At 39.4% G+C, this 268781-nt stretch overlaps 3 protein-coding genes across 6 annotated transcripts; 2 read left to right on the top strand and 1 right to left on the bottom strand.

Annotated features, from left to right (window-relative positions):
* Positions 1-99632: 99632 nt before the first annotated feature.
* On the top strand, positions 99633-205232 carry Usp47 (ubiquitin specific peptidase 47). 4 transcript variants are annotated; one of them, XM_026395904.2, is made up of 30 exons: positions 99636-99978; positions 128172-128222; positions 128325-128384; positions 138439-138642; positions 141658-141771; positions 143335-143473; positions 144673-144769; positions 149506-149651; positions 150342-150421; positions 153270-153419; positions 165587-165682; positions 165768-165920; positions 168121-168288; positions 174326-174457; positions 174928-175004; positions 175541-175596; positions 177829-177941; positions 178865-178969; positions 183668-183875; positions 186607-186722; positions 189159-189278; positions 190809-191586; positions 196592-196767; positions 197139-197219; positions 198589-198704; positions 199065-199183; positions 201299-201429; positions 202816-202863; positions 202956-203086; positions 203745-205232. In XM_026395904.2, the coding sequence occupies exons 3-30, from the start codon at positions 128364-128366 to the stop codon at positions 203917-203919; spliced, it is 4050 nt and encodes a 1349-aa protein (XP_026251689.2). In that variant the 5' UTR covers positions 99636-99978; positions 128172-128222; positions 128325-128363; the 3' UTR covers positions 203920-205232. The 4 variants fall into 4 exon arrangements, with proteins under 4 accessions (XP_026251690.2, XP_026251689.2, XP_026251687.2 ...); XM_026395902.2 differs by lacking the exon at positions 128172-128222; XM_026395905.2 differs by lacking the exons at positions 128172-128222; positions 197139-197219 and having other exon boundaries at positions 99633-99978.
* LOC144254431 (uncharacterized) lies at positions 129322-132355 on the top strand. The gene is given in 1 exon segment (XM_077797589.1): positions 129322-132355. A coding segment is annotated over 1 exon segment (1869 nt). The 5' UTR covers positions 129322-129351; the 3' UTR covers positions 131221-132355.
* A 6461-nt stretch (positions 205233-211693) lies between the features above and the next one.
* Dkk3 (dickkopf Wnt signaling pathway inhibitor 3) lies at positions 211694-259343 on the bottom strand. The gene is made up of 8 exons (XM_026395899.2): positions 259264-259343; positions 258471-258709; positions 251857-251994; positions 249311-249394; positions 216278-216370; positions 214981-215125; positions 213958-214114; positions 211694-213051 (listed from the first exon to the last, which is right to left on the bottom strand). The coding sequence occupies exons 2-8, from the start codon at positions 258681-258683 to the stop codon at positions 212835-212837; spliced, it is 1047 nt and encodes a 348-aa protein (XP_026251684.1). The 5' UTR covers positions 258684-258709; positions 259264-259343; the 3' UTR covers positions 211694-212834.
* Positions 259344-268781: the final 9438 nt, after the last annotated feature.

The following is a 268781-nucleotide window of genomic DNA, read 5'->3' as shown; positions in this document are numbered from 1 at the left end:
GGATGTGGGGGAAAGGCACACTAATACATTGCTGGTAGGACTACAAGTTGGTGCAACCACTATGGAAAGCAGTATGGAGATTCCTCAGAAAACTGGGAATGGAACCACCATTTGACCCAGTTATCCCACTCCTTAGTCTATACCCAAAACTTAAAATCCACATACTACTGTGATACAGCCATATCAATGTTTATAGCAGCTCAATTCACAATAGCTAGATTATGGAACCAACCTAGGTGTCACTCAATAGGTGAATGGATAAAGAAAATGTAGTAGAATGAAATTATGGCATTTGCCAGTAAATGGTTGGAGTTGGAGAATATCATGCTAAGTGAAATAAGCCAATCCCACAGAACCAAAGGTTCAATGTTTCCTCTAATATGTGGATGCTAATTCACAAGAAGATTGGGGCACTAGGGAAAGATAGCATTACCTTAGATTAGGTGGAGGGAAGTGATGGGAAGGAAAGGGAGGGGATGTGGGGATAGGAAAGATAGTAGAATGAATTAGACATTATTACTTTATGTATATATGTGACTACATGACCAATATGATTCTACAACATATACACTCAGAAGAGTGAGAAATTATATCCTATCTATATATGATATATCAAAGTGCATAAATACATTCTTCTGTCATGTATAACTAATTAAAACAAATAATTTTTTAAAAAAACTCTTCTCAATTACAAGAATCAAAAATACCATTACACAATAATACTATGTGACTTAAACACCCTCTCATCACTGGATAGATCCTCCAAACAAAAACTAAACAAAGAAGCTATAGAACTAAAAACTGTAATTAATAATTTAGACTTAACAAACATATAGAATATTTCATACATAAAGGACTGAATACACTTTCTTCTCAGCAGCTCATGGATCCTTCTCTAAAATAGACTATATCTTAGGCCACAAAGGAACTCTTAGCAAATACCAAAAAAGCATAAATAATACCTTGCATTCTATCAGAGCATAATTGAATAAAATTATAAATCAATGATAAAATTAAAAATGGAAACTACACTAACACCTAGAGGCTAAATAATATACTATTGAATCATGAATGGATAGCAGAAGACATCGGGGATGAAATTTAAAAAATACTTAGAGGTAAATGTGAATAGTGATACAACATAACAAAATGTCTAGGACACTTTGAAGGCATTGATAAGAGAAAAGTTCATTGCATTGAGCCCATTTATTAAAAGAATAGAAAGTCACCACATAAACAACCTAACATTACATCTCTAAGACCTAGAAAAAGAAGAATAAGTCAACACCAAAAACAGTAGAAGACAGGAATTAATTAAAATCAGAGCTGAAATCCATGAAATTGAAACAAAAGAAACAATCCAAAAATCTACAAAAGAAAAAGTTGGTTCTTTGAAAAAAAATCGATAAAATTGATATGCCCTTAGCCAACCTAACAAAGAAAGAGAGAAACTCAAATTCCTAAAATTCACAATGAAAAAGGAAGTATCAAAATAGACACTAAAGAAATACAATAATCAGAACCTATTCTAAAAATTTATACTCTAATAAAATAGAAAATCTTGAACACATCAACAAATTTCCAGAGACATCTGACTTGCCCAAATTGAATCAGGAGGACGTAGAAAATTTAAACAGATTAATTTCAAGCAACAAAATTGAAGAGGCCATCAAAAGCCTACTAAGAAAGAAAAGCCCAGAACTGGACAGAGTCTCAGCTGAGTTCTACCAGACCTTCAAAGAATAACTAACCCCAATCCTCCTCAAATTATTCCATGAAATAGAAAAGGAGGGAACCCTTCCCAACTCATTCTATGAAATTAGTATCACCCTGATACCAAAACCAAACAAAGATGTATCAAGGAAAGAAAACTTCAAACCAATTTTCCTAATGAAAATAGATGCAAAATTTTTTAAATAAAATACTGGCAAATCACATACAAAAACATATTAGGAAGATAGTTTACCATGGTCAAGTAGAGTTCATCCCAAGGATTAGTTCAACATAAAGAAATCAATAAATGTAATTCCTCATATCAATAGACTTAGAGACAAGAATCACACGATTATCTCAATAGATGCAGAAAAGCATTTGACAAAATACAGCACCCCTTCATGTTTAAAACACTAGGAAAACTAGGGATAGTAGGAACATACCTCAACATTTTAAAAGCTATCTATGCTAAACTCAAGGCCAACATCATTCTAGATGGAGAAAAATTGAAAGCATTCTTGCTAAAAACTGGGATGCCCTCTTTCACCACTTCTTTTCAACATAGTTCTGGAAACTCTAGCCAGAGCAATTAGACAGAAGAAACAAATTTTAAGGATATAAATCAGAAAAGAAAAACTCAAACTATCCTTATTTGCTGATGACATGGTTCTATATTTAGAAGGCCCAAAAACTCTACCAGAAAACTTCTTGAATTCATAAATGAACTCAGCAAAGTAGCAAAATATAAAATTAATACCCACAAATCATGATGAATTGACTAAAAAAGAAATTAGGAAAACTGTCCCATTCACAATAACCTCAAAGAAAATAAAATATTTGCAAATCAATCTAACAAAAGAGGTGAAAGACCTCCACAATGAAAACTACAGAACACTAAAGAAAGAAATTGAAGAAGACCTTAGAAAATGGAACGATCCCTTATGTTCTTGGATAGGCAGAATTAATATTGTCAAAATGGCCATACTACCAAAAACACTATATAGATTCAATGCAATTCCTATTAGGGTTCTGATAATGTTCTTCATAAAAATAGAAAAAGCAGTTATGAAATTCATTTGGAAAAATAAGAGGCCCAGAATAGACAAAGCAATCCTCAGCAAGAAAAGTGAAGCAAGAGGTATCACAATACCAGACCTTAAATTATACTACAGAGCTATAGTATCAAAAATGACGTGGTACTGACACCAAAACAGACACAAAGATCAATGGTACAGAATAAAAGACACAGGGACAAACCCACATAAATTCAGTCATCTCATGCTAGACAAAGGTGCCATAAACATACATGGAGTAAGATAGCCTCTTTAACAAACAGTGCTGGGAAAACTGGAAATCCATATGTAATAAAATGAAATTATACCCCTACCTGTTACCCTGCACAAGACTCAACTCAAAGTTAATCAGAGACCTAGGCATTAGATCAAGAGATTCTTCACCTACAAGAAGAAAAAGTAGGCCCAAATCTTCATCATATTGGCTAAGGAATCAAATTCCTCAACAAGATCCCTAAAGTGCAAGAAGTAAAATTAATAATCAGTAAGTTGGATGCTATTAAACTAAAAGTTTCTTCACAGCAAAAGAAACAATCAAGAATGTGAAAAGAGAGATGTGGACTGCCCTCTACAGCTCTGTGGTACAGGTTTTGGAAATCATCTCCAGGAGATCCAACATAACGGCCGGCGAGGAAGCAGCGATTCCAACGTCTCCACTTTAACGGGATAAGAAAGACCCACCTGGACAGCTGCAGCCTACATACGGAGGAACTCCTAGCATAATTCCCTTTAGAGGAGAGCAGCCGTGATCTGGTAGGTATATTGGAAGTGACAGTTTGTCCCAGAGAAGTGGATCTTGGGCGGCCACTCGGGCACAGAGGTCTAGTCCGCAGACATTAGCCACTCCGGCAAGGGGCTCCCCCAGGAGGCCTAGCTCTCGCTTTGCGAGCAGCCACCCCACCTGTCCGGTTCCTAACCACGCGGCCACAGCTAACCGGCTCCACAGGTGGCACCGCGGCGGGTGCAGAAGTCAAGTCCCTGAGCCAGCAATCGCTTTTGCAAGCGGCGGTCACCCTGAGCGGCTTGGGCCGCCCCGCCCGAACCCGCAGTGGGCCTCCGCCATCCGGGCTCCCCCGGAAGGCATAGCGCTCGCTCTGGGAGCAGCTGCTTCTCCCTCCCGGTCCCTAACCACGCGGCCACAGCTAACCGGCTCCACAGGTGGCACCGCGGCGGGTGCAGAAGTCAAGTCCCAGAGCCAGCAATCGCTTTTGCAAGCGGCGGTCACCCTGAGCGGCTTGGGCCGCCCCGCCCGAACCCGTAGTCGGCCGCCGCCAAATTCCAGCGAAATCGAGGGGCTCCAGACAGATTTCCATCGTGCAAAGTTCGACTGCGGGAGCTCCTTTTCTCCACACGGAGGGGCGCATAGCCTGATAGGCAATCGCCCTGCGGCTGGAGTCTGTGGCGCGCACTGGGGAGCGGCAAGGTGCCGGAGCGGGGGGAGCAAAGATACCTGCGGCCCACTGGAAAGACAGGCCAGGGGGTAAATTTCAAAAACACAACAGTTGCACAAAGCAGAAAGAAACGCGAGCAGCATGAAAAGACAAGGAAAGAAAGGACTACAAGCAATGCAGGTCAACTCAACATTAGAAGAGGTAATAGCTGCAACTGATGGAATGTCAGATAAAGAGTTCAGGATATACATGCTTCAGATTATCTGGAGTCTCAAGGAAGACATGAGACAGCAAAATCAGACAATGAAAGATCACATTGACAAACAAATCCAGGAAGTAAAAGATCCATTTCACAGGGAGATAGAGGTAATAAAAAACAAACAAATAGAAATCCTAGAAATGCAGGAAACAATAAACCAACTTAAAAACTCAATTGAGAATACTACCAGCAGAGTAGATCACTTAGAAGAGAGAACATCAGACAATGAAGACAAAGTATTTCAACTGGAAAAGAACATAGACAACTCAGCAAGTCTGCTAAGAAACCATGGGCAGAACATCCAAGAAATATGGGACAATATCAAAAGACCAAATTTAAGAGTCATTGGGATACAAGAAGGCACAGAGCTCCAAACCAAAGGAATAAACAGTCTATTCAGTGAAATAAATAATAAGAGAAAACTTCCCAGACTTGAAGAATGAGACAGAATCCCAAATCCTAGAAGCCTACAGGACACCGAATATGCAAAATCATAAGAGATCCACACCTAGACACATTATAATGAAGATGTCCAACATACAGAATAAGGAGAGAATTTTAAAAGCTGCAAGAGAAAGAAAGCAGATTACATTTAAGGGTAAACCAATCAGGATAACAGCTGATCTCTCGACACAGACTCTGAAAGCTAGAAGATCCTGGAATAACATATTCCAAACACTGAAAGAAAATGGGTTCCAACCAAGAATCGTGTATCCGGCGAAATTAAGCTTCAGGATAGAAGATGAAATTAAAACCTTCCACGATAAACAAAAGTTAAAAGAATTCACAGCTAGAAAACCATCTCTTCAAAAAATCCTTGGCAAAACATTACAGGAAGAGGAAATGGAAAATAACATTGAAAACCAACAATGGGAGGTAGGACAGTAAAGGGGGGAAAGTAGTCAAAGAGGATAACAAATCAGGTTTAGTAACATCAATAAATAAATATGGCTAGAAGAACAAACCATATCTCAATAATAACCCTAAATGTTAATGGCTTAAACTCACCAATCAAAAGACACAGGCTAGCAGAATGGATCACAAAACAAGACCCAACAATATGCTGCCTACAGGAGACGCATCTGATAGGAAAAGATATTCATAGACTGAAGGTGAAAGGTTGGGAAAAATCATACCACTCATATGGACTGCGGAAACAAGCAGGAGTGGCCATACTCATATCTAATAAAATAGATTTCAAACCAAAGTTAATCAAAAGGGATAAAGAAGGACACGTCATACTGCTCAAGGGAACCATACACCAACAAGACATAACAATCATAAATATATATGCCCCAAATAATGGCGCAGCTGTGTTCATCAAGCAAACTCTTCTCAAGTTTAAGAGTCTAATAGACCACCATACAATAATCATGAGAGACTTCAACACACCTCTCTCACCACTGGACAGATCTTCCAAACAAAAGTTAAATAAGGAAACTATAGAACTCAATAACACAATTAACAACCTAGACTTAATTGACATATATAGACTATACCACCCAACATCAAGTAGTTACACTTTTTTCTCAGCAGCACATGGAACCTTCTCAAAAATAGACCATATATTATGTCACAGGGCAACTCTTAGACAATATAAAGGGGTAGAGATAACACCATGCATCTTATCTGATCACAATGGAATGAAACTGAAATTCAATGATAAAAGTAGGAAGGAAAAATCAAGCATCAATTGGAGAATGAACAATAGGTTGCTGAATGATCAATGGGTTTTAGAAGACATCAAGGAGGAAATTAAAAACTTCCTAGAGTTAAATGAAAACACAGACACAACATATCGGAACCTATGGGACACATTGAAAGCAGTACTAAGAGGAAAATTCATTGCTTGGAGTTCATTCCTCAAAAAAAGAAAAAAACAACAAATAAATGATCTCATACTTCATCTCAAAATCCTAGAAAAAGAAGAGCAAAACAACAGCAAAAGAAGTAGAAGGCAAGAAATAATTAAAATCAGAGCTGAAATTAATGAAATTGAAACAAAAGAAACAATTGAAAAAATTGACAAAACTAAAAGTTGGTTCTTTGAAAAAATAAATAAAATTGACAGACCCTTAGCCATGCTAACAAAGAGAAGAAGAGAGAGAACCCAAATTACTAGCATACGGGATGAAAAAGGCAATATCACAACAGATTCTTCAGAAATACAGAAGATAATCAGAAATTATTTTGAATCCTTATACTCCAATAAAATAGAAGATAGTGAAGGCATAGATAAATTCCTTAAGTCTTATGATCTGCCCAGATTGAGTCAGGAGGATATAGACAACCTAAACACACCAATAACAATAGAGGAAATAGAAGAAACCATCAAAAGATTACCAACTAAGAAAAGCCCAGGACCGGATGGGTATACAGCAGAGTTTTACAAAACCTTTAAAGAGGAACTAACACCAATACTTTTCAAGCTATTTCAGGAAATAGAAAAAGAGGGAGAACTTCCAAATTCATTCTACGAGGCCAACATCACCCTGATTCCGAAACCAGACAAAGACACCTCAAAGAAAGAAAACTACAGACCAATATCTCTAATGAACCTTGATGCAAAAATCCTCAATAAAATTCTGGCGAATCGGATTCAAATACATATCAAAAAAATTATACACCATGATCAAGTAGGATTCATCCCTGGTATGCAAGGTTGGTTCAATATACGGAAATCAATAAATGTTATCCACCACATCAATAGACTTAAAAATAAGAACCATATGATCATCTCGATAGATGCAGAAAAAGCATTCGACAAAGTACAGCATCCCTTTATGTTCAAAACTCTAGAAAAATTAGGGATAACTGGATCATACCTCAACATTGTAAAAGCAATCTATGATAAGCCACAGGCCAGCATCATTCTGAATGGAGAAAAATTGAAGGCATTCCCTCTAAGATCTGGTACAAGACACGGATGCCCTCTCTCACCACTTCTGTTCAACATAGTCCTCGAAACACTGGCCAGAGCAATTAGGCAGACGAAAGAAATTAAAGGCATAAAAATAGGAAAAGAAGAACTTAAATTATCACTATTTGCAGATGATATGATTCTATACCTAGCAGACCCAAAAGGGTCTACAAAGATGCTATTAGAGCTAATAAATGAATTCAGCAAAGTGGCAGGATATAAGATCAACACGCATAAATCAAAGGCATTCCTGTATATCAGCGACAAATCCTCTGAAACGGAAATGAGGACAACTACTCCATTCACAATATCCCCCCAAAAAATAAAATACTTGGGAATCAACCTAACAAAAGAGGTGAAAGACTTATACAATGAAAATTACAGAACCCTAAAGAAAGACATAGAAGAAGACCTTAGAAGATGGAAAAATATACCCTGCTCATGGATAGGCAGAACTAACATCATCAAAATGGCGATATTACCAAAAGTCCTATATAAGTTCAATGCAATGCCAATCAAAATCCCAACAGCATATCTTGTAGAAATTGATAAAAGAATCATGAAATTCATATGGAATAATAAAAGACCCAGAATAGCAAAAACAATACTAAGCAGGAAGTGTGAATCAGGCGGTATAGCGATACCAGACTTCAAACTATACTACAGAGCAATAGTAACAAAAACAGCATGGTACTGGTACCAAAACAGGAGGGTGGACCAATGGTACAGAATAGAGGACACAGTAACCAATCCACAAAACTACAACTATCTTATTTTTGATAAAGGGGCTAAAAGCATGCAATGGAGGAAGGATAGCATCTTCAACAAATGGTGCTGGGAAAACTGGAAATCCATTTGCACCAAAATGAATCTGAATCCATATCTCTCGCCGTGCACAAAAGTTAACTCAAAATGGATCAAGGAGCTTGATATTAAATCAGAGACATGGCATCTGATAGAAGAAAAAGTTGGTTATGATCTACACGCTGTGGGATCGGGCTCCAAATTCCTCAATAGGACACCCATAGCGCTAGAGTTAACAACTAGAATCAACAAATGGGACTTACTCAAACTAAAAAGTTTTTTCTCAGCAAAAGAAACAATAAGAGAGATAAACAGGGAGCCTACATCCTGGGAACAAATCTTTACTCCACACACTTCAGATAGAGCCCTAATAACCAGAATATACAAAGAACTCAAAAAATTAGACAATAAGATAACAAATAACCCAATCAATAAATGGGCCAAGGACCTGAACAGACACTTCTCAGAGGAGGACATACAATCAATCAACAAGTACATGAAAAAATGCTCACCATCGCTAGCAGTCAGAGAAATGCAAATCAAAACTACCCTAAGATACCATCTTACTCCAGTAAGACTGTCAGCCATTGGGAAGTCAAACAACAATAAGTGCTGGAGAGGATGCGGGGAAAAAGGCACTCTTGTTCATTGCTGGTGGGACTGCAAATTGGTGCAGCCAATCTGGAAAGCAGTATGGAGATTTCTCGGAAAGCTGGGAATGGAACCACCATTTGACCCAGCTATTCCCCTTCTCGGTCTATTCCCTAAAGCCCTAACAAGAGCATGCTACAGGGACACTGCTACATCGATGTTCATAGCAGCTCAATTCATGATAGCAAGACTGTGGAACCAGCCTAGATGCCCTTCAATAGATGAATGGATAAAAAAAAATGTGGCATTTATATACTATGGAGTATTATTCTGCATTAAAAAATGACAAAATCATAGAATTTGGAGGGAAATGGATGGCATTAGAGCAGATTATGCTAAGTGAAGCTAGTCAATATTTAAAAAACAAATACCAAATGACTCCTTTGATATAAGGGGAGTAAACAAGGACAGGGTAGGGACGAAGAGCTTGAGAAGAAGATTTACATTAAACAGGGATGAGAGGTGGGAGGGAAAGGGAGTGAGAAGGGAAATTGCATGGAAATGGAAGGCGATCCTCAGGGTTATACAAAATGTCATATAAGAGGAAAGGAGGGGTAAGACAAGTTAATACAAATGGAAGAAATGATTTACAGTAGAAGGGGTAGAGAGAGAAAAGGGGAGGGGAGGGGAGGGGAGGGGAGGGAGGGGGGATAGTAGAGAATAGGACAGACAGCAGAATACATCAGACACTAGAAAGGCAATTTGTCAATCAATGGAAGGGTAACTGATGTGATACAGCAATCTGTATACGGGGTAAAAGCGGGAGTTCATAAACCACTTGAATCAAACCGTGTAATATGATGTATTAAGAACTATGTAATGTTATGAACGACCAATAAAAAAAAAATTAAAAAAAAAATAATAAAGGTTTTGAATTACAAAAAAAAAAAAAGAATGTGAAAAGATAGCTTACAGAGTGGAGAAAATCTTTGCCCCCATACCTCAGAGAGAGCAATAATCTCCAGGTTATACAAAGAACTCAAAAAATACAAAAAACAAATAAACAATCCAGTCAATAAATGGTCAAAGAACTGAACAGATGCTTCACAGAAGAAGAAATACAAATGGTCCAGAAATATGTGAAAAAAATGTTCAATATAACTAGCAATTAGGGAAATGCAAATTAATACTGAGATTTCATCTCCCTCCAGTCAGAATGACAGTTATCAAGAATACAAGTAACAATAAAGGTTGGCAAGGATGTCCAGGGAAAGGGACATTCATGCGTTGCTGGTAGGAGTACAAATTGGTGCAACCACTCTGGAAAACAGTATCGAGATTCCTTAGAAAACTAGGAATGGAACCATCATTTGACCCAGTTATCCCACTCCTTGGCCTATACCCAAAGGACTTAAAATCAGCATATGACATGGCCACAGCAATGTTCATAGCAGCTCAATTCACAATAACTAAGCTATGGAACCAACCTAAGCGGCCTTCAACAAATGAATGGATAAAGAAAAATTGGTACATATACACAATGGAATGCTACTGAGACATAAGGAAGAATGAAAGTATGGTATTTGCCAGTGAATGGATGGAACTGGAGAGTATCATTTTAAGTGAAATGGGCCCAGGGGGAAGGGAATAGTGGAGGTTTACCAGATTAGGACAGGGGAAATGGGGGGAAAAGAAGGGGGATGAGAATGGGAAAGACAGGAGAATGAATCAGACATAATTTTCCCATGTTTATATACAAATACATGACCATTGTAATTCCATGTTATGTACAACCACAAAATGGGAAATTACACTCTATTTATGTATGATATGTCAAAATACATTCTACTGTAATGTATAACTATAAAGAACAAATTAAAAAAAAAGAATGAGAGATAAGAAACTGCCTCATCCAATTGCCCTAAGGATTAAAAGACATGGGCACTTAAAAGGACCAATGCTTCAGTTTCTCATGGCCATCTCTTTACCTTTGTTTTTTTCTTTGATTATGAAGTAGTAGGCTAACTCTGCTGTCTCTGCTTATATATTTGTAGGACAGGTGTCTTGTGAACCAACCCATATGTGCCCTGTGGGTCAAAGAATCCCTATTTGTTCAGGATAATGATTGAGCTGAGCCAAAATAATGCAATCCTTTTTCTGAGGTTGCATCATCTGTCTTCAAGGCCAAAAGAAGGACAGAGAGCTCAACCCCAATCCTGAGCATGAGACAAGGTGACCGACCTCTGTAATTCCTCTTTCTGTTAACGAAGGCTTGGTTTGTTTTGAAGTAATTAATTAATGGGCAGTCACACATAAGAATCCTTCTTGGGGGGGGCAGCTGTCAGGAAGGGGACAGGAAGGAGAAAGTTGAGGACATATCAATTGTGTGGTTCAACCTATGCAGTCACTCAGTTCTCTCTGCTCAGAACATAAAACAGCAGCCAGAACGTAGCCGACTCTTAAAATTTTTTTGAATAAGTAAATTATTGCCATTGCAAGCAAATGAAATACAATAGAGATGAGAAGATGTGAAAGAATATAGAATTATCAGGAAACTGCACTCAATTTAGTTTCACAGAAATGTAAAGTGTAAGAGAGATAATGGTGAAAGAAGGGATGAGCACGTGGGTCCTCTTTATGAAAGGCCTAGAACACCCTGAAGACTTTAAACTTTCTACTGTAGGCAATAAGGAGGGTGTATGCTGATTTTTGAACAGGGTAAGAAAGTGGTCTGATTAACAATCTAGAAATAACACTCAGGGAAAAAAATATGAATCTAATATGTAAAATGATCAGAGATTAACTTTAATCAGAGGTAATGACAACAGGAATGGAAGGAAAAATATAAAGACAAGAGAAACATGGCAGGCTGAGCCAGTTGATTGTATATGTAGCATGAGAGAGACGCCTCCTCATGAAGTTATCTCAGGATAACTTTCAAGCCAATGGTGGTGGAAACCAAGCGCACAGTACTGGCAGGTTTTAGGCCCTGGGAAAAGCTAAGACTGTCAATGCCCCCACAAGGAGAACTGGGCTCACAGCCCCCACATCTGCCTTATCGAACAGCAAGGGGCATGTGGTAGACCATCAGGTATCTTAATTGTCATATGGTCTCCAAATAATTACTCATCGCTCTGATTCATTTTACTAAGCACCAAAATGAATGCAAAAATTAGGTTTTATAGAAAAATGATTAGAACAGGCGCTCACAAAATAAGGCACATAAATGGATAAGCACATTCAACATCATTCGTCATCAGGGAAACAAATATTAAAACTATAATGACATATACTTTATGTATATAAAATGGGATAGATACAGTTTAAAAATAGATAATAAGGTAGAGGATATGGAAAAATTGGAATCCTCAAACACTAATGATGAGAAGGCAATGACTAATTAAAACAAATATGTGTTAGAATAATTATAATTTAAAAGATTAACAAAGTCCCCCCAAAATAAAACCATGTGTTGACAAGGGTGTGGACCTATTGGAACTCACACACGTGCTAGTGGCAATGCAAAAGAAAACAACCACTTGGAACACAGTTTGATGATTTCTTATAAAGCGAAGCATAGGAGGCAACAACCCATTCCTATGTATTTATACAAAATAAATGAAAATATATGCCATTGCAAGATTTGTGGCTTATTCATCCCGTAGGTACATCAGTTATTTATTCAAAAATTAGAAAGAATAAGCAACTGATGTACACAAAAAAACACAAGTAACTCTCAAAAACCTCAATATATTATGCTGGGCAATGGAAGCTAGAGAATAATGAAATAATTCTTCAAGGTGCTGAAATGAAATAACCACCAGCCTCAATTCTGTAAACAGCAAAAAATATCTTCAAAAACTACAAGCAAAATTAAAACATATTTAAGCCAACAAAAACTGATGGATTCGTCAGAAATCATGATGAAAAGTTTGAATACTTTAAATGCCAATGAACCTGACATTTTAAAAAGTACACAGAGTTTGGAAAGAAAGAAAGAAAGAAAAGTGTTCCTGTTTTCAAAGTACATGATGGTTTGCATAGAAAAATCTCAAGAACCCTGCAGAGAAAATACTAGAATGAATGAGTTCGGCAAAGTTACAGAATACAAGATCAACATACAAAAGTCAATTATATTTCTATACATTAGCAATAAAAATGTGGACAATAGAATTGAAAACAAAATGTCATTTGTAATCACTAAGAGTTAAATAAAATAATTAGGCACAAAAATGTACAGGACTGGTGTACTAAAGACTGGAAAATGTCTAAAAAGACCTTGATAAAGCAGAAAAACATACTGCACCCATGGATTAGTATAGATACCAATTCTCCCCAAAATAAACCATAGGATAAATGCAGTTCCTGGCAAAATCCTACCCTACCAAGATTTTTAAAGTATGTAAACAACATCATTCTAAAATTTATATGGAAAGGCAAAGGATATAGCTAAAAGGTATTTGGAAAAAGACAAAGGGAAAACAATCACTCAGCCCAGTTTTAGTATTTATTATACAGCAACGGTGATCAGGACTGTGTGTTACTAACAAAGGACCAAGACACATAAATCAAAGGAACAGAACATAAAATCCAGAAATAGACTGACAGAAATATATCCAATTGATTTTGACAAAGGTACAACAGCAACTCGATGGAGGAAGGACAATGTGTTAGTCAGCTTTCCACCATGATAATGAAAATAGCTGAAATAATCAACTGATTATATATAGAATATCCCTTTTCTCTTTATATTATATATAAAGAGAAAAGGGATATTCTGATTGGAAGTTTGGGGAACTTCCAGTCCATATTCATTCAGATGGCCCTATCTATTACTTTGGGCCTGTGGCAAGGCAGCACAGCATGGCAGGAATACATGGCAGAGCAAAATCATTCACCCTGTGGCCAGAAAGCAAAACAGAGAGAAAGGAAGAGCACTGGGTCCCACACTCCCCTTTGAGGGTATGCCCCCCATGACCTAAAGACCTTCCACTAGGCCCAACCTCTTAATGTTTCCACCACCTCCCAAGGATGCAAAGCTGAGGACCAAGTCTTTACCATGGGACCTTTGGTGCACACTCCAGATCCAAACCATAACAGACGGTATTTTCAACAAATCATGCTGGGGTAACTGATCTCTATAAACAAAAATGGAGAACCTCCACCTAAGTCTCACACCTTTTATAAAAATTAACTTAAAATAGATCTTTAAACATAAAACTGCAAAATGTTTAGGGAAGAAAACAACTACAGGAGAAAAATCTTTAGGACATATGTTTTTACCAAAAGTTTAGGCACTTGATTGAATAACTAGGAAAATGTAATTGGAAGAATTCTCCAAAAGGCCATCACCTCCCTTTTATGCTCCAGCTTTCATAAGAGACTGTCCTTTGTGGTCATCACAAATAGAGGTACACTAGAAAGGAAATTTTGAAGAACTATAGTTAGCCTAACCACACCAACACATCCAAAACCATCACAGACAAATATGTGGAAAAATTTATGTTGACCACTACCCCACACCACACACCCCCCAAATCAGTTCTGATTGTATAATTAAATTAAAGGGTTAAGTAATAAATCTTCTAGAAAAAAATCACAAAGAAATATTCTCAAGACCTTGAAGTTGCCAAAGATTTCTTAAATAGGACATGAAACTTACTTCTCACAAAGAAAAAGATTGATAAAGTGGACTACATTAAAATTAAGAAATTCTATTTATGAAAAGCAAAACACAGAGGTGTGAAAGCAAGCCTTCAGCCAAGGAAATATGATTGCAATATGTATATATAACCCACCAAGAACTATGTCAAGCAGATATACAGAATGTCTTTTTTAAAGTAAGAAAAAAGGCAGATAGTCCAATAGAAAAGGATTTCCAAATCACTAATAAACACATGAAATATGTTCTTCAAGGAAATGTCAATTAAAACTGCAATAAATACCAAAACCCACCCTACAGAATGAATAAAAAGGAAAAGATAAAACAATATCAAATGTTGGCAAGGAGATAGAAAAACAGGAACTTTCAGATCCTGCTGCAAGGAGTGTATATTTGTACAACCACTGTAGAAAACTGTTTGACAGTACTACTTAACTACAGTTTTCTACAGTGGTTTTCTACCCATGTCTTAGCAACTTCATCAAAGAAATTATATAAATGCCCATCAGTATTAGAATGGATAAATAAATCATAGTATATTATATAAAAGAAAAGAGCAACAAAATGAACTATTGCCATATGCTTGAGTCTCACAACACAAATGAAAAAAAGCACAGAAAACCTCAGGTCATTCTATTTATAACTTACAGCATCTAAAAAAGGTCTTTTAAAAATCTAAGATGTTAAATTCAAGATTATATTGACCCTTGAGAAGGAGTGTGGGGATAAGGACTGAGAGGAGTCATTGGGGTCTTCAGGAGTGTTGCTGATGTTCTTTCCTGAGCTGGTGAAAATACACAGAGGATTTATGAGGGTTTTTTTTTTTCCATGTGGATATTCCCTTTTGACGAAAATCTATGAAAAGCTGCACTTGAAATGGTGATGTTCACCAAATACTATACACAAAAGGGGCTTAAAGTTACAGGTACAGATTGCCTTAGAGAAAATACCAAGTACCACCCACCCACCGGGCCAGATGTCTATAACTGAGGAACTTATCAGGAGTGAGTGCCAGCAACCAAGAGCAGGTGGAGCCAGGAAAGAAAGCCAAGACACAGATCAGGAAGAGATGAAGCCAGAATATGCCTGAAATACAGGGACTGAAATATGAGATCTGATGTGGAAATGAATTTTAAAATAAGGAGGTGGTACCCAGGTTCTTAAGAACAGGGGTGTCCTTGGCAGGCAAAGCAGCAATGAGCTGATCTAAAATCACGGCTTCCTTTAACCATTCATCCCAGTCATTCTTTAGCCCTGCTCTGCAGTACTTCTTGGTTCTCAATGCACATGAGTTACCTTGCAACCTTAGACTACAGAACTTGAACATCTACCTAGTATTTCCCAAAGGATTTCAGTAGCAGAAGGAGGTAGAAAGGAGTTATCACTATGATATATACTAAGTATTCAAAACCACCCTTTCTCATCTCTCTCTCTTAGGTCTTAGAAAAACCAAGAATGTTTATAATACAATAATGAAATAAAAATAAAGTCATTCATCAAGAACCCTGTATTTATTTTCTTTATGTCTGAAGGTTGTTAAATCCTAATTATCCTGAACTATTTTCATACTGCTGAGCAGCCTCCACTTATGAAGTCAGTAATTAATATTCAATTTGCCTAGAGCTTTCAGATTTGCATGTTAATTATTGATTTCTTAATCACCAGGATGGGTATTTGAGAGCTTTGGAGAACACTGACATTTCGGTAAATGTTACAGAGTGATCATCTCTGAAGATTGGGGTTTTTAAGAAAATATTTTGCAATCTTTTATTTTCAGGTTTCCTCTCCACCTGCAGTTGATTCTTTTCCTGAGGCATCTGCTCAGGCTTTGCACTGCTGTTATTGATTAAATTGTAAGTTCAAATCTGGAAAGAGGCAATGTCATCCCTTCTGATCTCATTCTGGACATCTTTCTTCCAGTGTCATTCCTCCAGCTGGAGAAGAGAAATAGAGTAAGGCAATTGGCGGTACAAGCAGAGTAGAGGCAGAGAAAGCTGGGATTTAGAATATCACTCAGCCATAAAGAAGAATGAAACTCCAGTAAACTGATGGAATTGGAGACTAGCATGCTAAATGAAATAAGCCAGTTCCATAAAACCAAAGGCTGCATGTTCTGCCTGACATGTGGACATAGGGTACAGGTAATTCCACAATGAGGGGTGGGAGGGTGAGGGAAGAATAGAAGTTCATTGGATTAGCCAAAGGGGAATGAAGGGAAGAGAGGAAGATGGGTTTGGGAAAGATAGTAAAATAAATCGGACATATCTTTTCTTTGTTCATGTGTGAATACATGACCAGTAGAACTCCATATCATGTACAATCACAAGAATGTGATACTAATTAGAATAAGTTATATTCTAGTTATGTATAATATGTCAAAGTACATTCTACTGCCATGTATATCTTTTAAAAAAAGCCAAAAATGTAAACAAAAATAAACAAATCCTTGAATTAAAAAGATTTAAAGAAAGAAAGCTGTGATTAGTTTGGCTGCCATTGGGGAAGTGACCTGGCTGTAAGGGGCTGGTCCAGTTGAGAGATCTGGATCATCCAAAGCACAGAAATCAAAGGGCCTCTATTTAGAGAATTGAGAAAATTAATGGGATGAAGTTCAGATAGCTGGTAACACTTGAAGCCCAAGTAAGCAACAGCATCAAAATTGTAGTCAATCAAATCTTTCACAAGGCTCCCGCCAATCATAGGAAGACACAAGGGTGGGATCTATCCATTCCCCAGGAGAAATGAACTGACAAGCACTGAGCTCAGGACTGTAAATTTGGCTGTCTGGGATGCTCAGATCAGAGCCTGATTGTGTTTGGAAGACCAAGAGTCTTCTGCTCATGGTCCTTTCAGAGCTAAAGTCAGAGAAGAGATGCACATATATATGCAGCCCCTTGCCCCACTCACACACACCTCACCAAGGACACTTCCTCATGGGGCAAATCACCCAGTATCTCATCAATGTGGGTTCTGAAAAAATGCCAAGATGACAAGTCCACTCAAGCCATGCTTACATCAATCAGGAGGATACCGTGTGAGAACTAAGAGCCCTCATGGTCAGAGGCTGGGAGAAGGGGAGTGTGAGGAAAAGGCACTGCCCTGATATGAGAGTTGGAGAACAGGTAAAGGTACAGGAAGTCTGGATATGGAGTCGGGCAGCTTAAGAATCAGTTATGAAGATGCGACTGCTAAGTCCTTTGACTTGCATTTGACACAATGCTGCCCAGATTATGAACAAGGTCTCAAAATGAAAGGCTTCCCCTAGACAAGTGTTAAAAGAGTTGGGGTAGGAAATCTATGGTGCTCTCCAGACACTTGTCACCCTCAAATAGCAGTTCTACAACAACATTTTACTAATGAACTCCATCCACAGTGGAAACTATCCAACCAAGTACTTCCTGCTATCAGGACTAGCTAAGAAATGGAGAGGTCTGAGCTCACACAGGGTAATAGCTGGAAGGAGTTGGAAGCGACAGAGTGAAAGGAAGGAGACTTGACAGAAGACTGTGAAATCTCATGCTCTTGATTTATGTGGACCACTACATTTATTCCGCTTAGTGAATTGATCCACAGAGGATACTTCCCAGCAAGATATGGAACCGATAGAATAGTCTCTAAATATCAATGGCCTATATATCTCTAAGTACCCAAAAGTACCTTAATGAGGCTTTCGATATATTGGCTAACCATTCTTCTGAAGGGAAATTAGTTTGGGAAGCTGAATTACAGCTCATGTCTTTTAAATCACCCAGGTGGTAAGCATGAACCCATTATTTAAGCAACTTTATACAACATGTTCAGACCAGAGTCATGACACCTGCATTTATTCAAGGTATTTAAAAATTCAAGAGTAAGCTATATATTTGGCCATCTCCTTTAAATTCTGTCCCAATCTATTCCTAAAACATTCCTGCTCTGTACTAAGCTCTAAACCTGGAATCCAAGTTAGCTGACATAACATGAATGTGGCTTACTCAATACCTGATCCTGACCCTCTTCTCATTTGCCTGCTGTGGCTGATGGTATTAATAGCTCCAGTTCTCCACCCTCCTTGGATCCATTCCCTCTCATTGTGACTTTGCTGTTCTTTCTATAAAAACACCAAAAAAAAAAAAATACACCTATGCCAAATCCCACTTTGCCCTGACAGGTTCAGTCATGTGACTTACTTGGCAAGGTAAATGTGAGTGGGAAGGTGGGATCAAAGTTTTGAAAATTGACTTTTCTGATCTTGGCTAAGAGGCATCTTCTGGATCTCTGACACTCTCAGCTAACTCCCACCTCCATCCCAGGAGCATAAGAAAATTCAAGTGCTCTCCCATGCTGCTAAGAGCAGTGAGAACTCAGCAGGTCTGCCTGAGGTCCTCTACCCTGCCCTAATACCCACCCATACAGCAATTTTATTTCCTGCCCCCGCACCATGGCAGCATGGGAATTGCCAGCAAGCTGCCACCACCCAGGAGTCCTTGACTCACAATCCCCAATACTTTCTAGACATACAGTCCCTACATCACCAAATTGGAGCTAACATTAGGGGCCCCTTTCTCAATGACCCTCACCTGCTTGTACTGTCTTCCTTTACTCCCAACACTTTTGTCTCTTTAAATACAAAGATTTTTCTTTTTCTTTTTCCTCTATTAGTATTAGTAGAAGTAAAAGGAACTGGTTAGCCAAGTATTCTTGCAAACGAATTTCTTAGGTCAAGGTAATTTTGTTCATTTTTATTCCCATTTCTAGTATGGCCTCCATTCCCTGGGGTCCAAGGTCTAGTCTGATGGTGGGAAGGGCAATAGAACAGAGAAGGGAATGGAGGCAGCAACAGCAATGACAGCACAAGCAGCAGTGACTGCCCTACTAGATATCAAATGCATAAGGCCAAATCACAGACGGGTACAGGGAATAGACAAGTCACCTGAACTATCAAGATAAAAACAGGTAGAAAGATGCATACCGTGGTAGAAGTGCAGGACCCAGGGTGAGATAATTCAGGACTGAGCTTCACTGTGCATGTGCCAGAGCATGACCATGGTGCTGTCTCAGCTGTGCCAAGTTTATACCTTAACTGTGACCACACAGCCTCTGTCTCCAAGCAGCCATGTCCATGAGCCACTGCCTGGCAATCCTGAGGAGTCTGGAGAGCACCCCCTCTTCTCTCCTAATTAGAATATGAATCAGTGCTTAGTTCTGGGGAGCTTTTGACACATTTAGGGTTGCTTTGGTCATAAAATTATAGGAACAAACATTGCTATCCCATCACCCTCACCTGTTACCTCTTTTAGTGATTGACCCTCCAACACAGCCACCCTGATCTTTTGATGGTTCAAATGATTACCACCAAGCACTTGAGAAGATTATGTATTTATGGGTCCTTCCCTAACATGATAAATGGTGGAAGCAGAGTCACATCCAATTTCACAAGGTCTAACATGTTAAAGAATAAAATATGATCCTCTTCTAAATCTCTCTCCTATAAGTTGTTGAGGGTTTTTTTTTTCTTCTTTTTCTCCACTGCATAAATTTGTCTCTATGCCCTTGTTCACTATTCCCAGGTTAGTCCTAATGACTAACCATCCCCACTCCTAGGCTGGGTCTGATGGTCCTTCCTGTGCCACGTGATGCATCATGGATGGTTCTGTCACTGCCCTTCCAATTGTTTTAAAACTCCTTGTTTAGAAGCCTCACTAAACTAGAAAGTGCTATAAGGAGGGTCTATGTCCTGTTTCATTTTGTCTGTACCTCTAGCACAGGGCCTGGCATAGATTATACTTCAGTCAATACAGACTGACAGCCAAAGCACACTCTTGAAAACAATTGAAATGTCTGTGATCCTATTCCAAACATCTAGACCATGACTTTGGGGCACCTCCCTAGCACAGGTGTTAGAATCCTAGTGTTCTCACTCTTGGCCTTTACCTCTTACCTTGACTATGAACAAAAATTCCCATATGCCTGGGTGGGTTTGTCTCTGTTCAGCGTGAAGTCTCAGAATCCTAAAAGAACTCTCTGGAGAAGAGGAACAGGGAAGTATTGAGTAAATGCAGCCTGAATGCCAATCAGAGTCGGGCTTTAGAAGAATAAACATCCTCCATCTAAAACAAACCATTTGCAAGCACTCTGAGCCACCCCAGCTGTGCTGCAGGTGCAAGGTGCTGTCTGGGTCCAGGATGATCATTACTTCTGCTGTCTGGACCGCTAGAGACAGAATCCATGACCCCAGTGCCTCTTTTCCATCTTTGACATCTATTATTCTATGAATTTTTGATGTTTCAATCTGTATACTTTCAGGGCAATGGTGGGATTACAAAAGAGTACTTTCCATTCTCTCCCGGGCATGTGATAAATGGCTGGTTTCTGAGCCTGTCTGCAGTGGGGAGAAGCAGAGGAGGCATTATGCTAGTTGTGAGCAATTCTTACACACACTACTTTTGAAAGGCAGGCTAAATCCTTTCAAGACAGAAAGCAGTGGGTTTGCCTCTTTCCCATTTTGGCAATTATCCTTAGGCTGCTCTGTTTCATACAGTTATGGAGTGGTTATTTGGGATTAAAGGAGCAATTGAATCTGTATCAAAAATAAGTTTGAGATTCCTCGCCTCCCTGACAAACGTGTTATTAGTGCCTTCACAAAGGGGCATTTACCTGTCTGTCAGAAATATACTGTTTTCGTTTTGCGTGGAATCGCCTTTTTACTTCTGAAGGCGCATCTGTGGAATAGAATGAACGCTTCTGACAGACATCTCCCGAGGGGAGGCGCCAGCCTTCGCCCTGCCAGTGGCAGAGCCTGGCCTTCCATCAGCGCCATTTTGTTGATGAAACGCAGTCATGGACCTGTGTGCTTTAAAAATAGAACCCCCTGGACTCCCTTCATTACCAAGGTTTCTGCTGCTGCCCTCCTTCACATGTTATTTAAGAGATTCCAATTCTCCTGAATATTCTCCATAGTTTTTTCCAGAAAAAAAAAAAGAAAAGAAAAAGGATTTTGCATTTAAAGGGGAGAGTACTTTGGATCTGTGACTGTAGAGTCCCTGCCCAATTAAGTACCCAGGACTTGGGCTCCCTCCAGTTACTTAAATGAATGTCCTCTGAGCCAGCAGTCCATCGTCCTCCAAGGTGAGCTGTCCCGTTTTCAGGCTATCATTTCTTACACTTCATGGAAACCTCGAAAGCGGTGTTGCAAAGAGGTATCTCTGCATGAGTGACCAGAGCTGGCCAGAGCTTAAGATGAGCAGGACATTTACACATTCACTACTTTTTAACAGCCTTAGGAGGTAAGTGTTTCCCCCTCTTTACAGATGAGAAAATGAAGGCTTAGTGAGAGTTAGGGTCTCTCCAAAGTCAAAGAGCTCTATGGATGACCTCACCCTGATTTTCAGAGTAGCCAGGCCTGTTGGGTGAGTGGGAGACTCCCCGCTGAAGTTAAGTTTCCCTATCAGGAGAACATCACCAAATCCCTTACCCCTCCCCGTCCTCTCCGAAGGGCGCCAAGCGGAAGAGCGCCAAATTTAAAGGTCTTCTCAACCAATCCCCACTGGACACCGTGTCCACTCACTGTTCCTAAGTCACCCTGCCAATCAGCACCTGCCACGTCGCGTACACAACCCTTCTTAAGCCAAAGCTTGCAAGCTCACACTCTCTTCCCCTCTTCCTCTCTTCCTCTCTGCCCTCTTCCCCTTCTTTCTCTCCTCTCTATGCTCTTTCTCTCTGCCCTCCTCCCCTCCTCTCTCTGCTCTCTGCCTCTCCTTTCCTTCTCCTTTGGGCAGCCCCCCAATAAAATCTCTTGGTTAAATCTCCGTCTCAGGTGAGTCACTCGCCTTTCATTGGTGCTGTGACTCGGACGGGACTCCCCTGCTGTTAAGCAGGACCCACATCCCACCAGCGATCATCACCTGAGCAGAGACCAACCTGTGCCCATCTTCTGGAACACCTCCTTCGCATCCACCATCGGACTACGAAGTGGTGAGTCCCCGTCGGGACTCCTAAACCCACCGAGGCACAGTAACAGGGAACTGGCCGTTGATCGTCCGGCAGCCCCTGTGGTGTCTCGTGGGGAGGAATACACCCCACCCAGACCTTCACTGTCGCCGTGGTCCTCTGGCAAACCCCCTCCCCTCCTCAAGCCTGGGTCTCCTCCTCCCCATTCTCAGTCCGAACCCCTGGCGCCAGGTGACCCATAGCTCCCTGGGCCCTCCAGGAGGGCCCCTCACCAGAGGATTTTCGCCGTATCCTGGGCCTGAAGTCTCACTGGCTCAAATAGGACACCTCTTCAGTCCTCACAGCCCCATGGGGGGCGCCTCCTCTCTGCCGGCTGACTCCCCTCTCAAATGCCTCCTTGACAATTTGGACACCCTCAGCCAAACCCCGAAGATCAAACCCAAGAAATTGATAAAATTCTCTACTCAGGATTGGCCCAATTATCTCTTAAATAACCAAAACCATTGGCCCTCTTATGGGTCCTTAGACCCCGCCATTTTGCGGGATCTCTATAACTATTGTGAGAGATGGAAAAAATGGGCAGAGATTTTATATATTCCGGCTTTCTTCCTCCTTCGCTCAAATCCGTGTCTCTGTACCTCTTGCAACCCAAAGCATGTCCTCTTGGCTTATAAACCCTCCTCTCTTTCTGCCTCCTCATCCACGAATTTCAATCCAGCCAACTAGCCTCCGCCATAGGGTCGCCCAAACCCCTCCCCTCACTCTCCTCTTCCCTGGTCTGTGCCAGTCCCCCGTCCCTTTGGCTCCTCCTTCTTCAGGCTCTGCTCCCACTTCATTCTTCAGTCCTGTTGTCACTGGTGTCTGCACACAGTCTGTCCAGCCACACCCTCCTATGACTCCTTTGCTGGGGCAGAAGTGATCCTTAGGGTCCACGTGCCCTTCTCCATAGTGGACCTTTCACAGATTTAAAAACCCTTGGGTTCCTACACCACCAACTCTGCCGCATACATAAAGGAGTTTCAGTACTTAATCCAAGCCTACAGTCTCACTTTTTATGACATTTACATGATCCTGACCAATACCCTTCTCCCAGAACTCAGGCCAGTCTGGAAACAAGCTCATAATTATGCTGATGAGGCCCATCAAACCACCACGGCCCACCCTCTAGGCTCCCAGGCAGTTCCTGATCAGGACCCTAATTGGGACTACAATACCGCTGCAGGATTAACCCTGAGGGACCAAATTTCCATCTGCCTAGTTGCCAGACTCAGACAAGTGGCTCAGAAGGCAGTAAACTTTGAAAACCTCCAAGAAATCATTCAGGACAAAAATCGAAAACCCTTCCACCTTCTTAGATAGACTGACTAAGGCTCTCCAGCAATACACTAATTTAGATCCGGAGACCCCTGATGGGAGACAGCTCCTAATAACCTACTTCTTCTCCCAGAGCTACCTCGAAATTTAAAAACCTGGAACAGGGACCCTTAACCCCTCAGACTAAAATCCTGGCCATAGCCTTTAAGGTGTACCATTGAAATGGCACCCCCTTTATCCCTGAAAAGTCTTAACTGGGCCTCTCCAGAAATCTTCACCCAGATTGATTTTAGGACTGTCAGCAAAAGAGGCTCTGCAAAAGAGTTCAATGTAGATAAACTTCCTATTTTCGTGTCGCACTGTTTACTTGGCCAGTGGCGGAGAAGATACCAGCACTCCAGGTGCTGGACACCCCCTTACTAATTTTTCACAAACATATCCAGTATAGTACTTTGAAGAAATGTGCAAACAAGGCCTCTGGCCTTGAGCTGGGCTTCACAGAGATGTCTACATTTTTAAGATAAGTCACAAATGGGCTCCATGGTAACAGCTGGCAGGGGGAGGAAAGAAAGGGGAGAAGAAGCTCTCCCCGTTTCAGATGTTGTCCTTGAACTTGCCCAAACAGTGAAAGAAAAAGCTGCTTTTATGAGTGGGAGATTCCCCTCTGAAGTTAAGTTTCCCTATCAGGAGAACATCACCAAATCCCTTACCCCTCCCTGTCCTCTCCGAAGGGCGCCAAGCCGAAGAGCGCCAAATTCAAAGGTCTTCTCAACCAATTCCCACTGGACACCATGTCCACTCACTGTTCCTGAGTCACCCTGCCAATCAGCACCTGCCACGTCGCCTACGCAACCCTTCTTAAGCCAAAGCTTGCAAGATCACACTCTGCCCTCTTTCCCTCTTTCTCTCTCCCTCTCTGCCCCTCTGCCCCTCTGCCCTCTTCCTCTCTGCTCTCTGCCCTCTCCCTCTTCTTTCTCTTTCTTTCTGCCCTCTTCCTCTCCTCTCTATTCTCTCTGCCTCTCCTTTCCTTCCCCTTCGGGCAGCCCCCCAATAAAATCTCTTAGTTGAATCTCCATCTCGAGTGAGTCACTCTCCTTTCAATGTCCAGATTCTTACACTATCACATTAAAAAAAAAATTACCAGTGAAACCAACAGCTCTGGGGCTGGGGCTTTGGCCTGAGTGTGTGCTGGGCCTGCCCATAGTTTCCTAGTGGTCTCCAGCACACAGGCATGATGGGGAGCAGCTGCTCTCCCCCATGCAGCCACCCTCCAGGTTCCAGTCCTACACTCAAGGACAGAAATAGAAGTAAGGACTCTGCATGTAAGAAGAGCCTGGGGCTGTGTGTGTATGCATGCCAGGAGGAGGTATGGAGCCTTATGTACATGTGTGGGAGGAGGAGGTGTCTAATCTTCAGATGGAACTCTGAGAAGTAGAGCTAGTTGGGGTTCCCTTTCCTCAAGTATCTTAGGCTCACTAGGAGAAAGGGCAAAGAAATTTTGGAGAAAGTTGGTCAGGCCATAGTCACTAAAAATATATTTGCATGTTATACAATTACTTTATTTCAGGGCTTCTCAACCTCTATGCCATTGACATTTGGGGCCAGATAATTCTCTATTATGGAGGCTGTGTGACCGTAGGGTGTTTAGCAGCATCCCAGCCTCAACCCCCTAAATGTCAGTAGCAACCCAAACACATACTCTCAACATGACAGCCAAAAATATCTCCAGACATTCTTAAATGTTTCCAAGGGGCAAAATAATCCATCCCCAATTGAAAATCCCTGATTTATTTCATTGCATTTGATGTACATTTATCCTTCCCTCTTAACTGTGAGCTTCTCAAAAATAGGCCCCGAGTACTCACCTGTGTAATCCCCACACTTGGCAACACACCATAGAGACCTTTCAATTCACAATGACCACTTAAAATGACCTGGCAATCCAGCAGCAGTCCTCTGAGGATTTGCATTCACAGTCCTGGTCCCTTTGCCATAGTTTATTGGACAAGAGTTGGATACGCAATTCAAATCCAATCAATTCGCTTCCCCTGTTGGAATAAGGACTACTAGATTCTGCAGCATCAGGGGCTGCTCTTTTCAATGAATGAGCTGTGAGCTGAGAGCAGCCTCTTGCACCTAACACATGAACTGAAAGCAGAGAAAGCCAACTTTCCAAGAAATGAGAATGGAACAGATGTTCCAGCAGAGACTAGGGATCCAATGAGCTATCTCTGGGTTCATGACAATTTTTCAGACACTGCCTAGTGATCTTCCCCTGCTTGAGGCTGGCTACATTCCTGTACTATGACACACCTTTACATCTTTATGGCAAACTCCCTTCTTATATGTAAAAATAGATTGAACTGGATTTTTATTTTGTAATCAAAGGAAGTTTACCAATGCATTGGATCTGGCACTAGGGAGATATTCAATATTGCTTAATTAATTGATTGACACTGGAAGCCAAAATCAAGGGGCTATGAGAGCAGTAGGACTCAGCAAAAGCAGCAGCAGCAGCAGCACTGGCCAGGAAGGTCTACTTGGATGGCAGAACATCTTCTCCCTCTAGACAGTGCCTCTCCAGGCAGAGGTGGAGCGAGGCACTGGTAGAGAGGAAAGGGTGGCAGAACAGGATGTGCAGTAATAAAACCCTGGGTGTGTTCACAAGAGTCCACTCCTCAGGGGTTCTCATTTAAATCCCTGAGTCTTTCCAGCCTGGGTGTAGCCTGGGGTACAGACTCCAACTGGCTTGCAGACAATCTGATTAGTCACTCAGTCACAGCTGCTACTCCAAAACATCTCCAGGAAACTCCCAATTTGCAGTCATCCACAGCACAATGCAATTTTTCAGTAAGTGGGGACTGAGAGAGAAATGCCAGAGTTATGGCACTACAGATGAAGCCAGGTGGGAACTGGCAGGGACAAGTGCATCCACTTCCTGGCAACACTATCCCACTTCCCCAAGAGCCGCCCAGGGTATGCTGGGATGCCTGCAAGATGTGAGTCTGCAAAAGACAGGTTCCAGGAAAGCTCTCTGAACACACTAGGATGGCACTGAGTTCTAAAATGCAAAGAGCACATGATGAGGGGACCAGGCTGAGGTCCCTGTGTGGGGCTTTACTGAACAAGCACCACTGCATGTCATCCAGCAGGAGGGGCAGAGAAGGTCTTCAGAAAGAGGAGCAGGGGAGTCTAGGTGAGCCGACTGATTTCAGTTGTAGCCAGGAAGGCTCTATATTGTTCAGCAACAGTGGCTGCTGATATGGCACCAAATAAGTGAAGTCAAAACTACAATGGCCAAAAGTGGTACCAACATGTCAAATTCAGAGAAAATGTTCACAGAGCCAATGATCTTATGTGAATGGCTCACAGCATCGGGTAAACAACCTGAGTTCAGAGCTTCAGGCAAGGGACTCCTCTTCCTGGGGAGTTTCAAGACATTTGCATAGCATATTTTTGTGCCTAACTATTGCTAATCTCTTGTACCACTGGGGGTCTGTCTGGGGAAAATTAGATGCAAACATGAATCCAAAGAGGACATGAAATCCTCTCTGCCAGCCTGGTGGGTGTGGGCTGGTTCTGACACCAGGGGGTTGTCAGGTTTGGGTCACAGAGCAGAAAACAGGTCGATGAGAGCTTTGTACTGGAGACCACTTAAACACATGTATTGAGGCAGATTCTGCCATGGCCATATATTGAGGAGATGAATTTTGATTGTAAAAGCAACCTTTGGTGGCTTGAAAGAGTAATCCCTATGGAAGTGTTAGAAAAGGGACAAAATGCTTCCTTGGTAATGCCTTTCATCCAGACCCATGACAGTGGGCAGCCATAAGAGTAAATCATCACCCTCAGCTCCGCTGAGCTCTAAGCAAGGGGATTCCTGGCAAGTCAGTTAATTCCTCTTCTGCTCAGTCTTTCTAGAACACTACCACTAGAGTACCCCCTCCTTCCCAGGGACCCCAGTTCTTCCAAATGCTCTCCTAGTTTCATTGCATTGACTTGCTTCTCAGATAATCCTCCCAGAGGGCAGGGACAATGGGCACAAGCTCCATACAGGTTTTCTTCAGGAATGAAGCAGTGGAGGATTCAGATCCTGACAACAAGGGACATGTGGTGGGGGTTTCTTTTCCCTGCCTCAGCTACCAGGAAAGGGAACAATCTACCTGACCCCAGAGGAAGCCCAAAGACCTATGATGCAACTTTGAAATAAGGCTTTGTAGGGTAGCAACAGAACTATGGAATGTGATATCTCCAGTTCCAACATTGAAACATGGGGAGCCAACTATTAAGCCAAGCATAACAGAGAAAGTCCCCAACTTCCAAAAGAACAACGTCCCCAAAGCTTCTTTCTTGATTCAATAATAAATTCTACAGTATTAATTAAGTTTCTGGCAGACATTATGTAAGATGCTAGAGAACCAAGGTAGAAAAATATAGAAAGTCCTTGATGTCATGAAACTTTCATTCTAAAGGAGGACCTTCATGCTTGGGTACTTCAGATTATACTTCCTCACTGGAATGTGACTGAATGTGGCACACAGATGCCCAAACATCACAATTGCCTCCATGCCTTTGACTAATAAAACTGAGCTCTGTACCCTTCTGTAAAGAGGACCATAGCACACCCATGATCTAAGCATCAAGAATCCTTGGTAGTGAAGCCGAGAGCGTTGGCACATGCCTGTAATCCCAACAGCTCCGGAGACTGAGGCAGGAGGATCCCGAGTTCAAAGCCAGCCTCAGCAAAAGTGAGGTGCTAAGCAACTCAGCACGACCCTGTCTCTAAATAAAATACAAAATAGGGCTGGGGATGTGGCTCAGTGTTCGAGTGCTCCTGAGTTCAATCCCTGGTACTCCCCCCAAAAATTTCTTTTTGGCTGGGAATATATCTCAGTTGGTAGAGTGCTTGCCTCACATGCGCAAGTCCCTGGGTTCAATCCCCAATACCAAAAAAAAAAAAAAAGTTATTGGTAGTGAAGACAAAAGATCCTCCACACCCTACCCAGGATCTGATTTCTCTATACCCCAGAACCCCTCACTAGGGAGAATAGTTGAGTATCACCCTGGTCCACAACGAAGCTGCTCCTTCCATAAGACCAATCACAGTAAAGTCATATGTCACAATGGCTCACAGCAATGGCTTTCATAGTCAGACAGTAAGTTTATTCTACTACTTACTAACTGTGTGAACTTAACTCTCCTTGTGACTCAGCTTCTCTTTATAGAAAGTGAGGGTAATAATCCCAGCCTCCCTGAGTTCCCAAGTGCGTTTAAAGAAGTCCTATATTTAAAGCATTTGCATCAAGCCTGGCCTATGAAACTTGCAGCAAATTTTGGTTCTTGCCCTCCCACTCTGGCCCATGCCTTGACTCTCTTCTCCCTGCTACTGACCCAATTGCCATATGTTCCACTAGAGCACCCCAAAACTGGCTCCCTCCACCTGCCAGTGTAGAACTCATCTTGTCCGAACTCCCATTTCCCCAGTTTCTATCCTCAAATAACAATAAGGAGCTGAAGTTATCCTTTGACTCACAGGCCTGAGACCCAGCTGTTTACCTATAAGCCCCACATACAAGGAGAAATCATCTGGGGAAGGATTCATGTGGTGTGGAACTGTGAGAAGGGAATATGTGAGATAAGGAGAAATTTAAGAGCTCCCTAAACCCCTTCTACTCAAACCCCAAGGTCCCCTATCCTGCAAACAACAGACCAGCCCTTTATCAAAGAAGCAACAACTCAAAATTCTTCCACTCACAGAACAAAGTCATAAATTTTCCCTGAATTTCTCCTCTCCCATCCTCCTCCTAAGACAGCACTAGAGGGTGGATGAGTTGCCTGTTTGTGTAGTAGTGCCTCCCAGTTTTATTGCAAATTAAACATGCATACATTATAAACAAACAATTGATGTCTCTGGAGCAAATATACAGCTTTCAGGCCCCTCATAAATTCTTCAAGAGGAGCTCTTTGCAGTTTATAGCCTCAATACAATTTTGAGTGAGTTACAGCCCTGGGTGGGGAGTCAGGGAGGGAGGAGGTTCACTCTTGGGCTTCATAGCAAGACTCTCCACTCTCTCATTCTGCTGCAAACTCATTCAGCATTGGATTTGGGTGAGGTTCTGGTCTCACCCTGGCTCACTCTCTCCTTCCCTCAACTCTCTGATTTCTTATAATATTCTCTATTTCTAACCAGCTCAGAACTCACCCCTGCTCAAATCACAGAATTCTGGGCCAAGAAAGATTGTACTCATCCTTTCTTTCCTTGGTTGAAGTTTTCTGTGGAGAGACCTAGGCCCAGAGATGTTGAGTGTAAGCACAGGAAACCCAAAGTGTTTTTTCCTACTCTCACACACTCCACACAGCACAGGAAACTTCTGTGACCAGATGGATGAATTTCTTCCCCCGACCACCCACACACACACACACAGACATACCCTCCTGAAGGCACTGGGTTCCTCTAATCCAATTTACTTCTAACGCCTCTACCTGGAGATAGTGTCAGATTTCACAGTCCCACAGAACGTCCATATTTCAGATGCCAATTGCAAGTCTCAAGTCTTGACTTGCACTTCTGACCAGCTGGTTATAAATCAGGAGTTCTTACAGCCTTCTCCACCAATTCCATTAATTTGCTAAGACAGCCCACAGAACTCAAGAAAACATATTTATTGGTTTGCTGGGTAAAAAAGGATAGGGAAACAGAAATCAACCAAATGAACATCCAAATGAGGGGATGCACCTGGTAAGGTATGGGATGTGGGAAGGAGCTTGGAGGTTCCATGCCCTCTGTGGGCATGCTGTCTTCCAGGAACATCCTCATTAGCAACCTGAAATCTCTCCAAACCACACTAAGACCCTCCAAGTCCAGAGGGTCTTATGGTGGCTTCATCATGCAGGCATGGTTGATTATTAACTCAGTCTCCAGCCCCTCTCTCCACAATTCCCTGAGGATGGGATATGGGAAACTGAGAGTTCCAAGCTTCTAACTATGGCATGGTCTTTCTGGTGACCATCAACCACCCAGGATCCCATCAAGACTTATTAAAATAAAGAACACTCCTATCACCCAAGAAATTCCAACAGAATCAGGAGCTCTGCATCAAATATTAGACAAATATTAAATAAAATATTAGACAAAATATTAAATAAAGACCAAATATTAGACAAAAGATGTACTTACTATCCCTGTCACGCGGGAAATTTCAAGGGTTTTAGGAGCTCCAGGCCAAGAACCAGAAATAGAGACCAAAATATATTTATTATATATTTATTATATCACATGAGAAACTTACCAGTATGTGGCAGAGCCAAAATGAGAAGCCAGATCTGACTCCCAGCTCAGGGCTCTTCCTCGCATGCTGTGGTCCCCAGGAACCTGACTTAAAAGGTTTTTAAGTGTTTGAAATACTTAAAACTATGGATGATGGTGTGCAGTGGAGGGTAGGAAATCAGAGAACAAAGCTAAAGTGGGATTATAGGAAATGAAGGCAAAACTCATCAAAAGCCCTAATGGCAAGATGGGAATGGGACCTGTGTGTAACCAGACTGTCACTCCTGAGGGAGGACAGAAAGGCAGGCATGTCCTCCTCCCAGGATGGGTAATAAACAGGGAGATGGACTGGAAGCCCGGGGATTTCCAGGACACAGAATCTGGGAACAAGTTTTCATGGGGTAGGTTAATTGCCTCTTCAAAAGATGGATCTCACACTGACTTCTTTGTTCTGCAAGTCAACAGGGTCACACTTCAAGGCCGCCTAGGCTCCACTGGGTGATTTCCATCCCATAAAACACTAGGAGAATGTTCCATCTCCCATAGCAAATGTCATCTCAGGGTCTCCTTGCAGACTCCATGTGGTCCTGGCATGGGCATTCTCCAGTAGAGACAGGAGCTTGATCTTTCCCTGCCACATTGAGATGTGGAAACTGAAGCTCACAGAGGTTAGCCGACCAAAATTGGCACAGATTAGTGTTTCAGTCAGGTTTGTTGTGGGTTTTTTTGTTTGTTTGTTTGTTTGGTTTTTGGTTTTGTTTTTTTCATTCCTGGGACCAAAAGACCTGACAAGAAAACTTAGAGGAGGAAAAGTTCATGGTTTCTGAGTTTTGGTCCAAGGTTGGCTGACTCCATAGCTCTGGGCCAGAGATGAGGCAGAATATTATGGCAGAAGGGCCAGGTGGAGGCAAGCAGCTCAGGGTATGAGAACAGGAAGCAGAGAGAGAGCTCTGCTCACCAGGGACAAAATATAAACCCCAAAGGCACACGCTGTGACCTATTTCCTGCAGCCACACTCTAACTGCCAACTGTAATCACCCAGTTAATCCTTATCAGTGGATTAATCCACTGATTAGGTGACAACTCTCATAACCTAATCACTTCACCTCTGAACATCCCTGCATTGTCTCCCACATGAACTTTGGGGGACACTTCATATCTAAACCATAATAACTAGTAGTCAGGAGAACTTCCCATTACGGTGCTCTTGCCACCCCACCAAACTTTTCCCTAATCTACTTCTGCAGCACCCCTGCTTTCCTCAACTACAATGCTTAGATGATGGTGCTTCTTTAATTAATTAAACTTTATGTTTTGAGACTGATGTCTGTGTCATGATACTCTTTGAGATCATTGTCCAAACTCAACGAGCTTAAATCTAGGGTTGATCATCAGGTGAGACTTGACTAAATCCTTTTCAGAAAAAAAATAATAATAAAAGACAATAGAAAATCTCTTTCTGCTAGATATGCACATGAAGGAGAAAGAAGCTAGAACCCTAGCTATCACTAGTTAAAAAATCAACTCAAAATAGATTAAAGACTTAAATGTGAGACCCCAAACTATGAAACTACTTGAAGAAAAAAAAGTGAAACACTTCATGACATTGACCTTGGCAAGGATATTTTGGTTAAGATCTCAAAAGCACAGGCAATAAAAGCAAAAACAGGTGAATGGAATTGCATCAAACTAAAAAGCTTCTGCACAGCAAAGGAAGCAATCAACAGCATGAACAGACGGCCTGCAGGATGGGAGAAAATATCACAACTCTGTGCTTGTCAAAGGGTTAATATCTAGAATATATAAGAAACTCAACAGCAAAAAAAAAAAAAAACTGATGAAAAAGTACAAAAAAGACCTAATTAAGCATTTACCCAAAGAAAAGCATACAAAAGGCCAAAAGGTGTTTGAAAAGGAGCTCAACATCACTAATCAACAGAGAAATGCAAATTAGTACCACAGTGACATATCTTGCTGGTAAGAACGGTTTTTTATTAAAAAAAAAATAACAAGTGTTGGCAAGAATGTAGAAAAAGGGAGCCCTTGTACACTGAGAATGAAAATTAGTACAACTATTATGGAAAACCACATGGTGAATGCTTTTCAAAAAAACTAAAAATAGAACTAGACTATCTACCTGCCCCTGGGGAGATATATATATATATTTCCCCCAAAGGAAACATAAAAGAGGTATTGGACTCCCATGTTCTTTGCTACATTATTCACGATATCCAAGATACAGAATCAACCTATAAGTCCAGCCACAGATGAATGGATAAAGAAATATATGGTATATGTACCCAATGACATACTATTCAACCTTTGAAAAGGAAGGAAGTTCTATCACTGGCAGCAACATGGATGAATTTGAAGGACACAATGCTATGTGAGATAAAGCCAAGCAGAGAAAGAAATACTGCATGATCTCACTTACATGTGGAATCTAAAAATGTTGAACTTATAGAAGCAGAAAGTAGAATGGTGGTTACCAGGTTGGGGACTAGGGAAATTAGGAAGATGTTGGTCAGAGGGTACAAGTTTCAGTTAGACAGGAGGAATAAGTTCTGGAGATCTATTATACAATATAATGACCATAGTTAATAATAATATGTTGTTTACCTGAAAATTGCCAATAGATTATAAATGTCCTCATCACAAAAACATGGTAAGGATGTGAAGTGCTAGATATATTAGTTAGCTTGTTTTAGTCACTGCATTTTATATATATATATATAAAAAACAATGTACAGCATAAATATATACAATTATTCATTTGTCAATTTAAAATTTTTTAACTTTGTGCCAGGCACAGTGGTTCATGCCTGTAATCCCAGTGGCTCAGGAGCTGAGGCAGGAGGATAACAAGTTCAAAGCCAGCCTCAGCAATTTAGCAAGGCACTAAGCAACTCAGCAAGAACCTGTCACTACATAAAATATATTTTTTTAAAAAAAAAGAGCTGGGGATTAGCTAAAGAGATGGTTACGTGCCCCTGGGTTCAACTCCCAGTACAATATATATATATATAAAGTTGGTGTAGATGGAATCATACAGTTAAAAAAGAAAACACATATAGGATCAAGAATAGCCTGGGTTCTCCCTCCAGATGGACTGGACCCCAAGTCCTGTACTAAATGAAGAAGACAGTGCTAGAAGAAGCTATGAGCTTTTTAGTTCCTAAAGAACTACTGACTGTCTACACTGAAGAAAAGTTCTATACAAAATATATTGGCCAGTTAGCCAAGACACCATTCTGTTTCATTGTGAGATTTTCTGACTGTAAACCCTACTGAGCTAGATCTGGACTTTTGGGGAGGTTGGGGGAGATTCGCTGTGTGTAAATTTTCATGAGAAGAAAGACTTCCAAGCTGTTTTCTAGACTCATGCACATTCTTTTGATAGGAACCTAAATTCTTACATTATAAGAAATGTTCTTACTGCCAAAAGCATTCATTAATAAATGATGAGAGATTGGACACAGTAACAATAGAATTCCAAATAGCAATTGAATTTCTCTGAAAAACATGACTGTTTTATGTCTAAGAAGTTCTGTTAGTTCCTTAACATTAAGGATAGGTGATTTGGGAAATATCAGTAATTTTTATAATGTGACAGATTTCCTTAAACTAAATGAATGGATTCCCTTTATCCAGGTCCTTAATATCTAATCCAAGCTGATTCCAACCCTTAACACCTCTGGCCTAGAATTGTATTGTTCATCTACAGACAGTCTTGAATTATCAGGTCATAGAAGGTACTCCATGGGGAAGCCCCTCCCTGCAGTTTACAGACCTCAGGTGTGAAACTGGTGTGCACAATAAAGAAGAAATCACAGGATTTCTACTGATCTGGCACCTTAGCACCTTAGAATCTATGGGACTGAAAGTTATAGGTTGCAAGATATGTTGATGACATATGTTGGCTTAACTTATCTATAAGTCCACCGAGCCCAGTTTTTTTCTGCCGTTTCTTTTTAAGCTTATTGGTGAGAGGATCAGTCCAAATCGGCATGCCTTCCTTCAGAAGGAAGGGAGAACCCAAACACTTTGTGTGCCTGTCCATCCGTGGCATCTCCAACCCACTGTGTTAGTCTGTTGTTTATCCCTGTGGCCAAAATACCTATAGAAGTAGAGAAGTGCTGCTTCATTCATGGCAACCAGAAATCAGAGAATGGGGAAGGGTCTGCAGAAAAATGCACCCTCTTTAGGGCACGTTCCCAGTGACCCCTCCTCTAGCCCCACCCCACCTGCCTACACTTACCACCCAGAGTCCACTCAAACTGGGATGGACTGATTAGATTACAGCTCTCACAACCCAATAACCTCACCTCTGAATATTCCTGCAATAACACAGGAGATAACACAGGAGGGACAACTCATATTCAAACCACAATGCTTATCCTGAGGCTGATGAGTCCCTCTTGGGAAACTGAGGGAGCTCCGTACCAGAGGACAAGGTCTGGACATAACTACTCTCTGTTTTAATTCCACAGAGTAGACTTTCCTGAATCCTACCCCCCCTACACACACACACACACACACACACACACACACACACACACACTTTCATCCATTTCCAATGTTGGTGAAATAAATGTTTACAAAGAGTGGAATCCGTTTTATGGGGTGCAAATTTTAATGAATACAGGGATATATTTACCCCCAATTTATCCTCTGCCTTTTGGTAATAAAATTTGACTGCATCTGAAGAAGGGATTCATGGGTCTATAAAGAAAGGCAGCTTATAGTAGGAAAAGCTTATAGCTTTTCAGAATAGAAAAAAAAATTTAAGCCGGAGGTGGTTAAGAAAAAAGTCTTTCTTATATACCTTACAAGAAACAAACTATTGTATCCATGCCTACAGTCTTTGAGATTTGTAGCAAGAAATCCTCCTAGTATTTGATGATTCCATTTCCACCAAGACTGGCACATTTCAGAAGCACAACAAATGCATTTTTTCTGGATTCCTTTCTAGCATTATCATTATTATTGCCATTATTGCTAAGTTAGGTACTGATTTTGCCTAAAGCAACAAACCATGCAAAACTCACAGTCTTCAAGGTTCTGCCTGAGTTATCAGCTCATCTAGAATGTATTGAACATTAGCATTATTGCATTTTTTACGTCTATCAGACTATGATTCTCCCAGGATCTAAAATATTCCTTCCATCTTTGTGAATATAAAAGTGTTCCAAAGCTCCATAGATTCTTTCCAGACAAACATAAATATCATTACCTGGAGAATTGCAACCCCAGTGCTGCTTTTGCATGAACTAACAAAAGATTTCTTCCTATATTGCCTTCAGTATCCCCTCCACCATGTTGATGGGGGCTCAGATGTGATGAGGGGTGGGCTCCCAGTGATATGAGCCATCTGTCATGTTGATGGGGGCTCAGATGTGATGAGGGGTGGGCTCCCAGTGATATGAGCCAGCCAATGGAGTGATAAGCATTGTTGTGACCATGCAGTGGGCTTCTATAGGTAGGAAATGAGGTTTGCTTAGCTTTCTATTCCCTAGTAAATAACAGAGGATCCTTGAGTGCTTGCTGAATTGCATCTAGCCCAACTGAAGAGGCAGGTTCCAGCAAAGGCCACTAGATGGCCCCAAGACTCTGGTCAGGCAGGTATTTGTTCTGTGCTCTTTGGTCCCATGTGGTGGGTGGGGAGAGAAGGCAGAGGTGCAGAGTACTAAAAGCAGAAGAACAGGGATGTTGAGAGAGATGAACAGAATCGGGTGACAGCATTTATGGTGCCCATCCATTCCCAGCAGAGCTCCAGCCAGTAAGTTGGGATAATGGAGTTAGGGAAGAGATGTGGACACTTCACCACCTTCTCCAAAAGAGAAGGAAGAAACTGAAATGAGTCAAGTCCCAACCACAGAGACAAAGTCAGGACCCAATCATAGAGAGGAATTTTAATACAAGGTATGATGGCCAGGCAACTACAGATGAGAAGGAGGCAAATAACCAGTCTAGCAAATCCAATAAAGAGACTGGAAGTACCAGGACTGGAGGGCCACTCAAATATGCAGAGCTCATATGTTCTATTCCCAACATCAAGTCTGGGGGTGACTTAACTCTGATCCACTCCCCCAGGTGATGGGCGTCACACTGTTGTTAAGAACTGCATCCTAGCTGGAAAGAGCTGAGATCCCAGATCTGTAGGCAAAAGGCTCTGAGCGAGCCTGAACCAGGCGGGGAAGGGCCTCCAGACCTTACCTAACCCTACAGGGGTTCCTACAGAGGGTTCTGAAATGTGGTCATTCAGGCTCCAATTGAACTAAAGCAGTACAATCAGACAGAATAATGATTAAAAGATCATCTTCGCCTTGATTTATTTTGTTATTACTTGAAGGAAAAAAGTAGGTGGTAAGTCTTTTTTCTAGGTGGCAAATCCAAGTTCCTCTTGCATCTGGCACAAGGTCTGAGAGGGAGGGTGAATGACTAGATGTGCCTCACTTTGGAGAACCTTGCTGGGATGGCCTAGGCCCCCTTGGTGTAACCAGGCAACCAGACGATTATATCAAGACTGCAAACACAGGAGAGCTGCCCACTGTGTAAACTGGTGATCTGGGGAAAGGTGTATTTTGGAAGCTGGTAAGGGGAGGAAAAAAAAAGAAAAAAGTGACCATGACATAGAGTATAAGAGAAAGAGATGGCAGAAGCCATCACAGGAAGGGAAAAAGAGGTTCCCTCAAGAAGTGTGGTATCCTGAGATTAATCAAGTATGTTCCTCTTCGAGGCAACTGAAGCCTAAAAAAAAAGGACACAAAGAACCTCTACCTTTCCTTCCAGTCACCATTGCCTAACCCTGAGGATTTTTTGTTTGATTTGCTGTTTGTTTGTGGAACTGGGGATCAAACACCAGACTTGTACATACAAGGCAAGCTCCCTACACACTGAGCTAAATCCCCAGGCCCAACTCTGAGTTTTTAAAAAGTTGTAGTCTGTACCCATTGTGTCAGAGTGCAATCAGAAAAGGAGATCCCACCAAGTTTTCCAAAGGAGATGTTTTCAAGTAGGGCATCAGCCACTTGCACAACTGCTGGAAAGACTTGAGAAGCAAAGATCAGGATAACAGCTTTTCTTTTTCTGGAGATTGAAAAGCAACTGGAGCACAAAAGCAGCTGACAGCAACCTCTGCTGCCCACAGCACAAAACAAGGGATGCCCAGGAGACTGCCTGAGGAGCTGGAAACCTCAGAAGTTCCAGGAAAATTACAAATTCAGCTCCCTGCAGTATCAGAGCAGGTGGTTCACTGGAAGTCACCTGAAACTCTTCAAACCTCACCTAGCCCCGGCTTCCCAAGTGTCCACAACTGCTGTCAAAGAGTAAGGACTTCTGCCCTGCCACTCTTCAGCTTCCACAGCAATCTGTAAAATCTAAACTGAAGCCATCCTGGAAAGGAATTCTGGGGAAAGTACTGCAGACCTGTCGCGATGATGGAATGATGTGGAAGGAGGTGGAGAAGATGCTGAGTCAACTACCAGCAATCTGACACACCCCTTGAGAATGAAGGTTTTATGAGTTTGTTTGTTTAGGGTTTTTTGTTTTGTTTTGTTTTGTGTGTGTATGTGTGTGTGTGTGTGTGTCCTTGGTGTGTGCTTTGCAGATTTGAAGTTTGTTGTTAATTGTGCATTGAGTATGTCTCTTTTCATAGGCTGACACTGGGTGCGTACACAATGGTAAGAGATTGCTAGTTCATCTGTTCACTTTCCCTGAATATTTGCTGAGCTCTTCTGTGCACCAGGTGCTGTTCCAGTGCTTGGGGATATACTTGTGAATAAGACAGAGAAGTTTCCAGCCCTGGAAGCCTAATCCTCTAAACAAAGAAGAGCTTAAGGCAACAATATCGTGATCAAAGTGAACAGAGTGGTTACTTTTCTAATAGCTTTATTGAAACATTTTACATATCATAAAATGAAAGTATACAATTCAATGACTTTTACTTAATTTACTGGTCAGTGAGACCATCAGCATAAATCAGTTTTAGTATATTTTCATTCTCCCAATGATATTCTGCTGGCCCATTTGGAGTTAATCCCAGTTCCCACCCCTGTCCCAAGCCACCACTTAGTCTTTCTGTCTCTGTAAATTTACCTTTTCTGGACATTTCATAGAAATGTAGTCATTCCAGAAATTTCAGCTGGAAATAAACATTATGAGTTAAATGAACTAGAAAGATATGACAGTTAACAAGGCAGAAGAACTCACTCATCTTTCTCAGAATCAGGAGAGAAAACTGTCCTGACAAAGCCTGGCATTTCAGCTGAGATACACCTCTTTGGATAGATGAGGTATGTGTTTGCAAGAACACAAGGTAGAGAGCGTGTTGCTCCCTGTAAACTACACTAAAATGTACCACTACACTGAAATTGGGGCTTGGACATGATGTGCAAGTCACTTCCTTCTTACCAATAACCCTATATAGCAACAGTCACACCCAAGGAGGTCACTCTCTGGAGACCTGGAGGCTTTGGGAAGACATAGTCTTGTGGAAAGTATGAGGAAAGAGGCCAAGAGACTCAAAAGAAAGGGTTGAATAATCCTTTTGCTCTCTAAATAGTATAGTATAGGAATTCTGATGGTGGAAATGTACAGGGAAGCATTCCCCTGGTGAACAAACTCCCAGGGAGGTAACAGGCACCCTGTTTCCCAGCCTTAGAATGCCTGCAATTTCTCTTAGGATCTAGTAATATAGCTATATATGTACAATGTCTACCTGGTATGGAAATTCCCTGAGAAGCCTCTGTGTTAGAGCCTCATCAAGGCTTGACCTTGATTGCAAGCACATAGTTCCTGGTAATAAAATAACTTGTTAGCTAGATAAATACAATGTTTCATCAAGCTCCTGTCCTCCTGAATCCAGCCAACTTAACAGTAACTTCAAACAATAGATTTTCTTAAGAACTGCACAAAGCTCCTAACATTACACATTGTAACTGTAGAATGTAACTGCAGAATAAGCAACCTTACTGATACTCTAAACAATAATGTAGTATGGTACTAATGACCTAATGTAACCTACTGGTATAAATAAACGTGGCCACTTGGACAATGAGCACCCTGCCTCCTTCCCTGCCTCTGCACCTTGTCTCTGTGTCTCCCATTATTATTATTCCTTACAATATGTTTTGCAGACTCCACCAACAAACAAAATCCAGTATTCTGGCACAATGCTCAGACACAGGAATAAATGGAGCCAAATGAGAATATCTGTTTCAATCCATCCCCTACCCCAAGAGCACAGGGCACAACTTGCAGTCCTCAGAGCAGTGTTGGGAATGCAAAGCTTAAGACTTTGAGATCAGTTTTTCAGATCCCAGTCCTTGGGCTGGGGTTGTATCTCAGTGGTAGAGTGCTTGCCTAGTAGCCACGCAGTCCTAGATTCAAGCCCCAGTACCAGAAGAAGAAGGGAAAAAAAATTCCCAGTCCTTCACCTCTTTGCTCTGTGATCTGAGTTGCTGTTTCCTCATCTGCAAAATGTGAATAAAAAACTCTTATCTGCTAGGACTGTTTCAAGGATCAACTGTGATAACACAGAAGCAATCATCCAATGCTAACACATTATAAGCCTCCAATAAATGATACAATTTGCTTCTTTGAAGGAAGGAGCTATGGGCTTGGGAGCCAGAGAGGTGAAAGGGAACACAAAGTTATAGACTACTTAGAAGATCACTTTAGGCCGATCTGACTCTTCCAACTGCCACATTTGTATTAAAAGGAGGATATTAGTGCTGCTACTTGGCAGAATTAAGCAAAATGACTTGCGACTCAGAAGCAGCGGGACAGGTAAAAATGAACCAATTATGCAAATTCAGGATCTTAGAGTACAAGGTGACCATGAGATGAGAGACCCCACTACATCCAGGAAATGCACTAAAGACTGAGGAAATATATGGATATCTACTGAGATAGGATGGAGACTGAACCCATCTTAAGAGCTAGGAAACCCAACAGACATTGGGGTGAAGGCAGCTATTATTGTTATCCTCTCCTCATCCTAATTTGGCAGATGAGAAAAAAAAAACTAACATTAAGAGCTACACAGACAGGACCTTAGAAAGCTGAAACCATGGGAAATGGGAAGGAACAAAAACTGAGTGAACCCTTGTCCTGCAGACTCGAGGGCATATTCACCACTATCTCCACAAATGCCTTCCTGGACTTCTAAAAACACAGAAATAAAAACCCTGAAGGATTATTGGTAGCTAGTAAAACCCATTAACTAGATGAAGATGGCACCAGCCAGGTCTGCTCTTATGTGCACAGAATCTCATCTCAGAATTCTCAGATATAAACTAGTCTATAAAAGTTTCAAAGGAAATATCCCCCAACCCCTGGGGATTCCAAAAGGCAATAATAATTGTTACTGACTAAAGAAAACCAGTAATCGGCTATCATTCTCTGACATCTTCCAAAGGCAGCGTTAGGCGTGATGTTTTCATGTCTTCAAAATCTGGAGCCAGCCCAGTGGCCCACGCCTGTAATTCTAGCAGCTCAGGAGGCTAAGGCAGGAGGATTGCAAGTTCAAAGCCAGCCTCAGCAAGAAGTGGGTGCTAAGAAATTCAGTGAGACCCTGTCTCCAAATAAAATAGAAAATAGGGCTGGAGATGTGGCTTAATGTCTCCGTGGTCAAGTGCTCTTGAGTTCAATTCCTGGTACTCCCTCCCCCACCCCCACCCCCCCCAAAAAAGTGGAGCACAGCCATCTGAACAAGACTGAAAGGCAAAATGGCAAAATTATTCAGCTGAGCAAGTCCTAAAGGAAGACAGCCTGGCCCACTCTGGGAGGGGAGGCCATTGGATGACAAAGAAGAGCATGTTATCAATTTTTGAGAGCAAAACTATTGGCACCAGGTTTAAATCCTGGTTCTGCCACTTAAGCAAATGACTTCAATCTTTTCTTACAGAGCAGTTTGCTTATAAGGATTGTTATAAGAATTAAGAGAAATAATTCACACAAAGCATTTTGTTGAGTACCTGTCACATTATAAGTGCAATAATTAATGATTGGTTATTCTTATTAGTGTTCATATTTTTAAACATAATAATTTGCCATGCACTGTGAGAAAGCATACCTGGGATGCAAGCATATCTGGGGTGATAGAAGAATGAAGAACTGAGTTTTAAGTCTGTCTCTGCCCTTCATTAGTGGTTCAAAGTTAGTGAAGTTCCCTAACCTCCTTGAGATTCAGTTTCCTCACAGAAAATGTTTGTTAGTAACAGTATGTATCCTGAGTACTGGTATGAGGAACAGATACAATCATAGTTTTAGAAAAGTACTTTGAAGATATAAAAGCAATAAGAGCAGGGTTTGGAGAAGCAATTAAGGAAAAGGTGATAAAAATGGGAAGTGATGCCGAGGGTAAAGAGGCAGAAAACATAGGGTGATGTTGCTGAGTTGCAATGCCAGTTCTTTGCCCTAGCTTTTATCTTCCTCTGTGGGTTTGGGTTTGGGTTTGGGCAAGGGAAGAGAATGGCTCTAAAGTGTGTGACTTGGAGGACAGAGTGGGTGGTGGCCCTATGGGCTGAGAAAGAGTTCTGGCAGCAGTTGGGGCATGTGCTTTCAGCTCTGTCTGGCATATCTGAATTTAACAGGCATATGGACGTGTCTTCCAGGCTTTGCAAGTTCTCAGACAAAACCATGCTCCAGCTCTGTTAGAGCCCTAGAACTGTGCTGGCTGATGTGTATATTCTTTATCTCAGTAAGTGGCCGTGCCCACTTAGCTGGTTAGATATGCAGAAGCATCCAGACTGGATATAAGTTTACGGCAGCCATGTTGGCCAATGTAGTTGCTGAAGTCATGGAGTAGAAAAGGCACTTCCTGAGCCAGGTATGGTGGTGCACACCTGTAACCCCATCTACTCTGGAAGCTAAGGCAAGAAGATTCTAAGCTCAAGGCCAACCTGGAGAAATTAGCTAGACCCTGTAGAAAGAAAGAAGGAAGGAAAGAAAGAGAAGGTCGAGGGAGAAAGAGAGAAAGAAAGAAAGGAGGAGGGGAGAGGAGGGGTGGAAGGCACTTCTTTGTACCCCATTACTCCAGAAGGGGGAGGAGTTTGTGGTAAGAGCTTAATGAATGACAGCTCCTGGGTTGATTCTTTCAGCACTGCTCTCTCCTCTGCCTACTTCATCTTTTCTATAGAGTTATGGTTTTCTTCCTTTCATCTCCCAGTGCTTCTCCTCTTTTCAGCTCCTGGTGAATGCTTGATGACTACTAGCTTAGTGATAGGCTAAGCCCTCCTCTTAGAAAGCAAGCCCTAGCTTTTATCTTCCTCTGTGGGTTTGGGTTTACTAGAATCAAAGTAACATTAGCACGATTTGTTTGGATTAGCATGAAGACTTCTAATCCGCTCCTTTGCAATATTCCATATTTTAATAACTTTAATAATTACTGCTTCCTTTTTCTAATTAAGAGCTTAGAGACGGAGACCTTGGAGAGGGACCAAAACAGTGACTTTTTGGTATTGTGGTGAATGGGAAGATATGTTTGCATAGCAGAATGGATATTTTCAAAGCAGCCTACAAAGCACTTAGATTTCAATTCTATGAACATTTATTGTGCCTGTGCTATGAACAAGGTGAGATTACAGATGCAGCAGGAGAGTCCTCCATCCTATTTGAGGTCCAAAAGGTTGCAATCTGATGGTAGCATAAATTCTACAATAGTATCCTCTGGGGTTGTGGTTAGCAATCTTTAGAATTTAGGGCAAAGTTCAGACTTCAGGGAGAGGTACTGGGGGCTGGGCAGAAGTCCCCATTGGGGAGTTGCCCTCAAACCCCAAAAGCTGGGTCAAGTCCTTGGCCCCAGGAGCAGCTATACCTTATTAAGGTGTGTCCTCACCACTGGAAGCATAACCTGAAGGGCCCAGCCAATCCCCCAGACCTCAGTGTACCCTTTCTCCACTAACACTACGGGGGGGGGGGGCACATGGAAGGTAAGGGCTACCCTCTGGACATGGAGTGGGCCTGGAACCTCCCAAGGCTGATGTGCTGTCCAGGCTGGCAAAGCTCCCAGGCTGGGATTGGGATTCAAAGGTAGATCTTTGTCAGCTGCTTCAGCCCAGCCCAAGTGGAGCCCTTACAGAATAGTCAGCCCTCCACATCTGGGCATTTCACATACACCCATCCAGCCAAACAGAGATCAAAAATATTTGGGGGGAAAAAAGTACATCTGTATAGCCTTTTTCTTGCTGTTATTTCCTAAATAATACAGTGTAACAACTATTTACATAACATTTACAATATGATAGGTATTATAAGTAACCTAGAGATCATTTAAAATGCAGAGCAGGTGTGATGGATATGCAAATACTTCACCACTTTATAGAAAGGGACTTGGGCATAGGGAAATGTCCTGCAAACAGTACATCACAGATGCCAATGGGTGACTGTGTGCCTTCCCGTTTGAAACTCAGTTCAGGAATGAACTGGTCTGGGATCAGTTCCCAGCTCCTTCAACCCCAGGACCTAGAATTCCCATCCTTTCCCCCCTGGGGTCTGCTTTCATGAGTTGAGAAGATTTTTGAACTCTCACACAAAGGACTATGTTATCCCCTCCTCCTCAATCATGCTACATGTATTCTTTGTAACAAAATGTATCTTTAGCAACATCAGGAGGCTTAGCCTCTCTAAGGGAGACTGCCACGTCAACCCTTCTAAGGTATGCCAGCCTTATGTAGAGATGTAGAGATGGCTTTCTACATCTTCCCATTGAAAAAGAGAGAAAAACTCACAAATTCAATCTTAAGTGGGCCACCCTTCACAAAAGGACTCCAGATTCCAGTGATAAACTTGATGTCCCCTCTGCCTCTGAGGAATCAGACGTGGCCAATAACAGTCTCACAAGGCAGGGCCAGCTACGTGCTAAACACAGGCTCAGAAGAGCCCTCATTGCCTCTGCTGTGGTGAGCTGGGGAGCATTTCACAGTAGAGGTGTTCAATGTGGGACTTAGAAGATAAGAAGTGATTTTATAGAAGGATATGAGGGTAAATGGCATTCCCAGAGAGAAGCAGAACAAGCCAGCCAGGCTTGAAAATGCAAGCTCTATTTAGGGAATAAAGAGGGATCTTGTATTGATAAAGAGCACCATTCCTACAGGGATGAAGAGGAAGTGAGACTGAAGTGCACAATGACCCCCAACCACCAGGCCTTCAACACTGTGGTAAGGAGCTGGGTCTTTATTCCGCAGGAGGGGGGATGGCGGGGAAGGATACCACTGCTGCAAGCTCTGAAGAGAGGAGTGGTCCAGTCCTTCCTCAGGTGCTTTAGGCTTCAGGAGGATGGCTGTTCATCCATGTGAAGGGTGAAGAAGCTAACAACAGATCACCAGCTCCAAGCCCTTGTTACCAGCCAGGAAATGAGCAAAAAAGCCAGAGAAAGGGCAGTGGGAAGCAAAGGGAGAGATAGCACAGAGATCAGTAGGTGTCTGCAATTGACTAGCTGAGGTCATTGCTGGGTCTCTGTTTGATGCCTCTCACCAGCCAGCATACAAGTCCCTTGAAAGCAGGAACCATGTTGCATTCATCTTTGTGCCTTTGGTACTTTATGGAAAGTGCAAAATTGGCTTTTGTTGGAGTAGAAATCTTAACATGATGACCTTGAGTGGGCTTCAAGGGGGTCTGCAAGTGCCCCCAAAATTATACACAGAGCTGTGTATGTGTGTGTGTGTGTGTGTGTGTGTGAGCACACATATGTGTGTATGCATAGTGTGTACCTTTCTAGCAGAGAAGATCTTTAGGTTTTAACAGATCCTCAAATGCTCTGTAAACCCCCACAAAAAAAATAGTTAAGAACAACTGTTCTAGAAATTTGTTGTCTTCATAAATGTTTCCGACTCTTGGTTTTAGTTTTTATTCCTTCTCTAAGCACCAACTTCCTATTAAAAATAAAAAGGCAGGGTCAACAACATTAAAGGTACACTTTGAACGTTATTGCATTTTTATCTGTAGTAAAAATTCAACATATAAATTCAGCTATGATATTAAATTATGCTGAAATACTGGAAGACATTTTCTCTGCCCATCCCTGACCTCATTCTCCAGTAGCACATCCCATTTCAGAACCTACTCGCTAATAGCCAATGCCTTCAAGAGACTGTGAATCAATTTTAATTTGGACTTTAGCTTCTGCAGCAAGTGCCTTTGAAGAAGCACCTTCCTGAGAATGCCAACTTGCACCTTTCAATTACAGTCAGATAATTAGGATGGAGGCTTGCCTGCCGCCCATTCCATTTCCATGAGGATGGGGGGGGGGTAGCTCTGGCATGCCTAGGCAACTGACACTGTCACCAAACATTGAAAGGGTCATGTTTTCCAAAACCAACCTGAAGAGGGAGGTCATACCCCTTCTGTGGGGCAGAATCATCTGGGAGATGTAGCTTGGATGCCATATTACTAGATTTTCTGCAATGCTCCAATGACTTAGAGTCTTTAAAAAGTGGGACTGTCCTGGAAAATCTGGAACATATGTTCTTTGGAAGAAAAAAAAATAGCATCTGACCTCAGAAAAATGTGCAGTCTCACTGGGGAAATAAGGTACGCAGGTGGGGGAAAGTACCTACTTGGCAAAGAAACAAGGCAATGTGTACTCAGTGCAAGAGAAATTATTTGGAGAAAGGGAGGGCAGCAGAGGTGTTCAGAGGAAAGAGCTGCCGCTGTGCAGTAAAGTGCTCACAGATGCAGATGCACGAATGGGTGCAAGGTGAGGAGTTCACAGGCTACACACCTTACGCTTTCACATTTAACATACATTCTTCCAATTCTCACAGTGAGGGAGTACTAACTATGTGCAAAACAGAAGACCAGGTGATTTTGCATCTGCTATCTATTAATCCTTACAACTGTATGTATGAGATACAGATTATTATTGTTATTCTTGTTTCAGGCATGAGGACTATAGTTCAGAAAAGAGTAAATAATTTTCCCAGGACACACAGCTAGTAAGTAACTGAGCCAGAACTCAAACCCAGGTCTGTCTGACTTCGAAGACTACCTTCTCTCCACAATGCATAGTGTCCCTGAAAAGGACAAAATGAATCTTGAAAACTTTATGCTAAGTGAAAGAAGCAAGGTACAAATGATTACATATTGTGTGATTCCATTTCTATGAAACATCCAAAATAGGTAAATCCAGGGGACAGAAAGCAAATTAGTGGCTTCCAGGGGCTGGGAGAGAAGCCACGGGGAGGATCATTGAATGAATTTCCACTGAGAGTGATGAAAGTGTTTTAGACCTAGATAGAGATGAGGATTTAACAATTAGTGAAGGTACTAAGTGTCACTGAATTGTACATTTTAAATGGTGAATTGTTAACTTCATGTTATATGGATTTTTACCTCAATTTTCTTTTCTTTTTATCAGAAACTTAACCACTTATCCACATCCCCAACCATTTTTATTTTTTATTTTATCTCACTAAGTTCTTAGGGCTGTCGTCGGTGGTTCAGAAGGTCTCTGACTGCATCATGGTGTTGAGGGGTGACCACCACCCTTACTGTGGGTCCCCTAGATTCAGAAGACACTCTATGCCTCTTGATCTTTCTCAAGTCACACCACAGGGCCCTGAAATGTGATCATTTCATGATTGCTCAGAGGCAGTTGCAAATCTCTGTGAATGTTAACTGGCAAGGACACCCAGCTCAGCCTCCCTTCTCAACTGAGCTTTGCTTTTGGCACTAAGGGAGCAGCAAATCTCATGAAGGGGCTCAAGGGTCATGGAAATATTTGGTTTGGCTTTACTGCTTCTTATGTTGGGTAAGACAGACACTAAGGCAAACCATGAAAATGGAGACTTCCCAAGGCCAGGCACACTCCCAAGCAGAACTGAGCCTGACCGCAAACCCATCTCAGAGCCTCACTCTCCTTCTAAGATCTTTGGACCATGTTTGCCTTCCCTTCAGGCTATTCTCAGACGAATGTGCATTGTTGACAGTGGCTTCTGTTTGTTTAGAATTTCAGATAACAGATGGTTTCAAGGAGGGGGCAGATCTCAGGGTCTGTGCTGTCCCTTTCCTTTCCACAGCCCCTGGGACATGACTGTGTGATGGGCTTAGAGCTGTTTCTTCTGTAACATGGGTTCTTTCCTGGAGGGAGTCCATTTAATAGATCTGGGATCCAAGAACCTAATTATTTTTTTTTTAAAGAGAGAGAGAGAATTTTTTTAATATTTATTTTCTACTTTTCGGCAGACACAACATCTTTGTTTGTATGTGGTGCTGAGGATCGAACCGGGCCCAAGCATGCCAGGAGAGCGCGCTACCACTTGAGCCACATCCCCAGCCCAAGAACCTAATTCTTTAGCTTCCCACTCATGCCCATTACTGGGGTCATGGCAGTGCCCAGAAAGTGTGCCCAGTTCAGTTTCTTGCATGGCATCAACTATGGTGCTAAGCATCACATTCTGTATAGAGCCCAATAAGAGTTCTATGGGATTTCCAGTGTATGGTACCCATGACATTTCACTCAGTGACTAGTGCACTACCTAGCCAAGTGCTCTGCACAGTGGCTGTCCTGAGCCCACTGAGTTATAACATGCAGAGGCCAATGAGATAGCAACCATTTCAAAAACAACACCCAATTGAGAGTTCTCTGCCACACAGCACAATCCCTCCCCATAAATTGCTGGGAGTGGCACACCCAGTGCCCAACAAGTGCCCATTTGATGACCTTTATCACCCTAGAGAGGAACACCACCATAGGAGTTTTTCTCCTGCCCACACCCCACTTGAAAAACTAAGACAACCCCACTTGAAAAACTAAGACAACCCCACATCCCTGATGAAACCCAACCCCACTGCCAGCCTCCCCACAGGCTCCAAGATTCCTAAAGCAACACAATACCATTTTATCAAAGCAAGCAACTTGCTTCAAACCTGAAGACAGCCAAGAAAACATAAAACCCAAGAACCAAGGTAATAAAGTTTTGTGCTGAGATTCTTTACATTTTTTTTCAAAAAGGGTATAATGAATGCTCATTGTAAAACAAAACAATACAAGAGAATAGAACAGAATTCTATTAAGTCTAAACTGAAATTCCCCATTCCCTTTCCTTTTCCTCTCACATCCTAGCAGTCTCTCTTTTTGGAATTAGCTACTGTTTATTTGGTTTATGTCCTGTTCAGGTCTGTTCCATGCATTACGCAAACATTATATTACACGTACATAATTCTTCTTTTTCACCTACAAGACAGTACTAGTACATTCTTCTGATTTGTTTTCATTTAATATGATGTGGTTATCTTTCCATGTTCATATGTATGTTTTTGCTTCATTGTCATTGATTAATTTATGTTATTCCATATTACAGAGATATTATTACTCTTTTAACTAGGCCTCTGTTGATGGCATTTAGCTCATTTCTATTTTTTTCACTGCCACAAACAACATTGCAATTAACATCCTTCACATTTTTATAATATTGCAAAATTACTCTCCTAAACAGATTGTAACAATTTACACTTCTTCATGACAAACAGTAGAAATCTTTCCATCGCTTCTGGAAAGCCATCAATCCACTTCACTTAAAGAGATCCAGAAGGCAGAAGGTTGCCAAGGCAAGGCGCGTGTCATCTGTCTGTTCAGAATGGGACTCTTCTTGATGGCTTGGCTATGGTTCTCACATCTTGCAACATGTGAGCTGCCGTCCAGTCCTTGGCATGCTCTCAACCCAGGAGTCCCCAACCCCCTCCCGGCTGCCAGGTGTGAAATCGCCCTCAGTGCTCAGGAGAAAGGCTTCAGTCACATGTGATCAGGCAAATGTCACTTGGAGACCAGGGTCTGCAGTGCTTCCATTCCCATTGCCTCCATCCTGCCTTTAGAGATCCCGTAGTGAGAAGCTCCCTAAGTGAACACGGAGCCATCGGCCATCCCTAGTTCCCATAACACAGACTTTCTCTGTCTGACAGGCTTCTCTCTTGGCCCCTTGTTTCCCCTTTGGTTCCCCATTTGGACTAGAGCCCAAATGGCCAGGCTCCTTGCTCACTCCAGCCCTTCCTCCCACCCCACTTCCTCTAGCCCAGCATCAGGCCTACCACTGATGGCAGTGGCTGGATCCTTGAGATTGCCACTGCTCTCTCATTTCTTTCTCTACCTTCTGTGTTGGACTGGCTTGGGAATCACATCATTCTCTGTGACTGGAATTTGGACAATTGACTACTCCTTGTTTTATCACGGTTGCCTGGGCACCCCTTTGCCAGACTATGCTCCCTCCCTCCTGCAGTGGTAGGAGTCAGGATGCTTCAGAGCCAAACTCCTCTCACATTTTGTTCATTCATTCATTTAGCAAATTTTTATTATATACTATGATAGGCCGTGCACCATTCCTAACAAACTGCCATCTTCCTAAAATAAGTTACATACACATGAAACTTTATATTTCTATTGTAATATGGATGGCAAGTTATTGAAATTCTGTGAATTTATTGTTATAGACTGAATGTAGTTTAGTTCTTTTTCTGAACTGAAAAATAAGTGCAGAGATGCACTGCTGGGCAGTTGCCATGATAGTACTCTATTCCATCCCACTGACATTTTATAACAACAGCCAGTGATTACTAAGCACGCACCAAGTTTGGTCTTGGAAGCATAAAAGCGTTAATAATCCCTGTCACAACACCCCTGTGAGATAAGGACCATTGTTATCCTCATTTTATAGGTGAGAAGTGGAGGTTAGGTGAGTCATCTGTGTTCAACTAGACTGTAATTAACAGAGACAAGATCCAAACCCAAGCACCTGACACTCATGCCTGCAACTTTTACCACATTCTGCCACACCATAGCACCTTTTTACCTCGGTTCCTTGCACAGAAGCCCCCCAACATCTAATTGTTAGCAACTTGAAAGATGAAATCCAGAACCTGAAATGGGAGCAAGAGCCCTAAGCTCTGGCCAGTGGGAAGCTCAGTAGCTCAGTGATCTAAAGGCTGTGGGTACCATTATGTCCAATGTGTTGTGAGAGATGCTCCAAGGCCAGAGCTGAGAACATGGGGCCCTCAGTTCCATCTTGCTGCCAAGAGGACTATGGATGAGAAGTGGCCATTCAAACTTACCCTTTATTCAACCCCAGTTCTCTTAAAGCATCTCTGCTTTAATGAAAGTGTTTGCAATTTGGCTCCTTCTAAAGGCTATGAGGGAAGGATCTGTTCCAGGCCTCTCTCACTGGTATAGATAGATGGACATGTTCTCCCTGTGTCTTCACATTCTTTTCTTCTGTGTCCAGATTTTCCCTTTTCTATAAGGACACTAGTCATTGGATGAACACCCACCCTCATCACTTCATTTAGTTTAATGACCTCTATGAAGACTCCATGTCCAAATAAGGTCATATTCTGTGGTATGGGTTGGGCTTTCAACAGAGAAATTCTCAAATGACACAATTCAGCCCACAACAATGAGTAATGAACAGAGTTGCTATTTATTGGGCAACTACCATGTGCCAAATGCATTGTAAATTCTGGTACTTTTAACATACACAACAGGTATCTACCAAAAAAGAAAAAATGGAGAGGCAGAGGATTTAAGAAACTTCCCAAGGTTATTAGATAGCTAGTAACTGGCAGAGCCAGGATTTGGATCAGGGTTGTCTGACTCTATTCTTTGAATGTTATTTGCCAGCATCTTTTTAGCTAATTCCAACTAGCCAGTGACTGAGAAGCTGCCTTGCATGAGAGGAAGCTTTGTTCTGTCCACATGCCATCCACTGGGACTCCAGAAAGTCACAGCCTGTCAGAGCAGGAAGGGACCTCTATCACCATCCTGTCCACCCCTACTTTACAGCAAAGGAAATAAGAGGCCATGCAGCACTGGCTTACTTACATGGGGTGGGGAGTAGCTCTGAATGTTCTCTCACCCTACACTGCTTAGAAGAAATTCTGAACTTTGCTGATTGAGCTAAATTTTGTTGGTAAATTCTTTTTCCCCACGTTTATTGGTGCATTATAGTTGTACATAATGATGGGATTTGTTGTTGCATATTCATACAGGCACATGATATGACAATATAATTTGGCCAATACCCTCCCCTCTTCCCTTTCCAGTATTTCTCCTCGCCCTCCCCTCTTCCCTCTCCTCTCCTGATCCCTTTCCTCTACTGATCTCCCTTCGATTTTCATTCGATGACTACACACCTTTCTTTTCCTTTTTCCTCTCTAGTTTCCACATATGAGACAAAACATATGATGCTTGACCTTCTGAGTTTGACTTATTTGGCTCAACATAATGTTCTCTAGTTCCACCCATTTTCCTGCAAATGACATAATTTCATTTTTCTTTATGGCTGAATAAAACTCCATTGTGTATATATTCCACATGCTCTTTATCCATTCCTCCTATTGGGTAAATTCTCTAAAAGACTTAAGTTATCATATTCACTCTCCAGGTGCCAAACATGGTGTTCCTCCATAATAGCATCCATCATCTCCAAATCACCAGCTCTGGGGCACAGTCACCTTGTAAGCATTTGGGGCATGTCCCCTATCATGCTGCTTTCTCTGTCTCAGAATACAGACCAGGTTTCTCAAGAACGTTATAAAGTAAAATGTGATCAGAATTGTGGTCACCTGACCACAAGACTTGGAGTCACAACTGTGATTCCACAAAAGGACCCAATAACCCAGTTCCAGTTTCGGCCATGCCTCTTAGAAGCTGTACAACCTCAGATACATCCCTTTAGTCGGCTGAAACCCAATTTCCTCATCTTTAAAATGGGGAAAATGTAAGGCTGGGTTTGTGGCTCAGTGATAGAGCACTTGCTTGGAATGTGTGACACACTGGGTTCGATTCTCAGCACCACATTTAAGTAAATAAATGAAAAAAAGGCCTATCAGCAACTAAAAAAGTATTTTTAAAAAATGGGGGAAATGTTGCCCCTATGCCAGGGATAAGAATTAAACAAGATGACATTTGAGATAGTTCATAGCACAATGGCTGTCACATAGTAGGGTTTAATGTTTATTTTTAATTAAAAATGTATTCCAAATAATCTTCTTCCCCCTAAAGCTGATATGCATCAATCTGTTCTTTTCCTTATTTGTAGGAAAATAAGGAAGGAAGTTATGAATACTGAGTTCTCATATGGCCAATCTCTGTTCTCATGTTGCCACCTTCTGGACAGCCAACATCCCACACTGCTATTTCAAGGGGACACAATGAAACATAAGGGAAACTATCCGGGTACATCTAGGCAAATCCCTCCCTAGCACACTCTTTTCTGTGTCCACTTTTCAGATTTGGACGAAAGGCACCCCTGACTTATTTGGTCCTGGGTTGACCCCAGAAGCCCCTACCGTCTAACTTCCTTGGCAGGAGGAATCTCAGATAGAGGATGACATTTCCCTAATAGGTCACATTTTCTACCTTTAAGAACATGAAGACAGCCATGGGCTGAGCTGCACCAGAAGTTAAAAACTAGTATGTGGCCTGCAGACCTGTTTTGTTGAAAACTACATAATGTTAGCCCACACCATGTTTAGTAACATTCAAATCCCTTACCAATGCTTACATATCAGATTTCACCATAAAAATGTAGGGTTTTGACATGTTGGAAAATCTGAAGATCTGGCAACACAGGACCTGCATTCCTCTATGGCAGCAACTAGCTGAGGAGCGAATGTCTCCTTTTAGCCTGAGTATGCTGTCCCCAGTTTGACACACTCCTACCATTCCCTTTTGGATCCTTCAATTAGGTTTACTCTGCCCTGATCCCAGATCTACAAAAAATTTTCTCTCCCTATTTCTAGTCACAAAGTCTTTCATAGAGTAGGATGGCCAAACAGAGTGGGGTGTGTGAATTAAAGAATTTCTTATACCTTCAAGTAATAATAATATTAGTAGCAATTCCCAAGCACTTGGATTATATCAAGGACAAAGAAAAGCATTTTGACCCTAACTTTTTGACCTCAAAAATGTTTTCATTCCCTTGTGTATTCAGATCTTACATCTTTGTTCCATTCATTTGACTTCTTCTCTGGGCCACAAAAAATAAAATGACTAATGCATCTAATTTGTGATATGCATTACCTGCTGAAATAATCTATACAAAGTAAAATGAGTGGGGTAAAATCTTTAATGTAATTTGTTATTTACCCCCCAAAAATTACCTCCCCCCAAAATCACCTTTTAGGTAATACTGAAATGTTTATATAATATGCCTTATTTTTATTGAGATTTGCCTTTTTCTTGCATTATAAGAGTGCTTAGCATATCTTCATTATAAATCTTGAATCTGTCACTTGCATTACAATTTTTTTCCAAATCATTGGTCCATCTATTGACTTTGTTTATCTCTTTGCTATGCTAAAGTTTGACTTTTTGTAGTTAGATGTAATTAACTTCTGATTAAAAGGATCTTCTCTCATCATCAGACATTTTTAGAATATATAGGAATATAGCATCCCAAATTATCTGGCAAGACATTATTAATTTTTGTATTCAGTTTTTTTGTTTAGTTTTGTTTTCTTGGTACCAGGGATTGAACCCAGAGGTGCTTAACAATGAGCCACATCCCCAGCCCATTTTTTAAAAATATTTTATTATTTTTTTTCAGTTGTAGATAGACACAATATCTTTATTTTATTTTTATGTGGTGCTAAGGATCAAACCCAGGGACTTGCACATGCTAGGTGAGCACTCTACCGCTGAGCCACAGCCCCAGCCCCCCATTTTTTTTTAATATTTATTTTTTAGTTGTAGATGGACACAACACAATGCCTTTATTTTTATGTGGTGCTGAGGATCGAACCCAGGTCCCGCCCGTGCTAGGCGAGCGCTCTACCACTGAGCCACAATTCCAGTTCCCCCCCAACCCATTTTTTAAAATATTTTATTTAGAGACAGGGTCTCGTTGAGTTGCTTAGGGCCTTGCTGAGTTGCTGAGGCTGGCATCGTGATCCTCCTGCCTCCACCTCCCAATCTACTGGGATTATAGGCATGCGCCACCGCATCCAGATGTATTCAGTGTTTACATCTCTATTTAGTTTATTTGGAATATATGTCCCATAGGTGTCTAAGTTTTTCTTCCAAATGGATAGTTAGCTTGCCATGACCATTTATTATAGAATGCATTCTTTTGCCAAACAATTAAGCTACCAACTTCCTAGTACATAAGATATTTATCTATTACAGGATCTGTTTTGAGCCTTTATTTACCTAGTTACCTATTCTTATGCCAAAATAATATTTAATTCATATGTGCTCAGATATCTTGTAAACTCTTGTTGTTATTTTTATCATAATCTTCTAGACCATCTTTGGGCATTTATTCCTCATACAAACTTTAAGATCATTTTATCAAACCATCCTACCCCAAAAGCCATTAGAATCCTAATTAGAATTGTATTGAAGCTATATATTAATTCTGGAAGAATTGACAATTTTTTAATATTGTCCTCCCACCTAAAAATATTTCTGTTTGTTTACATCTTGTTTTATATCCTTCTATAAGACATACAACTTCTAGTGAATTATTTGCTTCACATCAGTCCTATGCCTTTCTTGTTCTATCTTTGTTGTTATTAATTGAATAGTTGCTAATATTTCCATTGGTAGAAATTTATTTTATAATTGATTTTTAAATTACTAATTTTTATATATTAGTCCTGCATCTAGATACCTAGCCAAATTTTCTTATTTACTCTTGGAGGTTTTTGCTATAGCTTTCTGGATTTTCTATATGCATGAAAATATGGTTAGAAGAGATTGTTTTCTTCTCTCTTCCAACATTTTTACTAGTTAATAATTTATTTACAAGATCCTTCAAGACTATTTTAAACAATAATGTTAAGAGTAGACATTCTTGTCTAGTTTGGGTTTAAGTTAAAATGATTTTAGTATTTGACCATTATTTTAATGATTATGTTGATAGACTTCCTAATAGTAAACAATTTTTGCCTTCTTGGAATAAACTATACTTGCTTTACTACTCATATTTTGCTAGAATCTATTTACTAGTTATATTATTGTGAAATCTTGCATCTGTATTCACATATTATCTTTTCTATGACCTCAATAAACTAGTTTGTTAAACACACACAATAAGTGTTGGTGAGGATGTGGGAAAAAAAGGTACACTTATACATTGCTGGTGGGACTGCAAATTGGTGCCGCCAATTAGGAAAGCAGTATGGAAATTCCTTGGAAAACTGGGAATGGAACCACCATTTGACCCAGCTACTCCTCTTCTCAGACTATACCCAAAGGATTTAAAAACAGCATATCACAGGGACACAGTCACAACAATGTTTATAGCAGCACAATTCACAATAGCTATGAATTAAATAACTGTGGAGCCAACCTAGATGTTCTTCAGTGGATAAATGGATAAAAAAATGTGGCATATATACACAATGGAATTTTACCCAACAATAAAAAAGAACAAATTCATGGCAGTTGCAGGTAAATGGATGGAGTTGGAGAAGATAATGCTAAGTGAAGTCAGCCAATCCCCCCCCCCCCCGCCAAAAAAATGCCATATGTTTTCTCTGATATAAGGAGGTTGACTCATAGTGGGGTAGAGAAGGAGAGCATGGGAAGAATAGATGAATTCTATGTAAGGAAGAGGGGTGGGAGGGAAAGGGAGGCAGTAGGGGATTAGCAAGGATAGTGGAATGTGATGGACATAATTACACAAACTACATGTATGAAGACTTGAACTGGGTGTCAAGATACTTTATATACAAACGGAGATACAAAAATTGTGGTATATATGTGTATTAAGAATTGTAATGCAAAAAATAAAAAGTACATGTATAAAGGCATAAATTGGTGTGAACATACTTTATATACAGAGATATGAAAAATTGTGCCCTATATGTGTAATAAGAATTGTAATGCTTTCTACTCCTGTGTGTAGTTAAAAAAATAAAAAATAATAATAATTATAAATAAATAAAAAATAAAAGTGAGCTAAAACTCAATTGTGAATCTGACTGGTCCTCTTAGCCACAGCCCTGGAATCACCTTTCTAAGATCCTGATGGTAGTTGACATGCACACATTTTTCACTTCGGCTTATTACATTTGGGGATTTATATTTTGCTAGGAGATCAACTATCCTATCTGAGTTCAGAAGTTTTGCCACAGAGATGCACGGAGCAATCTCTATGATTAGTTTCATCCTATCATTTCTAATTTTACATACAGAGTTTGTACTCCTTCTTTCTTTAACCACAGAACCAAAGTATGAACTTTAGTCTTTCTTCCTTCAGCTTTTAGTCCTCTTGCCACTTCCATTCCATACCCCTAAAGGATAATTAAAACTAAATCTGTAAGTGGACATTATTTGAGCCTTCTTGATTGAAAAGATTAGTCAACTGAGAATAGTAGATTTTTACAAAATTATAATTATTCTAATTTTTACTTAAAATTAACTATCTTGGCATGAGTAGAATCAGCAATCACATATTCACACTGAGCAAGATCTTGGGGGATTTGAATTGTTTTCATTTAACAAAACAGATTCATTGTTTCCTTCATCCTGAAACTGGTGTTTGACCAGCACCAATAATTTAGAAGGAAGGCAAAAATTGTCTTTGAGACTCTGAACGTTATTTAATTCTTGGAAATGGTTTTCAAACTAACATGAGATTTCATTCGGCTTAATAAAATACTACCTAATTAGGAAGAAGCTTTACTACTATCTCTAGAGATATATTAATATCATTAAAAAGAACATATGCTTGAAAGTTGTATGTACATTTATAATTTTGCTCCCTTCTGAATGTGAAAGACTATTTAATTAAGATTATTACTATCTTTAAAGCCTTTTCTCAAAGGAGATGTTCTTCATTTTAAGCTACATATTTTCTTTGGGAAAAAAAAGTGTTTTAAAAGAAATCTTGAAATTCTATAAGTGCATGGGCTCTGGTTATATCCTAAGGAGGACACTCCCTTCTTCCCTCCCTCCCTCATTACTCTTCCACAGTATAATGTAAACCAAGGTGCATCATATGATGGCTTTATTTCTCTCTGGGACAATTATTTAACAATATTTTTTCATGAGCAAACTGGAGAGAAAAAATCAATTCCCCATATAATTCAGATTTTAAAAAAAAAAGCAGAAAGAAAGAAGGAAGTACCGTGGAGCTTGATAGGAGGTCAGAACAGTCCACCTGCTGCGTACAATCCCTAGGGACACAGATTAGCCCTCACTGTTCATTCTGCTTCATCCTCAGTTATGGGCATCTTCTCTGCCCTCATGGTCAGCATACTTCCATTTGTCCCACACTCTTCTATTTCCTTTTCATTTCAGGGTTCCAATTTCTTACTTCCCTGCCCTGTGTATCATCTGGCCTTTGCTGAAATTCTTCCCCCAAAGACCATCTTCCCCTTTATTATGGGCTAAATTATGCCCCCACAAAAATTCATATCTTGAAGTCCTAATCCCCACTGCCCAGGAATGTGACCCCATTTAGACACAGAGCAGTTTCGGATATAATTAGTTAAGATGAGGTCATACTAGAGTCAGGTGGGCCCTAATCCAATGCAACTGCTATCCTTATTTTTAAAAAGCGGGCGGGGGGTGGTGATTTGAGCACTGTCAGCACACTAGGAAAAATGCCTTCTGAACATGAAGTCAGAGATGGAGATGATGCAGCTACAAGTCATGGGGTGCCAGAGACGAACAGCAAATTCCAGAAGCTAGAAGAAAGGCATGGAGCAGAACCCTCCCTCAGAGTCTTCAGAAGGAGCCAACCTTGAGGACAACTTGATCTTGGACTTTTAGCCTCCAGACCTGTGAGACAATAATTTTTTGTCATTTAAACCAACCCATTCGTGATGCTTTTTTATGGAAGCTCTGGCAAACTAACATATTGTCCTTCTAAATTTAATGGTATTTCCTCTATACTCATCCACATTAGCTTCTCACTTCAACTGATATGCTAACAGTAGCTACCAAGTCCTGGAACCTCTTCCCTAACACAGCAACACCAGAACCCAAAAGTCCTCTCCTATTGTTTCCTTCTATCTTCTCTGTCTTCTCTTCCTCCATTTCCTAAAAATGCCAGGGCCCTCAAGTTTGTGTCTATAATTATTTCCTTCTTTAGTAGTAATGTTTTTTGAAATAAAATTCATGTGAAGAATTTTTATGCCAGGCTTCCTTCAAAATATTTTTCATCTATCATCTGATTTAATACTCACCATGAACTCTGTACAAAATGAAGAAACTGAGGTTTAGAGAGGTTAAGTAACTTGCCTACAGTCATATAGGGGATGTGGCAGAACTGGATTTAAAAGGTCTATCTGATTTAAAAAGTCTATCCTTCAGGTCTATCTGATCCCAAGCCCAGGGTGACTTTCACACTACCTCTCACTCCCCAGGGAAGAGACTTCCTTCCTTCCTTCCTTTCCTGTTCTAAAATTTCACCACTTCACTTTCTTCCTGGTGCAGATGATCCTGTAGTCTAAACCTCAGAACCATTTTCCTTCCATACTGCAAGTCTGGATTTCTACCCAAACATCCCATAGATACCTCAAATTCCTTTTGTCTAAAATGGAACTCCAAATATGTTTTGCCCCTATACCCCCGACTAATTCCACAATCCTCCCGGACATCCATGCTTGAAAACTCAGAACATTTTTTATTCATCTCTGTCCCCTGCCCATTTTTAGAATCAGTTGCCGAGTTGTGTTGATTCTACCATGAAACATCTACTTAGGTTACCCTCTCCTCTCTATTCCACCTGCCCAAACTATCCTAATGGTTACCTAATGTCTCTCCACATTCCATTTCTTTCCTTTTGCCATTCATTCTTCATCTTATTACCAGCTCTTCCTAAAACCCTCCTTGGGCTGAATTCTTTTCATTAGGTTTTGCTCTCCACCTACGGGATAAGGTCCAAGCTCCTTACACAGGCAATGGGACTTGTTGGGATCTCACCCCAGTCCATCTTTCCCATCTCCATGCCTCAGACACAACTTCCAGCAGTTTTACACAACCTGGCTTTCCTGACAGGTTCCACCTGGCACACCCTCTGCACTTCTAATCCCTTAAAGTTCAGTTCCAATGCTTCTTTCTCTAAAGATTTAATCCAGATTTTTGACTAGCTATTGGATAGCTTCCCTCTCTGAATGTACTTTATATAAAATTTATTTACACTTGTCTTGAGTTATTATGATTTCCCACTCTCTGTGTCAGTTATTTGTCCATGTGTTGTAAAATCCCAACCAGCTCATGAATTCATGGAAGGCAGGAGCCATAATTCATCTTAGAATTTACTAGAGTACTTTACACAGTATCTAGCAAAATTATAGATATTTATTGGCTTGGTTTTTAAAGTCACTAAGTAAATTAATTTATTAGCCAAACTATCAGACTACTTGAAATTCACAGAGCGAAGAGCTGCTGAGCCTTTAAAGTAGATTAAAATCACCCAAATCACCAGATGACCTGGCCCCTAGGACCCACTGAGGTCTGGTCAAAGGTTGTCATTATGAACAGAAACCCTGCTTTTTCTTCTGAGGAGCACTCTAAAGCTAATCCATTCAACTGGCTCCAAAGCCCTTTTCTCGTCTTTCCCACCACACCCTGGATGGTAAGAACATGTCATTATCCTTCTTCATAGCTTAGTCTACCAGATGCTAAGTGGATGCCTAAACCCCTTTGCAGCGATAACAAGATAACCAGTGCCAGAGTACTTTGAACTTGTCAGGTTCCATTCACCCTGTGCCCACAGGCCACAACTAGAAGGCTCCAGCCTGTCCCTGAAGACCAGCAGTTCAGCAGGTCCATGGAAAATATTGAGGGGGAAATCACAAAGTCTTGATTTTCAATACTAACTCATGGGAATGCTGGGAAACCCCAAGAGATCCTCTACCCAGAGCATAGCCAGAGAGGGTCTGTTATGATTTGGACATGAGTTGTCCCCCAAAAGCTCATTTGTGAGACACTACAAGAATATTCAGGGGTGAAATAATTAGACTATGAGAGTTGTGATCTAAACCATGCATTAATCTACTGATATAGATTAACTGGGTGGTCCCTGTAAGCAGGTAGGGGTGTGGCGGGAGGAAGGAGGTCAGCGGGGGCGTGACTTTGGGGTCTATCTTTTGTCTCTGGTGAGCAGGGTACTTTCTCTGTCTCTCTGCCAGTTGTCATGTTCTGAGATGCTTTCCTCTGCCATTCTCTTCCACCATGATGTTTTGCTTCACTTTGGGGCCAAAGCAAGGGCATTGGCCAACTATGGTCTGAACCTCTGAAACCATGAACCAAAAATAAACTTTTCCTCCTCTATGTTGTTTTTGTCAGGTCTCTTGGTACTACAACATAAAAGCTGATTAATACAGTCTGAAAGCCCAATGAAGAGGAACTCTTACTGTCTAGTTCTTTCATATTTGAGAATACTCGTGTGGGAATGATGATAAGTCTTGAGTTTTCTAGGCAAGAAAAGGCTTCCTAAGTCAGAGGATCATCATTATTGGAAGCTGATCGTTTGCATTTTTAACCAGATCTAGTTATTTCTCCATAAGGCAAACAAATCATGAAACTACTAGGAACCCTATACTAGTTCCAAGATATTATTATTTAGCAGTATTGTTGAGGATATTAACATTACTGATAAAAGTAAGTACAACTTGTGGAGCACGTACTATACACCAGGCATTGGACTTTACTTTCTGCATATGATATCATTTGACTCTCATGCTAACCCCATGAAGAATTATGATTATTAGGAAACAAAGATTCAGAAGAAAAAGCAAGGTCAACATCACTGGCTTCTAAATGCCAGGCATTCCAAGGCAATGTGGAAAACAAGACAAGAGTCTAAGAGATGAGGGAAAACAAGGTATTCAACAGCAAGATGGCATTCAACAGCAAGTGGTCAGGGAAACTTCTTTGAGGAGATGGCACTTAGACTCACAAAGACCACATAAAAAAAGTAGAGAAAGAAGTGGCTTCTTTGGTTGGAAGAATCCAAAGCCGTCCAGTGAAACTGGACTAGATCCAACAGCAACTGGATTTTCAGAAGATGAAAGAAAAAAGAGCTTGGAGAAAAAGGGTGCCCTTATATGCAATGGACTTTATCTTGTAAAGACTGGGAGCCTTGAAATGTTTTAAGCAGGAGATGACACACCAAAATTGTGTTTTAGAAATTGTGGTGGAGAATGGATTGGAGGGAACATGATCAATGATAGACCAGTTGGGAAACTGCAGAGGTTATAATGGGAAGAGATGATGACAGCTGTGTGCCTTCTCTGTCTCTTTGATGATAGGGGGAAATGTTGGAATAGATAAATACTTTGCAGATGAAATCAACAGGTCTTGATGAAGCATTGCATAATAATGACCCCATCTCCAATCAATTCTACTATGTCTCTAATTCACATATACAACTGTTTTTGGTTGGTCCATGGATATTACATCAAATTGTGCACTAAATACAAGAATGAACAAAGAAAAGTTTCTGAAGACCTAGTTGGGACAGAAAACACCAAAAAAGAAAAGTATCCAATACAGAAAAAAAAAGTGTTATACAGAAAATTAAAGTGATGCAATAATTTAGGCTCGATTACAACCAAGTGGTCAGGGAAACTTCTTTGAGGAGATGGCACTTAGACTTGCAAAGACCACATAAAAAAGTAGAGAAAGAAGTGGCTTCTTTGGTTGGAAGAATCCAAAGCCGTCCAGTGAAACTGGAGTAGAATGAGAGAGAGAGCAAAGCAAAATCAGGGAGATAGGTTGGGGCTAGAAGACACAGGACTTTGTAAGTAAGATTAACAAATCTAGATTTCATTTGAAGTATCATGGTAAGTAAGCTGCTGGAAGGCTTTAATCAAAGAAGTGACCTGTCTAGTTTAAGTTGCTAAGTGATCACTCTGACTTCTCCATGGAAAATATAGGCAGGACAAGTGTGAAAGCAGGGAGACTTTTGTAATTGCTCCATCAAGGAATGATATTGACTTGGAGAAAGTCAATAGATTGAGGATCTGTTTTGGTAGATTAAATGTGGAGAGTAAGAAAGAAGAGAATCAAGGGTAACTATTTTGACTTGTGCAACAAGAACAGGGAAGAAAACAAGGGGTAATTTGGCAAGGAGAAATCAGGAGTTTCATTATGAACTTAATGAGTTTAAGGTGCGTATCAGAGATCCGAGGGAACATGCCAAGTAGGCAACTGGAAAAACAAGTCTGGAATTCAGGAGAGATGTTGAGTATAGAAATGTACATTTTAGAATGATCAGATTATAAATGAGATTTAAAGCCATAAGACCAGATGAGATTTCTCAGTAAATAAGAAAGAGCACAATCAAGGCCACACATTTAAAATTTGGGAAAAAGAGAATGAGGTGTGGAAAGAAACTGAAGTGGAGCAGCCAGTAGGTGGGAAGCCAAAGATGGTGTAGTGTTCCCATATCCAGGTAAAGAGAATGGTCAAGATAGGGTAAGGAAGCAAGCCAGTGGCCCATATTTATAATCTCAGTGACCAGGAAGCTGAGGCAGAAGAATCACAAGTTCAAGATCAACTGGGGCAAATTAATGAGGTTCTGTCTCAAAATTAAAACAAATTAAAGTTCTGGGAATGGAGCTCAGTGATAGAGAACCCTTGGGTTCCATCGGAAGAGGAGGAGGAGGAGGGGGGGGGAGGATAGAAGGAGGAGGGAAAGAAAGAAAGGAAGAAAGAAAGAAAGAAAGAATTTTAAAAAAAGAACAAGAAACCAATTGTGTTATATGCTATTGACAGTTCAAATGATCAGAAGACTGAGATGTGGGGCTTTGTGTTTCATAGCATAGTTGGCTATTGATGCATCTGATCTCAGGGTAATGGTGGGGACACAGCTTAGACAGTAAGTTAAATGCAAAGTCAGGTAAGGAAATGGGCTGTATTGGTCAGTTTTCTATAACTGCAACAAAATACCTAAGAAATCAAAAGGATTTATTTTGGTTCATGATTTCAGAGGTTTTGGTTTATGATCAGTTGGCCTTGTTAGTTTGGGGCCTTTGGTGAAACAGAACACCATGGTGGAAGTGCATGAAAGTTGTTCATTTCATGACAGTTGGAAAAGCAGAAAGAGGGCGAGGAAGACCTGGGGTCCCAAACATCCTTCAAAAGCACAACCTCAATGATCCAACTTCCCTCCACTAAGCCCTACTCCCCTAATATTTCTACCACTTTCCCATATGCTGGTAACCAACCTTTTAACTCATGAGACTTGGGAGTACACTCCAGATCCAAATTATAACAACATGGCCTCAATGCTCTTAGGAAGAAAAATTATACCAAAGATGAGCCATGGGGGGATGGCATAGGGCTTGAAGAGAGCAGTGAAACTGCCTTAGACTACAGAAGAACCCTTGAAAGAGAAGCTAAGCAGGATGAGGAGAAAGAAGAGTGCTGGCGGGCACACACACTCACACACACACACACACACACACACACACACACACACACACATCCAGCTAAGTGAGACTGGAGACTAGAAGTGAGTGGCATAATCCATGTAATTTTATGTTTTTTTTGTTTTGTTTTGTTTTGTTTTCCAATAGCATTGGCAACCCTGAAGCGGGAGCTGAGAAGACAGAGGTCTGTCTCATCATTAGTTTTTTTTTTTTTTTTAATTTTTTTTTTTTTACTTTTTGAAGTGTAATTTTTTTTTTGCATTACAATTCTTTTTTTTTATTGTTGGTCGTTCAAAACATAACATAGTTCTTAATACATCATATTTCACAATTTGATTCAAGTGGGTTATGAACTCCGAATTATACCCCATATACAGATTGCTGAATCACATCAGTTACCCTTCCATTGATTGACAAATTGCCTTTCTAGTGTCTGATGTATTCTGCTGTCTGTCCTATTCTCTACTATCCCCCCTCCCCTCCCCTCCCCTCCTCTCCCCTCCCCTTTTCTCTCTCTACCCCTTCTACTGTAAATGATTTCTTCGATTTGTATTATCTTGTCTTACCCCTCCTTTCCTCTTATATGTCCTTATGTATAACCCTGAGGATCACCTTCCATTTCCATGCGATTTCCCTTCTCACTCCCTTTCCCTCCCACCTCTCATCCCTGTTTAATGTACATCTTCTTCTCAAGCTCTTCGTCCCTACCCTGTCCTTGTTTACTCCCCTTATATCAAAGGAGTCATTTGGTATTTGTTTTTTAAAGATTGACTAGCTTCACTTAGCATAATCTGCTCTAATGCCATCCATTTCCCTCCAAATTCTATGATTTTGTCATTTTTTAATGCAGAGTAATACTCCATTGTGTATAAATGCCACATTATTTTATCCATTCATCTATTGAAGGGCATCTAGGCTGATTCCACAATCTTGCTATCGTGAATTGTGCTGCTATGAACATCGATGTAGCAGTGTCCCTGTAGCATGCTCTTATTAGGTCTTTAGGGAATAGACCGAGAAGGGGAATAGCTGGGTCAAATGGTGGTTCCATTCCCAGCTTTCCAAGAAATCTCCATACTGCTTTCCAAATTGGCTGCACCAATTTGCAGTCCCACCAGCAATGAACAAGAGTGCCCTTTTCCCCGCATCCTCTCCAGCACTTATTGTTGTTTGACTTCCTAATGGCTGCCAATCTTACTGGAGTGAGATGGTATCTTAGGGTAGTTTTGATTTGCATTTCTCTGACTGCTAGCGATGGTGAGCATTTTTTCATGTACTTATTGATTAATTGCATGTCCTCCTCTGAGAAGTGTCTGTTCAGGTCCTTGGCCCATTTATTGATTGGGTTATTTGTAATCTTATTGTCTAATTGTTTGAGTTCTTTGTATATTCTGGTTATTAGGGCTCTATCTGAAGTGTGTGGAGTAAAGATTTGTTCCCAGGATGTAGGCTCCCTGTTTATCTCTCTTATTGTTTCTTTTGCTGAGAAAAAACTTTTTAGTTTGAGTAAGTCCCATTTGTTGATTCTAGTTGTTAACTCTTGCGCTATGGGTGTCCTATTGAGGAATTTGGGGCCCGATCCCACAGTATGTAGATCATAACCAACTTTTTTTTCTATCAGATGCCGTGTCTCTGATTTAATATCAAGCTCCTTGATCCATTTTGAGTTAACTTTTGTGCATGGCGAGAGATAGGGATTCAGCTTCTTTTTGATGCAAATGGATTTCCAGTTTTCCCAGCACCATTTGTTGAAGATGCTATCCTTCCTCCATTGCATGCTTTTAGCCCCTTTATCAAATATAAGATAGTTGTAGTTTTGTGGATTGGTTACTGTGTCCTCTATTCTGTACCATTGGTCCACCCGCCTGTTTTGGTACCAGTACCATGCTGTTTTTGTAACTATTGCTCTGTAGTATAGTTTGAAGTCTGGAATCGCTATACCGCCTGATTCACACTTCCTGCTTAGCATTGTTTTTGCTATTCTGGGTCTTTTATTATTCCATATGAATTTCATGATTCTTTTATCTATTTCTACAAGAAATGCTGTTGGGATTTTGATTGGCATTGCATTGAACTTATAGAGAACTTTTGGTAATATCGCCATGATGTTGGTTCTGCCTATCCATGAGCAGGGTATATTTTTCCATCTTCTAAGGTCTTCTTCTATATCTTTCTTTAGTGTTCTGTAATTTTCATTGTATAAATCTTTCACCTCTTTTGTTAGGTTGATTCCCAAGTATTTTATTTTTGGGGGGGATATTGTGAACGGAGTAGTTTTTCTCATTTCCGTTTCAGAGGATTTGTCGCTGATATACAGGAATGCCTTTGATTTATGCGTGTTGATCTTATATCCTGCCACTTTGCTGAATTCATTTATTAGCTCTAATAGCTTCTTTGTAGACCCTTTTGGGTCTGCTAGGTATAGAATCATATCATCTGCAAATAGTGATAATTTAAGTTCTTCTTTTCCTATTTTTATGCCTTTAATTTCTTTCGTCTGCCTAATTGCTCTGGCCAGTGTTTCGAGGACTATGTTGAACAGAAGTGGTGAGAGAGGGCATCCCTGTCTTGTACCAGATCTTAGAGGGAATGCCTTCAATTTTTCTCCATTCAGAATGATGCTGGCCTGTGGCTTATCATAGATTGCTTTTACAATGTTGAGGTATGATCCTGTTATCCTTAATTTTTCTAGAGTTTTGAACATAAAGGGATGCTGTACTTTGTCGAATGCTTTTTCTGCATCTATTGAGATGATCATATGGTTTTTATTTTTAAGTCTATTGATGTGGTGAATAACATTTATTGATTTCCGTATGTTGAACCAGCCTTGCTTCCCAGGGATGAATCCTACTTGATCATGGTGTATAATTTTTTTGATATGTATTTGAATCCAATTTGCCAGAATTTTATTGAGGATTTTTGCGTCAAGGTTCATTAGAGATATTGGTCTGTAGTTTTCTTTCTTTGAAGTGTCTTTGTCTGGTTTTGGAATCAGGGTGATGTTGGCCTCGTAGAATGAATTTGGAAGTTCTCCCTCTTTTTCTATTTCCTGAAATAGCTTGAAAAGTATTGGTGTTAGTTCCTCTTTAAAGGTTTTGTAAAACTCTGCTGTATACCCATCCGGTCCTGGGCTTTTCTTAGTTGGTAGTCTTTTGATGATTTCTTCTATTTCCTCTATTGTTATTGGTCTGTTTAGGTTGTCAATATCCTCCTGACTCAATCTGGGCAGATCATAAGACTTAAGGAATTTATCTATGCCTTCACTATCTTCTATTTTATTGGAGTATAAGGATTCAAAATAATTTCTGATTATCTTCTGTATTTCTGAAGTGTCTGTTGTGATATTGCCTTTTTCATCCCGTATGCTAGTAATTTGGGTTCTCTCTCTTCTTCTCTTCGTTAGCATGGCTAAGGGTCTGTCAATTTTATTTATTTTTTCAAAGAACCAGCTTTTAGTTTTGTCAATTTTTTCAATTGTTTCTTTTGTTTCAATTTCATTAATTTCAGCTCTGATTTTAATTATTTCTTGCCTTCTACTTCTTTTGCTGTTGTTTTGCTCTTCTTTTTCTAGGATTTTGAGATGAAGTATGAGATCATTTATTTGTTGGTTTTTTCTTTTTTTGAGGAATGAACTCCAAGCAATGAATTTTCCTCTTAGAACTGCTTTCAATGTGTCCCATAGGTTCCGATATGTTGTGTCTGTGTTTTCATTTAACTCCAGGAAGTTTTTAATTTCCTCCTTAATGTCTTCTAAAACCCATTGATCACTCAGCAACCTATTGTTCATTCTCCAAGTGATGCTTGATTTTTCCTTCCTTCTTTTATCATTGATTTTCAGTTTCATTCCATTATGATCAGATAAGATGCATGGTATTATCTCTACCCCTTTATATTGTCTAAGAGTTGCCCTGTGACATAATATATGGTCTATTTTTGAGAAGGTTCCATGTGCTGCTGAGAAAAAAGTGTAACTACTTGATGTTGGGTGGTATAGTCTATATATGTCAATTAAGTCTAGGTTGTTAATTGTGTTATTGAGTTCTATAGTTTCCTTATTTAACTTTTGTTTGGAAGATCTGTCCAGTGGTGAGAGAGGTGTGTTGAAGTCTCCCATGATTATTGTATGGTGGTCTATTAGACTCTTGAACTTGAGAAGAGTTTGCTTGATGAACACAGCTGCACCATTATTTGGGGCATATATATTTATGATTGTTATGTCTTGTTGGTGTATGGTTCCCTTGAGCAGTATGAAGTGTCCTTCTTTGTCCCTTTTGATTAACTTTGGCTTGAAATCTATTTTATTAGATATGAGTATGGACACTCCTGCTTGTTTCCGCAGTCCATATGAGTGGTATGATTTTTCCCAGCCTTTCACCTTCAGTCTATGAATATCTCCTGTAGACAGCATATTGTTGGGTCTTGTTTTGTGATCCATTCTACTAGCCTGTGTCTCTTAATTGGTGAGTTTAAGCCATTAACATTTAGGGTTATTATGGAGATATGGTTTGTTCTTCTATCCATATTTGTTTATTGATGTTACTAACCCTGATTTGTTATCCTCTTTGACTACTTCCCCCCCTTTACTGTCCTATCTCCCATTGTTGGTTTTCAATGTTATTTTCCATTTCCTCTTCCTGTAATGTTTTGCCAAGGATTTTTTGAAGAGATGGTTTTCTAGCTGCGAATTCTTTTAACTTTTGTTTATCGTGGAAGGTTTTAATTTCATCTTCTAATCTGAAGCTTAATTTCGCCGGATACACGTCATCATTAGTTTTACAGTTAGTATTTTGAGGACAATTCCAGCAAGGTCAAGTAATCCAGAGTTCTGACAAGGCATTGGATCAGAGGATCGTCCATGAGGATGCACAAGGAAAAGTGTCCAGGCAGGACTTGTGAGCAAGGGCAAAAAGAAGAACGATGTGGAGGAAGAATGGCCGGAGAGGAATGAGGTCACAGAAGAGCTGGTAAGAAGGTGGTCAGAAGGTGGGTGGAAGACGCTACAGGAAAAAGGCCCTTAACTAACAGGAGACTCAGTCCTCAAACCACATTGGCAATGGCTCCATCGTTGTCAAGGATATGTTGGTGCCAAGACTCCCCAGGGCGGTCCTCTTCCTGCCACTGCCCTTACAGACACTGACTGACACAGCAGGAGAGCTGAGTAAACTGTGCTGCTTCAGGCAGCTTCTTCAGTGCTGTGACCAAAAGACCTGAAAGAACAATTTTAGAAGAGAAAAAGGTTATTTGGGGGCTCACGGTTTCAGAAGTCTCAGCCCAAAGACAGCCAGTTCTATTCCTTGGGGCTCTAAGTGAGGCAGAACATCATGGTGGAGGAGTGTGGTGGAGGACAGCAGCTCATGACCTGAGTAGGAAGTAGGGGGTTCATTCTATGCCCCAGGAACAAAATATAAACTCCAAGACGTACCCCTGGGACCCACCTACCCCAGCCACACCCTACCAGCCTGCAGTTACAATCCAGTTAATCCCTATCAGGGAATTAATGCACTGATGAGCTTGGGGGTCTCATAAACCAATCCTTTCATCTTCTTGCACTGTCTCACCCACGAGTTTTTGGGTGACACCTCATATCTAAGTCATAACATGTGCCTTACATACAATGAGTCCTGGGCTGTTTTTTAATAATATGTGTGTTTGTTACAGAAAAGATCTGCCTACTAAGATACAGGGAATCTTTTCTTGGCCTTTGGAAAAGCGTTTTGTGAAATTCTTCCAAAGCAAGACACCACCCTGTATTTTCATTGTTCCAAGAGACAAGCTTGGGTCCATGAACAATACCCCTGCCAAAAAAAAATGTGGGCTCAGAATTGCTCCTTTCTTCCCACAAGTGGGGTCTTTTTGACCAAAATCCTCTCCATTAGGAGGAACATCTTCCCTCAACCTCAGTACAGATGAACAAACTCCCCTATAAGCCCGCATCTCTTTACGTGCCAGACATAATTGGTCCCCAAATGGAAAACATCTTCTTCATCTCAAGGTCCGTCTCTGCTGCAATGATATTTTTTCACTGTCCTGTAAAATTTGTCAGGAGGATGGAGATAAGAAAATACACTATTTCCTTGAATAGGAAGTATTTGGTTTGGATGAGTGGCCCCCAAGGGCCCACGTGTTAAAGGCTTATTCCCTAGGGAGGTGGAATCTTTAAGAGGTGAAGCACTTCCCCACCCCAGACACAATGCTGGAGATCTAACCAAGGGCCTTGCATGTGCTAGGAGAGTGCTCCACCACTGAGCCACATCCTAACCCCTGGCAGTATGCCTTTGAAAGGGCTTGGGACCCTGACCTTCCTCTCTTTGGCTTACTTGCCATGAGGTGACTGGTTTTGCTACATGCTTCACCACTATGTACTGCCTCACTACAGAAGCTATGGGGCCAACTGACTATGAACTGAAACCTCCCAAATTGTGAGCCAAAAAAAACCCTTTCCTCTTTTTAAATTGATGATCTCAGGTATTTTATGACAATAACAGAAATCTGACTGACATAATAAGTACTCAGTAATTATTTTGCATTGAAATGAATGAAGGAATGAACGTACTGAAAGAAACAGAAAAGAGAAGGGAGAAGAGCAAGACATCGAAACTCCTGGAAAAAATTAAAACATGGTCATTTCTATATTTGCCAAAGTTTTCTTCATGATCCATAAGGTGCACGTTTTTGTTTATTTGTTTGTTTGTCTTATTATTTATTTAACTATTTTAGAAATAGATGTAAAACTGAAGATGATTTAAAAAGAACTTTTTTCTGGAATGATGGGCAAATATCATTTCTATTTTCTACTCTTATTGAAAATTGAGGTCAGCTGACACTGCCTTATCTATATTTGCTGACAACTCAATGCTAACATCCCAAGAAACTGCTGTTCCACATTATTCACAACAGCTAACATATAAAAATCTAAATATATATCAATGGATGAATGGATAAATAAAACATGGTGTATCCATACAATGGAAAACTAACTAGTTAGCCTTAAAAAAGTAACAAAATCCTGCTGTTTGCAACACCATAGATGGACCTAAAGGACTATGCTAAGTATTCTTAAGAATAAATACTGTATGATTCCACTTACACTTAGAATCTAAAATAGTCAAACTTGAGCTGGGTACAGTGGCACACACCTATTGTCCCAGCTATTCAGGAGGCTGAGGTAGAGGGTCTCCTGAGCCCAGGAATTTGAGGCAGCCTGAGCAACATAGCAAGAATATGTGTCAGAAAACATATAATTAATTAAAATAAAAGAGTCAAACTCATAGAAGCAGAGAGTAAAATGGTGATAGCCAAGAACAGGAGAAAGAGGAAATTGTAGAAGTAATGACAAAAGGGACAGAGTCTCAACTATGGAAGATAATAAGTTCTGAAGATCTACTGTATGATGCAGTGCCTGTTGCTAACAACACTTTAGTGTACTCTTAAAATTTTCTAAGAGAGGAGCTCTTACGTTAAGTATTCTTACCACAATAAGCAAAATACAATATACTAATAATAAAGGAGTGCAAGAAGACTTTGGGAGGTGACAGACATGTCCATGGCCTTGATGGTGGTGACAGCTTCACAGGTGTATCCTTATTCCCAAATTCATAAACTAGACACATTAAGTATGTACAGCTTTCTAAAAGTCAATTGTATCTTAACAAAGTACTTCTTTAAAAAAAGAAATTGATGTTTCCCCATTTCCCCACCCTCTTTTCTCCAGTTTCTACCAAAATACATGGTAAAATTCAAAATGATGCATGGATGTATATGGACATCATGCTGATGTTTTTATTTTCTAACACAAAATAGCACTTCAACATAAAAACTGAAAAACTCCATTCCAGAATTTGGATTCACTCACACGCCTGTGTTGAAACACTTCCTCTTGTCACAGTTTTTACTTTCACTAATGGCTCTTCAGGAATATTGGTGCTGTGTCTGCTTCTAAGGGAAAGAATGAGATCTGTTTTGTATGAATATATTTTTTTTTCATCTGTGTTTTGCAACTTGGCACAGGCATATTTTCCTTTAGTTAGCGTCACTAAGGATGGTAGAAAATTATACCCACAGCTTTTTTATCCTCTTCTGTGAGGTTCACAGTCTCAAAAACATTCCTAGGAGTCACATGAACTTCATCACCAGCATTCGGCATGTTACAAAACACACTCTCAGCCATGACCTACTTTTTTCCGGCAAACTCAACCCCAGAGGCTGTTCTTCTAAATCTACTTTCCTTCTCTCTCTGAAGAGCAAAGCTCTGGCTGAAGAATGAGAGAAATCTTCCATCCAGCTGGCCTCTTGGGTGCCCCCTAGCTCCTGGCTCTGTTGGAGGATCTTGGGTAGCTCTGGGGGAGATGGCTATGCTCTTGAACTCTTTCTGCCCTTGTAGATCTCTTCCCAACTTCTGCAGGATTACTGAAATAATGACTTACTTTACTTCCAACCCTGACATGTTTGGAAAAGGCTAAAGACAAATAACAACAGTGACTACTGGGGACAAGGCCTGCTTCTTTTTTTTTTTTTTTTTCTTTTTTTCTTTTTTTTTTTTTTAAGGTTTTAGTTAGGAAAAATCTCCAGACTGTAATCAAAACTGCTGCCGCCCATTTTTTCAGAACGTAATGTGCCTGTTTGAGAAGCACTCTTATCTTTCAGGCTCTAGACCCAAAATTCATCCTCTGAGTTACATGTTTTCAATTCAAGCACAGATGGACCCGGTGACAAAGGAGGCTCTATGCTACAAGGACAGCTGTTTATTTCAGGGATGGCAATTCCTAATACAAGGCCAACAATGACTTCCTTGTGTGCCCTTTCCTGCCTTTGGAACCTGCTAGGATCCCATCATCAAAACAGTATGAAGCAGTTTTAAGATCTTCATTGCAATTATCTCTGGAGATACTGACTACCTGGTGTTCTCTGTCCTCGTGGAGACAGACAAGCATCTATAAATACAAGGCCCTTTTGGCCTTGTCTTGGTTTTACTTTTCTCGAAAGAAATGGGATTCCTGCCAAGTCTTTTAGAAGTTAGGTCTAACAAAGGTCTTGAGGAATACTTTTTCAATGTGCTTTTTCTCATATTTCTCCTTTCTTGTTGATAATGAACAAGAATAAAGTGAAAAGAGAAAAAACTTGATCCAAATAAGTGTTATCTTTGGTGGCTTTGATTTTGTCTAGATCTTTTTTGCAGTGTTTTAGAATGTTTGTTCTTTTTTTTTTAAGACTTCTTACATTCTTTACATTCATATAGTTTCTCACCAGTGTAAATTCTTTTTTATTATTTTTTATTTTTAGTTGTAAATGGATATGATAATTTTACTTTATTTATTTATGTATTTATTTTTATGTTGTGCTGAGGCTCGAACCCAGTGCCTCACATGTACTGGGCAAGTGCTCTACCAGTGAGCCACAGACCAGTCCCATATGAGTTTTATTCTTTTTATAAGACAAGGGCAGGAGGAACATTTAAGATACTTTTTTTTAAAGTTCAGGTTTTCTGAATATAGTATTATGACTTTATTTTTTCTGTACAGCTGAGGCATATTTTGATAACCCTTGTGATGATGACTTGCTCTTAATTTTCCCTAGCATCGTTAGAGTTTTCAAACTGGTGCTCACCTGGTTACAACTCACAACAGTTAAAACAGAGAAAAGTTGTCTTGATTCCTCCATGTAGTAAAGATACAAATAACAGGTCACTGCAGGTACACAGCCCTCCACTAGAAGTGATCTATGATCATATCTTGAGGGATTTAGCTGAGGAAGGGGAGACGCAGATCCTTGAAAAGAAAAGAAAAATTCAACTAGTATATGAGCAAGGAGTGATCAACAATGACAGTTATGTCTAAAAGTAGATCTGTAATATTCTTTTAATAATAAGATTACACACAGTACAATGATTTGATTGTAATACAAGTACTGGATATTTCTAGCAACCCTACATGTCCCATGATTTGGCTGTAAGCAGCAGGGACTTGATGTACTTTAGTTAGAAATGGTTACTTTCACCACAGTTCAAATCAGTGGTGCTCGCCTACAATCCCAGCTACTTGGGAGGCTAAAGCAGGAGGCTGTAAATTCAAGGTCAGCCTGGGAGATCCTGTTTCAAAAGAAAATATAAAAATAAAATAAGGGGTTGGGTCACTCAATGGTAGAGCACTTGCCTAGAATGTGCAAGGTCCTGGGTTGAATCCCATCCCCAGCACTGGAAAAAAAAAAAAAAAAAAAGAAGAAGAAGAAGGAGAAGGAGAAGGAGAAGGAGAAGAAAGAAATGGTTACTTTCTTTAGCATGTGTTCCCAAAACAAAGTGCAGACTGAGATTTGATTTTTTTAAACAGAAAAAAAGAAATGTTTCTGTTGCCAACTTAGAGACATTGGAAGAGACTATTCCTGTTTGATGAAGTTTATTAAGGTAGTCTGAGATGTTTTGAGTAGAAAAGAAGAGGATCAGTGATAGAACTTCATCTGGGATCATAAGCCTAAGGAGAAAAGTCACTTTAAAATTACAGACATGGGCTGGGGTTGTGGCTCAGTGGTAGAGTACTAGCCTAGCACGTGTGAGGCCCTGGGTTCGATCCTCAGCACCACATATAAATAAATAAAGATATTGTGTCCAACTAGAAAATAAACATTTAAACATTTAAAAAAAAATTACAGACATATGCCAGGCATGTTGTTTGGGGCAAGCTTATAATCCCAGCAGCTTGGGAGGCTAGGCAAGAGGATCGAAAAGCCAGCCTCAGCAACTTGGCAAGGCCCTAAGCAACTCAGTGAGACCTTGTCTCTAAATAAAATACAAAAAAGGGCCAAGGATGTGGCTCAGTGATTAAGTGCCCCTGGATTCCATCCCAAATAACAAAACAAAACAAAACAAAAAAAACTACAGACATGTCAGGTCACCAAAAACTGAAGGTGCCAATTTACAACAGCAGCTGTATCCATCCAGTAATGCATCACAAAACCATGCTCTGCTGGAAAGTTATGAGCAAAATCTACATAAACTTCACTCTAAGAAGTGCGTATTATCCTTAATAACAATTTACATTAGTCCAGTTTGCTTCTACTTTCAAATCTCATACCAGTAAATGACAAGGGATATTCTACAGTGTACCAGATGCAGTTATCATGCAAATTGAGGGGGGGGGAAGCATCTGGACCTTTAGGCTGTGGCTGCAGTCAGAATAGCTCTGTCTTCCACACGCTGAATTATGTGACAATAATCCCCACACTGTGAAGCAGGCCTCCAATCAAAACTAAATCCAATAAGGCCGACAACACCAATGAAAAGACCAGGCAGCAGAAGCACATCGGGTATTCAAATCCCGCTTCCAATCACTGCCCCCCCCACCCCACCTAAGCCCAGGAAAGGAGTAAACATGTTACACAAGCCTGAATTCCACTGGCTCATTTAAACTGTTTGTCGCTTCATCTTTACATCTGACCTGCCAAAGCATCAGAGTTGGCACCAGAAACATAGAGCAAGATTTTTCAGAAAGGACCCAGAAGAAAGGAAAGAGAGAGAAAAGCCATGCGCCAACATACTGAGCCTCATGGAACCTCTCCCCACAAAGGTAAACAGAACAGATCCCAGAGAAAGACCAAAAGAGCAAATCAACAAACAGAACAAACCTACGAAAGCAAAGCGATGAAGACAGTCTTCCTTCTGGAGTCCCTCCTTTCCTGGGCTTTTTCTCATTTAATACTACCTTTCTATTTTCTCCAGGCCTCCTCACGGAAGCTTCAACACTCCCCAGAGCCCCACCCTTGGGCCATAAAAGCAAGATAAAACCTTTAGTATGAATCTCTGAGATCAGATATTCTTAATCAGAATGTAAGTCTGGAAGTGACTTTAGAAGGCTTTTCCCCCTAAGTTTCCACTCTCTGCATCAATTCTGCTGTAATAATCCCACATGGGGGGGTAGACTCTGAATAAACACAGCTCCTGATTGTAAATCAAGGCCTCCTGGGGCAGCCCCTTCCATTTCTGGATTGTTCTAATCATTAAGAAGTTCTCAGTCCTGCTAGCCAAAATTAACCCCCTGCAGGTTCCCCTCACTGAGATATATCAAACAAGCCCTTCTCCCTTCTGGCAGCCTTTTACTTTGTTTGGAACCAGCTGTCACCTCCCCAGGGAGTACTATGTCCCTGCTCTTTAAATATGCCCAACTGCTCTTCATAGGACGTGATTTATAAGCTCCTAACTACCTTGGTCAACTTCTCTTGAATATGTTGCAGTTCAACAAAGTCCTTCTTCTAAAAATGTTATCCAGAATGAACACAATATTGCAAGAGTGGCCTAAATATGGAATGAAAACCTTTATCTACTGTTAAAAGAACCAAAGCACCAAGGATCACAAGAACAAGAACAAGCAGGGTTTTTGTTGTTGTTATCAGAGTGGATTTTTTGTTTGGTTTTGGTTTTTGTAGGAATATGGAGGAGAAGAGGGCTTCAACATGCTTTCCATTCTGAGATTCTGGAATTAAAATTTTAAGATGCACAAGTAAAAATTGGTTATGTGCAAGGCTCTCTGCTGAGGATGGTTAGAGAAACTAATAAATAAGAAAGTCTCAACCCTGAAAGAGTTCTCACACCACTGCCTACCCCTTATCCTGTCCCTCCCCATGTGACTTGCAGATCACAGTGATTTTTAATAAGGGAGGCTGATTGACATCTGTCATCCATTTTTTGAGTGCCTGGTTGGGCATCAATGTCAAAGGGGAGATGAGCTTGACCTGGTCCCAGAATGGTTGATAAAGTCTATTCCCTGGAGCCATGGAAGTACTTCATAGTCTGACACTGCTGGCGCTTCTGACTCCCACCAACCAGTCAGTCTGGTTCTTATACGCTCTGCCCCATCTTCCCAGCCTGGGAGTTCTCCCTGCTTTGCAAAACCTTTGGCCGGATACACAGATACTGCATACCTAGTATCCCTGCTTTCTAGGCCTGAGGACTCTGAAAGAAACAGACTAGGAGCTCTGGGGCATGGGGTTGTTTCATCAACCAGAGAATCTCCAGCACCTAGCACTCATTTGCTTTGCCTAAATAAGGATTTGTTGGTGAAGTGCGAGGAGGTTGGCAGCCACCATCCTATGATCAAAGATACAAAACCCAGGTTATTCAGCCTTTTATAGAATTGTACAACTGAAGTCTTGGAGATCGTTCCTTATACAGGTGACACAATGAGAGAATCCAAGGATGATAACTTACTTTGAGGTAAGGAACTGCTGAGGTAAAAGATGGACTCCTGGATTCCTGGCTCAGCATCCTTTAGAAATGTAAATACTTTTGGGTACAGTTGTCCCTCGTATCTCTAAGGGATTGGTTCCAGGACCCCCAAGAATACTAAAGTCCTTGAATTCTCAAAATGACTTTTGCACACCCTCCTTCATGCTTTAAGTCACCTCTAGGTGACTTATAATACCTATGACAATGTCAATGTCATCTTATCCAGACAAAGTTAGAGGAGCATGGGCACTAACAAATAACCTGCCCTAGAGTTTATTTAATCCTAGTAGTTGGTAACAGGACAACACAGAACAAAAATGAAATATTAGATTCATTTGTGATTTTTCTGTTTACAAAATCCACCTTGGTTTTTGAGTCATTTAAAAAAAAGTTCATTAAGGGCTGGGGCTTGGGCTCAGTGGTAGAGAGCTTGTCTGGCATGTGTGAGGCACTGGGCTTGATTCTCAACTCCACATATAAATGAATAGGTTAAAAAAGGTCTATTGAAAACTAAAAAAAAAAAAATAAGTTCATTAGTAGGTTTTATTTATATAAAAACATTTTAAAACATTTTTTATACTGCTTGACCAATGTCCTGAAAAAGGGAATTAATGATGACCTGCCCCATATTCTGACCTTTAAAATTATAGGCTCCAGGCCTTAGAAGAGGGACAGTCATAGAAGACATGGTGTCTGCTGTGTGGCATTTCTGACCTGGATCGACACTGTTGTGATTAACAGTGTGCTGTGGTTTTTGGAGAAGCTGGCCTGCAGTGTAGACATTCCAGATCTAGTGCTCTGGCCTGAAGGACCTGAATCATGATGACTGATGGAAGAGGGTGCTGCCCATAAGTTCGTCGCCGGTGGGCTCCTGAAGGGTCTCAGCACGAAGCGTTGGGTCTCTAACCCAGACAGATCACCCGCTCCCAGAAAGGGTCCAGCCTTTGGAGGTCATGGTTATCATTACAAACCAATAAACACATGAATAACATAAAGCAGAGCAAATGGCCTTTTTATGTGCCAAGAATATTTAAAAACTAAGCTGCCTTATTTCCACGAGTACAGATTCTGCTTCTAGCATAAATCTCTCCTTAGCTTTCACAAGGCAAGCGCAGAGACTGTTAGCCGACCCATAATTCACCATCAATGTTGCATTAAATTTTAACTACTGCAGTCATGTTTAGGAAGATATTTTCATTATAAACCAGTATTCTCAGGACCTCACAACTCCACTTTGTTTAACACCCTCTTTAGGCAAATTATTTTCCCATTGCTCTTATTCAAGGAATATTGACACAAACCAGTCTTGAAGATTATTTAAATGTTAGAAAAGACCAGACCCCCACACACAGAGTAATATATGTTACATAAGGAAAATACTCAACAACCCCTATGGGGAGACAACATTATTTGATCACCATTTCTTGGTTATTAAGTAACAGCATGTTCCAGTGAAAGTTTCCACTAGAAACTTATAACATATGTGAAACAAAATCAAAAGCTGGGGCCTATTGGAATCCTTGTTTCCTTTCGACTTCACCTATTCTTCAGAGAGGAGAAAAGGGAGGTTGGAAGAGGGAAAGAAGGAGAAAGAGATGAGGTGGCTTCCAAAAGGAGATGAATACAATAACAGGAGACGTGACAAAAAAGCACATTGCAGTTACTCCTATCACAAGGACCATGGTAGTTACTGGGATGGGACGAGAGATCTGATCTCCTGAGGGACATTTGACAAGATGCCATAACAGGCATCCAGAAGGGGAAAATGTGTGTGGTCCTCCTGGGAAATGAATAGTTGTACTCTAGAAACCCATTAAAGTTTGATCATTTCTTGTTGTTTTTGGCCAGTAGACTGTGGCATCTCAGTGACACCTTGTTGTGGATTTAGTTGTGCTCCACCAAAATTCTTGTGTTAAAGCCCTAGCCCTCAGTGTGACCATCTGGGGATAGGGCCGTTAGCAGGGAAATGAAGTTAAATGAGGTTGGAAGGATGGGGCTTTTAATCAGATAAAACTGTGGCCTTATAAGAAGAGGAAGGTATCTCCGTCTTACCCCCACACCCCTCTCCTGTGTGAACACACAACCAGAAAGCAGCCATCCGCAAGCCAGGAGGAAAACCCTTACCACCTCACCAGAACCCAGCCATGCTAGGACCCCGGTCTTGGACTTCCAACATTCAGAACTGTGAGAAAATTCTTCCTTTTGTTTAAGCCACTCAGTCTGCACTATTTTGGATGGCAGCCACAAAAATCAGTGCACACTTGGACATAACCCACCTGTCACCCTTAAATCCTGAGAACACACTGTACCATCAGGTGTCAGGAAAACTGGATCTGTTCCTGGCTCTATATTTCCTTCCACAACTGTCGTGGAAGGCAGCAGGATCTCACTGAGTATTTTTACCTCTCCTATAAACTGTAAAACAACAACAACAACAATAATAATAATCTTTTTTTTCAATATCATGCAGGAAAGTTATAAATTTTCTTAACAAACTATATGGTGAGTCTATTTCAATCTTTTTTTCCTAATATCTTTATTTTTTATTTGTTTATTTTTATGTGGTGCTGGGGATTGAACCCAGTGCCTCACACATGCTAGGCAAGTGCTCTACCACTGAGCCACAACTCCAGCCCTTCAATCTGTTTGTTTATTTATTTATTTATTTATTTATTAGTTGTAGTTAGACTAAATACCTTTATTTTACTTATTTATTTTTATGTAGTGCTGAGAATCGAACCCAGGGTCCCACACGTGCCAGGCGAGTGCTCTACCGCTGAGCCACAACCCCAACCCCTTCAATCTGTTTTTAACAAGTTAAAAAAAAAAAAAAAAGGTAGAACATCTACACAAATGTGTAAGAACAAGAAACGAGTAAGCATGGTACTTTGACTACCTAACTTGGGAAAGTTTTTTAAAAATATATGTGATAAAATATTACATAACAAATTAGATGACATAAAAATTATAAGGATAATGTAAAAATGAAAATAATTGTAGTAGATGATTGAAATGTGAATCACTTTTCGCCTACACTTTTATGTTTTGAATGTTGGCAAGAAGTTCTTTTTTGTCATTTTCAACTTTTTAAATAAATACAAAAGAACCTATGTGAGGAACCATCTTTTACAATCCAATTGACTGTATCTTTTATTAGTTATTGAGACTTCCAATTGTGATTAAAGTTTCATGTGATTGATAGTGCTGTCATTTTAAGTACACGGAGTCAAAAATGACTAAATCAAACCAAATGTTTCAATTTTAATGAGGTTTGAAAGCTCTCATTTAGCCAAATACCTTCTAAAGACTGTTGTTCAAGATGACTATTGTGGGTAATTAGATCTATTCATCTTACTATAAATAGCAAGATTGTGAAGTGCTTCAAGGGAAAAACAGGATAAAGGAAAGCATGTACCCCTCACCAGAGCTGGAGCCGGGTTGCTAAGCCTTAGTAGATAACAAAGGCTTTTGCCATTTATTCATTCATTTAGTCAATCCACATTTGTTAATCACCTACAGGATCATGATTTAAGACACAGGCTTGAGAGCCAGATTCCCCAGGTCTAAATCTCTACCCCTTCTCTTCTTAGTGCCCTGACCCTGTATTAGTCAATATGAGTAAGATTTGCTATGGTAACATTAAAACATCCAGATTTATTTCTTACTCCTGCTACATTTCCATCGTGAGGGAGAGGAAGCTGTGCTTCACATAATCACTCAGGGACCCAGTGTGATGGAGAGAGACTCTGGCATCTGCTACTCTAGGTGCACTTTCACTCTTTTGAACTAGACAATCTCTTACCAGCAATTAAATGCCTCAGCGGAGAAGTGACCCATAGCACAGAAGTGACACAGACCAATTCTACTCAACTCATTGACCACTATTAGTTGCAAGGCCACCTAAGTGCAAGAGAATAGAAAAGTGCTCCTCCTTGGAAAGTGCCTGAAAAGAGAGGAGACCCAGGGAAGGATTACCTCTGGGACATCTTAAGGCTAATTACTTCATGTCTTAGTATTGCCATTTCTCGTTTGTAGAGTAAAAACAATAACAGTGTCTGTCTTATAAAGTTACTGTGAGGATCTTTTTGTCTTGTTCTTTTTAGTTATATGTGAAAGTAGAGTGTATTTTGACATATTATACATACATGAAGTATAACTTCCCATTCTTGTGGTTGTACATGATGTGGAGTTATACTGCTTATGAATTTGTATGTGAACATAGGAAAATTATGTCCAGAGGAAGATCTTTAAGGTACTTTAAGTTTGCACACAGTGAGTTCTCAGGCCTTTCTCATCACACTCCTGTGAATACTCATCTTTTGTTGAGTATTTTGCTGTCATCCACCTCTCATTTTGTGTGGTTGGGTCGATGGTAGCACAATCAGTGTGAGCATTCACTTTCCACCAAAACTTGATGTCCAGGTCTACGAAATAGATGACCCACTTCTATTACAGGTTTGAAAGAAATGACTTTAAGTACTGCAAAATGAGAGACAATATTTTCCTTTAAAATGAATTTCTAACAAATAATTATCTGTATGCTCATGCATTGTATAATCCCTAATATCCTCCAGGCAGTCAGTAAATATGAAGCAGTATCTTACAACATAGCACTAAATTAACAGAAGTTAGCCTTATTGAAATATTCCAACAGAAGCAGAATTAGCTTCTCAGGCACCAGCCTGGGTGTGACACCCTAAACACCAGGAAGCCAAGAGCATAAGAGGATCTTAGGCCCAAAACTCCCTCTCCCATCCATTCAGCTCCCTGGTAAACTACTGGAAGGTCAGGGAGGTTGCTCAGACTCTCCTGTTGCTCTATTCTTGGGCACTGACAACCATCAGACACCTCACGTGTTGCATTGGCCTGAAGCCCACTGGCATCTCTGTGACAGAGTGGTTGCTCCTAGGGAGGGTTCAGGCCTTTGGTTGAGGCTCAGCTGCAACCATGTCCCTAGCCTAGGGCTTTCTACCCAGACCTACCCCCAGAAACCAGCAAGATGTGTCTGCCTCTCCGCCACTCCTGCCTCACTCCATTCTACAGTGTCTTTCTTCCTCCTTCCCTGGTAGGTGGTAAGGAGGAGTCCCTAAAGAGGTGAACCCCAGTGTACCTGCCCAGGGTGAGGCCAGGCCTTCCTCAGTTTAGTGAGGTCCTTCAACTACCTCAGTCGCCTGACCTAAGGGGTTCTCTGCTACCTTTCTCAGTGTGTCTCACTGGACTTGCACACTTTTTCTCATCTCTTTCTCTTTCTCTTTCTCTCTCCCTCTCTGAGAAGTACAGAATGTGTGTGTGTGTGTGTGTGTGTGTGTGTGTGTGTGTGTGAGATCCTGTTTCTCAATATCTATGTCATGTTTATCTATTTGCTCAATTATTTGCTTTCATAACTTGAGTTTTCCCTTTCATCACACACAACCTTCAATTTTAAATATTATCAAACTCTTATTTTATTAGTCATTCAAACAGATATTTGTTCCTGCTAATGCTGTGACAGTGATAAATAAGGTATTTCTAATAGAACTTACATTGTGTTGGGGTAGACAACACATTGAACAACTAATAATAGAAGTGTTTGAATACAGGACTGCAGTTGGGGCTCAGTGAGGCATGTGTGAGGCACTGAATTCAATCCTCAGCACCACATAAAAATAAATAAATAAAATAGAGGAATGTCCATCTACAACTAAATTAAAAAAAAAAGAAGTATTTGACTACAATTGTGTTAGGAGCTCAGCAGGAGGAAAACGGGTTGATAAGAGAGGATAAGACAAAGCACCTGACTTGATCCAAAGTGGGAGAAAGCCTCCCTTGAGAACAATTGAGAACGGTACTGGGGCTGAGTAGAAAATAACTGGGCAAAGGAGGTGTGTGCAGTGGAGTGAGGTACCTTGGAAGAAGGCATTCTGGGAAGCTGAAACAACATGTGCAAAGGCCCTGGGGAAAGGCAAACTGGCTCCTCTCAGGAACGGAAAGAATGTAGTTGAATTGAAATAATCAAGGAGGAAATTACCCATGAGGAAACTGGTAAGCAAAGGGGGACAGACCATGAAGAGACTTGTTAGCCATGCTAACAGACTTCCATCTTTATGAGGTATACAAAATATTGAAAGATTTTAAGCAAATGAGTTATTGATTTTTTTTTTTTTTTTTTTTTTTTTTTGCAGTACTGGGGATTGAACCTAAGGCAAGTGTGCTACCACTGAGTTACACTCCCCGTCTCCATATGACTCATTTTGTTAAAAAAATGAATGGGAAAGGTATTGGAAGGAGGGAGTAGGAGTAAGAAGCTATCTCATTAGTCCTGATGAGAATGATGGTGGGTTGGTGGTACAGGTTGGATATGAGGTGTCCCCCTAAGCTCCTGTTAAAAGCAGGAATCTTCAAAGGTAAATGACTAGATGATGGGAGCTGTAACCTAATCACTGATTCGGATCACATTCCTGTTGAATGTTGGGCCACACAATTTGGGCCTCTTAGTCTGGTTGGTTTGCTTGGGAAGAAAAGAAGTAGTTAGAGAATATGTTTGCATTTCATGACTTGAATTGTTCCTCCAAATATAATGCCACTCTGTTTTTCTTCATTCCTGAAAGAAGAGGACTCACAGCACTCACAGCAACCACTGGTTGCAAGTGAAGCCAAACACAGAACACACCAGTTGGACAGAAAAATCTCTAGCTGTCTTCGTTTCCTTCAGCCTTCTGGAGTCAGATTCGTTTCTGGCTCTTGAGAAGGTCTGAATAGGGAAAGATGAACGGTGGCCATCTGGTACTTCTGGGAAGGTGCCATTGGATCATGAAGACAGCACTGGGCTTGCAGTTAGGAAACACGAGTTCCCACTACAGTTTTAGCCCTGGCTTCCTAGATTGCCCTGAGCTAATTACTTTGCCTCTCTGGGCTTTGGTTTTTCAGCTGTGGAATTCGGAGTAGATTAAATCTGAGGTTGCCATAACACTCATTCTATGATTCAAAGGAAAAATATGAAGTCTCCCACCTAACATTTCACATACATAGTTTCTTTAATTACTCATTAGTTATTTTTAACAAACAAGAATCCATTAAGTGCCATCATTTAAGGAATCAGACACACGAAGTGAACAAAATCAGCAAATATCCTCATGGAATTTATATTCTAGTGTCTACTGCAGTTTTATACCAATGCTGGGTCATTAATAGCAACATCTTTAATAAACAGTTAAAAGAAAAGGTTTTGTTTGCTTGCATTAAACATTCAGTAAAGAAAATGATTTTTCTTTCAATACTTCTCCGAGACACCACCTCTGAAAAACCCTTCCTCTGAAAACTGTTGTATGTTAGAGCAGTTCAGGCAACACTATTTAAACAAATAGTTCCCACTGAAGTCCTATGCTGATGTTATTTATCTCTATCAGTCTGCAAACCCCTTGAACAAGTAACCACGCAGCTTCAGCACCCTTCGCACTGTGCTGAGCCACAGCAGTGCTCAGTAAATCCATAACTTGCCAGATAGAGTCACACTATTGGATCACGTTGTATTTGAAACCCAAGGCCTCACTGGCTTACCTAGGAAGACACTTTGAAGCAGGATTATGCTATGCCTGCAGCTATCTGACTCTTGAACTTTGGCCAAGTTTCCTTGGCTCTACCTGCCCTTTCTTGCTACTACATTTTTCTCCCACTCAAGGTTCTGCCTTGCTCGGGTCCTCCTTCCACAGCCCTCAGCCTGCCGTGGCAGGCTGCAGATCCCTTCTTAGCAGTGAATCTCCCAGCACAGGAGCCGTCAAAGTGGGTTGAACACAACACAGTGTATACCCTAGAAAATCCACTGAGGTATGAGAAGAAAATAATAGGAGATATATGTCTGTGTGTGTGTGTGTATATATATATATACACACACACACACACACACACACATACATATACTTATTCTAACACATATATTTATACATGCATGTGGGAGGCCATCCTCGCACTTGATTTGAGTTACCTCCCTGGCTGGGCAAGAGGCGCTTAGACATATCCTTGTGTCCAGAGCTTTCCCCACCCTTCTCAGGTCCGAGGACTTGTCTGTGTGGAGGTGTGTCTGGCCACTACCGTGAAGCCTCAATCATCGCACCTGACCTTGGGACACTGCCCCCCTCAATCTTCATTGGATGGGATTTTCTCCAGAATTTTTTGTTCCCCAATAAAAGTCTACTCCCTGGTGTGTTCTCTCTCTCTTCCTAGCCTCTTCAGTAAACCTCACTACCATAATAGGTAGCTGGAGGCTGGAGCTAGGAGAAGCCGTCCTGGAGCAGGTTTAAAGGTAATTAGAGCCTGTCTCTTTAATTCAAACTCCCTGAGGATTTCTCACAAACTGAACCTTCATTTATGAAGCTGTGCTGGCCGCGGGCTAAACATGCATACATATATACACATATCTTCACATATACACATATATATATGCATATGCATAAATATATATATACACAGTACACATACATACATATGCACGTGCATATGTATGTATGTATATATAAATACATACACAGATGCACATGCATATACAAATATATACATGCATACATATGTGCTTATATACACAAACACATACATTCACATGCACAGATATACACATATGTATGCACATGTGTGTATGCATCTTTACTTTTATGGAAAAAAGAAAAAATATGTATTTACTAACATTTTCTATGTGGACTGATATCGGCACCCCCCCACCCCTCCCAGGCACTCATGTCTCATGGTGGCCTGGCATACTATACCAGGTCACTTGAAGAGAAGGGGCAAGGGAACTTCCACCAGGAAGAGAAGAGTCACCGCAGGTTCAGTGAGATAGATTTGTCTGGTTTGAATTATCTTACTCTCACAAATAGGAAAGTGACTTTAAAAGATTCCTACCAAAAAAAAAAAAAAAAGTTGGAATATTATGCCAACAAAATCAAATTGTTGATATCAGTGGCTTTTGTCACAGGCCAGGACTAACCTAAAGCTACTCACTCAACTAACCCTCCCAAACATCCTGTTTTTATTCCTATCCTAAACCTGAGAAAACTGGGGAATAGAGTTTGAGCTGCTAGTCCTTCAAGCCAGACCCTTAACCACAACTCACTGCTGCCTCTAAACAGAAGGAAACAAGAAAACGGCAGAGCAAGTGTTTCTCTTCCTCTTGTTCCATTATCTCAGTCAGACATCTCAGGAAGCTAAAAGCCACAGCAATGTCCTCGGGTCTGAGATGGGCAACAGTCAAGCCAGTTGTAAAGAAGCAATCAAGAAGAAAATGAAATATGAATTTGCATTTCCTATCTTTAATGATGAACTTTGTCCTAAGTTGTTTAGTAAGTCTTAGAATGTTAGCCAATAATATTAAGACATACTTCATAAATAACCTAACCAATTTATATTAGTACTTTGCTAAATAAGCCAAGTCAAAAAAAAAAAAAACTTGCAGACAGTTGCCTGAGAAATGAATGGGTAGCTCCAAGTTGTAATACAGGTTCAGAGGTTTACACTCTAAAACGTTTGTAGTAGTTACTTTATGGAAAATAGGATTGTGTGTGGAAAATAGTTTTAAGATAGAATAGTCACTTATTACTCATAGACTTAAATAATGTTGGAATTTCCTGATCTGCTATGAAATATTTTATTTAAAAAATGTAAAGAATCTAATTGATTTCTATGTCTCTTTACAAGTAACCCCCCAAAAAGTGCCTGGTTTTTTAGTATGGCAGTTAAGATCTTACATGACATTCATGATCCTCTTCTCCAGCTCTCCCAAATGACTTTTGCTTCCAGGAATATCTTCTGACTGTGTCTCTCCTGGGGATCTGAGCCCTCAATTTAATCTTGGCCAATGTATTAGGTACCTGGCTCAGACTGGGCCAGTCATAGGTACAGGGGTCCCTTTTCTCATTATAAACATTCTACTCATCATCAGAGACTCAACTGCCATGTCCAGACAGAACCTGTTTCGCTATACTCAGGATTAGATGTACAGGTCTACAATTATATATTCCCAGCAGGCTTGTTTGTTCTAGTCGTGGCAAGGGCTGCCGTGTGTGAACATGCAAGTTGTACAGTTCAACACAGATGCCCATCTATGGGTGAGTGGAGGCTCCCGCTAACCCAGGGTCTGCCCACCAGGCCACGAGCCCTGGACAGCCTTTCCTGCATGACACACTGGCCAGCGCTGGTCTCTCTAGATTGCAAGCTCCCTGAGAGTAGAGAACAGTCTTAGTCATCTATCTGAGTCAGTCCCTGGCAACAGGCCTTGTCAGAAGACTCTCAATATCAGTTGAATTGGATTTCAAAGTCATTTCTAGACTAAAGATTCTGACATACTCCATCATTTTTAATCTTCTTTATTCAATTATGCAGGAAATCAATCAGTACTCTTAACTCTCTGAAGCAGCTATCGCAATGTCAAACACCTTAGGGCTATTTAGTGGACATTAATTTATTATGATAAAGGACTCTTGTTCCCTTTCCGTTCTTTTCATCACATCTTCTGACCTATTTCTATGTTCTACCTCCTAAGTTTTATTTATTACATTTTATCTTCCAAAGAGCCTGTGTGACTGTGGTGCTCACACGCATAATAAATTTTAAAGTTTTTTTAGTTAAATCAAATGAGACATTGTGAAATTTATGATTCCTCATAAACAACAGTGCCATATAAACAGCCAGAATCCAATAAATGTTGATTATTAACACAAATAGTGATGCTGATTAAGGTGAAAAGCCTCTATTCTGCCTACAGATTAGAAAATGAGATAATAAAATTTCTGAAACGGCTTAATTATCTGTGCATGTAGAAAATTTATAAACTAACATCTAAATATTGATTCTAAGGGTTTTTTTCCTACCAGAAGACTCATATAAACAGATAAGAAGATATTCCCTTACTCACTTGTAATGATCTGTGAAATATCTTGATGGACAAATTTAGAGGATATTATGCAAAAAACTACTTGCTCACTGGGGACAGGGGGGCTCGGTTGTAATCCCAGCTACTGAGGAGATTGAGGCAGGAGGATAGTAAATTCAAGGTCAGCATCAGCAACTTAGAGAGGCACTATCTCAAGATAAAATAAAAAGGACTAAGAGTGTAGCTCAGTGGCAGAGTGCTTGATTAGTCTGTGTGAAGCCCTGGATTTGACTGCTAGTAACACACACACACACACACACACACACACACACCCCACTATACAACAGCAGACTACATGAAACATAAAATGAAGAGAGAGGAATATAAGGAAAAGGATAACAAGTCTTAATTATCGTTTTAATTTTCAGTTTTCCAGGGTGGGGCAGGGTGTTGTATGCAGGATTTTCATCTTCAAGAAAAGACCAACCACAAGGATTAAATAACTAAATACTCAAAGAACAGATATTTCTATTCCTTGTGGGGTCACTTAGTCTAGTGGACACCTCCAAATAATTCAAAGGCCAGTTTGAATATTTAAAATGTGAAGAATCAAGCAGCAAAGTTTATTCGCAGGAATTTTAAAAGGAAAGTTCCAGAGACTTTTGACTAGCCAATTTGTTAAAGAGTAAAAGTGATAAGGAGTTGGAGATATAGTTCAGTGGTGGAGTGCTTGCCTAGCCCATGCAAGTCCCTGGATTGGATCCTCAGCCCTGCAAAAAAAAAAAAAAAAAAAAGGAAAAATTATTAGTCATTGTTTTCCTCTATTACTAGTAGATTATACATACCACAGAACCATGCAGAAAGTTAAAAATAATAATAGCTATAGAAGTAACCTAGGCTTTACTTCTGATAAAAGATGTTGGAGTTGGAATGTTTGGATTCCAATACTGGATCCATAATTTATTCAACTTATGGCCTTAGCAAGTTATTTCTCCCTTCCTGTTAAAACACAGGAGTTTTAGTGTGAAAGTGAAAAAGATCCCAGCTAACCCCTATTTCCATTGACATTAAAGCCTCTATTCCACTCCTATAACTATTTCTGGTGAGAGAAAAGGAGAGTACAGCCTATTCTGTTGGAGATTTCTTTGCCTATACTGTATACATAAATAACACTGCCCCACCTTCTCGTACACAAACGCTACAATATTATCCTGTAATTTTCTTCTTTTCATTTACTATATTTTGATTTTCTTTCTATATATTTTCTTTCCATACTTTTAAAAAATAAACTCATTTTGGCATAATTTTGGATTTACAGAAAAGTTACATATGAACATCATATAATCAAGGTAAGATTATAAAAAATTAGAAATTAACATTGGTACATTAATATTAATTAAACTCTTTGCTTTATTGGGGTTTCACTAATTTTTCCACTAATGTCCTTTATTTGTTCCAGGATCCAATCTATATTGCACTTAATCTATATTAGTTTTTGTTTTTCTACTTCATTCTATTTTAATAACTGCTTAGTACTATATAGGCATTAAATAAATTATAGATTTATAATTTACATAATCCTGTGGACAATTTTCATATTGTTCCTAGTTTTATTGTATGCAATGCTATGTTGAGCATCAATACATATGTGCCTTTGTAGGCTTATGCTATAGGATAATCTTAAAAATAGAACTGCTGGGTCAAAAGATGTGTTTTTGGAATTTCAATGAATTTGTCTTCAAGATATTTGCTCTGATTCATATTCCACCAAATTCAAACGAAAGTTCTTATTTCCCCAGAAGTCTTATTAACCTGAGAATGAAAATGGCATTTTGTTGTTTTCATTCGCAGTTGTTTAATTATGAGTAAAGTTGAGCATATGTTCAGATGTTTATTGGCAATTTGTATTTCCTTTTATGTAAAGTGTCAGTTTATCTTCTTTAGCTATTCTTTTATTGAATTGTTCTCCTTTCCCTTTTTGATTTATGAGAGCTCTTTTTAATGTGGAAATTAGCCATTTGTCATATTGTTGCAAATATTTTTCGCTGAGATTTTGTCTTTTGACTTTATTTATATTAATATTTTTTGCTACACAAGTTAAAATTTTTAATTGGCATCATTTATTTTACACTTCTGGGTTTTATTTTTGTTCCAGAGCAATATTATTATGAAATATTCACCTTTAATGACATTATTTCTAATCCTCACAATGCTATAAAGTAATGATTACAACTCATCCTTGACATTCTCAAGGAATATTGAGCCCTCTTCAAATGCTAAATCTGAAAACATTACTGTATCACAAAGATCTTATGAAATCATTTCAGAAAGTTAATGACCTACCTCCAACTTTCTTTTATTAGATTTCTCCTTATTATTTTTCTTTTCTTTTTTTTTTTTTTTTTTTTGGTGCTAGGAATTGAACTCAGGAATATTCAACCACTGAGCCACATCCCCAGCCCTATTTTGTATTTTATTTAGAGATAGGATCTCACTGAGTTGCTTAGTGCCTCACAGTTGCCAAGGCTGGCTTTGAACTCGAAATTCTCCTGTCTTAGCTTCCCAGCCGCTGGGATTACAGTCATGCTTCACTGTGCCCGGCTCTCTCCTTATTCTTAACCTTGAAATCTGAGTGTTTGCAACACCCTACAGAAAGCTAGCATGGATCTTGGTCCATTTGTCTTTGGTTGCCTTAAGTTCTGTTTTTAGCGTCTCCTCCTTGGATATGTTTGCCAATCATTTGTTGATGTGAGCGTCTTTTTAAATCTGTTGAATGCACTGACCTTTATGAACCTCTTCAGCTTAGAAAAAGAGGTGAGCTCTTCTGTGGCAACGACACTTATCTTTATTTTATGTCAGTAGATAAAAGCTATTTAAGGTCCTTGAACTAATCTTTTTCTTTGACATCAAAGTGGGTTCAGAGCCCCACTAATTTCCTCAATGTATCACTTCTTAAGAAAAGTTATACATGTTCCCAGGTTTCTCCTGGATTACATTTTATTGATCATCATGCTTTGTATTTTTTATCTTCACACCAAAAGTTAATCATCTTTTCAATGTTCACTTAGTTATGAATTCAATTGAGTCATGCCCATCATAAATTCAAGCCATTGGTTAATTTTGCATCTCACTGTTTAATTTAGCCAGAGCCTATTTTTTAAAACTAAGATCCATCACTTTATTAATTTCTTTAGTCTTGTTACTAATAACTGAATTTCTTTTCAGAGCCATTTTTTTCTTACAGAAAATGTTAATCATTTTCAGGAAAGTACTATATAAATGGAGAAGCATAGTCAACAATAAAACAATAAAAGTTTAGCTGCTAGATGATTAGTAAGATTTATCCCTTAACTAAGTTTGTTTATTCATTTATACAAGGAACATTTAAAAGCACCTATTATATGCCAGGAACTGTTGGGACTGTGTATTCCCTGTGTATTCTGCTGAAATAATTACACCTAGCATGTATTGATTGTTTAATTTATGCAAGCAGTGTGCTGATTGCTTTAAACAGTTTATATCAATTTTCTCACTTGTCAGATGGGGATATAGTAGTACATATGCATAAAATTGTCAAAAGAATCGAATAAAAATCATATACATAAAGCACCTAGAACAATCTTAACTTTGTAGTTTTGTGAATATTATTTTTACTACTTAACACAAAAGACTTAAAAAATGGAGAAGCTCTTATCCCCATTTACAGATAAAATGGAAGCTTAGTGGATTTAAGAGGTTTATTCAAGGAAAATCATACAGTTAATAGAGGTAGAGTTCAAAGTCAGGTTATATATTTTCAGAGAATTCCTTAAACTACTTAGCTAGAGGATCTACACTTTGGTTAATGTAAAAAGTTCAAATTTCTTTTCTAGCAGTTATGGAATACTACATACCAATGACTTTTCTGGTCAAAACAACAAATGCTAATTGGCAATTGCCAAAGACTCATTTTATTACTCCCTCATTCTAGTTAAGAGAATGGAGATTCAAAGAGGTCTTACATGGAAGAAGTGGCAGAGCTTGCATCTCAAAAAGGCCAGCATGGCTCCAAAGCCACATCACAGATTTTCTTTATAACTTGTTCAACTAGACGTCCACAGGGGAAAAATAATCTAGATACAGACATTAAAACTTATACAAAGATGAACTCAAAATGGATCACAGAAATAAATTTAAAATTAAAAACAATAAAACTCCTAGAATTTAACATAAAAGAAAATCTTGATGACTTTGGGCATGTTGCTATTTTTTTTTTTTTTTAGATACAACACCAACGGCATGATAAATGAAAAAAAATAATTGATAAGCTGGACTTAATTAAAATTAAAAACTTTTGATCTATAAAAGGTAATATCAAGGAGATAAAAAGATAAGCACAGACTAGGGAAAAATGCAAAAGATACATTCAATAAAGAACTCTTATCCAGCCGGGCACCATGGTACACACCTGTAATCTCAGCAGCTCAGGAGGCAGCTTGGGAGGCTGAGGCAGGAGGATCGTGAATTCAAAGCCAGCCTCAGCAACTTGGCAAGGCTCCAAACAACTCAGTGAGAGGCTGCCTGTAAATGAAATACAAAATATAGCTGGGGATGTGCTGAGGGCCATTGCCAAGTAGGAATGACGCATGGATATTTCCTTGCCAGCGTACCCCATGTTAAATGGACTTGCCTTGGAAATTTGCTGTGACCTTGCATGTGTGTTTGAGAAAGGTGACCCTGCTCAAAGACCAGGGCGGATCCGGGTTTAGAGATGATCAGGTTTGAGGAAGCTTCCCGCTCCTTGAGTTTAAGGCGTTCCCGGTTTAAGACAAGTTTAGGGCGTTCCCGGTCTGAGACAATACGGGTTTTAGGGAAGTTGTAGGTTGAAGATTATTGCTGCTGGGATTAGGGTGTTCATGCTGCTTGTTCCCGTTGAGATCTCGTGAGATTCAAATGGGATTTGGAAAAAAGCCTCGTGGAGAGGTGAATTGGGCGGACAGATTTTGGATTTTCCCCAGAACGTGTTTGTAGAGGCCGGTGTGAGTTTGGGAATAAAGGATTGCTGTTTGAATCTACAAGGTGTGTGGTGGCTCGTGATTCTATGCCAAGCCAAGACATTGGCAGGGATGTGACTCAGTAATTGTGTGCCTGGGGATGTGACTCAGTAATTGTGTGCCCCTGAGTTCAATCCCTGGTCAACACCCTCCCCACCACCAAAAACAAAACAAAACTGTTATCCAAAGCATAAAAAAAAATTCTTGAAACTTGATATAAGAAAATGAACAATATGATTCAAAAATGTGTAAAAGATATGAACAGAAACCTCATCAAAGATGATAAAGAAATGACACGTAAACACATGAAAATGTATTTAGCACCACATGTCAAAATTAAAACCACAGTGTAGTATTACTACATACCTATTAGAATGGCCAAAATACAAAACACTGACAACAGCAAATGCTGATAAGAATATGGAGCAACAGGAACCCTCCTTCACTGTAGGTGCAAAGGCAAATTGTACAGTCACTTTAGAAAACATTTTGACAGACTCTTACAAAATGAATTATACTCTTACCATACAATCCAACAACTGTGCTCCTTGGCATTTACTCAAATGGATTTCAAATGTTTACTGACACAAAATCATGCACATAGATGTTTAGAGCAGCTTTATATATAATTTTTCAGTTTTAAGCAACCCAGATGTCTTCAAGTAGATGAGAGGATAAATGAAATTGTGGTGTATCCAGATGTTGGGATATTTCAGTGCTAACAAGAAATGAGTTATCAAGCCATGAAAAAACATGGAAGAAACTTACATGCATATTACTAAATGAAAGAAATCAATCTGAAAAGGATAAATACTGATTGTTCCAAATGTGACATCTGCCAAAGACAAAACTTGGGAGACGGTAAAAAGACTCATGCTTACCAGGAACTGGGGGAAGAAAGGGATGGATAGGCAGACACACAAGATTTTTAAGGCTACTACTTTGCCTAATGGTACAACAATGTACATGTGCTATTAGACACTCATCAAAACCCATAGAACTTACAATACCATGCCAAAAAAAACCCACCCTATTTTGAATTAAAGATTTGGGGTATAAGGATATGTCAATGAAGGTTCATCAATTGTAACAAATGTACCACTAAGGTAACAGTTGTCAATAGTAGGCAGGCTGTGTGTGGACAGTGCAGGTACTAGAACTCTTACTTTCTGCTTACTTTTACTGTGGACCTAAAACTGCTTTTAAAAATGAGGTGAATATATTAGGTTTAAAAAGTTAAAAATGAGGAAACTGATTTTGTCACATAAATATTAACCAAATATAGATTTTACTATTTTTTTTTATTAGTGCCCCAATCCAGAGTAGCACAATGCATTTTATTGTCTTAAATCCCCAGTCTCCTCTAGGACATGATGGTTTCTCAGTGGGTTTTTTTTGTTTGTTTGTTTTTTGTGACCATATGATTCTTGAGGAATACTGATTAGGTATCCTGAGAAATATCTCCCAATCTGGGCTTATGTAATTCCCTTCCTCCCCCCATGTTTTGATTAGATTTGTCCTATGAACACTTTAAAGTGAAAAGAGAAAGGAAAATATTCCCAAAGACATTAGAAGGACAGAGGATTGACCTCTGAGTCTCGACAGACTGATATGTGGCTGGGTGGATGGGTGTAAAAGGAAGAGTGGTAGAGAAGTAAAGTAAGGTGATGGGCTAGATTGGGTTTTATAGGCCTTGGTAAAGAATATAGATTTTATTCTGAGTGTTAAAAGTAGAAGCTAGGGTAGAGCGCTTGTTTTAGCACATGCGAGTCCCTGGGTTCAATCCTCAGCACCACATATAAATAAAAACAATAAAGGTATTGTGTCCTACTACAGCTAAAAAATAAATATTAAAAAAGTAGAAGCTAGTCTTCATAGCATTAATCTCCAGGATATATATAGAACTCAAAAAATACCAATAAATGGGCAAAGGAACTGAACAGGCACTTCACAGAAGAAGAAATACAGTGAGAAACTAATGTGACTCCATTTTTGAGAAACCAGCATCTACCTCAGGGCAAAGCCTGTCCAAGGAAGGGGGCGTGACCCTTGTCCTTGGAAAAACCCTAAGCAGATACCCACCCTGCTGAATTGTTTGTCTGTAAATAACAGGAGAGGTCTGTGGTGCCAGGTGTCCCTGACTCAGTCAGGCTAGGTGAGGACCCATAGCAACTCCCTAGCAACCTCCAATTAGCATGAGATGGGGGGGGGAATACCTGGAATGCCAGATGACCCCCAAGTAGTTTATGGTGGTTGATAACATGTTGGGAAACCATGTAGTTTAGCACGCACACCCCTCATGGCCTAAGCCAATCAGTTCAAATGAATCCCCCTATTGCACTAACCAATCACCCCTACCCAACTTGATCCTGCCAGTGAATGTGCTAATCAATGTTAAGAGTTGTTTGATTTTCCCGCGGTATGGAATGATTTGCTGTGTGATGTTGTGACGCATAGAGTATCCCCCAAAACCTTAAAATCTCACTGAACAAAGGACCAGTACTCACTCCCTGGGACCGCTGCTTTGGGAACAGTTGTGAGTCCAGGCTCGAGCTTGCAATAAAGACACTTGTGTGATTGCATCAGATTGGGCTCCTGGAGGTCTATTGGGGTCCCATGAATCTGGCATAACAACAGAATGGTCAACAAATGTATGAAAAAATGTTCAACATCTCTAGCAATTAGAGAAATGTAAATTAAAACTACACTAAGATTCCATCTCCTTTCAGTCATAATGGCAACTATCAAAAATACAAGTGACAAGAAATGTTGGCGAGGATGTGGGGAAAAGATAAACTCACACATTGCTGATGGGACTGCAAATTGGTGTAATGACTCTGGAACAGTATGGAGATTCCTTAGAAAACTAGGAACGGAACCACCATTTGACCCAGTTATACCACTCATTGGCATATACCCAAAGGACTTAAAATCAGCATGCTATAGTGCATAATGACATGGCCACATCAGTGTTCATAGCAACTCAGTTCACAATAGTTAAGCTATGGAACCAAACTATGTGCCCTTCAATAGATGAATGGATAAAGAAAATGTGGCATATATACACAAAGGAATATTACTCAGCCTCAAAGAACAATGAAATTAGGGCATTTGCTGGTAAATGGATGGAACTGGAGGCTATCATGGTAAATGAAATAGGCCAATCCCCAAAAACCCCAAAAACCAAAGGCCAAATATTCTCTTTGATATGTGGATGCTGACTCACAAAAGGTGGCAAGTCTACAATCAGTGTAACTCCACATCATGTACAACCACAAGAATGGGAAGTTATAATCCGTGTATGTATGATATGTCAAAATGCATCCTACTGTCATGTATAACTAAAAGGAACAAATAAAAAAACAAAATAAAATGCTACATGGAAAAAAAAAAGTTGAAGCTGAGAAAACAGTGAGGAAGCAACTGTAATAATCCAAGAAAGAGGATGGAGTGACTTGGAATGGACTAGGATACATGAGAAGTGACGGGACTTGGTATATACTTCAGAGGTGGAAGCAGTAACAAATTCTCATGGGTTGATATAACATGAAGAGACTCAGGTTTTGGGCTTGATAGACTGAATTGATGATGGTGTAACTTATCGAGATAGAGGAGAAGTGATGGGAGAGACTTGGATACTAAATATTCTGTGTAGGTTAAATTTAAATTTGGGATGTTTTAAAACTTTGTTTATATAAATCCAGAAAAAAAATTAAGCCTTACCAGTATGTAGTTATATAGATCAACCCTGGTATCTCATTATTTTGTAGTGAAAAGTGTGAGTTCTACAACATCAGAATAATTCACGGATTCTTTCATTTTATTTCTTTTCATTGTATTGGGATTTGTTCAGATTAATGTGAGCTGAGTTAAGTAGATTTAACAATTACACTATTATTTCATTAAATCCACTCTTACTAAAATGAGGGTATCTAAAAAAGAATTCTGGAAAGGAATTGAAGCCAGAATTAGACAGGCAGTCAGTATAGATAGGTAAATGGAATCAGGTCAGATCAAGGAGGCCAATTTTGAGTGAGTCTGGGAAGTTAGAGACTGTCCCCTGAGGGACTGAAATGTTAATTCTTTCAGAGCCTTTCCTCCACCCTTACCAAAAGTCTCCTTGTGCTCCAACCTGTTGCTAAGATAACCTGTCCCAGGAATTGCCCCTCCCTATAGGGAGCCATAAGGTTGTTAATTAATGTGTTCTTGGCTGCTCCATCCTGCCCTTCCCCCTCCAGCCCACCAGTTCCCCACCTTTTGGCCATCCCACCAAGCATTTCTTAGGTCTATTCTGTTCGCAGGAAGGAAAAAGATAAGGGGAAGAGGGCAGGAGAACAAAGGAAGCCTAGGACATATAAAAAGGGAAGAACACTTGGCTTCTGGGGATACCAGCATACCAGCTAAGGCTCCCTCTCCCTCCCAGGAGAAGTCTATGTTAACCCTTTTTAAATAAACCCTGTTTTATATGCCTGCCTCTGCGTGCTTCTCTAATGTTTAAACTGCAACATGAGAGGAAGCAGTATCAGAATCATGAGTTGGATAGAAAAGTGCAAGTCTAACCAAAAAGATGATAGAGATGACACTTCTACTTCTAGCATGAGCTCTGCAAAGCCACTTCACAAGTAATGGGGATGATATTTTGAAAAAAGAGATTTGGAAATACTGCTATTATGTGATCTGGTATAAAAAATGCTGCATCTGTGTTGCTAAAGGCTGGGACCAAGGTGAGACAAGTGAGACAAAATTTAAGGCAGCATCAAAATTTCAGTAGTCAAGATAAACAATCTTAGTGCAATATTTTAAAAAGTTAATTTTAGAAATCCATGATGATCAAGATTTAAAATAAAGATAAGATCACTACTCCCTTCAAACTCATACATGTATACTTGAAGACAGCATTTTTCAACCCCTTAAGAAATATTCTGAGCAATGTATTCAAAGAGTTTTGAGCCTGTTTATTAAAAATATAAAAATGCAACATGTTCTGGTTGAAATTAGGAAAGAAGGAAAATTACTACTTGAATTTCAACAAAAATCTTTGCATGTGGGTTGATGGAACTGATAAAAGTGAATACCTGTATTTGTAAGAGCAGCCTAAGATGTACTCCTTCCCTGGGGGCTACATTTTTATGAGTTACCTGTTTCAGCTTATAACAGCCATTATAACCGAGTACAGAAATAGCCTGGATGTTCAATCAGATATTTTAGTAGTTGTTTCACAAAGTATTAAAGATTTTTTTTTAAACCTAGTCAATCATAGTTCACTAATTATTTTAAGTGTGGGGGGTAATAGATTTTTTTTATACCATTAATATTTTTAAAACTTAGTTATTCTAAGTGTTTATTTTACCTTCATTATGTCATTTTTTACATTTCACAAATGTTTGAAAACATACACAGGAGGACACGCATAAAACTTACATAAATATGTGGATATCATACAATCAAAAAATTTTTTGGAGAACATAGAACACAGGTACGGGTAGTTGATGCTGTGGGTGTTAGGAACAGGGCAGGATTATATTATCTCATCCTGTAAGATCACTGTACTCATAGAAGTCTTCATGAAGGATGCCTTGCTGAGTCTTCATAATTCAAGAAATAGGACTTAAGAAGAATAACCATTCCACATTTGTTTAGTTTAACACATAGCACAATGCTTACTGCCAGAAAAGATTAAAGTTCTCCAAAATCATTTTTAAAGATTATGGGTTGCAGCATGCTGCAGCCCTACTCTCAAAAGGGCTCTCAGTCCCAGACTTGGCCCTGTAGGAGGAGGCAGTTCTCAGGCAGGGGCAGGGGAGCACCTCTCCAATGTAGTGGGGGAGGGGGCAGTGATAACTGTGCTTTATGGGCCTGGGCCTGGGGTGTCATCTTCTCTTGGGGAGTAAGAAGGGCAAATAAAACGCAGTCCTTTCTGACTCAAAGGCTAGAGTCAGGAAGGACTGGTGAGAGGCCAGAAGGTAGCTCCTGGTGGTCTCTTCGCCAGGAAGAGGCCAGGGGTGTTTGGAGAGGGGCTGATGTTGAGGCGCTGTGCAATCAAGGAGCGAGGAGAGCACCAGTGATAAGGTCAGAGAGGGGCTTTGGGTCTCGAGTTTTTCCTGATAAGCATGAAGTCCAACAGTCCAAGAAGGCACGGAGGACTCCGGGGCCTATCCTTTCCCTGCCGGCAGAGGGAGTCCCGGTATGCAAGGCCCAGCTTTCGTTTAAGGAAAGCGTTTACGTAGCCCCACAACCGGTTTCGTATGCCCAGGGGCCGAGTAAGAGCCCAGGCGATTAAAAGCGAGCGACGACTGCCTGGGAACCTCGGGCAGCAGGCGTCGGGCCGGGCGCCCGACTCGACGAATTCTCGCGAGAGCAGCCGCCGCCATTTTTCCATTGATTGCAGCGGGCTGGGGGAGGGGCCGACGACGAAGGCGGCGGCAGCGGCAGAGCCCGGGGTCGGTGTCTGCGCGCTGGTGTCTAAGGCCCAAGCTGAGGCCTCCACGGTTGCCGGAACGCAGGCGGCGGAGAGGATGACTGCCGCCGCTCTTCTCTCCTGAGATAGAGAGCCGCCGCCACCCTCCCCCTCCCCCGGCAGGGTGGAGAGGAGCGGCCAGAGTCTGAGCGATGGTGCCCGGCGAGGAGAACCAACTGGTCCCGAAAGAGGTGAGGGGCCATAGGCGGAGGCTAGGCCCGAGGCCTGCGGCCGCTGGAGGCTACGCAGGCCCGGGCGAGCGGCTGGCCGCCGGTCCGGCCGGAGTGGGCGCTGGGCGGTGGGCGACGCAGGAGGTGTGCGGCGGGTGTAGACGGGCGCGGCGAGCAGTTGGGGGACGGCTGGATGTCCGCGGTCGGGAACCGAGACCGCTCTCGGGGTAGCGGGGTGGACAAATAAAGGAGCGGACGCTAGGAGCCAGGTCCTGCGCTGCGGGGGAAGGTGGCCTTTGAAGTCCACATTGTACAAGTAGAGCCAAGAGAGATCATTTCAAAGAAAACATTCTGGAACACTTGCCGATGGGCACAAGGTGACGGTGCTTCTTCGGGTTTTGACAGTGGCAGTGTATAGCTTTCAGGGCTTCTGAAATCTACACCCAAGTTGAGATCTGTGGGAGGGCAGAGTTTACTGTTAGGACTTTTTTCAACTTCTGTTGCTTCGTAGTACTATTGGCCTGCCTAAACGGGGCCTACCAGAGATCCTTAAATTAATAAATGGAACTTGCCTGTGAAGGTAGGAGATAGCGGAGCATTACCATATGGAGAGCTGAACTACTTTTGGACCCTTGGGTTGTGTATGTCCACTTGGGTGACTTCTTAAATTCCTAAAAGCAAGTGATAGGAGAAACCTTGACTCTTTGGCTTCCCTTGAATAGTAGTAGAAGATTAAGGGTAGAATCCTGCACTGGCCAGTGAATTTCAATATATTAATAGTATCTCTGTTGGGCTTTATAAATATCTCCAGCGCATTCAAACATGTATTTTTAACTGGTGATCATCAGGCTAATGCTTTGGATTTTTATTTCTCATATATCTTAAGTAGAGGCGAGTGTTGAGTTGAAATTAACTATGTAGGATCCTGATATTTTCGAGTGTTCATACATTCCTCAACTTTTCGGCCTTTTTTAGTTGCTTTGTGGCAATTTCTTTGCTATATAAGCAAGCTCAAACACAATGCAAAAGTAATACTATTGGAGTTATGTACCTTTATGATACAAATATTTTCCCAGCTTTATCAGATGGATAGTGATAGTTTTTTTGCAGGGAATTTTTTTGTTTGTTTGTTTTGTTTTGAAGCAGAGTTTTGTGTCAGTATTTATTCACCAAGCATCGTAACTCAGCAAAGCAGATAAACAGATGAATTAATCAGAAATCTTGCCTCGGTAGCTCTTTAAGCTACTTAGAAAGGGAAAAAAAACAGTATTCCTTGAGCTCCAATCAGGGGTTAGGTACTTTATATTGCATAAGTAACTCTTATGCCAGGAAGGAAGTGATAGGTGCTAAGAGAAAGGTGTAAACATGCATTTCCTTTTAGATATGCATAATGCTGGTTTTCATTCTTATGAAAAGTAGAGTTAATCCTTTCTTAATTTTTTGATTATTAGAAAATATAACACAGGTGGAACTTTGCTTTAAAAACCCACCATTAGATTTATTTCCCTGATTTATAGAAATCTTGATACAGTTATACAGCTTCATAGGAACTTATTTGTGTGTGTAAAAACTGAGATCCCAATGCTACTGCTTTCACCTGATGGAAATGTAAAGATTAATTCCCTTATCTGAGACTTCAAGCTCATCATAATATTTTCTTTCTACTTTTTCTGGATCATATGCCTTTATTTTCTATTCCTTATTCTCATCTGAGGTTGTCTTTCCCCCCTGATTCCTTTCATGATTTCTGGAAGCATACACGGTACTCTCAAATCTGAAGACTGTCACTTGAGGTCCATGCCTTTTTTAGCTAGCCAACTAGTTTTTTTTTTTTTTTTTCCTTTGGCCATACTCTTCTCTTCCTTGGATTTTCTGTAGCATTCTTTTTTTTAAAATCGATTCTTGATTTTAGTAATCTGCACATTCTCTCTGCCCACTCACTTAGTCAAGGCCTTTCTATTCTTTTTGCATTCTTAATTTTCACTTTTGTTTGATTTTTGTCATCCCCTGACTGGATCTTCTCAGTAGTAATAGAATCATTAATGTTAAAGCTAAGAGAGCATAGTGAACATCTAGTAAGTTAAACCCCTTCACTTTTCAGATGAGAGAATTGGGGCTAGAGGATTGAAAGTGACTAGTTGTGGGTCACATAATGAGTAGATGGTCAAGCAAATACTAGAATTAGGTCCCTTGCTACCATTTTTTAAAATTATATTCTATAGATCCCTTCATATAACTTTGAGGCCTTATATGAATAGTTCATTATTACTCTTAAGTACCTATACCATGTGAAAATAACTACCAAACTTAAAATTTCAAAATTTCCTGCATCTAGTGTAGTGGTTCTTATTAACAATCTAGGAAGGTTTTGTTGCTGCTGCTGTTGTTGTTTTGTTGTTGCTTGTTTCTGTTTTTCAATTTGTGATGTTGGAGATGGAACCCAGAGCTTTGGTGCATGGTAGGCAAGCATTGTACATCTGAGCTACATCCCCAGCCTGGGATCTAGATCTTGATTAGGTATGTGCTTGCCTGTGTACGTGTATGTAGTTGTTGATGAATAATATATTATTCTGGTCCCTGAAACTTGAGGACAGTTGTACGTAGAGCACTGCTGAAGGAAGGCAGCTTGGTGTATAGGGATTGGCACACTGTGGCCCACTGCCAAATCCAGTTCACAGCCTGTTTTTCTATGGCCTTTAAGTGAAGAGTGATTTTTACATTTTTAAGTTATTGAAGGAAAAAGAAAATTAAAAGACTAACAATAATCAGTGATACATGGAAATATATGAGATTGAAATTTCAGTTTGGAACACAGCCATACCAATAATTTACTATCTTCTATGACTTCAACAGCAGAGTTGAACAGTTGCTACAGAGACTGTAAGCAGGATAAATTTGAAACTACGTAGCCTGGTATTCAAGGCTCAGTACAGTTGGTTCTGGCCATAACCTGCCCTTCCCCAGCTTATCTCTTTTCCCATGAAACAAGTTTTTAATGTAGCCAAACAGGTTTCTCTCTAACTTGATTTTCATTTCTATTTGTACTGTTCTCCCCATTCCTACTTCTCTCCTCCTGTTCAAAATCTTCATACACATTTTTCCATTAGAATCTTATATATCATTTATTTTAAAAAGGCTTTTCTGATCATTTTAAGCTTAAGGATATTCCTCTCATAAAGACCTTTATGTATGAATAGAATTCATTTGGCATTTAATAAATAGTGCTTTGAATGGAATTTATTTGGCAGTAAATTTTAAGATACCTGTTGTGGTCTGAAATTGTAATACACATTTAATATACTATTTGTTGTGAGTTCATTGATAGCAGAGCTCATTGTATATTTCTCCCTTTTTACTTTTTGTTTTTGTTTATGTTATAAATCTAGGACAATAGACCTATGGATATGCTTTCTGGAGCATAGATTCAGTAAATATTTATTGATTTAGTTATGGGGTTATAAGGAAACTTAGAATTCAACCAATTATCCTTGGCTTGGAGGTTTTCCATAGCACAGTTGGCAAGCTGTTTTCCAACTTCATGACTAATCTCTGATAACATCTTTTTCTTAGAAGAGATCTGTTATTTTAAGTTTTTGTATTGAAAGAAATTGAGATATTTATACTGGCATCTTTTGATAGTTGTCTCTGGATAGCACAGAAATCTTACAGCATTTTCCATAGGGATAGCTTTTCTTATTATTGAAAATGGAAGAAGACAGCAGGAGAGCTCACCTTCTCTAGTTTTGAGTCAGAGTGTCTTCAGTTAGTTCTTTTCTCTTCAGTTAGTTCTGCTCTCTTTTGGATATGATCCAGCATTTTTAGTATTCCTCCTAAAATTTTGTACCCAGAAAAAAAGCAAAGAGTGTGTGGTCTGTTCATTGAGGAGAACAACAAAGCTTTTTTCTCCCTCACTATTTTACTCTGTTCTATGTCTGAGTTGTGGTATATTGATATTGGCTTTAAGATCGCTTGCTTTTAGTATCCCAGTTTTGATTATAGCTTCGTTGTTGTTTTATTATTCTGTGTCCTAATAAGGACCTGTGACATTAACATTTGAGTACCCACAGTGTATATTACTGTTCTCTGCCATATAGGGAAAAGTTAGAATAGATGACATTCATTCTTATTCATTCTATCAAGTGTCTTATAGTATAATTAAGGATAAAGTATATATTTACTGATGCCTCTAAAATGATACTTTAACTGCATTGAGCATATAAATATAGAGAAGATAGAAAAAAATGTAAGAAACCAATAGAAATATAAATTTTTTTTTTTTTTTTTTTAAAGAGAGAGTGAGAGAGGAGAGAGAGAGAGAGAGAGAGAGAATTTTTAATATTTATTTTTTAGTTCTCGGCGGACACAACATCTTTGTTGGTATGTGGTGCTGAGGATCGAACCCGGGCCGCACGCATGCCAGGCGAGCGCGCTATCGCTTGAGCCACATCCCCAGCCCTAGAAATATAAATTTTATATCTCAGTGTCCCCCCCAACCCCCGCTTTTTTTCCATGCATTAAATACTACTTCCTTGTAGAACTAGTTTTTGTCATGATATGACAGTAATAACCAATATTTATTGATATTATTTACATGTCAATACAAATAAATTGGCGTAAGTTGTGTGTACTTTGTGTATGGTAACTCAGTTGAGCTTCACTACAAGTTCACAATTATATAAGGGAAACTGAAAGAACCTCAAATAATAACTAACTTATTTTTCATCTCTGTTGTCTGATTTCTTATAAAATCCATTTATCAATAGCTATCATGAAACACATCAAATGAATATTCTTTTAATTTTATTTCTCCTATGTAAATGACAGTGGTCATTCTTTTATTTGTTGATCCTTATAAAATGATCCTTTTTCTAAATTTGAGGTATTCTTTCTTTATTAGTAAGAAGCATATCAAGTTATACCCATCAGTGTCTAACATAAATAGGAATGTTTAATAAAATTCAGTATTTCAGATAACATTAGAAATATTCATTTAGTAAAGTTAAAAAGCTGAATGCAGAGTTGCATATGATTCCAATTTTGTCAGAAAAAAATTATGAAAATTTAGGGCTAAATGCATTGAAAGAGTTGAAAGAATACAGAAAATATTAACAGTTGATATTTCTTGATGTCTGGATTATCTTGATTGTAGTTTTGTAGCTTTATGGGTTTTTTTGGTAGTTATTTGCATGATGTTATTGTCTTTTTTTTTTCCCAGTAATGGGACTTGAACCCCGGGGTCACTGTATCATTGAACTTCATCCTTTGTCCTTTTTATGTCTTAAAAAATTTTGAGACAGGATCTTGCCAAGTTGCCCATGCTGGTTTTGAACTTCTGATCCTTTTGTCTCAACTTCCCAATTAGCTGGTATTATAGGCATGTGCCACCATGCCCAACATATATTGTCATTTTTTTGGTCAACCCTCCCTCACCACCCTTATTGTTCTGTTTCAGTTAGGGTCGTCACCATCTGCTTATTTGGTTAAGCTGGAACATTGTTTTGATTCCTCCTTTTTTCTTTTTCTCACATAGTTCATCACTTAGAATGAGTAACTTTATCATTGTGTGGCTCTGCTTCTATCTGTTTTCTCACTCAAATGTAACCTTCTAAATGGTCACTGTGCTTCCAGGTTCTTTTCTTTCCTATCCTCCTCCCTACAACTTCAGGTTTGCTTTCTAAAATAGATGAGATTGTGGCTTACCTGCTTCAAAGTTTAATTATTACCCTATGATTACAAATTGAGTAACAGGTATTATAAACCCTATGTGTCAGACACTATGCTAAGCAATTTACATATATTATTTAATCCCTATAACAGCCCTTTAAGGCAGCTGTTAATCTTCATTATCTATTTTACAAATGAAGAGACTAAGGCTTAAGGAGGTTAAGTAACTTGCTCAGTTATATAGCTATTTGATTCTAAATCAAGGTGGCCTTAACCAGTCCCAGAGTCTTGTCATAATCTGGCCTCGATTTATTTAAAAACAAAAATTTAAATTAAAGTTATGCATGCACATATTTATAAAAGCTAAATACCTATACAGAACTATTTAGAAGAACAGAGTCCCCAGCAAATTTGTCCTCCCCTTCATTTTTGGCTTCCCAAAGGCAACCACTTTCAGCTTAATTCTTTTGATACTTAGCTCCATATTTTAAACTAACATTTTGATAGTGCTCCTTGATTTTTCAGTTTAAGATATTATCTAATGGCAGATGACCCCAACACATACTTAACATCCTCCTAATATTGCCATATTGTAAATTGTTTGGGTACATTTTTATATCATACAACTGTAAACTATTCACAATTGACCCATTTGGTTTACTGTTAATTTTTTTTTTCTGTATAACATTTTGTTTTCTCTGAGTTAATAATGTTTTTACAATTTGCTTCACTTAGTTTTCTGTATACTTATTTAGCTAAGTGGTTCTCAACTGGGTGCCCAACTCCCATCATTTGGCAGTGTTGGGGGAGGGGGAAGGGAGTGTGCTACTGACATCTAGTGGGTAGAAGCCAGGTATGCTGCCAGATATCCTGCACTGCCCCATAGCCTTCCATATGCCAACAGTGCTGCTGTTGAGAAGCCCTGATGTAGCATAAAGTCTCTCCCAAGTGTATAAATATCCTCTTATATCCAAGTCTTACAATTTTGACATTGTAAGAAACTTTCCCAGCATCTTTTTACCTGATCCACCTAAACTTGTTGGATCTACATCTTCTGTGCAGCTGTTGTTTTGGATTTGGTTTACTATCCTGTGGGGGCTTGGTGCTTCCCTTTAGTTCTATCTCATATTATTAGTGCCTTTTTTGTTTGCTTTCTCATTTGGAGGACCACTTATAGTAGCTTTCTAATGGATGTGATTTTTTTCAAGACCTTGCATATCTGAAAATATTTTTTCCCTTGTTTTAGATATAGTTTGGTTTAGCAAAGAGAATTCTCAGTCATAATTTTTTTCTCAGAATTTTAAAGGATTTTTTCTGCTGTCTACTGTATTGCTGTTGAGACATCAGAATTCTTTTTCACTATTTTGAAACTTTGTTTTGTTCTCTTTAGAAGCGTGGAGAATCTTTGTTTAAGAGTTCTGCCCTTCTCTATTATATAGTTTGGTATAGGTCTGTTTTTTCCATTCAACTAATTTTAGGGTTGTCCCATTCAATCTGGAAATTATTTTGTTAATTTTAGAAAAAATTTTAAAATGATTTCTTTGATTTTTCTTACCTTCATTTTCTTTTTTTCTCTCTTTTTGTTTAGGTTTTAGGCCTAATGACTAGTTTCTTTAATTTTATTGTCTGTTTTCATGTATTTTGCATTTCCTTTTTTCTCCTTTTTTCTGCTAGATCTTTTGCAACTTGAACTTCTGATTCTTCTATTGAGGTTTTATTTCTGCTATAATATGTATAATTTCTAAGTACTCTTTTTCTCTGAGAAAAAAAAGGAAAACATGCTCTGTATATGTTTTATGTATGCAGTGTTTTCTCAGAAAAGATTGGCAGTTGTATTCCTTTATTTACTCCAAATTTCCTTTTATTCTGTTTGCTTTGGGTTTTGTCTGCCATCTTAGACCCTTTCCTTAGATATTTGATGATCCTTGAAAATCTGTTTATTTAAGAGAGGGGCCTTAAAAACTTGAAAGTGCCAGTGGGTATTTATAATTTGACCTGTAGAGTGATATATCTGGATAATTTCTATGCAGACTCCCAGTGTCTTAGTCTGTGTGGGCTGATATTTAAAAAATACTAGGTGACTTATAAACAAAAGAAGTTTGCTTCTCACAATTCTGGAGACTGGAATGTCCAAGATCAAGGTGCTGACAGTTTTGGTGTCTAGTGATGACTGCTCCACGTTCAAAAAGCAGCGTTTCTTGCTGTATCCTTATATGCCCTTTTATAAGGGCACTAATCTCACTTATGAGGGCTCTGCCCTCGTAATTAATTATCTCCCAAAAGCCCCACCTCTAAATATCATTGGTGATTAGAGTTTAGTATATACATTTGGGGAGAGTGGACATAATCATTTAGACCATAGCTTCCAGTGACATATCTTTCTTTTTCTTTTGTGCTGGATGAATTTTTCAGAAAAATTTGCTGATCTTTTGTCAGTAGGGAACAAGCTTGGGAGTTAAGTAAAGGGGGGTACGGATCTTATCATTGAATATGCAGATAAACTTCCCTCTCATTTCCTAGTTTGAGTACACATTTTCAAATTCAGCGGAGCCTGATGTCCTCTAGTTTAGGTATATCCTGTTTTATGCTTTCCAGAAATTATTTAGTCTTTTGTCAGGAAGGACTGAAGAGTAAAAAGAATCTAGGGGTTCTAACTGCTTCTTAGAGTTCAGTTGTTTTCCTTGTTTGGACTCCAGCCTCACTCCTGGGGTATCTAAAATTGCCAGTTTCTGAGCCTCTTCCTGAGTTTTAAAAAAATTTTTTTAGAAGAGTTGCAGAAAGAATAGAATTCCTGTATACCCTTTACCCAGCTTCTCCTTTCTTATTCATCTTATATGATTGTAGAATATTCTCAAACGCAAGAATTAGCCTTAGAACAATACTGTTAACTCCACTACACAATTTATTCAGATTTTGTCAGTATTTCCACTAATGTCTAAGAATCAAATTCAGAATCCCTCATTGCATTTAGTTGTGTGTTCCTTAGTCTTCTTTTACCTGTGATAGCTTTTCAGTCTTTCCTTCTCTTTCATGACTTTGGTACTTTTGAAGAGTACTAGTCAGTTGTTTTGTGAAAAGGCTTTCAATTTGGGTTTATCTGATGCTTTCTTATGACTCTGAATCAAAGAGAAGGATATCACAGACATGGTGAGTACTTCTCAGTGCATGATATGAAGGGAAAAAGGACATGATGTTGTTATATCCTATTTATCAACCTTGACCACTTGGTTAAGGTGATGTCTGCTAGGTTCTACCATTGTGGTTAATATTTTTCCCTTTAATAATTACTAAATATTTTGAGACCACACAGATAATTGTTTATTCTTAACTTCTACCCTTTAATTTTAGCATTCATTTGTGGATATTTTCTACAGTAATTATTAGTTCCATTATTGATTTTATATTTTCCTCACTAGTTTTACATTTATTAATTGGAGTTCTTCTGTGAGAAGGAATTGTTCGCTCTCCCCCACTTATTAATAATTTATATTAAGACAGAATTAACACATTTATTTTATTCTTTGGATTGAAATCCAATACTGTTTTTTATTTTGTTATTTAAACTTCCCAGGTTTGGCCCGGGGAGCTCTTTCTGGTTGCCTTGTGTCCTCAGCCTTGCTTTTTGAGTACTTCTTTGCTTTCTGGTACCACATAATGCTTCACTTTGACTGGCCTAACCCTGGAATTAACTACTTATCTAGGGAGTTCATTGGTCTTTTGGTTTAAATTATATAAATCAGGTGTCTGATTTTTCCTTCAGGATATGTGGGATTGGACTTTCTGAGCTGCAATAAGACGTTAACTCTTGTTCTTCTTTCCAGCTTCTAACTTTGTGTTTCTGTTTCTTATGGGCTTATGCTCTTTAAAAAATTTCTTTACTCTTATTTTAGAAATATTTTGGAAAGCATCAGAGATGAAAGCTTGTATTTAACCTGTTGTCTTTAACCAGAAATTCCTAACTTAATGTTTTTGTCTTCTGTCTAAGTCAATTTTGGTTGAACCACATTCCACTGCATTAGTTGCTGTTCCCCAGATGTTTTATTTGCATTTATGTGTCATCCTTATATCTTACCCTAGGGCCAGCACAGTGTGATGTACATTGTGCAATAAATATTTAATTAAATGAAAATTAAATCATATTTTAGTTGTTTTAGCCATTTGAAATTATAGTTCTGATTATAACCTGTCAATTAAATATCTTAATGTTTATAATACTAATCCTTAATGATTTGATAGGTTCTCTTGTATGATCAAGTAAGACCTATTCTTACTGCTTTGAGGACTGCAACATATAACAAAGTGCAAACATTAAAAGAGATGTTTAGGCTAATGAGGTCCTGATAAAAATAAACATATCTAATTTGTTTAAATTATTGTCAAAATAAGGTACTGGATTAATGAATTACTTGTTTGTAAAGATTTACTATGAAATGTTATTTTATTTATTTTTTTTTAAAGAGAGAGAGAGAGAATTTTAATATTTTTTAGTTTTCGGCAGACACAGCATCATTGTTTGTATGAGGTGCTGAGGATCGAACCCAGGCCGCATGCATGTCAGGCGAGCACGCTACCACTTGAGCCACATTCCCCAGCCCATGAAATGTTATTTTAAAGCAGGATCCGTTGTTAAGAATGTTCCTAGTTTTTGTTGTTTTGGGGAGGTCCTGTTTTCTTCTTAGAATTGCAGAACCATTAAAGGAGACTGAGCTCTGATTGAGCAGGGAGGGAGGCTTTGATATTTGGCCAAGAATGGGAGAAGTAGGAGACAGACTAGCAGATCAAATAAACTTCTCAACCCATGTTGTTGGGGGAAGTCATCAAAGAAGGGAGGGTTAGGCTAATATAGTGGAGGAATATTCATGTCTTTTTCTGGGAATGAGCAGAAATTTTCCAGGAATGCAGGCATGACCTCCTTTTATGGTTCTCTGTGGTAGTCATGGCAGTTTTCAACTAACTGTCCTGGCACTGGGTGGGTAGCAATGGTCATTTAGCATGCAGATGGTATTATAATGATGTTAAAGGTTGTCTGGCAGTTGTCTTAGATCTGACTGGTTTTGTCTAATCCACCTGAAGAGGGACTTCTGGACTTGAGGCATCCTGTCCACAAATGTAAGCAAGATTTAGGGACTCATTGAAATTCAGCTAAGTCACTTAGACAGTACACTGGATAACAAGAATAGTTTGTTTTTGAGAGAACTTCATGTACTTGATAATTCTGATTTTTCTATAACTACAACAGAATTGTTGACAGGGTTAGAGACATTGTTCTTGTCATTTGTATTTATTGATTGTGCTTTAGATTTGATGCTGTCTGCTATAGACTTACAGCCTTTAAGAAATATTAGGGTGCTGTGCTTATATGAAATAAATACAGCAAATTTATAGCAGAGAAAAATTAAATAAGGACTATTAAGTTACATAACTAAAAAAGATTTGAAATTTAAATATTTCTAATACAGTGAGTTCAATACACTTGGTAAGTTTATAGGTTTACCGTTGGGAAAACCATGACCCTCGTTTATGAGATCAGTGAAATTTTTTAGTGTAACCAAGGCTTTATATATTGACGATGAATACCTTTCTTTTTCAAATGATACCTATTTTTGTTGAATCCTAAGTATACATTAATTTTTCTTAGTACAGATTTCCATGGTTCCTGATTATGTGGAATTTATTCAGTGAAAACATTGACCTCGTGGCTGCCAAACACCAGTCGAAGATGAGTAAGGAATGAGTCTAGTTCTAGAGTCTAGTTTAGCCTAATGGAAGGTTCAGACATGTGATGAGAAAAATGTATATTAGGGAAATAAAGTGGGACCATAGAGGAGGGAGCAGCAGGCTTTATCTAGGGAATTCTGTGAGAATGTGATGATATTGGAACTAAATCACAGAGAATGACATGACTTATGTAGAGAAAGAGGTTAGGAGCTTTTTATTAGAAGTAATACATTTAAAATACAAAGTCTAATGCATTTTAGGAAGTGGCAAAAAAAAATTACTGTAAATGCTTGGGGATGGGGAAAGCTTTTAGTGTAGGTGCATTGTTTTGGCAGATTGTATCTAAAAATTCCAAAGGCTTTGTATATCTTCAAAGAGTTGAGATTTTTATTGTATACAGTAAAGGGCAAAAATGTTTCAGTTTTCTTCTACAGAAAAAGTTAACAGATTTAATAATAATCAGATTTGCCTATAATTTTTATAAAGTTTAATTGCTGAAACTTGTTCACGGAATCATTTTTTTACTTACCTAAAGTAAGTCTCTTGTGTTAATATCAAAAATTTACAAATAACTGAAAATGAGAGAAATTTTGCTCTAATACCTTATTCTCTTAACTATTTTCCCCCTTGCTATCATATATACTTTTTTTCCCTTAAAAATGAAATGTTTCTTTTCATTCTTAGTATTTTTGTTTGATTTTTTTGGCACTAGGGATTGCACTCAGGGGCACTCAACCACTGACTGAATCACACCCCCAAGCCCTATTTTGAATTTATTTAGAGACAGGATCTCACTGAGTTGCTTAGTACATCCTTTTTGCTGAGGCCAGCTTTGAACTCAGGATCCTCCTCCCTCAGCCTCCAGAGAGCTGCTGGGATTACAGACGTGTGACACTACACCTGGTTTAGTATGAGTCTTTTTGGCAGCATATCCTTTGGCATAATCTTCACACAGGCTAACTAAATAGGCCACTCTTGCCTCTAGAAAAATTAAAGTAGCTGTACTCTTGGGTTGTAAAACTGTTTTGAAGTCCATAGCAGTTTCTCTCACCTGCTTCTGGAAGGGAAGTTTGAAATAAGTTCATTCTACTAAGGATAACCTCTGATTTTCACAGAGAGCTGTAGTGCAAGGCTTATATAATGTGGTTTCTTAACCTTTCTGGTATAGGGCACATTCTTGTTAGTGGTTTCTGTAGCTGTTGCTTCCTGAGTGTTTTTACCACTGGTCTATTTGTGAGCATTTGTCTTGGTAGGAGCTGCAGTATAGAGAACTCCCTGTTTACCCTCCTTCTTCGTGGGCTAAAGAGTGATGATTCTGGTGTGGTAGTAGCGGAGCAGTAACTGAGAACATAACAAGGAATGTTTTAAACTGAGGGATTAATAAAAATCTTCCTAAGTATATTCCCAATGCCCCAGGTAAAATTAAGACTTTAATATTAAGAGGAACCTTGATTAAATCCCAGTTTCAGTTGCATTAAAAGTAGAATTGTTTTATAGCTCATTTCCTAAAAGATATATATAGTAGTTTAGTAAATTATAAATATGTTGTCTATGAACATATATATTTCCTCCATTTTATAAATATAAAATGTCTACTCTTATGTGTTTGGTATTTTAATTTTATTGCTTTTTTATTTTAAGTGTACACTGGGTTGTCTTATGATTTTATGAGTATCAAGATAGTCAGAAAATCAAAATACTATATTTATAGTACTTTGTGATAGTGAATGAAAATTGGTAAAAACTTAAATATCTAACAACCAAACTTCTTATTAAAAGACATCTGAGAATATTATTGGTTCTATTTTGACATTTTATATTCATGTCTCTTGAAATATTTACCATTATTAGCCATTAACATAATACAAATATGATTTAAGAGTTCTAAAGAAAATAGACATGACATGAAAAGTGTTTCTACAGTGGAGTGATAGGCTTTAACACTGGAAGGGAGTTAGAGTTGGATGTTAATAACCCTTTCATTTTCTAAATAAAAATACTATATGAAGTACATAAAAGCATATAAGGTTTGGTTATCAGGTAGTAGAAAAAAAGCTTGAGTGCAACCTTTGTTTAAAAGTCAGGTTTACCGAGGTGTAATTTACATACAGTAAAATTTACGCTTTTAAGGTGCATAGTTCTGTAGTTTATAACTACCACCATAATCAAATACAGAATATTTCCAATGCCTCAAAAAAAGTTCTTTCCTAGTTATTTTCCTTTCCCTACTGCCAAGTTGTGGCGACCATTGACCTGCATTGAGCCTAATCTAACATACCTTGTGAACAAGTGTTACATGTTTAAGGTTTTGCTAGGTACTGACAGGAGAGAGTAGAATGAAAAGAGTATTCTCAAGAATTTTGTGATTTACACAGGAAGGTTATACTAAATGGTACTATCTATAATTTGGTAGGGTTGTCTTAATATCTGGTCAGATTATGAAGGACAATGGTTAGATAATAAAAAAATAGATTAAAAAAATCTGTGGCTTGACTTTGCCTTAGTTGTTTTATCTTTCTGGGCTTTTTCTTTTTTTTCCCTTATCTGTCAAAGGAGGGAGTATGACCACATTAAATTTTTGTCTCTAAATTATATATCTACATAAGCTTTTTTTTCTATGTCAGTTTTTAAACTTTGTGAGAGGCATGCAGTCAGAATTCAAAAGATCTTTGCAGATTTTCCTCATTAGATAAAAATTCCTTTTATCCTCCTTTTACTTAGACTGTCTCAAAGATAGTCCCTTGAAATTTTAAATTTTATTATAAGAGTTTTTATTTCTTAAATCTGTTTTAAGGATAGTAATTTTTATGATAATACCTTACTTTCGTATTACATTATTATAACAACTTACAGAACATTTTCAAGAAGTTCTCTTGATACTCAGAAAAACTCTGTGGAGGATATATTCCCTGTGAGGACACTAAAAGGCAGAGGCTGACTTTGTGATTGACAAGTGATTTGTGTAGGATTATATAGCTAAAAGAAGAGTAGCTACTTTGATTTAAGGATTCTAGCCTAGATTTTTCAAATCTTCAGTACAGTCCTCTTGCACCATAACATAATATTCCGTATGAAATAAACCATCTTTAAGTAGTTTTAAATAATGTAACAATTTTGAAGTGGTATGGTTTCATGTTTATAAAATATTATAAGGATGTAATATTCTTTTTTAAAATATTTAGTTTTTAGTTTTAGGTAGACACAGTATCTTTATTTTACACATATGTGGTGCTGAGGATCAAATCCAGTGCCTCGTGCATGCTAGGCAAGCACTCTACCACTGAGCCACAACCCTAGCCCCTAAGGATGTAATATTCTTACTTTAAAATTATTATCCATGCTTTCAAATAAAAAACATGGTAACATAAACAAGTTTTGATTTTAGTAAGAATGAAGTAGAACATTTAAAACCTATGAACAGGTCAGTTGTATCACAAGCTTAGTCACTGTTGTCAACAACAGCTTACTCACAGAAGAAATCTTAGCTGTAATTAAAAATAAAGATAACTGGAATAGTAAACGACTTATTATTTTGCCTCCTGAGAATAGTTGTAGTTTCTAAGTTTGGATACCTACAGTATATTTTTAGTGAGTTACACATGACATATACTAGAACAGCTATTAAAAGGAGTAAGGCAGAGTATTACATAGAAGTGACAGGAAGAATAATACTGTTATTATTTTAATGCCAAAACATGTCAACATTATAAAGTAGCATTTAGGAGATCTGTGTTCAAATGTGACCTTGGGCGAGGCAATTCAGTTTTCTGCATTCTTCACTTATAAAATTATAAGGACCCTGGCCTAATGTCAAAGGGTCATCTAGCTTTAAATATAATTTTATGTCATGTATGACAAGCCATCTGATTGATTGGTTTTTAGCTGTCAACTAAAATATGTTCATCATAATTAAATAGATTGTAAACTGTTCTTTTAAAGTTCTGAAACTTTACATTCTAGTTTTCTTCTAATGGAAAGAGTGCTAGGTCTAATTTGTTGCAACAATTAAAATAAGTTACATAGAAAAAGAATTTTATAATTATAATAGTACTACGGGGTTCTGGAAGCTCATTTCACAAATAGTATAGAAGAAAATGGAATGCAGTACTTGAGGAACTCCCTAATACTAGAGCACCAAAGACAGGTATGTACATATGTATGTTTAAAAGTTTTAAAATGTACTTTATTCAAGTCAACCTATTAAATTTTAATTACTTGAATGTTTTTTATGTTATATGGTTTTGGAAACATGCCATATATTAACATGTAATTTATGTTGTAATGTGTTGTTCATTAGTTCAAATTCAAAAAATCATACCATGATACCTTGAACAACATCTATTATGATAAATGAGTTACCCAGAATTTTTATTAGCTGAAATAGTAAAAAAGAATCTATATATAATTTCTTTACAATTTGAACTGATTGTTAGAATACGTACAAAGTCTTCTTTTGAAAAACTCCGTTATGAAGATTTGAATTTATGAAGGAAATTAAAGCAGGGAATGATTATTGTTAACTTTCACTTAAATAGTAAAATCCTTCTTATTATACGAAAAAAATTTCAAAATTTAAAATCTGCTTAAAAATTGGCAGTTTCAAAATCAGTTTCTAGAAGTTTACTTAAAATAGTTTTAAGAGTACACTTTATTTTACAAAAGCATCTATAACACAATATGAAATTATTTTCCTGAATGAATATGTTTTGTTAAAAGAATTATGAAAAGGATTTAGATTTTCCACTTAATCATTATTTTTAATAGTAAAGATTGTAAAATAGTAATTTTCATTTCTTAGTAGTAACATGCATATAAAAAGCTGCTTATAATTTTTACTGTATACATTTTGTTCATGTTAATATCTTTTATGATTTTCTAAAATATTTATGTATTCCTGACCAGTCTTGTTAAGTCCTTTGATATGTTTGTTTTGAGTGTATAAATAAGAGGAGCTAAATTCCATTTAAAAAACAAAAACTTCTATAAATTCTAGATATGTAAATAAATTTTATTTGAAAAATTTGAGCCTAAAACTAAATATTCTGAGTATAATTTGACACTGGTGAAGAAGCTAGAGTCAAGAACTGAGCCATATAGGGGAAATTGTAGAGGGATCTAGTAGGGATGGAGTTGAAGATTAAGTGGCTAATAAAATCTTGAATTTTTATGTTAATTATAGTTTGCATTATTTTCTAATTATATTGAATCCTTGAGCTGTTTTATTAAAAAGGCTTGGCCATTTACAAATGCTGTAATTTGAATTTTAAATTGTCTGACTCATGGGAAACATGATATATTTCAATGAAGTATTCTAATGTCAGTTTTCATTAAATGGAAATATTCAAAACATGAAATCACAAATATAGAAACACCACCAGTTTAATTCTCTAAAGTTTAAAAATTGAAAAAAAGTAAAAATTTAAATGATTTGGATCAAATTTGATTTATGTATCTTTGTTATCTTTTATTTATAGATTTGTTTCTAAATTTACGTTACACATCTACTTGAATAAATTGTTTACAAGTTTGACTCTTTTAAAAAAATTATCAAATTATTATTGATATAAGAACTTAGTTTCCTGCCAGCTAACTTTTATAGCTATATTTTAGATTTTAAGCAGACAAAATCAGTTTTAAGTACTGAAAATAAATTTTTCCATGTGGTCCTTAGGGAATATTAGGCCATTTGTAGCCATTCTATAATCTTTATTGCTCATAGTAATCTTTTAATATTATTCAAGAAACAGGACATATTTAAATTTTCAAAATATCTACAGAAATATACTTAGCCATTTGATTATTTCCCACTGTGTATAGCAGTCTTAGTAGTCTTTTTTAATGTCAGGTTTTAAATTGAATAAATAATTTAAACTCTGATGTTTAAATTTTTCCAGATTTGGCCAATGAGAGCCCTTTCAGCTGATTTCTTATGTTGTCTTGACACATGCATGTCCACCATTCTTTGAGCTTATTTTTTGGCTGTATAAGATATTACAAGCTTTTCTTATACTTTCTCAGCTATTTCTACAAAGACCTCTGGATCTTTTTTTTGTGCGTGGGAAATTGTACCTAGAAGTCAAGATATGGACACTAGATGTGTTCATTAATACAAGGATGTCATTGCTTCTAGTCCTTCTCATTGGTGGGAGCTAGAAAATATATGAATGAACATTTGTAAACGTGAAATCTGTATTTATTTTTATGTCCCTTTTTTGCTATATGTATTTATATATACATTCAAATCATGAAAATCTACAATATAACTGTGAATAGTATGTGTTATGTAAAACCGTTAGAAACCCAGTTTGCACAGTTATGTTACTTCCACAAATTTACAGTGATAAGCTACTTAATTTTTTTTATTTTTAAAATTGTGGTAAGATACACATAACATGAAATTTACCATGTTAACTTTTTTTGTTTTGGTGGTGGTGCTGGGAATCAAACCCAAGGCCTCAGACATATTGTTAGGCAAGTGTTCCACCACATCCCCAACCCCAATCTTAACCATTTTTTAAGTGTACGGTTTAGTGGTAGTAGCATTATTTTTGTGTTATCACCGTCAAACAACTTCTCATCCTGGAAAACCTAGACATTATACCCATTAGACAACCCTCCATTCCTCCCTGTCCTTAGCCACCATTATACTTTCAATGAAACTTGACTTATAGGTACCTCATGTAGGTGGAATCATATAGTATTCGTTCATGTTTTGACTGGTTTTATTTCACTTATTATAATATTCTTAGAGTACATCTATGATGAGGTATGTGCCAATATCTCATTGCCTTTTTTTTTTTTTTTCTCCTGGTACCTGCGATTGAACTCAGGGGCTCATTCCTTTTTAACACTGAATAGTATTCTGTTGTGCATGTGTGGAAATATTTATTCATTCATTTGTTTACTTATTCTTTGGTTGATGGACACTTAAGGTGCATCTACCGTACCTTTGACTATTATGAGTAATGCTGCTATGACCATGGGTATACAAATAATCTGAGTCACTGCTTTCCATTCTTGTGGTTTCATTTGGAAGTGGAATTGACAGATCTATAGTCATTTTAAACCTCATAGCTAGTTACTGTTTTGGAACACTTACTATAACCTGAAATGATTTAAGTTGAATGTGACTTTCCAGCATCAATAGTTGTCTAAAAGAAGCCCATTGACTTGAATGACAGTTCATGATTTGTCTAGCTTTTTGTGAAAATAGCTGAAACGTAACATTGAGTCAACTTTGAATTATAGTACAAGGTTTTGCACAGTATTAACCAGGGTAGTAGTCTAATCACTCCTGTAAAATAGTATTCATAATAATTAAAAATAATTATCATAAATTATTTTTCATTTTTAATTCAAAGTTGTTTGTTTTTAGAGTATTCCTTTTTTAATATTTATTTTTTAGTTGTAGGTGGACACAATATCTTTATGTTATTTTTATGTGGTTCCTAGGATTGAACCCAGTTCCTCACGAATGCTAGGCAAGCACTCTACCTCTGAGCCAGAACCCCAGCTCCTAGAGATTTTCTTTTAGTTAATCTTTCAGATTAGGTCTGTTGCCAACAAATTTCTTAGTTTTTCATCATCTGAGAATTCCTTGATTTCTCCATCATTCCTGAAGGGTGTTTTCATTGACACATAATTCTGAGTTGATAGTTTTGCCCTTGTAGGAAATTTTTTTTTCTCCCACTACTTTTGGAACTCTTTGTTTTTAGTTTTGAGGCATTTGATGATGGTATATTTTGACCTGGGTTTCTTTAACCTATTTGGGAGGTTTGCTCAGCTTCTTGAATATTTAGGTTTTTGTCTTTTGCCAAACTGGGGGAGTTTTCAGCATTATTTCTTTGAGTACTTTTTCAAGCCTGCTCTCTCATTTCCTTCCAGGACTTGAATGACCTGAATGTTTGATCCTTTGTTATAGCTCTCCAGGTGTTTACCATATATCTATTTTTCCTTTGTTGTTCAGATTGGGTGATTTGTATTTTCATCTGCAGGGTCAGTGATTATTTCTTCTGCCATCTTCTTTCTGTTTTTGAATCCTCACAGGTTTTAATTTTATTTATTTTATCTGTTATTTCTTTGCTGAGACTTAATTTTTTTGTTTCATATGTGTTAATAATTGTGTAAACAACGATTGCTTTAAAATCCTTATCACAAAATCCCATCATTTGTGTTATCTTGGTGTTGACATCTGTTGATTATTCTCATTTAAATTGAGTTTTTCTTGGATCTTGGTATGACAAGTGTTTTGTTTTTACTGTCCTGAACATTTTAGGTATTATGAGACTGGATAATATTTTAATTTTCTATTTTGGAATACCTCCCTGACACCATAACAACAGGGAAAAAGAGGACATTCCCTAGTTGCTGCAAAGTAGGGGTGGAGGTTTAGGTTCCTCATCTGCAGAAGAGGGGTGCCTTCTTACTGGTGGTCAGGCTCTTGGTCTTAAGGGCCAGGCTCTCCTTAAGCTTCTGGTGATACCTGCTAGCTTGAGAAAGCTATATTTCATGTTTTATAGCTAGCATTATTTCTTAGCTATGCATATTGAACATTTTTTTCTAGTCAGTGTGTGTCTTAATATATTGTTTGGGGTTTTTTGTTTTTTGGTATTGGAGATTGAACACAGTGGCACCTTACCACTGAACTACATCCCCAGCCCCTTTTAGTTTTTATTTTCATACAAGATCTCACTGAGTGGCTTAGTGCCCCACTTTTGCTGAGGCTGGCTTTGAACTCGAGATCCTCTTGCCTTAGCCCTTCCAGTCACTGGGATTATACACCTGTGTTACCATGACCAGTTAATGGCATTATTTTAGTTGACTGCATGGTATTCAAATACTTTTGCATAGATTTTTAACTTCTCATAAATTATCCTACTTTTTGGCTTCTGTTGTATCCTTACTACTTACAGTATTTTCCTGATTATCCTTTCATATGCATATTTGCACACTATATAGACTTGTCTCCTTGCATAATAGTTTGAAGATAGAATTGGTAGATTATCATGTGTGTCAACTTTACTTTTTGAACAAAAATAGCAGACTTTTTGCCTATTATTTTTAATCTTGTTTGACCCTGCCTTTTAAGGTAGCTTTGAAATTCATATTGTTAGTGTTAAATTAACAGTTCCTTAGATTTTTCTTTAAAATTGATAATTCTTTTGCATGGTTTCATCTAAGTAATTGCTTAAAATATTGAATAAAATAAGGCCAAGGATAGATAAATCTTTTGGATAGTTTTTTAGGTATGATTTCTACAAAGAGATAATTCTTTAGCCACATTTTGTCATTTTATGCTTAACAATGTTGCGAGTGATTTTTGTCAGATGTGCTTTTCTAACATCAAGATATTTTATGTCTTTCATATTTCTTTATATATCTATCTATTGATATATCAATTTGTATATAAAAAGAAATAAGATTCTAATAAATTAATAAGATGCACATTTTTCTTAGTGGATTCATGTTGACTCTTAATTATCTGTGTTTGTTTCTATTTTGATTTAATTTTGTTGTGAAGATGAGACATGTATAAAAGAGTGAATGAATAAATTAGGTACAGCTTAAAGAATAATAAATACTGGGCTGGGGTTATAGCTCAATGGTAGAGCGCTTGCTTCACACGCTTGAATTACTGGGTTTGATCCTCAGCACTACATAAAAATAAACCAATAAAATAAAGATTTTTTTTAAAAGAACAATAAATACTATAATACTTGTTGTGCATCTTGACCAGGATATAAGTCATTAGTAGTACAGAATTTCTCTATGAATCCCTTCCCAATTGTATCCTCACTTCTACTACTATTTTGTTTTTATTAATATTACCTTTATTTTCACTACTTGCTGTGTCAATTATATAATGGTCATTTAAAAATTATTTTTGGGCTTTGTAAAAACAATATTTTTGTGGATATTTGTGATATACAGTATTTTGCTATGATTTGGTCCTTTCATTTATTTTTATGGTTTTTGAGATAATCTCTATATTTATGTATATTATAGTAGTTTGTTTATGTTTTAGGATTATGTAGTTTTCCATTGTATGAATGAATTTATTTATTCATCAAAGCTCATTTGGGGTGCTTACAATTTTGTGCTCTTGAGCAATGGAAGTTATCATTACTTCTGTACATATCTCCTATTACTTGGGGCAAGAGTTTGTCTAGAAAATAGCCTTTTTATTGTTATTATTATATTTTTAATACACAGGAACCTTGACAGTTATTAATAGTAAAATATATATTTATGTATTCTATATATTAATCTTAAAAGATATATGGTTTACAAATGTTTTCCCCTATTCCATTGGTTTCCTTTTCATTCTGATAATGCACTTTGATATGTAAAATTTTTATGAAGTCTTAATTTATCTGTTTTTTTTTTTTAACTTTTCTTTTGGGTATTGGTGTTATACCCAAGAAATGTCTCCAAATTCAATGTAATGAAGTGTTTCTCCTGTGTTTTCTTTTTTTTTTTTTTTAATTTTTTTTTTTTTTTATTGGTTGTTCACAACATTACAAAGCTCTTGATCTCCTGTGTTTTCTTGTAAGGGTTTTTATAGTGTAGCTCTTGCTTTAATGTCTTTGATCTATTTTGAGTTAATTTTCATATCTCTTTTTTTAAAGAGACAAAAACTTTCTAACACATTAAACTGAATAGTAGAATAGACTTTTTTTAATCAAATTTTTTGAGTTGATTGTAGATACCTCTGTAAGTTATGAGAAATGAAACATACATCTCCTGCACTCTTTACCATTTTTCCTCTAATGATAACATCTTGTAGAATTATAACACAGTATCACAGAGTGATATAGTCAGGATAAAGACTTTTTTTTTCACCACAAGAATCCCTAATATTGCCCTTTTATAACCACACTCATTTCCCTTAAGTTCTCTCTCTTCTCTTTAATCCCTGCTGATCCCTAAAACTGTTCTCCATTTCCATACTTGAACATTTCAAGAATATAATGAAATTATGCATCTTTTTGTGTTCATTTCTTTAAAATTAGCATAATTCTCTGGGGATTCATCATGTTGTTGCATATATCAATAATTGGTTCCTATCTATTGCTTACTAGTTTTCCATGGCATGGGTGTGCCACAATTTGTTTAACCATTCAGCTGATCCACATTTAGTTAATTTTTGTATTAGGTGAGGGATTAGATTAAGGATTATTTATTTTTGCTTCTTGCTGTCTATTTTTAGCAACATTTGTTTGGGGACTATCTTTTTTTCTCCATTTAGTTGCTTTTGTACCTAGTCAAAAGTCAGTTGGGTGTATTTGTTTGGGCCTTTATTGTGACATTGATCTATGAGTCTTTTTCTCTACCAGTACTACACAGGCTTAATTACTATAGCTATATAATGCATCATGAACTTGGGTAGACTAAGTTTTCCCGCATTATTGCTTTTTAAGATCCTTTTTGCTTTCCATGTTAATTTTTTTATTACTTTTTTCTCCATACTGGGAATTGAACCTATGCCCTCCCACAAATGCCCTACCCACTGAGTTATATCCCTAGCCCTTAAAAATTTTTTTTTTAAATTTTATAATTTTTTTTTTTTTTTATTGGTCGTTCATAACATTACATAGTTCTTAATACATCATATTACACGGTTTGATTCAAGTGGATTATGAACTCCCGCTTTTACCCCGTATACAACTTGCTGTATCACATCAGTTACCCTTCCATTGATTGACATATTGCCTTTCTAGTGTCTGATGTATTCTGCTGTCTGTCCTATTGTCTACTATCCCCCCTCCCCTCCCCTCCCCTCCCCTCCCCTTTTCTCTCTCTACCCCTTCTACTGTAAATCATGTTAAATTTTATAATTTTGATCCAAGGTCTCCCTAAGTTCTTTATCCTTGCCTCATACTTGGCAATGCTTCTGCCTCAGGTTTCCATGTAGCTGGGATTGCTGGTGTATACCACCATACCTGGTCTCCATGTGAATTATAGAATAATCTTCTCATTATCTTCTGATTTTTTCTGAGATTTTGATAGGGAATGTTTGTACTCTCTAAAACTTATGTTGAAATTTAGTTGCCATTGTAACAATATTGAAAGAGGTCTGCCTTCATGAATGGACTAATGCCATTACTGCAGGGATGGATTCATTATCATGGAAGTGAGTTCACCCTCCTTTTTGTTTTTGTCCTTTCACACTGTGATGCTTTCTGCCATGTTACTGTGCAGCAAGAAGACCCTTGCCAAATGTTGACATCTTGATATTCAGTCTCTATAACCATAAGCCCCCCAATTTTTATTCATTATATATGACTGAGTCTCATGTATTCTATTATAGCAGCATAAAACAGACTAAGATAAACCCATTCAGCTATTTGGAAAGAACTAACATCTTTGTTGAGCCTTCCAGTGTAATAACATATTGTATCTCTCCATTTATTTAGGGTTTTTTTAAATTGTTTTCAGGGACTACATTTCATATAATTTTGATTCTTTTAGGTTTGGTGAAACTTATTTTATTGTCTAGAATGTTGTCTTATCTTTTTATATGTTCCATGAACATTTGAAAAAGAATACATATTTTGTGCTTGTTTGTTGGAATGTTTTATAAATGTTGATTAGATCTTGTTTGATGATATTGTTCGGATTTTCTGTGTCGTTGTTGATTTTCTATCTGGGTGTTCTACCAGTGTTTGATAGAGCAGGTGTTGACATCTCTCAACTGTAATCATGGCTATGTCTAATTCTTCTTTCAGTTTTATCAGTTTTGGCATACATTTTTGCAGCTCTGTTTTTTTAGTTCATACACATTTAAGATTGCTGTGTCTTCTTGGTGGGCAGCCCCCTTTATCTCTGATTCCAATAATTTTCTTGTTCCTAAGTCATCTACTTTATCTGATATTAACTTTTTACATTAATTCCTGCTTGGTTTTTTAAATTTTTTTTATTTTTTGGAACTGGGGATTGAATCCAGGGGCACTCAGCCACTGAGCCTCATCCCCAGGACTATTTTGCATTGTATTAGGACCTCGCTGAGTTGCTGAGGCTGTCTTTGAACTCGCCATTCTGCTGCTTTAGACTCTCCTGAGCCACTGGGATTGCAGATGTACACCACTGTACCTGGCTCTTGCTTTATTTTGATTAATTATTGTACGGTATATTTTTCTGTCCCTTTACTTTCATAGAAAATATTTTTTACATGAACCGTGCACTGTATGTAACTTCACATATGCTTGTATTTGATACATATACGTTTGATATAGTAATGTATTTTACATATGTCTGCATCTGTGTATAAATATAAATATATATTGATTTTCTTGAATACAGCATATCATTTTTTAAACATACTCTGCTAGTCTCTTTCTTTAAGTTGGTATATTTAGACCATTTACATTTAATGTCATGATTAACATTAGAACTTAATTATGCCATTTTCGTTGTTTTCATTCTTGGTTTCTTTTACCTACTTCCTGTGGATTTGATATTTTTTAAAGCTGCATTTTTATTAACTTGTGGTATTTGTTATTGTATCTCTTTGGTAACATTTTAGTGATTTCTCTAGGTATTACATTATATATACCCATTTATCAGTCTATTGGTGTTATTTTATTAGTTCAAATGAAATATAGAAACTTTATTTTCCTTTACCCTTCCCTGTATTTAATATAATTGCATTAAACAGACATCAGTCAGTGCTTTAATTTTACTTCAACAGTCAAACACTTAATAAAAATTCAAGAGAAGGAAAGTATTATAATTAGTAATGTTTTTGCTTACAATAGCCTTTATTCTTGTGTTCTTTGATCTTTTGATCATTTCTCTTTTGTTTACAGAACTTCCTTTCACTTTTCATTTAGGGTAGCTCCATAGGAGTTTTCCTTTATTTGAGGATGTCTTGAATTCTGCTTGTTTACTAAAGCAATTCCTGGGTTATTCCTGAAGGATATTTTTGCTGGAATTCTGGGTTGACAATTATTTTCTGTAAGCATCTGAAAAATATTATGCCACTTCCTACTGGCCTCCATGGTTCTGGTATAAAGTTATCTCTCTCTTTTGTTCATGTTTTTTAATCTTTTTTCTTTATCTCACCTTTTTACTTTTAAGTTTCTAGTGCTGTGTCTTCAAGTTCATTAATCTTTTCTTCAGTATTGCCTAATCTGTTCACCTCATCTATTGTATACTCATCTCAGATATGGTACTTTACATTTCTAGTAACCCGAGTTAGGCTTTTTGTTTTTTTAATCTTTCATGATTTCCCTTAACATACTGTCTTCTGTTCCTGAAATATGAAATATAAACTTGATAATCTGCTTTTCTACGAATTCTATCATCTGTACCATTTCTGTATTAGTTTTCATCAGTAGATTTTCCCCCTCACTCTAGATCATTTTTCCACTTTGCTTTGTTTATTTTCAGTTGGATACTAGACTTTGTGAATTTTACCTTGATAGATGCTGGTTGTTTTTTTTTTTAATTCCATAAATATTCTCAAGCTCTGTTATAAGATGCAGTTCTTCTAAACTTGGGGAGGCTAGATAGAAATAGCCTTTTAAATTTAGCCTCATTTGATCTTATTACTGAGTGCTTTTATTTGATGGCTTGTGTATTAGGAGGTTTTGTTTAACTCTGGCTGGAGGGAACCTACCTTATCTCTAAGACTCCTTTACTTGCCTCAGGTAGCTTCTTCATACACATATGATGTGGAGTACTCAGCTGAAAACTTAAGGAGCACCACTCTGCAGATCTCTGTGCTTTCTTCTCTCCTGTTGACTGCCCTTTGAATTGTAGCTAAACTGCATCCCCACACCACACCAAAACCCCCAACTTCCATCTTTTTGGCTCAAGAAGATTGTTGCATTCTATCTGGGTTCTTCCCTCTATTGCAGCTTGAAAGGTGATGTACCTTGTTGTTGCTTTCACAGGATTCATTGTCCTGACTTGCCTGTTCTACATTTCCAAACATTTTATTTTTTTTTAATCTAGTTTTTTAACTTGTTTAATGGGGGAGGATAAATACAGTCTGCTATTTCGTATTTTCTCAGAATACAAGTTTTTTGAAGGCCAGACAATAAACAAGTAAAATATTAGTAGATATATCAAGTGACTGTAAGAACTATGGAAAAATCTGAGTGAGGAAGGGAGATTAAGAGTACCTAGAGGATTGTGTTTAAATAAATGGTGAGAGTGGGACCTAAGAAATGGGCTCTTATGATTATCTGTAGTTGTATAACAATTTGTCCCCAAATCCAGTGACTTTTGATAAAAACAATATGCACTTTGGTCAAGACTGGGCTCTGACAGCTTGTTTATGCTGTGCTGGCTGGCAGCTGGAGGCAGCTGAGAGGCTGGGGACTGGAAGATGATCTGAAGCCTTCCTTAGCTGTATGCTAGTTGATGGTGGTTCTCAACTGGGATCTCATTTGGGCTGAGCTGGCACATCTACACATGGCCTTTTCATATGGCTGCTTGGCTTCCTCATAGCATAGTATCTGGTCTCTAAGATCAAGCATCTGAGGAAAGCCAAGAGTTGTTACTACTTTTTCTAACCCAGTCTTGAAAGTTATTTATATAGCATAGGGAGTCACTAAGGTTGATCCATATTGAAAGGCACTATAACTTAGACTCCTGATTTTTTTTTCTGGGAGTCATGTATAAGAATTTATGGGCATATTTTAAAGCTACCACAATATTTGTGAGGCTACCAAGGGAAAAGTAATCTAGGTACACTGCACAGAAATACAAAGAGCAGGAGGATGGTGGATGTTTCATAGACTAGATTTGTTTGTGGTTTAGTTCCCACTGTCCTCTTATCATCATTTTGAGAATAAGGACTTTGTAACTATATATATTCTAAATACCTAGAACTGTTTTGACGGTTGATTGTACTTCATTACGGGTCTGTGGAAGAAAGGTATCAAAAATCCTAAACATGCGTATATAGCCTTGTAGACAAGCAGTGCTTGGAGTGAAAATTTGAAGGTGCTTAGATGCCTGTTAATAGCAGATTAGTTAAACTAGTTTGTCTATAATGAAAGGCTGCACTGTTTTTGTTGTTGTTCTTAACCCCTAAGCCACATCCCCAGTCCTTTAAAAAAAAAAAAAATTGAAACAGGGTACTAAGTTGCTTAGGGCCTTGGTAAATTGCTGAGGCTGGCTTTGGACTTGGAACACTGCAAATTTTAAACTAAATGTTTTGGCACAGGAAGGTGAGTATTGAGGGGCAAGAAATAATTTAAATAAGGGTATATAAAATGATCTTACTTGGTTATAAATTAAAATTTCTCTACTAAATATATGTATAGAATGGAGAAGATTCTGGTAGAATGTATATCAGATAGTTAATAATTACTGTAGAGGTTATTTTAGATTTGTTATTTTAAAAAAAACTTATTGCTGTTAGAATTATTTTTCTATTGTGAAACCAAAATCACCCTTTAAATCACTATGTTGTTTTCTTTTTATTAACCAAAGAAGGAGGAGGGAGATAAGTATGTACAGAAAAAGCATAAAACGTTGCAATACCAAGATCTTTCAGATTATCTCTTGATTATGGGTTACTTGGATTTTTTTTAAATGTTTACTTTCTTATTGATAAAAAGCTTATATTAAGGGGAAATAGTTGTATGAGATAATGTTAAGTAGCCTTATTTTATGAGTAGCTATTATGAAAAATCCAAATTTATAAACTAGTAAAATCAGGGATCTCTTGATTTAGAAAGTAACTGCTAGATACTTTTAGTGGATTGAAAATATTTTTTGGCTTAGCACATTTGATTTACAAGGAATTCTTAAGCTACCTCTCTTTTAAAATATGCCTGTGTCCTGCATTAATCTTATTCTTTATCATTATACTATAGGTTTTTAGTAATCATACAAGACTGAAGATAGCATAAAAATTACTTTAATAGGTATTGTATCACATTAATGTCTGTTATTGCTATCATGTCCCTGTCTTACTCCTTTATCTTATAGAAACAATTGATAATTAATTTTGTTCTTATATACCATAGGATGTATTTTGGAGATGCAGACAAAATATCTTTGATGAAATGAAGAAGAAATTTTTACAGGTAGTCTGCTGATGTAATTGCTTTAGTGTGATAATCAGCAGAGCAAGTAACAGCATGTTAATATTTTGTTTAATAACAAGGCATGTCTTAAATCTTATGCTTATTTGGCTATTTTATTTCTGTCTAGTTTTAATAACTGAAAGTAATTTTCCGTGAATTTGTCTCATAGTCCCTTGCTTTTAGTCAATGACTGATATAAAAGCTATGGAACCCTTTGTTTTGACTTTGAGTATGGTACTCGTTTGTTTTTTCCATTTATATTTTTTTTCAAAACCTTTTTTTTTTTTTTTCAAATGCCAGGGATTGAACCAAGGGGCTCACTGAGCCACATCCCCAGCCCTTCCTTTTCTTAATATTTGATTTTTAGAAACAGGGTCTCACTGAGTTGCTAAGGGTTTTGCTAAGTTGCTAATATTGATTTTGAACTCAAAATCCTCTTGCCTCAGCCTCCTGAGCCGCTGGGATTACCACCATACCCAGCTATTTTCTGAATTATTAATAGTGCTAGAACTTAAATGATCTAATAATTTACAGAGTTACAACCCAGAAATCTTATATGAAGCATAAATAAAATTATCACCTTCTTGATAGACTTGAGTGCATTATAAACCTACACTTTACTATGATGTAGTATTCTATTTTAACCCTTACATAATATTTAATTATCCTTGGGTCCCTTTAGCTCTAAGTTATTTCTCCAAAACTCCTTGATTAATCTCTTTTGTGTTCCCCAGGTGTGGTAAGAGACCACTTAGATAAAGACCACATAAATAGTATCTTTGCGATAGGGTGGTGAGAGGATCTTAAAAATCTTTTACTTTCAAGTAAATTAGGACCTTCATGAGTAGCTCAGTGACTATCAATTAAAAATAACATGGTCTGAATGAGGCTGATACATTTTATAATTTTCAATGAGCACCTTTTTTGTAGGCTTCTGTCCTGGATCCGGAGCCCAGGTGTCTGTGCTATGCAGAATCTGAAAACAAACAACAGGGAGAACACTGAGAACCCTGAGAGCCAGGAAATGGAACTGTTAACATTTATGGATATAGCCATTGATTTTACTGAAGAGGAGTGGGAATGCCTTCAGCCTGCTCAGAAAAATTTATATAGAGATGTGATGCTAGAGAACTATAGAAACTTGGCCTTCCTGGCCATGACTCCTAATCATATCCAAGAATATTCACCACAAAAGGGCCTAAAACATATATTACATGAAGTGATAAGTGCAAAATATGGAAGTTGTGATCTTGCCTATTTACCACAAAAGAAAATATGGAAAACTACAAGTGAGGGTAAACACCAGAAATCGTATAAAAAGTCAGGCCTTGTTCATCACCAGAAAATGTATACTGGAGAGAAGCCCTACAAATATAAAGAATGTGGAAAAGCTTTTAGTAAAAAAAAAGGTCTTATTTACCACAGAGGAACCCACAATGGAGAGAAGCCCTACAAATGTAAAGAATGTGGAAAAGCTTTTGGTCAAAAATCAAACCTTATTCGCCACAGAAGAACTCACACTGGAAAGAAGCCCTACAAATGTAAAGATTGTGGCAAAGCTTTTGGTCAAAAATCAAACCTTATTTGGCACAGCAGAACTCACACTGGAGAGAAGCCCTACAAATGTAAAGATTGTGGCAAAGCTTTTGGTCAAAAATCAAACCTTATTTGGCACAGAAGAACTCACACTGGAGAGAAGCCCTACAAATGTAAAGATTGTGGCAAAGCTTTTGGTCAAAAATCAAACCTTATTTGGCACAGCAGAACTCACACTGGAGAGAAGCCCTACAAATGTAAAGATTGTGGCAAAGCTTTTGGTCAAAAATCACACCTTATTCGCCACAGCAGAACTCACACTGGAGAGAAGCCCTACAAATGTAAAGATTGTGGCAAAGCTTTTGGTCAAAAATCAAACCTTATTCGCCACAGAAGAACTCACACTGGAGAGAAGCCCTACAAATGTAAAGATTGTGGCAAAGCTTTTGGTCACAGATCACACCTTATTCGCCACAGCAGAAATCACACTGGAGAGAAGCCCTACAAATGTAAAGATTGTGGCAAAGCTTTTGGTCACAGATCACTCCTTATTTGCCACAGGAGAACTCACACTGGAGAGAAGCCCTACAAATGTAAAGAATGTGGCAAAGCTTTTGGTCAAAAATCAAACCTTATTCGCCACAGCAGAACTCACACTGGAGAGAAGCCCTACAAATGTAAAGATTGTGGCAAAGCTTTTGGTCACAGATCACACCTTATTCGCCACAGCAGAACTCACACTGGAGAGAAGCCCTACAAATGTAAAGATTGTGGCAAAGCTTTTGGTCACAAATCGGACCTTATTTACCACAGTAGAACTCACACTGGAGAGAAGCCCTACAAATGTAAAGATTGTGGCAAAGCTTTTGGTCACAAATCACACCTTATTCACCACAGCAGAACACACACTGGAGAGAAGCCCTACAAATGTAAAGAATGTGGCAAAGCTTTTGGTCAAAAATCACACCTTATTCGCCACAGCAGAACTCACACTGGAGAGAAGCCCTACAAATTTAAAGAATGTGGCAAAGCTTTTTGTTGAAAATCATACCTTACCTGCCACATCAGAACTCACACTGGAGAGAAGCCTTACAAGTGTAAAGAATGTGGCAAAGCTTTTGGTCAAAAATCATACCGTATTTGCCACAGAAGAACTCACACTGGAGAGAAGCCCTACAAATGTAAAGATTGTGGCAAAGCTTTTGGTCGAAAATCAGATCTTATTTACCACAAGAGAACTCACATTGGAGAGAAGCCCTACAAATGTAAAGAATGTGACAAAGCTTTGGGTCAAAAATAGACCTTCTTCACCACAGCAGAACTCACTGGAGAGAAGCCCTACAAATGTAAAGAATGTGGCAAAGCTTTTACTCAAAAATCAGGCTTGATTTGCCACAGAAGAACTCACACTAGAGAGAAGCCTTACAAATGTAAAGAATGTGGCTATGCGTTCAGTCAAATATCACACCTTATTTGCCACAACAGAATTCACACTGGAGAGAAGCCTCACAAATGCAAAGTATGTGACAAAGTTTTTACTCAAATATTACACCTTATTTGCCACAGAAGAATTTACACTGGAGAGAAACCTTACAAATATAAGGAATATGGCAACGCTTTTAGCAATAAAACAGGCCTTATTCGCCACAACAGAACTCACACTGGAGATTAGCCCAACAAAAGTGAATAATGTGGAAAAGCTTTTAATAAAAAATAAAACTTTTTTCACCACAGCAGAAGACATCCTGGTGAATTTGAAATGTGAATAAAGTAATAATACTTTTAAAGAAAGAATAAACCTTAGGGCTGGGGTTGTGGTTCCATGGTAGAGTGCTAGCCTTGCATATTTGAGATCCTGGGTTTGATCCTCAGCACCACATAAAAATAAATAAGTGAAATTAAGGTATTGTGTCCAACTACAACTAAAAAATAAGCATTAAAAAGAAAGACTAAACCTTATTAACAACAGAATTTATACAGAAAAGAACCCCTACAAATTGAAACAATGCAGCAAAGCTTTTAATAAGAAATCAATTCTTTTCACCAGTAGGCTACTTATTCTGGAAAGAAGACATCTAAATGTAGAGAATGTAGAAACATTTTTAATTATATATCATATATTACTAGGCATCAGAGAAAACACACTGGAGAGAAGCTGTACAAATGAGACCATTGTACCATTACTCTAAAAAAGGGACAACATTTAATCCTCACCACAATAACCATAGCGTAGAGAAAATTTTGAAATGTGAAAATTGACAATGTGACAATGCCTCTAAAATTTATTCAGCAATACTCAGCACCTGTGGATACATACTGGTGAGAGAAAATACAAATGGAAAAAAAATGTAGCTACATGTTTCTTAAACACTGCTTATTTTTGGAGAATTCATTGTGCCCAGAAACTCTAAACTCTAAAATCTGTGACAATATATTAATAATGAACTATGGCTGTAAGCTTTAATTTATTACCTCATGCAGCTTCTGTACCATGAACTAAATAAAATGGACTTTTGAGAGTGTGTATGTTTTCTTACAACCATGATATTCTTTCTAATATCCTTGAAAGGAATGCAGTGTTGAGAGAAAATGGGTTGGCTATTGAATGTTGAGGTAGAGGTTACTTCATAATATTTTCATTATTTATCTTAGGCTTTTATTTTCTCAGAAAATTTTTAAATGTTGTTTAATATTAACTTGTTTTCTGCATGCTGATGACAAGTTGAACATACACCATCAGTTGTGTACTTTGTGTTTTTTAATAAGAAACACCTAGGAATTATTTTATTAAAAAATTATGCTGTTAACATCTAAAAAGTCAGATTTGAATTTAGAACCATGAGAAATGACAAGAAAAGGAAACAAGATGATTTAAGAGGCAAATGTGCTTTCATCAGGCTCTAGAGTTTCTTGGAAGAATGTTCTATGTTAACCATGTCTGGGTGTTCCTAGCAGCAGTTCTGTCTTTGGAAGAAAATTATGCTTTCCATGTTTTTATCACAATTTGTTTTAGCTTTTGTAAACACGATTATGGCTTTCTTCAGATTCTGCCAGTAAATCTAGCTTAGTTTCTTTGATGAGCTTGGGCATAACACTCAGCATGTATGGTGTTAAATATGATGACTTTGTCCTTATTCTCACAAGTATAATAGTATTATGAGTTGTCTATAAAATAAGTAGTTTTAATTTTATGATTTATACTGTTTTGTATTTGGCTAGACAACTTTGTGCCCTTTTAATAGCTCAACTAATATGTAGTGAATGTTTTTCTAAAAGAAACATGCTTTATGGGCTGGGGATGTGGCTCAAGCGGTAGCGCGCTCGCCTGGCATGCGTGCGGCCCGGGTTCGATCCTCAGCACCACATACCAACAAAGATGTTGTGTCCACCGAGAACTGAAAAATAAATATTAAAAAAAAATTCTCTCTCTCTCTCTCTCTCTCTCTCTCTCTCTCTCTCTCTCTCTCTCTCTCCTCTCTCACTCTCTCTTTAAAAAAAAAAAAAAAAAAAGAAACATGCTTTAGGCTTTTCTGATTCCTTGAATTCATACAACTCTTTTGACCAAAAAAAAAAAAAAAAAATTCTTCCTTTCCAAGATTATGATACATCCTCAGAGGTCTTATATATTGTGTATAACACTAAAATGGGCTCCTTCACCCCCAACACCACTATTACCACATCTTTCTCAACTAGTATCTATCTGTATGTGCTTAATTGTTTTTTGCTGTGTTTTTGTTATCTATAGCTTTGTAACATACTACCCTAAAATTTAATGACATAAAAGAACAATTAGTTTATTTACTCACGATTCTTTGAGATGGGATTTGGGCAAGGACTTAGCTATTCAGTTCTGCTGCATGTGACATCATTACTTGGTTCCATTCACCTGTTGCTGGCTTTGGATGGAATGTAAAAGAAGGCTTTTCTCATACATCAGACGTGTGCTTCCACTAAGTGGCCAGTTTCTCTGTGGATTATATGTCGATCCCAGAGCAATTGGATTTTTTAAGTGCTCACTGGTTTATAAGAGGGTAGATTTCAGGAAGTACAAAAGCAAAGTTACTGGTTTCTCCGAAGGCCCTGCCTCAAGTTACACAGTATCATTTTTGTCACATTCTAATGGTCCTAGATGTTCACCCTGCCAGTCCAGATTCATGGGAAGAAGGAAGAGAATAGCAAAAATTTTCACCATCTGTAATCACCCTGAAGAGAAAGGGGGGAAAAAAAAATATATATATATATATATATATATATATATATGTATGTTGGTTGTTGCCCTATTTTCCCAATTCTAAGAAATACCTTTTCCATTTAAATGTTTTAGAAAGTTATATTGTAGAGGGTGGGTTTTTTTTTCCCTTTATCAGTTCCCAAATTGGAGTTGGGGAAGGAGGAAATTTTTTTTAATATTCAATTTTTAGTTGTAGATGGACACAATATCTCTATTTATTTATTTATTTTTATGTGGTGCTGAGGATTGAACCTAGGGTCTTACACATGAGAGGCAAGCACTCTACCGCTGAGCCATAACCCCAGCCCCGAAGGAGGAAATTTCACCTCAGTGTGATTAGTGTAGGCAAAAGTGATTCTGGAAGTTAGATGAAATCTATGAATGGTAGCCACATATTAGATTTAATTATAGGTGAAACAAAGAATGGACCAGAAGGTTGAGTATAAAGTTATTGTTAAAAGTGGATAGACTAGAACTTTAAGGAAGTGCCTTTTGTTTATTTGTTTAAATTATATTAGAATTGAATTCAAGAATAAATGTGATTGGTCCAGAAATTTTACATATGGAAACAGAAACTATGCAAAGTTTTATGTAGGCATTCATCATAGAATTATTTTTTAGGAGTATATAAAAAAGTCTAACCTAAGACCCATGGAAATAAAATTAAGTAAATTATTATTGATTCATGTATTAAAAAATACTATTAAAATACTATTCAGCTATTAAAAGGATGAGTTAGACCTGACAAGACTGGAAGTTGGAAAACAACATGAAGATTCTAATTCATTGTTTATATTTAAGAAGCCTGCATGTATGTGTGTGTTTGTGTATGTGTTGAGTTATGGCATTACTGGGGATTTCCATATTTTCCTGTGTAGTCTTTTTTTTTTTAAATTTTTTAGTTGTAATTGGACACAATACCTTTATTTTTTTTAATGTGATGCTGAGGATCGAACCCAGTACTTCGCACATGCTGGACTAGCGTTCCACCACTGAACTACAACCCAGCCCCCTGTATATAGTCTTATTAGTTTTAAAAAACGGAGCATAAATATATGTATAGAAAAAGAAAGCTATAGTCATTTTTTTTTAAAGAATAAAGGACACATAATATTAAATTTTGTGTTTACCTACAGCATGTTTAGTCTTCAGGTGGGATTCTATTGGGGGTTAAGCTCCTCACGTGTTTAGATAGAAGAAAAGAAGTTTGGAGTGCTTATGGTTTGCACTTACATATTTAAAGAAAGAACCAGGAACTGGCAATGTCTGGCCACATGATGTTGCCACATGACTGTTGTTATGTCTATTATTATACAGCACTTTTAATTTCTGAATTTTTAAGTAAAGTCATCTTCTTTGGACAATCAACTCAAGCCCATCTGAAGCTTTAAAATCTAGCTAGTGCAGTATTTTATACCAAAAATCACTTAAATCATTCAAACCTAACTTACCTCTGAAGTTTACTATTGGAACTATAAAAATGGATCTTTGGTACTTGAAATAATTGAGTTTTTCTTTCCTTTAGTGTAGACCAGAGATTATTTTTAAAAACTCCATTTATCTTTTTAATTTTCAGAAATTTCTTTTCATTTTTAAAAGAGTTATTATTGGTAATTAAATATTTTGATTTGTCTGAAATGTAGTGCTAGCCAATCTGTTTCAAATATTATCCTTTTATAGCAACTAATTTCTGTTTTAAATTAATTGGATTAACCTTAATTTACATATCCTTTGCAAACCCCAAATTATTTTGCAGAAATAAATTATGGTTGTTTTATTTCACTGAGCAAACTAAACTTTAACCTTGTGACTAACCTGTTTTTAGTACTAGTCAATAGTAATAATTATTTTTATTTTAAAATGGATAATATAGAAGCAACAGGAGGTTGGAGTTGATTTTGTTAAAAAAAAAAGGACGTCTTACACAACATCTAGATCATATTTCTGAATGGCCTATGATGATATTTGTCAGTTTAATTCCTCTCGTTAAACGATTGCTGCTCCTGACTTTCAGGAAAAGTAAGGGATCTACTTCACCAGATTTGTGTATTAGAATACTCTTTAGATTGAAGAAATATTAGATTAGAAGAATTAAACTTCTCAGAAACCCATTGGCATAATTTAGGTGTAAGATATTCTGATTGTTGTAGCCAGGAATAAAGAGCAAGAGAAGTGAGAAGTTCAAGGGATATGTAGAAGGTGGAATTGATAGGATTTGATGGTAGTGTCAGGTGAAAAAGAGGAGTGAAACTGATGCTCAGCCCAGCTTTCTGTTTCAAACAGCTAGGTGTTAGAAAGAAATTCCTTTACTAATAAGAGAGATAAACAGGGAGCCTACATCCTGGGAACAAATCTTTACTCCACACACTTCAGATAGATCCCTAATATCCAGAGTATACAAAAAACTCAAAAAATTAGACAATAAGATAACAAATAACCCAATCAACAAATGGGCCAAGGACCTGAACAGACACTTCTCAGAGGAGGACATACAATCAATCAATAAGTACATGAAAAAATGCTCACCATCGCTAGCAGTCAGAGAAATGCAAATCAAAACCACCCTAAGATACCATCTCACTCCAGTAAGATTGGCAGCCATCATGAAGTCCAACAACAACAAGTGCTGGAGAGGATGCGGGGAAAAGGGTACACTTTTTCATTGTTGGTGGGACTGCAAATTGGTGCAGCCAATTTGGAAAGCAGTATGGAGATTTCTTGGAAAGCTGGGAATGGATCCACCATTTGACCCAGCTATTCCCCTTTTCGGTCTATTCCCTAAAGACCTAATAAGAGCATGCTACAGGGACACTGCTACATCGATGTTCATAGCAGCACAATTCACGATAGCAAGATTGTGGAACCAACCTAGATGCCCTTCAATAGATGAATGGATAAAAAAAATGTGGCATTTATACACAATGGAGTATTACTCTGCATTAAAAAATGACAAAATCATAGAATTTGGAGGGAAATGGATGGTATTAGAGCAGATTATGCTAAGTGAAGCTAGCCAATCTTTAAAAAACAAATGCCAAATGACTCCTTTGATTTAATGGGAGTAACCAAGAACAGTGTAGGGACGAAGAGCTAGAGAAGAAGATTAACATTAAACAGGGATGAGAGGTGGGAGGGAAAGGGAGTGAGAAGGGAAATCGCATGGAAATGGAAGGTGATCCTCAGGGTTATACAAAATTACATATAAGAGGAAAGGAGGGGTAAGACAAGATAATACAAGTGGAAGAAATGATTTACAGTAGAAGGGGTAGAGAGAGAAAAGGGGAGGGGAGGGGAGGGGAGGGGGGATAGTAGAGAATAGGATAGACAGCAGAATACATCAGTCACTAGAAGGGCAATATGTAAATCAATGGAAGGGTAACTGATGTGAAACAGCAATCTGTATACGGGGTAAAATTGGGAGTTCATAACCCACTTGAATCAAACTGTGAAATATGATATATTAAGAACTATGTAATGTTTTGAACTACCAACAATAAAAAAAATGGAGATCATTAAAAAAAAAAGTATTTGATGTAATCACTACCCCTGTGGAAAGTAGAAAGAAGACTGTTTTGCAAGTGCTTAAGGATGGGCATAATTTCTTTGAGAAACTCCTTTTATTAAATACCTTTGTCTTAATAATTACTGAATTATACACTAGATGAAAAAGGAGAAAGGAAAACTTGTGACCCTAAATTATTTCCAGATTGGCAATTGAAAAGACTTTTTTTTCCCTTGTTTTTCCCTCTCCCTACTTCTTGCTGATTTGTTTCAATAAGTTCAGCTCCTAACACATTGATATGTGGGGCTTTTTGGAAATGTGGAATATGATATAGCAGCCTAAAAGGTTAGAGGATTTTGTAATATTTAGACAATGGACACTTTCCTTTTCTTCAGGAGACCCAGAAATGCTGGGTTTGATTGTTGGCCTGGTAATGACACATTTTTAAGGACCAGATTTTATAATTTGTAACTTAAGATAGTCATAGCTTGTTGACCATTGCTTTACAAACTTGAAAGGTAAAAGCAGATATACAGAAGAATGACTTTCGAATCTGAAATATGCCTTAGTTTTTCCAAAATTAACATCTGTGGTGCTTATATGTTTGACATATCAATTGGAAGATGTTTCAGACCTAATTTAAAAAAGTAATAATACTAGTACAGAGAAAATAATTCCTATTTTGTGGGTTCTTTGACATTTACTTATGAAAGATTTTTTGGATATTATGGTTATATTTCTTTAAAGCTAAATGGTAGTTAAAATGTTTTTTTTTAAAATTTCAGATAGAAAATGCTGCTGAAGAACCTAGAGTCTTATGTATAATACAAGATACTACTAATTCAAAGACAGTGAATGAACGGATCACTTTAAATTTACCAGCGTCTACTCCAGTCAGAAAGCTCTTTGAAGATGTGGCCAACAAAGTAGGCTACATAAATGGAACCTTTGATTTGGTGTGGGGAAATGGAATCAATACTGCTGATATGGTAAAACCCCAGACTTAAAGCATCTACTCTTAAGCTGCTGATAATGTCATTATAGCCATTATTATTGTTGTCACTAATGATTTCATAAGTCCTGGATATTAATGGTATCTTTAATATCATAAGCACAAGTATAACAGCTGCAGTTAAAAGTCTGTGTGCAACTCAATAACTGGATCCCTCTTCTTCCCTTTGCCTCCATTCTGGATTCAACATTTGTTGTCCTAAAGTTTGCATAATGTCATGTCATCAGTTTTTTCATTCATGAAAGGTGACTATCATAATATTGTGTCAACTAAAGAAAAATTTACTAAGTGGAATGATGTTCATTTTATATTTTTAAATAAAAAAGTGATGTATTTTATGATCCTATGTTTTAAATAAAAGGAAAAATGTACATAGAAAAAGAAAGAAGTATAAGGATATATATACCCCATTGTTAAGAAAGGTTATTTCTAGGTGATTTTTATTTTTTTATTTATGTATCTATGTATATTTCTGGGTAGCTTTAAAATATGTTTATTTTTCTGTATGAACGTGTAGCTTTTGAGTTTAACTTTCAAGCTCAAAATCATTTCTTTATTGGCTGCAGTACACTCAGGTATCTTTCACGGTATGTTTCCTTATTTCAACCTTCTACTTTTTCTATTAACTATTTCCTTAATAATTTATCTTTCTTTATTTATTGTACTTAATTTACTTCTTTCATAATGTAGCATTTCCTCTGATGTTTAGTGGTTCTTGTTTTCTACTCATCTTTATATTTGAGAGTCTTTGTTAACTTCTGTATGGATGCTGTTTAATAATGTACTATGTTCAGTTTCTGGGTTTTGTGAGGAAGGGGTAGGACATGCTGCAGGCTATGGTGTGTTTATAATTTGTCGTGGAATCAACTTGTTCTGACTGTGGTTTTGAGAGGTGATCAGTACCTAGCTGGATAGCACTGCTCTGTCCTACTGGCAAAAGGCCCATGCTTGAGTCTGACAGATAAAGGGAAAAGGTACTGTCTGTCCCTTAGCCAAAGGAAGTAAAGAAGAGAGGCTAAGCTGATCAGAAAGCCTTTTCCCAATTGCTCACTCTAATGCTTCTTTGGCTTGTACATTTTCACCTTAGTCTACAGTTCCCTACCACCTTTATCTCCACCGTAGTTTTCTATAGGCATTTTGGGCTATGGTTTCCTTTAGTGTTGTTTTTCCATAGATCCCATCTTCTTTCTGTTTTTTTAATGTCTCAGAACTTCTGGTTTGTTAATGACACTTTTTATTTTCCTGCTCTACTGCTAGATTTTTCTTTAAAAAACTACTTTTTGATATTGCATCGAGTTTAGAGGAAGAATATATCTAGACACACACATGTAGGTCACCATTTGATTTGATCCTATATTCATTTTTACTATGAAAATAAATAATTGTAACTACTAAAAAAGAAAGAAAAATCCTAGAACCCTTGATAGACATCTTTCCTTGGGCCATTTTGATAAGGGAACTAATCCCATTCATGAGGGCTTCACCTTCAAGACCTAAAGGCCCCAACTCTTAATATATTTAGAAATTAAGTTTCTACAAATGAGCTTTGGAGAGATAAGCATTCATATCATAGCAAAAACTGATCAGTTTTGCATGGGAGAGTTGTGAAACAGACTTTTGAATTGGATCTCCTTTGCATTATAGAATTGTATTCTAAATAGTCTTTTTGGTTCCTGTCTCTCAGTTTGATTTTTACCCTGCATATTAGAGGGTAAGACCTGCAGTTATCTTAAATCATAACACTAATGTTAACTTTTTAGTTCAAAAGCCTTCAACCGTTGCTCACTGCCTACTGTTTTAAAAATCAGATTCCTTGAGTTTAAGACAAGCTGGATTGGTCCTTTAAATCTTTGGTAACTCCCAGATATTAAACTAACTTTTTAACACAAATTTCCATATATTTTCATTCTCGTTTTTGCTTATATTACCCTTTCATATCCTGTGTTGTTGTTCTGTTTTCTGGGAAACTGCCTCTTTTTTTTTTTTTTTAAATGTTTTTTTTTAAGAGAGAGTGAGAGAGGAGAGAGAGAGAGAATTTTTAATATTTATTTTTTAGTTCTCGGCGGACACAACATCTTTGTTGGTATGTGGTGCTGAGGATCGAACCCGGGCCGCACGAATGCCAGGCGAGCGCGCTACCGCTTGAGCCACATCCCCAGCCCCGAAACTGCCTCTTAACAGCAAATGAAATTGTATATATATGCATATCCCCATGGTATTTGTAGGGCATAATTTTAATTGGTTCCTCAGAAGAGTCAAAACTGTTTGATGTTTCTGATTCATCTTTTCTTTTTTCTTTTTCTTTTTCTGCAATACTGGGGATTGAACCTAGGGTCTTGCACATGCTAGGCAAGTTCTTTACCACTGAGCTATATCTCTAGCCCCACACCCCCACCCGTTTTCTCTCCCATTTTATTTTGAGACCAGGTCTTGCTAACTCACTCAGGCTGGCCTTGAACTTGGAATCTTCCTGTCTTAAGGGCTCTTTCTGAAGATTATATTGCATTGGTTACATTTTAATTATTTTGATTGGGTTTTTAAGTGTGTTGCTTATTTGGGAATTCTCAGTACTTTTCCATCAAAACATTTATAGTTACATAAAATTATCTTAATTTTCATCAAAATGATATAGCATACATTTTAAAGAACATAGAAATAGAATGTAGATTTTTTTTTGTGTGTGTGTGTGTGTGTGTGTGTGTGTGTGTGGTATTTAGCATTTTTTCTTACTTTACCTTTTCTGTCTTCAGTTTTTTAGTTGTTGGGGAATGTGAGCCTTTGGGATAGCTACCAGTGTATGCACTGTCACTGGGCTTAGCCATCCCAGTTTATGAGTGGATGAGTTAATTCCAAGACTACATGAACAGAAATTTGACAGAATCATTACTGAAAAAATACTGTTTAAATGTATATATGTGTGCATTTGTATATTTTTCTTATTGTTATAAGTAATGTTTCTCATAATCTGAGATACTGTGTTTTATGCCTGTAGGCTCCACTGGATCATGCCAGTGACAAGTCTCTTCTTGATGCTAATTTTGAGCCAGGAAAGAAGAACTTTCTGCATTTGACAGATAAAGATGGTGAACAACCTCAAATACTGCTGGTGAGCTTCTTATAAAACCTATATTCATAGTTTTTTTTTGTCACTGTCACCCCCTATTTTGGAATGCAATTTTCCAAAGGAAGGAGGAAAGATGTTTTATAATTTGTATTAAAAATTATTATTTTATATTGGTTTGCTCTAAGCTCTGAATATCCATGGCACCATTATTTGTATGAACAGTCTGTTGCCATATTCAGGTAAACATGGGTTGCTGTCTTCAATACCACTGCCACACCAGAGATGGGAGTAGGTCTAGAATAAGTTAAAATGAATGCTACAAAGATTTCCTGCATTTCAATGGCCTTTCCTTTGGTTAAGCATTCACTTGGTTTTTATGAATCATTGTCAATGTTTGTCATTTTGTGTGTGTGTGTGTGTGTGTGTGTGTGTGGCTGATTCTATTTCCACTTCCCCATGCCTCGAAATCCCATTGCCTTCTTTGTAATATATAAGTTTGATGCTTTGTTTCTATATATTCTTTTAGTGTTTACCCCAAATTTACATTTATTTTAATAAGCTTTCCTGCTTTGTCCTGTAGTGTTTATTCTAATAACTCCCACTTTGAGATATATTTTCTCAGAGTTCTGATATTTGAAGGCATTGGGGGAAACTAAAAACTATGGAAAGTAAATCTTGTTGGATAGTTACATGTATGTGGGATAAGAATATTTTATAGAGGATGTGAGTTTAAAAACAATTTAGAAAGTCTCATCTGATTTAACTTACTCTTTCACATATCAGGAAAGCAAGGCTCAGAATTTATGGATTAAGAGCTTTTTTTTTCAGTACAGCTTTGCTCAGGAAAAATTGTTCTATTGGACGCTTTTCATTTAGAATTCTCTTTGGAATAAAAACTTATTTTTGGATGATAGATAGTAATTAAATAGAGTACATCCATACTGAAAGCTGTTCCTTAATCTCATCATTTATTTTCATGGCATCATGAAATTTTGATTAGTATGAGTGATACTGAAGTCTAAATTAGCTATTAATTTAGAGATTTCTAGATTCACAATTTGAGGATTCATGTTTTAAAATGTAGAATTATTCTTCAATTCTGTCTTAATTTCTTTGCTGTTTTATTCATTAATCCTTTTCAACATCTTCCATGTTAATAGAAAGTTTGTTGTTAGAAGACGTGGGGTTACTCCAGCTCATCCAACAATTACTAAGCATCCCCTGCCTTTGAGGCCGAACTGGTAATGATTATGTAAAAAAGAATGGTAGACTCTGTCATCAAGGAGTTCACAGTGGTGCTTTTGTTCTATTAGCACCAAAAATTTATTGTCTTGTGTAAACAGAACATTTGAACAAGAACTTTAAAAAACAGAAAGTAAGCACTATTTGGAAAGGAACATGAACACCTTTCCAAAGGGTTTTATTTCAAACATCTTCTAAACATTATTGGAAATGGTGAGTGTGTACACGTCTTTGAATGTCTTGATTGGAACAGTAATAGTAATGTTGCATCTTTTTTTTAATTGCCTCAGCAATTAGTATGTCTTTTTTTTAATGTTTCAGTACATTTATTATTCACTAAATATTGCTTATGCTGCCTTTTAGGAGGATTCCAATAACATGGACGACAGCGTTCATGACAGGTTTATAGGTCCACTTCCAAGAGAAGGTTCTGTTGGTTCCACCAGTGATTATGTCAGTCAAAGCTACTCCTATTCATCTATTTTGAATAAATCAGAAACTGGTAAGATTTATTGTTGTTATAGTTTCATAAAATGGTTGGACATTAGACTTTGAGTAGTCTTTGTAATTTCAAGCCTAATCTTCTCATTTTATGGGCAAGCAAAGTTTGAACAAGAATATGGTTTTTCTTTTTCCTCAACTCAGTAATGTGGACAGCATGTTTTTACTATATTGTTACACCTCTATTTAGTAATAACTTAAAAGATATTTGATTTTGTATTTTGAAATTCTTTTTATAATTTTCTGTTTTGTCTCTAATCTTAAGTTTTTAAAGTTGACTTTATCTGGAATTGGAAGTCTTTATTATCTTCTTTTAGATTAGAATAGACTCAGGAATATACTTTCATTTTGAAGCAGAGGGGCCATGTTTATTTTACTGGGTCTGTTGTATCTTGTAGTTAAATCATGTTTGAAATGATTCACATCATTTAAAACTTTCTGTTAGCTTTGTTTCTAAACATGCTTTAACCAAATTTCTGAATTTTTTCAAATTACAGAGCTAGTTAAAATGCTTTATTTATATAAAAGTTTTATTCATTTTTTTATATTTGAGGTTGGTTAATTGCATAGTGAATGTAATCTAGATACTTTAACATATTTCATCTTTCAATGAACATTTTCAATAGGTAGTATTTTCATATTAAAAAAAAACAGAAATTGGGGTTCAGAGAAGCCTTTGCACAGCTAGTTAATGGCATTTCATTCTAGATATGGCTTCAGAACCTTTACTTGTAAATAACTCTAAAATTGATGATTTAAAATACTGTATTAGTAAATACTTACTATGAAAAATACTATAGAATTACTTTGCAGTTTTTGTTTTAATGTGATCTATAAATTTTCATTTACTGTATTGTATAATTAACATAATTTCTTCATAACTCAACATTTTGTAGGCTTAATAGCTTGCTTTTCCTGGAAGTATAATAAAAGCCTTTGATGTTTGGTATTTGGGATAATTTGTATCAGTTGAATGTTTCATCATATACCACCAAGAATAAGGGAATGCAAAATTATCTACATAGCTCACATATTAGAAAAGGGATCTTTATTAGGTGCTACTGGAAAAAATGGAGATAATTTCTAATTGAGTAACCCTAAACTATGAATTTTTATTATGTTGTAAATTCATATTGTTTTCTCTTGTTATTTTTAGTCTAAATGCTAATTTATATATATGTTTGTGTTTTCTTTTCAAAGGATATGTGGGATTAGTAAACCAGGCAATGACATGCTATTTGAATAGCCTTTTGCAAACACTTTTTATGACTCCTGAATTTAGGAATGCATTATATAAGTGAGTATTTAAAACTATTTTGTAAGTAAACTTAATATAAGAAGGAATACACGGTTTTTAACTAATTTTAACTAATTTCTTGTATTTATTTGTAAAGTTTGGAGCACTTCTCCTTTTTCAAAATAATTTTTTGTTTGTTCTTTTTAGTTATACATGACAGTAGAATGTATTTTGACCTGTTATACATACATGGAGTATAACTTCCCATTCTTGTGACTGTACATGATGTATAGTTATAGTTATACTGGTCATGTATTCATATATGAACATAGGAAAGTTATAGCTGAATCATTCTACTATCTTTCCCATTCCCATCCCTCCTCCCTTCTCTTCATTCCCCTTTGTCTAATCCAATGAACTTCTATTCTTCCCTCCCCATCCTCTTCTTGTATGTTAGTACCCGAATACCAGAGAGAACATTTGGCTTTTTGTTTTTTGGGGAATGGCTTATTTTAGTTAGCATGAGTGGAACATTTCTTACTTTTTAAGTTGCAGCTTCTTGAATATTATAAAGGGAAAAGGATCTTGTGAAAGGCCGACCTGTGAAATGTTTGGGGAGAAAGAATCAGAAATGTACAGGCAACAAAAGGATAAAATTTAGGGTAGTAGGATATTTAGGTAAAATTTAGGCATCTTGCTGGTAGCTGTAACATTTTTATGAAGAAGTAAATAGGTTAATCGACTTTTGAAAGAATTTGAATATATGATGCATACACTTATTTTTTTTTACCTTTCAATTTAAGAATTCAAGTATTAGTTTTAATTTGTAGGCTTTGTTTCTTTATTTTTTATTTTTTTATTTTTTTTTTCCTTTTTTTTTTTTTAGAGAGAGAGTGGGAGAGAGAGAGAGAGAGAGAGAGAGAGAGAGAGAGAGAGAGAGAGAGAGAATTTTTAATATTTATTTTTTAGTTCTCGGCGGACACAACATCTTTGTTGGTATGTGGTGCTGAGGATCGAACCCAGGCCGCACGCATGCCAGGCGAGCGCACTAACGCTTGAGCCACATCTCCAGCCCCTGTAGGCTTTGTTTCTAATTAAAATAAAACACCGCATTCTTTTCATGTGTGCCTCAGCACTGCAGTTGAATCCAGCACCCATTGCATGCTAGGCCAGCACTCTACCACTGAGCTACATCCCCCATTTTTTCCCAACTCTTTTCTTTTTTTAAAAAAGAACTCATTTATTCTGGAGAACGTTTCTTTCTTTTTAAGAAATATCTTTATTTTGTTTATTGATTTTCATGTGGTTCTGAGGATCTAACATGTCTGCGAGGCAAGCGCTCTGCCACTGAGACACAACCCCACCCCTATTTTTTAAATCTTATGGTAAATAAGGGTCTCTCAGTGTTTCTAAAAGACTACATCAGATTAAATAATATCCTACTGTAATACATTTAATATATCTTTGCTTTGTATATTTTCTTCAAGATATATATAACTTATTTTTTAAAGTATGAATAAATGAACTTTTCCTTTTTTACTTTTGAGAAACATCTTTGAAATTATGGAAATTTGTAGTTGAATTACTTTTAAAACTTTTATTACTATTGGCTGTATTGCTTAAACGTTATATTACCAGTAATCTTGTCACTTGAATTTACTTGTAAAATTTTGACATGTACTTGTTGCCCAGTAATATTTATTCGTGGGGCACTTGGCAGAGAAGGGAGGTCAAAATATAATCTTTATTTTTGAGTAATTTACAGATCTTCCCACAATAGCAATATTTGTATTTGTGAAACAGTTTAAATAACATTTAAGGACAGCTAAAGGCCATGAGAATTTAGAGGGAAGAGAGATTAATGAAATTTGATGTGGCTTAATGTAGAACTTGAGGTTGAAACTAGCTATGGTTTGGCCAGAATGAGAAGAAAGAGGACATTGCAGACAGGAAGATTTTCAAAAGTGAGTAATAAGTTAATAATAAATGTTATATCAGGACTATTCTGAGTACTTTATTTTATTATTTACAGACTTAGTTCTCATAATTAACTATGAATTATGTGCTGTTTTTACCCCCATTTTACAAAGAAAGTAACTGAAGGCACAGAAAGGTTAAGTACTTTGCCCTGGGGAATCCCAGAAGTTTGTTTAACTATGAGTTTTAATACCCTTAAAATGGTCTGTGAAATTATAGCACTGTGGAGAAAAATAGGAGCACAGCCAGGGCTGTTTATTCAGCTGAATAAACAGCCCTGGCTGTGCTCCTATATAGTTATGTGCAAAGTATTCTATTAGGCATAGAGATGACAGTGTTGAATAAGACAAAGTCCCTCCTTTGGAGCTGTCTTTGGTAAATCTGTGTAAATAATAAATAGCTCATTTTACACTGTCTTGTATGCCATGAAGATATATAAAGCAAGAGTAATTTGGAGATTATAACTGTCGAGGTCACAGGGGTTGGAGTTGGGTCACAACTTTGAGTAGGAAGAAGGGAAATACCATGTAACTATCCTTCACAGTAGATGGCCCTGTAAAGATCCTGGGAAGAGCATTCAAGGCATAAGAGCTGCAAGTGCAGAGAGACCTTGTAGGAACCAAAGTAATCTATTATGAATGGAGCCTAATAGTGGGTGTGGGGGGTGTTGGAACATGAGCATAAAGTCAAAGAGAAAGGCTACATGCATTGGAGGTAGAAAAGAGTGAAGTATAGCAAGTGGCAGAACTATTCCTTAGAGCAGTGATGTTGTTTCGTAATGTAGAACTGAGGACCTTGCTGAATTACATAGAGTAGGGCTAGTATGAAGGGATAGTTTTGTTTGTTTTCTCTTGTTCTGTATTGGCCAACAGAGACCCTTCAGTTTTGATTTAGAGGCTTGTGATGTGTTAGATACATCATTATAGGAAAATTTACATGGTGCATTGTGAAAGATTGATTTGAAAGAGAGATCTGCCATTTAACCAGGCATAGATGCATCAGAGTCAGGATGATGATGGTCACAGTGATTACATTATGATCAGTGAAAACAGATATGACTTAGTAATAAACTTTAATTAGTAGTAAGGGAAAGGGAAGAATCAAAAATGTGGCACCAAATATTCTAACTTTAGATAACCAGAAGTAATAGCAAGTAATGGCAAGATTTAAAACTTTTTAAGGTATTTGTACAGAAATAAAAGGACAGATAAGAATTCAGTTTTATATTACAGTAATTCCTTTTCTCTAGTGAATTTTCCTTACAAGAAATTTAACCATTCTCTGTAATTTCAGTGATCCCTTAGAGCTAGTGAGAGAATTTTAGATTCCACAGTGTCAATTCTAAATACTTTCCATTGAGGATAACCAGAAGGAAAGGGAGGTGGGGATTAAATATAGAAGGGGAGAGGGTTAAAGCAGATGTGATATGGGGTAGAGGTGTTTGCAGGAAGCCTTGAGAAGAAAAAGTGAGACACACTTCATTGTTATCTGTGAGACAAGTTTCTTACTTTAACTCCTAAAGTAAGAAAAATGTTGAACGCTTTTATTAAGAGGACTGTGTTTTTTCAAAATTGAAAAAGTTTGTAAACTGTAGCCAAGAAAAATTAATGCTCAAGCACTCTTTTGAAACTAGAAAGCAAGAGAGTGGAAAGTACAAAAATAATTTATTGCTAATTTAAGATCTACAATATCATTAATATTGTTCTTAATACTTTGCTTTCATTGTCTTATTGAATATAGAATCATCTTGAGAACTTTCGTGAGTATAGTAATCAACTTTAGTCCCCCAATCTTATTTCTGTCATGAGATCTTAAGTTCTTTGGTTGCAGTTCACTTGCTATTGAGACAATCCCTGTCCAGGAATGAATGATCATTTATAAATTTGTGAGCTTAAAAATCTTACCTTAGGGCTGGGGTTGTGGCTCAGCGGTAGAGAGCCCACTTAGCATGTGCAAGGCCCTGAGTTCAGTCCTCAGCACCACATAAAAATAAATAAATAAAATAAAGGTGTTGTGTCCAACTACAACTGGAAAATAGATTTAAATTTTTTTAAAAAAAATCTTACCTGGATTATTTTATTTATTTATACAGTATTCCCTTTTTAAAAAATTTAATTTGGAAATTATCAAACATTCAAAAATAGGGAAATAGTATAGTGAATCTCTGTACCCATTACCCAGCTTTGATTATTATCAATTTGTGAGTAATTTTTTTATTTATAACCCTCTACAATGATTACTTGGAAGGCCCATCCCTATTGTATCTTCTGCAAATTATATCACAGTTCAGTGAACATTTCCCTGATTGCCTTCATTTTTTTTAACAACTTGTTAAAATCTGGATCCAAACAAGATTCGTACATTGCAATTGATTGATTAGATTCCTAATCTGTTTAATCTTTTAAAAATCCCCTTCCATCTTCCAAATTTATGTATTGAAAACTGATGTTTTTTGACCTATAATTTTTCCACAGTTTGGGCTTTGATGATTGTATACTTTCAAGTCATTTAATATCATTCTGCATTTTTTTGTAAATTAATAACTAGGACAAGAGTTTAAATCAGTTCAAGTTTGACAGTTAACTGTTATATGAGTTTTGCCTCTCATTCTTAAGCTGTTGCCAACTCATGATTTTTCTTGTTAATGTCTAAAGTTCTGAATTTATAGAGAAAGACTAATGTTTCATTAAATATTATTACTTTCAGATTATATTCAAACTGTATCTCTTCTAGAATTAAGATCTTATATAACTGATTTTGATATTATGCTTTCAAAAAAAATATTTTATAAATAATTTTCAAATATTTTATTTTAATAGATGGGAATTTGAAGAATCTGAAGAAGATCCAGTGACAAGTATCCCATACCAACTTCAAAGGCTTTTTGTTTTGTTACAAACAAGCAAAAAAAGAGCAATTGAAACCACAGATGTTACAAGGAGCTTTGGATGGGATAGTAGTGAGGGTACTTATTCTCTTGTAATATAATGAGTATTTCTAATATTCAGAGGAATTCTGGAGGACAAAAATGTTACACATATATATAATAACAACTTGATTTTCTTTACTTTAAGCCTTCTCATTTTTGCTGGGATTTTAAAGCAACTTGTTTTTAAATATTTAAGCTCTGAGGGCTAAATTTTTGGTCAATCAAATTCTCTTATAAAATAAGTTTACACTCCATTTTTGACAACTTAAACTAGAAATTTTGAAGATTTTTGCTGTAGAGGTTTTCCTAATACATTTCTTAGCTCTGCAATAAAAAATAACAAATATTATAGCACCAGAAAGTTTATACTATTTATGAAATACTGAAATCTCTTGATTCTTTTCTTTGTGATTGACTTCTCATGACTATAATGTGTATTTTTGTGTTGTTATAAAATTTAATAATTTTTAAAGTAGACATTTCTATATTTCAGCCTATTGGTTTTTTTGTTTTTTTAAAAAATATTTTTTTATTTGTCGATGGACCTTTATTTTATTTATTTATATGTGGTGCTGAGAATTGAACCCAGCGCCTCACACAAGCTAGGCAAGCACTCTGTCACTGAGCCACAACCCCAGCTCCGGCCTATTTGTTTTTAAAGAACAAATTAATTGTTCATTATACTGTTTATTGCTATTTTTAATTAATTTTTTTTTCCTTAAATAGCTTGGCAGCAGCATGACGTACAAGAACTATGCCGAGTCATGTTTGATGCTTTGGAACAGAAATGGAAGCAAACAGAACAGGTAATTCCTCTCTCTGAAATTGAGGGGCCTTTTTCTAATCAATCATTCTTTAGTTTAAAGTAATTTTTATTCCATTGGAATGTTTTAAAACTTGGGCAGTTAGTTCAGTGGTTGAGCACTGAATGTGGAATTGAAATTACTAGTTTCTCTTTTGGCTATCAACTGAGTCATAAACATCTTCAATAAACCATCCTAGACCTCACTGACTTTATTTTAAAATAATAAAATTGGGCTGTATGATCAAGAAGGTCTCCTTTAACTCTAAATCATATAATTTATATATATATATACACACACACACACATATATACACATATATACTTTACATGTATGTACACATATATATTTTGGAAGAGTGATTTTGAACCATATTTCCAGATATTTACTAGGTAAATTATGTCTTATAATCTCTAACATTCTAAAATATATTCATTCAGCATTTCCTTCATTTTAACCAATGAAGAGTAGACATACACTTTTTTAATAGTTATTTTTTAGTTGTAGTTGGACACAATACGTTTGTTTATTTATTTTTATGTGTTGCTGAGGATCGAACCCATGGCCTCAAAGTTGCTAGGCGAATGCTCTGCTGCTGAGCCACAACCCCAGCCTTAGACATGCTTTTGACATTTAGGATCCTCATTGATCTGACCCTAATCTTATCCAGTGGAAGGAGAAGTGGGTTAGGAGTGGGAAGAACATATGAGACATATCATTGGAATGAGGACTGAGTCTGAGTTAAATGGGAGTCAGTATCTGGATGTATTTTATTATCACAGAAAAGTATTACAGGGATAAAAGTGACAGAGTGTATAAGGTAGCTTGGAGAGTCTGATTTCTGATTAGAAGTCTTTCAAACACTAGATTATGATCCATTCATGAGTTAGGAAGTCAGTTTAAGGAATCTCTTGTAGGACTTTCAAAAATGGAACAGAATAGGAAAGTATAAGAGAGCATCACATAAGTAAGGGTAAGTATTGTTTTATAAAACTTTGTTACAGTTCTGTGTGCAAGGTTGAGATATAAGCAGTTTCCTTATATAGTGATTTGATATCCAGTGTGCGAAAAACAGTGGCTTGAACCTCTTTAAAACACCCTCCTAAGTGCAAAACGCATAATCACATGACTAAGACAAGTTAATGACGAAAGCTTCATTAAGTAAATAGTATTACGATAGACAGCAGTGGTGGATCCATTTTGTTGTTTTTGTTTGTTTGTTCTTTTGGGATATACATGACAGTAAAGTATATTTTGACATATTATACTTACATGGAGTATAACTTATTCTAATTAGGATCCCATTCTTGTGTTTGTACACGATGTGGAGTTTCACTGGTGGTATATTCATAAATGAACATAGGAAAGTTATGTTCGATTCATTCTACTATCTTTCCTATTCCTGTCCCTCATCCTTTCCCTTCATTACCCTTTGTCTAATCCACTACTCTCGTAGTCCCCCACTTGTGTATTAGCATCCATATATCAGAGAACATTTTGACCTTTGGTTTTTTGGAATTGACTTATTTCACTTAGAATGATAGTCTTCAGATTCATCCATTTACTAGCAAAAGTCAAAGTCATTCTTTTTTTTTTTTTTTTAAGTTGTAGATGGACACAATACCTTTATTTATTTATTTTTTGAGTGGTGCTGAGGATAAAACCCAGTGTCTCACACACGCCCAGCAAGCGCCCTACCACTGAGCCACACAATTCGAGCCCTAAATCATTCTCTTTTATGGCTGAGCTATAGTCTGTTGTGTATATATACATCACATTTTCTTTAGGATGTATTTGTTTTGAAGGCTTATAGGCCTAGACATTTTAAGAAATGTAAATTTATGAAAAAAATGAATTATATAATACTTTCTTTGATCTGTTCTTGCTTGAGATAATAAAAAGTATTTTAAGTTCATTTAGTGATTTAGTTTCTCTATATAGTCCTATGGGACTTTTTTAGTAACTTTATGTAAATGGTATTAGGGACTCTTTCTTCTTCATAGGTCTGAAGTTATCCTTCCTCCTTGTTACATCCCTCTCTGTGGGTCACCACTTCGATTAAGATCAACCGGGCATTTCTCCTGAGTTCCCAGGTTTTGGTAAAAAAATATCTAGAGGAAGACATTCATATGGAGGGTGCTTACTCAGGGAGTTGCCTGCCTATTTTGAGCCAGAAGAGCCTCAGTGGCTATGTTTGGGGACTAGATGAGAGATCCATTCTTTTAGGTGAGGATAGTGAGGGAGATAAATTTTAAATTTTTATGAAAATTTCTAGACATTTATATCATTAATGTATAATATTTCTCCTTTAAATTATTTTATGTTATTGAAAATTAAGAAGTTTTATTTGTATCAGAAACTAGAAAATATGAGTTTATAAATCAGAAGGTAATTATTGTGAGATTATTAATATGCATATGTGAAGCTATAAAACACTACTAGTGAATTTATCTACAATATTATTATTATGCCTGAAGTGGTAGTTTAGGATGTATTCTCATCCTAATGAAAAGAGAATATGATAATGCATTGGTAACTGATTTCATCAAAACCTAATTTAGTAGTTGGTTGTTTTAGTGCTATGGAGTATTGAAATAGTTAATTTTTGCAGTTGACTCTTAAATTAGTATTGATCTAATTTTATTGATTTTTAGGTGATTTTTGTCAAGCCTTGAATTTTCTCTATAAGATTTTGAATAAATCTTACATTAGAGCTTTTTAAAGACTTTACTATTAAAAATCAGTATTCTTTTGTAACTCATTCTAAAAGGCATGAATTGTGGTGTATTCATATATCCTAAAAATTACTTTTAAAGAATAGTTTTAAAACTGTAAATGTTCTTATTTTTAGGCTGATCTTATAAATGAACTATATCAAGGCAAGCTGAAGGACTACGTGAGATGTCTGGAATGTGGTTATGAGGGCTGGAGAATCGACACATATCTTGATATTCCATTGGTCATCCGACCTTACGGTTCCAGCCAAGCATTTGCTAGTGTGGTGTGTACCTTTCAGCTGACTGCTTGTGTATCCTTACACAGAATACATAATAGCACAGTGGTATAATCTCTTATATGGTAAGTATCATCCTAGATACACCTTCTTGGGTTGTTAGTCATTCCTGCATTTAACATAGCAAGATCTAAAAGATATTTGATCCTTCAGTGAGTTCTAATAGTGCATGTATTAAGAGGGAAAGTAAATGCCCATGTACTGCCTCAGGGCTCAGTGTTTTATTCTTTCTGATAGGTAATTAGATGATTTACCTTTATCCTTTTTTAACCACTCAACAATTTATAAATGTTATTTTTGTAGCCCTTTTTTACATTGGAAAGTACTTTTTGGTGGGGGACTTTTTTTAATATTTATTTTTTTAGATGTAGTTGGACACAATATCTTTATTTTACTTATTTTTATGTGGTGCTGAGGATTGAACCCAGGGCCTCTCATGTGCTAGGCATGCGCTCTACCGCCGAGCCACAACCCCAGCCCCAAGGGGGACTTGTTTTGATCTGTATATTTTAAATATTGGAAAAAACACCTTGTTTTTATGACAAATAACAAATTTTTTAAGAAACATCCACATTCTAAATATTTATTTTAAAAATATATTGTATAATCCCAGATATTTGAAGAATCAGAACTATCTATACTCATCTAAATTATTATTGATTTTTAAATTTATTAGTATTTTATTATGATTATTTTTTATGGTACTGAAATTGAACCCAGGAGCAGTCTTCCACTAAGCTACATTCCTACCCTTTTTATTTTATATTTTGAGGTAGGGTCTTAGGTTTCCCAGGCTGGTCTTCAACTTAAAACTCTCCTACCCCAGCCTCTTGAGCATCTGGGATTATAAGTATGCACCACCATGCCCAGCCACCTTAATTATTCTTAAACTATATAAGTATATAATTGTGGGATTATCTAAGGTTTTTCTCATTCCTCCTCTTCGCATCTATTTCTTAATTGTTTTATTATATTTTATCTATGTGTATGTGTGCTTACTTAGACAAAAGGAGAGTGATGGAAGGAGTTGTTCTTCAGAAACCTTTATTTGAACTGTTATGTGTCAGGGGAAACTTCTGGAGCTAAATGAAACATATTTAAAAAGTAGTATTTCGTCATATTGTCGTTTTGAGTTTTACTTACACTGTTATCAAGCTAAAGGTAGCTCTTAGCTAAAATCATTGTTTTAAAGATATAAAACACTGATTTTTAAAATAGTGCCACAAGGATGATTTAGTCCTCTGCCCTGTGTGATACTGATTCCTTCTCTCTCTCTCTTTTTTTTAATAGTACCGGGGATTGAACCCTGGATTGCTTAAGCACTGAGCCACAACTCCAGCCTTTTAAAAATGTTTTTTATTTACAGACAGGGTCTCACTAAGTTATTTAGGGCCTCACTAAGTTGCTGAAGCTGGCTTTGACTTTCAGGTTCTCTTGCCTGAGCCTCCCAAGTCACTGGGGTTACAGGAGTGTGCCACCAGACCAGGCCTGCTTCCCCCCCCCCCCCTTTATAATAGTTATTGGGAAATAATAAGAATTTTTAGAATCAGTCAATGGGAATTCAAAATCAGTATCTAAGTAAAAGATCTTTTCTTGATAGTGTGAGATAAGTCTCCTTATTGCCAAAACTTCTCACAGTCTGCTTCCTGAATACTTAAAACAAAAATTTTTGTTAAATGGTTAGTAGTGCCCTTTGTAAATTGCCATTCTAGTTTATTAAATTGGCCTTGATTTGGATAGCTAGTTTTGTTTTCCATTTTCATTTTATCTTATTTATTATTTTTTTGAACTGTATTTTGGCAGTTTGAAGTAGAAATGTACTAAAAAAAACACCAAAAAATTATTAATGTTTGTCTTTTAATTACTGATTTTTTAACTAATTTTTAAGTATTGGCATTTCTCTGACAAAATATACTAGGGAAGTATTTGGTAGTCAGTCCCCAGTGATGGCAACTATTTTTTTCTACCTTCTCTATTAAGGTATTTTTTAATGAAAGATTTTTTCAGTTTAATCTTTTATACATTAATTGAATATTGAGAAAGATAGGTTTTTTGGTGCTATTATGTTGGGATTTTATATTTGAGCATTCAGCAAATATAATTACTTAACTTAGTCATTATTTACCTGCTGATTTGCCTCCACTGTGTTGAGTGTATTATAGATACAGCAATGAAGTAATTTGGAGGATACTTTAGGAGAAGTGAACAGTATCAGAATTCTAAATGAAATTTGCCAAGGCAGTATCCTTCACCAGTGTTATGGGTGGTGGTGGTGGTGGTGGTTCAGTGGGAATTGAAAGTTACAGCTGTGAAGCAGTATGTGAACAGGTTTGTAACAAACATGCACTAATAGGACTTGCAGAAGGGAACTTAATACTTCTTAGACTTTGCTGCAATCTCTTGAGGGAAATTACAGCAGGTGAAACTACCCAAGATAGGGGTTCTAAGGAGGATACTACCTTCAGAGAAATTTAGTTAGAGGTAAGTGATTTCTCATTACTTTTGGATTTAAAACCTATAAGCTATATATACTTCTTCAATCACAAATATCATACAACATCTAAATTAATTTTATATCACTGTTTGCCATTGTGTATTTTGTAAATTCTGTGTTTTAAAAAGAATTTGATTTATAGATTGAAAAAAACCTACTTAAAAGAACCATTATAAAATTGCTACTTCAGGCTCTTAAATTTGGCCTAAATTTTAATTGAATTCTTAAAACTTATTTTTCTACCTTTATTAGTGAATTCTAATATATCTATCTTACCGGATATATACACACATTCACTAGTATATACATGCACATACAGTGTTGGTGATTATGATGCTCAGTTTATTTTATGTTCTGTTCAGTGAGCCACAATATTTTGGCTATGTGTATAAAGTCTAATTAACCTGGTATTTAATTTCAGACAATTAAATAGCTTACATTAAAAATTAAAGTGTTTATTTTTAACTTCAATCTGAAATATCTAATATCTGTAGTTATATATCTTCATGCCCAATGAATTAACTTGGATAATATTTAAGATTAAAATACAAATGAAATTAGCACTCAGCCAATTTATCATTTTAACATCTATAATCATTGTTTTAAATTTTCAGCATGAGATGATTTTATAATGAATGCTAGGAGTCTCTTACAATTTAAAAAAAGGTCATCATATTATTTTTTATTCAGTTTTTTTTTAATTATTAAAACTGATATTTATTAAATTTCTGATCTTCATTTTATGTAGCCAAGTAGGGAATACATATTTAAGGGCTTTTCTACCATTCTGTGTTTTTTCGATTGACCTCTCTTCAGCACTAATTTCTAACAAGACTTAATAGATCTTCCTGGAAAGACTACTTTGATAAAATAAATTTGTAACACTGTAACTCTAATCATCTTTTGGAAGATCACACTCACATGTTATTTTAAATGCCCCAATGATCCCTGTAATAGAGAAATTTGTTCTTATATGTTTAACATAGCATTTTCTTTCTCTGAGGGACATCTGTCTCAGGGCACATTAGGATTCTGAGTAATACTTCGTAGAAGCCTTGCATTAGGTGATTTAAGAAATATCTCTTCTTTGTTAACATTTATGTCCTTGGGATATTGAGCGGGGGAGCAAGAGTTCTAAAATAGGTGTATAAAAATATAACTATATATGTATATAAGATGTATGTGTATAAAATGTAACTATAGTTATAGTCTCCTATTTTACATATCTTATCCTAAAAAATTAGTAACAGCTAAAGAATTACTTGCATTAGTGCTTTAAGAAAATTATATTCTTAATGTTTTTTTAGGTAATTGGAACCTTTTGTGTAATCAAAGTAACTTTGAGTCTGCTTATTGCCAAGAATATTTGAGAATGTATTATAAGAATATAATTCTAAATACATTCTAGTGACACATAGAAATTAGAAATGGAATTTTTGTTGGTTAATTTAAGAAGCATATTTTATAAATGATATAACCTCATATATTTGACATTATCCCAGGAAGTTCTTCTCCCTTTAACTGTAAAATTTTGGACACTGTCTTTTATATAGTTATATTTTGTCATGTCACATATTTATTTAGTGTCTACTCTTAGCAGAACCTATTTTAGGCATTTTTTAAATGATGATATGTGTTCAAAAGTCTGAAACTGAGTTAAGCTTCATGTATTTCTATATAGTGTCATTGGAGAGATCAGATAATATAAAAAGATTTTTGTTTCTTAAGCAAACATTGCTTAAGGTTTGATTTTGTTATAGTTTGAATGGAAAATTGTTAAATTAGTATTTATGAAATCAAAAGCATTTTAAGTATTTAGTTTATAGAAGTTTATGTCACAAGTCCTGCCCTAATTTAACAGATGATTTGGACTGGATACAACTCATTTGGATGAAAGAGTGGTCCAAATTTTCCAAATATGTAAATATCACATAAAGAAAAATCTCTTCCACAGATTCTACCCTCATTTTTCCAGGAATTTGTGTGGTTGGATATAGTGGGAACCAGTTTTCAAAGTGGGGATTTCTGCTTTCAGATGGAGTAGATATATACATTGCTCTATTCCTCCCATTAAAACAACTGAAAACCTTGAACATTATATATAACATAAATAGAAGAAGACTCTGAAAGGTGGAGAGAAGGCATACAGACTAGGGACCTCAGCACCCAAGGAATAATATGGTGGTGAGTTCCCTGGGTTTTCTTTTTGCCTAATGTATCCCTGACTTGGAGCTGAAGAAGTTTGCAACCCGGAAACAGCAATGGGCGCAGACTAAAATATTCTGCACTCTCTGGCCAAAGGACCAGGAAAAATGGCAAGTCAAAAAACTTTTAGATGTTAATCACTGTCCTTTAGCCACACACCAAAGAAAAACTGTGATCTCACTTCAACTCATACCCCTTAAATGAAGATCCTAGAAGTTATAATTAACCTTAGAACATTATAAGAAGTCTCCTTGACCACCCTCATCCACCACTCCGCCCAACCCTGGCCCCACTTCGGAGGTGTCAAGAGAATGCTAAGTAGGAAATCAGGATTTTTATCTCATATAAGAATAGTATTAGACCTCCTTGGCCTCCTATCCGTACTTGAGTATTGAAGAGTTGCTCTTTCCCTTCCCCAGCAGAATGCTGCAAGAGAAGGCCGAATGGAGAATTGGGATTTTCACTCCCTTCTAGGATAATGTTGTAAGCCTCCTCCAACTTTGTAGAGCCAGTGGAGACAATAAGGGAAGCATTAATAAGACACTCCTGCCCAGCAGTAATGAGGAGCCCCTGCTGAGTAGAAAACCAGTGTCAAAGACAAATAGCTAAACCAAAAGATTTAATAAGGTCCAAAATCTCATACTGAATACCAAAATATCCATATTTTAGTTTTTGAAAATTGTATAGTAAGAAGTCTTAGTTCAAATTAAAAGCAAAAAATCACGTCTCTGAAATGACATTGATACTAGAAGTATCCGAGAAACATTTTTAAGCAATCATCATAGAAATATTTCAGTGAGCAATTTCAACTCCACTTGAAACAAATGAGAAAATAGGAATTCTCAGGGAAAAAATAACAGATACCAAGAAATGGAATTTAGAACTAAAAAACTCAATGGATAGCTTCAACAGCTAGGAGACAGTAGAAGAAAATCAATGAACGTGAAGGTAGAACAATTGCTATTAGCCAGTCTAAACAGCAGAAAGAATAGAATAATAAAATCTGGAAAGTTTTCAGGGACCTTTGGGACTATAACAAAAAGTTAAACTTGTGGTATTGGAGTACTGGGAGGAGAGGAAAAATGTACTCAAAGAAATAGTGGCCAAAAACGTACTGAATTTGGCAAAAGGCACAGACCTTTAGATCCAAGGAGCTAATGAACCCCAAACAGTATAAACCAAAAGAACTCTACATTAAGTTCAGCTTTAGCAGTCTTCTGGAAACTTAAAGAAAATGTCTGAAAACTAGCAAGAGAGAAAACATGCCTTTCTTATAGATGAAAAGCTCTCTGATTTCTCATAAGCACATTTTCATCAAAAACTATGGAGGCCAGAAGGAAGGGGCACATTTTTTCAAGTGTCAGAAGAAAAGAACTGTCAGCCAAAGTATTACACCCAGTGAAAATATTCTTCAAGAATGAAGAGACAATCAAGACATTCTCAGATGAGGGGAACTGGGAGAGTTTGTTAGCGGCAGACATGTTCTTAAAAAAGAAAAATGGTTTGGACAGGTCTCTAAATAGAAAGGAAATTATAAGAGGAAGACGTCTTGGAACATCAGGAAGGAAGAATGAACGAGGTATGCAAAAATGTGAATCAATATTGTAGGTTTCTTTCCTTACTGAGTTTTCCAAATTAGGTTTGATTAGTCCAAAATTCCGATACTATCTGATATGATTCTCAATGTGTGTAGTGAAATATTTAAGACAAGTTTATCGTAAATTAGGTCGGGTCTAAAGACATAAAGGGAGGTAACATTTCTACACTTAAACTGATAAAAGAATGGCACCAACTGACTAGTCAGATTTTTCTTAAATACACACAAAATATTAATAATTAGAGCAATCACTGAAAAAGAGGTATGCTCAAAACCACTGTAAATTTTCTGTATAAATAAATCAAAGTATAATTTTAAAAAATGTTCAGGTAGCCCTTGGGATGACAGAAGAAAGTAAATAAAAATAACCATGAAACAAAAACCAAAATGGCACATATAGATGGTGTAAATATACCAATTGAAAGGCAGAGATGAGCAACATATGTTAAAAAAAGTGACACAGTAATAGGCTATGTACAAGAAATGCCTTTTAAATATATTTGGTAAAGGCAGAAAGTAAAAGGATGAAAAGTGATACAACATACAAATATTAATCAGAAGAAATCAGGAATAGCTATACTGGTATCAGATAAAGTAGATTTTAAAGAAAAGAAAATTACTATAGTCGGGGGCATTGTATCTTGTTTTAAAAAAGTCTACCAGGCTGGGGTTATGGCTCAGCAGTAGAGCACTCGCCTAGCACGTGCGAGGCCCTGGGTTCGATTCTCAGCACCACATTAAAAACAGACAAATAAAATAAAGGTTTGTGTCCAACTACAACTAAAAATAAACATTAAAAAAAAGTCAGTTCATCAAGACAACAATTCTAAGTTTGTATAAACCAGGTGACAGAGCTACAAAGTATGTGAGGCAAAAACCTCCAGAACTGAAAAGAGAAATAGATAAATCTACAATTATAGTTGCAAACTACTACCCACTCTTACCAATTGATTGACAGGATGACTAAACAGAAATAGCAGTTACTGAAGAACTCAATACCACCATTATCCAACAGGATCTAGTTTACATTTTAAAAATGCTCTATCCAGTAAGCAGAGTATACATTCAAGTGCCTTGAAAGATAGATCTACTCTGGGCTATAAAACAAACCTCAACAAATTGAAAAGAAAATCATAGTGTACATGATTTCCAACCACAATGGTATCAGAATAGACATCACTAACAGAAAACACAGACATCACCAAAATGTGAAGGCTAAGCAACATACTTCTAAATAATCCATGGGTCAAAGAGGAAATATTAAAAAATACTTTGAACTAAATGAATATGAAAAGATACCAATTTTCAGGCAGCTAAATCACTGTTGGAAAATTTATAGTATTGAAAGTTTAATTTTAAAAGTGGAAAAGTTTCAAGTCAGTAATCTTAAGAGTTCACCTAACCCAGGAAAAGAAGAGCCAAAAAAATCTCAAAACACTAGAGGGAATGACAAAAAAAGAAAGTAGTTGAAATCAGTGACATTTAAAACAGGAAATAGTATAGAAAATTAATAAGAACTGATTCTTTGAAAAATTCAGTAAGTTTTAAAACCTGTAGCAGAGAAATGAAATTTCCAGTTTGGGAAATGAAAAGGATATATCACTGCAGATCTTGTAGATACCAAAGTGATATAAAAGGGAGTAGTATAATGAACAACTCTGCACACAGAAATTTGACAGCCTAGTTTATTAGCTAAAATGAACTAATACCTTCAGAAGCACAAGCTGTAACTCAACCAATATGAATTAGATAATTTGAATACACATTAAATTCATAATTAGAAATCTTTTGAAAAGGAAGTCTACAAATCTGAATTGTTTCACTGGATATTTGTACCACACATTTTAAGAACACTGAATACCAGTTTTACCAATCTCTTTCAAAAATAGAAAGGTCAGAATCCTTCTCAGTTTGTTTTATGAAGCTGCTGTTATCCTGATACTAAGCCAAAGACTCTGTGTGTGCCTGAGTCTGTGTGTGAGTGTGTATGTGAGAGAGAGAGAATGTTTCACGCATATTAATTGTTACCGAAACATTAGCAACTGGAACTAAACAACATAGAAAAAAGTATTACACCTAGGCATAGTGAAGCACACCTGTAATCCCAGCAACTAGGGAGGCTTGAGGCAGCAGGATTACACGTGTGAGGCCCTGGCTTCGATTCTCAGCACCACATTAAAAATAGACAAAATAAAGGTTTGTGTCCAACTACACAGCCTTAGCAATTTAGTGAGATCCCGTCTTAAAAAGGACTGGTGAAGTAGTTCAATGGAGCCCCTGGGTTCAATTCTCAGTACCCACACACTCACCAAAAAACAAAACAAAACAAAAAACCTAACTTCAGGAAAATAACGGAATTAGAATGCTGTAACTCAATACTCTGAGTATTCTGTCTCATTACATTTTCTGTTGCTAATAACAGCTCCACAGACAGGGTAGGTTATCAAGACTAGAGGTTTATTTTGGCTCACTTCTGGTTCAGGGTGAGGGGTTGCATCAAGTGATGGCCTTCTTGCTGGCAGAGTTCCCAGGCAGCGTGGGGTATTACATGGTGCACAACAAGAAACACTGCTGGTCTTTCTTTTAAGAAGCCTCAGTATTCAGTCATGGGGCTCCACCCTGATGACCCTACCTAAACCTGATCACCTTCCAAAATCCCCACCTTATAACACCATAGGTAATTGAGCTTCCTTCTTCATACCTTGAAATGGAGATTAAATGTCAGCATGAGTCTTGGAGGGAACAAACCATATTCAAACCATAGCTCTTCACAAACTAGCAAACCAAAACTTGGTATTCAAGGGAAGAAATGAGTGAAAAAAAGGAAGAAATGCAGCAAGAGTATATCAAACTCAGGAAAGAATTTGAAGAAAAGAAAACTGTCTTAAAAGGAGGAATAAATTACAAAATAATCAAGAGTGAAAATCTGAAGGGCATTCAATGAAAATGAGATGAAGAAGCAAAAAAAGATCTCAGGAAAAAGTAAACGAGAAGATCAGCAAAGGAGCTCCAGTTAGTGGAATTGTGTGAAAAAGAAAAATCTTGCAACAGAAGTAATGGTTAAATTATGATTCAAAAAATCTTTCTGGGAATGAGGAATATATTAACTACATCTTTAAAAGGACCCACCGTGTACCTGGAAAAATTGACCTAGAACAATGAAATCTGAGATGCAGAAACTTTTTAACTTGATAAGTTGGGTTATCATTATACTTCTGAAGGCAAATCATAGCAATAGAGTAGCAATATCGAGATTTGATATCAAGCTGAGTTTTTCTTCAGTTATGGTGGTAAGAAAAAAGTGAATTTGAACATTCTAGAACTGATTGGATATTGTATTCATGAGCCATTGTGTTTATTAGCAGATGAGCCTAATCCAGCCAAAAGATCAGTGGGGAAACTTTAGCAAAAGAACTGTTAGTACTCAATACACTGAATTGTAAAATTAAGACTAAATAAAACAAGGGTGGGGACATAGGTAGAATAGAAATATGGAATGTCATATATATTGGACAAACTGTAAAGAATATCACATTTAGAAAGGGGAGAAAGTAAAACTAGAATAAGTTCACACATTTATGTGGATAAAGACAAAGGATACTTAAAACTGGCAGACCAGGAAAAAAGTTTAAGATGAAGACTAATAGAGAAACAAAAGGAATTAAGAGCATTAACAAAAGTATAAAGGCAAAAGTAACTCTAGAGCAAAATCCCTAACTTTGCTAAATTCCAAAGAAAATGTTTAAAAAGAAAAAAAAAGTAAAGAAAGGAACATAGGAAATATACATGTAATAATTATATAATAATGTCTGAGATAAAACCAGACATAGTTGAATCAATATGAATGGGCTTAAATTGGTTATTAAAATTTTCAAGCAGACATCATTAAAATTTGGTTTAGGCAAAAAGTCTTCTGAATGCCTAAAATAAAAGGTGCAAAGTTTAACCCTTGTAGTAGTAATCTGGCAAGAAATGTATAAAATTAATCTGAAGTGAATAATATCAGGCAAACCCAAACTGTAGAATGTTTTGTAAAGTAACTGGTCTCTGTTCTTCAAAAAATATCAGTGTCATGAAAAAAAGTAGGCTTTGGAACTGTTTCATATTAAATCTGAAGAGACAGGTAGTCTGTGACCCTGGATGAGATTCTGTACTACATGGAGAGAAATGCTACAAAGGGCATTGGTAGGGTAATTGGTAGAATTGGAAAATAGACTGACAAAAGTACATTGTCATTATTAAATTTCCTTAAGTTTGATAGCTACTATTTATGTAAAAAAAAATCACTGAAGTATCGAGGTAAAATTCTGAAATGGTTCAGAAAAAAATACATAATAATGCTGGGTTGGAAGGGGAATGAGGCAAAGGCAACACAATTTTTAAAAAGTTGATGAGTTTCAGTAGAATATTTGAGTGTTCTCTAGTCTCTCCCTATCTGTGAACCATAAACCGGGGACCAGTATGCACATTAATTTAGAAAAGTAGAACTTATGTAACATAACTTTCTCAAATTCCGCCCCCCCCCCCGCACCTTTTTTAGACATTGTTTTACCAGTTCAAATTACTTGTGTTTAAAAAGCCTGGCAAATTTGGCATCAGTCCATTTTAACCTTAAGTGTGATGTCTTTGAAAGCTATTTTTTCCTCTGTTAGGTATTTATAGCATTTACCTATCTGCATTCTTAAAATATGCTTTAGAGGCGGTGAAAAAAATTGTTTTCTAAGTGTACTCATTCATATGACTTCCAGTAAAATGCTTGGACATGTGGAAAAACCCTACTATTTGTTTTTTTCTCCCTTCTTAATGCTTCCTTCTGGTATGAGAATAATATAAAAGTTGGGATGAATTTAAAAGCCTTTGGATATTTTTTCATATTTTTATCTTGTTCCAAAGTGAGGTACGTCAAATAATATGTGGATAGTAGTTTGATAAGTCTTGCTGGCTATTTTGCAACTAAATCTGTGTTACTAGATTAAGCTCCTTTATTTATTTTTGAGGAACAACTTGTTCTGTGTTAACAGAAAGAAGTTTTAAAGATACTTTGTCGTAATGATTCTTTTTTTTTCTTCATACGTAATAAATATAGGTGAAGAAAAGAGAACATCAAATGAAATTTGAGATTATGTACCCAATCTTCATATGCTATATTGACTGAGTTTTTAATCATGAAAAGCCATTGATTAAAAATGATTTTATGTCTCTTGATTATTCAGTAGTATTTATAGTGAGTTTCTTGCTTCTGTTTGTTACAGAGAAGAAAAAAATCACATGGTTCTACTGGGTGAAAAATTCAGGAACTTTTATACCTTTTCCAATGCAGTATCTCACATGCAGTGAGACTTCACCATGGTTTTCAGTCTTTATATCTAGTGCAATAGGAGATTACTTTTTGATCCTGACTCTTTTGTTTATAGATGATTATATGATTTTTAAGCATTTGGATGGTGTGAATTTTTCAGAGGACAATGTTATTTACTGTACAGTTTTAAAAAGTTCTATTATAAGATTACATTTCTAAGAAGTATAGAATTACTTTTTAATGTAAAGATCAAGATTTTGTTTTAGGTTATTTAGCCAAATACCACAATGTAAAGTCACTAAAAAATTGGTAGAAATGATTGATATGCAGTATGAAGAAAAATAAGTTTTGTGCAAAAAGAAATACTATTCTTAAATTTAAGTTTTATAGTGATACATTATTTTCCTATTGAAAACTTTTTTCCCTTGATGTAATTTGTGGTCCTAATTTTCCAATCGTTCTACTTATCAACTATTTTGATAATTCCAGAGTTTTTATATTTAGGAATTTTTGTTTACATTATAAGTAATTATAAAATAATTATATTTTTTTCTAACCAGGAAGAAGCATTGCATGCATTTATTCAGCCAGAGATCCTGGATGGCCCAAATCAGTATTTTTGTGAACGTTGTAAGAAGAAGTGTGATGCTCGAAAGGTAAATGCCACATAGAGATTAGTTCTTAATTACTTGAGATAATATTCAATATCCAATAGAGTCCCTCCTTTTTGTTTCTTTTTAGGGCCTTCGGTTTTTGCATTTCCCTTATCTTCTGACCTTACAGTTGAAAAGATTTGATTTTGATTATACAACCATGCATAGGATTAAATTAAATGATCGGATGACATTTCCTGAAGAGTTAGATATGAGTACATTTATTGACGTTGAAGATGAGGTAAATATTTATTATATTTCCTTGTTATAAAATATTTCTCATAAATCAACTTTAGTTACATATGCTTTTGAAAGAGCTGTTTGAAGTAAGTTAAGAGTAGATGCCATTTAGATGGTCACCTTGATAAAAGCTTTTCTTATTTTCTAATGTAAACTTCTATAAAAAAAAACAGATTACCTTTGTATAAACTTTTCCTGACCACCAAAAACTACATATCAGATATTCTTGTTTGTCAAAGTAATTTATGATAACTCATATCTTTTTAACCTAATTAACTTAAGAGCTAGCAAACCTTAAGTGAAAATAACTCAGATACTCCGTTTAATACAATAAATTAAATTCATGCCACTTAAGTTTCCTTTATTCATTCATTCATATATATTTGTTCCATGTTTAGTATATATCAGAAACAAAAAGCCCACTGGCAGACTAGTTTCAATAACTCAGAAATTATGAAATGATTACTCACGATCAAGAAAAAATTCCAGAGGTGAAATTGTATTTTGAAATATGTATGATCATTTAGCATAGTGGTTATAGTGATAAATCTTTTTTGTGTTTTCAAAACTACCATGAAACATTTTTTTCTGGTTTAAATTGACTGCTATATTTATAAAAAATGCCTTTTCCTAGGAGCTCAAAAATAATTTTAAACATTTATCAAGTTTTATTTAGTACTCTTAAGCACCAGGAGGCAGTATTGTATAGAAGAGCACATGTTTTGGGTTTAGCTGGATGTCAGTTCAAAGCCTGTAATCCTAGCTACTTATGAGGAGACTGAGGCAGGAGAATTTTAAGCTTGGACAACTTACTGAGACACTGTCTCAAAATAAAACTTAAAAGGGGCTGAAGATGTAGTAGATCAGTATAGAGTGCTTGCCTATCATGTGCAAGGCGCTGGGTTCAATCCCCAATACCACCAAAAAAACCAGAGTAGATGTCAACTTCATATCCTTGTCTTGCTTCTTGCCAGCTTCTTGACCTTGATAATTGACATAACTTTTCTGAGCCTCATTTTCCTAATCTGAAGGATAATAATTTTTTTTATAGCTATTGTGTGATGATGCCTTAGATGAAGTAGATGTTTCTTAAATGGTAATTGGCCAGATAACTTTTTAAAGGCTTAATTTAAAATAGTGTCTCCAACACTTTTTAATTAGAATAGCTACAAGAAATATGCTAATTTTTCAAAGGAGATATAATCTTTGTAGAATTTTTACTTAAATATAGATGTGTATTAGATCCATGTTTTAAATGTAGTTAATGTATTTCTTTTAACCTAGATATAAAGTTTGGTAGGTTCTTACAAGGAAATTCTAGGTAGAGTTCTCCAGAGAAGAAATATTTTGGCTTAGTTGGGGTAGTTTCAGAAATCATCTCTTTTGACTTAAAGTTCTGAAATTGGTTTTCACTACCATTTTTCTTTTAACCAGAGTTTCTTGAGGGAAACAGACTGTATACTAGATGCAGTTCCTACAACATTCATGAGGAAAAAGTTTGTTACTTATTGCTTAGTTGATTCTAGAACTTCTGTGCAATGCTGTATACATACCAAGAGTCTGTATCTTAGAAAATTCTCAAACTATTGAAATAAAAACATTTGGTATGTCCATAAAATATTAAAGAAAAGGGTTGTTTGGGAATTTCTAAGAATTATTCAGTTAAATTTGTGTGAATGTGATTTTTTTTAAAAACCATAAAACATAAAAAGTTATTTCTGCCTGTTGTACATCAGAATATAAAATTCTGAGGATAGATATGATGTCTTGTTTTTCTAATTATCTATAATACCTAACAGTGATAAACTGAATTGGACTTTTTGTTCAAAAAAAGAGAAGATACTCTCCTGGGATTTGAAAACAGATGGAGCTCAGTTTGGAACTTAAGTTTCTTTGCTTTTATGAATTGTGCTGAAAGAATTGATAATTTTATACTATGCAATAATAAACATAAATGGGGTTTAATAGAATTCTGAATCACTAATTTGTCATTCAGATTTTAAGATAGAAATGTTATTAAAGTACTCTTTTTAGTTGTTTAATTTTACTTAAATCTGAATTTAAGAGAAATTTACTTACATACTTTTATTATTAAGGATATGTTAAATTATGTGAAAATGTTAGAATGTAGGTAAGAAGTTTTGATGAATATATTTTCCTTTATTTGGCTTATAATTTTAAGATAATTTTGTTTTATTAAGAAATCTCCTCAGACTGAAAGTTGCACTGATAGTGGAGCAGAAAATGAAGGTAGTTGTCATAGTGATCAGATGAGCAATGATTTCTCCAATGATGATGGTGTTGATGAAGGAATCTGCCTTGAGAGCAATAGTGGAACTGAAAAGATTTCAAAACCTGGACTTGAAAAGGTACCTTTCATAGTTTGTGGGTTTGGCTTTTGGTTCTGGGGATTGAACCAGGGCCTTATACTTCTGGTTAAGTGCTCTAATATGGAGCTACACTTAAGCCCCTTGTTTTTTTATTTAAGAGAAAATAATCTCTGAGTTTCTTTATAATTGTGTAGCTGTTTTGAATCACACTCTTTGAAAGTTTCATTTTTAAAAATTAAGACTTCTTAAAGTTGGTAGTTTTCTGTGTACATGTGCATGTGTATAAGATCATAATTAAACTTAGAAAAAACCTACTTATTGGGGGGGACATTAATTTTTGGGAGACTGATCTATAAACTATCCTCCTCACCCCGCTACCCTCCACTCTTCCCCCCCCAAAAAAAGGATGCTTAACAACCAGGAAACCAAGATCCTAGTACCGGCTCTGCCTTAAACATTGTAGCAAGTCAGCAAATCTTATATATCATTTGAGTTTTCTCATATTGCAAAATGAAAGTGTTGGACTTAATCTGTTGATTTGAAAAATCCTGGCCATAGGAATATTTCTGAAAGAGTTAATAACAGAATTGATCTTTTAGAGGTAGCAGAAATTCAAGGCTCTCCGTCTTTTTTACTCTCCCATAATAGTCCTTAGACACTTTTGGAAAATGATATAGTTCCATGGATTATAATTTGAAAACCATAGATCTGGATAATCTCTGGCATAGGATTTTCTTTGTTCTATGTGAATGATTTTAAGGTTTTATCAAACCATTTCTTTCACATTCATGTATTCTGCTTTATTGAGGGAAGAATTTCAGGTAAAAATGTCTTGTTCATGGTGTGAATAATAAATCACTTGAAGTCTCAGATCTTAGAGTCATATTAAACATAGAGATTTGGGGTCAGTATTTAAGAATGGGGTTTTACTAGAATAAATCTGTTACTAGATCGAGGCCATCATTCTCATCACTGTCACCATTACTCTTTGCCTTTTTTGTTTTGTTTCAGTTTTTATTTACTTATTTTTTTATTTTTCAGTACTGGAGATGGAACCCAGGTCCTTACACATGCTAGGCTAGCACTTTACCATTGAGCTACACCCTTAGCCCATTTTATGTATTTGTTTTGAGACAGAATCTTGCCAAATTGCCCAGATTGGCCTTGAACTTGAGATCCTCCTCCCTCAGCCTCCCAAGTAGCTGAGATTGCATGTTCCATTGTGCCTGGCTTAGTATTTTTTATTTATTTATTTTTAAATTTATATATAACAGTATATATAACAGCAGAATGCATTACAATTCTTATTACATATATTAGAGAACCTACATCTTGGGAGCAAATCTTTACCCCTCACACATCAGATAGATCACGAATCACTAGGGTATATAAAGAACTCAAAAAGCTAGACACCAAAAAAAATAAATAAATAACCCAATCAATAAATGGGCCAAGGACCTGGAGAGAGACTTCTCAGAAGTTGATGTACAATCAGTCAACAAACACATGAAAAAATGTTCATCGTCACTAGCAATTAGAGAAATGCACTCCAGTCAGAATGGTAGCTATTATGCATACAAACAACAATAAGTATTGGTGAGGATGTGGGGAAAAAGGTACACTCATATACTGCTGGTGGGACTGCAAATTGGTGTAGCCAATATGGAAAGCAGTATGGAGATTTCTTGGAAAACTGGGAATGGAACTGTCATTTGACCCAGCTGTCCCTCTCCTCAGTCTATACCCAAAGGACATAAAAGCAGCATACTACAAGGGCACAGCCACATCAATGTTTATAGCAGCACAATTCACAATAGCTAGATGTGGAACCAACCTAGATACCCATCAATAGGTGGATAAAAAAAAATGTGGCATATGTACAATGGAATATTACTCAACAATAAAAGAGACTAAAACCAATGCTGAATGTTTTCTTTGATATAAGGAGGCTGATTCATGGTGGGATAGGGAGAGGGAGCATGGGAGGAATAGACAAACTCTAGATAGGGCAGAGAGGTGGGAGGGGAAGGGAGAGGGCATGGGGTAATTAATGATGGTTGAATGTGATGATCATTATTATCTTTGCCTTTTTAAATTACTTCATTCACCACAGATAGATGAATAGGAATTGTTGTATAATGGATAAGTGGATACATGACTTAATGTAAAGAACCTTGCATTGTTGTAAAAGTTGGTAAACTATGATTTAAGAGCCCAATCTAGCCATCCGCCTGTTTTTCTGAATACTCATATCATCTGCAAATTAAGGCAGATTAATTTCTTCCTTTTCAATACGTATGCTTTTTTCTTGTCTTATTGTACTCAGTAAGCCTTCTAATACAGCATTAACTAGGGGTGTTGAGAGACCCCATCCTTGCCTTCTCCATACTTTAGGGAGAAAGCTTTCTGTCTCATACCATTAAGTATGATATTGGCTCTACATTTTTTTGTGGGTATTCGTTGTCATATTAAGGAGGTTTGCCATTTATTCCTAGTTTGTTTAGTGGTTTTTTATTTGTTTTGTCATGGGGATTAGATACATTGATCTTGAATTCCATTGGTTAATTTCTAATACTGAATTAGTTTTATTTAACTGTTACAAATCCTATTTTGTTGTGATATGTAATTCTTTTTAGACATTGATGAATTTAATTTGCTAGTATGTTATAGATTTTATATCTGTGTTCATGAGAGGCATAGGTGTGTAGCTTTCCAGTCTTGTAAAATGTTTATCTTGTTTAAGTAATGTTGGGCTCATAGAAAGAATTACGAAGTGTTCCCTCATTCTGGAAGTGATTTTAGAGAATTGGTATATTTCTTCCTCAAATGTTTGGTAGACTTCACCAGTGAAGTAATCTAATCTCCTTACTAGTTATACATCCATATGTTTTGATATATTTAGGTTTTGTTTTCATTTTTATTGAGATTTTTTCTAATTTCTTATGTGACTCTTTGATTCTTTGTTTTTAAATGTCCTCATATTTGTGAGATTTTTTTACTTTTCTTTTTAAACTGATTTCTATCCAGTTTCCTTCACTTTTGAAGAATTATTTCGCTGAACGTATTATTCTAGGCTGCTGGTAATTTTTTTCTTCAACATTTGAAATATTTCACTATCCTCTTCTTGCTTGCATGCTTTATAATGAAAAGTATGCTGTAATTCTTATCTTGGTTCTTCTTGAGGTAAGATGCTACTTCCCTTTTGGCTCCTTTGAAGACTTTTTCCCTTTGTTTTTGGTTTTATGCAGTTTGAATATGATAAGCCTAAATGTGAAAAATCTTTTGTGGGTTTATTTGTTTGTTTTGTGAGGGGGGTTAGTGATTTATCCTGCTTGGTGTTTTCTGAACTTCCATTTCTGTCATTTGGTGCTCACTGTTTTTGTGAGTATAGTTTTATTGGAACAAGCCATTTCCATTGTTTACAGATTGTCTATGTCTTGTATAGTGCCTTAACAAGAACTGAATAGTTGTGGCAAACATCGTATGACCCACAAAGCTTAAAATATTCACTATTGGACCTCAATATGAGAAGTTCAAATAATCCCAGGCTTTAATTCTGACATTGAGAGTAACAAGCTATATCACTTAGGGCAAATCATTTAGTCTCTGTGCCTGTCTTTTGGCACATATTGGAGGAATTTGGACTAGATCTTTTCTGTTGTTCTACCCAAATCTAGAAATTTGTAAATTTGTTTGCCAGTACTGTGTTTGAAGTTTTATACCCTTTTTATTTTATTTAAGAGAATCTATCATTTTGTTAACATTAAAATAGAATAATAGATATGTTTTTATGTAATTTTATATACAAATTATCATTCTACATTTTGATAAAATCACTCTTAGTCCCCTTTCTACTTTTTTTAACATGTATTTTTTTTTTAGTTGTAGACGGACAGATAGTATCTCATTCATTTTTATTTGGCTCTGAGGATCAAACCCAGTGCCTCATACATTTGAGGGAAGTGCTTTTCCACTGATCTACAGCCCCAACCCCCCTTTCTACCTCTTAGCAATCAAGTTTGACTTGGAACTAAAAGTGCTGCTCTTGAGAACCCTTACTCTTTCATATAGACCATATTATCTTTTGTTTATGTTTGTATATTTATTTGGTTTATGATAGATAGATATCTTTTATTTATATATGTATGTTTATGTAATTCTGATTTGGAAGGCGATTCAGTGTACCTTTGTTATCTATAATTTTCTACCTTCAGAATTTTCCAAGGAAATAATTATATTTTGACTTTGCTAATTATAATGAAACTTTTAAAATGTATAGATGCAGGTTTTAAAGGTGTCTACATATCATAAAATATTATTCATATCATTCAATCGCATCCAGAGTTTGTCTCATCTCACATTCTTTTAAGGGAATTTTAATCTGTTTATTCACACTTTCAAAAGGTAATTTTTAAAAGATCTGATGCATGAAAAACCTATGATGATAAATTATGTATAGTTTTTTATTTCATAAGTTTAGTGCTTTAAAAACAAATTCTGGATTGCAGGTAAATTCTGAAACCTCTGTCACTATGGTAAATCTTAGTTTTAGAAATAAAATTTAACTACACAAGGAACTTTTCAGGCATAATCAAAATTTGTTCTAAAAACTTCAGTATTGATTATAGTCAGTTTAAAGTTATTTAAGATAAACTGAATGTTATGAGACTTCTCAGAGGCAAAAAAGCCTTTAAGAATTAGGGCTGGGGCTTTAATAGCTTAGTGATAGAGTGCCTGCCTCGCATGTGAGGACCTGGGTTCAATCCCCAGTACTGCAAAAAACAAAAAAGAAGGGGCTGGGGTTGTGTCTCAGCAGTAGAGCGCTTGCCTAGCACGTGCGAGGCCCTGGGTTCTATCCTTAGGGCCTAAATGTAAAAAAAATATATATATATATTAAAAAAAAATAAAAGAAAAAAGAAGAAGGGGGGACGTGGATAAGAGAAACTTTAGTTCTTGTAGAAAAGTTAATTACACACAATGAGGGAGAGGTGGAGAATAGAAGTTGAATGAAGGGAAGGGATGATGGAAATGGGGAAGATAGTAAAACCAGACAACTTTCCTATGTTCATATATGAATGCACAACCAGTAAAACTCCATATCATGTTCAACCAGTCACAAGAATGGGATCCTAATTAGAATAAGTTGGAGTCCATGTATGTAGAATGTCAAAATACACTTTTATCATGTATATCTAAAAAGAACTTTAAAAAAAAAATTCGCTTGGTAGCAGCTGGGGAATCTTCTCATATCAAATTGCCTTTTTAACCTTTTTACTTTCCTTTTATTTCCATCTTCCTCCCTGTCCCTTTTGTAAAAGAATTACTGGTCTGCAAGATCTGTAGTATCTCCAAGTATCTTTGGACCTGTGAAGTGTCTGGGCTGCTGAAAGAAATGATAGCCATAAATATAAGGCAATTCGTTTGTAAATCATCTCTTATTTTTAAAATAAATCCCTTTATTTCTATTTTCTTTCAAAAACAACTTCAACACTGCTTTAATAGTCTGTCTTTCTGTGAAGAATTGTTAACTGAAGAGGACATTGTTAAGAAATAATTTTATTATAGATATGATAGAATTCAGAATTCATTCTTAATATAAGGGAGAGATGTCAGATTAACAGATCATTCTATCACAGATACTACATAAATACATTAGAAAATGTTCCAAATAATTATAGCTCTTAGCTCTTTTGTAAAGGAAATAGAATCTTATTTGAATAAAAAACCAGTATTTCATATGAGATTTCTTGATGTTCACTGTGCAGGTTAAAAATTGTATTTAGCTGGTGCTTCTAATTTCAGAATGTTCTTTAATTTTTTACCTAAGTTTATATTTATAGATAAATATAGTTCCAAAGGTTATCATAAAATTAAAATGTGAAGGAATACACCGAGTAAAATTTGTGAGATATAAAATTTTTTGGTGACTTGTCATTTTAATTTTATCTTAGGGAAGAGTTAACCTATGATAGGTAAGACAATATCAATATCTCTATATGTTAATAGAGATAAGGAAATAGTCAAATAAGGGTTTTGTGGTTTTCCTCTCTGAATTACTTTTGTGTTTTTTCCTCAGAATTCCTTGATCTATGAGCTTTTCTCTGTTATGGTTCATTCGGGGAGTGCTGCTGGTGGTCATTATTATGCTTGTATAAAGTCGTTCAGTGATGAACAGTGGTACAGCTTCAATGATCAACATGTTAGCCGGGTAAGGCGTCCTTTCAGATTAGTGCTCTGAAAGGCAGGAGTAGGGGTATTTCTAACCAACAATAGGGTTTATTTAAAATGGAAATATCTGTATAATGATGTTATCTCAAGACCTGCTTCAAATAAGTTTTTCATTTTCAGTAAATTTCTTGCTTTTGCTTTGTAGTTCTTTGTTTTGTTTGAGCTTGTGAATGTTTCCCAAGATAGACTACTAATTTTGCCCTGAGCCTTCTCATGTGTTCCTTGTGCTTCATATGTCTTTAGGAACACTAGAACTGACTGGCTGGTAAACAGCCACTAATTATCATTAAATTTTTAAATTGATATCTAGTTCCTTTTTAATTGATATCTAGTTCCTCTTGAGGATCTGGGTAGCATTTAACTCTCTAATTAATAGATTGGATTATATATTGGCCTTAATTTAATGGTGCCATAGATTTTACAAAACAAAATAATATAACAACTTTTTAGATAACACAAGAAGACATTAAGAAAACACATGGTGGATCTTCAGGAAGCAGAGGATATTATTCCAGTGCTTTTGCAAGGTAATTTTTAGTGTTCATAAGTTTAAATTAATTCTAGCTTCTCCAAGTATTTGTTCTCAAATATTAACCCCTGGGTTGTAAACCACAGCCCATGGGCCAAATTCAGCCCTTCTCCAGATTTTAGAAATAAAATTTATTGGAATACTGACATTGTCTTTTGTTTATATAGGTTGTGTTGTTGCTTTCATACTACAAGAACATATTCCGAGTAGTTATAACACAGACCACCTGGCCTACAAAGCCTAAGGGTTTTTCTTTCTGGCTCCTTCCAGAAAAAAATTTTGCTGACTGACAGTTCTCATTTCAGTACATGGCTTTGTTGAACACTTTACTATGTTACCAAGAAGAGATAAAGAATTTTTTCATAAATATGTCATTAAAAAAATGTAGACTTTCCTCTTTCTGGAATATTTTAAATTTTAATGTATCTGAATAGTGGTATGGCTTTGTGATTGTTTGAAATTAAAAAACCCACAATTTTAAATGAATATTTGTTACTTTTTTGTCCCTATTAATCTTTTTTATGTTTCTACTAGTTCCACAAATGCATATATGCTGATATATAGACTGAAGGATCCAACAAGAAATGCAAGTATGTTAACTTACAGTTATTTGACTTGATTTTAATTATAGTATAAACTCATTTCTTTTACAAGTTTTGTAAACCCACATAACCATTTTTAAATGATAGAACAATAGGTTTTTTAAAATACTTGAAAGAATTATAAAGACTTTTTAAAAGTAACTGATAAAAACAGTTGGAAAAAATTGAAATTTTTTAATTATATTAAGCAACAAGGTTACACTTATTTTTCCTTAAATAAATTGGATATTTATTTTTGTAGTAAGTTTGAATTATGTGCACTTTGGTACAGTGATAATAATTCCAGTCCTGTGTAGGACTCAACCAGCTGCATGTCCTAGAGCAAGTTATTTAACCATTCTAAAATCTTTCTTTACACATCTGTCAAATGCATTAATAAAAGCATTTTGTGTGGTTGTTATAAAAATGAAATAACATTTTAAGAATTTAGCTTCATATCTTACATGTGATAAAAACTCAAATTTAGCCATTATTTTTTTCAATTTCAAGCTTTTGGGGTTTGTTAGTATCTAACAAATGGAATCCCTAGATGACCTGAAACACTCTAGAAACATTTTTGGGAACTAGAATGAAGTATCTCTGCTTATTTTATTAAAAAGCAAGTAAGTTTGTATGACTCTAATATGCATCCTTTATTACATTTTTTTTATTAGTTACTCATGACACTACAATGATCTTGACATATCATACATTTGAATCAAATGGGGTATAATTTCTCATTTAATACATTTTAATGTTAGTAAGAATCCCAGAAATAATTCTAAATATAAAGTATACTTTTGTTTGTTTGTTTTTTGTTTTTTTACTTATTGGTAATAATTGCTTTTAAAATTACAGTTCTTGTTTTTTCTTGCTAATTTTGACTGCTTCATGCAATATTGTTAACAGGGTTGTGTATGAATATGTAGATACATATAGAGATGAAGTGTTTGCCCATATTCATTTTATAATTAAAAACAATCACTGCCTTTGATTTCAACATATTTTTTTTAGAAACTGTCATACTGTTAGTGAATCTTTAGCATTACAGTGTTTTTGTTCACATTTTTGTGAGCCCTCATCAAATTGTGGAGTCAGCTGATAGAAGGCTTAGAACTTAATAATCTTTCTACCAAAAGTATATTCTAGGATCTGTCATACAGTAACTATTAAACAATTTAATGTAGACTTTACTATTTAGTGAGTTTTAAGAACACAAGTAATCATTCTTATTATATCATAAAGAGACTGTACATCAAAGACTAACTTGTTCCAGGTCAAGCTACCTGGAGGCTGACCCAGTTTTGTAATTTATGTATAGATCCAGCCTTTACTCCCCAAGCTCTAGTTTTGTTATAAAGCACCAGAGGGCGCTATATGCCATATAGTGAATAATTTTAAATTTATAACTCATTTCTAAAACCATTGCATTTTTACCTTTTATGGAGACATGATCCTTTGGTATCAATTGTTCTCCTTATTTAATGATACTTGTATTATTACTTTGAGTTACATGTGAAGTTAAAATTGTTATAAAAGCTTCCTTAAAAAATAATTTGTATATAGGTCTTTGTAATAATTTTTGTGTATTCTGTTTTCTTTTAACTGGTTATTTTTCAAATGACAGTATCCAGAGAGGAATGTAATAGATGAAGTTATCAGTTTTGTCACTCAGCCTTATTTGGTTAGAAAGCAACTAAAAGATTACTTCAAGGACAAAGGAAAGATAATACTAGTGCAGAATAATAACAAATAGGTAGTATTTGTAGTAGTAGCAACTACAATAGCAGTGGCATTTATCAAATTTTATTTTCTCCCAGACAATAATTGTGTGGGGTAGATGCTATTCAGGTGTAAAGAAACCTGAGTCTGGAGACATAAACTTGCCCAAGGTCACACAATTCGATGGTGATGGCACAATTTGAAATTAGAAATGGTTTTGTTTTTGAATTTTAGAGGGGCTTTTTCACTCTAAAATCTTAGTTTACATGCTCAAGGTCTCCTGGAGTCAGAAGCCATTTTCGATGAATATGTGGCTTTTTAAAATATGAGCCTGACTAGCAATACCTCTTCATCTTTGCCTAGAATAAGCTTGTGTTCCAAGTTGAGGAAAGAATGTAACTGAAATACATTTCCATGAGTACAGAGTAATAGGATATGACAGGGAGCATAGTAGAAAAGCATGAACAAAAGAATCCCAATTTCATTGACACTGTCTTATCCTGTTTTTATTATGGATAGAATTTCTAGAAGTGGATGAATACCCAGAACACATTAAAAACTTGGTGCAGAGAGAGAGAGAATTGGAAGAGCAAGAAAAGAGACAACGGGAAATTGAGCGTAATACATGCAAGGTTAGATTCCATCAATTTTACTTTTAATTGAAAAGTGTTATTTAAATTTGCTTAATAGTTCTCATAACTTACTCATTTGATTGAATCTACACTTATATATTAAATAGTACCAACTCTACTATAAAACCAAAATTGATTTGATTTGATTTGATATATAAAAACTCAGTAACATAATGACAGTGCTTGGTGCTGGTGAAGCTGCAGAGAGGTGAGCATTCTCATATGCTGCTAAAAAATTGTTAAAATTTTTATGAATAGTATTTATCAAGAACCTTAAGCAAATTCACATTCTTTTATATAATTTATCTTATAGAAATATTACCTAATAAAATGATGATACTTCATGACTAGAAGCATATTCATCTCAGTATTTTCCAAAATTGGAAACGACCCATACATTTATCATAGAGGATATTTTATCATTGAAAACAACCTGAATATTTATCATTAGAGGAATGATTATTACTTAGAATTAGAATGATTATGATACATACTTACAAAGAAGTATACAATGTTTAAAATTAACATTTTTAATTATTTTAAGATATAGTCTCAGCGGAGCACAGTCCTCACACCTGTAATCCCAGGGACTTGGGAGGCTGAGACAGGAGGATCACAAGTTTAAGGCCAGCTTCAGTAATTTAGCAAGGCTCTAAGGAACTTAGCAAGACCCTGTCTCAAATAAAAAATAAAAAAGGCTGGGGATGTGGCTCCATGGTTAAGCACCCCCTCGGTTGAATCCCCAATACCAAAAAAAGAAAGAGAGAGTTACTGCAATTAGTGAGAAGTATGGATATAAAGAGAATGAGCCAGATTAGATTTTTTTTTTAATGGCAGTATTTTGACATTAGGAAAAATGCTATCTATAAAACAATTAAGCTTTGACTCTTGATCCTAAGTTAATGATATTTTACATTTTCTAGATAAAATTATTCTGTTCACATCCTATAAAACAAGTAATGATGGAAAATAAATTGGAGGTTCATAAGGATAAGACATTAAAGGAAGCAGTAGAAATGGCTTATAAGGTATGTTTAGTTGCATTTATTTATCTTTGTATTTTTCACTTTAAATAATTGTTATTTACTATTCATTGCATTTAATTATTGATAAACTTATATAACATTATAATTTCCTAAATTTTTATTATAGTTAGTAGTAATGTAAGATCTTGCAATAAATTTATAGCCCGTTAATTCAGTCCTCTTTTCTTCTTCTTTTTTTTCTTTTTTTTATTATTAGTTGTTCAAAACATTACAAAGCTCTTGACATATCGTATTTCATACATTTGATTCAAGTGGATTATGAACTCCCATTTTTACCCCGTATACAGATTGCAGAATCACATCAGTTACACATCCACTTTTTTACATACTGCCATACTAGTGTATGTTGTATTCTGCTGCCCTTCCTATACTCTACTATCCCCCCTCCCCTCCCCTCCCCTCCCGTCTTCTGTCTCTACCCCATCTACTACAATTCATTTCTCTCTCTTGGTTTTTTTTCCCTTTCCCCTCACTTCCTCTTATATGTAATTTTGTATAACAGTGAGGGTCTCCTTCCATTTCCATGCAATTTCCCTTCTCTCTCCCTTTCCCTCCCGCCTCTCATCCCTGTTTAATGGTGATCCTCTCTATTCTTAGTTGCTCTATTCTTAGTTGCCCTCCCTATATCAAAGAAGACATTTGGCATTTGTTTTTTAGGGATTGGCTGGCTTTACTTAGCATAATCTGCTCTAATGCCATCCATTTCCCTGCAAATGCCATGATTTTGTCATTTTTTAGTGCTGAGTAATACTCCATTGTGTATAAATGCCACATTTTTTAAATCCATTCATCTATTGAAGGGCATCTGGGTTGGTTCCACAGTCTAGCTATTGTGAATTGTGCTGCTATTAACATCGATGTAGCTGTATCCCTATAATACGCTCTTTTAAGGTCTTAGGGGAATAGTCCGAGAAGGGGAATACCTGGGTCAAATGGTGGTTCCATTCCCAGCTTTCTGAGGTATCTCCATACTGTTTTCCAAATTGGCCGCACCAATTTGCAGTCCCACCAGCAAAGTACAAGTGTACTCTTTTCCCCACATCCTTACCAGCACTTGTTGTTGTTTGACTTCATAATGACTGCCAATCTTACTGGAGTGAGATGGTATCTTAGGGTGGTTTTAATTTGCATTTCTCTGACTGCTAGAGATGGTGAGCATTTTTTCATGTACTTGTTGATTGATTGTATGTCCTCCTCTTAGAAGTGTCTGTTCAGGTCCTTGGCCCATTTGTTGATTGGGTTGTTTTCTTATTGTTTAACTTTTTGAGTTCTTTGTATACTCTGGATATTAGGGCTCTATCTGAAGTGTGAGGAGTAAAAATTTGTTCCCAGGATGTAGGCTCCCTATTTACCTCTCTTATTGTTTCTCTTGCTGAGAAAAAACTTTTTAATTTGAGTAAGTCCCATTTGTTGATTCTTATTTTTAATTCTTGCGCTATGGGTGTCCTGTTAAGGAATTTGGAGCCCAACCCCACAATATGTAGATTAGAGCCAACTTTTTCTTCTATCAGGCGCAGAGTCTCTGTTTTGTTATCAAGCTCCTTGATCCATTTTGAGTTAACTTTTGTACATGGCAAGAGAAAGGGATTCAGATTCATTTTGTTGCATATGAATTTCCAGTTTTCCCAGCACCATTTGTTAAAGATGCTATCTTTTCTCCATTGCATGCTTTTAGCACCTTTGTCAAATATATCTCTTTTATTCTTCTTTGGAAAATATACTCAATTGATTTTGAGAACTTCCTCACTCTGAAAGCCAGTTAATTATAATTAAAAACAAAATATTTATTTGTTCTTTCCAGTCATTTAGCAGCTATTTATTAAGTAGCTAGTATATGAAGCATTAGAGATACCGGAAAAAGATGGCTACTACCCACATGGGGTTTGTAGCACATTAGAAAAAAATAGTATTTTTTTTTAATTTTTTTTTATTTTTAAGTCATTTATTCATGTTTGGAATTATTGTGATTGTTAATAAGTGAAGAGAGAGAATTTTTAATATTTATTTTTTAGTTCTCGGCAGACACAACATCTTTGTTGGTATGTGGTGCTGAGGATCGAACCCGGGCCGCACGAACGCCAGGCGAGCGCGCTACCGCTTGAGCCACATCCCCAGCCCAAAAAATAGTATTTAAACATCCCAATTTGTGTTGATTTTATTTTTTATAAGCTAAATCAATAGTATATTGAAATAATTTATTCTGAGATCTTAACCAGCATAGAGATATTTGGGGAACATTATTCTAAGTAGAGAAGGCAGCATGCATAAAGCTCTGAGGTAAAGGAAGTGCTTGGCATGTTCAAGAAACAAAAAGAAGGAGTACTGTGTTTACGTTATCTTGAATTAGAGCACAGAATAACAAAATAAATTATGATATCTTATAGGAATGATATTACATTTTGTTCTAAGAATTATGAAAAGTTACTTGTGGGGTTGGAAAGGTATAGAGAAGCCCTCTTACCAGATCATTCAAAATATCATTTGTAGTTCTTTACAAATGAAAAATTTCCCTTTTCTATAAAAACCTAATAGAACTTAACTAAAGTTAGGCATTCATTACCTGGAGAAAAATTCTATACTTTATCATTTTGTATATTTTATATGTATGATTAGTTAGACAACTAAAAACAGCTCACAAGATAGCTGATCCTTTTCTCAAAGTGTGAGCCAGTGTATAACCTGTATCAGAATCACAATAAAAATAATGTTCTTATTTAAAAATGCTAATTTTTACAAATGAATCAGAATTTCTGTGTTCAACTTGGGAATAATGCATTTTAGACAGGTATCCCAGGGGATTCTTAGGTATATTAAAATTTGAGAACTGTTTGTATTATATACCTGGTCTTATAAAGTGTTTACCAATGTCGAAATTTTTACATTTTGTTGTGTGGCTATTTTAATTAATATCACTGTTCTTCTCTAGACTGTAAGCACATGAAAAGCGAATACTATTCTGGTTTTGCTCATCATTTCATTTCTGATACTTGCCTGGTATATATTAGAGTCCAAATTGGGTGGGTATGTAAATGAGTAAGTGAAGGAATAAACAATAAGATGGATGGATGGCTCTGGATTTACCTCATTGTAGCGAAATCCTTTAAACCTAGTGTTGGACTTAAGCATCATCCCTGTAAAACAGGGGTAAAACCAAATTAGACTAAAGTGGAAAAAATAACTTAACAAAATACAGTTTTACAGAGTAAGTTCAATTAGTGTTATAGCAGTAAGGATAGTTCATCCATTGTTTAATATAGGAGGAAAAAATATTTATCTCGAAAGTAGGACGTAAAAGTTCATAAAGAGTCAAACAGAAAAGAGAGATCAATCTTATATACTCAAAATAGAGCTGCTTCTCTGGGGGTGGGAGGTAGTGAAATAGAGATCAAGGGGTACACACTAAGGCTTTCAGATCCTTTACGGTCATAATCACAACCCCTTCATGGACATTGAATACTTCTTAGCAGTTCTACTATGTTTCTCCAGAAGGCTCGTTTCCCATTCATGAGATGTTGCCTCCAGGGTACATTATCTACTAGTGACATGAGCTAGAGGAACATCTATAAATGCAGTTTTCACTATGCTTTGTAGGTGTTCTGGAGACTGATAGTAAAGGTTATGTCCATAGAGGAATGGATAACTCTTGGAAGAAATAGAAACCATAACCTTTTTTTTTTATTATTGGTTGTTCAAAACATTACATAACTCAAGACATATCATCTTTCATACATTTGATTCAAGTGGGTTATGAACTCCTATTTTTACCCCAAATACAAGTTGCAGAATCACATTGGTTACACATCCACATTTTTACATAATGCCATATTAGTGACTGTTGTATTCTGCTACCTTTCCTATCCCCTACTATCCCCCCTCCCCTTCCCTCCCATCTTCCCTCTCTACCCCATCAGCTGTTGTTCAATTCTCTCCCTTGTTTTTTTTTTTCCCCTTTCCCCTCACCATCTCTTATATGTAATTCTGTGTAACAATGAGGGTCTCCTTCCATTTCCATACAGAGAAACCATAATCTTTATAATGTTTACTAGATAGTCAAGTTATCAATTCTGTTATATATTGGATCAAAAAACCAAAGATGCTTGTTCTACTTGGTTGTTGTTCTCCCATTGTGTTTAGTAATTACAGAACAGTAGATTGTAATATATTGATTTTGAGTCCATCTAAAGTTTAGAATGTTAATTTTTTCATATAAAAAGTCTTTATTGAGGACATGTGGAATGTAGCTTTTGAATCATCTTTTTAAAAATCCTCTATTCAGGGGTTGGGGATTATTTAGCTCAGTGGCAGAGCGCTTGCCTAGCTGGCTCAAGGCAGAGTTTGGTCCTTGACTCTTGGGGGGAAGATACAACCCTCTCCTGATGGGGAGAATCACAGACTCTGGGACAGGAGTCCCTGTGTTTCTTATTCGCTAGCAAAGCAATAAAACTTCTTTTTCCTTTTTCTTAAAATAAATAAATAAAAGTCTTTAAAATGTTAGTGCATAGTATATGATTTGAAACATGGTCATTTAAAAATCACATTTAAGTTGTCTCCATAGCTTTGATGTCTTTGATTCAAATCATAACTACATAGATCTTGTTAAGACTATTGACTAATCGGATTATCACACACAGGACTAAACACTATTATTTTTTTTCTCTTGCTTGGGTTGTTTTCTTTTAGATGATGGATTTAGAAGAGGTAATACCCTTGGATTGCTGTCGCCTTGTTAAATATGATGAGTTTCATGATTATCTAGAACGATCATATGAAGGAGAAGAAGATACACCAATGGGACTTCTTCTAGGTGGAGTCAAGTCAACGTATATGTTTGATCTACTTCTGGAGACAAGAAAGCCTGATCAAGTTTTCCAGTCTTATAAACCTGGAGGTAAGCAATCTTATGCTATTTTTAGTTGTACTGGATTTAAATTTTTCACAAGAAAATGTTCTGTTTGTAGAAATAGATATAATTTAAACCTTTAAGTATATTCTTAACATTTAGAATAATTGAAGTAGTTAGCAATAAGCTTGGAAATGAATAACATCAGCAAGAAGTCTGCAATGGGATTTTTCTTCTCTATTTTGTAGTACTGAATCATTTGGTACTGAGTAATCCTATATGCCATAAATCCCTGAAATTAGCAGCTAATCTCTTAGGAGGATCTCACTCTTCCTCTTACCTCATTCTCTTTTCCTTGCTTCAAAGAAACTTATTGCCAGAACGTCTCTGTTTTTAGTGTCTTTTTGGAAGAGGTGGATTCCTAACCCTATCACTGTCCATATTTCCAATCTCTTTCTACAGACCCTGGGAGGCTTTTTGCTCTTTTCATGAATTCTGTCATATTCCCTTAGCACATTTGCCCTTTTCTTTGAGAATGACTTGGAAAGCAAAGTATAATGCCCCTACTCTCTCCAGAGTAGTCCCTAAAGAGTTACATGGTCTTCCTCATTTCCACAGTTTTCTTACTAGAAAACTGTATGTAAAGCATAATAAATAGGAGGAAAAATCCAAGCATAATTTTACAAAATTCTTACTGTTGTATCTCGACCCTAACTCCTGTCCATCAGTGGGAAGTCAAAATTCAGATTTGTGTTCTCTAATTTTTATGCCTGAAAGTTGAACTTAGAAATCTTATTGTGCCCTTTCATATTCTGTTCCTCTGTGGATCCAGCAGGTCTTCCTATTTTATGAAGGCTCTTCTTTCCATGGAATCCATCTTTCTCTCATGGGGGGAAATTTTATTTTTGAAAACTTGGTGCCTTTTGCAGTTGAACTCTGCTCATTCTGTAGCATTCCCCTGAAGAACTTTCTTAACTAGATAGAAAAAAGGATGCAATTAAAGGATACCATGAGTCAGCAATAAAATCAATTAAAAAAAAGAACTGAGAATGTAACTACGAATTATAAATGTATAAAGTAATTTCTATTATTCACTAATTATCATGAAGTCTGTTTTATCATTTAGATTTAGCAACATGGGGGAAAATCTGAGCATTGACATGAGGTCAAAACAAAGTAACTATTAAATATAGTACTTGAAAATCATTTGTTTTCCAATAAAGTAAAAGTTTGGTTATAAACATGATCTCCTAAAAATATAAGAGAAAGCACAACTAAAGTGTAATGTGAAGGATTTAAGTAACAAAACAGATAAATCAGACTAGTTTTTTTTGTGTGCAGAATTTTCCATGTGTTATAGAGGAAAAGGAGGAGAGGAAAGGAGGACTTTGATTATGAGCAAAGTCATAAATGGTTTAATGAAAGCTGTTTAAAAGCCACTGGGATTCTATATATATGTCCCCTATAGTATTTGTTTTGCAGTCTCTAGATATTTATATTCATATTTATTTATATATATTATATTTATATATTTACATATATAATATATTTATATTTATTTAGTGCTATGGTTTTTGTTCTGTATTTGGAGCTTTAGAAGTTGATTTCAATTAATAATCCTCACTTTTCCCTTCCATTCTCTCCCCTTCCCATTTTTAAAAATTTATTCTAATTAGTTATACATGACAGTAGAATGCATTTTGACACATTGTACATAAATGGAGCACAATTTCTTCTTCTGTGGCTGTACATGGTACAGTCACACCTGGAGTATGATTATACATGTATATAGGAAATAATGTCCATCACTTTCCACCATCCTTCCCATCCCCACACTTCCTACCCTTCCCTTACTCCCCTCTGTATAATCCAGAGTTCCTTCATTCTTCTATCTGCCCCCCACGCCCCACTATGGATCAGTGTCTGCTTATCAGAGAAAACATTTGGCCTTTGGGTTTTGGAGTTTGGCTTATTTCTCTTAGCATGATAAATATTCTCTTAATATAATATTCTCTAGTTCCATCCATTTATCTGTAAATGCCATAATTTCATTCTTATGTAAGGCTGAATAATATTCCATTGTGTATATGCACCACATTTTCTTTATCCATTCATCTGTTGAAGGGCATCTAGTTTGATTTCATAGTTTAGCTATTGTAAATTGAGCTGCTATAGACATTGATATGGCTGTGTCACTGTAGGATGCTAATTTTAAGTCCTTTGGGTGTAAACCGAGGAGTGGGATAGCTGAGTCAAATGGTGGTTCCATTCCAAGTTTTCTGAGGAATCTCCATACTGCTTTCCATATTGGTTGCACCAATTTGCATTCCCATCCACAGTGATTTTTAATAATGTGCTTAATAAATTTGTCAATAGTTATGTTTAGGAACGAAATAAAGCCATACATTTTTAAAAATCACATTTTACTTTTGTAGGTAATGTATAGTGCAGAGGGCAAAAGTAATACTTCGTAGTGAAGACTGCTATTTTTAAAGAAATCTAAGAGAACTTTTTAACTAGCCTCATTTCCTTGTGTCTCTTTGCTTGTATTGTGATAAATTGTGAAGAAGTTTTAAACATGTGTTATGTGTATAAAGTACATTTATATATTGGTAATTAGAAAATACTCTCTTAATTAAAAACACTGTTTTTAAAAACACTGTTTTAACACTGTTAGCACGCACTCATCTATTAGAAACACATTAAGAATGTAGTGCTCATATGAAATAGATTTAAAAAATAACCTCCAATTATGTTTTTGTATCTTCACATGTGACAGAAGTGATGGTGAAAGTTCATGTTGTTGATCTAAAGGCAGAAACTGTAGCAGCTCCCATAACTGTTCGAGCTTACTTAAATCAAACAGTTACAGAGTTCAAACAACTGATTTCAAAGGTAAGTTTTAAAATTGGTCAGTGAATGTCTTTTGAGGGCCTGCTGGAGGCACTGTGTGATAGTTATAAGTAAAATGTAGGCTCTACCTTAAGAGGCAGTTTTTATAGTTAGGGCACAACTCTAGTAGGAAAGGACATTTCAGATAGAAGGAACAGATTGAACCAAGTATGGAGGCAAAAAAGCATGAAGCAAATACACATAACCATGACTTTGTGAGCTTTGGGTGGATCATTGTGAAGCAGGCCTGGAGATGTAAATTCAGTTATTTAATGGGAGGCTTTAAACAGGAATAGTGAAAATTTGGGCTCCCTTTTGGTGCAGGCAATAGAGAGTAGATTTTTTTTATTTGTTTTCTTTTTTAAGTACAACAGTAGTATGAACAGATCTGTGTTATAGATTGAAAAGTCTGCTGACAGTAGACCGGTGATTCAGATGGATTGAAGGAGAGTCAGAAATGGGGATGAGGAAGCTGTTGAAATAATTCAGTTGAAGGCATATGGCTGGAAATGAGAGAAAGTAGAGCTTATGATAGATTGTGAGAGTGATTATGTAAATAGACTCTGTAGGACTTTTAATTGGTGAAAGTTGATGTAAAACAGGAGTACAGAGACCCTGAAAAGCTTCAAATTTGGGTGACAGAAAGGTAATGATATATTAATAGCAATAGAGGAGTGAGGTGGGGAAGCAGACTCGACAGGGAAGGGGATGAGTTAAATATTGGTCCCATTATGCAAGTTGGTGATAGAGAACATAGTCTTGTTCCAGATTTTTGAAAAACATTTAAATTTCTTTGGGGAATGGGCTAGTCTACTTCAGACAAACCGTTACTGTGTTTTCAAGCGTCGTGTACACTATAGAACCTTGAACACACGAGCAGGCAAAATTTTACAGGGTTCTCCAACTCGCGTAGTGAAAATTGTTCAGTAATTGAAAATTAGGAAATTGAGTCTGGTTTTCAGCCATTTATCTTTTATCTCATTATATGGGGGTTTAATACCAGTATAGCAGGGTTGCCATAAACATTAAAAAATAAGTGCTTTGTATGAAAAAAATTGTAAATATTATAAGAATTGGTGGCAGTTATTATGTTAAACACAAAACAATGACTTCTAACACTTTTTACAAAGTAATAATATTCAGGAGACAAACGATGTTGCAAAATTATATTTTTTATGATTAAATTGCTAATAAATTCATACTATGTTAATATAATTGCTCTTCATTTAAACAATACAAATGCTAGATGTAAAGAATTTCAGTTTAGTCAGGAGTATAAGCACTCACATAGGATACAAACACATACACATATAATGTACTGATTCCTTCCCTGATGAAGCTAATAATCTTCTTAAGGAAAAATATGTTTAAGAAATAAATGTAGCACTGCGGGGTCACGCAGCCTGTGATCCTAGCAGCTCCGGAGGCTGAGGCAGGAAGATCACAGTCAGCCTCAGCAATTCAGTGAAGTCCTGGGTAACTCAGTGAGACCCTGTCTCTAAATAAAATACAAAAAAGGGCTGGAGATGTGGTCAGTGCTTAAGTGCCCCCGGATTCAATCCCCAGTGCCAAAAAAAAGAAGAAGAAGAGGAAAAGAAATGTAGTCAAAGGACATTGTGCTAGCAAATATTGTTTCTTTTTGTTTTTGTTTTCTAATAGTGAGGATTGTATACAGGGGTATATTACCACTGAGCCACACCCTCAATCCTTTTTAATTTTTACTTTGAGACAGGGACTCACTAAATTGCTGAGACTGGTCTATAACTTGTGATCCTTCTACCTCACCTGCTGGAATTACAGGTGTATGCCACTGTACCCCACATTAAATATACTGTTTCAAAATATAATGAAGCTGCCTGAGAATTTGATGTTCATAGCTGACACCATTAGTTGTATTGAAAACAAATTGTTTTTAAATAAATTATTTTTATTTGCTCATTTTATCTGAAATTGATAAAATTACTGCAAAAATTAAGGATGTGGAATTTCAGAATAACTTAGTATTAATCCCATTTTCAACAGATTAAAACTGATTTAGTAAAAGCATCAACAATTTATTTATAATATATAGCAGGGCCTATCAAAAAACCAAGATATTTTAACTGTTGGTTTGACATCAACTCTCAAAGTCAGTTATTCACTGCCTTTAGAATCACATCACCTCCTCTACATGATGTGTGAGAGGAGTAGAATCTTTAGCAAAAAAATCCTGCCTTTAAAATCAGAGCGTACATTTACAAGAGATACTTTGTTTTTCTAATTCATATCTTAATTAATGGATATAACTAGTAATTTTTTCCTTAGATTCTCCAAAAATTTTAAATCCTCTGCCAAAATTATTTTTCTCTTTATTTTCTCTCTGATGTTTGTAAGAACTTTCTACATCAAGCAAAAGTACTTTTGAAAGAGTACATTTTTATGAAATTACTTTCATTGTAGGCCATCCATTTACCTGCTGAGACCATGAGAATAGTACTGGAACGCTGCTATAATGATTTGCGTCTTCTCAGTGTTCCCAGTAAAACCCTGAAAGCTGAAGGTTTTTTCAGAAGTAACAAGGTATGTCCTTTTTTATCTTTATTACTATTTTCTTTGCTGATAATAAGTGAAATGAAGTTCAGTGTTATACACTTGACCTCCTGAGCTGTCCACCATGTGTCTGGACCTGACCTTTATAATTTGTACTTCCTCCCAATAATTACCTTCCTTAGTAGTCAGGTTCAATCAGGCTTCTTTCTCTCCTTTGAATCAATTCTTTCTGTGTGTGTCTCCTCTCTGTGTGCACCACTACCTGGAGTGTTATTTCTTCTCTCTATACATTTGTTTTTCAAGCCTCAGATTAGTCCTGCCTCTTTGTTGAAGGCTTAATGACTGAATCTACTTACAATGATTATGTCTTCTCAATTTTGTTCATCCTTGGCTTCTTCCAAAAAGATAGTTCTTTATACTGAAAGCTAAAGGCAAACCTACTATACAGAATATTATCATTTTGGATTTATCACATTTTCCAGTCTCATTCATCTTAGTGCATCTTAAGTCTTATATCTCATTTAACCATTTTCAGTATTTTTAAAATGTTATTTTCATTCACCTATATCCTAATACTTTTCTGTGTGTCGTTTTTTTAAAAATACATTATCTAATAGTTCTGATTTGTATCATTTATTAGCTAATAATAGTGTTATTTTATGCAAAAATAATGCTGTTGATAGTGCCAATTTTGTGTATGTGCATTTCCTTTCTTTAAACTTTTTGTTATGGAAAATTTCAAACATATACAAAAGCAGAGAAACTATAGAGTAATGCCCTTCCATGTCCCCATCACCCAGCTTCTACAGTTATCAACTCTTTTTTCATGTGTATTTAACTACTCACTTCCTCTAAATTATTTGAAAAATATCCTCTGCGTCATCTCTTTCATCTATTAATAATGTGAACATGTATCTCTCCGGGGTGAGAACTCTTTTTAAAAAGTAAATGTGATTTTAAAAAATAAGTATAATTATATACCTAAAAAAATCTAAATGTTTTGAACACTATCTAGACCATATTCTAATTTCTGTGAATATCTTAAAAAACTTTTTTTCAAATAAAGGGAAGTATGGGGAAGAAAAGTTCATAATATGTTTCTTAAGACATAATGTATTTCTTAAGCTATAGAATTTCTTGTGTTGTTTGTTTGTTTGCTTCCTTGCGCTTTATTTGTTGTAAAACCAGATCATTTGCTTATTAAATGTCTTTAAAATTTGGATTTATTTATATTCCTTTATTCATGCTCAACTTTAGCTTCCTAAAAGGCAGCATGTATAATATAAAACATTTTTATAAATGAGCAGCCCAGTAAAGAAAGTGTATGTGTTTGTGTCTGTCCATATCTGCCCATCTTGGTATAGTTTTATGGCTAATTGCAAAGACTGATGAGCTTAGTATTTCTTTTATTTTAGTCTCCAAAACAATGCAGTATCCTTTGGAAACACTATCATCACAATTTTATGATTTATTATGCACAGCCTTATATTGATTTTATTCTAATGATGAATAAAAATATCATTAACAAACTACATTGTAACTCTTTAACTTACTATTTAGGTGTTTGTTGAAAGTTCCGAGACTTTAGATTACCAGATGGCCTTTACAGACTCTCATTTATGGAAACTCCTGGATCGACATGCAAATACTATTCGGTTATTTGTTTTGCTACCTGAACAATCCCCAGGATCTTATTCCAAAAGGACAGCGTACCAGAAAGCTGGAGGTGATTCTGGTAATGTGGATGAAGATTGTGAAAGAGTCACAGGACCTGTAGGGAGCCTAAAGTCTGTGGAAGCTATTCTGGAAGAAAGCACTGAAAAACTCAAAAGCTTATCGCTGCAACAACAGCAGGACGGAGATAATGGGGACAGCAGCAAAAGTACTGAAACGAGTGACTTTGAAAACATTGAATCACCTCTAAATGAGAGGGACTCTTCAGCATCAGTGGATAATAGAGAACTTGAACAGCACATTCAGACTTCTGACCCAGAAAATTTTCAGTCTGAAGAACGATCAGACTCGGATGTGAATAATGACAGGAGTACGAGTTCAGTGGACAGTGATATTCTTAGCTCCAGTCATAGCAGTGATACTTTGTGCAATGCAGATAATGCTCAGATCCCTTTGGCCAATGGACTTGACTCTCACAGTATCACAAGTAGCAGAAGAACTAAAGCAAATGAAGGGAAAAAAGAGACATGGGATACAGCAGAAGAAGACTCTGGAACTGATAGTGAATATGATGAGAGTGGCAAGAGTAGGGGAGAAATGCAGTACATGTATTTCAAGGCAGACCCCTATGCTGCAGATGAAGGCTCTGGGGAAGGACATAAATGTATGTACTTCAAAAGGAAATGGTTCTTTGAAACAGCATCAACTTTTTCCTCATTACAATTTTTAATTGAGAATTGGTGACCAGCTGGTTAATCAATACATTAGTCAATAGTTATGTCAAATTTTGTGAAATTGTTTTTTTTAAAAAAAGATAATTCAATATTAGGAAAGAATAATGATAAAAATACCAAGTTTAAAAAAAAATGAGGAATAGTTAAAAAAAATAACTGACCCTCCCTCCTCAATAAAAAAAAGCCCAGATAACTTTAGAAAATTTGATATTCAATGCTCAGAAATTTTTATTTTATTTTATTTTATTTTTTTTTTGGTACTGGGGATTGAACCCAGGGGCACTCAACCACTAAGTCACATCCCCAGCCCTTTTTATTGTTTATTTTGAGACAGGGCCTCATTAAGTTGCTTAAGCACCTTGCTTTTGTTGAGGCTGGCTTTGAACTCAAGATCCTCCTGCCTTAGCCTCCCAAGCTGCTGGGGTTTCAGGTGAGCACCACTGCGCCTGGCCCCAGGAAAACTTTTTATTTGTGCATTCTCTCTGTCCCCATTACAATCAAGGACAACTTTTCCTCACCCCTAAAAATCCATAATTAACAGGAAAGTCAGACTTCAGGCAGGGTACAAACTAGAAGCTCTGAATTGTATAAATCTCAAAAAGATGAAAGAGATCTGCCAGTGTGGGGGTGTGAGACAAGTAGTAACAACACAAACATATAAATATGTAACATTCTGTGAGTTTTTTAAAAAAAAGAATATTTGAAAAGAACTTTAATGAAACCTCATACTAAAACTAGCCAAAGAATTAGCAACACAATGAAGTTCAAAATATAATTTTTTTCAAATGTAAAAGAGAAATATTTGAAAAACCAAATTAATGAAACAAATATGACCCCTTATATTTTTATTTTCCCTTAAAGCTTCTCTGAAATTAATAAGACTTTGATATCTTTTTTTGACAAATAAGAAAACTGAAGCTCTCAGAGGATGAATAATTTGCTTAAAAGTACATATAGTTAGTGAATAGTGGTACTATTATTAGAATAAAAGGCTTCTAATTGAATGCACATGCTTTTACCTTTAGCAGAAAACCCTGCTTTTATATCTATCCATTCTCCCACCCCATTAGTTATTTCCTGAATCCATTCTAGATACCTGCATAGCTATTGGAAGTAGAGACAATTAAGATGTAGCTTTATGCTGCATCTACCAGGGAAGAGGTGTACAACCAAAAAAAAAAAAAAAAAAATTAGTGCTATGATTATTGAAGTCTGAGAATTCTGTCTTTTAAAAGAAAGTTGTAGAAATTATGAAATCAGTACTAAAGTATATAAATTCGTGCTTTTGGCTATGTATTTCCAAGTAATAATCATAAGACTTCCATACATATATCTTACAGAGAGTCAGGTGTGGGAATGTGGATTAGTCACCCAAAATGGAGATAAAAATCATATTATATAATGCTTTAAGCTTCTATGGAGCTTTTACCTAGGCTGCTCAGCATTATTTCATTTTAGTTCTCTTAACATAAAATTATTATCACTAATTAGTTTTCACTGGTGAAGTAACTGGCTCAAACAAGTTAAAATATTTTGCTTGGGTCACACCACTCCATAACTGCTGTCACTATTATTTTTCTTACATCATAGTAATGAAAAAATAGCTACTCTGCTTCCTTAGCCTAGTGAATCCATCAAAGATCTGGGAAAATTAAGAGTAGCTCCTCTTTAGGAAAAGATTGTTCTTTTAAGTGGTCTGTTTTAGAATAATGTGCAGAAAATTTGGATGATTGTCTTAACCTTAGGAAGAATTTAGTTGGAAATACTTATTGTTTGAAAAATCTCATTTCTATCATAGGATAGTAAATAAACCTTTTTTTTTTTTCCTTATACTAGGGATTGAACCCAGCGGCACCTTACCACTGAGCTACATCCTCAGTGATTTTTATCTTTTATTTTGAAGCAGAGTCTTGCTAAATTGCTAAAGGCTGGCCTCAAACTTGCAATCCTCCTGCCTCAGTCTCCCATAGTTGCTAGGATTGTGTGCTATTGTGTGTGCTATTGTGTCCAGTTGATAAACTCTTTTAAAAGAAACATTGCTGGCTATTTTAACCTTTTTGGAAATTCGTACTAGTCTAATTTACTAGTATTCACTGAAATAATAAATATAATGAAGAGAAACCATCTGCTACAGTTTACATAGGCTTTCAGAAATCATACACAAGGTTTATTTAGATCTACTCAGAGTACAGCAAAGTTAGCTAGTCAAAGTCAAATTTAATATATAAAGAGGACCCAGGAAATCATTCGGGAATATGCCTTTTTGTGTTTAGAAACTCATTCAGAGAAAGGGGAAGAGAGATAATAAACAGGAGCCAGGTTTTTCAGGAGTAGATACTAAGAACAGTTCATCACAGTTCCTCAGTGATCTCAAAGTAGGTACCTAGGAAAACAAGTGAGCAGCGAGTAAGTGACAAAATGGACAAGTATAACAGGTAAACAAAGAACCTGATACCTGAAGAGTGACATGTTGTATGCAATATAGGCATTTCACTTAGGAAATAATTGAACTGGTCATTGTCAGTTATGACCCAGGAATTGTTTAGGGAGTTTCTATAGATGATTCTGTGGAAATACTTTACTCATGGGATCTAGTTATAGTTTCTAGGACCCTATATATAAACAGGAGGGCCAAGGTGGTAAATTGTAGTGCATTTGTACTGAAATATTTATGTACGATTTTTCCTCATTCAAGAAGTACATATTTTAAAAAAAAAGAAAAACTCTGAAGATATTTTGAAGTTGTGTTATAAAGAGACTGAATTCTCCAGTTTTTTTTAGAGGTAGAGAAAAAGTGGTATCATGGTCATCTCTAAAACTGAAATAATTAAGCCAATAAATTAACAATTCTTTGCCAGGACTGTGCTTAGCAATTTATCTGTATTGACCCAACTGAGATATATAAATACTATAATGTTCATAATAAAGTAGATCTATAGGAAAGTTAGCTAGTCAAAATCAAGTCTAATATACAAAGAGGACCCAAGAAATCATTCAGGCCAGGACTTTTAATCTTTTGTTCCTACTCATCATTTTGAATGATTTTCAGAAAAAAAAAAAAAACATTTCTATCTTCCTATATATACAATATTACTAGAAGTTAAAAGGGAAACCAAAATAGCAGTGTTATTTTGTATTTGAATAATGCTGTACTTGTCATAACAATAATATGTGAGATTAGTGTTATGATTCTGTGGGAAAACTGAGATTCTGAGAGATTAGATACCCTACCTACAGCCATGTATAGGACTAAAGTGACAAAACAGATCTAGACATAGATTTGGCACTGGGAATTGAACTGAGGGGTGCTTAATCACTGAGCCACAACCCCAGCCCTTTCTTTTTTTTTATTTTGAGACAGGTTTCTCACTAAATTCCTTAAGCCCTCATCAAGTTGCTGAGGCTGGCCTTGAACCTGTGATCTTCCTGTTTCAGCCTCCCAAGTCCCTGGGATTATAGGTATGTGCCACCACGCCTGGCTAGCCATAGACTTTTGATTTCTCATCAAGTAATTTTTCTGTTACCATCTATCCTCAAACTGGCTATCAGAAGCTTGCTGGCCAAAAGCTAGATTATTAGTGTTTATGGGCACTCCCTAAAGTTTAGAAGTTGACATTTTAAACAACCTAAAAGAAATGGCTGCCTCATAAGATACATGATAACTGGGCATGGTGGTGCACATCTGTAATCCCAATTTACTCAAGAGGCTGAGGATCACAGGTTTGAGCCCAGCCTGATCACCTTAGTGAGACTTTGCTCAATGCTAGAATGCCCCTAGATTCAATCCCTACTACAGAAAAAAGGGATATAGTAAACAAAGTTCATCACATTTATATTTTCTTCAAATTTGTAGTCATTACATTGTCTATAATGTAACTATATCTTAAAACCAAGAAAAAAGTCAGTGCACACTAATTCATTTGAAAAATCCATTAAAAAAATTTCATATATCCGAGTTGGGATAACCTGAGAATGTAAACCTGGAGTGTTCTTAGATTCTCATCCTTTACCCTTGTCCTAGATTTTGTAGAAAAACATGACCTACAATCAGGGGAGTCTCAGGGATGTAGAAGGACCATGGACCTGAGCAGCATGGCAGTTCCTGTACTTAGCACTGAAAACAAGACAGCTAAGTTAAGTTTTTGTTAGAATATGAGGACCAGGATAAATAGAACATTCTGGAAATACCCTCATGAGTAGCTTATAAAATAAGGTACAAAAGATTGAAATGATTAAGCATTAGAAAAAATATAGCCTATCAAAGATTATCATGTTATAATGCCAAAGAGCTTGAGTTTAAGCCCAGGGGAAGTGGGAGTTTCTGGTCCACTTAGTTCTCTTGCAATCCAAATACATGGTTAATATGCTAGTCTTGATTTTTTTTTTTTTCCTGGTAGAAATGCCAGAGCTAGATAATATTCTAACAGTTTTGTAGGTATTTGCTGTATTCCTGGCACTCTGCTAAAAGCATGATAAATGAACAGTATCAAAATCACAGTACACCATGAGGCAGGTACTAATATTATCTCCTTTTTTTTCACAAAGAAACAAAGGTACAAATGCCCATGACCTGCTCCATGTCGTATAGTTAGTAAGCAGAGGAGGCAGGTGGAAGTCAGTCAGAGCCTACACTATTACTGTGTAGAGCTTGAAATGTGTGTATTTTAAAAGAATCCCTGTAGTTTGGTTTTGAAATTCAGCAATACAAATAAGTAAATAAGCACTTAAATTATCTCAGAACAGTTAAAGCTGTCATATATTATCATATATTAAGTGTCCTTGTTTGTCTTCATCCAATACAGTATATTATCTAAAAGTCTAAGAGATACTTTTTTCTGCTTACTATATAAAAAGAAATTTATGATCTGTTTCATATACTCAAAGAGGTTTCTTTTACATTTTTGTTCCTTTTTTGTTTTGGTTTTTTGTGCTTAGGGTTGATGGTACATGTTGATAAAAGAATTACTCTGGCAGCTTTCAAACAACATTTAGAGCCCTTTGTTGGAGTTTTGTCATCTCACTTCAAGGTCTTTCGAGTGTATGCCAGCAATCAAGAATTTGAGAGCGTCCGACTGAATGAAACACTTTCATCATTTTCAGATGACAATAAGGTTGATTAATCATTGAATAATTAGATCTGTTTTAAATGATAGATTTGAGAACACCTTGCACTACTTCCTAGTAAGGTGGAGTAGATATCTTAAAAGAATGGTTTTTCTTTGATGTTTATTTGGGATGTTTTGATTATTGATATTCTTTATTCATCCATCAAATAGTTGTTAAATGTTAACTGTGCATCAGTTACTGTTCCAGGTCCTGGGCATTCAGAGGTAAAAGATATACCTGTTCTCAAAGAGCCCATAGTCTAGGGACTTTTGGAAAACAAAACTTGAGCAATGAAGTGAGAATGGGTTATCTTTCTGCTGAGACAGTGTATCTTAAATTTAAAAAAAAAAAAAAATTGTTTTTTTTTAATTTATAGATTACAATTAGACTGGGGAGAGCACTTAAAAAAGGAGAATACAGAGTTAAAGTGTACCAGCTTTTAGTCAATGAACAAGAGGTGAGTGATGCATCAAAGAATAGTTATTTTTTATAGTTATGAAAATATAATAATGATCAGTCGTTTCTTTTTATGATTTTAGTTTTGCAGATCTGTTGCATCTACAGAAGTCTGCTATTGTAGCACAAAAGTAGTCAGAGATGATAATATGTAAACTAATACAAAAGACTATATTGTAATAAAATTCCATTTATAAAAACAGTGGTGAATTTGACCCTCAGGTCATTATCATCACCTTGCTCTAAAATGTCAGTATAGTGCAGGAGTGAGGCAAAAATTTTCCTGTCTTTAAAAATAAGTTTGTTTATGCTTGCTTTCTTGGAATGATCATAAAATGTACAGATGGATAGCAGCTCACCTGTAAAATCTATAGAGACTTTTTATGTCCAGAGTCATTTTAGTGCGTAACAAATATAGTATTTACTATTTGTTCTCCAAGTGCTTCTAAAAGCTAACTCATTTAATCCTTATAAGTTAATTCCATGATTTAAGTGCTATTTATTATTCCCATTTTAAAGGCAAAGAAACTGTGTCACAGAGAACTTAAGGATCTTATTAATGGTCACACAACTTGTAAATGGTGGTATTAAGGATCTAAGCAAGCTGGTTTTTAGGGAGTAATCAATAAAATATTTAGTTCCTGTGATGTAAAAGTCTTGTGGCTAATACCCAAAAGAATAAGACAAAGATCCTATTTTCAGGATGTTTATAACATCTTATTGGGAATGTAGACAAATAGGAAAACTATAAATTTTTCATAAAATGCCTTTGTTCATTCAGCAAATACTTCATCAAACACGTTTCATATTTCTTATTTGTGACCATTATGGTCATTTTGACTTACATTTCTTATGAATTTGGAGTTTGTGGATCTATGTTTCTTTTCAGACAATTAATTAATGTGCTCATAGATTTAGTATGCATTTCCCTCATTTTAGTTTATTAAAGTGGTTCCTTTTATCATCAAAATCGCAATAATTTGAGCTAGGGATGTTGCTCAGTGGTAGAGTACTTGCTTAGATTAGCATGCCTAAAGCCCCAAGTTCAATCCCCATGGCTGCAAAAAAGAAAAATAAAATTGTGATCATTTTATTACAAGAAGGAAAATGTGAGTACATTATTCTAGTTAATCTTCACAGTGACTCAGTGAGAAAGATACCATTCCCAACTTAAATGAGAAAACTGAGGTACAGAGTTCAGAGACAAGAAAGCTGAGCTGGTTAGTCTGGAGCTAAGATTTGAAACTAGGAAAATAAGACTCTTAAACTTAGGCCCTTCACATATCATTAAAAAATACAAATAAAATGTCACCATAATCCTTATTTTAATGTATAATTCAAGCTCTAATTATTTATGTTTATATTCCCAGCCATGCAAGTTTCTGCTAGATGCTGTGTTTGCTAAAGGAATGACTGTGCGGCAATCAAAAGAGGAATTAATTCCTCAACTCAGGGAGCAGTGTGGTTTAGAACTCAGTATTGACAGGTAAAGCAAAATTACAGTGTTATCACCAGTTTGAAGAAAGGTGGTTGTATGGTCAGTTGATATAGACTGGTTTGATTTTCTAAATTTGGAAGAATTAAAATTTCTTGTGCTCTTCAGAATTTTAATAGTATTAAATAGCAGATTTAGTAGTATTACGCAAGAATATTAGAATTCTGTTTGAATTTCTTGTGAAGGATATTAAATTTGAAGTACTAGGAGCATTTCTTTACATTTTCCCCAGATTTAATGAATAGCCATTTTACTTTATTTGAACATAGTTTTCTTTTGTATCAGATTAACATTGTTTTTTTAAGCTAAGAATTTAAAATTGTACTAGTTTTAAATATGTTATGTTTGTAGGTTTCGTCTAAGGAAAAAAACATGGAAGAATCCTGGCACTGTCTTTTTGGATTATCATATTTACGAAGAAGATATTAATATTTCCAGCAACTGGGAAGTTTTCCTTGAAGTTCTTGATGGTATTAGCAATATTTTTGTAGGGAAAAGTATTAGAAATACCCTAAAACTAATAGAAGCCTACACTTTTTAATCAAATAATGAGTTATCAGGGATCTAATATGCCATATTACAGATTGATGCAATGCCTGCTTCTGTCCCATTACCGAGAGTTTTATTTACTGTCCCTGAGTTCTAGTATAATTGCTTCAGTTAATTTTAGAGAACATGTCTTTTACCTTTCTTCTTTCTCTTCTTTCTCTTGATACCATTTTCCTTTTAAATATTTCTTCTTTTTTCTACTTTGAGATCACTAATTCTCTCTTTTTGAAAGTACATTGTATAGCAAATTCTGCTAATATTTTCTTAGCCATGTTTATTATTTTGTTTCTGTTTTTATTATGGCTTATTTTGTATTGAGGATATGGTACTGATAATATAGCAAAGATTTTGAGGTTAAGGACTTAAATTAGTTACCTAGGCGGCCATTATAAAATACCACAAACTGAGTGGCTTAAACAATAGCAATTTATTATTTCACAGTTCTAGAGGCTTGAAGTCAGAGGTCTAGATGTTGGCAGGTCAGTTCCTTAAAGTCTTATAAGGGAGAACCTATTCTATTCCCTCCTAGCTTCTGGAGGTTTGTTGGCATTTCTTAACTTATAGTTGTAGTACCTCAGGTGTCTGCCCTCATCTAAACATGGTGCTCTTCCTGTAGGCTTGTCTATACCTAAGTTTCCCCTTAAAACCGTTAGTCCTACCCTAATGACCTCGTTTTAACTTGATTACCACTCTAAAGTCCCTATTTCCAAATAAAGTTGCATTCTGAGTTACTTGGGATTTGTACTTCATATCTTTTGAGGATGAAACAACCCATAACAGTAACCTAGAAGAGCCCTGGTATTTGTTACACCTCTTGATTTACTGGCAGCATTATGACATTTAAAATATTGTTTTTGGAAGAAATAGTTGAAGGAATGATGGCTTTGGGGAGTTCTCACTAGTTCTAAATTTTTTTTTTTAACTGTTGTTGCTTAGAAGGATTTTAATTTAATTTTTTTCCTATAGAAATTAAAATACTAATTCTGGATGTTTTATGTAAGATTATGATAGTCTTATAGAGAGTTCAATAGTACAAACATCTCCTCTTTAGAGGCTGTTTCAGTTCTAATTTGGTTTAAATATAAATACTTGAAATTCTGATTAGTTGAAAAGTTAACTGGAGAGGGAAAGAACTTCTGAGCATCATTTTGTGTGGGCAAGTGCTCCAGATTGCAGATTCCTTCTCTGAGTATCAGGGCCTTAGAGAATAACCACTGTGACTGGGCAGGGACCATGAAGAAAATAGAAATCACACTTGGAAGGAAAGATTAAGTATAATGTATTGGCAAAGAAGGTTAGATATCTCTAGTACTGGATTGTGGGTGCCAACATCAATATCACTTAAGTATATATTTATCATTAAAATAGTTGAATAAAAATAAGTCATGTAATTAAATCCAAGAAACATTTATTCAGCTGTATCCACCAGATTCTGCTAATTCCTGGTGCTACAAAAATGAGTAAGAGCCAGAGATTGCCTATTACCTGCAATGTGGTCCATGGGAGAATTAAGAACTACAGACCTGTCATTCTAAAATAATAGGTACTAAGGGTCAAAATCAATGGAATTTGCTTTTGTATATACCAGAGAAGCAAGTGACATTGACTTGGACTTTAAAGAATCGCAAAATTTGGGAGTTTATGAAAAGAGAAGAAATAACTGACGTGAAAAAAAAAGGAAGGATAAAGCAAACATGACTTGATTATGGTTTCAGGTTGGGGTAATAGCCATTAGAGAAGCAAACACTGAAGATCCAGAGGAGAGAGTAATTGGTAAAGCAGCATCCAATAGGAGTCAGGAGGGAGTACTGGCTGAAGGATGGCTTATAAAAGAAAGCAGTCGTCTTTGAAGAATGGAAAGAAGAGAATAAACATTTCATTCTTAACTCCTTGGGATAATTGGTTTTTTCATGTCTACTTTTTTAAAGAATAGCGCTTGAAGTAAATCTTTTTGTTTAGTCAGGAACTATAGGGAAAGTCAAAATATGAACCTTTAAGGAAAATAGAATGATGGGCATGATCTTGCATGTTCTTAGGGGTAGAGAAGATGAAGTCCATGTCTCAGCTTGCTGTTCTGTCACGACGGTGGAGGCCTTCAGAGATGAAATTGGATCCCTTCCAGGAGGTTGTGTTGGAGAGCAATAGTGTTGATGAGTTGCGAGAGAAGGTAAGTTCATTTTAAACAAAATGAAGTAATATCCATTTTTCTTCCACTGCCAACAAGACAGGCCGGTAGGCTAGGAAGTGAATACCAAACATTATTGGCACAGCCTTCATTGGTCTCTGTTACTTCTGGTTATTCCTTAGAGCTCCTGAGGTTTTCAAAATTGCTTTGGCTCTTATTCATCTAGAAGTGGACCTTCACTTTCTGTTACCTGAAGCAGTTTTCTTAAGTAATTAGAATTAGTTACAAGTTAGTAGATTGCTGTAAGTCTAAAATAATTAAATAGAATTGAAAAATGAATTCAAATGAAGGTCTGTTTTGCACTTTAAGATGAGAACTGTAAGAATTTAAGGGGAAAGGAAAAATTACTCTATCAGTAGTACCAGTACAAAGCTTTTTTTTTTTTTTCCCCTCTTTGTTCTCTTTTTTTCTTTTGGATGCTGGGGATTGAGCCCAGAGCCTCACACACGCTAGTCAGGCACTCTACCACTGAGCCACATCCCCTAGTCTTGCAAAGGCATTTGGATAAATATTTATTTTTCATACTTCATACCAGACACAAAAATAAATTCTAAATGCATTAAATGTATATAAGAAAGTAAAATGATAAAGGTACTGGATCACAATATTAAAAATATGTATATAATCCTGAAGAAAGATATTTGTAAGCATAATACCAAAAGCCAAAGAAAGAAAGGAAATACTACATACAAGCTTAAATTATCTGTAGAGCCAAAACCGGGTATTTAAAAAACTATATATAAACAAAGATAAAAGAGAAGAAAATTATTTAAACCTATATGCAACAAGTTGTCCATAATAAAGATGGACAGGCTAATTTTAAAAATAGGCTAAGAACATGAATAAATGAACAGGCAATTCATAGAAATACAAATTAATACCATTATGTTTCATCTCTTAATGTAAAGATTTAGAAAATTAAAAAATACCTGGAGTTGTCAAGGTTTCAGGGGAAATGGGCAATATCAAATGCCTCTGATAAATATTCAAATTCAGTCTTTTTAGGGTCAAATTCCACATCTTAGGAATTATATCTGTGAAGTTATATAAAATTATACTTATGTAAAATTGTTCTTATAGAAATATTTATAAATATAAGTTTACGCATTGTAGAAATGTGTGAGTAGATTTATGTACGTGTAGAAGACCTGGAAGGAATGTATTAACTTGATGTTTGTCGGGCTTAGCATTTGCATGGTGGCCAGAGGAGAGAATTGCACTTTCTGCTTTTTCTTCTAATTTATTACATCAGCATATTTTTTTTTTTTTTTGGTGGGAGGGGGATCAAACAATTTGTGGGATAAAAAAAAAAATAATTTCCAAGTTTATTTTTTTAAATTAACTTATATAAGACCTTTTCTTTTACAGCTTAGTGAAATCAGTGGGATTCCTTTGGAAGATATTGAATTTGCCAAGGTAAAGGCCTGAGAGTGTTAAATCTGTGTATTAATACGCAATAAACATGGCTATAGGCATGATCTATGCATTCATTTTTTTTTTCTCCTTAGGGCAGAGGAACTTTTCCCTGTGATATTTCTGTCCTTGATATTCATCAGGATTTGGACTGGAACCCTAAAGTTTCTACCCTGAATGTCTGGCCTCTTTATATCTGTGATGATGGTGCCGTCATATTTTATAGGTAATATTCCAATATTTTTGTTGCTTGTTCTTATAATGATAAACTATTTTTAGCATGCATGAATATCTTGTTTACCATAAATTTACTGTTATTTTGATAGAGAATAGTACTAACCAGTAGAAATGCAGTGAATGTCACACATTATAATTTGAAGTTTTCTAGTAGACACATTAAAAATAGTAAAAAGAAGTAGGCAAAATTAATCCAATACTTGTAATCCAATTCATCCAAAACTATTATCATTACAACATGCAACCAGTACAAAAAATGATTTATGGGATAGTTTATATTCTTGTACCAAGTCTTAGAAATGTTGTGTATTCTACTTTCAGTACATCTCCTTGTGGATCAGACACATTTTAAGTGCTTGTTAGTCACATGTGGCTAGTGATCACCTAATAGGATAACACAGATATAGAGAAATAATGATAATTTTTGAAGCCAAGAAGGTGTGGTTCAAATTTAGCCTTTTATTTACCTAGCTATAAGATTCCCTAGTATGTGAGATTATATTCAACCTCACCAGTGACAGATTTTATATTCAACCTCACCAGTGACAGTCTGAGTGTCTAGCTAAGGAGCATCATAGCATTCAAGCATAAATTAATAGAGGCAGTTGGATAACTAGTCTCATATGTAATTCATATTTTAAATAAAGGGATAAAACAGAAGAAGTAATGGAGTTGACAGATGAGCAAAGAAATGAACTGATGAAAAAAGAAAGCAGTCGACTCCAGAAAACTGGACATCGTGTAACATACTCGCCTCGTAAAGAAAAAGCACTAAAAATATATCTGGATGGAGCGCCAAATAAAGATCTGACTCAAGACTGACTCTGCTAGTGTAGCATTTTCCCTGAGGGATTTTTTGATTTTAACTAGGTGGTTCACTACTACTGTGTAGTGCCATTATGGCCGGACATGGTTGGGGTAACCCAGTGACACCAGCACTGATTGGACTGCCCTTCACCAATCAGAAGCTCAGTGCCCAATGGGCCACTGTTTTGACTTGGAATCATGTTGTGCACTATAGTCAAATGTACTGTAAAGTGAAAAAGGGATGTGCAAAAACAATAAAAAAAAAAAAAAAAGCAAAACCTGCTACTAGAAAAGGGGGAAGGGGAATGAGTAAACTTCTTTTATTGCGGACAAATGTGCACATAGCCGCTAGTAAAACTAGCCTCAAACAGGATGCTCATAGCTTAATAATAAAAGCTGTGCAAAGGCCATGAATGAATGAATTTTCTGTTTATTTCACTGATACACACATTACCTCATTGACAATTCAGAAGTAAATGCAGCGTGTGTTGTCTCTTGGAAAGCAGCAAAAATAGGAGCTGAAGAAAGAAATTCTTAGAACGAGTTGTAACCCAGAAAAGAATTGTGAAGTTGTGTTTTTGTTTTATTTTTTGCGAAGTATTAAGGACATTTTGGAACATCAAAACATTTCCCTTAGACCTATCCCAGCAAGTGGCAGCTCAAATTACTGCAGTTTTGTAATTATAACTGATTGTACTTAAGTTATGGATGTAGAGAATATGTTTCACTCATTCATTCAGCATGTAAATAAAATTATCCTGTTGAGTTATCATAGTTGTAGTTCAGCTATAACCCATGTTTATTCTTTTCACACATCATTATGTACATTTGTGTACATTGAGAAGTTAGCAGTCTGTGTAAATGTAATCCTCAGTGAGGCTCCTCAGTGCTGGGTCCCATAGGATTGTATTTTCCCTTGTTAATGAGGTTTTTCTGTTAATCGGCTTTTTTTTTTTTTTTTTGTACATTTATTTTTAAAGATTTACCTCCAGTTTGAATCTTCTAGGATGCTTGTAAGTCCCATTTTAATTTTAGAGTCAGTTTGTAGATCCATGTAGTTTAACTTTGAGGAAACGTCTTAACATACTGAGTAAATTTGTTAGTAAGGTCATCTTCGTATAGACTGATGCAGTCAACAGGGTTTCATTGAAAAGTCTATTAGAATGAGCGAGTTTTTGCTTTGCTAAATAAAACTATACAGTGACCACAATTCTACATAAATTTTGAAATATCATCTAATTTATAAAAATAAAAAGGTTTTGGTAAAACTTTTTCATGCCAGATGCTGTTTACAACAATGAACATGCCAATAAAACATTTGTTCATTCTGTTGTGTTATTTTAGTCATTATACTTTTGTGGATAATGAATCTGAGTTAAGAATAGGTTGGTTATCTTTAGATATAATACTTCAAAACATGAATATCTCATGATAAGGTATATTTACAGTGAAGTTCTCATTAAGAGAGATGAAAAGATGCTAATATCTAACTTTGGGGATCCTGCCAATATTTCAAAATCACATTTCTACCCTTTTTCCTTCTAAGAAAGATATAATTAGAAAATAGTATTGGCAAATGTAGGCTTCACAGTTTGAATATTATCACTGAGAATTATATATATATATATATATATATATCTCCACAAGGGATAAAAATTTTTTTTTCCTAAGGTAGTTTTCTGGCTAATTTTTATTCCATGTAAACTGTAGCATTCAGCTTACATTTGAAGTAATTTTCTGTATTTTCATTAGTCTTGGATTTTCTTATGTAAGGGGGGCAAATTCGTACTGAGCCAGACCTGTTTACTTGGGACATGGGCTTTAATAAATGGCGTTTCTGCTTTCAAAAGACTGACTTCCTGGTGAGCCAGGGAGGCAACCTTGGAAGCAAAATGGGCTTAGGAATTGGGTTTGGCTTTGTTTGGCCTCGTGTTCATCAAAGAGTCAGTGGTGAAATTCTCATTCTTCTGCTCCTCTGTCTGTGCCTTCTGCTCTGGTTTTGTTGTCTGTTTTGTGTTTAACTGCTGCTTCTAATTGCAGGTATATTACAAATACCAAGAGTAGAGAAAATGTATTTCATTATAGGGAAAAATAAAAAAGCTTGCTTTTCAGTGCCTGATAGGGTAAGTGAAAACACAGTGTTGCACTTTAATAATTTCAGTAAAGAAGGTAGTGAAATTTTGAAAGTGAATCTGTGGAGGTAGGAAGAGTATTTTACCCAAGGGATGTCACTGTGCATCAGTCTCCCTGGGCTTCAGAGAATCAGGTGAGCATCTGCAACCCTAGAAATGGCACTGATGGTATAAATTGAGTACCAGAACCCTGGGACAGGGACAGTCTGGTGATGCCTGTCTCCTGAGGCTGAGGCAGGCAGCTTGTGAGAAATTGTGATCCTGCTGCCCACAGGTCATGCAGATGTTTTGAAGAGCTTTTACATAGGTGGATGGGTGTGGTCTCCCCTGCACCTACATGCACACCCTCTGAGAACCAAGTGTCTGCATTTTCTGAGGCAGGTGCTTAGGTTGGAGGTACATTCTGGCCAGAGAAACCAAAGCTGTGGTTTCAGGACCATTCCAGACATTTAACTGGTCTGTACAAAAATTTGCTAGGTCCACTTTGCAAACTAAGGAAGTGTACACAGGGATAGTAATCATGATAGATAAAAGTTGTGTGTGAAGGAGCTCTTCCTTAGAGTGTTTGTTGATCAAGTCTGGGAGAACCTGTGCCCCAGCCAGAAAATAAACTATGTAGCCACTGGCTGCCAGCCCACTGTTAGGAGGCCGAGGAGCTGCAGTCACCCGCTGGTCCAAGCCAAATGAGTGCACGGCACCTCAGCATTGCAGTGTTATTACTAGATCTGGAAGTGACCTGTGAATGTATGGAATTCAATAAAATCTTTTGTTCTGGTTCATTTGCTATATTTCCTTTTCAATTGGATGTCATAGCTCTTCCTCTGGATTTGATCCCTTTGTTCAACATCAAGGCCCCAACCAATTCTTCATACTCGTGACTTGCAAATTGTAGTCTAGAGTACAGTATGTGGAATAGGAGATACCAAGAATTAGCAGGTTTTTTGCTGGCTAAATAAAACTATTCCATCCAAACAATTCTGTGTAATTTTTGAAAAACAAATCACTATTTGGGTCACAAATTAAAGCCTTATAAGAAAGCCATAAATCTAAAGTCAGATGCAAAATTTTGTATGTGGTATTCTAGGAGGTTAGCAGATGGTTTTTATCAGGTATTCAAAGGAGTTCATGGCCAGAGGAAGTTCCCCTCCACTTAGGTCTAGAATGAAAGTCAGAATATGCTCCCCAGTGCAGTTCACATGGGGAAGGGGAGGGCTGTCACCATTTGTTTAGACCCACCCTGTATTAATTTTCATAACTTGGCTTTCAGAAACAACACCAGACAAACAAGAAAGCATTAGGGCACGCATCACCATTTAGAAACATGCAGATTCCAGTAGGGGCCAATCTAGGAAGGCAAAAACCTTTGGAAGGAGTATGCTGCCCTTCCCCAGGACAACATCGTCTCCTTCCACCCTCAGCTGCCAGTCCCTATAAGGAAAGTGAATCTTGACTGGTTGTAACTTGAGAATTCACCAGGCCCAGATTGGTAGACCCTATGACCCAGCCTTCAAGTGAGGGGCCACATTCCACCTTCTGCTTTCTGTGCTCTGGACATCCCCTCCCCCACACAAGGGCCTCTATTTAACAATTCAGTAGCCTGCTCAGAGCATCAGCTTACAGAGGTATGAATAAGCAGGGTTGTTTTCCTGACAATTTTACCAACTTCTGTGGAATGCAGTTTCCCACAGAGAGGTGGGCTCACATCAAAGTCTCAGTGCAATCCAGTAACATAGGTCACTGCATTAAGACAATCTGATTGGAAAAGTGTCAGTGGTTTGATTCAAGGCTCCCCACACCCCCACAAGGTGCTCACTAGCTGTGTGGCTTCCTGCTGGGAGCAGGGAGGGGGGTTTGTGTGGTCAGCCTCTCCTTTCCCCTTGATCTTCCTGCACAGAAGAGGGAAAGAGACATCTGCTTTCTTAAATAGTCTTCTGTCCGGTTGGTGAGGTTGCTTGTCCCCTTTTGACTGGCGACTTAACCCTTGTAGACTGGAAGACAGATGTCCCATGGGTCCTGTCAGCAAAGAACTTGACTCTAAGCGACATTTGGTCCCTTATCAAATGACTGTTTTTGCCAACCTTTGGGCAGTAGACCTTCTCTCTAATGGCTGTGTACCATTAACCCATGCTGCATGGGCCCTACCAGGTCTTCCACCCCAAATGTCATCCATCATTCTGACAGTACATTTCCCCTGTCTCTGGAATTGTGCTGTCAGGATTCACTGGAAGGTCCAATGGTGGTCCTTCCCTGCTACCAGGATGCTATTCTGATTGCTGCTCCTTGCCTCCTGTGTGAGACGGGTGCCAGTCCCCAAGAACTGCACAGCTTCCCATCTTTCAACCGTCAGTAGCTCCCATACAAGTTTTGAGAGTATTCCCTAAATTTGCCCTCAGGTTTCAGCCAAGGGAACAGGTCTAGTTTCTCCTCCCCCAGGGGAAGTCAGGGAGGGGAATCATCTGTTTGCCACACTGCATCTCCCAAAAGCATACTTCACACCTGCTCTAGGCTTCTTCACACAGGACCACTACAGTACTGCTGCCACTATGGTGGCAGTTCTCAGCAAGCCCCAAGTGAAGGTGCCTCCCTCCCCAGCTGTTGACGTAGAAATCCCACCTGGGTATCAAAAACTGATCGTGAGGGTATAATGACACACGCCTGTAATCCCATTAGCTCAGGGGGCTGAGGCAGGAGGATCACAAGTTCAAGTCTGGCCTCAACAATTCAGCAAGAGCCTGTCTCAAAAAAAAAAAAGTTTTTGAAGGAATAAATAAGCCACATTTCTTGGCAATCCGGAGAGGCTGTGCAGAAATCCTTGCCCTTTCTCATCCTGCCCTCTCTCCTCACAGATAACAGGCCCTTCACTTCTTTCTCTCTTCAATCCCATCCTCTTGCCCTAAAACCCATTCTCAATTATGTGGGAATCCCCACAAACCCAGCTATTGGGGTTTTGTCCTGTCCTTGGGTGTCATGTATCCTGCAAATAGCTCCTATATCAGGAATGCTCTGGCCTTCAACAACAGTCTAACAGCAGGTTTATCTGTAATAATAGAGATAAGGTTGAGGCCAGAATTGGTTTGTTCCTCAAAATCAAGGACCCAGACTCTCCACCTCTATACTAGGCAGACCCAAATGCCTATGGCTTGATCTTTGGATCCTCTGAATACTTGCGTTCCAAGAGAGACTGCAGAGGTGATTAAGGTTAAGGGCCTTGCCATGGGAAGATTATTCTGCATTATCCAGGTAAATCCTTAAATGTGAGAACCTTTCACTGCAACCAGAGTGACAGCACTCAAGATAGAGGGCCCTGATAGTGCTGGCCCTGAAGGACCATGAGCCAAGGAAGGTGAGCCACTGGTAAGGACTAACAGAAGCAAGGAAATGGATGGTCCCCAAGGGCCTTCAGGGAGGAATGCAGCCCACCGGATCACAGATCCCCAGACAGCTGCAGCAGAGCCAAATGCTACATCCTGAGCACCTGTCCTGGAAAGCAGGGAACAAGGGTAGGGCTGGGAAGGAGAGCTGCTTCTTATATGTCACTCTCCTTTAGTCCAAGGGAAAAAAATTTCCTAGAATTTCTTTGACAGCTTTGCCTTTCAATTGCCTCACCCAGAATTGAGTCCTGAGACCATCCCTAGCTGGGACTAGCTGTCGAGTAGCCAAATGGCCAGTGACTACCATGGCTTCCTTGGCAGCAACTGGATACAGAAGAACAGGCAGTGAGATTCGAGAACCACACTCCACACATGGCATTTAGAGCTGTGAGTAGACGCCACATCTACACCCAATGATGCAAAGTCTCTCCTGTTCTATTTCAGTGGCTATGATAACCAAGTGGAGCAGGATTAAAACAACCTAAGAGTGCCAGGAGAAAAGGACCTAGTTTTATCTCATTTACAGCTGCCCTCTTTGGCACCTAATATAGCGCCCGACATGTGGTAGGTGCTCAACACATTATTGGTAGAAATCATTTTCAGCCTCTTCTGCAAGCACGGCAAGCCCACCTCACCTTACAGCCACTGCAGATGACATTCAGTTTACCCTCCCTGGGACCGTCCCTTCTTGCCTCCTTCCTTCTGCCTGTGGCTGGAATGCCTTTCCTGTCCCCTCTGGCATCCTGATACACCCTGACCATCTTGGGGAGCCAGTTCCCATGCCAACTCTCTAGGCCAAGTGCTCCACTAGGGCTCCTGCACACTCCAGTATCGGGTTGGCCCTTTTTTGTCTGGCTGCTTAGTTTGGCTGTGTCTCTCGTCCTTAGACTGTGAGACGTTGAGAGTGGAAGCTGTCTGCGTCAACCTGGCACACCCAGTCACGGAGGCTGTCTCTGGGTGGGCGTAGCACAGACCTGCTGATCAGTTTGCAACATGGAGAGTGATCCCATTGATGTTTGACACTGAATAGGGAATAGCTCTGTTTGAATAATCAGTGTATTGTGGACATACATTAGATGCTGCTTTTATCAGACTTTTGAATCTTTGAGTAACTCCATTTTTTCATCCATCAAATAAAGAAAATACACGTGGGATTCATTGAAGAGGAAAAGAGTTGATACAGGTGGAGTGCCTAATCTGGCGCCCATCACCCTGGTGACCTAACCGTACTACAGTGGCTTCATTACAGTCCTTGAAGATCTAATTGCTGCAGTCTGCTATGGAGGGGTGTCCTTCAAAGGTCCATGTGCTAAAAAGGCTTGGTCCCAGCATGGTACTGTTGGGAGGAAGTGGCACCTTTCATCTTTAGGAGGTGGAGCCTAGTGAGGACTTAGGTCACTGTTGCGGGGCGGGGGGGGGGGGGGGAGCTGGTGGGGCTTTTGAAGGGGATTATGGGACTCCAGTCTCTTCCTCTCTCCAGCCATGAGATGAGCAGTTTGGCTTCACCACATGCTCCTACCATGAGGTGCTTTCTCTCTACAGATCCAAAGTCAAAGGATCAGGGAGGGAGTGGAACTTTCAAATCTGTGAGCCAAAATAAAGTTAATTTTCTCAGGCATTTTGTTATAGTGACAAAAACCTCATTAGTCTGCATTTGATTACAGGAAGCTTCTAAGAAGACATCACCAGGCTCAGAGACATATGCTTCTAATCCCAGTGACTTGGGAGACGGAGGCAGGAGGAGAATCTCAAGTTTGAGGCCAGCCTCAGTAATTTAGTGAGACCCTGTCTCAAAAAAAAAAAAATTTTTTTTTGGTAAAAGGTCTGGGGCTGTAGCTTAGTGGTAAAGTACCCCTGAGTTCAGTCTCCAGGACGATACACACACACACACACACACACACACACACACACTCACGCTCTTATACCATTTGTTCTTTCAGGAGACAGTGAAGCAGTTACACTTTTAATCCTAATTCTGATCCAGAAATGGTTAAGATTTCTAAAATATCTGGATCCTAAAGGAGGTGTGCTTCAGATGTCTGGAAAATTTGCTTCTATGGAAGAAATCTGTTTTGTCCAGGTCATTTCTATTTTATCGTTTATGGCTGAAATGGTTTTATATTTATTCAAAATCAGAAGAAAAAAATGAAGTCCAAAAACCACAGAAGTGTAGTCGAAGTGATTTATACTGGATTTCTAAATGCAACATGTGTTTATACATAATTTAAAACTCAAAGAAAGCATGCTTATACAGTCATGTGCAACTTTAAAATTTAATAACTCTGAACAAATACATGATGGAAACAATTCCTGGCACCTGAAAATATCATTTGTGGAATGACATCCAGTTCAGTGTTCTCAGTTTGAATATTACAACCATATTTCATAGAACCTGGCTTCGTTTTATTTGCTCCATGTGGTCAATAATGACCTTCAGCTGCTGCTAAGTGATTTTTCAAATTTCATTAATCATCTCTGCCCTACCATTATCTCAGTGTTTTCTGCAAGTTAACTTAAATACTATACCTTCAAAATGACTAATGCAAATGGCCACAGGGGGAATGTCCACGCCACTGGTCTCCACCAGAATGATAGCTACCCCACATTGCTATTTCTAACAGAATTTCAATCTTAAAGAGTTATCAGATGTGCCTCAAAAGAAAAAGATCTCATTCTCCTTCCTTTTGAAAGTACTGTTGGTGGCACTGAGTTTGGTGGGGGGTAGGGTAACTGGAAAAACACTGGGCTTGGAGTCACCCCTGGGTGAAACTCCACTCTGGTCTTCACTAGCTGTGTGACTTGGGCAAGTAACTTGTGGTCTCTGAGTCTCCAAGATCCTTAAGAGATGAGAACAGTGCTCCTCCTCCACAGGCTGTGATGAGAGGGAGTCAGTCGGGGGGATGAGAATGCCGTCCTGACGCCCAGGTAGGAGCCGAGGGAAGCAGCCGAGTGGATGAGCATGTGAAGCGGGGCCAGCTGAGCATCCCTGCAACAGCTGCCTCTGCCCGTGGAAAGATGTCCACGCCAACGGCCGTTGTTGCGTTTTTGCCACGTGGATGTTTGCAAAAGCAGGGCGCCCTTCTCCACGCCTCCCCAAAACCCATCAAGGGCAGGCTCTACCTCATTTTTCACCTTTTTCCTTCCAACAGTTCTCAAATAATGCCTGCCCACCCGTAGGGGCCCAGGGGCTGGGTTCTGCCCTCACCCTGCCAGGCCTGGTCTTTCTCAAGCACCAGAACGGTGACGCGTGGAGGGCAGCCGCGGGCAGCTGGACGGACACACAGCACCTCATTCTGTTAAGCCAGAGGGAAAGTGTACTGGGGAGAAGACACGGGGGAAAGCCTGGCCAGCCCACACCTAGGGGACACACCTGGGGAAATAAATTAGCTATTTCTATTGCACATCTACCCGCGACACGGGTTTGCATCTAAATCTCCTCTCCCCCCAGCAGCTCAGCAGCAGCAGGCTCCCCGAGCACCATCTCCTGGGTCAGGCTCCTCTCCAGGTCCTCCAGTTCCTGGCGTACCTCCTCCATGAAGCCACCATCTTCATACTCATCAGGAGCCTCCCTGGGCAGCAGGCTGTCCCCGTCTTGGCTGTGGCTACCAACGAAGGCTGGCTTACACACATACACCAGGCTGTGGCTGGGGAAAGACAGGGCTGGGACTTAGCCAAGATTCTCCCCACGCAGGCAAAGCTGGGCTCTAAGCATGGGGGTGCCTAGGGAAGCCCTAGGCCGCCATTTCTGTGGACCTTCCAGCCTCACCTCCACACCACCTCTTCTTCAACAGCCTCCGCTTCATATCAACATCTTACTTGAAACAAGATGGCTGAAGGAAGGCCAACTGGGAGGTGGTCCTGAGGGGCAGCAACCCCACTCCAGCTGTAGGCTTGTTTTCCTGTGGCTGACTCTTGGGTTCAGCAACCCAGGGACAGGCCCCAAGGATGACAGGGTTTGGGAGTTCCCAGCCACTTGAGACCTCTCAGCTCCCTGCCCACCTGGGCCTCCAGACAGGAGGCAGCCTGCGTGCAGCATGGTCTGACTCCATGTCTGATACCCCTGGGTTGTCTGCCCTGCCACCCTGGATTCTGTGGAAGAGGGGCTGGAGTTGAGGCTGCTCAGAGGACAAGAAGGCGTGCAGAGATGCCATGTCTGAGCCCTGGTCCATCAGTCTCTCTGCAGCCTGACACTGCTGGTGCCCTCCACCTGGGCGCCCACACCTCATTTCCTTCCTGCCCCTCTACCAGCACTCTCTCTTCCTGTCTATTGCCCAGAGAAATAAATTAGCTATTTCTATTGCACGTCCACCCGCAACTCGGGTTTGCATCTAAATCTCCGGGGCTCCCTCCTCAGCCCTCAACTTTTCTCCTCCATGCCCTCTTGTGGGTCATCCGCCTGTGAAGCTTCAGTCCTTGAGATGAGCCCCAAATCTGTGACCCAAGGACACCTCCAATTAGACCTGCCCTGCTGAGTCCACATCTCCCCAGGCAAAACCTCCTGCCCTTGAGTCCCCACTTCACCTATCTCAGCCCTTAAAGGGGGGACTCACCTGTGGGGCTGGCAGAGGAGGCCACTGGCACATGGACATCGGTCCAAAGCTCCATCAGGCTCCAGCTCCCAGGTGATGAGGTCCAGGAGCCGGCTGGCTGGGTCATGGCAGAGCTCACCCTCCACGGGCAGGGGTGTGCACACGGGGAACAGCAGGCCTGGAACCAGCCAAGAGTAACCATAGGGAGGGACAGAGAGATGGGCCCAACCCTTGAAGTGAACTTGGGATTGAAGAAGTGGAATGAGAGGGAACAAGATGGCGATCTGGGCTCAGGAGGAGTGACGGGGGAGGACAGCGGGGCGCTGGCGGGGCAGGGTGTGGGGGGGTGTCTGCCTGGAAGAAGTGAGCTGGGTTTTAGGGAACAAAATCTGGAGAAATTAAGGCTGGGTAGAGCACCTACAAAGACCTGGGGTCAGGTCAAAGGGAAAAGGTGGTAGAGGCGGGGAGGGGGAGGAGGGGAGGGGACCAAGAGGCCTTGTGAGTCCATCTGCTGTGGGAGGTGACAGAGCTACTGTGGATCCCAGGGAGTAACCCCGTCAGGCAGCTCTTCCAGAAAACCACCAAAGCAGCAGGTCCTTGGAGGCCCTGTGGGGCTGGGGGAGGCAGAGCTGGGGAGGTGGCTCAGGAGAGCTCTTGGCCACACTAGTGAGAGCAGAGGGAGCCTGAGCAGGCCTCACCTGGAAGAGACACTGTGGATGGAACCTGGGAGAGGGACAGGGCCAGTGCTCGCTCTAGGGCCTGGAGAGGGAGTGGGATGAGGAGGGGCTGCTGGAGTCCAGCCTCTGTGAGGACACCCTCCTGCCCTGGGCTCATGCACCATGAAAGAATTTAATTTTCTAGGCATCAACAGGGTGGAAAAAAAGGGTCTTCCCACTCAGGCTCAGATTGTGGGGCTGGGACATACTCCTGCCCAGGAGGCGGGACCCAGAGAAGGTGTAGGGGACATGGCTATGTCTCCAGCAGACCCCAGACAGACGTAACTTGGGACAAGCTTCCTCTGCACCCAGAGGGGAGCCCACCCACCTCTTTGGAAGGCGCAGCACAGCCCAGGCTGGCAGTCCCTCTGGTTGTCACAGATGGTTCCATTGCCACCTCTGATGGCCTTTTTGTTGCAGTGACCCCAGACGCAAAGTTGGTCTCCACAGCACTCACTGTCCCGGGTGCAGAGCTGCAGAGAGGTGGGGAAAAAACAAGTGTGATAGCTCATAGACCTTAGGAGCCTGGCCCAGCCCGGCCCAAAGATGCCACAGATACTCTCGCTAAAGGAGGAAGAGACAGAGTGCGGTCCTAGGTGGGTGGGCTTTAGGGTAAATCAAGGAGGCCGGGCTGGGAGCCTGGCTGTCAAGACACAAGGGATCAAAACATTGGAAAAACAGCACCTAACGAGTCACGTGTGAGTCCTTCACAGCCTGAGAGTCTGGAAGGGACAGTTGAGTATCTTGGAGCCCCACCCAAGACTTGGGCCTTCCACTTTTCAATTAGGACCCTAGGTCAGGAAGGACGGCGGCTCCAGGCCTCCAGATGCAGGCAGCTGCAAGATTCCAATAAGCTGACCAAGCGTGAGGCCCAAGCCTGTAAGCCCAGATGGGGATGGCCCAGGGGCGCCAGGGGCTTGGAGCCACATAGAGAATGGCAGCGGGAGCAGTGTGGGGTCGGTGTGGCGTGCCCAGTGTCGTGGGGTGGGCTGGGAGGTATCACAGCAGCTGCTTCACCACAGAAGGGCTGCTCAGGGTAATGAGAAAGGCTTTATTTTCCAAATCATCATGCTGTGTATTTGGACAAGTGACAAGGGAGTCTGAGCCACAGCTTTGTCCAAAATGTTTGTGGGGTGGAGGGGAGGGTGTTCTTTGCCCACCTAGCGTTTCTCGGTGGAACCTCCATTAGGGGAGAGCTTTGGCCTCCTGGCTCCTCCTCTATCTCTTCTGATCTGGGGGTGGGCTGCAAACCCAGAGGACAGAGAGCAGCTGCCTTTCCCCTGCCTGAGGGTGTTGCTTGTGTCTAGTAGGATGAGTCATCCCAGGTGATGGGGTAGAGCCTCCTCCCTCCCCGTCTCTGCCATTCATGGGACATTGTGACCAGAGATCCTGGGTGGGCCACGGATGGCAGCAGGTCTGCAGATGGCTTCCTGCAATCCCAGACTGGTCACTTCCTGGTCATTCCAGAGTCAGCTCCTTTGGGATCCCTCTCCACCATCGAGGGAGCCTTTCGATGGTGGAGAAGGATCCCAAAGGAGCCCATCTGAGAGTCCCTGGGACCCCTGGCTGCCTCCTGCAGCTTCCCTGACCTTGTGCTGCAGCCCAGGAGACCTGGGCATCCTTACCATCTGCTGCTCCCGGCATGGCTGGCAGGTGTACTGGAAGCTAGCGAACTGGCAGTACCTGGAGGGCCCGCAGTCCTCGTCAATGATGCACTCCTGGGAGGGCAGAGGGGGCCTCATCAGTGAGATGCAGGACTGCAACCCACAGAGCCCAGGAAGGCTGGGATGAAACACGGCCCCAGATGCTCAGGAAAGGCCTACAGGCCCCAGTCACCCCTGAGCCTGCTGGCTGCTCCTCCCCATCTCCCCTGGAACCAAGGATGCCACACCAGATTCACACGCTGCCTGTGTGCAGTCTCCGCCCACACGCCCTGGGCAGAGCTGAGACAGACTGGCCTTCCACAGGCAGCAGATGGGTCTAATAAAAAGTGCTAATGAGTTCCAGGCCCAGGGGGCTGCACAGGAAGGACTGGAGGCCAGGCCCAGCAGGCCCTATGCCTGTGAAGTGGAGCAGAGGCTGGGCCGCTGGCCTCCTGCCCTGGAGGCTGCAGCCCTGCCTGGGGAGCACTTGTGGTGTCCTGGGCCCAGGGTCCTGGAAAGAGGCAGAGGCAGCTGCCAGCCTGGATGTGAGAGGAGGGGGGCTGGGGTCCCGCCTCCCAGGGCAGGAGCTTTCTCCCCATGACTGGCAGCTCCTCGAGGTGGAGAGATGAAGGGGAGGAGGAGGAAGGACGCCTGTCCGCCCCCGAGTCAGGCTCTGGTCTCAACTTCAAAGCATGGAAAGGAGGGCAGGAAAGGGGGGAATGTGATGACAAGAACAACCATCAACCCCCAGTGCAGGCTGGGCTCCACTGGGTGACTGTCCCAGCAGGTGGCAGACAGGCATTGCCTCCCCATGTTGCCAACTGGGAAAGGGAGGCTCAGAGAGACCAAGGGTTTCTCCCAGAGCACCCAGCTAGTGCAGGATACAGGGACACTGCCCACCAGCAGCTCTTGAGCAGAGGGGCTCAGGGCTTGAGATAGAGCATCCAGAGGGCAGCGAGGTTCCCTGTGGCCTAGAGTCCTGGGGCCCCAGCATGCCTTCTGGAAAGGCCTTGGCAGAGAGGAGGACCTGCCTCCCCTCCGTTTCAGTGTATCCTCCACCTGTAAGCAGGTAGGGAGTGCATCCTGGAGAAGCCTAACAGGCAGGCCTGGATCTAAGTGCCTGGAGTTGGTCCCCACCTCTGCACTGTGAGCCGAGGTAGTACTACCAATGGGTATGGGCAGGCTCTGTAGGTACCAGGGACCTAAGTATACGTGTAGACTGGGGATCAGCAGAGAGGTTGTGGCCAAGTGGCCAAAGAAATGAAGCCCTATCATTGGGAAGGAGCTGTTGTCCTTGGTCCAGGCCTGGGCATCCCCTGGCCAACACTGCAGAGACTAAAAAGACACAGTCTGAAATGATTGGGTGCTAAGAGTTTTAACCCCAACAGTGATTTAATCCCCTGATAGAGATTAACTGAGTGGTAACTGAGAGGTAGGGTGTGGGTGGAGGAGGTGGGCATTGGGGTGTGGCTTTGGGTATATATCTGTATCTGGAGAGTGGCGTCTCTCTCTCTGCCTCCTGGTCACCATGAGGTGAGCTGCACTCCTCCACCACCCTCTCCTGCCATGATGTTCAGCCTCACCTGGAGCCCTGAGGATGGAGCCGGCCTTCTACGGACTAAGACTTCGGAAACCATGAGCCCTCAAATAAACCGTTCCTCCTCTACAGTGGTTCTGGTCAGATCCTTTAGTAGCAGCAGCAAAATAGCTGACTAGAACAGCCTCACTGGACACAGGCCTCTGGAGGACAGCAGGCATCCAGAGGAAAGGCACCTGTGTTACTGGCAGGTCCAAATCACCACCTTGCACCAGACTCTGCTCACCAGGAGCTTCAGACTGACCCCCATATTGACTAACAAGCAATTCTTTACTGTGATTTTGAAAAAAGGCAAAAGAGAACACATTGCCTAATAGTCTAAAAATGACCTAAAATTATTCTTCTGCACATCTCCCTCAGGTCCCACTCATCTCAGCCCAGTAGCTGCCACCAGTCCCCTTCCTGCCATTCTGGGACCGATGATCAATGTTGCAAGGTACTGGCAGCTCAGCAACCAGGACTCTCCCCCCTAAACGGAGCAGGTGAGGCTTTGTTCCTGCCACTCTCTCAGCAAGCCTCAAATGTCAGGAATGACGCCATCGCTGTTTTTATTGCTGAGAAGCAGGCTTTGACAGGGGTGGCCCAAGTTAAGCGGCTGAGCTAGGTAGGAGCTGGCTGGACCCAAGACCCCGTGGTGGTAAGAGAAGTCCATGTGGCTGTAAATACAATCATCAGTTTCAGAACACAGGTACCAAAATCCACAGATGCGCAAGTCCTTTATATAAAACAGCATAGAATTTGCATATAACCTACACATGTCCCCCGGAGCACTTTCAATCAACTCTAGATTACTTCCAGCACCTCATACAATGTGAATGCTCTGTAAATAAATGGTTTACTGTCTTCTTCAAGGAATCACACATGACAGGAAAAAAGTCTGTTCTTGTTCAGTGCAAACACAATTTTTGAAAATGTTTTCCATCTGAGGTTGGTTGAACCCAGGGATCCAGAGGGCTGAGTGTAGATCACAAGACATTCGTTGTCTCGGCCCACCACACCCTCCCTTACAGACCCAACGTAGGCAGCTCAGCAGGAAGCTTCCTGACATTTTCTCCAAGGCAGAACAGCAAGAGAATGGAGTAGGAAGGATGACATTTGGGAGGAAGGAAGGACCAACAGGCTTTGAAACCTTTTTATGAATCTGGCTACATTTTGAGGCTCTGGAGACACATGGGGGAAAATTAGAAAGTCCTTGCTCTTAAAGAATTCATAATTCGGGGCTGGGGCTGGGGCTCAGTGGTAGAGCGCTTGCCTGGCATGTGCGAGGTACTGGGTTCAATTCCCTGCACCACATAAAAATAAATAAAATAAAGGTATTGTGTCCAACGGATTCATAATTCATCTGGCAAGGTGGGGGGAAAGGAACATGGTAGAAGAGGAGATAAAGGGTACAAACAGAAAATTTATAGCAACAGAAATCTGTGGATTGGATTTTTTTTTCTTTTCTTTTTGAAACCCAAGGGCACTCAATCACTGAGCCACATCTCTGGTCCCCGTTTTTATATTTCATTTAGAGACAGGGTCTCACTGAATTATTTTGGGCCTTGCTAAATTGCTGAGTCTGGGTTTGAACTCGCAATGCTCTTTGTCTCATCCTCCTGAGCCACAGGAATTATGGAATCTGTGGATGTTCTGGGGAAAGATGGGATTGAGGTTGCTAAATCTGAATTACAGTCTGAACACAGGGACTGTATCCTAGGTTGTGCCTGATATTATAAAGGGCTTTAGACATGGGAAAGGGGAGAGAAGAAGGATCAGTCAGTATCAGATTGATGTCATGTGAAATGTCACAGATGCTCCACTAGTCACTGCTGGGTTTCCAGACAGAAAGGGGCATGGTCCAGAACAGACTCTCCTCTACAGCTCCCCAAAAGAAATGCAGCTCTGCCCACCCTATGGGCTTATCCCAGTGAGACCAGGTTGGACTGCTGACCTACAGAAATGTGACATCATAAGTCTGTATTGTTTCAGACCACCAAGGTTATGGTAGTTTGTTACAGCATCAACAGGAACTAATACAATATCTAGGGTTGGTAGGGGTTTCAGGAAATGGGCATTTCCAGGTGCTTTGGAGGTAATTAATATTGAGCTAGATTTTTAAAAAAAAACTCTTGCAGGCAATTCATCAGCATCTAACAAAAATCTAATGCACACATCAAGGTAATTTTCCTTCCAGGTATCCATTCTAAGAAACACTTGTCCTCAATGCAAATATCTGAATACAAAGATGTTTGAGGCCACACTGTTGTATTATTCATAATTCCAGAACAAACAGAAATGACCAATGAAAGGGAACTGATTATTCCAGAGTCATTTCTATGGAGTAGTGTCTCCAGGTTGACCTTAAAATGAATGGAGTGGCCCTCTTTGCATAGTGATTTCTACAATATGTCAGAAAGTAAAGCACGCCCGTATTAGAATTACACAATCCCACTTTCTAAAAGCAGAATAGAATTTCACATGTGTGTCTGTGTCCTGCATACCACCTGCCACAAAATGGGCACACAGTGGGTAAGTGCTGAATGGATGCGACCACTTGCTGCCACTGTGGCAAACAGGGTGCAAACGCTCATCCCTAGCAGTGATTTGGAAATCAAAGCAAAGAACATAGGCATTTCATTAATTTGGCTTCCTCTTCCCCCAAAATTCTTTGTGGATTTGGAATCTGACTACATACTATATGCTTCCTTTTCCAGGTCTTTAATTGAAAACTATGAGCTAGGATCCTTCTTGTACCAATCCCCTGAGAATCTGCTGTTACAGTTACCCACATAGGACATGTACATGGCCATCCCAGGAATAGCTTCCTTTCCCCAGTGGACCTCTGTGTGTGGCAAGGCATCCCCTGCAAAGCCACAGTGAAGCGATTCATTGTTTTCAAACAATGGAAAAATTGGGGGGCATGGAAGCTTGCCAGAGACCTCTGAAAAAATCCAAACACATTAAAGCAACTGGTTTCCTTAGCTGATATGTGCGTGAGACCTCCAGGAATGCCAGTAGCCTGCTTTCCCTCTAGAAAGCCCCGTGTTTTGTTTCGAGCTAGCCCACCAGCCTGCCTGGGTGGATGCACAATGGTCCTTCCCGGCAGACCCTGGCAATGCTTGGGAAGAATCGTGATCACATTAGAAATCCCAGGTGCACAAACTTTGAATCCTGGTTTTGCCCTTAAGAGCGGTATGACCCTGGGCTGCTGATTCTACCTCTAATACAAAAACAAGGCCGATAGCAGGAGCTATTTCCAGAGCTGTTGTGTTGAATTAGTGCTCTGTGAATGGTGACCATGGCAACAGACGGCTGCACCCTCCCTCACCCCTCGGATGTCTGATTCCCTGGCACAGCCCCGCAGGGGCCCAGCTTGTCAGCAGAAAGGCAGGTCTGAAAAGGCAGGGGCCTGATGCCTCCTCAACAGCTCTACAGCTCTGTCCCTGTCAACGCTGGGGACTGAACAACTAGTCCTGACTTTTTCCCAGAGGTGGGCAGCAGCCTGTGTGTACTCCCACAGGAGGAAAGTCCTGGGGCAGAGTGGCCTCTCACTGTAGGAAGACTGGCTTTCCCTCCTGTAAGGTTGTTCCTACGGGGTCTCTCCCGAGGCCCCCTTAGCAGGAGGGGTAGGTCCCGCCTTTCCAGGTATCTCCAATCCAAGGAAGATTGCAGGTCCTCAGACCTTAGCAGAACTGAGCAGGTGGGAGGGGACGACATGTGATGGGCACCGCCAGGCCCTGAGCTTAGTGATCCAGATCTTATTCAAAAGTTCCACTTCTTTTACCTGTGTTCGGGAGCGTGTCCACCTTGGAGCCAAGGTACTAAATGGACCGCACCCAGCGGGGCCCAGGCTGGCTGCAGAGCTCAGGTGAGAGGCCAGGGAGGCTCAGCTGCTTCCTCAGTCAATGCCAGGGTGGGGCTGGGGGCGAGGGGGCAGAGCTCTGCATTCAGTGTCTCAGGTTATATACAGTGAAGACCCCACAGGACCACCCACCTCTCAGACCCCAGGACAGCAGGAGAGGCTCCTCTCCACAGGGAGCCTGAACTGAAGGCCCACACAGGATGGGGAAGGTAGAACACTGAGCAGAGGCTACAGCAGCCATCCCTCACAGCAGGGCTATGGCTTCCCGCCAAGTGGCACAGATTCCCTCTGATCAAATCGACCTGGTTATTGTCTCACCTCACAGATGTAAAAACTGAGACTTAGGTGAAGGATCTGCCCAGTCGCCTGGCTTGTCAGAGATGGCCCTGGGAGTCCCTAAAGACAGGCCCTTCCCATCTCTTCAGATCTTCACTTTGCTCTCCCTCCTCCAGCGTGAACCAATGTCTTGCTCAGTCCCAGTTTAACAGAGCCTGCCTGGCCGGGCCCTGGGCTCCCCATATCCCCAGAGACAGAGGGCCAAGGCCATAGCCTCTGGGCGTTTGGGCCTACATGTCATTAAGGCTGGATGACAAAAGCCAGCCGCTTGGGTTTCAGGGCTGCTCTAAGTCCCAGCCATGAGGTCTGCCCGACTCCTCCCTCCCTGACAGACGGCCCAGAAGCTGGTTCTGGGGACTGCAGCCATTCCAAGGATGGTTTCTTTGTTGTCCCAGGGAAGGAGCTATATTTAGAAAGTTCAGAAGCCAGCGGGGAAGCGGGACTGGGAAGGCAGTGTGCGTTTGGCAGGGACACTGGGCCTGGACACTGGACCAGTGCTTCAGCACCATCATGAAATAGTGGAAAATGGCAAAGGAGCCGTTCTCGCTTTTGATTTTCCAGCTCGGGGTTTATCAGAGGAGGGAGGCTCCCAGGAAGCAGAAACAAATTTGAGGGGGATGGAGGGACCACAAACAAATCCCTCCAGGTTTTCCAAGGCATCTGTGTGGGGCCACCGGCTTTAGGGCTTCTATGGGTCAATCTTGACTTTGCAGATGAGGAAACTGAGCCTCAGAGCCCAAGAACATTAGGGGAAGAAAAGCCAAGATTCAACACCAGTCCATCAGATGCCCAAGCACTCACTCTTTCCACTGCCTCTATGGCCTTGAAATGCCCTGATATGGATTCTTGTCTCCCAAAATTCCTATTTTGAAATCCTACCCCTGATACTTCAGAATGTGACCTTATTTGGAGACACGGTCATTGCAGGTGCAATCAGTTACAATGAGGTCCAATAGGACTGTTGTCCTTGTAAAAAAAGAAAATTTGGACAGAGATATGCACAGACTGAAGACAAGGTAAAGAGACCCAGAGAAAAGAAGGCATCTATAAGCCAAGGGGAGAGGCCTGGAAGACATCCTGCCCTCACAAGGAAACAATCTGCTAAAAACTTGATTTGGGGCTTCTGGCCTCCAGAACTGTAAGAGGATAAATTTCTGCTAAGAGACCAGTGTGTGGTGCTTTGTTACAGCAGCGCTAGCACACTAATACACACTCGTACATGCCCCCTTCCCTCCAAACAAGCCCATCACCCACATTTTCACACACATCCAGTTCTATTCCTGAGCATCCACCATCTTCCTGCTGGGACTAGAACAGGCTAGTGGGGAACCACAGGCATATTCAAGATGCTGAGCCTTAGGGACAGAACAGTGTTCCCTGGTTGAGACCTCAGTCAATCAGGGAGCCCTATGCTTCAACGGTGACTCAAGGTTTGGGTGGGGCTCGTTGTCTGTGGTTGGCCGTTTCCTGGGGTGGGGAAGGTAGCTCTAGGCCACAATTGCTCCCAGGATGAGCTGATGGGATACAGGGGTGGACTGATTGAGGTCCAGATTCTCCCAGGACTGCAGGCAGGCTGGGGTTGGAGGACTCTCAGTGCCAACATCACAAGAGGTCAAGGAATGCACCTTTCCCCACGGGGACCCCACATTTCCCCAGAAGTGCTGCACTTGCCACACTGCTGCATGACACGAGTGTCCCTGGGGCCACATGGGAGTGACACACCGGCTCCGAGGCCCAGGCCTGGATTCAAATCTAGCTTCATTGACAAGCCAGGTGATCCTGGGAAAACCCCGAGCATCTTGGCCTCAGTTCTGTTATCTGTAGAATGGGGACCGTCAGGAAGTTGTTGGGCATATTCAAAGAGATAATGTTCACGGTGCCTCCAGCCTCTGGGCTCCTAGATGCATCTCCACCTGCAGGGCTTAACTCGGGGAAGGAGCCCAGGGCCGTCTCAGGAGGCTGCAACTACATCGAGCCCCAGGTGGGCTGACGGGCCTCACTCTGTGGAATGAGCACTTGTTTTCACTGAAGGCAGGAACACGGAGCTTCAGGCTCTGTCCCTCATCACCACACAAACTCCTGCTTCGTCCCAGAGCCTTCTGTTGTGGGGTGGAGACAAATGGGAGGGGGACAGTGTCACCTCACTGCAGGAGGGCCCAGACTGGCCAGCAGAACAAGGAGGACAAAGGGCAAGAAAATGTGACACAATTCAATCCACGCTGGAGGCTAGGCCCCGTCCAGCATCTCCATCTCATCCTCGCACCATCTTATCTTCCAAAGCGAGTAAAACAAGCCCCGCTTTTGTGCCCTCATCCATTGCTGGGAGGATGCAAATTGGTGCGACCACTCTGGAAAGCAGTATGGAGGTTCCTCAGAACACTTGGTATGGAATCACCACTTGACCCAGTTATTCCACTCCTCAGTATAACCCCAAGGAATTAAAATCAGCCTATTACCGTGATGCAGCCCTATCAATGCTTATACAGCTCGGTTCACAATAGCTAAGCTACGGAACCAACTTAGGTGCCCTTCAACAGATGAATGTATAAAGAAAATGCGGTACATATACACAATGGAATATGACTCAGCCATAAAGAAGAACGAAATTATGGCATTTGCAAGTAAATGGATGGAACTGGAGACTATCATGCTAACTGAAATGAGCCAATCCCCAACCCCTCCTGCCCCCAAAAAGGCTGATGTTCTGGATGCTAACTTACAATGGAGGCAGGAGAGGTCACCAGATCCAACAAGGAGAAGTGGGGGAAAGGAAGAGAGGATGGGAATGGGAAAGACAGTAGAATGAATCGGACGTTACTTTCCCATGCTCACATATGAACACACAACCAGTGTAATGCCACATCATGTACAACCACAAGAATGGGAAGTTACACTCCATGTATGTATGACATGTCAAAATGCATTCTACTGTCATGCATAACTAAAAAGAGCAAACAAAAAAATATATAAAAAAGAAGCCCCACTTTCAGACAAGGAAGCAGGCAGAGAGGCGAAGTTGCTTGCCAAGGTCGTGGGTAAGGGCAGAGCTCCCCTTGACCCTAACCCAAGGCTCTCAGGAGATGAGGCCAGACTCTGGGGGATGGGTGGGCTGGGCTGAGGGCTCAGGCAGGGGACAGGAGGTGGTACTTGGGGCAGGAAGGAGCTCTGGAGCTCTCAGGGACGGGACTGCCAACCCAGCCCACTGTGGGAAGGCAGGTCCCCAAGACTGACCCTGGAGCAAGGTGCCTGGAGGGCTAGAAAGGGTGCCCAGGAGGTGGTAGGTGGCCTCCCCTTTATTCTAGGAATTTCTAAGTCAGATTTCCCCCATTCCTGGGAGGTTTTTTGGACCTTCAGACAAAGCCAGCTCCGCGAGCCTGTTAACTGTACGCCTGTCTGGGACACGGCCGGCCCCGCAGTCTTTCCTGGATGCTGCACTGGAAAAAGCCAGCGCAGGGCGGCAGGGGCCCTCCCGAGGCTCCCGGCCCACCCTGCGTGCAGAGGCCGCCCTGTGGAAACTCCAGGTGGGCGCTGGGAACTGAAGCTGTCATTGTCCTGAAGTGCCAGCCTCCACAGTAGCCTGGGCTGCTCCTACCAATTCCTTGTTCCCTACGTCACACGAGCCAGGAAAGAGAATGTGCCCCCAGCTGGACTTAGGCATGGAGTATGTCCCCTGCCCAGCCCTTGAGTGCCTGGTCACTTGGGAAATGCCCTTGACGTCCTCTCCCTCCTCCTCCCCCTCTCCTCTCGCCCCACCATACAGCACCATTCCCCGTTGGCCTCCCCGACGGCCTCCTCTCTCCATCGCTCAGGAAGCCCCCTCCAGGCCCAAGAGTCTTCAGGGCTGGGGAGCAACTGTTCCACAGAGAAGCTGCCCCCCACGCCAGGACCCTGTCCTGCTGCCAGGCCACAGAGGGCCGCCCCAGGCTCCCGGGGCTTCCCAGCACATTCTTGGAGCACGAGTGCTCAGTGCTCCCTCTGGGGAACTGAGCTCATTCCAAAGGAAATGTCTTCCTGTGGCCGAGTCTCATCAGCTGTGTGCCTGTCGCCCTGCCTGAGCGGGAACGGTGCCTAGAGGCCACCCTGCCTGCTCCCCCAACACCTGTCCAGGGTCCCAGCCTCAGGGTCAAAGCTGCACAGCCTCAGCCCCTACTCCAGAGGCACATGGTGGCGGGGCGGGGGACTGCCGTGCCCTGTGTGGGTCCGTCCTGCTCAGCACACCTAGCACACGGTCACACTCTGCATATGGAAGAGCCGGCTGGGGACAGAACTTCAGGTCCAAACGTGTGGGCCCTGCCCTGCAGCACCGCCAGCACCCACCAGGCTTGATGTAAGGAAGGACCCAGTCCTGCCCACCCGTGGCCCGACATCTTGTTTTGTCCTACATTGATCGCCCCTTCGGTTGGGGGACTCAAATCAGGATTGCCAGATTCCTCAGATAAAAATATCAGACACCCAGTGAAATTTGCATTTTGGGTAAGAAAAAATAAAAATAATACTTCAGTACACTATTCCCTATATTTTACATGGGACAGACTTATATTAAAAATTATGTTAGTATCACACAGAATTTTACCTGCCGACCCAGGCAAATGGGAAGGTTCTGCAGGGATGTTTCTTAGAAGCCTTAGGCAGGAGGATGAGAAGGAGCCAGTGGGCACAGGAAGAAGGGTGGCCTCAAAAATAGCCATGAAACTGGTCAACAAGAACATCCAGGAGCCCCCTCCTGACTCTGGACCTTTGGCTAGGCAAAGACCACCCAGCAATCCAAGGGAGGAGGCCCAGAAGGGTTGTCCCACCCCTCCGCCACCCCAGGTTCTGTCCTATACCTCAGGGGGGGTTGTTGCAGGTACAGGTTCTGTATTTGGAGAAAAGTTCTCGGATTCTATATGATGGCAGTGACTGTCATAAAGCAATCACAGTCACAGCAGCCAATATGTATACCATGCTTACTGTATGCCAGAGTGAAAACTTTAAAACAATCCATGGATACAATTCACTATTACTATTATTATTCCTTTTTGTTTTACAGATGAGAAAAGCTAAGTAACTTGCCAAAGTTACACAGCTAGTGAGAGGTAGAGCTGAGAGGTGAACCCAGCCGGTCTAGATCAGCTAGCACAGAGGATCAGGGACCAGAGACATGCACCAGGCTGAGTGTCCCTGATGGTTTTGCCCTTCCCCATCAGATCCTCTGTCCATGAGCTTTTCAATGTGGAGTAAAAAGAACAGCCTCACAATTATCAAGGATACAAGCAACAGTAAATACTGGTGAGGATGTAGGGAATAGGCACACTCACACATTGCTGGTGGGACTGCAAACTGGTGCAACCACTCTGGAAAGCAGTATAGAGATTCCTCAGAAAACATGGCATGGAACCACCATTTGACCCAGCTATCTCATTCCACAATTTATACCCAAAGGACTTAAAATCAGCATACTTCAGTGACACAACCACATCATGTTTATAGCAACTCAATTCACAATAGCTAAATTATGGAACCAACCTAGGTGCCCTTCAACAGATGAACGGATAAAATTATGGCATATGTACACAATGAAGTATTATTCAGCCTTAAAGAAGAATAAAATGATGGCATTTGCTGATAAATGGATGAAGAGTATCATGCTAAGTGAAATGAGCCAATCCCCCCAAAAAACACAGGTCAAATGTTCTCTCTGATATACAGATGCTAAGTCACCATAAGGGGGCCGGGGTAGGAAAGAATAGAAGTTCAATAGAAGTGCACTGGATTAGACAAAGGGGAAAGGGAAGGGAGCAGGGATGGGGATAGGAAAGACGGTAGAATGAACTGGACATAAATACACGACCAGTGTAACTCCACAGCATGTACAACCACAGAACTGGGTCATACTCCATGTATATAGGGTATGTCCAAATGCACCCTACTGTCATGTATAACTAAAATGAACAAATAAAAATAATAAAAAGAGCAGTCTCAGAAGTGAGGAGGAGAACCCCCCTATGGGGCACTCAGAGTTTGGTTCTGGAATTTCCCCCCAGGCCCATATGCTAAAGGCTTGGTCAGCAGCCTGCGGCCCTTTGGGAGGCAGGGCCTGGTGGAGAATGATAGGTCATTCCGTGTGGGCCCCCAGGGGACTATTGGGACCCTGACCCTGTCTCTTTTTGCTTCCCAGCTGCCCAAGGTGAGTGGCCTTGCCCACTGCCGTCCCCATCATACGCTCTGCCTCATCACTGGCCCAGAGGTCATGGAGCCAAGCAAAGCCACCATCCAAATAAACCTTCCTGCTTGTAAGTTGCTCTTCCCAGCCACAGAAGGCTCACTACCACCCAGGGGAAGGCACAGACTGTCCCCAGCCGCTCCAGTCTTCTCCCAGCTACAGCCACACCAGCAGAGCAGGAGTGACGTCCCAGGCGCAGCCCCTCAGCCACTGGGGTTCTCTTCAGGTTGGGTGCTGCCAGCCCGCAGGCCCCCAGCACAGCACAGAAGGCCACGCCCAGGGTAACCAAAGTCCCACAGGTGACTCCAGGAGAAAAGTTTCCATAGCAGCAGCGAGAGCCAAGTTCTGGCCAGGTTTCCAGGAGCAGAATCTGGACCTGGGTCCCTGGAGAAGGTGCTGAGTGCCAGAGACAGCTGGCCTCGCTCCTTTTCTCCTCCACCCTCCTAGGGAGTGTCCCTGTCCCCATTGAGGCCAGCTCCTGCTAAGGGTGGAGCTTGGAGAAGTGTCTAGTGCTGTGAGGGTCTGCCTTAGGCTCAGAAATAAGAGTGAGGCTTCCTTGCAGGTAGCAGAGAGCTTTGTGCCTCGCAAACACCCCCTAATCCCCAGGTCACACCCTCCCTTCTCTCTCCACCAGGCTCCTTACCGCAGCCCCAATTATCATCCAAAACGCAAACCTGATTATGCACCTCCCTGATCATAATTGCTCTGAAAGCTGGGCCAGCTGAGGGGCCCTGGAGAAGGCTGAGGTTGGACTAACTCAATCAACACATAATTGGAGGAGGCAGGCCGCCTTCCAGGCCCTGGGAACAGTCAGTCGGCATCTGTGATAGGGACATAACAAAATAATGTGACAGGAAGGAGCAAGTTAAAAAACAGGCCTGTCCCCCAGTGACCAGGGAGGGGGGCCTGGAGTTCTATCACTAGGGAACTCTCTGCCCTGACTGCACCAAGCAGAGCCCGGAACCCATGAAGTGTCCTACAACAAGTTCATCCTCCCCTGGCCATGATTCTCACCTACCCAGAAACCTTCAGACCAGCCTTGCTTCTCGAGGATCCTGACACCACATAGGGTCTATCCCAGTTGGGGTCTCAATATTCCTCCCTGGAAAAAGATGCTCCTCACCCCTGCAAACTGCAGGGCTCAAGGATCCTGGACTCTAGCAAATTCACCAATGCTCTGAGTCCCAATAAGACCTTCATTCTGAGGATGTCCTACTACCTACTCCACCAACTAGAATCTGGAGTTCAAACTCTGCATGGCCTACAAAGATTTCTAGGGTCAGTTCCCAACCTGCTGTCCCTACAAGGTCTAGGTTTGAGCCCATGTCTCTAGAATCCCTTACCTACCTGCCTCATCTGGTGATTCATCTCCAAGGAGCAGCTCCAATGTCTCCTCCAATCTGAAACCTTCCCTGGCTCTCCTCACTAGGTAGCTGCACCTTTCTCCTTGGGGCTGCCCTGGCCTGCTGCATCCATCCGGAGGAAAGTTGGGTGAAGAGAAGAGTGAATCAAAGGACTCCAGGTATTTATAAGACTGGCCACAACTCACACTGGGGAAGCCGACATCCAGGTTGGGAGGACTAGGAGTGACTATGCAATCTGAGGAATGACCCTGTCCAGCAGCAGAGTCCTGACCTGTAGATGGTTGGTCCATGTCCTCTCTAGGCAACCCAAGGCAAAATGTGCTCCACCCCCAAAGCCCCCAGACCTTCCCTTGAACTACTGGCCCCTTCTCGTACCACAGCACTTATAGCCTCTTTGGACGAAGTGAATTTCTCCAGAACAGGAGGCAGGAGGGGACTGGAAGGGCAGCAGACCACCCCCCAGCCGTCCTGTCCCCACCCCAGGAGGCACTCCGGCTCTCATGACCCACTCCTAACACACTGCACGTGGAGCAGAGGATGCAGCTGGACTTTCAAGGCCAGGTCATGAGGCAACTCAGTTTGTCTGCTTATCCTTCCTCAGACGCCTGCCCTCTGAACCAAGCCACCACACTGTGAGGGAGTCCAGGCCACATGGAGAGGCCAGGGGCCCCGGATAAGACCCTCAGCAGTGGCCAGCGTCTGACACGACAGGAGCCTCTAGGTGATTCCGGCCTTGGTCACGAGTCTCCCCTGGCTTTGGGTCTGAGGTTTCAGAGACAAAGCATCCCAGGGTGCCTTGTCCAGATTCCTGACTTACAAAACCCAGGAGCACAATGAATGGGTGAGGTTTGGGGGGAACAGACAACCAGAACACAATGCACCCCAGCTTGCCCTTTGCTCGCCATCTTCCTTCGGGGGACTGTGATCTGGTGATCTCAGGGTTCCACAGGACTGTGGGTGCCTATGAGCAGGGATCGCTTCCCTGCGTGAAGCTGAGGAGAAGGCACCGGAACACAACATGGCGAGTGACGTTTCCTCAGCCATCTCAGGCACTCAGTCAGAGAGAGGAATCTGGTCCCAGACCTCCCTGCTTGGTCACTTTATAGCATGGTGGCTGACTTCACCCAATCTTCACCTCCACTTTGGCCCTCCTTGACCTTCTTAGCTTCTCCGGAGACCACACTAGTGAGATACCATTTTCCCTGACTAGTCACCTCCCCTCGCTGTTCAGGTTCAGGTGGATCTAGGTGCCTATGAACCCCAGTGAACCTCAGAGGGGCCATTCCCTGATGATGGCCATGTGACTGCGTCAGGGACTGGAGGTGGCTCCCGGGGTCATGGCTATTCTCTCAGGCACAGACACCTCCACCGGCAGGCTGCAAGCCCATGGTGAGGGTCTTCCCATGCTTCTCTCTTAATTAATAAAAAATTCTGGGCAATGGACAGTGGCCCTCAGAAGCCATATCCAGGGAGTGATGTGGGCTCTCTGGGGTCATCACATATCTGAGGAGTCATGAGTGGTTCCTGACTTCAGTATCTTGGGGATGTGGTGACAATTCTCCTGGAAGGAGACCAGGAGGAGTCCCATCCAGGGAATGGTGACAAGCTTTTGGAGTGTCACGGCAGATCTCCAAGGAGTCATCTCTGGAAGTCACAGCAGGAGGGTCTCCCCTGAGCTTCCGTGTGACTCTGGTCTGAGGGTTGCCCCTGATCTACCCCCCTCCACACTCTCGCCCCCACACAGGGCCACCTTGGGCTGTTTTCCATCACCCTCCCTGTCCTCCTGTTCTGGTTGAGGGGTGAAAACAACAGTGTGGCTCTGGTCCTCATCCTGGAGCCCCTCGCCCCCCGTCCTGGAGGTCTTGGCCACTCTGTGCAGCACCGACATCCAGAAGAGGAGGTACACCCACTATTGGCATCCGCCCCAGACAACAATGCTCAGCCTCAGAGAACAGCGGAGCCACCATCCTGGCAGTGTGTCCCTAGCCTTCACATTCTCATGGTCTCCTGACCTCTGGGCATAGGCCAGGATGATGCCCTGACATGACAGGTCTGGCGTTCAGGGCCTTCTGAGTAGCCACAGTGTTGTGTCTCCTCCCTCAGAAAACCCCATAAGCCCTAATGAAATCACCTTTCTTTCAAACCCTAATGAAATCACCTTTCTTTCAAACCCAGGCTGAGTCACATTCCCACTGTTGACCTGAACCCAGCTAAGCCTGGGTGGCTCATGTGACAGGTTGCGCAATCCCTTCATCCTTCATTCAAGGAAAGAATAAAGGAGGGCTGAAGGTTCAGGGACAGGGTGAAAGCCCTGCGTGTGCTGTTCAGTAATGACAAGAGCCAGCCAGGCCCTCAGAGGGCTCTGTGGTCAGTCACATGGCGGGCTAAGGACCCTCCCTCCATCACAGGGTGGCACACAATTTCTCCACGTTCACTCGGCTGGTTTCTTGTTTACTGTTTTGATGAGTCAGGGAGCTGAAGTGGCCTAACCCAAACCCTCAAAACTATTTTTCCTTGCCTCGGGAAGAAAGTAATGAATGTGTCATGCCCATACATGCTTAGGACTTGGAGACAGTGTTAGGACTTGGAGACAGTGTCCACATAATATCAGAGTGTATACAGCTGGACTCATTCACTAGAGAACCAAGGGGGAATGAAGACCAGCTCATCTTTCTCATCTTCATCCATCCCAAAGGCTTGGGGCTGGAGCCTTTGGTGGGGCAGGTGAATCTTCTCTAAGGAAGAACAAGACTCCAGTACGGGTGCATGTGTTCCCCCCAACACATCAGTAACCTCCTCTGCATGTCACATCTGCATCCTTGAGCTGGACTATAAGGGAGTGGGAGGCAGGAAATGGTTGGAGAGGCAGGTGCTACAGCCGGAGGCCTTTAAGAGATAGGTTAGTCTTCAATGAGGTCCCGAGCAGCAGGTCTGTATGGCTCACCAACTGGGCTACCTGGGTCTCGAAGATTCCTATGTCTGAAATGGATCCCAACCCCAGCCTTCTCGAGACCCCCTATAAGGTCAGTGGTCAGGAGGAGTTTTTTCTAAAATTCAGCTTCCTGCAAATTGTCCTTCCCGGGCCTTAGGAGCCAAACCACCTGAGTGGAGAAGCTGACTTTACTCAGAGAAACAGGGGTTAATTCCTGTCTCCAGGAGCAACAGTGACAGAACCAGATGGACCCCTTCAACAACCTCCCCACTGTCCACAAGGCCATGTCTGAGTCACCCAGAGGCCCTAGAGGGCTCCCTCAGCAGCTAGATAAAGCCAGGGGGCCCCTTCTCAGAATGAAGCATTTGGATGGAGAAAGGAAAGCACCCAAGATTACAAAGGAAGAGAACTGCACCAATGACAAGCATCAAAATATTTGGAGCTATCATATTTTACGGGATTCTTTATTTATACACAGGAGACTAAGAGCTAATGGCAGGTCTGACAACTCTCTTAATTTCTAAGTAGTGATGCGCATACACACTATTTCAAGAACGCAACAACATAAAGAGAATGCAAAAATATTTGTGATTGGTATTGGCTTTCAGATACAGCTAAAGTGCCATGGTTGATAGCCTCTATGTAAATGTAACATATAATTTAAAAGTTTGGGGCTGGGGTTGTGGCTCAGCGGTAGCACACTTGCCTAGCATGTGTGAGGCCCTGGGTTCAATCCTCAGCACCACATAAAAAGTAAACAAGTAAAGAAAAGGTATTGTGTCCATTTATAACCAAAAAAAAAAAAAAAGTTAGTGAAAATAAAAATGCATTTCTCTTCCTATCAAATTCTGAGTAGACAAGGAAAGCCATTCTAATGTACATCCAGGAGTAAGAACCATGGTTCTAGTGCTGCCAATTTAGTATCCTCTTTTAAAAATACATCCCAAAGAGAGTTGGGGATGTAGCTCAGGGGTAGAGCTCTTGTCTAGCATGTTCAAACCTCTGAATTTGTTTACCAGCACACCCACACACAAATACAAAGATTAATTTAAAAAATGCATTCCAAAGAATTCCCTCAAATTCCTTAAAAAAAAAAACACTCCACCAAAAGACTATTAGAAATAATAAACAAATCTGACAAAGTAGCAGGTTACAAAATCAACGTACAAAAGTCAATAGCTTTCCTATAGACTAACGATGAACCTTTTGAGAAAGAAATCAGGTAAACAATTCCATTCACAATAGCTTCAAAAAAATAATAACATACATAAGAATAAATCTAACCAAAGAGGTAAGAGGCCTCTACAATGAAAACTATAGAACATGGAAGAAAGAAGTTGAAGAAGACCTCAGAAGATGGAAAGACCTCCCATGTTCATGGATAAGCAGAATTAATATTGTTAAAATGGCCCTATCACCAAAAGCAATAAACAGGTTCAATGCAATCCACATCAAAATACCAATGACATTCTTCACAGAACTAGAAAAATAAGTCCTAAAATTCGTATGGAATAATAAAAGGCCCAGAATAGTGAAAGCAATTTCAAGCCAAAATAGCAATGTTGGAGGCATCATAATACCTGACTTCAAATTATACTACAGAGCTACAGTGACAAAAACTGCATGGTACTGACATAAAAACAGACACATAGACCAATGGTACAGAGTAGAAGATACTGAGACAAACCCACACAAATAATACAGTTATCTGATCTTGACAAAGGTACAAAAAACACATATCGGAGAAAAGACATTCTTTTAAAACAAATGGTGCTGGGCAACTGGTTATTCATATGTAGAAGAATGAAACTAGACCCTTATCTCTCACCCTGCACAAAAATCAACTCAAAATGGATCAAAGACTTCGGAATTAGACCAGGAAAGTATGCAACTTCAACACTCTAGCTTTTAGATACAAGCAACAACTTCCTCAACAGGACTCCTAAAGCTCAGGGAATAATGCCAAGAGTTAATAAATGGGACAGCATCAAATTAAAAAGCTCTGTGCAGCATAGGAAACAATTAAGAATGTGAAGACGGAATCCACAGAATGGGAGAAAATCTTTGCTAGTGCTCTTCTGACAGAGAATCAATACATAGAATATATAAAACGCTCAAAAAAACTTTACACCAAAAAAAAGCAAATAATCCAATTAATAAACAGGTAAATAAACTAAACAGACACTCCTCAAAAGAAGAAATACAAAGGGCCAACAAATACATGAAAATGTATTCAACATCATTAGCAATTAGGGAGATGCAATACACTGAGATTTCATCTCACACCAGTCAGAATGGCAATTGCCAAGAATACAAATATTATAATAATAAGTGCTGGAGAGGATGTGGAGAAAAAGGAACACTTTTACACTCTTGGTGGGACTGTAAATTAGTGTAACCACTATAGAAAACATTATGGAGGTTCCTAAAAGACCAGGCATAGAACCACTCTATGACCCAGCTATACCACTTCTCCGTATTCATACAGAAGAATTAAAGCCACCTGACTACAGTGAAACTTGCCTGCCCAGTTTACAGCAGTGCAACCACACGGCCAAACTATGGAACCAGCCTGGGTGCCCATCAGTGGATGAGGGGATAAAGAAAATGTGTTATATATACACAACAGAAATCCGTTCATCCATAAAGAAAGTGAAATTAATGGCATTTGTAGGAAGACGGATTAAATTAACCATCACATTAAGCAAAATATGTCAAACTCAGAAGGTTAAGGTCCTATTTTTTTCTCTCCTATGTGGAAGTTAGAGAGGAAAAAGAGAAAACAAAGGTGGGGCTGGATCCCCCCCAAAATCAAAGGGAGATCAGTAGAGGAAAGGGACCAAGGGGTGGGAAATAGGGAGGGAGAGGGGAGCGTGGGGACTGATACTGGCCAAATGACATGGTTATACTGTGTGCCTGTACAAATATGTGACAATAAGCCCCAACAAAATGCACAACTATGAAGCACCAATAAAAAATGTGGGGGAAAAAAGATCACCTGAGTGTACCTCAAGGCGCCTCTCAGGTCTCACAGTAGTGGACGTCTTCTCAAGTTTTTACCTGTTAATCATGCCCTGCTTCAGGAAGCTTCTCTTAAAATCCCCAGACTTCTCTCTCTTGTGTGTTTATTCCCACCTCTTAATTTCTGCTCCTTGTTTTCTTTCCTTGGTCTCCTCTCTCTTTCCATATTTTCACATTGAGATCCTTCGGTGTTTGTATTTCTTATTCCCACTTCAAGGCAATCAAAATAGCCACTAAGCTCACACCTCTGTATCATTTGACTTTGAACATGTCTGACTTATCTGCTCCACCCGCCCGCTCCATAGCTGAGACTTCACCAAAACAGAACAACATCTACTTCATCTCCAGAGAACCAGTGCCTTCTGAACACAGAGCCTACATATCATAGGTGCTTATTTTGTACTCACTTATACACTAAGTTCTAAATAAAACTGTAAAGTGTTAAAAAATAGTTAAAAATGAAAAAAATTTAAATCAACAGTAGACAAAACCAAAGTTGTTTTCCTCTGTGTAGAAGAAAAGTCAATTCCCCAGCCCGCTGGCAGGGCCACAGGGAGGGGAGCAGCCTGGCATAGGCCCCGGGTCTCTCATGAGCTTCCAAACCCCTCAGGCTTCTTTCCTGCTTTTAGCCATTATTCTTCCTTTTCCCTAAATCTACCCATAAAGTTCTTCCATGGTTTGGATGAAAAAGGAGACTTTTTAGACTTTTCAAGTTGAGCCATTTATGTTAATGGGCCTGGAAAAAGCCTTGATGTATTTCATTGGTGGATAAATATGTGCTTTGGCCTCATTTGAGCCTAAGTGGCTACTTCATACTTTGCTTCAGCTTCATGGGCTGGCAGAGAACATGGGGAGCTTTGGCTGCAAGAGCAAGGCCGCAGGCAGATGGTCTAAGCCACATAGGGTTCCTGCCCAAGATGCTAGAGCCACCCTCCTTCCTAGAGGTCCCAGAGCTGCCCACTGGGGCTCATGGACTGCAGCCAGGACCAAGGAATCCAGCCACATATCATCCTGGCTGTCCCCACTTTCCAAGGGTCTAGGGCTTCTCCCCTTCTAGTGAGCTTCCAAGGTCTGCTTCCTCCCTGAGTTCTCCCTGGAGGCAACCATAGACCTCATTAGGCCACAGTTTCCTCATTGTAAAATGGGAGTGATAAACCCTAAACAGTCCTGTTGCTAGAAAGATGAAGGCTGATAATCTGCATATATGGGGCAGGTGCCAGGCATCCAACAGTTGTCCTGCCCAACCCATCTGGCCCTTTTGTAGGGCACTGTTGTGCACTAGGAGGAGTCCAGGCCTGGGGGTAAGACAGGCTTACTTCCAAATCCCACTGTCATTTTCTAACTGTGGGACCTTGCAAGTCACTGTGTTCCTATTCTTTACAGTAGGGCTGTCTTCACCCATCTTCAGTGGCTTAGAAGGAAAACAGCCTATATGACAAGGTCACACAGTGTCTGGCACACAGCAGGGGCAGTGGGCATCAGCTCTCAAAGTTGGGACAGGAGGAACTCTGCCCAGAGCAGACTGAGCCTGAACTCTTGCCTTCAACTTGGCCTTTCTGCCACAGGATGCGTAGGTGTGTTTGCCCTGGGGAAGGAGGTCCCCAGGGACATACTTGGGATTGACTGGACCAAAAGCAGTGGAGAAGGCACAGTCTGATGGTCTGGGACAAGTGCACACAGGACTGACCCTAAGTCCTACTGCTTCACAGGCTTGGGAAGGATGGCATCTGCTGGCCTCTGCACACCTTAACCTCCAGGACCCTGGCCTGGGTGCAGGCCCTCACCCATTTTTGAGCGTGGATATTCTTCCATCCTAATAGCTACCCTCCCTGCCTCTTGGATTAGCTTTCTCTTCTGAGAGGCCCAGAACTATGAGATGATGGAAAATCCCTGTGGTTCTCTCTTTGGCTATATTTTCCACATCACATCATCAAAATGTCAGTGGCCAAGGCCTCCGACACAGGCACATGCCACCCACTCATAGCGCCCCTTGGCCATGGTTGAGAATGTTCCTCCATGGCAGCAGCAAGTCTGATGCCCTGTCATGGCAAGAATGAGGGGGGGGGGGTGAGAGATTCCACAGTCTCCTAAGCACTCTCCTCTGATGCTCCCTCCCAGGATCCCAAGGGGCTCTACCATCCCTAGGGGGAAGACCCTGTGTGCACAGCCACAAGGTGTCCTTTTGTGACTCTGGTTTCCCGTTTTAGCATGGGGAATGAGTATTGTTCAATGGCACTTGGTATAAATGCCACAAGCCATCAACAGGTAGTAGAAGACTAGTGAAAACTCTTCAGAACCACCAAAACTATGACGGCAAACTCCCATGACTTTTTCCATCAGAAATATATTCTTTTATTGAAATAATCAAATTTTATATCTGGGTTCATTCTCTAGTGCTACCACTTAACCATGACTTTTGTTATTTTTAACTTCTCCAAACTCCATTGTATTCACCAATAAAATTAATTCCAACTTTGGAGGGTTAAAAGAATTAGAGAATAAAACACACACAAAAAAATACCTAGTACATGGCCCAACACATGGTGGGTGATCAGGAATGGAGATGCAGGCAAGAGAAACTTTCATTTGGGAGAGTACAATCTTTCTTTCAAACAAATAAAACTCATTTATGTATTTGCAGCTCAAGAATTTTTACTTCTGTTTATATTTTCCAACTAACCCCTGGGCCACACAGCTTTCCACTATTAAATGTATTTATTCAGCTTCTGGGCACCTGTCTCATGCCAAACAGAGATACAGAGGTCACACTGGATGGATGAAGCCCCTGCCTTTCTAGAGCTCACAATCTTCTAGAAAATTATCTTGTCACCATGTTAGGAACTTATGATGCCCCTCAGCCCCCAGGCTTGACAAGAGCTTTTCCCTATCACTCTTCGCCATCTTCCTCACACTAGGCAGCCCACCTTCCTGCTGCTAATCCTCAGAGCTATGACAAAACAGAGGCACTTGAACCCTGCTTCCTCCAGCGGGAGAATCCAGGTCCACGAGTATTGAAATCTAAGGCTCTAGCTCTGATTGCTGCATGATTTGGAGATACCTCCCACCCATCTCTGTTTTCTCATCTGTAATCACAGGGTAGGAAATGTTCAAGTACAGTCTTTTTCCAGTTGATTGTCAGTGGCTTGTAGCGTTGTATTGCCTTAAGTGCTGAGGCTCTGCCTGGGCTCATAAGGAAAGAACTCTGCAGTTGAATAGTAATGTCTACCACAGGTGCGGAGATGGGGGGATGGTGGTATGTATGCCTCTGGGTTCCATTCCAGGTCTAGGGAAGCTCAATAGAACCTTGAATTCTGCCATTTATAACTGCCTGACCCAGTGAATACTAATTTATCTTTAGCATAGGCCTGTCTTCACATACAAGAGCTTCTTCATCTGTTTGGGTCACCCTGACTACTGTGTCACCTTTCAGAAACTTTCTCAGTTACTATGGTTGAAGCAACAAAACCTTGGCAAGAAAAAAAAAACACATTTTTTAATAATTTATTACACTCAGATTAGTAAACTACTACTTCCTACCCCAGGGGGTACAGGAAATAAAGTCAGAAAGGAGAACTTACACTTATTTAGCACCTCTTAATTGCCAGATACTTTGGAGACATTGCCTCCTTCTAAAATACCCTTCTTGGCGTGGGGCGTAGCTTAGGAGTAGCATGCAGGAGGCCCTGGGTTCCATCCCTAGTGCTGTAATAAGCACAAATAAAACACAGCATGGTTTTCCTCCTCTCACAGCAGAATCCAGCGCTCAGGGAGGTGAGGGAAGCATCCACGGAAGATTGTAACCTGTGGCAGTTTGAATCTCAAATCCCACTGTGCTGTGTTCCTCTGAAACATACCCAGACGTCTCATTCATTCTCTCTCCTCCAGGAGGTGGAGGTGAAAAATGGGACAGTAGGTCTAGACAGAGCAACGAGATCTGGGCAAATATTTAGATGACTCAGTCTCCATCCATCATTGTCCCTTTAGTCTGTTGGGGACGTGACTGGGATAGACATTGTCTGCCTGATCTGGAAGAACAGCTCAGCTTGTCAGATTTGGGGCACGACTGAATTCCCTGAGAGCATTCAGTCTGTCCTCGGCATCCCCGACCCCCATCCTGACCCAGTTCCCTTCCACTGCCCTGGTGTCTTGTCTTGCCCTAGAGAACAAGGCATGACCCAGGCCTCTGCTGGCACTGTCTCCAGTCCACCTCCCAGGAATCCCTCCCTCCTGCTGCTGGGAATCCAAACACCATCAGGACCACAAAACCTCTCAGTGGGGGCCTGAGGCCCCAGATGCGCCCCCCCTCCCCCGCAGCGTCAAATCCCTGGAAGGAAAGCAGGAAGCCCGGAAGCCTTGGGAATTCTTTTAGGAGGCCATGGGTGTGGTAAAGCAGTCTCACAGTACCACAGTAGAGGGTGTGAAGGCGGCTCCAATTCCTAAATGGCCTGAAGAGCAGGTCTTTGGATCCCAGAGGGAATTCCTGAGTTGCAGCCTGATCCTGCAAAAGCCCAGGCCTGAGTTTTACCACACTGACAAGAGGCCTGGAGCGTGGGCCAGACAGGCCTTAAGGACACCCCTGAGACAGGCTGCCATGCTGCTGGTGGCCACTGGACTAGGGGAGGCATTGCTTTATCCAAGGGCAGCAGAGACCAGGAAGTTTTAGACAACCCTTCTGCTCACATTAGGCCCTGAGCCCCCTTGAGCCTATGGTCATGAAAACTGAGAGGTCCACCTTGTACAGGGGTCTAAGATAACGCAGCCAAAGTGGGAAACGGTCTGGTGGTTTCTCAACCAAATCAAAGTAGGCTGAACACGTGATCCCGAAATGCCACTTCTGGGAGGCACCCCAAAGAACTGGAAGCAGCGCTGGGATGAGGTGTTTGCACTCCCATGGCAGCACTGTTCGCAGTGGCCTCGGTGATGGGACAGCTCAAGTGACTATTGACTGATAAACAGACAAAGCGTGGTGTATATATAAAATGGAGTATTGTTATTCAGCCTTAAAAAGGAACAGGACTCTGACCTACTACTACACCATAGATGAACCCGGATGACACCCTGTTAAGTGAAATGCGCCAGTCACAAAAAAGGTGTGACTCCACCAGTAGGAGGTACCTGGAGGAACCTGCGTCACAGAGACAGAAGGTAGAATATTGGTTGTCAGAGGCTGGAGGGAGGGAACAGGGAACTGTTGTTTAATAAGTACAGAGTTAGCACAGAGGCAGGGGCCCCAGGAAGAGCAGCTTTTACTTTAACTATTATCTATTACTATCGTGGTCTTTATGGTCATTAATCATTATTGAGGACTTGATCACATCACAGAACTAGGAGCTGGTGTAAACTGTTATCAGGATTTACCCTGGAAATGAGCAATGGGTGGATTTGGAAAGCGATTGGTTCATCTGGTCAGTTTCTGAATCAGGGTGACTAAACAATGGAATACTGAGGGGGGAGGGGGATGTTACAACCCTGGTGGTTACTTTGAAAACAAAACAAAATGAATTCTCGAGGTTTTCAGAATGAGGCCAAGGGGAAGGAAGGACAGGGATCCACCTGTCTGACAGCTAAGATGTAAAGAACCCTTAATGAGTGCTGTCCAGACTGGTCTGCAAAAATTCTCAGGTCCGGATAGTGGACACCCTCATGCCTGCTCAGAGGAGCTGCCATGCTCAGACTAGTCACAGGCAACAGAAATCTGCTGGCTCTGCAGCTGCCACCATCATCCTAATGAGATTTCAGGTCCAATCACTGTCACTTATGTGGCCTGTCCACTGGCACCAAACAAAAGCAAAGTGCCCCGTTTCAAAGTAAAGGTTTCCAGATTTCCAGGCCTGAAGCCAGACTTTTTCAGGGCACAGACTTTGCAGCCCAAAGGAGACGAAGGCCTCGAGCTTCAGCAGGATTAAGCAAAACCCCGTCCCCAGCAACATCTCCTTCATCCAAACCACATCTTCCTGGCTCTTTTCTCTGGGGCTTGTGTGGTGTCTCATGACACTGTGCAGTCAAGCGCTGCAGATGCAGGACAGATTCCTAACTCAGCGAGTACTCCTTACACCTTGGTTTGGCTCTCAAAGCCCTTGGAGATCCAATTCCTACCCCTCCACAGCTTCAGCTATTGCTCTCCAGGCATATCTCCAGCTCTGGCTCAATCAGCATTCTGATTTTTGCATGCATCCTTGATTTAAGTGAAGAATGCTTCTGCAAGGAATGCCCTTCCTCCCACAACTGCTGAGAATTCCTAGACACCATTCAAAAGACAGCTCAACTGCCGCCTCTTCCAGAAAGCCTGTCAAGAGTGCAAAGGATCTGAGATTCCGTTAATCTGCAAGGTGACAAGTGAATCTGCAGAAGACATGAGCCTCCTGGGTCAGAGACAAAGGACTTTATTGAAGCAGCATGCACTTCACATCTGTGTCAGTTCCCCTAGATCCCCAAGTCCCACACATGCACACAGAGGCCCAAATAGATGCTGCAAAAGTAGCAGGTTTGCATCACACCTTCTTAGGTGTGAAGCTTAGCCAACCCAAACTTTTTATAATGGACTGCAAGCACACCTTGAAGAAAGAGTATGAAATGAAAGGGCAGTTAGCACCTCTGCTTACAGAATGGGCAGAAACATGAGCAACCCATGAAGAATGGCCTCCCATCAAAATATTCCCTGAATTCCTGGCCTGGCTCTAGTACCATGTTCCCACCAGGCCCTATACAACCTCTGCCTTAGAAATTACACATCCATATTGTAATGATCTGTTTGTGGTTTTGTTGGCCCACCACTAGCCACGTACCTTTTGATGTTAGAGACTATATTTTATACTTACCTCCCAGAAACAGAATGTACTCAAAAGAACATGCAAATGTGTGAGTTAATGCTGGGAATTTTGATAGGCATGGACTGGGGGTGATCAAACAATATGGTTACAAATGGCTCACATTTTGCATTCCAGGCACTGTACAGTGGTATGAATCTGGATTATTTTATTTTATCCTCATAATAATACCATATGAAAGGACCTTGTGTTAACTCCATTTGACATGCAGGGAAACTAAGGCATAGAGCAGTTAAAGAGCTTAGCTAAAACCATACAACTGATAAGCAACAAGGGTGCCCTTTGAATTGGATCTGCCTATGCCTGGTCCTTAAGTACATCACTGAAGGGCTGCTCCTGCCAGAGGCATCTAAATATCTGTTTGGGGGAGTCTGTGGAGATAGGGGAAGGTGGAAGGAGGAAGCACCTGCCTTATTTGTATTTACAGGGGTGGAGGCAGTCGCCAGTCAAGTCACTGTCACTCCCCTGTGTGACTCAGCTCCCAAAGATCCTGGGCACTTGGCTACTTCCTGCTGGTATCTCCCACATCCCTGATCTGCCCCATATTGGGGTAGGTGGTATTTGGTCTTCAGTCTGGAGTGCAGAACTGACTTTTCTCCCTGCTCTGTGCCTTAGAGCATGTCAAATAGGGTTAACACAAGTTCTTTTCATATGGTATTGTCATGAGGATAAAAGAAAATAAGGTCAGCTTGAAGATACCTCTGTATTGGGTACAACATGCAACTTCCAAACAGCTGCCCCCCTGGACCTGCCTCACAATAAAAAAAAAAAAAAAAAAAAAACATGAGCACAAAGAGGATTTCCTTTGCTCCTGGACTCACAGGTGATCACCATTACAGTTCCACTGCGAGAGAGGCTGGGGAAATAAGCCTCCAAAATTGTTGCAAAGGGTAAAAACCTAGAGCAGAAAAATCTTCTGGTGGAAAATTTGGGACAGTCTCTCAAAATTTAAGATAGGCTCACCCTTTGACATGCAGCAATACAATCCCTAGAATTTATACAATGAAAATACTTGTAAAATCGGTAGTGTGTATGTGTATGTGTGTGTGTGTGTGCGTGTGTGTGTGTGTGTGCGTGTGTGTGTGCGTGTGTGTGTGTGTGTGTGTGTGTGTGTTTAGACCAAACTTGCAAATACTTTACAAGATCTTTTAAAAATATCTTTAAAATACAAAAATCCATAAAGGAAAAGTCTAAGCAAATTTAAGTTCCTACTAGTCATGATTTATTATATATTTTAGCAAGTTTTTTTATGCATACTTTCTTCTAAAAATGAAATATTTTTAAACCTCATGTGTATATTTTGTACCTGTATACTGTTCTTTTTTACTTAACATTTTTGTTAAAGATATCCTTTTATACCAATTTATATGAAACTTATTTTTTTACTCTATAGTGTTTAGATTTTGTATGTGGGATCATTTATATTTAATGAATTTCTTTCTGAAAGATAATTTAAGTTGAGGAGTATACAACTTAATATCCCAGATTATAACTCAAAAGAAATACCCTACCCCACAAAAATTGCTCACTTACATTAACTTTAACTGGGGATTATTGATCCATTTCTCAGAATGATACCTCATCCTTCAATTTTCCCCAATAATTTTTTTTCTTTTCAATTAGAGCACAAGGGCCTTTTGACTAGCAATCACTAAGTCAACTCAAAATATGAATCTAGAACCCTAAGTGTAAAGTGTACCTATTAGGTTATAGTTAGTAATGAGCAATGGAAAGCTAATCAATAATAAAGCAGGGTCATGGGGTTTCTTTGAACTGCCTCTAATGAACAATCAAGTAACTTGTAGAACAACAGGTATATTAACCCTGAGAATAAACACGTCGAAACAAAGGGAAATGATTAAAAAATAGGTCAAGAAAGAAAGATCGATGGGGCTAACTCCTAACAGGATCTATTGGGGTCACTGTAAAATTAAGATTTATGGCCATAGGTTTCTTAATGAGTTTTAGGAGGGAAATATCATTAATAACACAGGTGCACTAAGATGAAGTCCGCCCAGTAATTGATCCTGGCACCCATACTAACAGGATTGATTTGTAGGTGAAGCCCCCCAGAATAGTATGCATGGCCACCATGACAGTTCTGGAGAGGACAACCTAGGGTCAAAAACTTTAACTGGGGATTATTTAAATCTGACTGGTGAAGACTGCAAAAGGTGAACCTCAGTTCTCCTGGCAAACATCAAACAGTAATAAATTTGGAAGTCACATTACATTTCCTTTGTCATTCTCTGCTCAGAGATGACCCACTCTCTCTTAAGAGGGTTCTTTACTCGAGCCTTACTTTCACTTATAATAAAATTCTCTTGTTTGGTTTTACATGTCTGCCTTTATATTTTTCTTTCATCAGGATACAAAAACCAAAGGTTGGAGCTTCAGCGCCTCACGCACCTGTGACCTATCCACATTCTTTGTGTGATTCTAGGACATGGAAACTGGACATTCACATGAGACTCACCACCACCCTTAGAAAGACAGGTCTGTTTTCTCCTACAGAAACCGGCATGTACCCTGCCAAGCCAGGACCTCAACCTAGAACCTGTCAGCTCAGGACCAACAGAACCTCTTGTCCTTCACACGGGGCTTCCTTCCTTCCATCCGGATCCCTCCCAGCTGCTCCCTGTGCACATCTTGGGCACAGAGGAACAGTGGCAGGATGAGTAGACCCTGTGGCCAGGAGCATGTAGCTCCTGCAAAGCACCTTCTCAGAGGGTGAGGCTGGGTGCTGCAGAATGAAATGAGCCCAAGACTAACGCAGCAGAGGAAAGAGGTAAATGGAAGCTCACACACGGCCTCAACGTCCAGCCTAATTCCGTTCTGTAGCAGGAGGTTGGTGGGAACCAGGGAAGAAGCCAATTAGAGCCCAGTTTTAATTACTTTTTGATAATAATGAGGCTCACACAAAGAGCTTTTGTATATCTTGTCACACACATTTGGATCCACGCTGGGTCTTATGAAAGGGAGCTGATGAGTCCATTTGACTGATGAATAAATGGAGGTGCTGAGGACACAGCTCACAGGGCCAAGCCGGGTCTGCTCATCCCTTCTTCAGACTTCTCCATCCCGCCTCAAGACTGACAGGAAGAGAAGAGCTGCATGTCCTGGGACTCCCCAGCTCTCCTGGGTCCAGCAGGACTCCCCAGGAAGCAGCCTCTCTGGGAATGGACTCAGTTTCCCTAGGGGGTCTGCCCCCACCCCTGGTGCATTTCTGTTAACATGACCTCCGGTGACTGGACATCATAGTCCCCCTACCATTAACTTGATAGACTGCAAGGTCAGAAATAGGGCATAGGGAAGAAAGAAAGCCAGCACCCGCCTGCCTTCCCTCTGTGACGAATGAACAAGTTGGGGTGAGGGAAGAACCTAGGGCCTGAGGGGGAAAGAGGTTCTTGGTTGGGCTTGGTCTCTCTGTGCCCCCAGGGGACGGGATGCTTACTGCCCCACGGGAAGCAAACAGACACAAAACCTTCCAAAAGTTCTCCCAGTTTCACATCCCACTTCCCCCAGGTGCCAACAGGAATAGCAAGCCAAGGATTCTCCTAACAGGGAAGGTACTGGCTTCACACTTGCAGAGAATTCCAAGGCACTGTTCACAGTCCGTCTCCAGTCAAAAGGCGGCATCAGTGCTGGTCACTCTCTGGAACAGGGAAGTTGCTGGGTCATTCAAATTTCTACAGCTTGGATGTTTTTGGTAATGAAATCTGTCCCCCTCTGTGTGCCTCAGAGGCAATGACCAGTATCTTGGAGTTGGTTGTACCTGAGCAAACCAGGATGGAGCTTCAAACTAGGGATGTTCGAGTGGAAGAATAACCCAGTCTGTTACAGAACCTTAGAAGGAGAACCCAGAAGGGCAACAAATGCAAAATGTCACTGTGAACTGCATTTTAATTAGAGGGCGCATCCTTTCTAAATGATTTCTTGGCTTAATTGGGCTGGGCTCCTTTGTAAATAAAAGCTTCCTATTCATGCATAAAGGCTTGTCCACTCTCTAGCTTCTAACACTCCACTTTCCTCCTAATCCCCTGAACAACAGTAGCACAACACGGGTCAGCCTCTCCAATGGCCCGTGAAAGGGACCCAGCTGAAAGCTCAGCACAAAAGCCCCCCCAAAAGGACGTCAGACCACATCACCATTGCAGATGCACCCAGGTGAAATAACAAGCTGCGGTGGCCTTTCCCCCTCCCATTTGAATGTAAAAACAGACCAGCACCTTGCACAGACCGTGTGAAATTTCTAGACAGGCATATAGTGTTACCGTCTGTAACTTTCCATGAGCCTCCTCAGGTTACCTTACATTATTAATACACATTTCCCAGCATTTAAAGCAGGGAAAATATGGGGTGCTAGGTGGTTATTTTTAATCAAATTCATCTGAGAATTTTAAATCCTAAAAACTGAGCCCCTGCTTATAGGATTTTAAGGTTTGAACTGCATTTGATTTTTGTGCTTTGGAATGGCAAACTTCGCTTTCCCCTTTAAGAGACAGTTTCTGCAGGGTGAAGGGTAATTCGGAACCAACTGTAAAAATCATTAACCTGCAAATATGAGGAACAGGACAGCAGTGACAGTGCATGACCCTCTGCAATTCTTTGAAGGCAGACTGGTCTTCACAGCTTCCTGCTCAGTAAAAGAAGCTCCACGTCTCCATAAAGACAGCACTCGAGCCTCGGCTCAATGGTGTTAGGATGGCAGTGACCCCAGAAATGGAAAGGTGGGTGAATGGGAGCATGCCCCGGACACTGGGAGCCGGACAGGCCTCTCTCACAATGAGCCAGGCTGTGCAGGAAGATTCCCACGCCATCTCTGTCACATGCTAACCCCTTCATGAATGGCTTGAAAAGTCTCCAGTCTGTTCTCTACAGCCCTGTGGGACTTGCCAAATGCCGGCTGGTGAAGCATCAGATTCTCAGGTCTCCCTTCTGCACCATCAAATTGGCATTTATTCTTGTAGAGAAACTCCCTGAACTCACAGTCCTAGGGCTTGAGCAGAAATCAAGAAAAACTCAAGGAGTCTGTGCCTTCTGGGTTTCTTGAATTCACCATTCATCACTATCCAGCATTCCCAGACTGTGGTACAGAGGGGTTTGGACTATGCACCACACAAGGATGCCATGTGTGGGTCCCCCATCACCAGATGAACATGGGACTGAGTGGGCAGGTGTGCAGATTCTGGCTCCCAGCTGAAGCCCAAAACAGAGCCTCACATGGGCACCCCAGGTCACATGCATCTGGGAAACTCACACAGAGTCATGGTTCACAGAACAATAGTGGAGACAGTTGTCCCTTGTCCCAAGCATGCTCTTGACATCTTTGAGATCTTGTCTCTTACCTACCCACTACTACCAGAATCTCAATTTCCCCAAAACAGGGCTCAAAACCTGATACTCGGGGGCTGGAGCGGGGGTATGGGATGTACCTATTGCATCCCCACAAACACCTGGGCCTCTGGCAGGTGCAGCTGGGCTCATGGGCAGGCTGCTGCCCAGGGCTCTAGGAAACTTCCTGGAGCAAAACTGAACCATCATGTAATATGTATGAACTTTTTAAAAACTTGAGAACCAAGGCTTTTTTTCTAACGCACAGTCCTGTGAATTCGGTTTGCCCAGCCCTTTCCACTCCCCTGTGCAGGCTCTCTATCCCCTCGTCAAGCCCAGCCCCAGACTCAGATCAGGAGTACTCTACAGCTTCCCTTGCAGGAGCCCTAATCACAGCAGAAGGCCAGCTGCCTGGCTTTTCTTCTGCTTCCTTCTCTCTCTTCCCTTCTTCGAAAGCTGGCCTCTCTTCCTGCCAGCCTGGTTAAATCCATCTTTGTTGCATAGGCCTCTGTACTTTTAGGGCTAAGAGATGATGCAATTGTACCTCATTTGAAGGTGACGTCACTGAGGTGCCCCAGCTTATACATGATAAATTCATGCTTCCAACCTCCATTTTCAGGTCACTGCATAGTTCCAGCCACTGCCCACCACACTGCCTTGAATGGCAGGTCACCATCCTCATACAGCTAACCAGACCCTCAGCCTACAGGTCAGCTCTGATATTTGAACACCATGCCCAAAACCAAACAAAAACAAAATTCCAACTACCAACCCAAGACAACCCCCACCTTCTGAACTATTACCAGTTTACTAGCTCTCTCAATAATAAGGCGAAGAGAGGTGGGCAAAACCCCCCATGCCCTTGGAAAGCCAGGGGTGCCTAGGGCATCTGGGCACAGAGTAGCATGGTCCCAGCAACTCCCATATAGGAGGCACAGTGTTGCTGTTGACCATGTCCAAATCACAGCCTGACATTTCTGAGAAGACAAAGTGCAGCTGAGTCTCCACTGGCCTGGAGGTTAAACCAGTGGCTCATACCCTGACCTAGGCCCCGGTTTGTGAAAGCTTCCCCCTTTCAACTTTAGAACTATGAGTTTCTACAAAATCCATTTTACCTTTGGACTACGTAAAAGGCAACACACCGGGGGATCAACATTTACCCCTGAAGGCCATTGGGTTTCACTTAATCCACTTTTGCTCCCAAACTGCCTGGACAGGGCTGGGATTATACCAGGCCTGAGCCATCTCAAAGGGCTCTGGGCATTTTACTGTTAGATGCACCAGGTCTGTCACCGGGGTCCCCAATCAATATACCTGGTACCTGTTTGTTCCCCTTTCAATACTGAGATTCAAATGACACTGGGTTTAGCTTCTCTGGTGTTTCTGACACCAACTGCATGGAGACTTAGCCTGTTACCAGACTGCACAGTCTGACCAGGAAAGCAGGAATTGGGGAATCTTTAGAAATGAGGCAGGAGAGGTGCCCAGGAGTTGACTCCCCTTGGGCAGCCTGACCACAGGCACATGTGCCCTGGGGTGAGGGGAAAGGATGACTTACGTGGCTCCTTTTGCCTTCTTCATCTCCCACAGATGTAATAACTGTCTCTGAAAAGACCGTCTGTCCGGTTTGGTTGTTGGTTATCTACAGTAGAAAGGGTACAGTGAACGTGAAATTGAAGGAAGTCCAAGAGAATCCCTTCAGTCTGTTTATTAAATTTGCTGAAGCGGGAGCATCAGGGAAAGTGGCCAGGCTACTCACCCCTTGCTTTCTGAGCTCCATCAGCAGCCTGCCCTGAAAGTCTGCTTGGAGATGCTCACAGCAGCCTGGGTGGGTCACCAGGAGGTAGGAAGGAGGTGATGCATGCCAGACCCTCAGCAGTGCCCCCAAACAGCAGCATGTTCACCATTTTTGGTGCTCATCACTTGAAACTGAGTGTCAACTTTTTTTTTTTTTTGGACAAACTTCAAATCTGGGTGTCTACTCAAATGTCTTTCATGAGAAGCAAGCAAGTCTGGCCATGCTCCTGATACTGAGAATCGTATTCAGTTCATCAAGAAAGTGTTTAAACCCAACAAGGACTTTCTCCTTATCCCCTGTCTGTCATCTGCCTCTGATTCTGTGCCCAAGTGCAGGCACTCCAAAGCCCAACACCAAGTGGAACCCAGGCCCTTCCTGCCCCAACAAAGGTCCTAAGGACTGTGTTGGCTTAACAGCTGGCAGATCTGTTCTTTGCTGACAACCATCTAGTATGTGGCCTGGAACAAGTCATTTCTTTTCTCTGATTCACAGTTTTCTCATTTCCACATCATCTTTCATGTCCCTGCCAGCTCTAATATAACAGAAGTCTGCCACCAGGACAAAGCGGAAACCCTTGGCCTAATTTGCAGTGAGGGATCAAATTTCAGTTCTGAGGAGTTAAGGACCTTGTCTTTATTGCCACGCTTCTACATTTCTGCCTAAATAATTCTTGTCCACAGAAATGAGATGATGTCTTCTTTATCCATGCCCCCCCTTTTTTTGCAGGATTGATTAAATAATATCATATTTTTAAAAAATTCTAGTCCTTTATAAATGGGTTGTAGGACTTCTCAGAGCCTGATTATACCAACATGCATTTTTGTTTTCATTTGAGGGATATACAATGCTTTCCAAATATATGTCACCCCTATTCAGCTCCTCTTTCATGAAGTACTGCACAGGACGGTGCTCCACAGACCCCACTGGAGGACTACCACTACACTGTGCTGGTGACACAACTTCACTGTAGCATAACAACAATAATAAACAGAACAACTTGCTTTTGCAGGTCACTTTACAGTTTATAGTAAACTTTCATATACTTTAGATCATCTGATCCTCATAATACTATATACTGTAGTTGTTGATATCCTTCTTTTATAAATGCTGTGAGGATAACGTTAATTGATTTTTTAAAAATCACTCTAGTTACTGTGAGGACTCAATGTGCAGGTATTTGGAGATCTACAAGAAACAATTTTAAGATACAGCTGAACCTGTTGGCTACTGTCAGAAGAATGACTTAACATTGGTTTTGACAAGAATGAAATAATCATTTTAATAAACGATACCCAGTCTTCCATGAGCAATACCTAGGGATTCTGTTCCACTGGGGGATTTGTTCATTTGCATGAGGATCATGCTCCACAACTGATCCATCTAGCTGGGCCCATCTCTAGGCAGTAGGAGAAGAGTCCCACAAAAGCCATTTTATAGATGAGGCAATAACATTGACTCCATTATGCTCTCTGGGACAGAAACCCCATTGTTTCAACCAGGTAATTACCTGGACACTTGAACAAATGCAAGACTCTTTCTCCTGGGAGCCATTATGACCTTAACTGTAGGAGTTGAGATAAGATTGGAGGTCAAGCCCTTTGATATTCACAACAGAATGTCAACTCTACAGCCTCCAACAATGACCCTGAATATCTGCAAGGCAGCCTCTTTAGGAGAACACAGACAGTAGTTTGCTAAGTTCTATCATATCAACCTAGAGACCTCTGGCTCTGTGAGCAGGTGAATTCTACATTCCTCTAGATCTGCAAAGCTTTCTTCATCAGGTCAGATGGGAAACGAACTTGCTTGCTCCTCATGCAAGATATCAGAACAAGAGACTAGGCAGGTGTTTAGGTGGAAAAAAAAATCAGCTGCAGAAGTTTAAATGAATAACTAGTAAATGAATGAATGTTTAAACTCATGGCAGCAGAGGGTTCCCGTTTTGAAGGTGGGATATCACATCTGAGCCCCTCCTAGGGAAACAGTGAGGATCTGTTCACCGTAACAGGTCTCTATTTCTACCCCTCCTGAGACATACATAAAAACCTAAGAGATAAAAACCCTTCTTCTAAACTGGTAGGAAGCCTAGTGTGAAATCTATTGCTTAAATGCAAAAGTAATTTAGGTCTCTGATACCTATCTCTTTCTTTTAAATAGTACTCACACTCCCTCTGGTTTTTAATCTGCATTTTACTATTCCCATTTGCATCCTTGGCTGTGTCTCAAATATGTAAATAGGACTGTAGTTCTCCAGCAGGACTGGGTGCCCACAGGAAGGAAGCAGTGCTGGCCACGCCCACCCTTACCTTGTGAATTTCTCGGTGCACATGGATGGTGTTGTTTCCCACCTTGGTGTCTGTGTTGGTCTCATTGTGATAGCTGGCAGGTAGGCTCGCTAGGTTCACTTCTGATGATGTCTTAGCAGCAGCCTCTTCTGCCTCCATCTATTGAACCAATGAATTCAGTGAGCACAATTGTTCTCTCTAGTTACAAATGGGAGATCATTAGGAAAAAAGAACCACCTCTTTGCCTCTTCTGCAATCACAAGGGATGATGACAATGACAGGCCACTGAGTTACCCATTAGGATAAGACACTGAACCAAATTCCTTACGTGTACTACAGCCCCGCAAATTTCACTATTAGCCTAGGTGATGGGAATTAATGCCCCATTTTACAAATGGAAAAACTGACACCCGGGATGGTTAGGTAAATTCCCCAAACTCCCAGGGAAGGGTGGAGCTGGAACTTGAGCATGCTTTCATTAAGCAGTCTTGGCTCCTGTGTCATACCGTTGGTGCCTTGCTCATATCCTGGTGGCCTAACCTGGAGTTGCCTGTGTTCAGTTCCTAGGCATGCTTACAGTCAACTCTCTCTCTCCTCGAGGGCATTCTTTGGTCACAGAAGTGTGCTCAGTTTGCACAGGCCCAAGTGCTATGGAATTAACACCCCGGCAATAGGGACAAGCTATGGGATAAATACCCCAGCTTCTCCCTGTGCAAGACAATTCTAAGGTACGTAGAATCAGGTCTCTCTCTGAGGTCACTCCGTGGGATTGGACCCTAAATGCCCATAGCAGTAATCTGCTTAGGGCATATCCTTTATTGCCATTCTGTTTTTCCAACTCACTTTCCTACTTCTTGCTAGGTTTTCTGGGATCACCACCAAATAAGCTGTTTGCTCCCAATCCTTGTTGAGTCTGCTAGTGCTGGTGGTGGTGATGGTGGTGCTGGAGACCCAAAATAAGATAGTACTGAATCTCCTGCAGGCAGGCCCACATCTCTTGAGTATCCACATAGGATGCCCTTGCAGGGGGAGAGCTGACTAATTCCCCAGGATCCACGACTCCCTCTGGCTCTTCCTGAACATTTAGTTGTCCTCTGGTATCACATTTCCAAGGTCATGTCATCAAATCCTCCAGTCTCCTGAGCCTCCATGACATCTCTATCAGGTAAAACAGTTAACACATGCCTGTACTCAACTTTCCCTTCCAGATTTATCACCCTGCCCCAGCCCTGCCTGACAAGTGGTCAGTTGACAAGGTGACCCATTCACAGATGACTGGGCCTAAAGGCAGGCCACATATCAAGGACCAATCAGACACTCTCTCTAGGATATCAAATGATAGTCACAATGAGACTTTCTGGTGGACGGGGGCAACCTTCCAATACTGCTCTCCATGACTCTGGGCTATTTTTATTCCTTAAAGCTAATCCTCAAAAAATATTTTCCTACTAAAAAAATCTATACTCTTTTTCCTTAAGTACTGGAGGAACCCCTCTTTTCCTACCCCCCCTAACCAGATTTGCAAAGCTGGACTAGACACAAAAAGAGGTCTGCTGGGAACCAAAGTTCAACTAATCAGAGCAGAACCTGGGGTGCCTGCAAGAACACTGAGATGATGCAGAGACGGCTGACACTCGATTGCTGGCTCCATCATAACAATTGTCGTAATAACCACCTCCACGTATGGGGGGTATTGGCCATGTCTGAGCCATGGCACCAGATACCCTGAACAGGCCAACATTCACAGGGACCCTGTGAGGGTGGTGTTGTTTACCCCCATGATGCAGGGAGAAAAAATGAGGTTCAGAGAAATCATCCCATCCTTAGGAAGTGGCATATCTTGAATTAGAACTCAGTTCTGTTTGACTCCAGATTATGTGCCCTCCCTCTTGTGTGGTTCTGCAAGCAAGTCAGGGGTCCAGAGAAAGGAGAAGCAAGGCTTCCAGGAGGAGTAGGCGTGATTGGACTGGTTTCAAAGAGTGAGTAGGATTTGGACAGGAGAGGTGTGAAAGTGCTGCAGACAGCACAGGCTAAGCTGAGGCGGCTGGACAGCCTGGTGGGCACAGGAGAAAGTGGTGGCTGATGAAGTAAAGAGGGGTCCACAGGCAGATCCACGGAGCAGCATTAAGGCACAGGATGCTGGCGTGGCTCTAAACCAAATGGGTACATTGGAGCCATTCCCCAAACTTTTAAAAACAGGCATACCTGTACAACTACAATACACCAATTAAAAATGTGGAAAAGTTTAGATCAAAATACAAAAAAGCAAACAAACATGCATAAGTGGGTCCCTTCCCAGACCTGAAAAATTGTAATTTCTGGAGATGGGACCCAGATATCAATGAGTTTCTAAGATGATTCGGAGGAGTCCCTTCCTCTTCAGCTGCCCCCACCTAAGAACTTGTGCTTCAGGCAATGGGGAGCTACAGCAAGTTCCAGACTAGTTGGGGAAAAAATACAAAAACCAGGAAAGGAAGAAAGTGGAGTCAAGGCACTGGCTAGAATCAGGTCTAGAAGAAGGGAGCTCTATCTGCAGAAGGGCTTGTAAAGAATCCTAATAAGTCTAGAAGGACCAAGCCACGGAGAGATGGCTACAGGACTAAGCAAATAGTTGTCTCCAGCATTGTTAGGCAGCAGTAATGTCAGAGATCTTGAACTGGACAAGGTGCATTCAAGTTCACCTCTGCTCCAAAGTAGCCATGTGACATTGGGCAAGACACCACATCTCTCCAAACCTCAGTTTCCATATCTGTAAAACGAGGATGATCCTATTCTGTTGAGTAGATGTAGTTATGAAGGATCATGAAATCTAAGTACTGGTACAGTAGCTCTCACGTGGCAAATATGTAATATGTAGCTGCTTTTGTCACACTGGCCTGTGAGCAGCTTCAGAAGAAATTCCTCTGCCAGGAATGGGAGGAGCAGGCAGTAGATATGATGTGTGTGAAGAGTTGCCTAAAAAAGTGCAGAAGAAATAGAAAAGAGATAGCTAGGGAGGGAGATAAGATGGGCAAGAAACGACTCTTTTTTTCCTCCCCTAAGCAAGAGACTCTGGCATATTTAGTGATGGAAAAGATATAGCTGAAAAGAGAAGGAGCCTTAAGATGCCAGAGAGGATATACCCAGAAGGAGAAAGGAATATTTTAATGTTTTTTAGATTCCCACTGGAATCTGAATCATACAGCTTGGCTTGCAAATAATTGACAAGTTCCCAAATCTTGAGTTTGCTGTGGGCTGAGCTGACAGTCTTTTCATAAAACCTTCCCTCTCAGCTAGTGGTTGTTTCAACAGACCGAGCTAACAGTTATTTAATGGCACCATGAACGAAAAGTACAGTTTACAATGGAAATTTCAACCACAACCATTACTGCCACTAGCAAGAGAAACCTAAGCCTGAAGCAATAGTTGTTTCATAGAGGAGGAATGTGAGTGTTGTTAAAAATGGCATTTACAGGGGCTGGGGTTGTGGCTCAGTGGTAGAGCGCATGCCTTGCACATGTGAGACACTGGGTTCGATCCTCAGCACCACATAAAAATAAATAAAGGTATTGTGTCCATCTACAACTAAAAAACTGGCATTTACAGATGGTTGAATCTGTGTCAGTTAAGTAGGCAAAACTGGACAAAAAAAAAAAAAAAAAAAAACAAAAAACCCAGGCTTGGTATTGGGGCTCTCCCTCGGGCTGTGAAGCAATAAGAACACTTGAAAACATACCAGTTACAGATGTGGCCATGCGGGCAGGAGATATGGAGTGGTTTTATCCTTAAAATACATATATTAGTAATATATACAGTAAGACAGGAAAATAGGAACTTCCCAGATGGAAGTCATAAGAAGACTTGTTTCTCCAAATAATGATGCTACAAGGAGAACTACTTTGTGTTTTCCCTTAAGAATCATCAACAGCTAGAGGCAGCTGGACTATTTAAAACGCCAGGAAGTTACTTGAAAGCAGATTCATGATGCAACTATGTAAACAATTAATGCATCCAATCCAGGTCCTTTCTGTTTCTTCCCTGGGAGAACAACTAAGTAACAAATCCAGTGTTCATGGGATTTAAGGGGCTTTCTGGTAGTTTCTTTAAAAAACAAACTAAAAAACAACCAATAGCCACAATCCACTTAAGATTTATTATTTTCTGAGCTAAGGATATAGTCGAATAGTAACAGGCTTGCCTAGCATGCATGAGGCTCTAGGTTTATTCCCTAGTACTGAAAAACAAAACAACAAAAAGTATTTGAGAATTATTCAATTTTATTTTTGAATATTTAAAAAATATTTTAAAGATATTAAGATATATATTCTTAAAAATATTTTTTAATATTTTAGGATTGATTTTTAATATTTCATATTTTTCTTTTTCTTTCTTTTTTTTGGAGTGCTAGGGATAAAACCCAGGGCCTCGAGCATGCTAGGCAAGCACTCTACCACTGAGCTACAACTCCAGTCCAAGACCTTTTAAAATATATTTCTAAGATAGGTTCTACTGAGAATCTATCAGACACTGATAGTATTTTGCTATTACTCATACACTACTATTAAAACAACAATAATGATGCCCATTATTTGATGACAAATGACAATCTTTCATAATTCTTACAATAAGCCTCATGAGGAAGAGACTGGTTTTAGATCTATTTTATTTATCCTCGTTTTAGATGATCAGATAATTTGTTTCACTTAAAATCTCTTTTAATTCTTCCTTTAGCCTAGGGTTGGGCATTTTCTCCATTTCAGACCCTGGATCCCACCACTAAGAAGCAGCAGAGCTGGGTCTGGATGCAGAGAGGATGGTCCTTACTTTCATAATCCTGCCACCTCTCATCCTGTCCTCAGAGCCTGCAAAGACATTCTTCAGGAAATGACCACTGACTGGAGTAGATGTTACAGTCATGTCTCCTTTGGTGGAAAATTTTAGCCTGCCAATCTGTACAACTCAAGCAGAGCCATGTCTGGAGGAAGAAAGGATGGAGTCCTGGCAAAGCCCATGTGGTTGACTCCCATGGAGAAGACACAGCACTAAGGTCCCTCTGGACCCCACACTGCTCTGGATCAATGAAGATATCAAAGAGGACTTGGCCTCATCAGGAGTTAATATTAGAGAACCATGCTGCAAACTTATTCGATGATTATGAACATTTTTCCACTGAATAAAAACATGGAAATGACCTAGTCAGTATTACCAGAAATCTGTGTGCAGGAGGGATGGTCCTTAAAGCCTTGATTAAAAAAAAAGCAGATGTCCCACCCTGAAACCAGAAGGATCATGAGCTCAGTTTAATTTGGAGTTGTAGAATTATTAGTCATTTTGGCCTACCTGACTCCTTTCACCCTTTAATTGTTCCATGTCATAATTGTTTTATAATCTGAAGACACAGAAAACCCTGGGTCTTGGGATCTGGGTCTGTCCAGTAGATGCACAGGAGCCAGCATTTAAGACTGTGCCTAAGGGAGCTGGCACACTGGAGATAGCAGGGATGTGGGGAAGACTGACCCACCAGCCTGAACATCTGGTCTCTCACTGACTCCTTCATTGGGATGGCTGGCTTCTCTCCAAAGATAGGTTACAGCCAGAGCTGGGCCCATGTGACCATGCCTACCTTCCCAGGCACCAGGGACAGCTCCCCACACCTGGATCAAGAAGGAGGGTCCAGGCAGCCTTCTCCATGCTTGGGGGCCCACCATAGAGGACAGAACAAGATTCCATTCACCTGTGTTTGTATATGGAAGGTTAGGAAAGGAAGAATAGTCGAATAGTAACAGGCTTGCCTAGCAAGAAGCAAAGTTCTGCTAGGGTATTTAGTATGTGATAATGGCTATAGAGCACATGTCTATTATTTGCCAAGATGCCCACATTAACATCATGACATCTAATTCTCACAGACAACTGAGGTTCAGTTTGTTAAATGATCTGCCCAATGTCACCCTACCAGTGAATGGTAGAGGAAGACCTGAGCCCAGGACTGACTTCAAAGCCCTCTTTGGTGGAGATGAGGTTGCCATTCTTATCCATCACCTTCTGATAATTTTCAAAGCTGGGACTGGGAATTTCCACCTTTTCTTCCCCACAATACATTAAAGGAAGCAAGACAGGCCAGACAGACTGCCAGCAAAGCTCAGGGCCCTTTGTGTTTTTGTCCCCACACACCCATCCTACCTGTATCTTGGGAAGATGACACAAGCTCAAAGCCCAACAGACAAGCTAGAACTTGGAGCTGCCTGAAACTGCCTGAGCCTCGCTACAAAACCACAGCGCTGAAAAACACCAGGGGCCCTGCAAGCATCGCCTCCAGAAGGGGAAGGCGTACTGCATACTTTAAGACAACTGCTGCGGCATGGTGGAGGCAGCCTGCAGTCAGGTGGTGACCCCAGCTACTCCAGGTAGGGTCTAGCGGAGACTCCTAGGACAGGCTCAGATCCAGACGTTCTGGCAGGAAGGTAGAGCAAGAGAGCAGGGAGGAGGTAAGGATCACGCTAGGCAGCTCGGTGTCTGTTACAGGCCTTTTCGAGCCTCTTCGCCTATCGCCAGGTTCCTGATCAGCGCAGCGGCCCGCGTTTGGAGCCCTGCCTCCTCTAAGCCCACTCCCCGCAGCTTCAAGAGTCCTCAGTCCAGCGCCCTCAGGGAGCACCCACCTCTTCCACCGCGCTGCGCAGTTTGTGCTGCGTGTCCTCCATCAGTTCCTCAACCTCACGGAACATCTCGTTGAGGGTGGCCTCCTCCTGCGGGTAGCTGAGAGCCGGGCCCGGCTCAATTGGAGCCGAAGTCGCCGTCGGAGTGGGTGCGGGGGCCGTAGGGACCGCCACTGCAAGCAGCAGACATAGCAGGGTGCCCCCAAGCCGCTGCATCTCTGCTCTGAGCCAGCCGCCGCCGCCTGTGTGTCGCGGAACGCGGTCAGAGGAGCACGCGGACCACCCCCTCGCCAGCCCCGCCCCGCGGCCGTGCCCGTCCGGGGAGCCCCTCTTCCCGCCCCCGCCCCCAGATAGGACGAAACCTAGCCCCCTTTCAGACGCAGCTCCTCTGGGACAGTGGCGCCCCCACCCACTCTCGCCCTGTGCTGTCGCCACCTCGCGCCCCGATCCCCACCGCACCCCAGGTTCTAGCACCTGGCGTAGAGCTCTACTCGCCGCCCCGGTGCTAGCTCCCTCTTCCGAGAGAAAGAACCTGGGTCCCCCGCCCCCGTCTCGGCTCACCCCAGCTCGGTCCCAGTTTCGAGCCCTGGCCTCTCCTGGACTAGATCAGAGCGCAGTTCAAACGACGGGACCCCTACTCCCGCCCCAGTTCTCTCCCAGTCTCCCTCTGGGGTGGGCAGGGAGCACAGGTCAGCTTCCTCCCCTGGGGTCTAGACCATTCGCACGCCCCGCCCCACACCCACCCGGGCGAGACCAAGCCTGGCCATCCCCACTCCCGCCGCCGCCCCTCACCCACCCGGACAGGACCAAGATGCGATGGAGGCTGGATCTGTTTGCGCGGGGCCGGGAGGCCGCCACTGAGCTGCGTGAGCCGGAGTGGTGCGGCTGCCAGGAGGTTGGTGCGGACACGCAGCGGGGATGCGGCAGCAATGGTACTGGAGCGAGCTGGCGCCCCGCCTGCCCACCAGGCCCCCGCCCCGCGGGAGGAGCCGACGCCCAGCGATTGGCCGGCCCGGACGCCTGTGACCGCACGCCCCACGCCCGCCTCTTTGGCCTTGAAGACCCACTCTGCAGGAAGCCATCCCCTTTCCAGCAGACCCCTGTCCCCGCAACATCCCAGGTTACTGTCATCTCTGGTCTCAGGTCTTGCAACAGCTTTCCTTAATCTCATCTTGCTGTCTTAAGTCTCCAGGACAACCTCTGCCCAGCGCACAATCCTGCAGAATGGAATTCCTGCCCCGCAGCTATCACAAGCTGACTTTAGTCTGTCTGCATTGGTCGACGCCATGCTCCAGCAAGGATAACTCACTTGTAGCTCCCCGAATCGGTCGCCAGAATGTCCACGCTTGCTGGCATTTCTTCCAGGGGGAGACATGGCAATATTAGAACCAGATGCCTACAGCCATCTCTGAGCTGTGGAAAACCAGATTTGTCTGTGAACCTATTAGCCTAATGTAAAATAAAGTAGTATGTGCACCCCCTAGATAACACACATGATGCACGTAGAGAAGTGTGGGGCACGCAGTAATGGGATATAAGCGTCAGCTCTCTTAATGCAGAACTTTGTCTTATTCATAGGACTTCTCCCTCTCTCTCCAGATGCAGAGTCTCCCAAGCTTTCCCCATCTCTCCCCATCTCTCCTCTAGGTTGGCTAGCACCCTGGGTTTCCATTTCACAACCCTGACTTGCCATAGGTTGCCTATTTATTGGCCCCTTTATCCACAGGAACCAGGAGCTCCTTGTAGGTATGGACTGACTCACCTTTGTGACACCAGTGTCTCAGTCATACACACGTGGTCCCTAAGACATGAATGGGCTGATTATTATATCAACAGCTACTGATATGTCAATATTTCAATAATATTACTCAGTACTAACTATGTGCCAGGTGCAGGAATGAACTCTTTGAATTCTCAACAACTGACCAAGGTTGGAGCAGCTACTTTCACTCCTGGTTTACAAAAGAGGAAACTTCCCTAAGGGCCCACAGCTAGCCCATGGTTAAATGGGAATTTTAACATAGGAATCTGGCTCTGGAGACTTCACCTTTAAGACACCCTATTCTTCTACACACTTGGCTCAGAGGTGTCTGAGGTGACTTGGGCATATCAGAAGAGCAATTTCTATAGGTGACTTTATAGAAAATGTGTATGGGGACCAAATACCTGAGTCCACAGCAGTTTTAATGGAGGAGAAAGCTCATATGGACCTTCTTGGCATCTACTACTGGGCTCACCACAATTCTATGAGAGAGGTACCTTCACCCATCTCATAGGTGAGGGCTCAGACTCAGAAAAGTTAGGTGGTCAGTCTAAGAGCCAGTGAGCAGCAGGGTAGAGGTGGACCCCAAGCATAGCCCACTCCAAAACTAGTGCTCAGAGAATTTACTCCTTGAACCACCGTGCTTTGAAGAACTTTTTGCCAAATAAGGATTTCCAGCCACTCTCTTCAACTGTTGAGCCTCACATCAGGCCCTCCTGAATCCAAGGAAAGTTCCCTCAACCAACCACCAACTCCTACTGTGTTTCCTGGGTATTTGGCTACCCTGGCTTGACTCTTTGTTAGTTTTTTGGGTGGCTGAGCCCATGAAAGGGACCTAGAGCTGAGTCTCCAGATGCACACCTTATCCCCTGGGCATAGGGGTCTCTAAGAAGTTAAAGCTGCTCTGGAGGGTGTGGCTGGGGACACACTCAGGGTCAAGTGAGGATTGGCAGCAGCATACATTTACATAGTATAACGTGTGCTTCCAGTTCTCCATGCTGGCTTAAAAGACAGGGAATTCCCCCTAAATAAGACTTCTATTTTCTGCCTCAGATCTTTCGCCATAAGGTCCAGTCTGAACTTACACAGACATTGCTGAGCTACCCAAAGTGCTGGCTGACCACCATACAAAATAGTCTAAATTTTTTATTTCTAAATGTAGGAATGTATCAGCAGTTCCCAAGGAAGGAAGGAGGGAAGAAAGGAAGGAAGGAAAAAGCAACTCTGCAAGCTGGTATATAAGTGCCTTCCCTACCCAGTTTCATGCCAGTCCTAGCAACAGCCCAAGATGCTCCCAAGCAGACAGGAAAGGCACTGGGCCAGCTGCAGAGATGGGCCCCAATCAGATCCAGACATGGTCTGGGCTCCAAAGAGCTTGGGGCAGGGGTGAGAGAAATCCAGTGGTATTGGGGATTGGTTGGAGAAAGAGATTCAGATTGGATGACTTTTGTGAAATGAGGGTCCCAAGGGCACAAAGATAAAAGGGGCCAGGTCAGTCATTTTTTGAGTAAAGAACATGCTAAAACTTGACAATTTCATCATATCACCACTGGCTAAGCTTTGCATTTATGAAGGACTTTTTTTTTTCTTTTAGGTATTAGAAGTATTTTCCAGAATTCTCATTTTAAAATTCTAAGTTCTTATATTTTCTTTATGAGGGGTCCACCAAGACATAAATGGGTCCCATCTCAAGGTTGAGCAAGTGCCAGCAGAAGAGTTGTCAATTGCCAGAAATTGTCTAGAAAGTTAGTGGCCACACAGGAATTTCATATCTAGCTGTCCAACCTCCAGAAACTCCTCACAACATGCCTAAGATAACATGTATAAAGATGTTCATTGAAGCAATAATTGCAATAGTAAAAATGTGAGAACTACGTAACAGTGTTTTTCAGCAGGAGAATGGATGAAACTGGATTCCTACAAACAACAAAATACCGCACAGCAGTAAAAATAATAAACAATATTTATAGGCAACAACGTTGCTAAATCTCAACAACATAACGTGGAATGGAAAAGGCAATTTGCAAAATGCAATGTACAGAATACTATGTATATACATATTTTAAAAACACAAGACAATAGCATACATTATTTATGAATGTTACACATTCAGCAAAAATTACAGATATGTGGGGGTTGCCTCTGAGTGGGATATGGGAAGATGTGGGGGACATCTGTAGTTGCATTAGGGCATTTTATTTCTTTAAGAAAGGGAATGTACTATGGGAAAACACTGAGAAAAAGAGTCCAAATATTCACATCTGTTTAATCATCATAGTGGATTTACTGCATGTGGGTACATGAGCATGTCTGCTTTGTTATTTTTAGTATATTTGAAATATTTTGTGAATTAATTGGTAAAAGAAAAGGGACTCCCCCAATATGGCAAAAGAAGAAAAAATGAAAGGAAAAACACCACCAAAGAAACCCTCTTGCAGTGGAGCAACTTCTCTTAGATCTGTTCCCCACAGTCTCTAACCCTCCCAAGGGCCAGCAGTGGACTGTTCCATTGCTGTGAAGGGCAGGGGTCTACATGAGATGGGTGGAGGGGCATTTTCCTTGCATAGAAGGCCCTCTGTCTGCTTGAATGGTGGGGTGGCTTCCTGCCACAAGGATCTGAGTGGTGGCTCTGCTCAGTAAAGGGGGCTCATCTGAGGATTTTCCCTCAGGCCCCAGGGGAGAGAAGAGCTCTCCAATGGAGAAACCCCAGGTATCTGGATCACACAGCCAGTCTAGTTATGTGATTATTACTGACTGATTTTTAAAACTTGAAGCATTCTGTGTACACATGGGAGGAGAGTTTATCACACATTTCCTCCTCCCCTCACCCCTCGCCTTCCATCTTAAATAGACCATTCCGAATATAATTTGGAACAAAAGTGGGAAGAGTTGTGATCAGAGATAACACATCCACCAGCTCTTTTGTGTCTGTTTTCCCTGCTGGAAGGCAAAGCACGTGAGATTGCATATGGCACTTGTCCCCCACCAGTCTCTCCCGGGGCCTTGATAGGGATGTGCTGAATAAATGCAGGCCTGCTAAGCCACAGTGCAACAAAGAAACAGGACAGGGATAAGATGGCACGAGGGCAGGAAACACAAGGAGAAACTGGCAGGTGAAGGAAGGTAGGGTGAAGACAAGTGTGAAAAACAACTCTTTTCAGAACACCTGTGTAGACTGTCCATTCCTGAGTCAATGAACTATGGTGGGAGTTGGGGTCAGACAGTATCAGCAGGGGTGACCACCCACTTGATTGGAGACCAAGGATGGACATCTGAATGAAACTGGACTCATCAGATACTTGCTTGGATATGAGGCTGGAAAAACCTTTCAACTGAGGAAGGGAGAAACAGAGAAGAGCCCTTGAGCCTGAGGGAGGGTAGAGAAGGATGACAGGAGGAGAGCAGCTGCTCCATTCCACGATGCCACTCTGGTTCTTGGGTCTAGTCTTTTCTGAGTCCTTTTGAGATCCAGCTGTACCATCTGTGCTTAGATTCTGTAAGATGTTTTATATCCTTCTCACTCAGAGTCGACCTTCAGTATCTTTGGGGGATGGATTCCAGGCTTCCCACAGTTACCAAAATCTTTGGATGTTCAAGTTCCATATATAAAATGGCATCTATGTGCAGATATCCTATGCACATCTTCCTGTAGACTTTGTTGTTTCTTTCTCTTCTGTTTCTTGTTAGTTGGGCATGCAACCCAGGACCTCACACACGCTAGGCAAATGCTGTACCACTGAGCAACATTCCCAGCCATGACCTGTGGAAGTTAAATCATCTCTAGATTACTTATAATACCTAATGCAATGTAAATGATATGCAAATTGTTCTTATACTAAGTTGTCTAGGGAAGACAAAAGTGTGTACATGTTCAGTAAAGATACAATTTGGGGGGCAGATTTTTGATCTGTGGTTGGTTGAATCCATTAATGCAGGACCACAGATATGGAGGGCCAGCTGTATTCCCTTTTTTTGGAGCTGTTTGGTGATTTTTTTTTTTTTGTTACTGTCTATCAAACTGCCTTACCTTAGACACCTATAGTTCTTATAAACCTCTGGGACAGGGATGCCTACATGTCAATAAAGTAATTCTCTTCAAGGAAGGTTTGCTTTAAAGGAGATTTTCCCCTTTGAAATCCCTCAGAAACAGAGCCATCTAGTCTGTTGAACAGGGACAAGTCAACAGGAACACCTCCCCTTTGCTAGCCAACTTCTGAACCACAGTACCCGTTACCAATTTCGCAGAGCCTCCTCAGGTCCTGCCTGTAACTTGTTATTGTTCTGAAGAAATTGGTGCCAAGATTTTTCTGAAAGGAAACTCCATCTGTCTCTGGAAAGAGTATCCACGTGGATTCAGGATTTCCATGAGTAAAACCACTGAATATCCAAAACATACATTTAATTTGCCAAGTTTCCATGGGTTGGTGCAAAAGAGACCCAGAGGACCTAATTCCTGGCCATCACCCCTGGAATGCAGCATTGGAGGGTTGAGCTCGAGCCTAGCTGTCTTGCTTTTTTACTTAGCAGGTGGATCTGTGTTCTCTATATATTCTTGTATGTGTCTAGAGTGGCAGATGACTAAGGAGCAGAGGATTTTGGTGGAACTATCACCAAAAGAGGAAAAGTGAAGAATTGATATTAGGCAACTATGCAGGAAAATATCTAGAAATGTGCTTCTTCCCAGTTCTTGCCACTGCTTAGGGATAGAATGATGTGTTTATTTCTTCCTGAGAGCAATTTTTGATGCTGGTTGCATAGTGGAGTCGTGTTTATATAAGTTTGTTAAAAAAAATACAGATGCTGGGGGGCTGCCTTTAGAGATACTGATTCAGTGGGTGTGAGATGGGGTCCCCTTAGTGCTCTTGACCTAGTCCTGGCTCTGCAGGCCACAAGGAAAATCCTTGCTAAGCCTTTTGTTATCATCAGGCCTCTCCACAAAGCTCTCCACCCAGCCAGTTAGCCTCCCCTCTGCCTTCAGAGTGATTTGGCTAGGCTCAGTAATGCTTGCTTTCCTCTGGATGCAGTTTGAAGCTACTGGAGTCTTGGGAAGAAGATTGGACTTAGAGTAGCTAGCACTGGAATTGGATTCTGGCTCTAACCCTTACTGCCATAACTTGACTCTCCCAGGATTCTCTTGCCTATTGGCAAGTTAATGCCCAAACCCCAGGGCTCCTAGCTCCCACCAACTGACACTCAGATCATGTGGGAGGTCTCCAAGGGATGTGTCTGTGCACCCAAGATTCAGTTCTGCTTCCATGATCTTTGCTACCACCATCTCCAGGACAATCGTGCTGTCTTAAACATAGTGAGCCACAACCCGACAGGTGCTGCTCTCAGCCTGGCAGAAATTTCCAGTGAAGTGGGTCAGCTCCTATTGGGCTTTGTTGCATTAAGATCTTTGCTGGTGAGCAATAAAAAAGGAATGAGCTGCTTATGTCCACAACAATACGATGTATCTCAAATGCATTTTGCTAAGTGAAATAAGTTGACTTCAAAAGGTTACCTACTGTTTCCATTTATATAATGTCCTAGAAAAGGCAAAACCATCAGGACTGCAAACAGACCACTGACTGCCAGGGGCTGAGGGCGGGTCGGGGGTGGTGACAATAAAGGAACTCTGGGATATTTGAAGGGGTCTATGCCTTCATCCAGGTGGGTAGGTACATGACAGTGGTATATATTTATCAAAGATGAATTGAAAAAGACTGAATTTTATGTATGTAGTACATATCAAAATTAAAAGAAAATGGGGTTAAAGAAGGAAAATAACTTGCTCAAGGTCAGAGCCAGGGATTCAAACAGGTGTGTTGAACTCCCGAATCCTGACTTTTAGCTGCAACACAATATAGCCACTCAAAAGCCTTTTCCTGAGGAGGGGCACTTCTTAGGAAATGGGGCTTTGTCTGGACCAGGTTCAGACAAAGAAGTAAGAAGTAGGGGCAGCATAGTGTGGAAACAGAATAGGGGCTTGCTGCCTCCTCCATACTATCTTGACTAAGCCAGTGCATCTCTCTGAACTTTTCTCATCTTTTTATGTAATTTCTCCTTTGCTAAGAGAGTAACAAAAGCCTACCTTTACCATAAAAAAAATCCTCTTTGGGAGGCATGGTGATTATATTGTCAAATCAGAGACTGGGCCAATGCCAGTTCTGTATCACTCCCCAGGTGACCCTGACCACCTTCTCCACTCCTCTGAGCTCCATTGTCTTCATCTATAAAAGGAAGGTGAAGATTTTTTATCTATCTCAGGGGACAGTTGTGAGTCTTACAAGAAACAGTTCCTTAAAGCATTTAACAGAGTGCCTGGTGTGTACTTTGCACCAGGAAATGGTAGCTGTTATTATACAATCTCGTTGTGCACACATTACCACGAGGCTCTGCAAAGTGGGCAGGGAACAGAGCCCCTTTGTATGTGCTCAGTGGGGCTCCGGGAAGGCAGGGTGAGGGGGTGCCCACAGCAAATGTGCTTAGACCACAAAGGGCTGTGGAGGGTCTGGTGCCGCAGCTCTTTCTGTTTGCGCAGGCAAACCTTTTATTTGCCTCCTGCACAGAGCTGCCAGGATGAGTGGGTCAGAAGTTCACATGGCAAATAAGCTCTGCCCCTGGATATGCTCCATCCTCTCCCAGGACCTGACACTGGGACTGGCACACTTTAGACAGCTTTTCTTTTCTCATAACCTTAGCATCTCCACATCCTCTTCTGCAATTTGATTTTCACTTGAACATCTGAAGAAATGTAAGATTCAAAAGAAGAGACTTGTCCAATGTCCCACTATTAACTAGCTACAGACATCCCACAATCAGAGCCACTTGGATATGATTATTGCTGCAACTGTGTCTTCTCATTTTGATTCTTCTGTCATTGTCATGCTCAGCCTGCTCCTTCTGGACTGGAGGCAGGCCCTAACAGTGGTCCACGGACTTAATATCTTGGGAAGACCATAGCCCCATGCCCATTTGGCTGGGTTGCTTTGCGTGTCCACCCGCTGGCCCTGAGGTTGCTTAACATTGCCAGGAGCACAGCCCAGCATCTGGCATTCTCTGGCCCTGTGGTGCTCAAACTTCAGCAGGCACTCAGAATGAACTGGGTTCCCCAGGGCCAGTGGATGTTAAACCCAGGCTTCTGAATGAGGTCCTAGACTTGGCAGAGCTACAAGTTCTCTGTTTTTTTTATTTTTTTTATTTTTTTTATCATCCTAACAAGATTGGTCCAGGGACCAAAATTTCAGAACCTCTATTCTTTTTGTTGTTGCTGTTCTTGTTCTTTTTAGATATGCATGACAGTAGAATAAATTTTGACATACATACATGGAGTACAACTTAGGATCCATTTTTGTGGTTGTACATAATATGGAGTTTCACTGGTGGTGTATTCATATATGAACATAGGAAGAACCTCTATTCTTAACTGCTGGGGAGATTAAAAACTTCACCTGGTGGTGATGAAGCTGGGTATGGTATTGCTGGTAGTAGCTCCTCAGCTCAGGTAGAGATTGTGACTACAGATAAAATGAAAAGGAAAACTGAGTTTCTAAGTTTCACATTCTTCTTTTAGCCAGTTACCATTACACATTCTTCCCTGACCCCTTCATACTGGGGATTGAACTCAGGGGCACTTAACCACCGAGCCACATCCCCAGCCCTAGTTTGTATTTTATTTAGACACAGGGTTTCACTGAGTTGCTAAACACCTCACCATTGCTGAGGCTGGCTTTGAACTCGCAATCCTCCTGACTCATCCTCCTGAGTTGCTGGAATTACAAGCATGAGCCACTGCGCCGGCACCAAGCTCCTTTACACATTCTTGATAGGTCCATATTACAGGACCAAGAAAGGAAGAATCAGTGACAAATCTACTAAAATGTACCAGCATAGAGGGCTCCAGAAAATTCGTGGACAAGAGGTGATATTTACGGAACACAACTGAAAATGCAAGGGAAGGGCTGTAGAAGCAAGGTTGAATGTCACATCTGAGGCGAGCAAGGGAGAGAGTAAAAAGCATCAGGTTAGAAACTAGCCTGGAGATGTTCCTGAAGCAGATTAGAATGAGTAGTTCAGGCCCAAGCGTTCAAAGGGTAGACAGGTGGTGGGCAGCAGCTGTCTATATGAGCTGATGGCCAGATGTACCCTAGAGTGGGCTGCTGATAGGTCAGGGGTCCACTGGGACTGAGTATCACTTGCACATTTGATAAGCAGAGAAATTGTATAATTTTGGAAAACCTCAGTGAGGTATTATTTTCTCCTATGAGAAGAAATAGGCAAATCTATGTATTCTCAATTATATATGCTACAAGTACTTATTAAGGAATTCCATGTGCCGGGTGGGCTCTGCCCCAGGGGCTGGAATAGAGGTGAACATATTTTAATAGCATTTACATTCTATGGGATAGAAAAGGACCACCACCAACACCGCTGTGCAAAGAGACAGTGATAAATGCTATGAAAACAGTAACACAGAAAGGTAAGGGGAAAGGAGCGGAAAGTTGCTTTTAATAGGAACCTTGTTAGAAAACCTTTGCTGATAAAGGGACATTGAAGTGGAGACATAGAGG

This window comes from Urocitellus parryii, chromosome 4 (assembly GCF_045843805.1).
Source record: "Urocitellus parryii isolate mUroPar1 chromosome 4, mUroPar1.hap1, whole genome shotgun sequence".
NCBI lineage: Eukaryota > Metazoa > Chordata > Mammalia > Rodentia > Sciuridae > Urocitellus > Urocitellus parryii.
The sequence above is the reverse complement of the archived record's forward strand: the minus strand, read 5'-3'. Positions and strand labels throughout refer to the sequence as shown.

Bases quoted from the DNA above. Each gene is read 5' to 3' on its own strand.
- Usp47 (XM_026395902.2), top strand. From the start codon at position 99,940: ATGGTGCCCGGCGAGGAGAACCAACTGGTCCCGAAAGAG. The intron at 150,422-153,269 runs GTAATTCCTCTC...TCTTATTTTTAG, and splicing joins AATGGAAGCAAACAGAACAG to GCTGATCTTATAAATGAACT. The intron at 175,005-175,540 runs GTAATTTTTAGT...TGTTTCTACTAG, and splicing joins TATTCCAGTGCTTTTGCAAG to TTCCACAAATGCATATATGC.
- Dkk3 (XM_026395899.2), bottom strand. From the start codon at position 258,683: ATGCAGCGGCTTGGGGGCACCCTGCTATGTCTGCTGCTTGCAGTGGCG. The intron at 249,395-251,856 runs GTAAGGGTGGGC...TTTCTACTGTAG, and splicing joins TGCACCGAGAAATTCACAAG to ATAACCAACAACCAAACCGG. The intron at 214,115-214,980 runs GTGGGTGGGCTC...GGCTGGTTCCAG, and splicing joins GTGCTGCGCCTTCCAAAGAG to GCCTGCTGTTCCCCGTGTGC.